This window comes from Mesoplodon bidens (genome assembly GCF_964165515.1).
Source record: "Mesoplodon bidens genome assembly, chromosome: 20".
In the NCBI taxonomy this organism is placed as follows: domain Eukaryota; kingdom Metazoa; phylum Chordata; class Mammalia; order Artiodactyla; family Ziphiidae; genus Mesoplodon; species Mesoplodon bidens.
Genome location: NC_138181.1, coordinates 24392391 through 24643335, shown reverse-complemented (window position 1 = coordinate 24643335; position 250945 = coordinate 24392391). Strand labels below are relative to the sequence as shown.

Below are 250945 nucleotides of genomic sequence, written 5' to 3'. Positions count from 1 at the left end.
AATAGATAGGTCATTTGAGTTTAGGCATGAGAGGGAAATTGGACTGGTTTACCTGAAGTCAAAACATGAGGAAGACCCCAGTATAAACACATTCCTCTAAAATTTTACCATTAGAGAGTAGTTTATTCGATTTTACCACTTTTTAAAATGCAAATATGCTTTTAATTTATATCAGGTGATTACATTATGGCAAAGAAACTTGAGCCCCTGCCCCCCCCCCTTTTTTTTTTTGCGGTACGCGGACCTCTCACTGTTGTGGCCTCTCCCGTTGCGGAGCACAGGCTCCGGACACGCAGGCCCAGCGGCCATGGCTCATGGGCCCAGCCGCTCCGCGGCATGTGGGATCTTCCCGGACCGGGGCACGAACCCCTGTCCCCTGCATCAGCAGGCGTACTCCCAACCACTGCGCCACCAGGGAAGCCCCTCCACCTTATTTTTAATAAAACGGAAGTATAAAGGAAATGCAAGAATGCTAAATACCTGACATCATTGCAGAAAAGGTTTCCACCAAAAGACAAATGGTATTTTTAACAAAAGGCGGGTGGGGAGGTGTCCCTGAAAGTGCCAACTTCACAAATTTGCCCAAGATCTACAGTTTCAGAAAGGATGCAAATCATAAAATGAAGATCCTTCCTTACAGCCTATAGTCTATTGTTTGGTCAACACGAAATTAGTTGGGGAGAAAGACAAGTCAACATACAGGCAGTTAATCTGCTCCAAGCAATAAACAAGATGGTTTAATGTTTAGCTATTGCCCAAGAAGGTTGCAGTCTAACTGAGGTTTAAATTTTATCTTTGCCTTTTTTTCTCTGGCAAATTACTTTACATCTCTATGCTGAGTGTTCTCATCTCTAAAATATGAATAATAATATAGTTACCCTAGAGTAGTGCTGTGAGGATTAAATGAGGTATGCTGTGCTTGGCACATACTAAGTGCTCCATAAAGATTTACTACGATGACAGTGGTGGTGCTATTGAAGATGAGGAAGATAAAAAAGGAATGTGATAATGGTGAATTGGAGTGCTGTGTGACCTTCACCAAGAGTTGAAGGTGTGAGAAGAGAGATGGTCAGAGAAGGTTTTCCAGACAAGGTAGCAGATAAAATGAATTATGACTCTGGATAAGCTGTATTTTCTCTGGACAAGCTGTACGAGCCCCGCAATCCAGGTTCTTCATATTACTGGAATTTAAAATACTAAAAAATTAGGGACTTCCCTGGCGGTCCAGTGGTTAAGACTCCGTGCTTCCACTGCAGGGGGCGTAGGTTCAATCCCTGGTCAGGGAACGAAGATCCTGCATGCCATGCAGTGTGGTCAAAAAATAAAATAAAAACTAAAAAATTAGAGAATGAAACCTGGTTTACAGACCATCTGGTCCAGTGGTGTCTAAAATGGGCTCGGGGGAGGCTTTAATTTTGATAACGTGCCTCAGGGTCACTGTAGGGAACAGGAAGTTTTCCTTTTTTTTTCATTCGACACAGCTGTTTTTATCTATTTTATGTATTTGGGTTCCACATAACACTGCTATATGTTATGGGGGTTTTTTTGTTTGGAAAAAAAGAATGCTTATCATCTCTAAAAGAAGGTTTAGACCTCTTCATTTTTTCAGATGAAGAAATTTTCTGCATTTGTGCAGAGGACGGGTATTTCTGGGGAAGGACTTCGTTACTCCCTCGACTCAAATGAATTAACAAGCATTGTAATCCCAAGACTGTACCCTGTGTTCCAATGAATATCAGCACTTCACTTAGAACAGTGCCTTCAAAAGCCTATGTACCCAGTAAAAATCATACTCTATGGTGGGCAAGTTCATGACAAGCTGCAACCTTTGCAAGAGGATAAAAGAGCGAATTAGGCGTTCTCTCATAACAAGCCGACTTGACACAGGGTATTGTCTCCACTCCCGGGGCATTGGCACCGTTTGCAGTTTCTAGGCCTTTCTAATTATAGATGTGCTATGTAACATTGCCTCCACCTGCACCTCTAACATAACAATATTCAGCACTTAACATTATCAAAGACCTTTCCAGCTTGAACTAATTAATTCATACAATTCCAACCATCTGGGACAGATAGTACTATTACCCAGGTTTTACAGACACAGAAAACTTCAAAAGAGGTTTCTCCAAGGTCATATAGCAATTGGAATGAGGCCAGGAGTATATTTTGGAAGTCCTAGGTTTTTTAGTTCATTGGAAGACGACCTTACGCAGTTAGGATTTAGGAGTAATTTGATTTTTTTTTCTTCAGGGTGCTAAACAGATACCCATTTGTTGGATACTAGCTCACTCTCTGGTTTCTGCTGTGGCTTCTCTCTCAGAAGGAATGATTAAACCCGTAGGAATTATTGTGCACGTCATAATTCTTTGGAATAACAGGTAGTTTGGGAGCTCTTAAAGGTGGCTAACACATGCCAGCTGTTTCGTCTCTTTCACTCTTGTCCTTTAATTATACCTACTCTATCTCTTTTCAGTTGAGTGATATTGGAACACAGAGCTCTTGAAATGTAAAATGAAACCTCAGAAAAATCAGCTAGTTATAAAGGCTTCTCTGTTCTTTTCTGGTGACCAACTAACTAGTTGAGATTCTTAGAAATCCCATACTCTTCAAAGAAGGTCTTCTAGAGATACCAGCTTTTTCATCACCAGTTTTGTTTTTTCGAAAGATTAAAAATAACTTACGTTTCCCTAGTTATGAGAAAGTTAAATCTGAAACAACACTAAGTAGCTCATGGGTGGAAAATCATCATTCCCTTGCAACTTTTGTCCTATTCTAATAGTTGTGGTTTGAAAGAGTCTTATATCCTCATGTATTCACTCATGTTGAAGAGGCAGGAAATCACACACTTAAAAAAAAAGATTATGCAAAATAATGTCCAATTAAAATGAAATCCTAAATGGAGTTCCATGTTGCCTCAGAGACCAGTAGCACCAGAAAAAGAATGGTTCTGAAAACTCTCAGAATATGTAAGTAATTTGGTGAATATGATTAAGAAATTTTTCTAAATAGGGATCTTGGAAGCCTAGGTTCAAAGAACATGTGCATCTTGTTTGTGTATGAGTCAGCATGTAGTAGGATGTGTAACTCAGGAACTGGGAGTTTGGAAGAACCATGTGTTGTACTTTCAAGCCTATTTTTAATATCAAGCTGTCAGCCTGGGCCACTCACTTTTTAACAAGGTGCATAAACCTGATTCACCCCAAAGTTTAAAGATCCTTGGTGTCACTCCTCAACACTCTTCTCATTCAGAGAAGCTGAGCTGTTTGACATCTTAGTTTTAGTTCAAGGACAGTCTTCCACGTTGAACCCCAATGTGATAAAAGTTTATGTGAAAAGTTCAGATCTATAGTCTCATACAGTTTTCTGAAACAGTGCAAGAAAGCAGCACCTCAGTGATGATTACAGCATGCAGAGGGCTATCAGGTGTGCTCCCCAAATCCTTCAGGGACCCCTGGAGGATCGGATGCCCCCAGCCAGGATGCTTAGACAGCTGGTGAGCGCTCCACACTCATTCCTTCAGTCAGCAAGCCTGGACCAGACTACCGGCCAAGGCGCATGAGTGACAGCTGTCTCTTTCCTCATTTCATAATTTAATGAAAGACTGATCCCTGGAGCCCAATGGTCACTGTAGTTTTTGCATAAGAAAATATTCATAAAGGACACAGTTAGGGTGTCACACTTCTCTTTATACCATCCTTCACCATCATCCAAAACTTCCTGAAAGAGTCTATTTAGAGACTAAAACTTTTCCATTCTGGACATAAGCCCAGAACCAAAAAAAAAATTTTTTTTTTTAATGTGGGGTAGTCTATTTGACCAGTTTCAGTTACCCTTTTTTTTTTTTTCCCTATATCCATAAATAAACCCCACCAAAACAGAGCCTTCCATTCTAAGATGTGACACGTCCTCAGGACAGAATGCTTTCTGGGCCAGAGAATGCTTTAAAGTATAAAAACTTAAATATTTTGCAATAAATACTTTACCTGAAAAATATTTTGTTCAAATTTCCTAAAGTAACAGAAAGAAAACATAGGAGGGAATTTTGTGAAGTGGTTAATTGAAGCAGTGGTGGGGTATGGAGACGCTCTTGTTAGCTTTTCCTAGCTCTGGTGCTTATGAACTTGGCGGGAATGGTGTACCAGACCTGAGGCCCTTCACCGGGTGGCTGTGCTCTGGGTTCTGTCGGTAAGACACCGTGAGCACTGAATGCAGAATTGCCCGCAGCGTAAGCCTCGCCTCCCTGCCTACACAGAGTGGGATCTAACAGAGTGACTCCCTGCCTAAGTGCTCACAGGCAGTGTTGCAGGTCTGCTCCTGCGGCTTCCCAGGCGGGCTTCCCAGGGTGCAGCTTGCTTACCCTGCAAAGTGACGGTGGCAAAGGATGCCACCAGAGACAGTTTTCTTTGCAGATCAAATCCTAGGTGAATCCAGGCTTTCTCCTCTCCTGTCTTTAGTCCTTCCTCCCTAAGGAAGCAGCCCAGCGAACTCCCTAGACGTCGGTTGGCTGAGGCCTTCACATCTCACCGCTGCTGCGCCGCGTTCTCTGCCTTAGGCTGCTCGGGGTCTTCAGAGAGGCTCTGTGCATGGGCCTGGGGACGGACTCAGTCCCTGGGAACTGACTGTCCCTCACGTATGTTATCACTTACATCTTCTCAGGTGTTGCTTCACCAATGCCTCCTAAGATGCTAATAAAGAAGGGCTAGAATATCTTCCCTTCTTCTCAGGTAATGGAAAGGCCCTTCAGTAATCAAACAACAGCTTTATTTATTTGGGGTGTAACTTTTATGATGGGAATTTCTGGACAGAAAGGAAGGGAGCTGTGACTGGATGCACCCTGAATCACCTCAAAGACATGGACACCTACTTTTTTAGCGTTCCCCATTGCCTCAGTGCACGCAGGGCCTCACTGTCGGGAGAACTTGTTTCATCATTTTCTATTAATTATCACTTGGAAGCATTACTATCAATGCTAATCTGGAAATTGTATATCAAGTTTGCAAAATCCAATAGAATTTACAGTCTTGGGGTAGCTGTTCCTCTGTGTTCAGTATAGCAGCTGTTACCAAAGAATGTGTATTGACCAAAGACCAAATAAGGAAGGATATGAAGGACATATTAAAACCCAAACAGGGCTTCCCTGATGGCGCAGTGGTTGAGAGTCCGCCTGCCGATGCAGGGGACATGGGTTCGTGCCCCAGTCCGGGAAGATCCCACATGCCGCGGAGCGGCTAGGCCCGTGAGCCATGGCCGCTGAGCCTGCGCGTCCGGAACCTGTGCTCCGCGACGGGAGAGGCCATGGCAGTGAGAGGCCCACGTACCGCAAAAAAAAAAAAAAAACAACCCAAACAGCAGAAATAAAACCCTAATCTTCCAGGCTCCTATGTTTAGTTTAAGGTCAGAGTCATTGCGATCTCCTGAAAGGCATGCTGTTCTCTAAATAAGTTCTCTTGGTCCAGGCCGTTGGATGTCATGTAACTGCCAAGGCAGCAGAATTCACTGGAATTTTCCAGCATCAGGTTTCCTTGGAACAGGTTTGCTCATGGCTTCAGTCTTCTAAAGCTGATTACTTTGTCATGGTGGGTGCTGACTGCATGGTAACCCGTTCATATCTTACATGATGTTTCCAATGATTGTACAGTTGGAGGCATAGATAGGGCATACACTTGGCTAAGCTATTAGGTTTAATAATCCCTTTTCCTGGTGTTCATTAGATTTAGGTTATATAACTCTTCATCTAGATGGTTTGGTCTGCAGGCCTCTAGGAATGGAGATGGGTTTATTAATCTCTGTGGACCTCTTCTATCAAAATTTTCATGTGACTTTATGGTACAATGATCTTTGTTAACTACAGTTACCTTTAAAAAGCACTCCAAAGGGATTATGCAACATTTATTCAATAAACATGTTTTAAGTAACAGATAAGTTATTAGTCACTACAACAAAATGTTGAAAAATTCACCTATGTGGAGTTCATAGTCAAATGCAAGAACACAATAAAATAATTAGGAGAAATTAATATCAAAACACAATAAAATAATTAGAATACCTTTGCACTGTGTCTTATAATAGAAGCCTATAGAAAATGCTATGGAATCTCCAAAGAATGAGTTGCTAATTAGATCTGTATTGGGACAGTCAGTTGGACAGAATTAATACAATATTATTCACAAGAGTGATGTAGCTACCAAAATTAAGCTAATATGATCTTGGGATCCATTAGTAGAAGTATAACATCTAGAATGTAGAATAGTGAATATAGGTAATAACTACTTTGGACTTACCCAGGTATATACGGAATATTGGGTTCAATTTGGGACCAATGTTAAAAGGATATTAAGAAACTATAAGTTCAGCAGAAAAGACTGTCTACAATGAACAAAATTAGTAATATTTAGCTCAACAGGGAATACCCAGAGAGAACCCCAGGAGAAACATGTGAACAGTCAGCAAATATCTGAAATATTTTTATGGAAATATGTATTATATTTATTCCCTAAGAACTCAAGAGTAAAATAAATAAATGCAAGTATGCTAATTTTGACTAAAGTTAGGAAGGATCTCCCAAGATTCAAAGCTACCTAAAAGATAATATAAGCTGCCTCTTGAGTTGATAAGATTATCATCACAGGATTTAATTGAAGCTGGAATTTTTGTGGAGAATATTGCGAATGCACACAAGCATCAGCTGGGTAGTAAACTGAGTGATCTTTTTGGTCTCTCCCAAATCTTAAGTTTTATGATTTGGAGTTGTGGTTGTAATGTTAGACATTATTTCCAAAACATAACAATTAAAGTAGATGAGTGTTCTTTTAATCTGTGCCTTTCCATTGTCTTATGACCAGTGCATGACAGTAGTGGGTAATAAATGAATCACTTAGCAAGTGACAGTCTTTACATTTATACCAAGCTCTTGGTAGTTAATAATAAAGGTCATTCTCTACCCCCCGGGGAATCTTATGATTCAAAACCACTGGGGGAAATCTACACCAAGAAAGAAACAAACAAATGAAGTCACCGTGTTAATGTAGAGTGAAGGCTAGAGTTAAGACTAGGAGAGAAGAAGCATCAGGAAGACGCAAATCATCAGGCAAAAGGTCCATGAAAATCCCTCAGCAAGAACGGGAGTAAAGCTGACACTTAACGTGGTGTTTAAGCAAGTGCCAGTTGCTGTTCTTGGTGCTTCATCTCTGCTTATCAATCCTCTCAACAGCCTTCTGAGCTAGGCTTTATAAAAATTATTCCCTTTTGATGAATGAAGAGACATAGACACAAAGAGGTTGAGTAATAATGCCTAAGATCACACAGCTAGCAGGCATTGAGCTGGGATTTGAACCCAAGCGCCCCAGCTCTAGAATTCACACTCTTAACACCTAACACCTATGTGTCTAAGCTCAGGAGAAAGAAATGAGTCATAGAGGAAAGAAGTCCGTGTGTAAAGAAAACTAAAGAAAAATGAACTAACAAGTTCAATTCTCTAAATTCTACTTTTTAAAAAAGGTTAAGTAACCATTATACATGAATTTTTAATTTAAAATTAGGAAAAATGGCGACTTCCCTGGTGGCGCAGTGGTTGGGAATCCACCTGCCAATGCAGGGAACACGGGTTTGAGCCGTGGTCCGGGATGATGCCACATGCCGCAGAGCAAATAAACCCATGCGCCACAACTATTGAGCCTGAGCTCTAGAGCCCGTGAGCCACAACTACTGAAGGCCACATGCCTAGAGCCCATGCTCTGCAGGAAAAGAAGCCACCTCAATGAGAAGCCGGCACACTGCAATGAAGAGTAGCCCCTGCTCACCACAACTAGAGAAAGCCCACACGCAGCAACAAAGATGCAACACAGCCATAAATAAACAAACAAACAAATAAATAAAATTAGGAAAAATGGAAATATTTTCTTAATACATTTCTAATTCTCCTCGTTAGAAATCATTTTAACAAACTGACTTTTGAATGTCTTTTAGCCACACGGCATTTGTGCCTGTGGATCTGACCTAACCCCCCAATGATAAAAGCTGGAAAGGATCCCCTTTGCAACCATCTACAGGGACAAAGGGAAGAAAGCATGTCTTTTCAATCGTTGTTTCTGTATCAAAGCCCAAACTCGGGCAGGATGAAGGAGCAATTAGGCTCAGAGCAATTAGAAAATACTGTCTTTCACCTGGTTGATGGAGGCGAGCAGTGGAAGAATATTTACAATTTCAAAATGATGTTCCACCATGGAAGCATTCATCTGCACCCGATGCTATAGGCCAAGATTACCTAATGCTCAGTCCTTTCTCTGGATCCTAGAAATTTCTCTCCCCCTAACTTGATAGAGTTGAGTGGGGGAAGAGGTTACAAATATTCTTTATTATGCCTTAATCCACGCTGCTATGCAGAAACTTCTGGCTTCTGCCTACCTGGCAGGATGTATCCTTGAACCTGAGGGTAGGAGCTGACTGAGTCTTATCTTAACCAGTTGCCTTTGATATGTTACAGGTTAACTTCACAGAATGAAGCACATGATACACCAATGTATTGTCAGTACTCATAGAGACATCACAAAATTTTGACTTTGGTAGATGGGACCTTTCAAGCAATTTTTAAGAGTTTGTTAACTGAAATCCTGTGGGCTGTATCCTAATCAAACCCCACCCAGAGCCACTGCAGCAATGGGCAAATGAAAGTCCAGAGTAAAGATCCAGTTGTTGCCTGCTAATTCAAGTCCAAACGCCCAATCTGTGTTACATTATGAAGGAAGGTGGAGAACTAGCCCACAGGGAATCTCAAAAACATCTAAAGGCATCTGTGGGCCTGAAGCATGTGTCATTTATTTATACAACTTGTATTTTAGAATGTGGAAAACCATAGAATCTGACAGAAAACCCCTAATAAGAGTCAAAGCCAAGAATTTGTGGTCAGTAAGGGGCGCCGTGTGGGAGAAAAGGGAGAGAATGTTTCCACTCCCTCCTCCTCCCGATTCTGACTCACAAATTCAAAGCAATCAGAGGCAACCATTACTCAACAGAAGGCATATTCATTGCATGTTAGTTATTCAATATTCTCTCCCAAATGTTCCACTGAGGCACTGCATACAATGCCATGGGTAAAGTGTAATATTACCATCAATTCCATATTTAGCAAAGGTATTCCAATGCATGCTAAAGTTTGGGGAAAATATGCTGCAGAAGGGTTACTGTCTTACCTGTCTGACTATATGATGTAAGTTGATTTATTTATTAATATGTTGAACATCAAATCTCCAGAAACCATGTCAAAGATAACCATTTTATTTGCAGTCATTCAATTTGTTTGTCTGTCTGCCTGCTTATTGGGCTACATAATGAACATGAATCAAATTTTTAAAACATAGAGACTTCCCTGGTGGGGCTGTGGCTGGGAATCCACCTGCCAATGCAGGGGACACAGGTTCGATCCCTGATCTGGGAGGATCCCACATGCCGCGGAGCAACTAAGCCTGTGTGCTACAACTACTGAGCCTGCGTTCTAGGGCCCGCGTGCCGCAGCTGCTGAATCCATGTGCTGCAACTGCTAAAGCCCACGTGCCTTGAGCCCGGGCTCAGCAACAAGAGAAGCCACCACAATGAGAAGCCTGCGCACCGCAACAAAGAGCAGCACCCCCGCTCGCTGCAACTAGAGAAGGCCTGCGCACAGCAACAAAGATCCAACACAGCCAAAAGGAAATTAAAAAAAAAAATTAGATAACAAAAAAAAATTTTTTAACGCAAAACGGCATACAAAGAAATTCCTCCCCTTTACTCCCGTGTCCTGGAGGCAAAGCAAGGTTAACAGTTTGTTTCATATCCTTCCAGGGTTATTTTATACATATACCAGCAAATAGGTGTATTCTTTTTTCACTTTTTTTCTATACAAAATGTGGCACACCCTACTCACTGTTCCAATGTACTCAATGGATATGGCTCCAACATTAAGTTTTGTGGCCTCTTCCAAGTTTTGCAAAAGAAGGTATGCTTTATAGAAACTTCTTAAAGTAGGGATTTGTTTTGCCTTTAAATGCTTCCATTTAAAAAATTCTAATGCTGTGTACTAACAAAGTTTTTTCTTTTTACTTGATTTTCAAATACCCCATTTAATTGACCAAATAGACTTATCATCATCACCAGGTACTGTTTCACTTACATCATGCCCCCAAAGCTCAGCCTTCTACAAATGTCAAGGTTTCATCACCTGTAGCTGACTGGGTTTTCAGATTAAGATTTGAACCATGTGTTATTCATTCAATAATGCTGAAATGTATTCCAAATTGTCCTGGAGGCCACTTGCTTTTAGCCTCCCATCAGGAGTTATATTGAAAGTCCTTTTTGAATTTACTTCTATTCTGTTCTGCCACACTTGGCGTGATGTCAGCGCACTTTCGGCTGAAAGACACAGCCATATTCTCCTTCTTTATTCTTTTAGCAATATTGCAATCCTGACACTTGATCTCTGCAAACAATTATCTGGTTTCTTCGATTCTCCTTTTAATATTCTTTAAAGGAGTTGAAACATTTAAAATAGCCCTTTGGTCTGTGCCAAAACATTCCCAGCTGTCTCAAAACATGAACCAAATTATACTAAGGGACTTATCTTTTTAAAATAAAGTTTTACAGGAGTGATTCTAAATTCCCTAACTTAGAATTCATGGCCTGCAATATTCTGCCTTTTTTCAGAAATATCTCCCTTAACTGAGCTTTCAGCTCAATAGATTATATTGTTTTTAGTTTCCTGTATCTTTGTGGTGTATTTCTCCTTCCATGACCTCATGAAGGCCATTACCCATGCTAGCCTTTTGACTTGTTTGCAACCCATATATCAAGGTTTCACCATGCCACTGAGATGCCCTGAACTCTTTTTTTTTAAATAAATTTATTTATTTATTTATCTTTTTTTTTTTTTTGGCTGCACTGTGTCTTCGTTGCTGCATGCGGGCTTTATCTAGGTGCGGCGAGCAGGGGGCTACTCTTTGTTGCGGTGCACAGGCTTCTCACTGCAGTGTCTTCTCTTGTTGCGGAGCATGGGCTCTAGGCGTGTGGGCTTCAGTAGCTGTGGCGTGCAGCCTCGGTAGTTGTGGCTCACAGGCTCTAGAGTGCAGGCTCAGTAGTTGTGACGCACGGACTTCGTTGCTCCGTGGCATGGGAGATCTTCCCGTACCAGGGCTCAAACCTGTGTCCCCTGCATTGGCAGGCAGATTCTTAACCACTGTGCCACTAGGGAAGTCCCCTGCCCTGATATCTTAATGATGCTATTTCTTATTTGTAAGTGGGCATATTTTATCTTCTTGAACTTTACAACCACCCTCTGAGATAAAAGGTGTGAGCATCATTACCGCGTGTTACAAATGAGGAAATTGAGGCTGAGGGCTTAATCCTTCTTCTGAACTATTCTGTACTAACAAGCTTCTCCACTCACTTGGCCCTCACTCTTTACTACCTCCTAATGTTATCTTTTTACATGTGTATGACTTGTTATGACAGCCTAACCTCCTTAAAAGCAGATGGTTTATCTCTTTCTTGTATTGTCTCCCTGTGACTTGAACAGGAAAGGAACTCAGTAAATATTAGTTGTTTGATGAGTTACAATTAGAGAATCATAAAACTTTGAGCAAAAAGGGGGCCTTATAGATCACTTAATGAGTGCTTGTGTCTCTTGGAACTTCCCTGGTGGCACAGTGGTTAAGATTCTGCACTCGCAATGCCAAGGGCCCAGGTTTTTTTTGTTTGTTTGTTTGTTTTCGGTACGTGGGCCTCTCACTGTTGTGGCGTCTCCTATGGCGGAGCACAGACTCCGGACGCGCAAATTCAGCTGCCACAGCTCATGGGCCAGCCGCTCCGCGGCATGTGGGATCTTCCCGGACTGGGGCATGAACCCGTGTCCCCTGCATCGGCAGGTGGACTCTCAACCACTGTGCCACCAGGGAAGCCCAGGGCCCAGGTTTGACCCTTGGTCAAGGAACTAGAGCCCAAATGCATGCCTCAACTGAGGAGCCTGCCTGCCACAACTAAGGAGCCCCTTAACCACAACTAAGGAGTCCACCTGCTGCCTGCCACCACTAAAAGAGCCCACATGCTGCAACTAAGGAGCCCGGCTTCCACAACTAAGACCTGACGCAACTAAATAAAAATAAATAGATAGGGGGCTTCCCTGGTGACGCAGTGGTTGAGAGTCCACCTGCCGATGCAGGGGACACAGGTTCGTGCCCTGGTCTGGGAAGATCCCACATGCCGTGGAGCGGCTGGGCCGTGAGCCATGGCCGCTGAGCCTGCGCATCCGGAGCCTGTGCTCCCCAACAGGAGAGGCCACAGCAGTGAGAGGCCTGCATACTGCAAAAATAAATAAATAAATAATAAATAAATAAATAAATATATATTTTTAAAATGGGTACTTGTGTTTCTCAAAAGGTTTGAGGTTTGTATAGCCCAGCAGGTAATAGGTACAGTGCCATTCATCTTCATTAGAAGAGTTGAGATAAAAATTACTTTAGTTTTAGATAAGTGCTGATATATAATGGTGTAGATTGTAAAATTTAAACATGTTTTAAGTGAAACATGAAACAAGTTTTTAAGATGAAACATGAGGGACTTCCCTGGTGATCCAGTGGTTAAGACTCCATGTTTCCAATACAGGGCGCATGGGTTCGATCCCTGATCCCACAGGCTGTGCGGCCAAAAAAAAAAAAAGGATGAAACATGAAACTATCAAACCAAACTTGGGTTTGCTTGCCTGCTGCACAACAAAGGCAATCTACCAACACCAGATTGTGGCAAAGGAAAGTACAGCACTTATTTGCAGGCCACCAAGCAAGGAGAATGGGCTGCTCATGCTCAGAAGACCCAAACTCCTTCATGGCATATAGATATAAATATATAAATATATATAAATATATATTTTTTAATATATATTTATATATATATATATATGATATATGTTTTTCGGCCACACCACGCAGCATGCAGGGCCCTAGTTCCCCAACCAGGGATCAGACCTGTGCCCCCTGCAGTGGAAGTGTGGAATCTCAACCACTGGACTGCCAGGGAAGTCCTGGCAATGGCTTTTATGGGAGGGTTTTTAAAAGGCAACATTTGGAGTGACGGGTTGCAGCTCATGGACTTTCTTCTGATTGGTTTCTGGTGAGGCAACAAGGTGGTGTTTCAGGAATCTTAATCATCAACCTTTTGGTTCTAACCAGTCTGGGGTCTACGTGCTTGTTGTCAGCATGTAGTCACCATTCGCCACCTGGAGGGGGTGTGGTCTTAGTTTCTGCAGAATAAGTCAAAGATAAGTGTCATATTGTTATGTATTATCCCTTGAGGAGGGACTAGAACTCTGTTTTACCTGCTGACTATTGTTTAAGCTAACATTACTTTTCTTGCTTAACTACTTTTCCTTCGTTTCTGCATTTCCTCACTTCCCTAATTAATAACTGTTTGAGTCTGTTCTTTGGAACTCAGGGAAGGCCTAGGAAACTAAAGCCTCTTTCTACAAACAAGAAGTGGGGGACATGGAAGGGCTTTTGTACCTGGGAGGGCCCCTCAGGGTCCTGCTTTGTTTCAAAACTTCAAAGAATCTTCAGAGATATATCAGAATTATAATTGGATGCTTCAGGCTACCCCAAACTTCTAGGGGTAATTTTTATTTTTCCTCTTCTGCAGTTGGTGCTATCTATTGAAAAAGTTGAGAAGCATAAATTGCAATGCTAGTTAAGGCCTGGAGAGGCTAAGCAAATTGCCTGAAATCACACATTAATTCAATCAATATTGATTCAGCATTTGCTACTAATTGTGCAAACACCAGGGCTAAAACAATGAGCAAAACACATAAGGCCACTGGCCTTATAAAGTTTGTATGCAAGTGGGGGTGAGGAGAGGAGAGAGTTGTTAAGTTAATATTCAATATGTGTAACCCGTATAAACCAGCCACCATCTTGGTGAGTCTAGAAGAACATATTAGAATAAGATATGCTATCTTCTAAAATGGGTTCATGTTTATTATTTTTCATGATAAACTACTCTTTATAATCTTAAGTGCAGAGAGAACTGAATTAATGGAAAAAATAAGATTAATATTATAAAAGTGATCATTATAAATTTAGCTTTGACAATTTTCTTAAAGATTCTAATTTATAAGAAATAAATTATTTCACAGTAAGAGTAAAAGCATAGGCCTAAATTATTATAATTCCAAATTATTCCTAAATTATATAAATATTCCCAAATTAAATTCCTAAATTATTAAAATTCCAAGTATTTCATTTAGTCTTGTGGTGGACAGAGATGGAATAGTTAATCAATGTTTTAGGTTTAATAATGGCCCCCCAAGATGTCCATGTTGTAATCCTCAGAACATATGAATTTACCTTATATAGGAAGAAACTTTGCAGATGTGATTGAGGTAAGGATTTGAGGATGAGGAAATTACCTTGAATTATCCCAATAGGCCCTAAATGCAACTGCAAGAGTCCTTACAAGAAGGAGGCAGAGGAACATTGAACTTCAGTAGAGGAGAAGTCCATGCCACTGAGATTAGAGTGATGGGGCAAGGACACGAGGAATGCAGGCATGGAAAGGAATCTCTCCTGGAGCCTCCAGATGGAACCAGCCCCGCTGACACATTGACTTTAGCTCCTTAAGACTTATTTTGCACTTCTGCCCTTCAGACTGTTAGAGAATAAATTTGTGTTGTTTTAAGCCCTTCAGTTTGTGATAATTTGTTACAGCAGCACCAGAAAACTAATACAATCAGTAGAATGATGAAATCAAAGAAGAAAGTTTGCATTTCAAATAATTCAAAGCTGTATGTTCTTCTGCTAACATAAAGAGATTGATATGGTGAATAAAAATGCTGAATAAAGATTATAGGTATTAAAGTGAGTATATACATTTATAAAACCCTAGTAATCTATGTTACAAATTTCCCTTTTGAGGCCTGCAGTACAGTAATTAGTCTTCCTCTCTTTCAAGTTACAAGTCCCTGCCTTTTAAATCTTAGTTATAGCTTTTGTGAAGTCTTGCCTATGTTCCAGCTCTAAGACCAAGATACCTGGGCCCAAGGGTTACATAAATTTAGATGACCACTTTTTGCATAATGTTTTATTTCGATCTAATTCCAAACTTATAGAATAGTGGCAAGAATAATACAAGAAACTTCTGTAATCCTTTACCCACATTCACCAGTTACACTTTGCACCATTTACACACATGCTCTCTCTCTCTACACACACACACACACACACACACACACACACACACTAGATTTCTGAAAAATTTGAAAGAGTTGGAGATATTTTTTTCTCTTTACCCCAAATACTCATGTATATTTCCTAAGAATACGGAGATTTTCTTGCATAACCACAGTATTAATTTCAAAAAACAATTAAACTTTTATAAAATTATCTAACCCCCAAATCCATGTTCAAATGTTGACAATTGTCCCCCAAATATCTTATTATCGCTATTTTTTTCTCCCAGCCAAGGATCCAATCCAGTAACACTCATTGCATTTAGGTGTCATATCTTTTTAGACTTCTTTCCTGTGAAGTTCCTCAGCCTTTCTTTGTCTTCCCAGTCTTTGACACTTCTGAAGAGTGCAGATTAATTATTGTGTAGAATATCCCTCAGACTGAAGAAAGAGAAAAAGGAAATGCTTTCTACTGTGCCAAGTAATAAATATTGAGGGAATGGTGGAATTAGAAAATCATCATGCTGTGAATGAAAGTGGGGTGAGAAAAGGATACTTACAGAGTCTCCAAGTTTCTCCCCACAACTTTCTTATTCATTTAAGAGGCAAAAAAATAATAATAACTTGACTGTGGAGAACCTCCTATACATAACCCTAAGCAGGTGTTCAAAATGATCATCACCAACACTGACATAAACTGACATCAAAGTACTCCTGATTTGATGCCCTGAGATGCACTTTTTGATGTACTTTGTGCCATGTGTCTCACAAGCATGCAGAACTGAACTAGAAAGAAACCTCAGACAAACCCAGTCTTTTTTTTCTTTCATATATATCAGTGTGGACTCATACTTGGCGTCTACCTTCTTTCTTTTACTCAGCATAATGTCTGAGATTCATCCCTGGTATGGGAAGTATCAGTAGTTCTTTCCTTCTGGATAATTTCCCACTGTTTGAATATAGCACAATTTGCTTTTCCATTCATCTGTTAATGAGCATTGGGGTTATTTTCAGTTTTTGATGCCTGTGAATATTCTCATGCCTTTTTGGAGATGTATATTTTCTTCCCTCTTTGGTAAATATTTAGGAGTAGAATTTCTGAGTCATAAGGTAGATGTATGTTTAACTTTATAAGAAATTGCCACAATGTATGGGAGTTTCATTTCTTCCACATCTTGGCCAATATTTGGTATTTTCAGTATTTTTCATTTTAGCCATTCTAGTTGGGTATGGAGTAGTATCTCATCATAGTTTTTTTTTTTTTTTTGCTGCACGGCTTGCAGGATCTTAATTCCCTGACCAGGGATTGAACTGGGCCCACAGCAGTGAGAGCACTGAGTCCTAATCACTGGACTGCCAGGGAATTCCCTCATTGTAGTTTTAATTTGCATTTCCCTGTTGACTAATAATACTGAGTTGTTTATTGTATGCTTATTGGACGTTCATAAAGCTTCTTTTGCCATGTGTCTCAAAGTTTTTTATCACCTTTTCTTCTTGGATTGGTATCTTTTATTATTGGGTTATAGCAGTTATTTTTTCATTCTGGGTACAAGTCCATTTTCCAGTCTGTGATTTCCTATTCACTTTCTTAAGTGATTTTTTTTTTTTTTTTTTTTTCTTTTTGCGGTATGCGGGCCTCTCACTGTTGTGGTCTCTCCCGTTGCGGAGCACAGGCTCCGGATGCGCAGGCCCAGCGGGCATGGCTCACGGGCCCAGCCGCTCCGCGGCATATGGGATCCTCCCAGACCGGGGCACGAACCCGTATCCCCTGCATCGGCAGGCGGACTCTCAACCACTGCGCCACCAGGGAGGCCCTCTTAAGTGATTTTTGATGAGAAGTTTTTTAATTTTGAGGAAGTTTATCAATTTTTTTTCTTCTATGGTTGTTTCTCTCTCTCCGTTCTATCTAAGAAATCTTTGCCTTTTTCCCAGGTTTTGACAATATACTGATATTTTTCCTTTAGACTCTCTAGAGTTTTAGCCTTTACATTTAGGTCTATGATTTATCTTGAATTAATGAGGTAGAGGTCACATTTCTTTTGTTTCCACGTGAATATCCAGTTTTCCAGCATAATTTATTAAAGACTTTTGTTTCCTCATTGAATTGCTTTGGTACCTTTGTTACCTTTGTTTGAAATCTAGAAGTGTGATAACTCCAGCTTTGCTGTTTTATCTTAGGATTGCTTTTGTTTTTCCAGGTCTTTTGTGGTTCCACAGAAATTTTAGGATTGTTTCTTCTATTTCTGTGAGTTGGCATCTTTGCCCAAAATGAAATAAACATATAGGTGTTGGCCTATTTCTGCTCTTTAGTCTGTTCCATTGATCTACGTGTCTATTCTGTTGCCAGTATTATACATCTTGATTACTATAATTTTATATTTTAGGTCAGAAACTACATTTTATACTTTGTTTTATACTTTGTACAGTGGATATTTTAGAGTATCAGCACATGCTAAAGCACAAAGAGAACATAACATCCATTTAGTAAATATCTTTGGATTAGCTATAATAAAAAGCAAATGACACACCTTAAAGTTACAAACATTATATCAATTATATCTCAATAAAGCTGGGGAAAAAAAAGAAAATAACTATTATATGTATCCATGTATTTTTTCCATTATAATTGGCCCCTCTTAAATATTTACCACATCAAATATATAATGAACATAAAATAAAACTATTTTATTTAAATCCACTTTATAGAAGATAAGACATCGTACACTCAAACCAAAGAGGGGTCTCATAAGAACCTGGATAAATATGTGATAAGTATCCTGTAAAAAGGCACTGAGGCTGCTTGGAAGGATTCTATAAATCACAAGCTCAGGTTTAAACCAGTTTTAAGTAAATCTTGATAAAGGGCCTTCTCAATTAAATAAAACTATTTAGTTCTTCCCCAAAGAAGTAAAAAATATACCTGAAGCCTTTAACTTCAGGGCTCTCTGAAGGCTCCATTCTTCACTGTTTGCATAACTTCCTTTTAAAACAATTGAAATCATGTCTGGAAGCATGCAAATTGGTCCTGTTTCCTATTTTAATATTTTCGTAAGTAGATAGAGTTCATTTACAGTTCAGTATCATTAATAATGAGAGTATAGACAAGATGAAAAAATAAAGATCTAAGTTCTCAGATTCCATTTTTGAAGTAAGAAGAAAGAAATATATTTGCCAATCACAGAGTAAGCCTAAATATCTTTCAAAACTATTGAACCTACTGAAAGCTTTTCCTAAGGACAACCCAGGCAGGAATCAATACAAAGCAGTAAAGTGACTGCTTTGTTAGCCTTCCAAAAAGTGCTGTAGAAAATGAATATTTAATGATAGACAAACCAATATGCTGAATGGAAGGAATAATGGCTTGCATAGAAGGATATTGTTACACTGGAGGATCAAGTGAATTACAATTAGTCTAATGATGAAACTTTTAAGTCTTTGCTTTATGGCTGTTGTCCTGAAATACTAGTCATGAGTCTGTTATAAATCCTACTTTCATGGTCCACAGAGCTTTACCACATGCATACAGATAATTCATCCTTCTAATTATCTACAATGGGTCCATGAACTTAAGATTGAATTTACTTATTTCTTTTCCTTGGCTTAGCATTTTTACCTGATAAGACAGAAAGCATATCAACAGTCTACTATGTTTTTAAAAAGCCATTCCAAAGATCTCTTAGTTTCCAGTTCACCTTGGTCTCTCAAAGATAAGGAATAATTCCATCCAGCAGCAACAAAGATGTCTGACAGGTCAGGCTTACCTGGGAAGAGTCAACCTACAAGAAGGTTTGAAATCAAACTAATTGGGAAAATGTCCCCCTTTTAAAGCAATGGATTTGTTAGTCCATTTCCAGAGAGATGAAATGGGCAGTCCTTTTATTCCATGAGGATTTTTTTGCTGGAGGTACTAAACTTTTCCTGAGAGGGAGCCACTTGATTTTCTCAAAGCCTTAGAATTGTTGGGGTCCATTGGGTGTGTCTGTGCAAGTTATTGAGTCAGAGAATGAAGAGGGAGATGACTCTGTGTGTGTGTGTGTGTGTGTGTGTGTGTGTGTGTGGTGGGGAGGTGGTTATAGAAAAGTCTCTCTTTTGAATCCCAGAATATGTTTACTATATAATTTTTATTTTTACCTCCCTAAATAAACTCTTTTTGGATATGGTTCTATTTTCTCCTTTCCAGTTCTATATTCAAAAATTCATTGTTTCGACTTACTGGGATAGTCTTGAGATCTTCAGTTCTTAATGAATGGGGTTATTGACAAGAGATGGAAGGCCCAAAATTTGGGGGCAAGTTAAAGCAATCAGCTAATAGAAGTCATCTAAACTCTTCTTAAGACACTGTCATTTTGGAACAACTAAGCAAACTGTATAACCTAGAGTAAATTATTTGACTACTCTGTGTCTCAAATTCTTCATCCATAAAATGTAACTTAAAAACAGTACCAAGCACATAGGGTTGTTGCAAAGATCAAATAAAATTATTACATGGGAAAATACTTAGAACAATGCCTAGCACATAGCAAGTATTCTACAAATGTTACACATCATTATTATAATTGCATTTTCTTTAAAAAAAAAAAGAAGTCTAATGAACCGTCTTGTGCCAGTTATATCAGTCAAAATCCTTTTCTGATCTAGATCAATTATATTCATACATTTCTATATAATTTTGTAATATAATCATGGGTTCAAGTTGTTTTATTTTACTTTATTTCATGTAAATGTATTTACTATTACATCCTCCACTTGTCATTTTAATTTGCATATGACAATATATCGCGGTTTACTTACTTATTTAAATATTTTGGGGCATTTGAACTGATGCTAATTTTCCCTATTGTAGGTAATGCTATTGTAGGTCATGCCGCTCTGACAATTTCAATGTAAGTTAGTTTTCCTCTCTCGAAGAGAAAGAATGCATAATGGGTCAAATAGCATGTTACAGATTATCCTCCAGAAAGATCTAACCATTTTACCATGCATTTCTACCATTAATGTATAAAGTATACCTTCTGCCTCTCCCCAGAGACTAGTCAAGATAGGGTTTTACAATTTTTAAATTTCTTCCAGTTTAATATGTCTGTGAGGGAGACATGAAGTTGGCTGGATTTGCCTTTTCTTTTTCACTTTTAATACAACTGTGATTTTTTTAAAAAAACATGATGATTTAGTCTACGTTTTCTTGACTGTATACTTTTTGACCATTTATCAAGTGGAAAGTAGTTATTGACTTACATAATCATTTATTTCCTCATATATTTTTGGGAGAAATCTATAATCAGATTATGTTTATAACATATCTATTCTATATTAGAAATTATCTCTTATAATACTTTAATTTTATATTTTGTTACATGAAATTAAAAGTTTTAAAAGCATATTTAATTAACCTATTTTGTTCCTGGTAACAACCTTCATTTTTCCAGTGATTAGAAGTACATGTTCTCTCCACATCTGGGCTAAATAAGCTACTCTTCAGTTTTTAAAAAATTCTTTTACTCTTTGATACAGCTGGAATTTATTGTAGTGTTTGGGTCTCATGCGTTTATCTAAGTTGATTCTTTCCAACTTGTTAGCCAACTATTTGAAAGACAATGTATTAAGAGGTTATCCCTTGCCCAATATTTGTTTTGTCTCTGTTATAGGTCAGGTTCATATTTCAAACTACATTAACTTAATACCATATGATTTTGATCACTGTGGCAGTGAGTTCAGTTTTCCAAATCTGCTGGGCTGAATCCCCCCTTATTACCTGTGAAAATGTTGATACTGTCATTCATTTATTTTTCACTACTAGTTCTCTCAGGAATTTCACTTTTACTGCAATAAATCTATATATTAAAAAAAAAATTATTGATGTCTTTATTTAGTCTCTCTGAAAAAACACATGGCCCAATTCTTTAGTTACGTTTTTAATTTTTTTCCCATTAGGATTTAAGCATAAAAAAACATGTTTCAATTAAATTACTTCCAGGTATCTAATGCATTTGTTGATATGATGAATTCTGTTTTCTAGTTGTGTATAATAGCTAATTTTTATTTGACTCCATTGAAATTTTAAGCATGCAGCCATGCAATATGCAAATGTATATTTGTTTACACTATCTATTTAGTGATGTGGTAGCAGAATTACCTCATTATGTTTCTGTTTTTTAAGTGAATTGACTAAGGTGTGACCTGACTCTAGTGTTTCCTCACTAAGATATCTTTAACAACAGATTATAAAATTATTCCTGATTCTTTCATTCAAAACTTACCTTTAGTTTTAAATTGTGTATTATTTTTGAGCTATAGATCTGGGGTTGGAGCACAAAAGTAAGTCTAATGGAGAATTATAAAGAGTTATAAAGTACAGTTTTTTGGTGCTTGGAGGTCAGATTGACCTGGGTTTCCATCCTAATCCTGTTATTTATTAGCTGTGTGACACTGGGCGTATTTCTAACCAAACTGGGTTTCAATTTTTCATTTATAAAATGGGTAAAATAATACCTACTTAATAGGGTTGCTGTGAGTAATTAAATAACATATGTAAACTATAAAATGCCTTTAACAGTGTATGGCACACAATCAAGGTTTGGTATTATTATTTTTATAATCATAATTAACCTTAATGACTCAGAATTTTAACCAAGAAATTCTTGAATCCATGCTACCTATAAAGCTACCATTTTACTGCTGTTTAACCAGTAACTTCTCAAGTGTATGTTTCTATATTTTCTTTTTAAATTTTTTATTGAAGTATAGTTGGTTTACAGTGCTGTGCCAACACTCCTATATTTTCTGAATTGCCTGTTTTGATAGTAGCATCTCTGTTATTAAATCCACTCCTTTTACATCTTAGTAAACATATTTTTCCTACGCTTTTTAATTTCAGTTATGTCATCATCTGCATTTAAAAGATTTTCATAAACTTACTTCAAGATTCGAGCCAAACAACACAGTTTTGACTAAAACAAGAGGATCCTCCAAGGTTCTCTCATGCTGAAGTAGCTATCTCTACTGTCACATTTTAATCAATTCCTATTCCTTCACAGAGATTACATTTCTCATAATTACAACTGAAATGAACATGGGGCTTATGAAGACCTGGGTTTAAATTCTAATTCAGAAGATCGTGGTGATGATTAGATTAAAGCAAATGGAAACAACAGATGTGGAAACTATTAGCAAAATGCCTGGCACATAGTAGACTTCAAGTAAAAGCTAGTTGCCTTCTACTCTTTCCCTTTGATTTCTCTATGGATCGCTTTTAGCATCCACAGGGTCTTCTGCCAACCTGTCTGAATATTTCATTCTCTGTGCTGTCAAGAAGTGTCCACCATACAGGGTTTGTGGTGACCAAGAGCTTCTATTTGATAGTCATTGTATCTGCAAGATGGAGGGTCATCAACCTCCCCATAAAAACAGCAGACCACGGATAGCAAAATCAAAACCCATGGATAGTACCTATAACAGGTTTGTTATAGGTGATAAGGTATTTGCATGAACCCCAAGATATGAGTATTTGAGGAAAGGTACAGCCACAGGAACTGGGTGGTATCTGCAGCTGTACAGTAAAAGCAGAGGGAAACAGTGAGGCATTCATAGAACTGAGAGTCTCAAAACAGCCAAAAAATGCTTACTAGAAAGCTTGCTGGTTCATTTTGAGAATCATAGCTAAAACTGGAAGAAATTTTGCCCACGCTGATGGCAGGGTTGTACAAAGTGTCTGGAGGGGCTCAGTGAATGTTCAAAAATAATCAGACAAATTTCCACTCCAGGACAAGCACAGCACAGAAGAGAAACTTCTGGGAAAATAGTGCTGAGTATAACAGGGACAATAGAGACAAAGAAAAGAGAGAGTCCAATAAGTGAGGAAGGAGAACAGCTAAAAGATCTCAGAAGGTAAGATGCTGTATTTTTAAACATTACACAAAACAACAAAAAAGAGAGTAATAGAACTATGAAATTGGAAAAGCTATCTCAAATCCTCGCTTCCTTCTAAAAGTTCAGGAAAACATAAAATGAGAAAAAAAATTATCAAGGTTAAATTCCATATAAAATCACTGTAAGAAAAAAGAAAATATGAAACTGAATAACATCCCTACAGACAATAACAAAAATGCCTACCTACCAAAAAGATAAAACCATTACCTACTTTTTCAGTATGAGCTTAAAACATTAAAGAAATCATACAAGATACTTCAAAAACAAACAAACACATAAACTCACAGAAGAAAAAGATCAGATTTGTGGTTACCAGAGGCGGGGATTAGTGAGAGTGGGAATTAGATGAAGGGGGTCAAAAGTTATAAAATTCTGCTTACAAGAAAAATACATTTATCTTATTTAATAAATACATGTATGTGCAACATGATAAATATAATTAACACTGCTGTATGTTATATAAGACAGTTGTTAAGAGAGTAACACCTAAGAGTTCTCATCACAAGGAAAAATAGATGTTTTTTCAATTTCTTTAATTTTGTATCTATATAAGATTATGGATGTTCACTAAACTTATTGTGGTAATCATTTCATGATGTATGTAACTTAAGTCTTTATGCTGTCCACCTTAAACTTATACAGTGCTGTATGTCAATTATAGCCCAGTTAAAGTGGAAGAATATAAAAAATTTTAAATAGTTTTTAAATTAAAGAATAATAAAAAGACATTGTACAAGATATGGGACAATAACAAAAATGAGAACTAGAAAACCTCAGAAATGAGGTGATAAAACTCAGGAAAAAGTTAGAAATGGAAACAAAATCAATTCAGAAATGAAGACTAAGCTAAAAGTAACTGAAGAATTAGTAAACACAAACGGGACTTCCCTGGTGGTCCAGTGGTTAAGAATCCGCCTTCCAATGTAGGGGATGTGAGTTCGATCCTTGGTTGGGGAACTAAGATCCCACATTCTACAGGGAAACTAAGCCCGCGTGCCACAACTACTGAGCCTACACGCTCTAGAGCTCACGTGCTGCAACTAGAGAGAAGCCCGTGCACCACAACTAGAGAAACCCGCATGCTGCAATGAAGAGCCCGTGTGCCACAATGAAAGATCCTGTGTGCCACAACTAAGAACTAATGCAGCCAAATAAATAAATTAATAAAAAAAGAATTAGTAAGCACAAGAGATGTGAATTAAGAAAAATAGAAGATGAAAGAGAAAAACATTACAAGAAAAAAAAGAATTGAAGGAAAGATACTGAAAGAATTTGAAAGACACAAATTTAGAAATAGGCAAAGAAGCTATAACAAATGTTTAATGGGGGTCCCTAAAGAAGAAAACCAAAGCAAGGGACAGAATAACTACAAGAAAACATGATCAAGGACACTTTCTTAAATTTAAAAATATATATATTTGAAACTACATATTGAAAAGTTAGACTATATACCTGTGAAAATTGACCCAGAACTGGCAAAATCAATACATATTATAGTAAAATTACTAGATTTTAAAGAACAGTATTCTTATGGACTTCCCTGGAAGTCCAGTGGTTAAGACTCCACGCTTCCAATGCAAGGGGCACGGGTTCGATCCCTGGTTGGTGAACTAGGATCCCACATGCTGCGTGGCATGGCAAAGAAGAAAAGAAAAAAAGGAACAATATTCTTTTGGGCATCCAGGCAAAAAGTCCACTTATAAAGGAAAAAAATCAGATTTGTCATCAAACTTTTTGACAGCAGTAATTTAGACAGAACCAAATGGTATAACATACTTAAGATATTCAAAATAATCATATGTGAATCAAGGGCTCTTAAGCATAACAGCTGCATACAAAATGTTATCACTATGGTGCAAAACTCAGGGAATGTTGTTCCCAGGAGGACTTCCTAAGGAATCTATTTGAGAACCAGCTTCAGACAACCATAATGACAAGAGACATTGGCACATGGACTGGGGTAAGCATTAAATACACACATACACATATGCATATATTTGTATGTATATGTGTATTTGTACTTACGCTAGCACAAATGAGACTAAATAAGGATGTGTGAGGCTACAATCTGCAATGGCAATACACTTGACAGTGTAGATAAAATATAGCTATTAAACATGAAAAGATAGTGGGGATAACAAATACAAAAAAATTTTTAGAAGGAACCAAGATGGTGGAGTAGAAGGACGTGCTCTCACTCCCTCTTGTGAGAATGCCAGAGTCACGGCTAGCTGCTGGACAATCGTCGACAGGAGGGCACTGGAGTTCACCAGAAAGCATACCCCACATCCAAAGACAAAGGAGAAGCCACAATGAGATGGTAGGAGGGGTGCAATCATAGTAAAATCAAACCCCATAACTGCCGGGTGGGTGACTCACAGACTGGAGAACACTTATACCACAGAAGTCCACCCACTGGAGTGAAGGTTCTGAGCCCCATATCAGGCTTCCCAACCTGGGGGTCCGGCAACGGGAGGAGGAATTCCTAGAGAATCAGACTTTGAAGGCTAGTGGGATTTGCTTGCAGGACTTCGACAGGACTGGGGCAAACAGAGACTCCACTCTTGGAGGGCACACACAAAGTAGTGTGTGCATGGGGACCCAGGGGAAGGAGCAGTGACCCCAGGGGAGACTGAACCAGACCTACTTGCTAGTGTTGGAGGGTCTCCTGCGGAGGCAGGGTGTGGCTGTGGCTCACCGTGGGGACAAGGACACTGGCGGCAGAGGCTCTGGGGGGTGCTCCTTGGCGTGAGCCCTCCCAGAGTCTGTCGTTGGTCCCACCCAAGAGCCCAGGTAGGCTGCAGTGTTGGGTTGCCTCAGGCCAAAGAACCAACAGGGAGGGAACCCAGCCCCACCCATCAGCAGTCAAGTGGATTAAAGTTTTACTGAGCTCTGCCCACCAGAGCAACAGTCAGCTCTACCCACCACCAGTCCCTCCCATCAGGAAACTTACACAAGCCTCTTAGATAGTCTTATCCACCAGAGGGCGGACAGCAGAAGCAAGAAGAAATACAATCCTGCAGCCTGTGGAACAAAAACCACATTTACAGAAAGATACACAAGATGAAAAGGCAGAGGACTATGTACCAGATGAAGGAACAACATAAAACCCCAGAAAAACAACTAAATGAAGTGGAGATAGGCAACTTTTCAGAAAAAGAATTCAGAATAATGATAGTGAAGATGATCCAGGACCCTGGAAAAAGAATGGAGGCAAAGATCGAGAAGATGCAAGAAATGTTTAACAAAGATCTAGAAGAATTAAAGAACAAACAAACAGAGATGAACAAGACAATAACTGAAATGAAAACTACACTAGAAGGAATCAATAGCAGAATAACTGAGGCAGAAGAATGGATAAGTGACCTGGAAGACAGAATGGTGGAATTCACTGCTGCGGAACAGAATAAAGAAAAAAAGAATGAAAAGAAATGAAGACAGCCTAAGAGACTTCTGGGACAACATTAAACACAACAGCATTCGCATTATAGGGGTCCCAGAAGGAGAAGAGACAGAGAAAGGGCCAGAGAAAATATTTGAAGAGATTATAGTCGAAAACTTCCCTAACATGGGAAAGGAAATAGCCACCCAAGTCCAAGAAGCGCAGTGAGTCCCATACAGGATAAACCCAAGGAGAAACACACCGAGACACATAGTAATCAAATTGGCCAAAATTAAAGACAAAGAAAAATTATTGAAAGCAGCTAGGGAAAAACACCAAATAACATAGAAGGGAACTCCCATAAGGGTAACAGCTGATTTCTCAGCAGAAACTCTACAAGCCAGAAGGGATTGGGATGATATACTTAAAGTGATAAAAGGGAAGAACGTACAACCAAGATTACTCTACCCGGCAAGGATCTCATTCAGATTCGATGGGGAAATCAAAAGCTTTACAGACAAGCAAAAGCTAAGAGAATTCAGCACCACCAAACCAGCTGTACAACAAATGCTAAAGGAACTTCTCTAAGTGGGAAATACAAGAGAAGAAAAGGACCTACAAAAACAAACAGAAAACAATTAAGAAAATGGTCATAGGAACATACATATCGATAATTGCCTTAAACGTGAATGGATTAAATGCTCCAACCAAAAGACACAGGCTTGCTGAATGGGTACAAAAACAAGACCCATCTATATGCTGTCTACAAGAGACCCACTTCAGACGTGGGGACACATACAGACTGAAAGTGAGGGGATGGAAAAAGATATTCCACGCAAATGGAAATCAAAAGAAAGCTGGAGTATCAATACTCATATCAGATAAAATAGACTTTAAAATAAAGAATGTTACAAGAGACAAGGAAGGACACTACATAATGATCAAGGGATCAATCCAAGAAGAAGATATAACAATTATAAATATATATGCACCCAACATAGGAGCACCTCAATACATAAGGCAACTGCTAACAGCTATAAAAGAGGAAATTGACAGTAACACAATAATAGTGGGGGACTTTAACTCCTCACTTACACCAATGAGCAGATCATCCAAAATGAAAATAAATAAGGAAACAGAAGCTTTAAATGACACAACAGACCAGATAGATTTAATTGATATTTATAGGACATTACATCGAGAAACAGCAGATTACACTTTCTTCTCAAGTGCGCACAGAACATTCTCCAGGATAGATCACATCTTGGGCCACAAATCAAGCCTCAGTAAATTTAAGAAAATTGAAATCATATCAAGCATTTTTTCTGACCACAATGCTATGAGATTAGAAATGAATTACAGGGAAAAAATGTAAAAAACACAAACACATGGAGGCTAAACAATACGTTACTAAATAACCAAGAGATCACTGAAGAAATCAAAGAGGAAATTTCAAAATACCTAGAGACAAATGACAATGAAAACACGACGATCCAAAACCTATGGGATGCAGCAAAAACAGTTCTAAGAGGGAAGTTTATAGCTATATAAGCCTACCTCAAGAAACAAGAAAAATCTCAAACAATCTAACCTTACACCTAAAGGAACTAGAGAAAGAAGAACAAACAAAACCCAAAGTTAGCAGAAGGAAAGAAATCATAAAGATCAGAGCAGAAATAAATTAAATAGAAACAAAGAAAACAATAGCAAAGATCAATAAAACTAAAAGCTGGTTCTTTGAGAAGATAAACAAAATTGATAAACCATTAGCCAGACTCATCAAGAAAAAGAGGGAGAGGACTCAAATCAATAAAATTAGAAATGAAAAAGGAGAAGTTACAACAGACACTGCAGAAATACAGAGCATCCTGAGACTACTACAAGCAACTCTATGCCAGTAAAATGGACAACCTGGAAGAAATGGACAAATTCTTAGAAAGGTATAACGTTCCAAGACTGAACCAGGAAGAAATAGAAAATATGAACAGACCAATCACAAGTAATGAAATTGAAACTGTGATTAAAAATCTTCCAACAAACAAAAGTCCAGGACCAGATGGCTTCACAGGTGAATTCTATCAAACATTTAGAGAAGAGCTAACACCCATCCTTCTCAAACTCTTCCAAAAAATTGCAGAGGAAGGAACACTCCCAAACTCATTGTATGAGGCCACCATCACCCTGATACCAAAACCAGTCAAAGATACTATAAAAAAAGAAAATTACAGACCAATATCACTGATGAGTATAGATGCAAAAATCCTCAACAAAATACTAGCAAACAGAATCCAACAACACATTAAAAGGACCATACACCATGATCAAGTGGGATTTACCCCAGGGATGCAAGGATTCTTCAATACATGCAAATCAATCAATGTGATACACCATATTAACAAATTGAAGAATAAAAACCATATGATCATCTCAATAGATGCAGAAAAAGCTCTTGACAAAATTCAACACCAATTTATGATAAAAACTCTCCAGAAAGTGGGCAGAGAGGGAACCTACCTCAACATATAGAGGCCGTACACGACAAACCCACAGCAAACATCATTCTCAATGGTGAAAAACTGAAAGCATTTCCTCTAAGATCAGGAATGAGACAAGGATATCCACTCTCACCACTATTATTCAACATAGTTTTGGAAGTCCTAGCCATGGCAATCAGAGAAGAAAAAGAAATAAAAGGAATACAAATTGGAAAAGAATTAGTAAAACTGTCACTGTTTGCAGATGACATGATACTATACATAGAGAATCCTAACAATGCCACCAGAAAACTACTAGAGCTAATCAATGAATTTGGTAGAGTTGCAGGATACAAAATCAATGCACAGAAATCTCTTGCATTCCTATACACTAATGATGAAAAATGTGAAAGAGAGATTAAGGAAATACTCCCATTTGCCATTGCAACAAAGAGAATAAAATACCTAGGAATAAACCTACCTAGGGAGACAAAAGACCTGTATGCAGAAAACTATAAGACACTGATGAAAGAAATTAAAGATAATACCAACAGATGGAGAGATATACCATGTTCTTGGATTGGAAGAATCAATATTGTGAAAATGACCAAGCTACCCAAAGCAATCTACAGATTCAATGCAATCCGTATCAAATTACCAATGGCTTTTTTTTTTTTTTTTTTTTTTTTCTTTTTGCGGTATGCGGGCCTCTCACTGTTGTGGCCTCTCCCGTTGCGGAGCACAGGCTCCGGATGCGCAGGCCCAGCGGCCATGGCTCACGGGCCCAGCCGCTCCACGGCATATGGGATCCTCCCAGACCGGGGCACGAACCCGTATCCCCTGCATCGGCACGCGGACTCTCAACCACTGCGCCACCAGGGAGGCCCCCAATGGCATTTTTTTTTTTTTTTTTTTTTTTTTTTTTTTTTTTTTTTTTTTTTTTTGCGGTAGGCGGGCCTCTCACTGTTGTGGCCTCTCCCCTTGCAGAGCACAGGCTCCGGATGCGCAGGCGCAGCAGCCATGGCTCACGGGCCTAGCCGCTCTGCGGCATGTGGGATCTTCCCAGACCGGGGCACGAACCCGTGTCCCCTGCATCGGCAGGCGGACTCTCAACCACTGCGCCACCAGGGAAGCCCCCAATGGCATTTTTTATGGAACTAGAACAAAAAAATCTTAAAATTTGAATGGAGACACAAAAGACCCCGAATAGCCAAAGCAGTTTTGAGGGAAAAAAATGGAGCTGGAGGAATTAGACTCCCTGACTTCAGACTATACTACAAAGCTACAGTAATCAAGACAATATAGTACTGGCACAAAAACAGAAATATAGATCAATGGAACAAGATAGAAAGCCCAGAGATAAACCCATGCACATATGGTCAACTAATCTATGACAAAGGAGGCAAGGATGTACAATGGAGAAATGACAGTCTCTTCAATAAGTGGTGCTGGGAAAACTGGACAGCTACATGTAAAAGAATGAAATTAGAACACTCCCTAACACCAAACACGAAAATAAACTCAAAATGGATTAGAGAGCTAAATGTAAGACCAGACACTATAAAACTCTTAGAGGAAAACATAGGAAGAACACTCTTTGACATAAATCACAACAAGATCTTTTTTGATCCACCTCCTAGAGTAATGGAAATAAAAACAAAAATAAAGAAATGGACCTAATGAAACTTAAAAGCTTTTGCACAGCAAAGGAAACCATAAACAAGACGAAAAGACAACCCTCAGAATGGGAGAAAATATTTGCAAACGAATCAACTGACAAAGGATTAATCTCCAAAATATATAAACAGCTCATGCAGCTCAATATTAAAGAAAAAAACAACCCAATCCAAATATGGACAGAAGACCTAAATAGACATTTTTCCAAAGAAGACATACAGATGGCCAAGAAGCACATGAAAAGCTGCTCAACATCACTAATTATTAGAGAAATGCAAGTCAAAACTACAGCGAGGCACTACCTCACACCAGTTGGAATGGGCATCATCAGAAAATCTACAAACAACAAACGCTGGAGTGGGTGTGGAGAAAGGGGAACCTTCTTGCACTGTTGGTGGGAATGTAAATTGATACAGCCACTATGGAGAACAGTATGGAGGTTCCTTAAAAAACTAAAAATAGAATTACCATATGGTCCAGCAATCCCACTACTGGGCATATACCCAGAGAAAACCATAATTCAAAAAGACACATGCACCCCAATGTTCATTGCAGCACTATTTACAGTAGCCAGGACATGGAACCAAACTAAGTGTCCATCGACAGATGAATGGATAAAGAAGATGTGGCACATATATACAATGGAATATTACTCAGCCATAAAAATGAACGAAACTGCGTTATTTGCTGAGATGTGAGTGGATCTAGAGACTGTCATACAGAGTGAAGTAAGTCAGAATGAGAAAAACAAATTTCGTATATTAACACATGTATGTGGAACCTAGAAAAATGGTACACATGAACCGGTTTGCAGGGCAGAAGTTGAGACACAGATGTAGAGAACAAACGTATGGACACCAAGGAGGGAAAGCCACGTGGGGGTGGGGATGGTGGTGTGATGAATTGGGTGATTGGGATTGACATGTAGACACTGATGTGTATAAAATTGATGACTAATAATAACCTACTGTATAAAAAAGTAAATAAAATAAAATTCAAAATTTGAGAAGAAAATTTTAGCTGTTTGCAGTAATCTTATTGGAGTTGGTGTTAATGATATTTTGTTCTGGGGCCATTGTGTGCTGTGTGTATACTGTGTGATTAAGTAAATAAATAATTATGTAACATTCTAGTTCTTTCATCTCCTTTGTCCTTGTAAATCAGGATTCTCAGTGTGGAAAATTTATATTTGGTCTAGGTATAGATAGAGACAATAGATAACAGCTATATGTATAGAATATTGCCTAGCTCTGTCCTAGAAATAGTGATTAACCCAGCATCAATGAACTTCCTCAGCACCCAAATTATGATCTAGGAATACCCCTTACCACTAAGAGAGACAGCTTCTTAGAGAAATGACTAATTCCAAGTGTGGGCTCGGAAATATACAAGATAATCCTGGAAATTATTGTCTTATCACATAGCAAGGAAGTTCTCAAAGGTTTCTAATATCATGTGACAAGGTCTCAGCTAACTTTAAGATGCTCGCAAAGGCCAAAGATGAGAAAATTTTATAATAACTGTAATGGACTGAAACATAAGAGTTTATAATGAAAACAAAACCAGAGACCTATATGGTTACCTTTATAGGATTCCAGGGAAATAACTCGTTGTTTTATTAAAGGTGGTAAATATAGGGAAAGAACTGAGTATTTTCCCCCATTTTTCCTATATGACCTATTTCACTGGGTAATGAAATATTAGTGGAGAATTATGTTTCTTTTTGTAGAAATATTCCAGCCAATATGTGAGGCTGGAACGACTGAATTAGAATATCATTCGTTTTTGCAACCTCTAATGAATTAATGGATGAAGGCTTTGAGCATCCATGGCTGCTAACATCACAAAAAGTGAGTCAACCAGTCATTTTATGCCTCCTGGTGAAAGAACACAGTACCATCAATGAGGTATTCTTCCCTCAACCATGATCAAACCTGAACCTGATGAAGCCTGTAGGCCCAACAACCTGGAGATAGAACAAAGGAACAGGGGTGCATCAGCAAAATCCAGACAGTGGGGAATTGTACAAGTCAAATGATCCCATTTCTTCAGCAAATATATTGCAAAGAGAATGGGGGAGCGGGAGGGAGAGAGAGAGAGAACATGCAGATTAAAATAAGTATTTAAAAGAACAGGCAAAACTAAACTTTATTGTTTCGGAATAGAAAAATAGATGATAAAATTACAAAGAAATGCAAGGAAGTGATTATTGTAAAAATCAAAATGTGTTTACCATTAGGGCTGAAGGAGGGGTCATGATTAGGTTGGATGCTTGGCAATATTCTATTTCTTTCCATTTTTTTTTTTTGGCAACAATCTAAAACCCAATATTTTTTTCCTTCCAGTTTTATTGAGATATAATTACATACAGCACTGTGTAAGTTGAAGATGTATTTACACATAATGACTTGACTTACATATATTATGAAATGATTATCACAATAAGTTAGTGAACATCCACCTTCTCATTTAGATACAAAATAAAAGAAAAAAATGATTTTTCCTTGTGTTGAGAACTCAGGATTCACTCTCTTAATATTCATATATAATGTACAGCAGTGTTAATTATATTTATCATGTTGGACATTACATCCCTAGTATTTATTTATCTTATAACTGGAAATTTGTACCTTTTAATTACCTTCATCCAATTCCCCCTCCCCGTCCCCCTCCATTTATTTCTTGACCGAGGTCGTGGTTTAAATTATGTGTATTTTATAAAATGTATTGTTATGAATTTGTTTCATGCGGTTTCCTGTGTCTGTTATATTTTACAATTAGACTGTGGTGTAATAAGAATTGTATTAGGTCTTTGATCTGGATCCTGGCACAAAGCTCCTTAAAATTCTTGGAATTTCTCAGATAGGAATACCTTCTGTCATTCATAAGGTTGGTGAATGCATCCAGGTTCTGGGAGGGTGGTGCATCCCGCTTCCACGGGGGCAGAAATTCCTGTGCTCTGGATCCTTCTGGACCGCACTCTATGTACCTCTTCATCTGGCTATTCTTCCTGTTCTTTACAATATCCTTTATAATAAACTGATAAATGTAAGTCAGTGTTTTTCTAAGTTCTGGGAACCTCTCTAGCAAATTAATCAAACCCAAGGAGGGAGTCATGGGAATCTCCAGTTTATAGGCAGTTGGTCAGAAGCACAGATAACAACCTGGACTTGAGTCTGGCATCTGAAGTGGGGAAGTCTTGTGAGACTGAACCCTTAAACTGTGGGATCTGATGCTATCGAAGAATTGAGTTAAATTTGTAAGACACCCAGTCAGTGTTCGCTGAGAATTAAATTGCTTTTGTTGGAAAAAATACATTGGAGAAGGTTAAATAAATTCACCCGTATCTTCCTGGATACAAGCTTTGAACTAGTTAAATTCATATTTAAAGGGTTTCTTCCAGGTACATTCAATTTAATGGAAACCTGTTGGAGTTTACCTAGAATGCCAAACTGTTAAAAGAGGCAACCCTGGGTATTTACACTAAAAGTGGCACTTAGTTTTGCCTTTTAACTTGTCAGCAATGGAAAATTCCTCCACACTAAAGACCATTAAACGGAATGGGATTTTTTCTTGGCACCAGAGGGTATTTGGTGGGGTATGGAAAGAAAACATGAGAAGTTTTATCTAGCTGTCTGTCTATTTTTTTTTTTGAAAGAAAACATTTTGATTTCTTTATTGTATATGTAAGGACATCTTTTCAGACTGGGATTTATCTTGTCTATTTTTAAATCTTATCCTTTTCTATTTTTGTGTGTAGTTTATTGTGTATATATCAGTACTCTAATGCTATATATAATTTATAAATAAATAAATGTTAGGCATGCATACTCAGTATAAAATAAACATCATTTAAACAAGGAATGGTGTTGGGGAAGGTAAGTCTTTCCTTAGCCTCAAGTTCACAGGCCAGTGGGAAGGGAAATGAGTGATATCAGCAATTCCAAACATGAGCTCACACAAAAATCATAAGTACACGAATAATAATATCCTATATTTTGTCCTCCCAACTAATTTTATAGAAGAGACACAGATCTCAACAGGTCAAATCAATTAAAACATATCTAGGTGTCAAAACTAAGTTCAGTTTTGTCCCCGGTTTTGGAGGGATAGTGGTATTTTTATTTTTTGTCCATGCTGCATGGTGTGTGGGAGCTCAGTTCCCTGACCAGGGATTGAACCAGTGTTCCCTGCAGTGGAAGCACAGTCTTAATCACTGAACAGCCATGGAAGTCCCAATGGAATTTTTGTTGTTTGTAGTAGATTTATTCTCCTATTTAAGATTTGCAGACAATAAAAATTTTTCCCCTGGGTTAAACAACAAATAACAAACACACATATATATATGTGTGTATACATATATATATATATGATAATTGGATTGTAAATTAGGGGAAATCAACTGTAATTTTGTAGGTACTCAAAAAGAGATCAGAAGTATACTTATCCAAAATAGATAAATCTTTGGTGGTGTTATATTACCACCCTGGATTATCAACCTGACTTCTCAATGTTCTAGAAACCCAAAGTTAAGATTGTCTTACTTTCTGGTAACTAACCAGGTGCTGACTTGACAATGTTGGCACAGGGCAATGTGACTTAGGCCCACATAATGCTAGTGCTACTCAATGTATGCATAAAATAATTATGATAATATTTCCAGTGGCTGTTTCCTGAATTGCCAGCCTATGTTTAGAAAGGTGATTATATTTTGAGGAATGCTTATGTAACAGCATGAGGGCTAATGTCTGTTGTTCATTTAGTATAGGGCTCTTCCTACATCATTATGATTTTCAAACATTTGTTAGAACTTAGAGCACTAGGCCCACTTGACTGCATATCATTTGCAAGGAGGGAGATCTCAGTGTCCGGTATGGATCAGGAACTCTGAATCAAGACCAAAAGGTGCAAAAGAATTGAACCAAAAATCAATCAGTAGATGAGGCCTGGACACAGGGTATCGGTCACAATGAAGCAAAATTGAACCCGTTGAGCTCCACGGTTTGTACCCTTTGCACTCTTTTTAGATGATCACTGATCAATTAGAAAGGCCCAAGGGAAACAGAGGTGAGTTGGAAGGCTGCCCCCAGCTCTCTAAGGGTTTGCATTTGGCCAAGAGCATAAGGCCAGAGGCATAAATTAAAAGTAAATTCAAAAAGTCCAAGTAGACTGTGATAGACTCAAAGATATGAGACTTCAGAGCTACACACTTGTTATTATATTTGTCATGAAGCAGTAAATACTTTGAAATTGAAAATACGTCCACTTTTTAAGGGAAGACTCTCAGATCAGAGCAAAGGCTAACCAAGTCCAAGTGTGACAGTTATGACTGTCAAGAGCGGGTTATGAAGAACAGTAGTTTCTTTAGTCATGACATTTTAAGCAGTCAAAGGGAACATTTTCAAAGTGGTTTCATAACAAACTGATGGTGCTATATATTTTTTAATTTCTTCCTAACATGACGTGGTCAGAAGCAGAATTACAGAAGAACTTGTTTGTGTGTGAACTAAAATAATTTGAGCATCATGCTATAAGAATGATTCCTTCTCCAGAGTCTATAAATGGAATAAAAGGACCGTTGAAGATGCCTTCCATGTTATGGCAGGATGGAAAATTTCTCGGATGTTCTCAAGTCATTTTGATGAGAGAAAGCTATATTTCCTTATTATTGCTACTGCTCTGGACTTAACAAGAAACTCTTTCCTTTCTTGAGATACTTAACTTATTAATCTGCAGACTTCTACCCAAGAACAACCCTACTCTGAGAGTCACCCTTCTGGAACATTGAGAGAAGAGTCCACTTGAATCTCCAAGTCCATTAAGAAGAAAAATGGATAATTAGGAACCCAAGAATTATTTGTAAATAAATCAAGACCATTCACTGCTCTGATGCTGTTTTCTTGTTGTGCAATCACTGCTACAGCTGGTCAGCGTACATATTTGACCATGCATGTGTCATCATCTTGGGATACAAGTAACAAAAGTCATGTGGCAATTTGTAATGTACATATTTCTCTTAACAAAAATAGGAAAAAAGTCATCTACAGTATCACAGAATTCCAGCATTCTAGGTCTCTATCACTTCTATTAATTCTTTATCAAGTAGCCAACTAGAAAATTTCTGGAATGTTGTATAAAGCAACTATGTCTATCTCTGAGGTGAGGGATGTGTGGAGATGTTAGAATTTGACCGTAAGCATATTTGATTTTCTGAAGCATATATGAAGGAACTGCTATCCATGCACATCTATTTACAGTCAATCCTTGATCGCACTAGGCTGTTATAAGGTTTGATTGACATTGGCCTGGTCCCTGATTGGGTAAATACCTTTAAGTTGAGTTTTATTATACTTTGGGTTTTATTCAAAATCACTATAAAAAATAACCATATAAAGTTCCTTACAGTATTATCAACAATATATTGTTGTTTTCCATTCAGTAGTCTTGATTGGAAACATGAGTGAGAAAATTTTTTCTTTGAATTCAGTGCTAGGAAAAGCTTTGCTTCCACTGAGGAACAGTCAGTCCCTTTTGAAAAATGGTGATTATATAACTGGCTGGGATACTTGGCTACCAAGAAGCTCACTGGTTTAATTTGTTACTCAGTGGCACATTTACTCTTTCTTGTGTGCTTTTCCTTGGATTCTATTTTATACTTATAAATATTTATTTAAACATTTTACTGTGCCTGTCTTTGTGAGTTGTTCAAATCCCTTGTTCAGTGAAGTGGTGGTATAAGTAAATAATTTATATTTACTTATAAATATGTATAAAAATTTGGTATTAATTTATTAATACCAAATTTTTAAAAAGAGATCAAGTTTGGGAATAAAATAAATGACTCCATGGAATTCCCATGGAATTACTTCCTCCCTACTCAAATCAATGGTACTAGAGTTTCCCTCTTGGGAATTAAGGCTGGAATCCTTTTTCCATTTCTGATTGAATGTAACTTTGGGAAGATTAGCTGGAAGCTCTACCCCAGGGAGACATCAACGTTAATAAAATTCTAAGGTATTTCCTAACTCATCATTTTCACCATAATCACAGCATGTTAGAATTTTATGTACTAAAGTTTTCCTTTTTAGATAAACTAGAGAATAGTTTGAAAGCATCTATTGAGCATTTTGCTTTTTTCCCCCATTAATGCATGAGAAATTTGATCAATTATTTTATCTATAAGTGAAATTAGTAGGGAGGGAATATGAGCCATTCCTGATGGCAAAACTTGAGGTGGTGAAAAATTTTAAGTTTTAGAATGGGTACTATTATTTACATGGTTCAAAATTCAAAAAATACAAAATTATATCTAGTTCAGTTTATCTTCAAACCCTGCCTTCCAGTTGTCTAGCTCCCTCCCCAAGAAGCAACCAATCTTATCAGTTTCTGGTCTATCTTTCCAGAGACATATTATGCTTCTACAAACAAACAACTGTATACAGTTTCCCCTTTTTAATAGAAAATAAAATACTATTACATAATTGTTTTGCATTTAAAAATTTGTGCACATAATGTATCTTGGAGATCATTTCATGAAAGTTCAAAGAGCTTTCTCATTCTTTTTTTTTAAGCCTTCATAGGATGTCATTTTCTGGCTATATCATAATTTACCAGTCTTTTATTAATGAACGTACTTTAAAAAATCTTTTGATATTAAAAATGCTGAAATGGACAAGATTATATACACCTGCCATTTCTCATGTGTGTTGTAAGATAAATTCTTATAGGTAGACTTCCTGGCTCAAAGGATATGTGCCTTTGATTTTGTGAGGTATTGTGAGTTGCCCTTGATGGAGATCATTCTAATTTACATTCATAATCTGCATTGTGACTGCTTGTTTCTCCACACTTCTGCCAACACACAGTGGTTATTAAACTTTCTAATCTTTGTCAATCTGAGCAGTGAAAAAATGGTTTCTCAGTATAGTTTTAATTTGCAGTTTTCTAATGGAGAAAAAAAATGCTAACTTTTTTTTTTTTTTTTTTTTTTTTTAGGACAAAGGACCACAAAGTTATGTGGGGTTATTATCTCCCTTAGTATTGTTCCTGGAGTCTGTAGCAGGTCAACATTAGAGTTCAGAGATCAAGAACATGGCAACATGCCCAGAACCAAGAAGGAAAATAAAGTCAGCAGGCCCCATTTCAAGCATATTTGCCTTGACAGAGTCCCAGATGATGTCCCTAGAAGGTAACTTCTGTTTTTATGTGGATGCAATTAGAAGCTAAGTTTCAGATTCCCCAATGGCCCCAAAAGCTGATTCTAAATACTTAGGAGAAGGTTTTGTTTTGTTTTGTTTTTTCCCTTCAATCTATACCATGGAAAAATGAAGTAAAACAGGTTCTATATTTATAGATATAACTAAGCCACACAATAGAACTGTGGGGGGTTGGACCAAGTCACCTGGCTCACATGAGGGTTATAAAGATTAAATGGTATGTTTAACACTGGAGTATTCTGCTTAGGGAGGAGGCGTGTTGCTAATTAGCATATTTGCCTGGTGACTTGCAGAAACAATGTTAGTGCTTTGTTTTATTTTGCTTTGTTTTTTGGTGCTTTTGCATAAGAGAGAACCATTCAACGGTGTTTAATGCTGTACCTCTTTAAAAATAATCACAAAGGACTGTCATCATGTAATAGAATAAAAAGATTAGGAGTTAGGTTAGCTGGGTTTGTGATTGCCCCTCACTAGCTGTGTGACCTTGAGCAAATCGCTTCACCTTTCTGAGCCTCCATTTCCTCACTTGACAAATGGAGGTAATAATCTGACCTATATACCACTGGATCTTGCTGAAGAACTAATGGAACACTGTGCACATGAAAAGGCTTTATAACAGTAAATGGCAATACATCTGTTAGTTGATCTGATATTGATAGTATAGAAAACTTTGTCAATTACAGTATCCTCAGCTTAATTCTCAGAAAAAAACTTACTTCTCTTAAAAATCTTTTGGCAAATCCAAACCAGGTAATTAAACGTTTAAAAAAAAATTTCGACTCAAGTTGCCCGACATTTAATGGTTCAATAATGTTACATCCCTCGTTGGTGGACTAGCCCCTTTGGAAAAGCTTTGTATTAAAAATATGCCGATAGATGAAAATGTTTTATGGGCCTAATAGACAGCTATGGTTGAAATTTGTTCCGTTTAGCAAAAAGGACGTAATTTGTGTTTAGAGAAAAGTGTGTCGGGCCTCGTTTCTGCCCCTGGTGTTCTAGTCTCCTTTGCACTTTTTATTCGAAGATCTAACAGCTGGAGCTCATGTATTTAACCTTTAATAGGTGTTTGCTGGTAAACCTCTTAGAAGCACGAAGATAATACAGAGCGGGAGTCGGACACTCAGAAGACACAATCACTGCTGGTTCCTTGCAAACCTCCGCCCAGAAAATTCTGCCACCTTCCCACTCCCTATCCCCACCCCGTCCCTCCCTCGCGGCCCTGCCCCACGGCTAGCGGGAAGCCAGGGACCTGGCACGGAAAACACAGGTGGCAAGAGGGGGAGTAGGAGGCAAGATCCACTCGGCAGCAGGCCACGTTTGGGGCCCCAGCTCCGGGCACGGCTGAGCCCCGGTCGCCCGCGGGGACCTGCGTGGTTTCGGACCTGTGAGGTCTCGGGCCTGTGTGGTCTCCGACCTGCGCTTCTACCAGGTGCGCAGGCAGCAGCCCGGGGCGCCGCGTCGCGCGTGGCAACAGGTGCATCGCGGCCAGGAACAGACGCCGCCGGCGTGGGGCGGGCCGGCACTTAGCCCGGGAGCGCGCGCGGCTCCGGGATTGGGACCCGAGAGCGCGAGAGAAGGGAGGGAGCTGGCGGCGGGCCAGGCCCGCCTACCTGCGGAGCGGAGCCCAGCGGAGCGGAGCGGAGCGCGGCGGGAGCCTTCAGGGCCGGTGTCTCGAGGTACAGCCCCACGCGTCTTTCAAGTTTCTTGGGGCGCAGCGCCCTTGGCTGCCGCCTGGCCTTTGTCTCCAGCTGCGAGGCGCAGGCTGGGGCCGCCTGGAAGGGGCGGCGGCGGGCGAGGAGGGCAAAGGGGGCCGAGTTTTGCTATTTACAAGTTTCCCGAGCTCCCAGCCCTTGGCTCCACCCCCGGCGGCCGGAGAGGCGGGGAGGCTGGGGCGCCCCGGACTCCGGGTTCCCGCCTGGTAGTTGCAGCGGCGGGCGGGGGCGGGAGTTGGCGACAAGCCGTGGGTCCCCAGGTGCAGGCGCTGCCCGCTGGGCACTGGTGGCACCCGGGCCTCCCGGGTGGGCCTGGCGCGACTCCGCCGAGGGTCCAAAGGGCGTCCGGGCTCGGAGTGCTGGTCTCCCGGCTCCCCGGGGGCTCGGGGTTGGCTCGAGGCGCTGCGGGTAAGTGCGGAGTTGCGTCGATTGCCGCTTCCCAGCCGGTGCGCAGTGGGTGTCTCGGGCGAGGGTGGAGAGCGAACCCCCTGAACGCGACCGTCACAGGGTACCGGACTGGCTCCGAGGGAGGGGGCGGGTATTCTGGGACCTTGGGTGCCAAAGTTGGGGGAAAGATGGGAGGCTGCGGAGGGCTGGTCTCACGGGGTGGGGGGTGGGGGGCGGGCAGCGCAGCTCGTGCGGAAGGGACGGATGCGGATCACGTAGCTGTCACCTTGAAAGTGACCGAAGGCGTTTACTTTAGAGTTAGTTACGCAGACTGACAAGCCCGCAGCCGGAAGCCGCCCACCAGACACTTGGCCCGCCTGGGCCCGTCCGGACCCCCCTGGGCCTGGTACTCAGCCTTCCTGCTGGGCGGTTCGCTTGGGCCCATTCTCAGCATAAGCAATCAGAGCTGAAAAGATGGCATTAATGAGGTTGCTGTAATTCCCAAGGTCCTCTCGCCTGTGTCTTATTACTTACTGCGGTTCACATGTGCTTTTCTAGCTCTTTAGAAAAATGCACTCTTAACTAAGGTCACCTGATTGACTACAGTAATTAGTGGACTTAGGTGTTTACCTACCTTAAATAAATTCCTTTGTCCTTTTTTTTTCAGACATAAACTCTTTGCTACTAAGTTATTTATTGATTCTGACTTGGACTAATTTATTTTGGAGTAAGAATGGAGAGATTAATTCTTCATTTAGCCTGCAAAAGTTTCACATGCCCCATTAACTACTATTTGTTTCAAGTAGTCAGTGTACTAAGAAATCCAGTGTATTTTGTTTTCTTTGTTTGAATAAAGTCTTAGGCGAAACGGGGGAGATGAAAGCATTTGTGTTTTGCCAGGTGATAGGAATTCAACCATCTTCACATTAAACCTTGAGCCCTCGGGCTGGAGGGTGGGCGTGGAGGGAAAGAGGCAGACCATCTAGGAGGCAGGGAAATTTAAAAAAATGAGAGTAGCTCCTTCCTGGGAACCTATGACCTCCTTAGGGAGTTTAGATGCACTCAGATAACAGTGTGTGGTTAACCCTGAAAGGAATTGCATAGTTGGAATTGCAATTCTGTAGGCAAACCTATTTTTCAGGGATAATTAGGGCAGGAAATGATGGGCAATTTAAATTGAACCAATGATGTCCTGTTTGTATAGTGCTTTACAATGTATAAAGTGCTTTTATTGATTTTTTTTTTCTCCCCTCAAGTACAAAATTCCCTAAGGAAAGTTAGGCTCTAGAGCACAGGCTCAGTAGTTGTGGCGCACAGGCTTAGTTGCCCCGCGGCATGTGGGATCTTCCTGGACCAGGGCTCGAACTGGTGTGCCCTACATTGGCATGTGGATTCTTAACCACTGTGCCACCAGGGAAGTCCCACAGTATTTTCTTTATACTTGCTAACCTATAGCAGATTTACTTATTACAATATATAGTTTATATAAAACTATAACTGTAGTTAATACTGTTGCATGATGTTTTCTTTTCTGCTTAACATATCATGAGAAACTTCCCATGTCATTACAGTTCTACGTAATATTAGTGGCTACATAATACTACACTGTATAGATGTAACAATTTATTTAACCATTTCCTTATAGCGGAACTTTTCATTTATTTCCAATTACTATTATTAAATATATACTGATGCAACAAATATCCTTTATAAAACTTTATATATCTCCTATATTTCCTTAGGATGGAGTCCTGTGGAATACAGTTGATGGCTCAAAGATCTATCGATACAGAGTGACCACTGCTTTCTAAAAAAAAATGTTTGACAAAAGTTTGTTCCCACCAGTTCCCACTCTATGAGAGTACTTGTGTTACTGTATTTTTGTTAATATGGAGACTCATCCTGCAAAGGAAAAATAATCATTGCCAGCCTTATAGGTGAACAGTGCTATTTCAATATTTAAATTTCATTTCTTTGATTCCAAATGATGTTGAATATAAAAAATCTCTAGTTATTTTCCATTTTTATTCCCTTTTAATTGAATGTAGTGCCCAGTTTTTCTCCTGGAGATACTAGTATTTTTCTAGTAATTCATAAGAGCCTTTGATAGTAAACTTTCGCTTTTCGTCGTGCAGATATTCCCCCCCCCCCCCAATTTTGTCTTTGTCTTACAAAGACAAACACTTAGCACATGTTTATAGTAGTTTTGACTTATAGAAGTTCTGTGCTTTAATGTAGCCAAATCTGTTGACTTTCTCAAAAACAAAAATTTTAACTCTTCTGAATCATAGCCCAAGAATGATGTATGACAGTGGCACAAGATAACTTTTACGAGAATTCTCCAGCATTCTGAATCAGATTTTTTTCAAATCCATTAGGAGAATCTCCATGTCTTGGAGTAGAGACTGTTGCAAAACAGATTGCTCTGTTGATGAGAGATAGTTGTGCATGATATGTAACATTAGGAACAGCATTCTTTGAAATCTGAGAAGAAAATTTTAAATCCCAGGGAATGAGCTTTTAGATCTGTTCTGTGATTATGTAAACTGGGCTCACAATCCATTTATCTTCAGTAGTTCATTTATAGTATTATCTTGTCACAATTCTTCTTTTTTAATTTATTATTGTAGTTTCATAGTGAATTGTTTTTTTAAAAATGTTAACACTTTTTAAAAAATTTATTTTATTTTTTATTTTTTGGCTGCGTTGGGTCTTCGTTGCTGTGTGCAGGCTTTCTCTAGTTGCGGCTAGCCGGGGCTGCTCTTTGTTGAGGTATGTGGGCTTCTCATTGCGGGAGCTTCTCTTGGGGCAGCATGGGCTCTAGGCGCACCAGCTTCAGTAGTTGCAGCACGCGAGCTCAGTAGTTGTGGCTCACAGGCTCTAGAGCGCAGGCTCAGTAGTTGTGGCACACGGGCTTAGTTGCTCCGTGGCATGTGGGATCTTCCTGGACCAGGGCTCAAACCCGTGTCCCCTGCATTGGCAGGCGGATTCTTCCCCCCCACCCCCACCCCCACACACTGTATTTTATTTTTACAAGAGATAAGTAAACTGACACCAAGCATTGTAAATGGATGACCACAACAAAAGCAGCAATGATTGCAATTACCAAACACGAAACACACTCTTACTATGTCATAATTCAGTCCAGTAATCCTCCACTGTAACAGCTCCTTTACTTTGCAGTGAAAATTGATTTGTATATTTTTTGCCTCTGAGTCCTTGTGGGATTTTTTTTTTATTCAAACAGAAAGTCACAAAACTTATAATCATCCTCATCAGTTCACTCAGTCCCATGTAATTAATTTTTTTCATCTTGATCTTTTGTTAGCACTTTTATGAATTCATCAGTTTGCCGTTAGAGTTCTGAAAATGTTTATTCAGTTCAGCAGTATAGTTAGTTACCAGAAACCTGTACTTGTCAGAGTCTTTTCCATGAATTCCTTGAAGATGAAACCCTTTTATAGGAGCATTTTTGCAAAAGCATCAGAGTACACCCAGAACTGTCTGTAAATGACAAAAGACTTAAAAATGACCAGGGTTAAAGTTTTGATGAAAGTTCATAATAATGCAATTGACAAGGAAATTTAGTTATTTCTGAGATATACATTTTAAAGTAATAACTAGAATTATGACTTATAACATTATACCAGAACATATAAGATTTTTAGAAATTTCATGTAATGTCTGAAGCATTTATATTAACATATTTCCATACAAATAACCCAAAGAAAGTTTAGTATTAGTTGTTTGTTTTTTTTATACTGCAGGTTCTTATTAGTCATCAATTTTATACACATTAGTGTATACATGTCAATCCCAATCGCCCAATTCAGCACACCACCATCCCCACCCCACCACGGCTTTCCCCCCGTTGGTGTCCATACGTTTGTTCTCTACATCTGTGTCTCAACTTCTGCCCTGAAAACCGGTTCATCTGTACCATTTTTCTAGCAGTAACCACTGCTCCAGCAGGGAAGCCCCATACTGAATTGTTGATATGAGTCTTTTTTCTTTTCTTTTTTTTCTTGTGAATTATGACTATTTATTCCACATGTCCCCCCCGCTTTGAACAACCACAACATAGACATTCAAGAAAAAGAAGAAAACAGTCTTCAGCTGATTCAAACCAGTTATACCAAAAGACTCACTATCTGTATTTATACACAGGATAACTATATTCTTAAGTAACCAGAGTTACTCCTACACCTTTCGTTTTCTTTTTCTTACCCATCCTCATCTCTATTTTTTTAAAACATCTTTATTGCAGTATAATTGCTTTACAATGGTGTGTTAGTTTCTGCTGTATAACAAAGTGAATCAGCTATGCCTATACCTATATCCCCATATCCCCTCCCTCTTGCGTCTCCCTCCACTCTCCCTATCCCACCCCTCTAAGTGGTCACAAAGCACTGAGCTGATCTCCCTGTGCTATGCGGCTGCTTCCCACTACCTATTTTACGTTTGGTAGTGTATATATGTCCATGCCACTCTCTTCGTCCCAGCTTACCCTTCCCCCTCCCTGTGTCCTCAGGTCCATTTTCTATATCTGCGTCTTTATTCCCGTCCTGCCCCTAGGTTCTTCAGACCCTTTTTTTCTTAGATTCCGTATATATGTATTAACATACAGTATTTGTTTTTCTCTTTCTGACTTACTTCACTCTGTATGACAGACTCTAGGTCCATCCACCTCACTACAAATAACTCAATTTCATTTCTTTGTATGGATGAGTAATATTCCATTGTATATATGTGCCGCATCTTCTTTATCCATTCATCTGTTGATGGACACTTAGGTTGCTTCCATGTCCTGGCTATTGTAAATAGAGCTGCAGTGAGCATTGTGGTACATGACTCTTTTTGAATGATGGTTTTCTCAGGGTGTATGCCCAGTAGTGGGACTGCTGGGTCGTATGGTGGTTCTTTTTTTTTAATAAACTTGTTTATTTTATTTATTTATTTTTGGCTGCGTTGGGTCTTTGTTGCCGCGCACAGGCTTTCTCTAGTTGCGGTGAGTGGGGGCCACTCTTGTTTTCAGTGCACGGGCTTCTTGTTGCAGTGGCTCCTCTTGTCACAGAGCACAGTCTCCAGGCGCATGGGCCTCAGTAGTTGTGGCCTGCGGGCTCTAGAGCACAGGCTCAGTAGTTGTGGCGCACGGGCTTAGTTGCTCCGCAGCATGTGGAATCCTCCTGGACCAGGGCTCGAACCCGTGTCCCCTGTGTTGGCAGGCAGTTTCTTAACCACTTTGCCACCAGGGAAGCCCTGTATGGTAGTTCTTTTCTTTTTTTTTTTTAATTTTTAAATTTTATTTTATTTTTTTATACAGCAGGTTCTTATTAGTTATCCATTTTATACATATTACTGTATACACATCAATCCCAATCTCTCAATTCATCCCACCCCCCCACTTTCCCCTCTTGGTGTCCATACGTTTATTCTCTACATCTGTGTCTCTATTTCTGCCCTGCAAACCAGTTCATCTTTACCATTTTTCTAGGTTCCACATATATGCGTTAATATACGATATTTGTTTTCCTCTTTCTGACTTACTTCACTCTGTATGATAGTCTCTAGATCCGTCTCTAGATCCATCCATGTCTCTACAAATGACCCAATTTCGTGCCTTTTTATGGTTGAGTAGTATTCCGTTGTATATATGTACCACATCTTCTTTATCCATTCATGTGTCGATGGGCATTTAGGTTGCTTCCATGACCTGGCTATTGTAAATAGTGCTGCAGTGAACATTGGGGTGCATGTGTCTTTTTGAATTATGCTTTTCTCAGGGTATATGCCCAGTAGTGGGATTGCTGGGTCATATGGTAATTCTATTTTTAGTTTTTTAAGGAACCAGTATGAGTCTTTTCTTGATGTCTGATAAGATGTATATGTAATTTAAAATGTTTTCCAAATTAATTTTTAACACTACTCATAAACTATTGATTTGAAGGGGGGAAAAAAAAAGCCTTCCAGATTTCTCAAACTTGGGTTATCTTTCCATACGATGGAAGCTTAAATATACCCTGAGGATGTTTAAAGACCTCACTAAGAGTTCTCGCTCCGTAGGAGCCTGAGTTCCTGCCTTTCACTCCCCATCTTTTCGAGCCTAACAATAAGCCATAGGCCCAAATATGAGCTGTGAGGATGAGGTTGGTATGTGGTGTGTGTTTGGAGGTACTTAGAAATGGGCCCAGACTCTCTTGAGGTAGGTGAACCTAGGAGGAAGTGACCATCACCACTTAGCTGGCAGGTACTTGGGCAGCAGTGGCTTGTGGCCACCACAGGAGATAAAGAGTGACCAAGAATGAGTGATCCTGCCCTGCAGGAAAAGAAGGATCAAATGGTTTGGTATGACATTAGCCAGCCTGAAATGTGGTTCAGAAAAGCCTGCTTTGATCAGGGTTCTCCAGACTTGGCTTGGGACAATCCAATGTAACTAGGAACTGAGTTTGCCAACTTCTAACAATTTACTTCTAAACAAGTTTTATAAAAGATAGCCCTAATGGTAGTTCCGTGTTTTTTTTTTTTTTGGCCACATCATGCAGCATTCGAGATCTTAGTTCCCCGACCAGGGATCAAATCCGTGTCCCCTGCAGTGGAAGTGGGAGACCTAACCACTGGACTGCTAGGGATGTTTCCTTTTTAAAATGACTTCAGTATTCTTTGAAATCAGCAGTTATTACTCTTCTATGTGGGTGGTTATTCATGATATTAATGCATGACTTTTTCTTGTTCACTTGTCTCCAGATGAAAAAGACGTTTCCATTTTGGGGATGACAGATTTGGGGACTAATCTTTACTGTGTAGATAGATACAATAAAACTTCATTTTCATATACCGTAAGTAAACTTGCCATTTGTGATTGCCCTGATGTCTGACTTTTACACAATCAAGGAAAAAATAGTTCGCTCCACAAATTTAGAGTGTAAACAAGGTTGAACCTAGCGATATTTCACTTAGGTAAATAGCTTTCAAGCATTTTAGAAGTACATATTTGCATACAAATCTGATTCCCAAACAACCTTGTTTGTTCATTAAAGCTAGTAGGTTTTCCTTAGCCTTGTGTTTAAGTCCCATACTGAAGAGAAGTAAAAATGTATTTACTTAAAGATAAACTGTATTTAGGTCTTGCCAGTAGGCCCAGATCTAAATTAATAAATGTTTTTGTGTACACATGACTTACATGAGTAAAAGAAAAACCACACATCCTACCTGTAGTCTAACCTAAAATTTTATTTCATTTTGAAGTTGTAAAACTATAGCTAGTTTTAAAGGCAGTTAAAGTTTCTTTTAAGGAAACGTTTACTTCTTTAGTAGGGTTGAATAGATTCTTCTTGAGCAGTGAAGGAAGATGAAGAGTGGGTCATAAGTTTCTCAAGCTAGCTGGAAAAGGCAGAGTGGTCGCGAGGAAATTTCTTCCAGGTATTGTCATTTCGTTTGAAATTGTACAGATTTCATGTTTCAGTAAGAGCTGAGCTGAAGGGCAGGCCTGGCCAGCCCCCTACTGTGTGCACACAGCAAAAGGAAGCGCCGAGACTAGGGAGAAAACAGCTGGGAACGAATCGGTCTTCTAGGTAAGGTGCCATGGAGAGAGGGTTTTAAAGCCATTAAATTACCTTATCGTTCTTTTAATTCGTGCCTTGTCAATTTATATTTAAGTTCAATGCAAAGAAAAGAAAATCAGTGTTTAGTTTGAGGGCGAATCATTCATAATTACCCTGATCTGCAGTTAACCAAAACATTTCAGGACATTTTGTGTCCTAGTTGGCACCGAGGAAGGAACCCCTCAGGGAGAGAGTCACACTTATCAAAAGAGTAGGAAGGAGAGGTGAAAAAATATATTCTTGTGTGAATAAACATATCGCTTAACTAAGGTTTATGGCAATGTTCACATTTGACTGTTGGTTGCTAACTCATCTTCTATGCTTTTTCTGCATTGGAAACTTGGTAATATTTAACTCGGGCATTATTTACGTACAGCACAATTCTGAAGGAAAAGTCAATATTTCTTTATCTTATTTCAGATAAGCAGGTCATATAATGTGTTCAGCAGTGTTCAGTGACACATGAGAAATTCCCTTTTATATTTATCTTGTAGATTGTCTTGATGGTTGGTAACAATTAATGATATCAAGTTGAAACTGCATCTTTTAAAAACATAGTTCCCTTGGCTAGCTTCATGGAACAAAAATAGAAGCCAGTATAGATACAAGCAGTCTAAGGTATGACATCCACACGCGGACTCACCCCCTTTTCCCAACGTCTGTGTCAAGTTGATTGAGTTGTATTTACCAGAAGAGCTACCAGTTAAACCTCCCTGTGCTATAATAAGTCTTTTTTTTTGAACAGTAAACTGCTACACTATAGTCATCTTATTCCTGGGCAGATTATAGAGTTGAACCATGTTTGCACACTTCTACTAACCTAACAGCCTATCATTCAAATGAGGATTTCAGATGTCTTGGTGGTGAGAGAGTAAGAAAGATGGGAGAAATGGGTTACAAAGGGTAAATTTTTTTATTTACCAAGAAAAATGCGCTTGTTTTGTTGGGTCTTCAATCTAGACCCTATATGTAGAACCAGGCCACTTATAGTGTACAGTTAGGATTATGTTTTTATGTTAAGTGATGAATGAAAGGCATGAGTAACAATCCTTGCTGTTGGAATCTTAAGTTTGATTTTCATCCGCCTCAAACCATGATTTGAGCACTTTCTACGGGCCAAAGACTGTACAGGGTAGATACGGGGAAAAAAAAAGGAAAACTGCTCCAGTTCTTAGAGGAGTCAGCCAGAGAAGCCTCCGCCATTGGGAAAAGGGCAGTTTTGGACAGTTAGTGTGTCCAGGTTACTAGACATATTCTCTTGAGTCGTTACCATTGTGTCATACATTGGAAATTCTGCTTACTACATTGACCAAATTTTGGTAGACATAAAGTTTTTTTGACATTTTTGGTTATCTAAAGACTTCTGATCCTTAATCACTCCTATTCTTTTCCTTCTCACCAAAAGATACTTAGCACTACAGTCTGTGGTTTCACTTACTTTCTCTGGATAAGCTTTTTAGTGACTTTTTCCCACATCTTTTTATTACTTCTTATGAGCTTCTTGAGGATAGGGTCTAAACCTTATGATGCTGGGTAAGATTGTACTTTGAATAATTATTTGTACCAGATGTAGCCTGGAATAAATCATCTAGAGCTCTGAGCTCTGATGGCATGGAAGTTTGGAATTCTTCAGTTAGTCACAGCTACTAGAGGTCTTTTAAGCCTGAGATATTAATTTCCTCACTGCTTTTCTCGACTTTCCTCCTTGTCCTCTCCTGGTGCCTCTCCCCTCCATCCACTGTGATACACTCAGCAGGCAGCTCAGCCTGTCACTTCATGTCCCTCTGGAAGACTGTACCGTTAGGAGTTAGGGTCCCATAGCGCTGGAAGGCATGAGGCTCCTATTCCTTTGGAGTTATAATTCTGTTTTATTATGAAGTGCCATTCTCAGAACATCTGGCATACCCATGTGCAAATACTTGTACAGAATTAATTCCACTTGTGATCATTTAATTCCATTCTCCATTTAGGCAGACAGTCACATGTTGACAGTTTCTTGTGAATAGAGACTTGGGCTGTTTCTTGTCTGGGGAAATATGTATTTACATTTTAAAGAGGGATTTAGATGAATTTTCAGTCTGGGATTGTTTCTCTTAATACCTTTAATAAGATTTGTTTCAGAGTAGTTTTGCGTTTCTGTAGAACTTTTTGATGATTCACTAGAATCGCTGGTTATTGAATTTGATGTAGTACTCTCAGGTATTGAATTTTGTGTTTAACGCTTAAAAATTTCTGATGTGGCTTTATGGAAATATTAAATGACAACTATGCAGAGTGATTTACTAATTCATTTGAATGCCAGTATAAGAAGAATGGGTCCAGTCAATGAAAAGGGAATGGAGATAGGAAAAATCCTGCATTTCTCTTTTTATAAAAAAAACTTTAAATGATTTTATATTGCAGATGTGACTATTTTTTCTCTTAGTTGTGACTATTATGTTAGAAAATGTTGGTTACATCTTGTTACGCTGAATATTTAAAATTTATAACCGTATAGGTACATAATCAAATAAAAATTGTTTTCTACTTATATGGTATATGTGGAAGCCTCCAGGGCTGGTTATTGTTTTTTTGTCTCAGCTTGCTCTTGTTTTTATTAAAATTGGAATAATAAAACAAATAGAGGTATTTCAACCTTGAGGTAGATTTTGCTCACCCTGATGTCCATTATGAAACCTTGGGGGCAGACTGTGTTATAGAACTGGAAAAAATGTTACTGGTATCCAGAACATTTGGCACAAGAATGTACTAGAGAGCGCACAGACTTTGAAGTTAGACCAAATAGAGTTCGTGTCTGAGCTCTTCAGTGTTAGCTTCGAGGCTTTGGATAAGTTAATTCAATGCCTTTGCACCCAGCTGCCTCCTCAGGACAGTGGAGATAATACCTGTCTCCTGGAGTTATTCTACCGCAGTGCCCAATATAAGAAAGGTACAAATGCTAATAATTTCCCTTTATTTCTTACTTTAAACCTCTTCTAATTCATGGATAGGAAGTTTCATTAATTTTCTCCACTCAATTTTGGGGGTGTTGCTTGGATCCTCTGGTGCTCTCTGTAGGGAATTAAATTCCAGGAACAGGAGCCTGATAACTTTCCCTCTTCCTTAACAAGAATTGGTTTATACCAGTACCAGTTGAGATTATTCATTATTTATTCTTCAACTCCACCTTTGTTACCTCTTGGTTTTCTTGGAAGTTTGTGTTTAGTGGAGTTGCTGGGTTTTTTTTTTTAATATTTGAGCTGTATTTTTTTAAATTAAAGTAGATACTTTCATCTTTGCTAAAGTCTGTAAATTATGTTGCCAGTTTGCTGTCAGCACATTCTAAAAGCACTCAGAATTGAATCATCACTTTGAACCAGTAAAGCTCTTGTGGATTTTAAAGGACTGCCATCTTCTGTTCTAATTTTTAACCTGTAACTTAGTCCAACAACATTCATGTTTAAGAGTTTTGGTTTTAAAATGTTACCATTAATATATATAATTATTGAGGTAATGCTGAATTTTCATCTTTTGGACAAAGTGAAATAAAACAACACCATATGTTTTTGGAAAGTAACTTTAAGTACGACATTAAGGATGTTTTCATTCAGTTATCACATCAACCCTATGAGGTAAACAGGGCAGGTTGTGAGAGCTCTGTTTTATACATAAGGAAACTGAGGAACAGAACTCTTTGGATAAATGTTTTGTATTATGATGAGTAAGTTATGGAACCAGGACTAGGACCCAGATCTTCCCTCCTGGTCCATTCCCCACTCCAAATATGATACTGTTACTTGACTCCTTCTAATGCCATAAGAAGTAATAAATCACTGTTGCTAGGATTTTCTTCACATTGCTGCTGCAGTGGGATCAAAGGCATGTGGTAGTTTGGAAATGTAAAATTTCAGATGACATAGCTTAGAATTATGGTTTGTTGTTTTTCCATTTTCTAGCCCCAGAACATAAAACAGAACGTTAAATCTTGTAAGCCATTATGATTAGTAGCAGAAATGGAAAATTGACAGTTACAGATCATTACAACAGTATATTACGTTTCTATAAGAATTTATAGTTTTCAGACCGCTTTTTCAAAAAGAACCTGATTAGATTCCTTTGAACGATCATCTGAATCATTTGATTATACAACAATACATTGTAAAGTATACCCATTTTACAGATAGTAATGCAGGGTCATGCATGTTGAATAGCGACTAATATTTGTTTTTCTGAAACATTTTTTTTTCTTGTGGAAGTTTTAAATCCTATTTCCTTATTTTAAGCTACATAGAGGCAGGTAATTCTTGGGCAGATGGAATTAATCCCAGGTAGAAATTTAACTAGGAGGTGAGGCCTGTTGTTAACCAGAACTGGGAAGAGAATGTCCCATAAAACCACAGTTACGCCTTGGGTATCAACCATGGTTTCTAGCCAACAGTTCTTATTACCAAAGTGACTTCTAAGGAATGTCTGCTGTGAGGACTTGGAAAGGAGGCCCCTTCAGGGAGGTTGACTCTTCCTTGGGCTGCCCCTGTGAGTTACATGTGCACATACATTGACCTTCTGTTTAGGCGCTCATATTTGCCAGTGGAAAGCCCAACACAGATAATCATTCTCAAGTAAAGGCTACAGGAAGTCGATGTTTAACGAAGGTTGTGAGATAAAATGTGAGGTGTTGACTTGTGTAACTGCACCCACACATAATGACACGTACACACACAGTGACATTTTTCAATTGGTCTTGGAGTGAATTCAAATGGAAAATTATTTCCTTTTTGCCAAGTGGACTTTGAAGGAATATGGCAAGTGTCTGAAAGAGTCTAAACATGTCCCTGTTCATGATCATTTAACACTTTCAGGAAAAGATTTTACTTTAGCTTTGAACTCTACCCTGCACACCTGGTCTATCCTTATTTCCCTCTAACAGCCTGGGCTATTTTTTGGGTAATTTCTTTAAGTAGCTGTACATAATTCAGAAATGAAAAGGATGCACAGTTTTTGTATCAAATCATTTCTTTAGCCCAGTTGTACAAAGCTTGACAGTGGCCTTTGATAGGCACCATGTGTAAATGGTGGTTAGGTTTTAGTTATTTTACTTTCACAGAGACAGTCCCTTTTGTGTTGGCTCAGTACTATCCTGAAACTTTGACGTATTGTTTTAACTCATTCTTTTTACTGATTTTCATGAAAAGGCTTACTTTTTGATGGGATTCTGAAAATTATCTACACCGTGATGTAAGATCCACAGAAGTAAGAACTTAATTTTGTTCACCTCCCTTATCAGGAATACTTAGAAGAGTGCTTTATATTTAATTGACCCAAAAAATGTTGAAGAAATGCTGACTTAGACTGAGAGAGAATATTTTAGATTCTTGGGGGTCTGTTGGTTTGGTTATAAGCACCTGGTACATGGTCCTGCTGATCTGCTTTTCAAGGTGACTGTTTAGGTCTGAAGCTATAGTGCCCTATAGGGTCATGGCCAGAGACTTACTCCTCTAGGAGGGTCAAGGTGAATATGTTACAGTAAAATGTAAAAATCTCCATAAGTAGAGCAGGTTTGATGTCCATAAGATCAAAGATGGTAGTGGGTGTAGTCAGCCTTCAAGGTTTCAGTTGGGTAGGAAGGGTTAGTTGGAATGTAGATTATAGAACAAGAACCAGGAAAAACATCTCTCCCCGCACCCTCACGGAAAGGCATTTTATTTTAAATATAGCAGTGAGTACATGTCAATCCCAAACTCCCAATCTATCCCTCCCTCCACCATTCCCCCCTGGTAACCATAAGTTCATTCTCTAAGTCTGAATCTGTTTCTGTTTTGTAAAGTCATTTGTATCTTTTTTTTTTTTTAGATTCTGCATATGAGTGATATCATATGATATTTGTCTTTCTCTGTCCGACTTACTTCACTTAGTATGATGATCTCCAGGTCCATCCATGTTGCTGCAAATGATATTATTTCATTCTTTTTAATGGCTGAGTAGTATTCCATTGTATACCATATCTTCTTTATCCATTCATCTGTCAACAGACTAGGTTGCTTCCATGTCTTGGCTATTGTAAACAGTGCTGCAGTGAACATTGGGGTGCATGTATCCTTTCAAACCATGTTTTTCTCTTTCTCTGGACATATGCCAAGAGTGGGATTGCTGGATCATATGGTAGCTCTATTTTTAGATTTTTAAGGAGCCTCCATACTGTTCCCCATAGTGGCTGGATCAGTTTACATTCCCACCAACAGTGTAGGAGGGTTCCCTTTTCTCCACACCCTCTCTGGCATTCGTAGATTTTTTGATGACAGCCATTCTGACTGGTGTGAGGTAATATCTCATTATAGTTTTGATTTGCATTTCTCTAATAATTAGTGATGTTGAATATCTTCTCACGTGCCTCTTGGCCATCTGTATGTCTTCTTTGGAGAAATGTCTTTTTAGGTCTTCTGCCCATTTTTTGATTGGGTTGTTTGCTTTTTTGATATTGAGCTGCATGAGATGTTTATAAATTTTGGAGACTAATCCCTTGTCAATCTCATTATTTGCAAATATTTTCTTCCAATCTGTGGCTTGTCTTTTCATTTTGTTTATGGTTTCCTTTGCTGTGCAAAAGCTTTTGAGTTTAATTAGGCCCCATTTGCTTATTTTTGTTTTTATTTCCATTTCTCTAGGAAGTGGATCAAAAAAGGTCTTGCTGCAATTTATGTCAGAGAGTGTTCTGCCTATGTTTTCCTCTAAGAGTTTTATAGTATCCGGTCTTACATTTAGGTCTTTAATCCATTTTGAGTTTATTTTTGTGTATGGTGTTAAAGAATGTTCTAATTCCATTTTTTTTTTTTTACATGTAGCTGCATAAGTAGAGCAGGTTTGATGTCCATGAGATCAGACAAAGATGGTAGTGGACGTAGTCAGCATTCAGGTTTTCAGTTGAGTAGGAAGGATTAGTTGGAAAGTGGATTGTAGAATAAGAACCAGGAAAAACATCTTTATGTTCCAACCTGAATTAATGGATGTGTTCTGGAATACATAGTGCTGTTTATTAGCCATGTGATCTGTGAAAAAAAATTTTTTTAATTGAAGTAAAATTAAGTAACCTGAAATATGCTTAGCTTAAGCGCACAATGATGAGTTTTGACAAATATGCACCTGTGTAACCAACACAGTAATCGAGGTATAGAACATGTCCATCACTCCCAGAAAGTGCTTTCAACCATGCGAACAAGTTGCTAAGCTTTGGTCATCCATAAAGTGAGGATTATAATAACGCTTGCTTTCCAAGGTTGTTGCCATTATAACAGTAGCAGCTAACAATTGTGTGTGAGTTAGAAAGTTTCTAAAAACTTCATGTAACTCTTAATCCTATGGGATGGAATGTTACTGTTATATTAGTTTTTACAGATGAGGAAAATGAGGCCAAGATTATTTTTGGCTTGATCAAGGTGGGTAACCCAGTTACCAAGTAAATGTGGGAACTGTCCATGAGTAATGCCTGCCCTCCGTGTCTAGGCAGCTGTGGGTCTGTAGCTGTATAGAGCTACCAAATGTTAGTTGATTTTATTTCTGTGAAAAGGCGAGTTCGGAAAGAGATCAAGAGTACACATTTGAACCGAGTTTAATATCCATTGCTATTTATTAACTCTGTTTCTTGGGCAAGGTACTGAATGTCTGGCAACATCAGGTTTAACATCCAGAGGGGTGGAGGGATGGGAAGTAGGTGACTGTCACGGGACCTGTGTGTCCCACTGGGCTGTCAGCTGAGAGGGTGGCTGTGAGAACACTTGGAGGACTTCCAAGTGCTACACGCTCCTGTCCTTGTCCTTATCCGCAGAAGAGGTAGCTGCCTGCTCCCCCACGCTGGCCTCACACACTGGCTGACTGTGGGCGGACAAGTAGGACTTGACAGTGTGTCAGGGAGAGGCAGTTCCCACTTGTCAGTTTCTCGGTGCCATGAATACTGTGTTTACACAGCATTTTCTGTCTCACGTCTTTCTGACATTCAAAAACCTCAGACAGTTTTTCAGCTATTAGGTCAGCCTCACTCCACAATACTTGTCATTTTATTTGGAAAGAGTCTTTAAAGAGAATTCTATTTTGATTTTCTTTCTGAAAAGTATACCCTTGGTACAAAATGGTACGCGTTGGTTTGACGTGGGTGAATCCCTAAGTAATCCGAAGAACTGCAGGATGTGTTCTGACCTGAACACATTCTCTGGTGCGTGCTTCCATATTGCTGAAGATGAGCCATTCCCATCATGTGTTTAAATGCCAGTGATTAAACATAGCCCTTAACTTCAGGATTTAAATTTGGTCAGTTCAGACATCCTCTTCAAGGCTGTTCTCTAAAGGATTGTTTTCCTCCCTCCCCAGTACACCCACTCCTGGGATGGTTCTTAGTCCTGGAGGAGCGTTAGAGCATCATAACATCACAGCAACGGGTGAGGGTTGTCTGGTCCAGGTGCTTCCTTTCAAGCTCTTGGCCTCTGCAGAGACAGCTCATCATGGTTGGTCTTTAGATGCCTCCGTCCATGTGTATCCCATGGGGCTTTTTTGTGTGCTGGCTTCTTGGTCTCTGTTTTGACTTCCAGTGGAGGGGTGGAGCATATGCTGACCCTTCCGTGAGGTGTCCAAGGCCTTTCTGATCCACTGGCCGTCTCAGCACTTCTTTTGTGTGGGTCTTTCTGGTCCTCCTCTTCGATCTTCCTGGAGAGTGGGGAATAGCTCCCTGTAGCCCAGCCGGCATCCTTCCTACTCTGCCCACCCTCCTCTTCCTCACTGCCCTTTTCGCCTGACTCAGAGGTTCCTTGTGAGATTTTACGAACCAGGTGTGCTTGGTGACAAAATGTCTACCATGATATACTGAAGTGGAAAAGAAATGCAATGTACTAAGATTTTCATCAAGCTAATTTATATCATCTAAACCGAAAGAATGTTCTTTACTCTGCAATTATGTACTCCCTTCATTTCTTTGTTAAAATGTCCTTTTATAATGTGTTGGTAATAGTAAAAAGTTATTTTGTCTGAAGTATCTTTAGTGACAAAATTAAAAGCTGGCTTCCCCAGGTTGTCTCTCTAGATTTTTGGAGGGGAAATTTTACTTGTCCATAAAATCCGAAAGGCTGAGAAGCACTCATTGGCCTGTTGCTCATCTTCAGCCCAAGCTTCATCTTCTCCAGGGAGCTATGCTTAATCATGCCCTCCAGATCCACAGCAGTGGGGTCCATCCTCTGGGTTCCCTTAGGCTGTGTCACTTCTACTTTTTTTTTTTTAATATTTATTTAATTAATTTATTTTTTTGGTTGCGCCGGGTTTTAGTTGTGGCTTGAGGGCTCCTTAGTTGCGGCACATGGGCTCCTTAGTTGTGGTATGCAACTCTTAGTTGCGGCATGCATGTGGGATCTAGTTCTCTGACCAGGGATCGAACCTGAGCCCCCTGCATTGGGAGCGCGAGTCTTAGCAGTCGCGCCACTAGGGAAGTCCCTGTCACTTCTACTTTTGCAGTTTTCGTAATTATTTTACTTTCTTGCCTTAACTGGACTACAGGCTCTTTGAAAACAGGGACTGTCTTCACCATTGTGTCCCTAGCAGAGCTGCTGGCACATGGTAGGTGAGTAATGAATTCTGTTGAATGAATGACAGCTCTTTTAGTAAAAGGGCACTTTATAGTAGGGATGGGGAAACAGGCTGGGTGGTGTGTGAAGTAACTGACCCTCACTTAGCTCCTTGGGACTGTTCTAGTGCTCTTGTATGGGATTTTTTGTTTTTGTTTTTTGTAGCTAATTGGAAGCTTTGAATATAATAAAAATCACATAAGGATTATTTCATGCCTTGAAAGTGTCTAGAATTAGGAGAATAATTCTAAAGAAATTGGTAAGGTTTAGATGGCTAACTAAAACATCTTACATTTGTATGTTGGTGGGGAACAGAGTTATTCTCAGCTGTAAATATGGATTAAGTTAAACCACACTGCCCTCTTGCTTATAACAGCTAAGCTAGGAAGTTAGTATCCCAAAAGAATGGTGTTATTTTATATATTCTGATTAAAATATTTTGTACAGGGGTTACAGCCATGCGGAGAAAGGCATGAGTGGATACTGGAATTCTTCACTTAAAAAAATAAAACTGGGCTATTGAATTTCACAAATTATTTTGTGAAGCAGTCCTTTCCTGTTTCTAAGAACAAATCTTCATTGCATCCATCTCTGCTTGTAAACTCCAAGCCGGCCTGTCTTTGCCATCAGGGCCACAGGTCTGTGTAAAGGGAATAGGTGGTCCTGGCCTCAGTCAGTTTGGAATTTGTTGACCACAGCTGGGCTGCAGGTTGGCGTTGAGGCTGGAGTCTTATTATTGAATTATTTCTGCTGAGAATTTATTGCTGAGGGTAATTATTTAGAGGTTTCTGTCTCAATTGACTTTCATGTACCAATGGTTTTAAAGGCTGTCACAGTCAGGCTGTCATTCGATTGGGAGCCAGATTTGGACCATTTTCATGGAGCCAAAAACTTGGCATTAAACACGTTCACTTTAGAAATACAAAGCTAAACAGAGCCCAGCTTGTGAATTTCCAAGTTCTTCTATAGCACAACAATCTGCATATTAGAAGTCTTTTTCTTTTTTAATTTCACTGTCCATTCCTCCAAGTCTCTGGAGGACAGAGTCTAAGATCCCATAGGCTCATTCTTCCTGCACTCCTATTTGAGAAACGCAAAAAGTAGCCAGTTTTGGAGCAATGACCTTTTGTCCTGCTTATGAGGGTAAAGGAGGAGGCGTGGCTGGGTTTCTCACTTCCTGGGGTCCATGTTGTATTCCTTTGTTCTCCTGGCACATTTCCATATTTAGCTGTCCTGGAACTCGGGGTACATGGAGGGGAGGATACCTGACAGAGGGATACTCACCTTCAGGGCTGGAGACCCCAATAAGATGCTTTTTTTTTTTTTTGCGGTACGCGGGCCTCTCACTGTTGTGGCCTCTCCCGTTGCGGAGCACAGGCTCCGGACGCGCAGGCTCAGCGGCCATGGCTCACGGGCCGAGCTGCTCCGCGGCATGTGGGATCTTCCCGGACCGGGGCACGAACCCGTGTCCCCTGCATCGGTAGGCAGACTCTCAACCACTGCGCCACCAGGGAAGCCCTAAGATGCTAAATGCCACAGCCAGGACCAGTGAGTGAAACTTCTTTATTCCTTGGATCTGCAGCTCTGGGTCACGCCTACCTGTCTTTTTCTCAAATACTAGAGCCTGTGTGTTGTTCTTAACGTTTTCATGAGGTCTCCATTTAATGTTGTCAGTAGAAGTCTGGGGAGCAAGTATTTGACACTGTAAACTTGTGGGTTCAGAAAACATGTACAATTCTTTATAACATCCAAGTTGGGGATGAATGAAAGAGATAAATTTTGATATGGCATGACGTCGTTGAAGGAGAGGTACAAGGTGAAATACATAAATGTATTTTCCCTATTTTTTTTGTATGTTCTCCCATGAAATTTCAGTTGTTAAAACATTCCAACCTAATTTGAGGTTCTTATGCTTCATTTTAGCAGTGAGATGGAAAAACCAAACATTTAACTTGACATCACGTTACCATAGCTGTCTTTTATAGAGGTGTAGCAATAGATGGTGCAGACTTTTAACACCAGATATATTTAGTGTTTCTGGTAGGCCTGTTCCAATTACAGAAGTTATAGTATATGGTTATTTTTATAAATAGCACAAGGGATATTTAACTTACTATGCCGTCTTGGTATGCTATTCTTTTTTTGAAAAGTGACTAAAATTTTCTTTGAATATTTTTATCAATACCTACCTCTTCCCAAGGCTGTTATACAAATCTGAAATCTCAAGGTTGCTTCTGGACATGATACTTCAGGGAAAAAAACCTCATCACTGAGTTGTTTAAAATTTCCTGGCACATGGGTTAACATTCTCACAAGAGTAGGAAATCTTTCAGCCTTTTTTTTTTTTTTTTTTTTTTTTAACCCTGATGAAATCATGGGCAGTACAGGTTGCATGTTTGGAATGGGAGCATAGCCTTGGTCAGGCCAACTGAGGGCAGTGTGTGTGTGTGGGGGGGGGGGTTGCGCTATAAAGGTCATGACCCTGCTATCCTTGGAGGACATTCGCCTTTGCAGCCCTTAAGAGATTCTTGCTGTGTTAGCAGAGTAGTGTAGCTAATCCTACTGAGACTTGCCTGGCTTCTGAAGAGTTTCTCTCTAAGGACATGATGATCTAGGGCCAAGTTCCGAATCAGAGAGGGGCTGCTGGCCTAAAAATAGTCACAGTTTAGGAGGAGGGCCTGATGGCACAGAGCCACTGCTGCCTTCCTGCTGCCAGAAGATGACCCGGAAAGGAGGCAGTCAAGTGGGGAGACTGTGTGTCTGAAGACAAGTGTGAAAAGTGTAGGGGAGAGGAGTGTTCTCTTCCTGGCTTGTGTCCGGGGAGGTAACCGTTTTAGTGATTGACTTTTTTAAAACCCCAGAAAAAATAAAAGTAAATATTGGAGGTTATTCTTTTTATGAGGCTGGGCTTGGTGAGATGTATTTCTAGATGTTTCTAATTTGCAAGAAAATAGTTTGTATTTAACGTTAGTCACAGTATGTTTGAGGAATGGAAACAGTAACGTGCCTTGTTTCCTATACTGCCTGGGAGCACAAAGCGAAGCATTGTTTGAAAACTTGCAGACAACAGGTCATTTAAACAAAGACCTATACATTTTAAATTGAATTTTCTGGAAGGATTATTTAGCACACTTACTCATAACTCTTTTGGATACATATGGTGCACGGTTTTTGTTGAAGTCACATGGGCTTGAAGAAACCAGTCTCAAAGTGAGACACAAAAGAATCTTTTCAGAAAGGTAGCTGTTTTTGTTTGGGTATAACATATTCAAAACTTCATATTTATTTTAGAGACTTTTTTTTTTTGTTATTTAAGGTGAAACCAGATCACTTTAGAACTTAATCAGTGGTCAGAAGGTCAAGAACCCCCCTTTCCCTCCCAGCCTTCAGGTAATTGTGGAGGTCTGAGTGTTGGAAAGTATTTTGTTTGAACACATACCTATTGATTTAGGAATGGATGGTCGTTTATTTTCAAGGATTCTTCCACTGTATCTTAGAGTTGACTATTAAGTATAAGCAATATCATCTGATTTGGGGGCCACAGCGAGGACTCCCTTGCCTTTGAAGATATTTCTTGTCACCTTTAGCACAAAGGCTAATCTGTTGCTAATTGGTGTTCTAGATCAGTGGGTCTGTTTTTTCTCATAAGTGTGATGAGAGACCATAGAGGGCTTTGGGAGGGGATTTGCATGAGCTCACAAATTCAGAAGGATCATTCTGGTCGCTGTGTGGAGAATATATTGTAAGGAGACAAGAGGCTAATGATTTGCTCAGTTAGTTCTTTAGGAGAGAGACAGTAGTGGCTTGGACCTGGGGTCATGGTGAAGGTGCGACATGGCTGTGTTTGGGAAGTATTTTGAAGGTAGCCCCTATTTAGGAGTGGCTATTGGGGTAAGAGGGAAAGAGAGGAATGAAGGCTGACAACTGGGTTTTCGGCATGATCACCTTGGGTCCCTAGTGGTAGAGGTATTTGCTTTCAGGGAGAACAAGGAACACTGGGGCAAGAAGGAAACTGGGGGTGTCTAGAAGCCCAGAGTTCTCTTTTAGATGCAGGAAGTGTGAGATACCTATTAGACAAGCAAATGTAGGTGTTGACTGGACAGTTAGGCATTAAAACCTGGAGCTTTAGGGAAAGATCAGGGCTAGAGATATGCTCGTGGGAGTTGTTATTCCCACAGAATGTACTTGTAATAAAACCACGCGCTAGGAAGAAAAGAGGTTAAGCGGCTGAGCCCCGCCTTACTCCCAACATTGGAAGGTTGGTCAGAGAAAAATCCAGCAGAGGCACTTGCCAAGAAGCAGCCTGTGAGTTTCAGAGGATAAAGATAGAGTCGTGCCTTTGAAGCCATGTGAAGAAGGTGTCTTGGACTTGAACCCTGTAGGGTGGGTGAAGAATTTTGTTTACCAGAGAACACTTTTGTTCACTTTTTGGTAAGTGTGTGTGTTCACTTTTCGGTAAGTGTGTGTGTTCACTTTTTGGTAGGTGTGTGTGTTCGCTTTTTGGTAAGTGTGTGTGTGTAACCGTCATTTAGAATCTTTGATAAGCTTGAGGAAACCATGGTAGAATTCAGCCAAAGGTAAAAACAAGCACAACAGATTTCTTTAAAACACCAGAATGTGAGATTTAGTTACCCTTAGGCAACCTCATTTCAGAGACATGTATACATTCTGTTAATCATTTTTGAAATATTGACAGTGGATGGAGGAACCGTAATGCTCTTTGAGGGCCCCTAAGGTCCAAAAACACTTCTTTATATCTGGCCACTGCCCCTAGTGCTGTTTTAAGACCTTGGTTTGTCTGGGCTCTTACTTCAGAGGCCCCATTCCGCATCACATTAAAATATAACCACACTTGATATATTTAAACAGTTGAGTTGCTGTTGACTGCTGATAAAACACTGCATTTAAAACCTTTCTCTTCCTCGCCTCCTTGCCTGGTACTTATAAAACTTTTCAGGTCTCAGCTGCACATGTGACTTGCTCAGAGACACCCCCCGCCCACCCCACTCCTGTAATAGCAACCAGAAGGCCCTGCCTTTCTTCATTAACTACAATTTCTGTTTGAACAGTTGTGTTATTTATTTTTTTGTCTATTTTGTTCACCCTGTAGTAACACCTAGCAGCATGTTTGGTGTACAGCAGGCACCCGACAAATTGGACGAGTGAATGTCGTCTAGAAAACAGATCTCTTAGAGGTGCCTCCATAGCTTTGGCTTCCAAGCTCAGCGTCTTCTTTATTTTAAAGTTAGACTTACGGAGGTATAATTTATATACAGCATACTTTGCCTTTTTTAGTATGTAGTCTATTGAATTGGGATAAACATAGAGTTGTATAACCACCAACCACAATTTAAAAAAAATAGAAATTTCCATTATCCCCCAAAGTTTCCTTATACCCCTTTCAGTGCTTTCCCCTTACTCTCAGGCAAACACTGACCTCAGTCCTGTCCTCATGGTTTTGCCTTCCAGGTAGTATATAAATGGATTTATATACCTTTTGGGTCTGGCATCTTTCCATTTAGCATATGTGTTTGAGATACCTTTCTATTATTTGTTATTTTTTAAATTAATTGATTATTTTTGGCTGCGTTGGGTCTTCGTTGCTGCGCTCGGGCTTTCTCTAGTTGCGGCGAGAGGGGGCTACTCTTCATTGCAGTGCATGGGCTTCTCATTGCAGGGGCTTCTCTTGTTGCTTCAGTAGTTGTGTTGTGGCTCGCAGGCTCTAGAGCGCATGCTCAGTAGTTGTGGTGCATGGGCTTAGTTGCTCCATGGCATGTGGGATCTTCCCGGACCAGGGTTCGAACCCATGTCCCCTGCATTAGCAGGCGGATTCTTAACCACTGTGCCACCAGGGAAGTCCCCTTTCTATTGTTTGAATCAGTGGTTTACCTTTTTATTGCTGAGTGCTATTTCATTACATTGGATGTACTGCAAATTTTTTATTCATCCACTAGTGATGGACATTTGTGCTTACTTCTAGTTTTGAGAAATTATTAGATTTTTCTTCCTGGTTTTAATTAATAACACAGACAGGATATTAAACCAGCATCAACAGCCCATAGCCCTGTATCCCCTTTCACATCTAATGTATTCATTTTCTCATGTTCTTCTACTATATATTTTTCATGATTGTAATCATAAAACACAAACATTTTTCCTAGTTGTTTTGTATGCATAGTTTTATATGGTTTTATTTCATTGTTACTCTACTGTAATCTTCTAATCAGTCCCTTGTGGGTCACATTTAGATTGTTTTCTAAGACAGTTGTAGAAAATATGCCAAAAAGCCTCAAGTCTCTCCTGTGACAAATTCTTGGCCACAGTTTACTTAAGACTCTTAATTTAGTAGTGATAGAAATCAATCCAAGCAAACTGGGGCAAAAACCAGATAGGCGTTATAAGGGTATGGAAAATTGCTCAGAACCCAAGTGTCAAGGAAGTTGTTAGGAACGAAGTCAGGTCAGTCATTTCGCCTCATTGTTTTCACTTCTGCTTCTCTTGGGACATTGGTAGCTGCCTCTTTCTGGAGACACTTGCTGCCTCCGCTTCTGGGCGCGTGGAAGAAGGGGGTTACCTCTGCAGGGCTTGGATTTTGATAGGATTTTCAGTTCTAGGGAATTCCATGGACACACTCTGCCTGACTGTCTCTTTCAAATCCAAGTGCTTGTTCAGAAGAGAGAATCTGACCTCGTTTGATGTAGGTGTCTACACCAGGGCTAGTTCATCTAATGGAGCCACCTCGGGAGTAAAGGGGCTGTTGGCAGAAAAAGGGGATTGTTGTGACCTGAGCCCACCCTCAAAGTTTTCCATTTCACATAAGATTACATACAAGTCATTTTGATGACTGTTGAAGTTGCTTTCCAAAAGAGCAACAACAATTAGGTCTTAAAAGAGGAGGGGATTAGTCGGGGGTTATTGTATGTATCTATTGTTTTGTATTTGTGTTTAGATATTAAAAATAGTTGTTTACCACTTCTTAGTTTTGATCCATTACCTGTGAGAGATGTGTAATGGATAGCTAACAAAATCTGATTTACAGTCAACCTTTATTGAATGCTTACTTTATGTAAGCATTGTGCCTGAGACATTTGTAAAATATGAGTAATTTATTGGAAGCGCTTATTCTCTGAACCGTGAAATCAAGTTGAGATTTGTTTAACCCTAGAGAAGGGGTTTCTTATGAAGTGGGCCTTGAATGGGAGTGTTCCACGTAACGGTAGTTGTGTCAGCCTCGGTCTAGAAATGATATCAACAGTGGTGCTGGGTATTCCCTGGTGGCCCAGTGGTTAAGAATCCACGCTTTCACTCTCATGGGCCCGGGTTCCATCCCTGGTAGGGGAACTAAGATCCCGCAAGCTTCATGGGGCTGGCAAAACCAAACCAAAACAAAAACACCCACAAAAAACAGTGATGCTGAATGGTTTGGAGGCTCAGTAAGAAGCTAAGCACCTTGATTGGACTCCGAAATGCCTGCCTAGAAGCCTGTTCCTAAGCTGTGTGATCGGTGTTGGGCTGTGTGTCTTGTGCTCACTTTGAGCTTGAGGCCCTGGCTAGAGTCCCCTAGGCTGGCCATGCTGCTTCTCCTGGGGTCCCCACCCAGGCTCTCCAGCGACCAGCCCCGTGTACTGGCCAGGGGTCCAGGTGCTCATCCGACTGCCTGCTAATCTCAAGTAACCTCGTCTAAAGATCTTTGTCAGCAAACGTGCCCTGATTGCTATCATAATTTTACTCTTCTCTGAAATCATGTTATCTCTTTTATGACTCTTATGTTGATAGAGTGAGAATTTAAATGAAGATTTTTGTTTTTGTTTTTACGACACGTGGACCTCTCACTGTTGTGGCCTCTCCTGTTGCGGAGCACAGGCTCCGGACGCACAGGCTCAGCGGCCATGGCTCACGGGCCCAGCCGCTCCGCGGCATGTGGGATCTTCCCGGACCGGGACACGAACCCGTGTCCCCTGCATCGGCAGGCGGACTCTCAACCACTGCGCCACCAGGGAAGCCCTAAATGAAGATTTTAACAACAAAACTTGCACACTTACGGGTGTCTGTTCATATGTATAAATGGATTCTTTCTATGTGACTGTCTAGCTCATAAGAGCTGCTACCTGGTAGCTGTGTGGTGCCACAGTGGTCCGTATGGTGCTGTAGTGTAGACCCTTTCCATTGTGGATTGAACGTTTGAGATCTCAGATGTTCATGAGACAGCCCAACGCTCTAAGATACGTGGTATAGTATTTTTCTCCTGTTCTGTAGATTGGGAAAGTTGAGATAGCAGTGAAATTAAGCCGTTAGTTCTAGTTCTTCTAGTTTGTGGTCTTGTCTTTTTTTTTTTTTAATTATTGTGGTAAAATATACATAACAATTTACCATTTTAACCGTTCTTAAGTATACAATTCGTTGGCACAAAGTACATTCACAATATTGTGTAACCACCACCACTCTCTAGTTTCAGAATTCATTATCCCAAACAGAAACTTGGAAGTCATTAAGGACTAATTTCCCATTCAATTTTTTCACCAGCCCCTGGTAACCTCTCTCTACCTTCTGTCTCTATGAATTTGCCTACTCTACGTGCCTCATGTAAGAGGAATCATACATATTTGTCCTTTTCTGTCTGTTTTTTTCATATAGCATGTTTTCAAGGTCCGTCTGTTTGTAGCACTATTAAAATTTCATTTCTTTTTACAGCCTGATAATATTCCATTGTATGTATCTACCACATTTAGTTTATCCATTTATCTATTGATGGATCCTTGGGTTGCTTCCACCTTTTGGTTACTATGAATAATACTGATGTGAACAAGGGTGTACAAATCTCTGTTCAAGTCTCTGCTTTTGGTCCTTTTGAGTATATGCCTAGGGGTGGAACGCAAGATAATTCTGTGTTTAACTTTTTGAAGAACCATCAAACTGTTTTCCACAACCGTTGCAGCATTTTACATACCCCCAAGCAGTGCAAGGAGGTTCTAATTTCTTCACATCCTTGCCAACATTTTGATAATGGCCATGCCAGTGGGTACGATGTGATATCTCATGGTTTTGATTTGTGTTTCCCCAAAGACTAATAATGTTAAGCATCTTTTCATTGGTCATTTGCATATCTTCTTTGGAGATATGCCTCTTCCAAGTCCTTTGCTCACGTGGCATTACACTTTGAATTAAATTTTCTGCTCCTTAATTAATTAATTTATTTATTTTTGGCTGCGTTGGGTCCTCGTTGCTGTGTGTGGGCTTTCTGTAGTTGCGGTGAGCGGGGGCTACTCTTCGTTGTGGTACATGGGCTTCTCATTGAGGTGGCTTCTCTTGTTGCTGAGCACGGGCTCTAGACATGTGGGCTTCAGTAGGTGCAGCACGTGGGCTCAGTAGTTGCTACTCGCAGGCTCTAGAGCGCAGGCTCAGTAGTTGTGGTGCACGGGCTTAGTTGCTCCACGGCATGTGGGATATTCCCAGACCAGGGCTCAAACCCATGTCCCCTGTATTGGCAGGTGGATTCTTAACCACTGTGCCACCAGGGAAGTCCCACCTGCTGGGTTTTGATACTACATCAAAGTGCAGCATCTTATCCTAAGTCTCCTTTGTGCACAGAGGCCACCCTGGACTTTCTGAATGGCTTCCAGCAACTCCAGAGCATCTCTGTCTCTACTGACCGTGTGCTGGCTTGGCTCTTGCAGTCTCTTCCCCGCTGCCACAGTTGAGTTTAGTGGTCTGAGGCATCAGAAAATGTTTTAAAAGTTTGACTCAGAGACATTAATTTCCAGTGATGTTTGATTCATTATTTTTTCCCTTGGGATCTGATTTCTAGTCTTTCTGTATAATTTGCAAGAAGGAATAAATTTTCTTCTACGCTTCTACATTCCTCTGGCTGTTCTAAGAATTAAATTGACATGAGACAGATTAACAGGAGAAAATCACACAGAAGTTTAATAACATGTATGAATGGGAGGGACCCAGGAAAACTGAGTAACTCACCAAAATAGCTGAAATCCTCACCTTAAACACCATCTTCAGCTAAAGACAAAAAGGATGTTGGGAGTAATGGTTTGGGACCTCAAAGGGGAGGAAGGCAATTGACATGAAGATGGAAAAGTGAATGTTTGGTAAATAAATGTTTGCTGGGCCCTGCAGAGACAGTGGGACACAGAGAGGAATTTTACAAGCAGACTTTCCCAGGTTCCTCCCTGTGGTTCATACTAGGTTATCTATGGTGATGCTCCCTTCCTGGAACAGGTCCTCCATCTACATTCTTTAGACAGTCTGTGGGGGGGAAGGTCAAAGTCTCTTCCTGAGTCTTAAAAGGGCTTTGATTGTTTTCAGCTTGAAACAATCTGCATGCCGAAGAGATATTTTGGGGTGGCAAATTTTGTTCCCCTATAACTGTATGCCTTTATTCCTCTTAGAGCCTTACTGGTGTCTCAGAAAATAAAAAGAACTAGTTCTCAGCCTAAGTAAAATTTTCAACTCAAGTAGGGGAAAGGAGGGAAAATTATGTTGCATGTTTGTTGCACATGCTTGGAAACTGACAGGATGATTTAGTTTCTAGTAGGTAGTTTTCTCTTTCTTAGGAACATATCTTGGGAGGTTTAATCTCTTTTTGATTGATTCTCTTATGTGGATTAAATAATCTTTTATATAATCTTCACAAGTTCCTAAGCCACTACTTTTTCATAGACTTGTGTCCATTTCATTTCTCCATACCTCTTATCCCTCTGTTTCTTTGTGCTGCATCACAGGTAGTTGTGTAGTTTCAGAAATTGGAAGAACTACTCTGGTTATTCAGTAAATAATGATCTGAAATGTTTTTACTTAGGGCCTAGATCTTTATCATTGAGTGACACTGGATTACAAAACAGGTTGAATGTACGGTGTTTAGTTTTTGGCCTGTTTCTCTTTGTAAAAAAATTTAATCTGTTTTGAGAACAGTACTAAATGTACTGGTTTTCTTATCTTAATTGGCATCAGTGGTTGTAGCCGAAAGTACTTCCTTGGTATGACATCAGTACAGATGAAGCTGGCCTCTTGTACTAGGGAGCAGGACCAGATAATTTTGTTTTAGCAGATGTGCATGACAGTCGTAATTAAGACTCTCTATTCATCTCCTCTTTGTAGTCAGTGGGAGACAGAATGATAGGGATTCAGGTTTGGATAATGAAGTGAAATATTTACTCTTTTACCTGTAGCTTTAGGACACAGACTATTTATTTAATACGTTACACTGGTGTAGACCATCTTTAATATTTTTTAAAAATTGTTTTATTCTTTAGGCTGGTGTCTAGTTTCTGCAGGCTTTTTTTTTCTTTGAAGTGTGTTTGATGTTCTTAATGCAGGATTAGTTTGTGGTACTCATGCTATTTCCCCTAAGGTGGTTAAATGCATAGTGTTAAAGAGGATTAAAATTTAGGATAGGGTTTTATCCTAAATACACCATTAAATTTTCCTCCTGCCTCGCCACCCATACTTTTATGAGGCAGTATGGTGGTGAGCCAAAGGGTCTAGAGATAAGAGTATCTAATCATTTTTTTAAATATTTACTTATTTATTTGGTTGCACCAGGTCTTAGTTGCAGCGGGAGGGCTCCTTAGTTGCGGCTCACCAGCTCCTTAGTTGTGGCATGCGAACTCTTAGTTGCAGCAGGCATGTGGGATCTAGTTCCCTGACCAGGGATCGAACCCAGCCCCCTGCATTGGGAGGGCAGAGTCTTCACCATTGCGCCACCAGGGAAGTCCCAAGAGTATCTAATCTTGATTTTGTCTCTAAATAGTTGTATGAACTTGGAAGTCGTCAGGGCTGCCTCCTTGCATGATTCTTGTGGCTCCATTACCATCATCTTTTTTTTTTTTTTTTTTAAACTAGAACCCTTTATTTTGCAGATAGAGCTAAGACTTAAAATCAGGTGTATTTAGGATATCTCTACTTGGTTTCCTCAGGCACCCGATCTTACTTTGTCTAGAACTTAATTACTCATCTGTTTCCCTCAAAACTTGCTGCTCCTGCTTCTCCTGTCTACCATCCCTTCTTTACTGGAACCACCTGATGCTCAAGCCAGGAATTCAGGTGTTTCTCTTTTTTTCTTTTTTTCTGCGGTATGCGGGCCTCTCACTGTTGTGGCCTCTCCCGTTGCGGAGCACAGGCTCCGGACGCGCAGGCTCAGCGGCCATGGCTCACGGGCCTATCCGCTCCGCGGCATGTGGGATCTTCCTGGACCGGGGCACGAACCCGTGTCCCCTGCATCGGCAGGCGGACTCTCAACCACTGCGCCACCAGGGAAGCCCCGTTACCATCATCTTTAATGTAACTGGTACCCCTAGGGTTTCTTTTTCACAGAATATGGTGTGAATGGTGACTCCTAAAGTCACGCAATAGAGACACCGCTAGAAGCCATAACTTATTCTCTCTAGACCACAGTTTTTTCTTACATATAGAATAAGTAGATTGGATTCAGTGAACTCGGATACTTGAGCCAATCATTAGTGTTAGTCAGCCCCTCTTCCGTGAATGGGCCCTGTTTACAGGAGAATAGTAAAATTATCTTTGTTAATAAGAGTAGTGTTTTATTTCAAGAGAAGTTCATCCGTTGTAGTGTTTGACTTCATGTGTCGACTGCCTGCTACAGACTTCTTGGAAAGTGTTTCAGTTGTCTGAATTGGACGGTCTGTTGTTGGAATTTGAAAGACATTTATTTAGGGACTACATTGACTGTTTTGTAAAGTGCAGATGTTCCTTGACTTACAGTGGTTCGACTTGATGGTGCAATAAAGTGTTATGCTTTCAGTAGAAACGGTATTTTTTTTTTTTTTTGCGGTACGTGGGCCTCTCACTGTTGTGAACTCTCCCGTTGCGGAGCACAGGCCCCAGACGCGCAGGCTCAGCGGCCATGGCTCACGGGCCCAGCCGCTCTGCAGCATGTGGGGTTTTCCCGGACCGGGGCACGAACCCGTGTCCCCTGCATCGGCAGGAGGACTCTCAACCACTGCACCACCAGGGAAGCCTGAAACTGTATTTTGAAGTTTGAACTTTTCCTCAGGATGCGCTGCTCTCTCATGATGCAGGGCAGTGGCAGCCCCACCTCCCATCAGCCACGTGATCATGAGGGTAAACAACCGGTACACTCACAGCCTTTCTGTGCCCAGACAACCATTCTGTTTTTCACTTTCAGTACAGTATTCGATCATTTACATGAGATATCACTTTATTATAAGCTAGGTTTTGTGTTAGATGATTTTGCTCAACTGTAGGCTAACGGAGGTGTTCTGAGCAGTTTAAGGTAGGCAAGGTAAACTATGATGTTTGGTAGGTTGGGTGTATTAAGTGCATTTTCAACTTATGCTCTTTTCAACTTATGATGGGTCTATTAGGACGTAACTCCATCATAAGTCAAGGAAGATCTATAACAGCTTTAATGACACTGGTTATTCATGTTGCAAAGAGCAGATATACTCTCCCAGGATTCTGAATAAGTGACCTCCAAATCTTTTAATTTAAGTTTCTATGAAAAGAATCTTGATCAAAGAAGTAGTCTGGGGCTTCCTGGTGACGTAGAGGTTAAGAATCCACCTGCCAATGCAGGGGACGGGTTTAATCCCTGGTCTGGGAAGATCCCACATGCCATGGAACAGCTAAGCCTGTGTGCCACAACTACTGAGTCTGTGCTCTAGAGCCCTCAGGCCACACTACTGAGCCCACGTGCCACAACTACTGAAGCCCATGAGCCTAGAGCCCATGGTCCGCAACAAGAGAAGCCACCACAATGGAGAAGCCCGCTCGCCGCAACTAGAGAAAGACCACACACAGCAACGAAGACCCAACGCAGCTAAAAATAAATAAATAAATAAATTTTAAAATATACAGTCTGTAAAGAATGTGTTTTATTCCATTGGAGCATAAATATGTCTTTAATATTGAATATTTTGGTATTTAAATAAGATTCCATAAGTAATTATAAATATTTAAATAATAAAAGAAATGTATAACACAAATGTATAATGTGGAGATCTCTTTTACACCCCCTGCCCCACCTAAGGGGATGGTAATGAACTATTTAATGGTATGGTACTTATCTTTCTAGAACTTTCTCTTACACAAATGTTACTAAGTTGAGAATTTCTGAATATTCACTTTAAGTTTAAAGGATATGAAATGCCTAACAATTTATTAGTATAGGAAATGAGAAGTAAAATTGTAGATAGGTTACTAAAGATTATACCTTAAATCTTAGTTTTCCTATTGTGGTGTAGATGCTTACCTACCATCTTTCCTTCAAAATTTTTTATCCAAGTCACTGGAATATTCTGGTTTCTTTAATCCAGAAGCAGTCAGCCAGCAACGGTGAATGCTGATTTAATCTGACAAGTGAAAGTAACTCCTGTTTTCAGAGATGGTCTGGATAGACCAGGAAGTTGCTTACTTTACAGAACATTTCAGTTTTGTTTTGTTTTTAGTCTTACTGTAAGTGATGTACAGTATAACTAAGAAACACACAAGTTTTCCATCTGTAAGACTTAGAAAGATACTTGATGTTTTGTTGGCAGAGAGTCCAAGGGAAATTCTTTACTTTGGAAAAAAATAAAGTCATTACACTTAGCCGTATTATTGCTGCAAGGCCGAGCTGGTCTTTGAATAACCATGGTCTCTTGAGAGGATTCATTGTACGGTCTGGTGTTTGGATTTCTTTTAGTCTGGTTGTAGTCTCTGCATTGCTGTATGAAGAAGACAGTCCCTAAGGCACAACCAAGTATGTTTTTGTTTGTTTGTTTGTTTTTGACAAATAACTTGAATAAGACATCACTTGCTTATATTGATAGCTGTTGATTTTGATTTCTGAGAAATGTAGGTAAGTTACCTTGACATAGTTGATTTGGGGTATTAAGTTAAGCAAAAATGCTAGAGTTAATTATGTTTTAGAAGTACTTTTAAAAAAAGCTGCTTTTTAAGTCGTATACACGTTTTCATCTCCTTATATTTGTGATATTTATTGTATTAAAGTACTCCTACTTCAGGATAAATTCTAGAATGTGTGAAAACGAAAAGATTATTATGAACAAATGTGAATATACTCTGACCACTTTTTAGAGAGGAAAAGAGACCAATGTGGTACCATGTTTTGCTTTTAAGTTAAGTAAAAATTTCACATGTTGCCTAGTCAGTTTTTTATATAATGTATATAATTTTATATATTGTGAATTTTCTATATTATCACACATGGTCATTTTATGGTTTTTCTACACCTACAATAGCATAGAGTATGGTAGGAAATGATTCCATATATAAACATTATCATCTGAAGTGCCTAGCTCCTTGGTTATTTAGTCAACTTTGCATCGTGATTCTGGTTATAGCTCTGAGCCCATGTGTGTGTGAGTCTGTGTGTGTAAACAAAGAAGGGTGGGAGGGAGGAAGAAAGGGGTGGAAGAAAGCTAGAACTACTGGAATATTTATGATTTAAAATGCTCTGAACATGTTTAACCTGGCAATTTGACTTTCACACTTTCTTAGTGACAAGATAGGAGAATTGTGGGAACACAACTTCGTTATTTATGCTGTTTTATGATATGTTTAAAGAATATATATATATATATATATATAGGATGTCCTGAAACATAGTTATTTGTAAAAGGAAAACATTTTACTTAGTGGAATTACTAAGCTTTCAGGAATGAGGTTTTAAGAGTTTGTGAGCGTGTGGGGCCTTCCACATGCTGGTTTTGAGGCTTTAGGAAATTCTTAAGCCAGAAGGTCTTGGAATAAAAGTATATTTTTGGAATGAAGTCCAGGGATCCGAATTCTTGCAGTTCAGGAGGTTGTTAACGGGCTTTGTGTCGCATCTTCTAGCAACTTCTTCCTCAGTGGTGGTGTCCTTATTCTAATCAGCCAGGGCTTCACTCTCTCTGCCCCCCTGAAAGGCTTTTAATTGCAAGTGTGATTTTTTTCTAAAGAAGGCTAACTATGCCATGGTCCCTCCATATCCATGGGGGATTGGTTTCAGGACCCTGCAGATATCAAAATCCATGGATGCTCAAGTCCCTTATGTAAAATGGTGTAGTATTTGCGTATAACCTATGCACATGCTCCCATATACTTCACATCACCTCTAGATTATGTATAATACCTAATACAATGTAAATGCTATGTAAATAGTTGTAAATAGAATATTAATGCTATGTAAAAAGTTGCTGGTGTGCAGCACATTCAAGTTTTGCTTTTTTGGAACTTTCTGGAATTTTTTCCAATATTTTTTATCTGCTGTTGATTGACTCCATGGATTTAGAACCCACAGATATGGAGGGCTGACTGTACTGTTATAATAATAAGTATAGAATAAGTCAGTTTTCAAATGTCAATTCTCATTTAGATGTGACCATAGGTTTAAAATTATTTAACCACGAGGCTCAAACAGAATATCAGTTAATTGTTTAGTCTTTATTTATTAGTGTAAAAATGGTTTTTTTCCTTATGATGCTTCTTTTATTTTTCTGGTGTGTTTTACATCAGTTTTGTGTACTTTGGGATGCCATCTGTCCACCACTGCTGTTACCTGCTGATAGTCTTGTAACGGGTTATTTGAGGGGTCTTCTTTTAGGACACTTGGGAATACTAGATTATTCCTGTAAACATATTCTAATCAGTGAAATACAGGGTCTTAAATACAAACCTCATGTGGTTTTGGGCATGGGTGGGGAATAGAGGTGATATATTTTTGTTGAGATCGTTTTAATTGTTTTGTCATGGCATGAACAAAGCTTCTCTGATAGCATTTATTGTTGAGTAGTATTTTCACTTAAAAACTCTAAAGTTGGGGTGTTTTTAAAGAAAGAAGTGAATTACTTTTCCTTGGGTGATTAAACAGTATGGCTCTATGCTTAATATTATTCATTTTAACTTAGATCTTTTATTCATTCTTTGAATCTCTCCTTTATTTGTTGCTTGGAATGGTTAAAAAGCCTTTTAGCACTTATTGCACCCAGAATAAGCATCCTAAACTCATATATTAGTTTATTTAAAGAGAAAAGAGAAAGAATATTATAAAACTCTTATACTTTATACTAGAAGCTTAGATCTTTTTTCATAGCTACACTGTATGTGATTATTTGTGCAGCTTTATACTATTTGCTGTAGCTTCCACCTTAAAATATTAATATAAATGAAGTAGCCTTTTAAAATAACGTTTATTTCTAGAGTCACGTGTTGGGCACTTATTGTGCGCCAAGCTCTCTGTTGTTCGGTGCAGAAAACAGAGAGATGAACTTTTAAAGCTCCATCTGAGTTTTTGTCTCCTTTCCATCTTGACACCTCTGTGTTAGTTCAGATCCATCCTGATAATTTCCTGCTGTCTGTCTTTCCTCACTGGGACATCTTCCACACTCCAGCCAAACCAGTATGTTAGTATCCTCTTAACAGCTTTGGCAGACTTGCACTGTTCCCAGAATAGAATCCAAACCCTGAGCATACCCGGAGGCTGCCCTTTACCCCGTCTGCGGTGACTTTCAGCTTCTTACTCTTTCTAGTCATTCCAATCCCTTCACACTTTAGAGCCAGTGGGAGTCCTTCTGGCTGCATTGCCTGTCTTTCCATTTCTAGTTGATATTTTCTCCTGACTTTGCTAGGCAAACGCATCTCTCAACTGTGGTCTGTTCATTACTTCTGTTGTATATTGATCTTTTCTCTAGGAAGGCATTTACCTCATTGTTATGTCTCATATCCTATACAGACTCCCCTAATCCAGTCTATAGCAGCCCTGGAACCTAACTGTGCCCAGCACATGGTAGACAGGAAATGCATATTTCAAGTAGTGTCCCTAATTTTATTCATTTTGTGATTTTAGTAGTCTACAACTTTTGATTGAATACAGATTTTGGTCCAAGATCCAAAAGCACGACTGCCATGAATCACAATTAAGAAGTGGACCATTCAAGGGGTTTGATTCATTGAAAAGCAAAACCAGACCGAAAGTTCGCTTGATAGACCATCTTTATGAAAAGAAACTAAACTTTTCAGTTATATCAGAATACTTCAAAGTGATCCACAAACTTTCCTTAAGGTCTACAAGCCCACCTCCATAGTTGTCAGAACTATCACACCTGTGTCGTAACGGTGAAGGGACCATCTCTCTCCAGGATCTTCTCCCCTGAGTCTAGCAACGTACTTTCCGAAAGGGCCCGAGTTCAAGGCCTCCTGGCTTCTAGAAAACATGGAGGTCTAAGTACAAACCTATTCAGTGCTCTGTGGAGTAGGGCATTGGGTCTGTGGTTAAGTGTGGCAGAGATGGCTCTTTGTCCCTGACTCTCTACTTCTCCCCTCTTCTATGTCTGTAGGATTTTTAGTCAGGTGTGGGTGGCCCGTATTGGTGTCCATGTCCCAGCCTGCCTTGTACGCAGGTGTGGCTGTGTGATCAGGCATCAGTGTGGTGCGTTATGTTATATGGAGGTAGCTTCCATCTTTGTTGCCTCTTGACCCTCTGCCCTGTTCAAGGAAACACAGATAATGCCATTTTGGGTTGAGGTCGTGCACAGCAAAGGAACGAGAAAGGTGGAGCCCAGGTCCCTGACAGCTGGGTCCCTTAACCCTGAACAACCCAGACATTTGCACGAGACAGAAATAAACTTGTCTTTTGCCACTTATCTGAGGTTTTCTGTCTCCTGTGGCTAGAGTTTGAATCCCAGATACTATCATATACTTTATGGCTCTGGACAGGGAGTGTTTAGACAGGGGAGGTAGGAACTGCCAAGAACCATGGTACTTTCTCTGGAGGGGCAGGGATTTGGTTGATTACAGTCTGCTACGATTGTCGGATTAGTGTTAAGATTCCATAGATCTCTTTTGAGGTCTCTTCTAACCCTGAGAGTCAGTGACTTTGAAGTGTTGAGCTTTGCTTTAATAAATTACAGTATTTCATCATTTGTAAGACACACGTTTTCACATTTTAATGTTTCTGATACAAGCATGTATTTTACAAGACAGCCTCTTAGCTTTGACATGTAATTAGAGCAGAATTTACATTTGACCTGGATGGTCCATAGGTATCCTTCACAGTGGCTGGTGTTAGCAGGAAAATGTTGAAGCATGAATACTGGCTTAAAGTGAGCAGGGTCGCTACCAGGATAGAGCAGCAGCTGAATAAGTCACTAGTTTTAGGTTCAGGAAAAGGCCCCTTGCAGGTCAAGTTTGTGTTTCTTTGTGAAGCCTGTCTGTAGTCTTACTGGCTTCTCCCAAGGCTCAGCCTCAGAAGAGCTAAGCTGTTGAGGGTTTTAAAAGGAACTAAGACAACAGCCTCATTTGATAAGAGGCTTCTTAATGGAAGGAGAAAACAAGATAAATAGAAAAGGTTCAAAGTAATCCTTTTACATAATTCCTTAATTTTTATCATATGTTCAGAGTTTAAGAAGATAAGTGATGCTAAAAGGATTATATGAAAGAACAGCCCACTCTGTTCTCAGAGGCAATCACGTTGCTTCCCTCTTTACTATTTCTTTTATTTACTTCCATCTTTTAAATCAAAGTATGACTATGAATAATATCTCTGTGATCCGAGTGGTGTGTTATGATGATGTTTCTTCCTTGTACAACTATTTTTTTCTGTTTACTTTTTTTTTTTAATATCTGGCAGAAACAGCTCACATCCTTCAAAAGCACTCTCAGATTGCTCTCAGTTCAGTTTTTCAATTGGTTAAAACTTCCCAATGTTGATGAGCTCCGTGTGTTTTCCTGGAGACATCCCTGTTGGACTTCTGACTTCGTGCTGCCATCCAGGTGTAGGACACAGCCGTCACCCAGGCATTTCTGGGGATTCCTTTCTCTTTTCTCCTACTGGATTCTCTGTTTCCTAGATAATAATCCTCCTTGGTTTCTTTCCTCACATTGGCAGTGTTCATAGATTCCCAAGAAAGCATGTAGGAGAGGTAAGTGTGGCGCTTTCCGTGCCTAAGGACCCCTTTACCCCCACTCATGTTTGATTCACGGTTTGGCAGGATTGGAATTCCAGTTTGAAAATTTCTCTCAGAAGTTTGAAGATATCGCTTCACTTGTCTTCTAGCTCCCAGAGAGCTAGAAGTCTGTCATTCTGATACTTGGTCTTTTGTAAGTCCTTTTTTTAGCGTAGGAGTGAAAAGGTGAGCACGACACCGGACTGCTTAGCGCTGCTACCTTCTAACTACATGAGCACAGCAAGTTTTTTAACTCTCTGTGCCTCAGTTTCTTCGTGTGTGAAGTGAGGATAATAGTGCTTTATGCCTCTGAATGCTAGTTTGTGGATTGTACGAGAAGCCATGTAAATCGCTGAGAACAGGTCTTTGTGTGTAACAGTTGTATATCGGCTGCTATTCGTCGCTATAATCTAGCTTTCCTAAACCATCAGTGACATACAGTGGTTAAGTCTTGTTCATTTACTGTGTAGAACAAACAGTGCACCTCTTCAGTCTCGAGGCTTTAGTCTGTCAGCTGTAGGAAGAACCTGTATTATTTCTTTGAGTATATTTTATTACAAAATTTTTTCTTTTCCCTTTCTGATAATGCTATGAGTTGAATACTGAATCGCCTGGATGAATCCTTAATTTAAAAAAAAATCCTTTTTCACTTTTGTGTGTGTGTCTTTTGCTTAAATTTCGAGCTAGTTTCTTGAACTTTTTCTTCTAAAAATTTTAATTATGGCTTTCACATTAATTTCTGAGCATTCTTATATCCTGCTTATATTTTTTAAAGTATCACATTTTTTGCATGAGTATGATATATATTTCAAGCTATTAATTACTGATTTTCTAACTTTTCTTGCCTGCATTGCCTCAATTTCCTCTAATAATTTTTTTTTCTTATTTGTTTTTCTTTTATATTAGAGAATGTCCTCAAATATTGGGTTGATGCTTGGCTTCCTTTTTAAGGTTGAGCATCTAAAAATCTAAGGAAACTCTGTGTTGCGGGTAGGGCTTACCCCCCAGTGGGTGGCATGATAATGTGAGACCTCTTGTCTCTGGTCTTTGTAGGTCTTGTCTCTGGACTTTGTTTCTGCAAAGAAAGATCCTATCATCGTTTGCATGGGGCCTCTAAGCCTGGTGATTATAAGCTTCCATGGACCTGAGCACAGGAAGTGGGCTGGTAGTCCCACCACTCAATTGGAAGAATTTCACTGTTTTGCACCCGCATGCCTCACCCACAGCCGATTCTGGGCCTGCTAGCTCTAAATTTGGAGTGTGTCACCAGTTTCTTCTAAGATTATATGGCTGTTTCCAGAGTCGAGATAGTTGTCTAAATGTATAAGGTACAGGTAGGTACCTGGGGGAAGGAGGTGTTTAGTGGATCCTTATAAAGAATTATGAGCCCCCCCCATTCTGTTGTTTGTCTAATTCCTGGGTCACTCTGGGCTTCTGCAGCCTGTCCTGTCCTGCATCCTGCGGTATGTTCTCTGAAACCTTGTTTGACCTCTCTGTGCTCTAGTAAGTCGTTTCTGCCTTCAGATATTGAGGTTTGTGATTAAAGTGTCACATAATAGTGAATTTTTATTGTTGTTCTCATTTTCTTCTATGACTATGTTAGTTCCTGTTACACAACATAGCGATTCAGTTTTCCTGTACATTTCAAAATGATCACCACGGTAAGTCTAGTTACTATGCAAACACAATAAATCCTAAGGACCCGGGTCACCTATTGATGTTCTTAGATTCCGGAAAATCAGGGCCTCTATGACTGGCTTAGACCTGTCAGAATTTGCCCCTGAGCTGAGATGGCATCTTTTCCTAAGTTATATGGGGCAAGGTGGACATCAGTACAAACTGAGGGTTCTGCAGGCAGGGGAGAAGGGCAGGGTGAATCGTGGGTAAGCACCTACTGTAACTAGTAGTTATAGACACAGGAGCCCAGGAAAGGCTGGAGCAGCAGGGAGAGACCCAGGGAAGGGATGCGACTAGTATGTGGCCTTTGGGATGGGTGGGATTGATACATTTTCCCATTTCTTCAGAGTCTAATCAAGGACGGTGGTGGTACTCTGTGGACATTTAATTACCAGATTTCTGATCTTGTCTTTAAAAATGCATTGATACTGATAGGACTTGTTTTGGCTAATAGAATGTGCTTTCAGATTTATTATCTTTGACAGCTGTGTCAAACTTGAACTTGTCAAAAATTCACTAAATGGGCACCCAGTGTCAACTAGTCTTAAAATGTCTCTAAAGTCACAATTAATTAGATTTTTAATTTTTTCACAAAGGTAAACTAATGCTAGCATGAAGATCTCTTAATTTATACTCTAGGATAACTTTATCATGGATAATTTATATGAAAATTATAAGATTTGTGAAAAGCAGGAGGCACTTTTTTGTGATATTTTCTTATGTTAGTCATTAGGTAATTTAGGAGCCCTGTGGTGCCTGATTTTGTGAATGTTTTTATCAAGATAAATATTAGCTGATTGTACCCAGAGAGTTCAGACTATACTGTCCTTGTAATAGGTAACCTTGCTGAGTCAAGAAATAAAAATGAAATCAAAAGAAATAGATTTTTTAAATGACGATATATGGCAAATGACAGCTAGTGCTGAGCATTTGAGAATAGACTCGTTCAGGGTCAGCACAATGCAGCTTGAAGGCCAAACCTGACCTCTCCCTGTTTTTGTGAGGTTTTTGGGAGGGATGTGGCCACGCTTATTCACTTATATATTGTCTGTGGCTTCTTTTGTTCTACAGCAACTGAGTTGAATAAATGCACCAGAGAGTGTATGGACTGTAATGCCCAACACACTATTTGGCCCTTGACAAAAGTAGTTTGCCAACCCTTGTACTAGATTAACCTCTGAAGACTTCTTGGAAGAAGCAAACGCAGTAGGATTTAAGGAAGAAAACAGAACAGGGACGTGCATTATTGTAAACTATTTTTTTTATTAGTTTCTGCTTTATAACAAAGTGAATCAGTCATACATATACATCTGTTCCCACATCCCTTCCCTCATGCATCTCCCTCCCTCCCACGTAAACTATTTTTTGATGGGTATAATTTTCTTCCATCAAATGCAAGTACACAGAAATTACCTTTTTTTTTTTTTTTTTTTTTTTTTTTGCGGTACGTGGGCCTGTCACTGCTGTGGCCTCTCCCGTTGCAGAGCACAGGCTCCGGACGCACAGGCTCAGCGGCCATGGCTCACGGGCCAGGCGCTCCGTGGCATGTGGGATCCTCTCAGACCGGGGCACGAACCCATGTCCCCTGTATCGGCAGGCGGACTCTCTACCACTGCGCCACCAGGGAAACCCAGAAATTACCTTTTTTCCTGGCTGTCGTTAGATGCTATTAGCTTGGATGTCTGAACATTATCAATGGGTGAGAAGACAGGGCAAATGGAATCAGCTACCCTATTTGTGTCCCCAACAAATTGTGGATCATACGGTTTTTTCATATTTGGCAAGTGCTGATTATAACATTTTTTTGTTTTGGCAAAAGATGACTAAAATGATAATAGTTCTTCATGATTACTCCCTTTTTTCCAAGCAGTAACAATATTATTTAAGAATGTAATTTGCTACCCACACCCCCCTCCCCCAAATAAAACCTTAAAAACAGTCAGGTTCAAATATAATTCTAATTTAATTCTTGCCCACTTGAAGTCCAGAATGGGTATTTGATTGGGTGGGCAGTAATCCTCCCAGCAGTGATTTAGGGATGCAGGCTTCTTCCATCCTGTGGTCCCACCATCTTTAACACATTTCAGCATGTGGCTCCCTTTGTTCATCTACACAAGCCATGTATGGAAGAGGACATGAAGGATCCCACAGGATCCAGGCTTAGAAGTGGTCCATATAGTGTCTGCTCACATTCTGTTGACTAGAATACATGGCATTTCCCTGCAAGAGAGGTAGGGCAATACCGTCTGACTGTGTGCCAGAAAGAAAAAGGAAATGGGTTTCATGAGCAGCCCATCTCTGCCAGTTGCTGGTTATTAAAACCACTTTATGTTTTGAGAACCATCAGATATTGGTGACAGACAGAGGCCCTCCCTCCCTCCCTTCTCATCTTTTCTTCCTTTGTCTTCCCCGAGAGCTGTGAATCACTCATCTTGGCTGAAATGGAATAATTTGGGTAGAGGAACTCATGGCTGATGTTAATGAAGGTCCTACCTTAATGCTTTGCACAAGTGTTTCCATTTGTCCCACTCCTGGGCAAATGGTAAGGTGGTACTTCCCAGCTGTCCTGAGGTTGAGGGTTGTCCTGTGGTCTGCTTTGGTGAAATGTGAGCGGAAGGGAAGGCAGGAGCTTTAAGAGTGAGTGGCCACTTTGCGGTGGTCCTTTCCCAGTGTCTGGTGGTTGTGGAAGTTTTTCCTGAGATGAAGCCTCGATACCTGGCTGACAGTGGATATGAGCAGAGCTCCCTTCCAACACCCTGGACGTTTGTGTTAAACCATTGACTGACACTCTGGGTTGTTTATTTTTTAGCAAAACTGACCCCGTCCTGGGGGGTATAGAGCAGGTCCTTATGCTCCATGGTCTTTACCCCTGTAGTGTTTAAGTTTTCAAGCTACCATCATATTTATAATAAAAAGGTAAATCTCTTTCCACTTTTTTTTTGTTTGTTTGGCCATCCTGCACTGCTTACGGGATCTCAGTCCCCGACCAGGGATTGAACCCGTGCCCCCTGCAGTGGAATCGCAGAGTCCTAACCACTGGACCGCCAGGGAATTTCCTCTTTCCATTGTTTCTAATAGCGCTAAGCATTTGAACTGTTAGCTGCTACCTGTGTAGGCTTCACCTCAAGGTAAAGATACTTTTGGATTAAAACCAAGATCTTTACCTCAAATAATTTTATCTTCTTCACTACTACTCATCCTTGAAATGAAGGACTGTTTAAACTTTTGCTGCCTTTACAAGTAGGGAGAGAAATATCTGGAGGGCATCTAATCTTTCTTGTCACTGGCTGTGCACCTGGGGTGCAGGCATGGGGGAGGACAGCAAGGATAGAGACCCTGACACCATCTGGGCAACAGAGAGCACGAAATCACTTTCTTTGGATGGGTGAAGAGTCCTTAGTGTCTCCACTGCCCGTTAAAGAGAAGAGAGAAGGTATAGTTCTTCTCTATACCTGTATCCTGTGGCTATGGCAAAGGATATGTGTTGCTCATATTTAGGGCGCCATGTGCAATGCTGGCTGCATTTCCCATAATTCTGGGGCAAACAGCAGAACTATTGGGCGACACTCATGCTCCATTATGGGTTACAATGTCATCGATAGGCTGCCTGGGTACCGAATCATTGTTTATGTGTGTGTTTTCTTAATAATGGAAACTGTGTTCTGAATTGCAAACAACCAATCTGTAAGAGGACTTGAACGCTGCACTGATTTTCTAGAAGGGAGTTGTACTAGTCTGTAGCAAAGCGACACAAACTGGTTGGCTTAATAAAACAGACATTTATTCTCATGGTTCTGAATGCTAGAAATCCGAATTCAAGGTGTCCGCAGGGCCGTGCTTGCTCTGAAGCTTTGGTGGGAGGATGCTTCCTTGCCTCTTCCTAGCTCTGGGTAGCCCTGCTTGTTCATTCAGCATGACTGCAGTCTCTGCCTCTTTTTTCACATGGCCACTCACATGGCTGTCTTCTCCCTGTGTCTCCCTGTGTCTTTACATGGCGTTTCTCTTTCTCTGCATGTTCCTTCTCTTATAAGGACACTAGTCATGTTGAATTAAGGCCCACCTTAATGACTTTAACCTTTACTTGATTACATTTGTGAAGACCCTATTTCCGAATAAAGCCCATTCATAAGTACTGGGCGTGAGGACTTCAACATATCTTTTTGAGACACACGGTTCATCCTGTAACAGGAGTTTAAAAATGTACCCACTCCAGCATACTAAGTCAGTCATGCTTCCCAGAGAAGTAGAAAATATTCTCCTAAATCATATGATTTTTAAAAAGTGGACTAACTCAACAACAGCAATATCAAAAATACCAATTAAAAAATGGACAAAGGACTTGAATAGACATTTCTCTAAGGAAGATATACAAATGACCAATATGCATGGGAAAAGGTGCTCAAAATTACGAGTCATGAGGCAAATGCAGTGCACTTCAAAGCCACTATGTCACTTCACACCCAATAGGATGGCTATTATATATTTTAAAAAAAAGAATACAAGTAACAAGCATTGAAGATGTAAATCGGAAGTCTGTGCATTGCTGATGAGCATGTGAAATGGTACAGATGTTGAGGAAAATGATTTTCTAGTTCCTCAAAAAAATGAAACATAGGGTTACCGTATGATGCAGCAATTCCACTTCGTATATACCCAATAGAACTGCAAGCAGGGTCTCAAAGAAGAGATATCTGTACACATGTTCATAGCAACATTGTCCACAGTAGCCAAAGGGTGGAAGCCACCCAAGTGTCCATCAGTGGATGCCTGGATAAATAAAATGTGGCCTATAAGTACAATGGAATATTATTCAGCCTTAAAAAGGAAGGGAATTTTGACACATGCTGTAACAGGGATGAATCCTGAAGACATTGTGCTAAGTGAAATAAGGCAGACACAAACAGACAAATACTGTATGATTCCTCTTATATGAGGTCCCTAGAGTAGCCAAATTCATAGAGACAGAGAGTAGAACCGTGGTTGCCAGGGGTGGGAGAGGAGAATGGGGAGTTAGTGTTTAATGGATGCAGAGTTTCGGTTGGGAAAGATGAAAAAATTCTGCAGAGGGATGGTGGTGATGTTTGCACAGTTCTGTGAGTCTACTTAATGTCATATAACTGTACAATTAAGAATGATAAATCTTACGCATATTTTACCACAGTTGTAAAAAGTGGACTTCTAGAAGTCAGATTTAAGCTAGGAATTAAAGAAAAATAAAACGATGTAATATTCACTGAAGTGTCCAATAAGTAACCCCCCTGTTCTTGATCTGGCTTTTGGACCAATGGAGAAGTATGACAGTAAGATAACTGGCCTCTGAGCTATCAAATCATCCCTGTTAAAGGCTCCTGGGAGGCCGCTTTCCAGGGTGAGAGACAAAGAGGGCTGCTAACAGCCCGCCCCAGAATTCGGTTCTCCTAGTCATGGCCGGGCTGCTCCTGAAGTGTGGGGTCCTATGCTCCCCGCAGGCCGATGCACTCTCAGAAGACAGTGGGCGGAGGTCAGCCAAGCCTGCCCTGTCTGCTCTTGCCCATTTCCCTAGACAGATATGGTCCTCGGGGCAGGATGAAAGTAAAGGGTCAGATTGAAGCCAAGAAGTATAGAGTAATGGAGCTCCCGCATGAAAGGAGACATCAGGGACGGCAAGCAGCTTCAGCCCCGGCATCCCTGCTTCTGGTTCTCTTAACACATTGAACTTAGAAGTTAGCCCGTGGTTAACCAGTGCCTCGCTCATACCTTCAAGGGGCTGCCCCCCAGTGAAAGCACTGTCCCTTTGGGTACTTTTCTAGCACCTCTGGACAGGTGACAGTTTGAAGGCTCTGACGGGTGCATTAATTATATCAACTCTGGCCACTCTGTGCCCAGGGCTTAATTTTACTTTCCTCACTGTGATCTCAGATGATATACAGCCATGTTGTCCCACAAAGTACAATGAGATCCAATGACAAAGTTAAGTTGCCAATAACATAGTGATGCCTAAATATGAACATAAACCTCTACCACTGTCATGTTCCCAGGGGAAAATTGTAGGACTGCCTAACCTTGCAAGTTAAGATCCAAATATGTTAAAGAAGTTAAAGTCCAAAATCAAATTCTCTTGGCCCTTTCATACATTCATAAATTCAACCGCTGTTTATTAAGAAAACCACTCTGTGTACTCTTCCAAGTGTTGGGGATATTTTGGGAAATGAACCAGACCCGAGGGGGGAAAAAGTCCTGCCCTTCTGGAACTGACTTTTCTGCAGACTTCGAGTGAAAAGGCCAGAATTAAATTTCAATAAGCATCCTTACTGGTGTCTTAGTCTGGTCCTGTCAGGCTAGAGTGATCTTGAAACCTTGGCGGAGTTCATGTTCTCTCGGCGGCCACAGTCTGGGCCGCTTCACAGGAAGAGGTGTCATGATGCAAAATTGTGCTGATTCAGCAGCCAGTGTGTGAAGAGCACACCGGTGGGCCCAGAACTATCTTGTTCCCTTTTTTCCCCACTCTTCCCAAACTACCACGTTTTGAAAACAGCCCAATCCCCTAACCCTGAAATAGTAATGCAGGGCATGTTATACCTGAGCAGTAGTTTCTAAAACAGTTTTTGGTGTTTCCGAAGGTCATCGTGCTGCAGCAGGAGGCCCCGTCTAGGACACACCTTTCCCTCTCTTACAAGCAAGCAGTCATTTTCACGATTGTGCCGTAGAGCTATTTGTACTGCCCCTTTCTCTGGATTTACTGAAATCTAAGAAGGCTGAGTCTTAGGGAAGACTTACCCCTGGTATTTAATTATCCAATCCAGTGCTAATTGGAAACACTTTGTTTTGGGGGTGGTGGTGTGACTTGAGACTGTGGACAAGCCACGTGGATTCCAGCTCACCGCATCCACTTTCCACCCCTCCCCAGTCTTTGAATACAGAGTGGAATTCGGGCTAATTTGTCTCGCATTACCTACCAGATCTGCCGTTAACAGTTGAAAGCTGGAAACATTCTAAGAACACAGGAACACACAGGAACCTTCTGCTTTGCCATTCTAAAGCCCTACCTGACTTCCGTAGACCACCAGTGTCCGGAGGGGCCGGTCGCGACTCTCTGCCCTGCGGTTGTCGTTGAGCCTCACCCGAGCTGCTGGTCGGCCCGCCGCTGCCTCGCTGTGCCCTCGGAAGCCTCTGCTTTCTGCGCACGCCTGCCAGGGGTGGTTTAAGGTACGGCTGTGCGCCTTGCACAGGGAGGCGGCCTGCTAACAGCCTTCCCTGGTGCCGAGACTCAAGCGGCTTTGTTTCAGATGTGCGTCCCAGGCCTTGTTTTCCTCAGGTTGCAGACCTGGGCAGTCCCCTTCATGGAGACAGCCACTCACCCAAGGACAGTGCTGCTGTGAGCTGGAGTTTCTCACTCAGCTCAAAAGAATGTATGGTCTTAGGCTTAAAGCCTCTCGCCCAGTCTGTGTTATTTTAAAACCGACATCCCAGCTGAAAAAGTGAGCTGGGTTACGGGATACAGGCTGAGAGTGCGATAGAACCTCTGGCCGATGCCTTGAACCTCAGCACGTCCACCTTGGCCACGGGAGAAGCCCCAGTTACCCCACATGTGTTTTGTTCCTGCACACTTTACCCCTTGTTTGTTTCTCATGGTTTGTTGCCTAGGGTAACATAGTTAGAGCTTTGAGGGGGCCCAGAAAAGACTACCTTGTTTCAGGGACTGCTCTTCCCAGTGGCAGAGCTGGCAGTTACAGTAGGCACGTTCTCCTGCACTGGTTGGCGCAGAGCCGCAGTCCAAAGCCCCACGGGCGTCCTTGGGTTGCCACGGCAACGGTAGGTCTTCCTGGGGGATTCTGTGGTTCCCCCCCCAACCCCCATTCAGCAACTGAAGGTAAATGTCTGGCTCTCAGGGGCCTGGCCTCCTGGACTTTGTTCCAGAGTGTGGCCAACACGTGGTCAGGATTGGCTGTTGATTCTTGGGTATTATTCTTGCCTTCCTCCCCTCTCTGGTTAGGAACCATTTGAGAAATAAGAAACAGAGTCAGGTGGATAGATGATGATAGATGAATTATAATGACAGACTATAATTATAGAATTTCATCTGTAATTATAGATCAGTTACAGATGAAAATGAGCTTGAGGAACAGAACTGCGTTTGAGAGACACTTCCCCACGGGTCACTATGGTGCAGATAACAGGGCAGGCCTCTCCCACCCTCCCTGTCCCCTTTCCACTGTAGGGACAGGGCCTGTTCCTGGTAGGGGTGGGGAACAAAAGAGAGCTTGTGTTCTCTGTGGGCAGCGGGTCTGGGACTAGGGTGAAGAGAGTGAGGCCAGCAAAACCTTAGTGCGTTCAATGTTGTTTATCTCGGTCACTATTTTTAAAGATCAGAATTCATGTAAAAAAAAAATCCATGATGAATAAAATCTCAAAAATTTAAAAGAGAGACAGGGTCAGTATTGCTGACTTTTCCCTTGCCTCAGGCTCCAGGAGGACTGTTACTGAGACTGTCTTACATTTAGTGCCCAAGGCAAATGGTACCCTCACCTTATCCTAGTCTTTGCCCAGCTAGTTCTTCCTGAATTGACAGAATCCATTTAAGTCACTTTCTTGCTTGTGGATGGAGTGAGGAAAAGGACCGAAGAGGGCAGGAATGTTACACTCACTGAACTCCCTCCACACGGAAGGAATGAACTCAAGTAGGATTTAGAAGCCACATTTTCCATGACTATAAAAAATGTTCAGTTATTTTCCATAGAGGGAGTATTAGCTATCTGAGAGGAAGGTGCAAAAGCATACATTAAGGGTTCCAAAGTAAGGGACGTCTGTTTCCAGTTAGAGAACATATTATAAAGTTGGATGTGAGGGTAACTAGCTCTGCGAGTACAGTTATTGTGTGGATGTGGTTGGCTAGGTGGGCAGTGTTTTCTCAGAGCTCTCTGCTACATCCTTGCTACTCCAGGGATGGTCCATGGACCAAAAGCTTCAGCATCACCAGGGAGCTGGATAGAAATGCAGAACCTCAGGCCCCACCCATGACCTACTGACTCAATCCGCATTTTTTCAGAAGCAGCCAGTTGATTTGTACTTGCTTTGTAAATTATTTACAGTTCAACTTTGTTGTGGAACGTCCGTAGCCTTCATTTATAAATTCATTAAACCAACTCTAGATTTCCCCCTACTTAAATGGCTTCACTGGAAATCATTATGCTCTTAGGAAACCAATGGCTAGGTGTGCTTGTACCAGTACTTTTACTAAGCTCAGTGCTTGAGGAAGCTGAGTTTGTCAAAAGGTAGGTTGCAGGAGCTAATTTAGGACTTGAACCCTGGATTGTGAAAAAAAGTAATATGATGAGGCTTAGGTATAAAATTATTAGCCACCTTGAATGGTTTTAACAGTAGGTAGAGCTTTATGGATATACTAGTAACATATGCAGGTGACTTTTTGTTCAACTGCTTTGTTTTTGACTTCAGAATAAAATTTGTAGTTTAGGTATTGTGCAAGTGTCTTTTTGTTTTACAGTACATTGAAGATTAGGTAATATTTTGGGTTTTAAAGCCTCGAGAGCTGAACTATGGCAGTGATTAGTGAGTTCTGAAAAACTTAAGACGACTGACATGATTCTGTGATTTAAAGCTGTAAGTTATAATTGTATTAAACAACTGGTATGCCATATATTGACATAAATAAGGAGTAAAATTAAAGTTGTTTATGGCTTCAGAGAAATGTGACTTGAAACAAATTCTTTTATTTCATAATTAGCATATGGGATAGCAAGTTTAGCTGTGTTAAGTTCAAATTTTTGTGTTAGACATTGCATGTAATAGGAAGATGTAGAAAATACCTACTGATGTGGAAGCCCCTACTGTTTTTTTTTTTTTCCCCACAATGAGTCAGTTTATTTTACTTCAAGTCAAAGACTGAAATTGACCATAAATAAGATAACAAAGTGTCCTGAGACACTGGGTATGAAGCACACTTGTAAATCAGTCTACAGCTACCTCATCTGTGCAAGACTACTAAAAGAGCGGAAAAACAATTAGCAAGATTTTCGCTTACCTTAATGACAATTCAAATATCCTTATTTAATTCACCTTGCCACTGAATTATCTACATTTACCACCTGTTGTGCTGAATGCCTATATATGTGCCAGGCATATGTACACACTTTTTACGGATCAGCACTCTTGTGTAAATTATCTCAAAATGACACTGTGAAATAGGTATTATTAGCTTCAAGGTCACACAGGCACTGAATGGCCAACCTGTGGAGAAACCCAGATCAAAGGGGTCTATCAACAGCATCCTTCCCTTTATGGCAGGATGCCACCGCAGAAATACTATACAGTCTTAAGTATCAAAATTGTAATTGGTTGGAATTATTCCCGCTTTCAAAATCTTCAGATAGTCTCAAGTTGAGGAAGTGTCTACCAACAATGTCAAAAAGGAATACCGTGTGTCAAAGAGGCCTGTCCAAAGACAAAATTCCAGGAGTCTCTTGGGTAAAGATCGATCATTGTTATTCCCACAACACAAAAAGCATCTTCAGGTTTCTTCTTTTTTAAGCACTTCAGGATCTGCCCTGCATGAATCTGTAGGTTCTGCGTGTTATCATTGATTCTAAAGGAGCACCTCGTTGCAGAGACAGGAACTGGTTCTAGGAGTTTTACCGTCAAGCCATAGAAAAATGCTTCCCAGTAGCCCTTGAGCCATTTCACATATTCTTCACTGATACTTCTGGTGTTTCCTAGCAATCCTGCAGGCTGATAATCTATCTCAGCCACTGAAGTTCATCGTCTCCGGGTCGTGTCACCCTGAGGAAGACACCAGGTGACTAAAAGCCAGACTCACAGTGACAGGCCTCTTCCATTCACATGGCGTGCCTGCGCAGAGATTTCATCCTTCCCTTTGAACGGGTCAGACAGCTGTTCCACCGCGAGGCTTCAGGGAGAGGACGGCTCCCTCTCAAGTTTCTGCCTCACAAGGACCGGCATGTCTGGGCCTGGGCGGGAGCGAGTGGTGCCTTCACCCGTCATCCCGCTGGGCATTGACGCCGCCCGCCGGGTGCCCTGCGCCGTGCCCTGCGCCCGACGCTGTGCCGCGCCCCTTTATTATTTTTTTATTTTTTATTAGTTTCTGCTTTATAACAAAGTGAATCAGTCATACATATACATCTGTTCCCACATCCGTTCCTTCTTGCGTCTCCCTCCTTCCCATCCTCCCTATCCCACCCCTCCAGGCGGTCACCAAGCACCGAGCTCATCTCCCTGTGCTATGCGGCTCCTTACCACTATCTATCTACCTTACGTTTGGTAGTGTATATATGTCCATGCCACTCTCTCGCTTTGTCACAGCCTACCCCTCCCTCTCCCCATATCCTCAAGTCCATTCTCATGTAGGTCTGTGTCCTTATTCCTGTTTTACCCTAGGTTCTTCATGACATTTTTTTAAAATTCCATATATATGTGTTAGCATACGGTATTTGTCTTTCTCTTTCTGACTTACTTCACTCTGTATGACAGACTCTAGGTCTATCCACCTCATTACAAATAGCTCAGTTTCGTTTCTTTTTATGGTTGAGTAATATTCCATTGTATATATGTGCCACGTCTTCTTTATCCATTCATCTGACGATGGACACTTTAGGTTGTTTCCATCTCCGGGCTATTGTGAATAGAGCTGCAATGAACATTTTGATACATGTCTCTTTTTGAATTATGGTTTTCTCAGGGTATATGCCTAGTAGTGGGATTGCTGGGTCATATGGTAGTTCTATTTTTAGTTTTTTAAGGAATCTCCATACTGTTCTCCATAGTGGCTGTACCAATTCACATTCCCACCAGCAGTGCAAGAGTGTTCCCTTTTCTCCACACCCTCTCCAGCATTTATTGTTTCTAGATTTTTTGATGATGGCCATTCTGACTGGTGTGAGATGATATCTCATTGTAGTTTTGATTTGCATTTCTCTAATGATTAATGATGTTGAGCATTCTTTCATGTGTTTGTTGGCAGTCTGTATATCTTCTTCAGAGAAATGCCTATTTAAGTCTTCTGCCCATTTTTGGATTGGGTTGTTTGTTTTTTTTGCTATTGAGCTGCATGAGCTGCTTATAAATTTTGGAGATTAATCCTTTGTCAGTTGCTTCATGTGCAAATATTTTCTTCCATTCTGAGGGTTGTCTTTTGGTCTTGTTTATGGTTTCCTTTGCTGTGCAAAAGCTTTGAAGTTTCATTAGGTCCCATTTGTTTATCTTTGTTTTTATTTCCATTTCTCTAGGAGGTGCGTCCAAAAGGATCTTGCTGTGATTTATGTCATAGAGTGTTCTGCCTATGTTTTCCTCTAAGAGTTTGATAGTTCCTGGCCTTACATTTAGGTCTTTAATCCATTTTGAGCTTATTTTTGTGTATGGTGCTAGGGAATGATCTAATCTCAAACTTTTACATGTCCCTGTCCAGTTTTCCCAGCACCACTTATTGAAGAGGCTGTCCTTTCTCCACTGAACATTCCTGTCTCCTTTATCAAAGATAAGTTGACCATATGTGCGTGGGTTTATCTCTGGGCTTTCTATCCTGTTCCATTGATCTATCTTTCTGTTTTTGTGCCAGTACCACAGTGTCTTGATTACTGTAGCTTTGTAGTATAGTCTGAAGTCAGGGAGCCTGATTCCTCCAGCTCTGTTTTTCGTTCTCAAGATTGCTTTCGCTATTCAGGGTCTGTTGTTTTTCCAAACAAATTGTGCAATATTTTGTTCTAGTTGTGTGAAAAATGCCAGTGGTAGTTTGATAGGGATTGTATTGAATCTGTAGATTGCTTTGGGTAGTAGAGTCATTTTCACAATATTGATTCTCCCAATCCAGGAACATGGTATATCTCTCCATCTATTTGTATCATCTTTAATTTCTTTCATCAGTGTCTTATAATTTTCTGCATACAGGTCTTTTGTCTCCTTAGGTACGTTTATTCCTAGATATTTTATTCTTTTTGTTGCAATGGTAAATGGGAGTGTTTTCTTGATTTCACTTTCAGATTTTTCATCATTAGTGTACAGGAATGCAAGAGATTTCTGTGCATTAATTTTGTATCCTGCTACTTTACCGAATTCATTGATTAGCTCTAGTAGTTTTCTGGTAGCATCTTTAGGATTCTCTATGTATAGTATCATGTCATCTGCAAACAATGACAGCTTTACTTCTTCTTTTCCAATTTGGATTCCTTTTATTTCCTTTTCTTCTCTGATTGCTGTGGCTAAAACTTCCAAAACTAAGTTGAATAAGAGTGGTGAGAGTGGGCAGCCTTGTCTTGTTCCTGATCTTAGTGGAAATGGTTTCAGTTTTTCACCATTGAGGACAATGTTGGCTGTGGGTTTGTCATATATGGCCTTTATTATGTTGAGGAAAGTTCCCTCTATGCCTACTTTCTGCAGGGTTTTTATCATAAATGGGTGTTGAATTTTGTCGAAAGCTTTCTCTGCATCTATTGAGATGATCATATGGTTTTTCTCCTTCAACTTGTTAATATGGTGTATCACATTGATTGATTTGTGTATATTGAAGAATCCTTGCATTCCTGGAATAAACCCCACTTGATCATGGTGTATGATCCTTTTAATGTGCTGTTGGATTCTGTTTGCTAGTATTTTGTTGAGGATTTTTGCATCTATGTTCATCAGTGATATTGGCCTGTAGTTTTCTTTCTTTGTGACATCCTTGTCTGGTTTTGGTATCAAGGTGATGGTGGCCTCGTAGAATGAGTTTGGGAGTGTTCCTCCCTCTGCTATATTTTGGAAGAGTTTGAGAAGGATAGGTGTTAGTTCTTCTCTAAATGTTTGATAGAATTCGCCTGTGAAGCCATCTGGTCTTTGGCTTTTGTTTGTTGGAAGATTTTTAATCACAGTTTCAATTTCAGTGCTTGTGATTGGTCTATTCATATTTTCTGTTTCTTCCTGATTCAATCTTGGCAGGTTGTGCATTTCTAAGAATTTGTCCATTTCTTCCAGGTTGTCCATTTTATTGGCATAGAGTTGCTTGTAGTAATCTCTCATGATCTTTTGTATTTCTGCAGTGTCAGTTGTTACTTCTCCTTTTTCATTTCTAATTCTATTGATTTGAGTCTTCTCCCTTTTTTTCTTGATGAGTCTGGCTAATGGTTTATCAGTTTTGTTTATCTTCTCAAAGAACCAGCTTTTAGTTTTATTGATCTTTGCTATCGTTTCCTTCATTTCTTTTTCATTTATTTCTGATCTGTTCTTTATGATTTCTTTCCTTCTGCTAACTTTGGGGGGTTTTTGTTCTTCTTTCTCTAATTGCTTTAGGTGCAGGGTCAGGTTGTTTACTCGAGATGTTTCCTGTTTCTTAAGGTGGGATTGTATTGCTATAAGCTTCCCCCTTAGAACTGCTTTTGCTGCGTCCCATAGGTTTTGGGTCGTCGTGTCTCCACTGTCATTTGTTTCTAGGTATTTTTTGATTTCCTCTTTGATTTCTTCAGTGATCACTTCGTTATTGAGTAGTGTATTGTTTAGCCTCCATGTGTTTGTATTTTTTACAGATCTTTTCCTGTAATTGACGTCTAGTCTCATAGCATTGTGGTCGGAAAAGATACTTGATACACTTTCAGTTTTCTTAAATTTACCAAGGCTTGATTTGTGACCCAAGATATGATGTATCCTGGAGAATGTTCCATGAGCACTTGAGAAAAATGTGTATTCTGTTGTTTTTGGATGGAATGTCCTATAAGTATCAATTAAGTCTATCTTGTTTAATGTATCATTTAAAGCTTGTGTTTCCTTATTTATTTTCATTTTGGATGATCTGTCCATTGGTGAAAGTGGGGTGTTAAAGTCCCCTACTATGAGAGTGTTACTCTCGATTTCCCCTTTTATGGCTGTTAGTATTTGCCTTATGTATTGAGATGCTCCTATGTTGGGTGCATAAATATTTACAATTGTTATATCTTCTTCTTGGATCGATCCCTTGATCATTATGTAGTGTCCTTCTTTGTCTCTTCTAATAGTCTTTATTTTAAAGTCTATTTTGTCTGATATAAGAATTGCTACTCCAGCTTTCTTTTGATTTCCATTTGCATGGAATATCTTTTTCCATCCCCTTACTTTCAATCTGTATGTGTCTCTAGGTCTGAAGTGGGTCTCTTGTAGACAGCATATATATGGGTCTTGTTTTTGTATCCATTCAGCCAATCTGTGTCTTTTGGTGGGAGCATTTAGTCCATTTACATTTAAGGTAATTATTGATATGTATGTTCCTATTCCCATTTCCTTAACTGTTTTGGGTTCATTATTGTAGGTCTTTTCCTTCTGTTGTGTTTCTTGCCTAGAGAAGTTCCTTTAGCATTTGTTGTAAAGCTGGTTTGGTGGTGCTGAACTGTCTCAGCTTTTGCTTGTCTGTAAATGTTTTAATTTCTCCATCAAATCTGAGTGAGATCCTTGCTGGGTAGAGTAATCTTGGTTGCAGGTTTTTCTCCTTCATCACTTTAAATATGTCCTGTCACTCCCTTCTAGCTTGTAGAGTTTCTGATGAGAGATCAGCTGTTAACCTGATGGGGATTCCCTTGTGTGTTATTTGTTGTTTTTCTCTTGCTGCTTTTAATATGATTTCTTTGTGTTTAATTTTTGACAGTTTGATTAATATGTGTCTTGGCGTATTTCTCCTTGGATTTATTCTGTATGGGACTCTCTTTGCCTCCTGGACTTGATTAACTATTTCCTTTCCCATACTAGGGAAGTTTTCAACTATAATCTCTTCAAATATTTTCTCAGTCCCTTTCTTTTTCTCTTCTTCTTCTGGAACCCCTATAATTCGAATGTTGGTGTGTTTAATGTTGTCCCAGAGGTCTCTGAGACTGTCCTCTGTTCTTTTCATTCTTTTTTCTTTATTCTGCTCTGCAGCAGTTATTTCCAGTATTTTATCTTCTACCTCACTTATCCGTTCTTCTGCCTCAGTTATTCTGCTATTGATCCCATCTAGAGTATTTTTCATTTCATTTATTGTGTTTATAATCGATGCTTGATTCATCTTTAGTTCTTCTAGGTCCTTGTTAACTGTTTCTTGCATTTTGTCTATTCTATTTCCAAGATTTTGGATCTTGGAAATAGAATCTTGGATCATCTTTACTATCATTATTCTGAATTCTTTTTCAGGTAGACTGCCTATTACCTCTTCATTTGTTAGGTCTGGTAGGTTTTTATCTTGCTCCTTCACCTGCTGTGTGTTTTTCTGTCTTCTCATTTTGCTTATGTTACTGTGTTTGGGGTCTCCTTTTTGCAGGCTGCAGATTTGTAGTTCCCGTTGTTTTTGGTGTCTGTCCCCAGTGGCTAAGGGTGTTTCAGTAGGTTGTGTAGGCTTCCTGGTGGGGGGGCCTAGTGCCTGTGTTCTGGTGGTTGAGGCTCGATCTTGTCTTTCTGGTGGACAGGTCCACGTCTGGTGGTGTGTTTTTGGGTGCCTGTGGCCTTTTTATGATTTTAGGCAGCCTCTCTGCTAATGGGTGGCGTTGTGTTCCTGTCTTGCTAGTTGTTTGGCATAGGGTGTCCAGAACTGTAGCTTGCTGGTCGTTGAGTGAAGCTGGGCGCTTGTGTTGAGATGGAGATCTCTGGAAGATTTTCACCGTTTGATATTATGTGGAGCTGGGAGGTCTCTTGTGGACCAGTGTCCTGAAGTTGGCTCTCCCACCTCAGAGGCCCAGCACTGACTCCTGGCTCCTCAATTTGGGATGATTCGTTGTCTATTCATGTATTCCACAGATGCAGGGTACATCAAATTGATTGTGGAGCTTTAATCTGCTGCTTCTGAGGCTGCACAGAGAGATTTCCCTTTCTCTTCTTTGTTCTCACAGCTCCTGGATCTCAGCTTTGTTTTTGGCCCCGCCTCTGCATGTGGGTCGCCGGAGGGCGTCTGTTCTTCGCTCAGACAGGACGGGGTTAAAGGAGCCGCTGATTCAGGGGCTCTGGCTCACTCAGGCCGGGGGGGAGGGAGGGGCACGGAGTGTGGGCCGAGCTTGCGGCGGCAGCGGCCGGCGTGATGTTGCACCAGCCCGAGGCGCTCCATGCGCTTTCCCGGGGAAGCCGTCCCTGGATCCCGGGACCCCGGCAGTGGCGGGCTGCACAGGCTCCCCGGAAGGGGGCATGGACAGTGACTTGCGCTCGCACACAGGCCTCGTGGCGGCGGCAGCAGCAGCCCCAGCATCCCACGCCCGTCTCAGGGGTCCGCGCCTTTAGCCGCGGCTCGCGCCCGTCTCTGGAGCTCCTTTAAGCAGCGCTCTTAATCCCCTCTCCTTGTGCACCAGGAAACAAAGAGGGAAGAAAAAGTCTCTTGCCTCTTCGGCAGCTCTAGTCTTTTTCCGGGACTCCCTCCGGGCTAGCCGTGGTGCACTAACCCCTTCAGGCTCTCTTCCCGCCACCAGTTGTAGGTTCTTTAAATGTAAAAAGAAAGCAATTGAAATTAATCAAGTGATGACTTGTTAATTTTCTAATATTTACTTGAGTGAAACATTTTATTTCTTCCAGGGAACAACAAATCATTTCAAGTTCAAGACATCTTAGACTAAGAAACTTTCAGCTGTGCTGAAAAACTTAGGAGATGGACACATTTTCCTTCCCTCTCATTTAGAAGGTTTTAAAGAAGAAATAAAATGTCAGAGGTTTAAAGTTAATATTTCAGGATGAATGATGATAATTCAGATGACAAGACAGAAGATGAACTGCAGTCCTTATTTATCGGTGATAACAATGGAAACACATATGTATACAACCAAAAATCACCATGTACCCAAAACTCTTCAACCAGTAATGTGAGTTGGAATTCTGCCAACCCAGATGACATGGTGGTTGATTATGAAACCAACTCTGCTGTGGTCTTTGGAGAAACTATTTCTTTAAACCCTCAGTGTGTTGAAGTACTTGAACACCAAAAGTCTTCAAGTGATTTTTTTAGTAAGGAGATGTTAGATATGCACAAGGATTCCACATGTCTGTCTCTTGCACATGTTGTAAATACAGAGGAACCCAAAGATTTGCATAACAGTTGTCATTCCCTAGAATCATTTCAGGACCAGAGCGTTGAGACATCTCTGCCTTTTGTGTGGAATCCTAACGATGATGATTTGAACTGTACAGAAAACCCTACTGCCTTGGCGCTAAACCAGACATTTGACATGAAAGTGGATACTATTAACTGTACCTTCATAACACATGACACCATCGGAAAGAGTCAGTCTTTGCCTACCACTGCAAGCCTGCAGCCAACCAGCATGAGAAGTAGAAATACATCTTCATCCTGTTGCATTCCTCCATCTTCCCATTCTGATAAGATATATGTGAGAGAAATGAGTTATGATAGAGACAGCTTCGAAAACCCTCAAGCTACAGTGTCACAGGCCCAAGACACAACTTACACAGCATTTTCTGACATGGTGATGCAAACTGATTTGGTTCTTCCAGATACTGAAAATCACTGTCACTGTTCTTTGGGAAAGGTCACCAGTGAGTACCCAGATGGGGCACAGCAAAGACTAGGTGGAGAAAAGGAGATACAAGCTCTAACACCAGTTTCTGATGGCATGGATGTTCCCAGTGGGTCTGTATTACAAGAGTTCTTTTGTTCATCTAAAGATGAACCAAATAGTGAGAGACATTCACAGAGCTCATATGGGCAAAAGGAAATGGGCCAGAATGTAAGAGAAACAGTGTCCAATTGTCTTATAGATGATGAATGCCCTTTACTGGTGCCAGCTTTTGATAAAAGCAAAACCCAAGTGCTGGACGCAGAACATCAAGTCACTGTGGCTAAAGACACACCAGTTGCCTCTAATGAAAAGGATTTGGGAACCCGAAATCATACCATAGAATTGATACCGAATAGCCCGCCAGGACAAAAGGTGGCTTCATCATTTGAACTGACTTGGGATGCAGATGATATGGTCATTAGTACAAATAACATAGTTTGCATGTCCACGCCAGTCCTAGAACCCACCAACGCAACCTTTTCTATCTCACCTATTGAAGGGACGGAGAAATGGAGTAAAGTGCAGAAGAGTAATCAAGAGCTTAGACGTTTACCAAATTTGAAGGGGGCACCGATGAACATGTCTAAACCTAATCTAGGAAAATCAACCACCAAAACGAATAGCCCCCTAGGCAGCAAAGTTAGAAAAACTGAAATTATAAGTTACCCAAGACCAAACTTCAAGAATGTCAAAGCAAAAGTTGTATCCAGACCAGTGCTACAGTCCAAGGACCCTGCTCTATCAAAGGCTGCAGCCCGACCTCAGTTAACTGGGGCCTCATCACCCTCATCAGTATCTTCCTCAAGACCGTCGACAGCTTTGAGAAAAACACCAACATCTGACTTAAATGCAGACACAAAAGCAGAAATCCTAAATAACAAGACACATAAGCAGCAATTTAATAAACTCATTACGAGCCAGGCTGTGCATGTTACAACTCATTCTAAAAATGCTTCACACAAAGTTCTAAGAACAACATCTGCCATGAAATCGAATCAGGAAGATGTTGACAAAGCAAGTTCTTCCAATTCAGCATGTGAAACTGCGTCCGTGGCTGTAGTTTTTCAGGAGATCAAAGGTGAACTCCCTATTAAAATGGAAAGCACAGAATGTTTGCAAATGTCCTATACTTCCAACATCGATAGGATTAGCCCTGAAAAAAAAGGTGAAAAAGAAAATGGGACACCGACGGCAAAACAAGAGCTAAAAAAGGAAATTATGAATGAGACCTTTGACTATGGTTCTCTGTTTTTGGTAAGTGAAATTTTTGCCTGCTTCAGGAAATGGTGGTGGAAACGGAGAGATGTATTAGCAATTGCTTATCCACTAATAGTCAATAATATTGCTGAACTAGGTGTGCAGATTTGCTTTCAGGTATTGCTATGTTATTCAGTAATTCTTTGTCTTGTCTGTTAGTACATTTTAGAATGTTAATTGGTTACCTGCATATTGAAAAAAAAAAAACCTCAAGTCCAGTATTTTGTATTGAGTATCAACATTCCTTTTAATAGTAAGCTGAAAGAACAGGTTACTTTAATATTTTAGTGTAATTAGTTATTTGAAGTTAAGTATCTGATTATATTTTATATCTATGAAAAAATAAACGTTTTGTTTATGAACTTACAAATGTATTGGGCCACATTTGAGAAATGGCTAGGCAGTGCTGGTAAACAGTATCAACGTAAAAATAATTCCTGGTCTCCTGTTGAGGAAGCTGCCCCAGGGGGTGGAGCCCTGTCCTGTGAACAGGAGGATTCTGAATTCTGCCTCTGATTAGCTAAGGTGACTCTGGGCAAGTAACCTTTTGAGACGCAGAGGTGAAAGGATTGGGCTAGATGTCTGAGGTCTCTTGCAGTCCTAATGTATTGATTCCTGGTACTAAAATAAAACCCATTTTATTCATGTATAGTGAAAAGGTAGTATGTTTCATACAGTACCTGGCAGATGTTTGGGGGTTCCATTTAAACAAGAATTCACATGCAGTTCAAAGATTTTTTTTTTTCAGCATGGATATAGTTTTGACTCTAGCATGAAGAAACTAGCTTTCTGAGTGCTGGAAGCATTTGGGAGGCTGCTCTGTGCTTTGTGTGTTCATTCTCAGTGCTGTTTCGGCAGTGGGGACTTGCATGCATCTCTAGCCCCACATAGGCTTTTCCTGAGCGTCTGTCCTCTGGGCCAGGAGTGGAGGTCGGTGCCAGGGTAGGAAGGCAGACGGGAGTCATCTGTGTGGAGGTCTCATGTCTGAGAGGAGCGACACGTGTAGTTCGGTGAAGTGTTAAAGGGCTGTTTTAAGTGTTTTGAGGGTGCATAGGGAATTGTTAGGTCCTTTTAGGAAGTTATTCTTGAGCTAGTTCAGTTTAGAGTTGCTTTGGCGTTTATAGTAAATCTTCCTTTTAGGAAGAATGGCCCACCGCAGTGATGTCTAAGCTACTGAGACTGTCCATTATTTCAAAACTCAGATTTTTATTTTTAAGTCCTTTTGAAGTCAGACTTAGGAAACTCATTTTATACAGTTTTTAATTAGATACGTTGTTAAATTAAATGACAACCTCTGGTAATTCTAAGCAACATTCTTAGTTTGGTGTTTATAGATACACATACATGAAAATAATACATTTATTCCTCCTTGATTTATGGGAGACTTTTTATTGTGCACTGATCTCCAACTGCCAGAAAACCTAGCATAAAGTTTCTTTAAATAACATTTGCCTTGCATATAAATTGGTTGTGTAATTTTGAAATTAAAAGTTTTTCTGATATATGCATTGGGAGTAAGGCTTAGCTTTCTATTTCCCATGTGCGGAATGAAAGCCTGTCTTTCAGGCTTATGGTGTGATGCTGAAGTAAGGTGATAGAATCATCCCATTGAAGTGGATCCCAGTACTGGAGAAGAAGCACTTTTCACCTTAGGAATCTTGCAGTTAGGATTTCCATATTTTCAGTACTGACACTTTTACTTGTTGATGAGTATTAAAAACTCATTTTTCCCCATGATAATGTTTCATGTGCAATTCCCTCTAATATCGCTGTTCACCTCTTAACACATTTCCGTGTATCATGGGGAAGGGGCCCAGCAAACCGTCCCTGGCCACAGGCATTGTATTTATTGTAGAGAGTTGAATGAGTGAGCCTTTGCGTCGTGTTGTAGGCAAACCCCTATGTTTCTTTGTCATTTCAGCAGCACCCAAAGGCTCTGAATCTGCCCCGGTTCTGTGATGAGACATTGCTGGAGAAATGTGCATTTTCAATGTGCTCTGTTGGTCTTGAGACAAATTAGGCCTTGAGTTCACTGAATCCTTAGGTTGCCTGCAACCTTCCAGCTGTTTGGTCGGGGTTACCTGAAACTTCAGAAAGCTTCTGTTGGAAAAGGAATTTGACTTTAATTTGATGCAGGTTGAGTATAGCTCCCCATTATAGAGGTTATATATTGGTGATAGTATGTTAGATAAAAGGGATGGTGAATTATCTAAATGGAAAGAAATTGATATTTTTTTTGATGACTGCTCTGGGCCAAACCCTTTGCTCAGGTGCTTTATGTATATTATGTCATTTAATTTTCTCAGAAATGTTCAGGTGCTTTATACACTGTCATTTACTCTTGCCAGTAACAACAGGAAATTTGCTAGCTACAGTTTAAAGCTTCATAAGTGGTTACTTAACACACACACATAGCTGGTAAGTTGTAAAATTGAGATTCAAACTCAGGTCCCCTGACTTGAATCCTGGCCCTTTCTGTTCCACACACTGCAGGCTTTCAAAATTCTATGGAATGTCGGTTCTTAAAGGCAGAACAAATCTAATTTGTTAAAGATTCACTTTGTAAGTTGGTTAAAAGTTTGGTTTACTTTTTTAAAGGTTTTTCTGGGGAATTACCTTAGCCAGTTTTATGGTAGAGGGAGAAGATCTTTGTGTCCATTGCCTGCTTTTTTTGGCCAATTTTATGTTGCTTTCCAGTGTTCCCTTAGGATATTGCCCTATTTAATTTAGTTTTTAATCCACCTAGTGTATGTCATCAACATGGGGCTTTACATATCTCTAAGGGAAATTATCCACTTATGACTTTTTAATATATTTATTTATTTATTTATTTATTTATGGCTACATTGGGTCTTCGTTGCTGCACGTGGGCTTTTCTCTAGTTGCAGAGAGCCGGGGCTACTCTTCGTTGCGGTGCACGGGCTTCTCCTTGCGGTGGCTTCTCTTGTTGTAGAGCACGGGCTCTAGGCACACGGTCCTCAGTAGTTGTGGCATGTGGGCTCAGTAGTTGTGGCTTGTGGGCTCTAGAGCACAGGCTCAGTAGTTGTGGTGCACGGGCTTAGTCTCTCCGCGGCACGTGGGATCTTTCCCGAACCAGGGCTCAAACCCGTGTCCCCTGCATTGGCAGGCGGATTCTTAACCACTGCGCCACCAGGGAAGTCCTGCACTTATGACTTATTAAGCAAAGAAAGAATGGTCCTGGTGGGGAATAGTCAACGTATAGGTTAAGAGCATCGATTTTGGAGTTTGATGTGGTTTCACATTGTAGCTCCATCCATTCATTGGCAAAATGCCCTCAGGCAAGTTACTTAGTCTCTGTGAGGCTCAATTTTTCTTTAATGGGAGAATACAAATGATAGCTTATGGTGTTGAACTTTGTTCTTTGAGCAAATCTCAGGCTCTCATTTCCTACATGTAGAATGAGAGTCTTTATTGGGTGCCTACTTTGTGCTCTATATGACGGTGATGGCTGGGATTTAGAGAAGGAAAGACACAGCCCCTGGCCAAACCTAGTGCCTAGTACAGTGGGTAGTATTAGAAGGTAAACAAAAAGGGACTGTTAGGTCCTCAGTTGGGAGTGTGTAGAGACTCCCTGTCCTGCTCACGGCAGAGTAGGGTGGTGGCGATGGGGAGAGTTGTCAAGGAAAGGAAGGCTTCTAGGGGAGAGAGCATGTTAGTCACTAGCTGAAGCTTAAAGATCAAGGATGAATGGAAGGGTGTTTTGGGTGGAAGGAATAACATGTACGAAGATGAAGAAACATTCTCATTTAGGGGACGCAGGGTAGTGAGTATCATGGGAGCTGGGGGTGCAGAACCATGAACAGTAAGGACCAAGCTGAAGAGGGTGGCAGGGCGGCCGCATCCAAAAGGCCTTATTTGGAAGAGTTAACTTTATCTGGGAGGCGGAGGGAAGCCTCCTAGCCCAGTTTGGACTTGAGAGAGATCTCCTTAGCAGGGGACCGGGAGGTGAATTGGATATGGTTCCAGGCGTCCCAGAAATGACACAGCCTGTACTAAGGCTGAGGGAGAAGGGTGAGAATGACATCCAGAGGGGCTTAGGAGGTAAGAAAGGAAGCCCCTAGAAATAGCTTTCATTGTGTAAGTGGGGTGCCTGGGCACATGGTGGTGAATATGGGAAGAGCTAAGTTTTGAGATGAACGGGTAAAATTAATCTGATTTTTAGAAACTGCTTCCTGTTCTTCTGCTGTGAAATGCAGTATGATGAAAGTATCAACCTTGTAGGGTTATTAGGATTAAATGAATTGATACGTACATTTCAAACTTATTTTTCATTCTGTAAGGTCTGTAGGTTGATCAGTAAAAATAATATATAATAATAATAAAATATTTATAATTATATTATTATAATATAATAATAATATAAAAACAATAATATTATTGTCAGCGTTGTTAGGTCGAGGTGCCTGACGGGTGCTAAGTGAAGCAGAGGAAGAAAGAAACTGAATACATGGGGAACTCGGGAGAGAGTGTTGGCTTGGGCGTGAGGACTTGGGATACAGCGGTGTTTAGGTGGCAGTGGGAAGAGCGGACAGGATCACGTGGGGAGAGTATATGGTGAGAAAGCTTATGGTGAGGACCCTTGTGATGACCAGCCTTTGAAGGTATGGAAGAGCAGGACCCAGAAATGGAATAACCAGACAGATAGAAGGGAAACCAGCAGAGAGCTCTGTGGGAGAAACCAGAGAAAGACGATGGAGTCATCGGCGTCGCAGACCATGTAGAGGGCCTCTAGGAAAAGGACTGAAAGCTGTAGCTTGAATTTAACTTGTGGCATCAGTCACCTTGGGAACAGTTTCCCTGATGGGGACAAAAGGCAGATCATGACGAATCAAAGAGTAAACTATGAAGAGTTTAAATGTCTTTATAGTAAAAATGAAAACTAAATGTCCATCTGGCATATCTGCTTAGACAGAAATTGTGTTTTTCTGCATACCTAACCCCACCAGGAGGTGGTATGGGGAAGGTATGATCTGGACTGAAACCTTCATGATTTTTTCCACAGGGTCATGCCTCAAAAACTGCAACCATCTCATGTAGGAGTCTAGCCAAGCCCAACTGCTCCGTTTTGAGGAAAACACCTGGTCCGAAAGCCAAAATGGGACCTTCTGTTTCCTGTTTGAGGCGGAGTGACAGTAGAAATCTCAACTCTGATCAAGCCATGTCTCCCCAGAGGATAAGGCGTGTGTCCAGTTCTGGTAAGCATAAAATCATTCAGTTGTGTTTTATAGCAGCTTATGAATTATTTGAATGTAAAATTAGTCCTATCAGGCAGCAGAGAGACAGGTTTTGGTTATAGAGCTCTAATGCATTGTGTCACTAAAGCATGTAGCCTTTTGTGGACCAGCATCTTGCACAGGGAAGACTAAAAAAGAAGTCTAAGACACAGCCCTGCTCCTTGAGTAACGTAAAGGCTAGTTGGGGAGAGAGAGATGTGCATAAAGCAACGTAAAAGCTATTCAGAAGCATGCATACACACACACACACACACACACGCACGCACACACACACACACACAATTGGGCACTGGTTATATACGAGTCATTTCACTTTTTTCTTTCTTTTTTTTTTTTTTTAGTTCTGAGATATACATTTTAAAGTAATAACTAAAATTATGACTTATAACATTATACCAGAACATATAAGATTTTTAGAAATTTCATGTAATGTCTGTCATTTCACTTTTAAATGTTTTACAATTGGTTAACTGCTTAATAATACTGGTGTGATATACTAGTTTCATAATGTGCCCTCATCATGTATGAAGAGACTAGTTTTTTTCTTGAATTTTACGGAAAGATGTATTATAAAATCTTCAGGGATGTGAGGGTGACTAAGAAGTTAAACTTTTCTAATACGAACTTTGATTTATGTTGGTTTGTATATTAGAAGTAGTAAAGTCATGTTCCATTTATAAAATTTGAGAGCTTCCAAAGTAGCTGTTAAGTGTCTTCCTAAATTGGCAAAGGTTTGCATTTCTCTGTGTTAAAATAAGAACAGGAAATGGGAAAGGCAGCCCTTTTCATAGGGACTAAGACAGAAAGCCTGCTGGCCGCTCCAGTTGACCAAGAACACTCTGCAGGGAATACCCCTCATGTGAGCAGGTACAACACTGAGCAAATGAAAGGCATGTCAGATAGATTCAGAAGTAAGTTCCCTTATAAAAATAGTGACTGCTGTTGAATGGTCTGGGAAAAAAAAAAGTGCCTCAAGACTTATGTGTTCACACATAAGTGAGAACATTTTGCAGAAACTAACAAAACCAACTAAATCCTCAGGGGATCTCTTTACCTGTCTACACCTTAGTATTTTTAGGTTTTATTGTCCAATCCTGTTATGAAGCTGTCGTGTGAGAAGCTTATAACATGCAGACGTGTTTTAAGGGTGATTTACTTAGGTTCAGGCCTAAATAAATCAGGCCTTGTGCACCAAGGTCTTGAGGGTCCTGGGGAGCAAACCCAGGAAGAGGTATGGCTGGTGGAAGAGGGGTTTGTACGCATTTCCATTTCCATCCCCAGAGGAACTGAGTGGGAAGGAGGAATTTGTCAGCTTGGAGTGTTCATCCTTTGGGAGGAAAACAGAAGAGGCACTAAAGACATCGGGAGAAGCAACAATCCTTATTTTGGATGTTGCCACAGTTTGGGGAGTTGGGGCATAAGTGAGATCAAAGCTTTGATTCTTGCTGTCGCTGCCATACAAGGCTTATGGATTTTCCAGATGACAGGGAGCCCCTTCCTACTCGGGTGTCAGCAGCACCCATGGCTTGGCGGCCCAGAGGGCCCTGGCCGCTGGCATCCTGGCCTGTTGTTAGAAGCGCTGCGTTCTAGCACTGCCATGGCCCCAGGGAGCTGCATGAGCTAGTCGTTTCTGCTCCCTGGGCTTCTGTGAAGTAGGAGGGTTGGAGAATGTCAGGCTCCATCAGCTTTTGCAGTCCTTATCTTTCTAGGGGCAATTTGGAGCTCACCTAATTTTCTGAGTAGTGGCTGCTACTAGTGTGATTCTCTGGACCACATGGTGCTCGAATCCCAGAAAACCTGAAGCGCACACTTTTAAGAAATTAGGCCAGTACCCAGGATGTATTATAAATGATGGGATTCTTTTATGTAGATGATGCCACCAAGGAGTGACACAGTTTTGAAGTCCCTTTACTGTATGCTACATAATGCCATGCCTTAAAGAGGGAAAACTGGGTCTGCTTCATCTTAATGAAAAGACAGGAAATTTATTGAGCTTTTATTAACCTGTGTAAATAAGCTTAATAACTAAGCTATGCATTCAGAGTTTTCAACCCAAGTTAAAAACTAAATTATCGCTTACCTGGTGATTTTCCATGTATAAATGGGGAAAAAATCAGTGTAACCAGAAATTTTGTAGATTTGCATTTGAGTTTTTTTATTTTAATGGTTGGAAGCCTAACTTGATTATGCTGTGTTATGTTTTTAAAATATTAATAGCAACTAACTTGTTTGGACGCTCACAATAGATTGAGAGGTGTTTTGTCGTGGAGAACAGGAAACTTAATCGTCACAGAGTTAAAAGTAGAACAGAAAATCAAGAAGCAAAAACAATGTGCTTTTGGATCATTGAGCGCATATTGCCATTTACTGTACAATGAAGTGTTTGTGTCTTAGAAAATTGAAACCAAATGGATATCCTCTGTGCTCACACAGAGTTCGTCTCCTGAAAGGTAACCAGCAGAAATGTTCCAGCCAACTTGGGGTTTTCAATAAATCCTTTCAGAGAACTAAGTAGAAAACCAGACCTGGAGTTGACATTGCCATTTTCTTGAAGCTTTGAAATGAATATGAGAAAGAATTGTAATTAAACCCAAGGGCACTTTTCCATTTCACTTGTCAAAGTCTGGCAGTTCTAGTGTACAACATGACGACTGTAGTTACCTCTGCTGTGTAATATATAGAAAAGTTGTTAAGAAAGTAGGTCCTAAGAGCAAATCTCATTATGAGGGGAAAAAAAGTTTTCTAACTGCATCTAAATGAGGTGATGGATGTTAACTAAACTTACTGCGGTAATCCACTTCACAATACACGTTAAGTCAATTCATTATGCTGTACACCTTAAACTCACACAGTGATGTATGTCAATCATCTCATTAAAACTGGAAATAAAAAAGTAACTTAAAAAAATCTGGAAGTTTGGGGCTTCCCTGGTGGCGCAGTGGTTGAGAGTCCGTCTGCCGATGCAGGGGACACGGGTTTGTGCCCCGGTCCGGGAGGATCCCACATGCTGCGGAGCGGCTGGGCCCGTGAGCCATGGCCGCTGAGCCTGCTCGTCCGGAGCCTGTGCTCCACAATGGGAGAGGCCACAACAGTGAGAGGCCCTCCGTACCACAAAAAAAAAAAAAAAATCTGGAAGTTTATCTGAAACCAGATTGTAAGTGATTATAACAAACCAGATCTAAACTAACTTTGTTTCTTTGGAATATGTATGTGTTTCAACCACTTAATTAAATAAGATGAGATAAGCAAGGAAAACTATTTGTAATAATAATTATAATGCCAGTGATAGAAGCTCACACTTATTAAATGCTTACCAGGCTTTGTTTTTACCATTTCACCTATAAATTCATTTAATCCTCATAAGAGTTCTGTGAGGCTTATCTGCATTTTGTAGAAGAGGAAGCCATCACAGTGAGGTTAAATAATTTGTCAAGGTTATGCAGCTGGGAAGTGGCAGAGGTAGTACATTCAGACCAGGTAACAGGCCTCTGGAGTCCATGCTCGTAACCTTCACGTTATTAGTCTAAAGAAACACTTTCAGTCTGACCGTGAGTTTTGGAAAAATTCAAATTCTTATGCTCAGCTGGATACTTCAGAAACTGTGGCATTTCTGTTGTCGAGCTCTTTTTTTTTTAATACATCTTTATTGGAGTATAATTGCTTAACAATGGTGTGTTAGTTTCTGCTTTATAACAGAGTGAATCAGTTATACATATACATATGTTACCATATCCCCTCCCTGTTGCGTCTCCGGAGCTCTTGACTTAACATTAGATATCAGTTTACCACGATGTAAATGATTTTACATGGTCATTGCAGATTAATGCTGCTGAATAAATAACTGCTTAGGAAATACTTTGAGATCCAGTCAGGCACCTTCAGAGAGCGCCTGCCACCCTCTTTCAGAGGTAATACCAGTTCTTACCAGGTTTTAGATTATAAATATGTGTGTTCCTTCATACACACATGGAATTGACCTACCAGTGACCAGCCTGAGCAAGGTAGGATTACGGAAATAGAACAAAATATACACCCCACCCCACCCCACCCCCCGCCCTGGGGCTCCTTTAAACTGCCTGGGGAGGGTGAATGCATGTTCCTGCAGCAACCAAAGAGCAGCACAAAGGGATCTGTAAGGGGTGTGGAAAAGGCCCTTAAGCGCTTTAGGATTGGGAGGAAAAGAATGTTCAGGGGCCCATCTGATCATAGCAGAGCCTGAAGAAAGGCCTCCTGAAAGAGATGTTTCTCTAGAAAAAAACTGAAGACCATTTCAAAAGGGTAAACCGTCGTGTTAATTCATTTTATTGTGGGTTAGTAAAATAAGCATCCCAAACCTGTAATGACTTGCTTACCCTTATAGGTTTCTCTTCTTTCCTGCTCAGCTGTTTTTGTAAACTGATTTCTTGTTCCTTTAGTGTTAGATTGATTTTAAAATCATTTCAATTTACTTTTGTATCATTTTGGCCTTTCTAGGCAAGAGTTTGAGAGATAGCAAGCGAAATTATGAGAAATGTATTCACGCTTGCAGAAGTTAATTATTAAAACCCAGAAATGATCATCTAATAACTATTTCTAAAAGCCAACTTTAGTGTGTTGCTTATAGATGTTTCTGTATTTGTATGTAGTTAAACCACGTTTTAAAGAATGTATCTCAATGTTTCTTGCCATAAGAAAAGTAATACTAGTAAGGTGTTTTGAATGCTAATGAAAGCTGTTCTAAGCTTTCTGAATGTATAATTCTCACAACTCATGAAGTATACGTACTGTGATTATTCCCATTCTACAGATGAGGATTTTGAGGTTTTGAAAGTTTAAGCAACTTGCCCAAAGTTACAAAGTTAATAATTGGTGGAGACAGGGAACAGACCCGACAGCCTGGTCCCAGGCTCTATGCTTCTGACCTCTGTCCGTTGCGTACACGCGGTAGTTCTGACACACTCACTTCGTCACTTAACAAGGATCTGTTGAGTGCCTGCTTGTGCTGGGAAGTGTTCTAAGTGCTGGGCATGAAGAGGTGCACAAAAGAGACAAATTCTCGCCCTTGTGGAGCTTAAATTCTGGTCGGAAAATCAAACACGTGGACAAAATGTTTAGTGTGTAAGATAAGTGCTAAGGAGAAAAACAAAGCAGGGAAGGGAGTTAGATCTTTAAATAGGGTGACATTTGAGCAAACACACGGAGGAGGTGAAGGAGGGCGGTATTTGACTATCAGGTGGAGGGAAGAGCAAGTGCGAAGGTCAAGGTGAGGAAGTGGGGGGTGGAGCCTGAGGACCAGTGAGCTGCCCTGTGTGTGTGTGTGTGTGTGGCGGGGGTGGGGTGGGGGGCGGCCAGGGACTGGGCATGAGGCCAACCAGGGAGGGTCTTAGAGGCACCTGGGAGACAAGCATCTTCTCTCTTCTTCCTCATTTACATCGTCACTGTGAATTCTTGATCATTTTGCAGGCATTCCACACAATTCTGCTCACTTGGCAAGTAATTCTGAGAAGACTGTTCCAGATATGGAATGACTCATAAACGGAGCAGTCTGTCTTATTTGTCCATTCAAGAAGCGCTTTGAGTGCCTGCTGTGTGCTGGGCAGCTTACTAGATCCTGAGAACATAAACGTGATTTATAGGTCCTTTTAACGCACACGCTAGTTGGAGGGTGAGGTGAAAGGTGGGTGGTTTCAGAAAACCATTTGAGGGCAACCTCTTCATTCTTCAAACCCCAGCTGAACTGTCCTGTTCTCTGTGATACTTTGCACTTATTACACTGTGCTATAATTATTTCCTTCCATATCTGGAAGATATCCATAAGGACAGAGCCCAGGTCTTAGTTATTTTTATATTTTCCAGCTCTCAGCATAGTGTACCTCTTACACAACAGGTGTAAAATGTTGTCTGGCTTGATTTGAATGGAAACTTGTATGAAGTACTATGTGTCCACAGTAAAGGGAACACCACTAACTCAGCCCAAGGGAAGGCTGGAGAAGGGTGGTGACATTGAACTGGCCTTGGAATGTGCCCATAGGGGTTTGCCAGGCATGGAAGGTTGCTGGCTTTCCCTGGGGTGCAAATGTAGCCTTATGAAAGACCTGGAGTGTTTGGGGAACATGGTGGAAGGCAGGGTCAACATGCCTTGAGTAGGCTGTGTGTTGGGGTAAGTGATGGGTGAACCCCAAGGAAGGTCACGGCAGATTAGTTCTAATAGTTTAGGCACAAACTTGTAAGAGTTACACCAGCATTTGGTAATAGAAAGCAGAGTGAGGGACTTCCCTGGTGGCACAGTGGTTAAGACCCTGCGCTCCCAGTTCAGGGGGCCCAGGTTCGATCCCTGGTCTGGGACCTAGATCCCACATGCATGCCGCCACTAAGAGTTAGCATGCCACGACTAAAGAGCTGGTGAGCCGCAACTATGGAGCCCGCCTGCTGCAACTAAGACCCGACGCACCCAAATAAATAAATAAATATTTTTAAAAAAGAAAAAAAGAAATCAGAGTGAAAATATTAAAAATGGTTTGGAGGACAGGGCTCCGGTCAGCTTCACTGATGGTGAACAGTCCCAAGTGTCTCCTCAGCTTTCTTGTCTGGGTGGCCATGGGGTGAAACAGGGACTAGAGTAGCAAGAAGAAATTGTCAGAAAGAGAATGATGGGTTAGTTTGGGGCATGTTGAACTTGAAGAGACTAAAGACTTGAGAAAGCACCTCAAAGGCGTGTGTGCATGTTTGAGGCTTAAGACTGTAAAAACATGTGGAGGGTGAGGAAGCCTGTGGGAAAAGAGCTGGTAAAGAGATCAAGGACGGGGATGAGGGACAGCCAGGCGATGGGAGCATCCAAGTGTGTCCAGAGCACAGGCAAGGTAGTCTTTGAAATAGAGACGGGGGTGCAGAGGATGTGGATACAAACCCATCTGGAGATTAAATAGTGGGAGGTAAGAGTGCAGGTTCAGACTAGCACCTGTGGACAGTGGACAGCTTCCTCTTTCAGATTTTCTGGCTCATTTTTATGGGGTTAGGTGATTTCTTTCAGGGGAGTTTGTGCAGATTTTATTGATTTATTTTTGTAGCCTTAGAAAGGGAAATAAACTGAAGACAGGATTCAGTTTTGAGTCTCAATGACCTTGTTGTTCAAAGTAGCTCTGCTCATGAACCTTGGCTTCTAATGAGACAGGAGGCTCCCCAGGTGCCCACCTCGGTTCATATTAGGAGTTTTCAGGGTGAGTGCCAGGTGAGCTCACTCACGACCAGGTCAGTACATTTGCCGATGAACATGTGAAGAACCTTGCTCATCTTCGTGGTACCTGGGAAAGGATGCAACCTGTCTAAGCCTTTGACTTACTACACCCTTAGTTGCGGGACACATGTTCCCAGGCCCGTGACTCAGGAAGTTATTTTTGTTTAATCTCTACCTGAAGCAGCAGACACCTTGTGAACATACTTGCAGAAACAGGTACTGACAGTATCACCATGAACACTGTGCTTCTGTGTAATTCGAGTCATCATGAGAACCTTGTTTTGTGGGATGTTCTTCTTTGCCAAATTACTGCCCTCTTAAGAGAGACTTGCTGTGTTTCTCTTATGACTCACCTGTACTGCTGTGACTTTATCTTTTGAGTTTACTCTCAAATCTAAGCAAATGGTGATGGTTATGCAGAGTACAGTTTCTTGTACCCTGCTGATATAATATTGCCTTAGCTAACTCACGAATGTGACTAAAGACACATTTTGCAATATATAAATGTGAATATATACTACTGAAATTCTGCATTTTGGGAGGTAATTTGTTCCCTTAGCAGACTGAAAGTGTAAACTGTGCAAGCCATACTCCAGAGCCTGAGGAATCGTGGGATAAGTAAGACATGATTCGTGGCCTCAAGGTACCAGCCAAGATGGGGCAAAGGCAAGTTCCTCCCTCATTACATCTGTCCTTATAGTACTATAAAAAAAAGAGCTGTAGGATTTCAGAAGAGGGTACGATTACAAATATCAAATTTTGTTGAAATTCTTCCTTGGGATAATAATATAGGTAATTCTGTAATATAATAGAGGTATACCTTTATATTACAGAAGGACCAGTCTTGGTTGAGTACTGGTGCTCTCTGCTGTTCAATTTTTGACACTGAAACCCCAGAATTAAAAATAAGAAGAATACATATGGATTGAGGTGTTTTTCAGGACTTGGCTGGTACACTAGGAAGTAGAAATGAAGGCACAGTTGGGGTTCAGAGTATGGAATATAAAGATTGAGGACAGTCAGTACAGAATGTATGGACATACGGAGGAGGGCAGGTGGGCACTTAGGACGTGATGCATGGGTGTGCAGGCAGTCAGCAAAGAGAAGAGGCTCTGACAGAGCCCGGTCTGTCCGTGTCAAGAAAGGGATGTGGGAGGCATTGTCCCAAGCAAGGTGAACCTTACTCAGCCCCTCTCTTACCTTGAATTTAACCAGTTAATTTGAATGTCACATCAGGTTTCCAATGTCCCCTTCCCAGCAGGCTATTTAAAAAGTATAACACTGGGCTTCCCTGGTGGCGCAGTGGTTGAGAGTCCTCCTGCCAATGCAGGGGACACAGGTTCGTGCCCCGGTCCAGGAAGATCCCACATGCCGCGGAGCGGCTGGGCCCGTGAGCCATGGCCACTGAGCCTGCGCGTCCGGAGCCTGTGCTCCACAACGGGAGAGGCCACAGCAGTGAGAGGCCCGCATACCGCGAAAAGAAAAACAAAAAAAAAAAGTATAGCACTTTAGAAGTGGGAAGGGGTGGGCGGGGGGAGAGAACATCCTTAATCTCATCAATGCCCAGTAGTCTCTAACTTCACAATTTATAGCTATTCAGTGCCTTTTCTTTTTACATATTCTCATGCACATATGCTTACGTATTTCTTTCTTTCTTTTTTTTTTTTTTTGCGGTATGCAGGCCTCTCACTGTTGTGGCCTCTCCAGACGTGCAGGCTCAGCGGCCATGGCTCACGGGCCCAGCCGCTCCGCGGCATGTGGGATCTTCCTGGACCGGGGCACGAACCCGTGTCCCCTGCATTGGCAGGCGGACTCTCAACAACTGTGCCACCAGGGAAGCCCTATGCTTATGTATTTCTAATGGGGACAGAGTTCCTACTGTTTTAAAAACCCCATGCCTAACAGTCAATAGGCACTTCCTTAGTTGATTGAATTTTCTTTTTCATTTTAAAAGGTGTGGTGCCTATTTTCCTAGATTCTTAAATTTTTAAACATTCTTTAAAAATATGGTTTAAAAGGACTGTAGTCATCATCTCAATGTGCTGTGATTTATTTCTTCAGACTTGTTTGAACATTAGGTTGTTTCCAGTGTTTTTCAGTATGTTAACTCTACACTGAAGAACTTTGTATATCAGTACTTACTCTAGTCAGGTAAGTTACTGAGATACATTCCTTTAGGTGGAATCAGAGGGTGTGAGCATTTTTAAGACTTGATACACGTTGCCAAGTTGCTCTTCAAAAATAGCGTGCAAGTCTGTGCTCCCACTCCAAGTATATAAGCATGTTTCCCAACACCCTAGCCAACGTGTATTTTTTTAATTTCTTTTTTTTATTGAAGTATAGTTGCTGTACAATATTATATAAGTTACAGGTATATAATATAATGATTCACCATTTTTAAAGGTTATACTCCATTTATAGTTTTTATAAAATATTGGCTATATTCCCCGCGTTGACATTTCTAACACCCTTGCCAAATATTCACTGTTTAGGAAAGTGCAAAATGGTATCTTATTTTAATTGGAATATGCTTGGCACTCAAATATTTGTTGGATAAATGTAGATATAAGGGTCACCGTGCTGAGGTACAGAAGTGAACGCAAGATCAAAACGTGCCCTCTGTGAAGTTACATTCTGCTGGGAGAGACAGGCTATTCATAAGTAAATAAAGTACAAAGGATGTTTGACAGCGTACAGTACTAAAGAGAGAAAAAATACTAACGCAGAATGGGGGATGTGACATGTTGGGGTGTATGGGCATGGGAAAGAGAGAGAGAGGTAGCTTTTTTTTTTTTAATTCCTGCTATCATATTTTTTAATTCCTAAGAGTTCTTATTTCTTTTTTTATATATATATATATTTTTTTTTTTGCAGTACGCGGGCCTCTCACTGTTGTGGCCCCTCCCGTTGTGGAGCACAGGCTCTGACGCGCAGGCTCAGCGGCCATGGCTCACGGGCCCAGCTGCTCCGCGGCATGTGGGATCCTCCCGGACCAGGGCACAAACCCATGTCCCCTGCATCGGCAGGCGGGCTCCCAACCACTGTGCCACCAGGGAAGCCCCGAGAGGTAGCTTTTGAGTAAAGGCCTTCGGGGAGCCAGCTGTGTGAACGTCTGGAAGAAAATCACACCAGTCAGAGGGAGGAGCAAGTGGAAAGACCCTGAGGTGGAGCTTGACTGACAGCTCTTAGGAGTAGCAAGGAATGAAGTAAGGAAAAGTGAAATAGGAGATGAGGTGTGACAGGTAGTGGAGAGCCAGATTACGTATAGCCTTGAAAATCATAAGGACTTCGGCTCTTAACCACAGTGACTTTAATTTTAACAGAAGCACTGTTACAGCTGTGTAGAGAATATGCTGAGTGGGAGTGAGAGGCTCAGCAGAAACATCCATGAGGAAGCATGGCTCTCATCATGGCAGGAGGCTGTGGCTCCATAGGGTTGTGGAAGGGTTGGGTGGGGCGATGAGAGGGGGCCAGGTTTAGATATACGTGTTGAAAATGAAGACAACAGGATTTGCTGTTGGCATGAGGATTGAGAGTAAAAGAGAGGAATCAGAGATAACCCTCAACATTTTGGTGTGAGCCGTGGCAGGATGCTGCTGCCGTGAACTGAGATGGGGAAGGATGATGGAGACACGGATGTTGGGAGGTGGGTATCGGGATCTCAGTTGTACGGACATCACGTTGAGAAAAATAATAGGTAGTACATGGAGGTGTAGAGTAGAAAGTCGGATTTACAAGTCTAGAGCGCCCAGGAGAAGTCTGCTCGAGGGAGATCAGGTGGGGATTCAGCAATAGTTAGCTGGTATGTAAAGCCACTAGACTGGATGAGATTGCCCAGAGAGGAAGTAGAGAAAGAGAACAGGTCAAGGGCACCTTTGGGGAATTGCATGGAGTTTCTGAAGTACCTCTGGGGTCCTCTTCAGCTTTGAAGGGCTAGAGAGTGGAGGAGGAATCACAAAGGAGACCAAGAAGGAACAGCCAGGAAGGTAGGAGGGAAGTCAGTGGAGAGTGGTGTCCTGGAGGCCAAGTAAAGAAAGCCTTTTAAGGAGAGAGGAGGAGTCAACTGCACCAAATGCTGTGGACAGGAGCATGTGTACAACACAGATTGTTTTAAACCAGAAGGCTGTGCGTTTACTTAACAGGAAGCTAGAGGTGGGCAGTTCCTGGGTTGGTGGTTCAATAATGTCATCTTTCTGTCCTTCCACTCGTCCCGCCTCAGCACTCGTCCTGCTTTTGTCTGTGACTTTTCAGTTAAAGTATGGTCACCAAGAGTTCCAAGTGCTAAGTCCCCCTGCTGCTGTGCGCAGAGGCTGGGAGCAAAGGACCTTTCTCCTGACATGCTTGCCTACCTTTATCAGGGAGGGCAAGTCTTACCCAGCACCTTACCCTCTGGCACCCTTATCTTTAAGTCTTATTGGCACAAACCGGATCACACCCCTAATCTGAAGAAAGGTTAGGACCACAAGTATTTGGCTTTTTAAACCCTTCTATAGGATGTGAGCAAAGGAAATGGGGATTAGGAGTGACAGTTGGGGAGCCAGGAAAGATGTGAGCCACGATAAGGTTAAATTGAAAAGAAATTGTATTGACCGTTTTAATTTATTCTTGTTTAGAGCTTTTGCTTACTTATACTGTTGGGGTATATGATTCTTCATTATTGATTTGATATCTGTTGTCCTTTGTCCTGTGTTTTACTGTATGACTTTTTATTTTGTATACAGTGATTTAAAATTTTTTCCATTTTTATAGTCATATACATCTTTTAAGTTTTCCTATATTTTTATGCTTCACAAAACCTCTACTAAAAGAGAAGATTGATCTGTATTTAATTATGCTTAATTTGTATGCTTTTAGTTTCCTTTTTAATCCAATTTTAATATCTTCTTGGTGTATGATGAGAACTAGTAGCTAATTTTTTTTTTTTTTTTTTTTGCGGTACGCGGGCCTCTCACTGATGTGGCCTCTCCTATTGCGGAGCACAGGCTCCGGACGCGCAGGCTTAGCGGCCATGGCTCATGGGCCCAGCCGCTCTGCGGCATGTGGGATCTTCCCGGACCGGGGCACGAACCCAGGTCCCCTGCATCGGCAGGCGGACTCTCAACCACTGCACCACCAGGGAAGCCCCCAAGTAGCTAATATTTATATGTCACTTACTATGTGCCAGGTGCTGTTCTAAGCATTTAAAAATACACTCATTTAACTCTCACATGCACCTATGATGTAAGTACCACTATAATCACCCCCATTCTTACATATGAGGACAAAAAAAAATGGGCATGAAGAACCTAGGGGCAAGACAGGAATAAAGACACAGACCTACTAGAGAATGGACTTGAGGACGCGGGGAGGGGGAAGGGTAAGCTGGGATGAAGTGAGAGAGTGGCATGAACATATATACACTACCAAATGTACAATAGATAGCTAGTGGGAAGCAGCCACATAGCACAGGGAGATCAGCTCAGTGCTTTGTGACCACCTAGGGATAGGGAGGGTGGGAGGGAGGGAGATGCAAGAGGGAGGGGATATGGGGATATATGTATATGTCTAACTGGGAGCCATACTTGTTGGAATTAATCATTTGGTTTTCAGAAGGAGCTCATAATAGAGGACTCCCTTCCAATCCCTCCGTATACACAATATCACCTTCTTTGGATGAAGACCGGCCTTTGGTGTGGTTGGTGGTGGTTTATTTCACTTGCTCCACGATCTCTTCCATTCCACATTATTGCACAGTATCCACTTTTCATCACTTGTCACAATTTGTTTTATTTATTTTTAAAATAAATAAATTAATTTATTTTTAAATTTTATTTATTTATTTTTGGCTGTGTTGGGTCTTCGTTGCTGTGCGCCGGCTTTCTCTAGTTGCAGCGAGCGGGGGCTACTCTTCGTTGCGGTGCGTGGGCTTCTCATCGCGGTGGCTTCTCTTGTTGCGGAGCCTGGGCTCTAGGCGCACGGGTTTCAGTAGTTGTGGCTCACGGGCTCAGTAGTTGTGGCTCATGGGCTCTAGAGCGCAGGCTCAGTAGTTGTGGCGCACGGGCTTAGTTGCTCCGCAGCATGTGGGATCTTCCCAGACCAGGGCTCGAACCTGTGCCCCTTTAGCAGGCAGATTCTCAACCACTGCGCCACCAGGGAAGCCCCGGGGCTCCTCTTCATTGTGGTGCGCGGGCTTCTCATTGCTGTGTGTTCTCTTGTTGCAGAGCACGGGCTCTAGGTTCGCGGGCTTGTAGTAGTTGTGGCACGTGGGCTTAGTGGTTGAGGCTCACAGACTCTGGAGCTCAGGCTCAGTAGTTGTGGCGCACGGGCTTAGTTGCTCTGCGGCACATGGGATCTTCCCAGACCAGGGACTGAACCCATGTCCCCTGCCTTGGCAGGCGGATTTTTAACCACTGCGCCACCGGGGAAGTCCTGTTCCCCTGATTTTAAACCCTTCCCTTTGGTCAGCTGTTCATACTGCTGCCACAGGATCACATTCTGATACAGGTGCTCAGGAAGCTGCAGTGCCCCTCCCTCTCCATCCTCCCACCACACCCCTCCCCCAACAGTTAGGGTCTAAAGTTCTTACACTCCTTTCCTAGGAAGGCTCTGGGAGCTTTCTCCTGGAGAATGCGTCATTTAATGTAAGTGTCAGAACAAAGGAGGTGCCGTTCAGGAGTTCATTCTTTGGCTTTAATTTCCAGTCCAAGGAAACATACCATGATGGTATCATGAAGAATTTTCCAGCAGTCAAGTGACTTTTCATCATGGCCATATAAAAGTATCAATTTAAGGCATTGACTTCTTTTTTCTCTTTCTTAGTAAAATTAAAATAATTAAAGAATACCTAATGCTTACAGATGCAGAGGAATAAGAATATTAGAACCTACTTACTTTAATTATTGATCCAATTTATCTGCTTTTAGTTTTTTAATCTGTTTTGTCTTGAGTATCTTTTATCGGATTAAATGTTTGACCACATTGACTAATAATATTTTTTTAGTTTTTATTATAAAAATAGGCTTATCGTTAAAAAAAAATTCACATGGAGTGATATGTAAGTATATAAAGTAAGAAGGGAAAATTCCCCCTTTCTGTCCCTTTCCTCCTCTTTTCCCCCATGTCCCACTGTGCTCTATCCTATAAGGGGCCCATACAAAATTTGCTATATCCTTCTGGAATTTTTCAGTATATAGATAAGTATAAACTTAAAGAGATAGGGTAATATTAACATTGTCCTTTTTTTTCACTGAATCTTCCTTATGGATTTTCAGTTTTATAAGGTGTTCCTTAATGATTTTTTGTTGTTGAATAACAGTGCATTTAATCGGATTTTCCAAGGTGGTTTTCCGAGTAAATTGTTGCGTGAAGCTATGCTTCAAATCCAGTAGAATCTCTGTGTTACTATATAAGGCAAAGTGAAGATGTTATTCTTGCCCGATTTTTCCCTGGACAAAAGATGGTTATAATTATAGAATCAGAACCAATGTGTTGTCTATACGTAGGGTGATGCTAACAGCATGAGCTTAAAATAAACCACTATGGTCCATACTGTCTCTGCAGGTAGATCTTAAACGGTTATGATTCACATCTGGGATAAGTTACATGGTGTGAAGCAAACTGATAAATGTCATCTCTTCAGAACTTGTAAGAGCAGTCCTGTATTGATTTCACTGTTGAAGAATTTTGTGTTTAGGTTTCTCAGAGATGCTCAGCCCAGGGTTGCAATGTCTTACTTTTAATACTGCCTATGATGTGTATGTTTTACTGCTTCTTTATATAAAGTCCAGTCACAGGTACTTCAGGTCAACTCTGCTACGAAGTTAAACATTAGGACCGTTGGTGAAGCAGCTAAGTACCTTTGTTGTGGTCCCACAGTTTTAGCATTCACTACAGGAGCACCTTCCTAGCAAGAGGGGTTCAGGCTGGCCCCCAAGCCTGGCATGTCTGTCCACGGCACAACAGAGGGAACAGTGAGCAGGTGGCAAGTTGCCTGCATTCTAGGCCCTCCTGTCACTGGTTATAGGTGTGCGACCTAAATAAGCCGTTTAACCACTTAAGTAGGTTGCTCATCTGTAAACGGGGGATGGTAATAGTAATACCCTGTTAGGATTCTTCTCCGTTTCACAGGACTAATCCTTTGGTGAAGTAGGCATCATTCTGTGCCCTCAGTGACCGCTCGTCAAGAGGGACGGTAGAACAGGGAAGACTTTGGCTGGGACACAAATTGCCATTAGATGGAAGGGGTGGGGCTGGATGGGGGTGACAGTGAGACTTGTGAAAATGGGAGGGGCCAGTTCAGGGGAATGGTAATTGGGCTTGGGGTAAGCTTGCTTCCGGTGCCAGGCTGTGTGTTGGAATCAGAGAGGGTACAGGTGTGTCGTAATTCTAGGCACACTGAGAAATGTCTGTAAACCTACGATGCTTTCAGAAACAAAGCCGTGAGATATCCCTTTCTGAAAACAAGTTAAGTTTCCAAACGTACTGAGCCTTGGCTGCCTTGTGGCTGACACAGAAATTTTCATCCGTCCCTTGCCCAGCCTTGCTCATCGTTTCCAATGATGATGACTCATCAGAATGTTTTTGCCAAAGGAGCAGCAATTTGGTAAATTTAAATTCTGAAACTCTGTTTATCCCTCCAAGAGCAGGTACCACCAGTGGCCAAATATAAATTAAAAAATCAAATGGTTACTTGAATATTGGTTATTTATTGGTTATTTGCTAATTATTATAAGGAATGTAAAGAAAAATGGCTCCCTTTAATTGATAGAGAAGAGTCTATTAACAAAGGACAAATAAGCTTGTAAAAATTGGTTAAGTGTTGAATGCTTCAGTGTAGATGATGAGACAAAACATTATCAGAATTTGTCCTTCACTCTTGGCCTTTAAAATTTTTTAAATAGCTCTATTATTGTTATTATAATTCTGTGTATATTTTTTGGTTTCATTGAGGTATAATTGACAATTGTAAGATATTTGATTTATTTACACATACATTGTGAAAGGATTTACACCATCTAGTTAATAAACACATTATCACCTCACATATTTATCACGTGTATGTAAGAACATTTAAGTTCTACTCTTATAGCAAATTTCAATACAGTGATAATGCTGTGTATCACCTCTAGTTACCATGTCTTACATTATCCTCAGACCTTATGCATCTGAAAGCTGACAGTCTATACCCTTTTCCAACCTCTCCTTATTTCCCCCATCCTACTTTTGGCCTCAAAAGAAAAATTAATTCATTCAGCAAACATTAAATCTTACACCAGGCTAGACACTTTGCGAGGTCCTCAGGAACGGAATTGAATCAGGTTCTTTTCCTGTTCTCAGGGGCTGTAGAGACTAGTCTGAGAGGCGTATTGTGACAGAAGGAAGTATGGGTCTGAGCATAAAAGAAGGTGTGGTCCATGGCACTCAGCAGGGAATGTCCTGGAAGGAAAGGCTTTACAAAGAGGTTGGGATTCTCAACGGTAATTCTCAGACTTAATGTGTATTTAAATTACCAGGGGATCTTGTTAAAAGGGAGACTGTGATTCAGTAAACCTGGGGTGACCAGCAAGGATTTAAAAGACAATCATCAACTCACTTTGTATTCACTGGGCAGAGTTTGAGGACAGGAGGGAAAGAAGGCCATTGCATTCACAGGGTTGGGCAGAGCAGAAGAATAGAGTGAAACATCCTGGAAAAATAAAAAGAAGGGGTGTGTGTGTGTGTCTGTGTGTGTGTGTGTGTGTGTGTGTGTACACGCACAGAGAGGTAGGGGCATGGCGAAGCATAAGGGGGAAGAATTGGGTAGGAATCAACCAACCCTAGGAGTGCCTTTTATGTCTTTAAAATTAAATATTAATTAAGAGGCTTAAAAATAATGTCATCCTGCAGATAATGGGGAATCACAGATTATAGACTGGGTCATGACCTTAGTTTTCACATTCAGGAGATCAACACGATGGAGCTGGAAAGGATGGAAGGAAAGAACTTTGGGGTCTAATACAGTTATTCAGTCCACGTGTAAGAGAGTGAATAAGGATTTGTAGCATTTGAATTGAGGGGAGGAACACCTCTTTGAAAAGAAATGATGTGGGCTTCCCTGGTGACGCAGTGGTTAGGAATCTGCCTGCCAATGCAGGGGATGGGGGTGACAGCCCTGGTCCGGGAAGATCCCACATGCCACGGAGCAACTAAGCCCGTGCACCACAACGACTGAGCCTGTGTTCTAGAGCCCGTGAGCCACAACTACTGAGCCCACGTGCCACAACTACTGAGCCCGGGAGCCTAGAGCCCATGCTCTGCAACAAGAGATGCCACCGCAATGAGAAGCCCGCGCACCGCAACGAAGCGTAGCCCTCCCTCACCGCAACTAGAGAAAGCCTGCATTGCACACAGCAACCAAGACCCAACGCAGCCAAAAATAAATCAATTAAATAAATATTTTTTTTTAAAAAAAGAAAAGAAAAAGGATGTGCCTTGTGAATTGGAATAACACATCCTGGTGTCAGGGAGAAAAAGAGAAAACGGGTGATTGGAGCAGGGCTCACACTGAAGTACAAGATTCAGTACAGGGTGAGGCTGCAGAGAGGAGAACTTGAGATGCCAGGCCTAAGGCACTTCAGCTCTTTTTCTCTATTAAGATGAGATTTTTACAAGTGAAATAACTGGGACAGAGCAGTGAGCATTACTTTTTGGAAAACCTAATTTACTCCCTTAGGGTGCCATTAGTAATATGTGACACTGTCATTTGCAGGTAAGGTCCTTTTCAACTCTTGGTATTCTTCAGTTACACGATGCAGGTAGCATTGAGAAACTTAACGTTAGATTAAATGAGACTCTGATGGGGGAAGAAAGATGACTCCAATGTTTTGGGGCTGGGAAAAAGGAAAATTTAATTATGGTTAGCATAAGTAGGTAGGAGGTTGTCTAATTGTCCGAGTTGGAAATGTTCAACAAGAAATTGAAAATGTGAGTGGCATTGGGATGCAGGTGAGAATTTGGGATTCATCCATATAAGGCAATGGTTAGAGTAAAGTAGATAAAATAGACTCTCCTGGAGAGATGGATATGAAGAAAGTTGGAGCAAAGGCATGGACTTGTGAAATGCCCACGTTCAGGCGTGAGCATCAGAATGGTGCGGTTTCAAAGATGCCAGGGAAGGGGACGCGTCCATACATATTTTGCTGATAAGTGGAAACACTTTTGCTGCAAGCAAGAGTTAGGAGTTTGAGTGAGGACCATTTAAGTTTGGCAAATAAAGAGTAAAGGTGAAAAGGTAAGATGAAAAAGATGCTAATAATATAGCACCACCTGCTGTTAGGCATCAGGCATTTTAAAATTGTTTTTCTCAAATTGACTTTTTCTTCCTTCCTGTTTTGGTTGTTTTTTAATTTTCACCTATGTTTTATATGGTAGCTTAGTGTGTGAATGCACTAATGTGTTTCCTTTTTAATCAATGATATGGGGGGAAGTCATGTCAGTTTGTTTATTCCTTGATTTCAACTTTGCTAAAAGCTTCTGTCTCAAATGGCTCTTCTGGTCTCTGTGTCACAGAAGACATGAGTTAATTACTTCAGGATTACAGGAACCCCTCCTGCAGGATTCTGAATATTCATTTTACGTTTTGACTCACTTGTTCATATAGGAGTTCAGGTTTACAAGCTTAAAGCTTTTGGAATGAATAGCAGTGGAAACTTTTTTTTTTTTTTTTTTTTAACCCCCAAGGAAAACCTGCATCCTTGAAAACTGCACAGCCATCTTGGGTGAATTTGTGTAGACCACTTCCTAAATCCAAAGCACCTCTGAAAAGTTCTGCGCTGCGGAGGACAGGAAGCACCTCCTCTGTTGCCAGCACCCACACTGATCTGAGCACTTACAACAATAACTGTAAGTCAGTCTTATGTCAGACTTTGGGGCTTGTTGAAACTGTAGTTGTAAGAGAAATCTTATGCGCTACAAATTATCAGAATTTTTGGTTCTGTGATTTAGGGGAAAATATGCATCTTGCTTCTCCCTTGGAATTGCTCTAAAAGATTAGCAGGAAAAACAAATTCTTTCAACGACATTCTTTTTTGATGAATGTGCTATGAAACACAGAAATATTTATCTGTTGAAGGCACCTGGTATTTTTTTGCATGAAGGATTCTAAAGTGTATAATTTGAAGATGGTGGGGGTTTTTGGCTTGTTTAAGGAAAGAAAGCAATCTAGGGGCTATTGGAATCCAACTGGAAATCAGAAAAAAAGATAACTTCAGTTTCATTTATTTTGTAAGCGGCTATATTTTGTAGATGTGTTTTTTCTAATCAAACTTTGGATGCTAGATTCAGTGTATTAAGAGTAGTATATTATAACTTCAAGCCTAGTTTTAAGTAATTTAAACGGAGTATATTTTGGGGGTTTTCAGTTCGTGTGAATTCAGTTTGCTGTGTATAAAATGAGTGAATTGAGTTATCCCTTTTGTTCAAAAGATGTATTTGGCCTTAGTGTTTATTTGCTCATTTCCTTTTTAATTTCTTTCACAAAATTTATGGGTTAACTAATTTGAACAATTTTGGAGTGCCTGCTGTGTACAGGCACCACTGTAGATGCTGTGAAGGATATGAGATATCAAAGAAATGGTCCCTCAAGGGTAGTTGAGAAAGAAGATATTTACGTGGATAACTAGAATATCAGATAAAACAAGATATAAGGGAGTGGTGGGAGGAGGGGAGTTCTCTCTGCTTGAAGGGGAGGATCGGTTTCTTCTTTCCGGTGAGGGGACAGGGACAAAGTGGAGTCATGGTTATGAAACTTCTGGATGTGGAGCACTGTGTAGGGTTACCATACATTCTTTCTTTGGTTTGCTCTCAAATAACTTCTGTTACCCTCATTCTATATGCAAGGTCATTGAGGCCCAGAGAGGTTGTCGCTGGTCCAAGGGCACTCAGCCAGTATGTGACAGAATTGAGAATGTGTTTGTGGAGGGTAAGGCACTGAATTAATGACCAAATTAATGGGCATGTTTCCAAGGGGGCACTTAGCAGGAGCTGGTCTCCTATGAGAGTCAGTAGTTGTATACTGGACCCTTAGGAGCACTGAAATTTGTTACTTGAAATTAAACGGGACTGTTATCTGCTTATGATTTGAATTTTGAAGTTGTGGCATAAGATCAGAAGGGTTTGCATGTATCCATTGATTCCTGATGATTCGAAAAGGTAATTCACATGTGTATTCTTTTAAGGTCATTTCACTTGCAGTGTTCCCTGTTTGTAATGGGAAGTTTTGAAAACATTCTGCCAAGAGGGAAGCACCAAGGTGCTCTCGGGGGCTGGAGGGTTGTGTAGCGCTGGCGCTCGTGGCCCTGGCAGGGGGCACGTCCCGTGGAGCCACTGCCCAGCGTCCCTGCCGACAGCCATGTTGCGGTGGCCCCATTCAGGACCGTGTCTGACACTCCTAAGGAGGGTGTCAAATGCTTTTGTCCATTCCTTTTTGTCTTTTAACAAAGGGGCTTCCCGTGGACCCACAGAGCCTGTCTAGGGGCTGTGTGTCTCTGTTGCAGATGAAGCATTCAAATCCATGTCTCTTTCTTAGTTGGATTTGCTGGCTGGTTTAATCTGTTCCGAGTAGTGCCTTGGAGCTTACAGATTTTTTTCCTTCTCCATTGTAATTCACTAAGAGCAAGCATGAGGGATAGGAGAGTGAACATGGCTGCAGTTTTTCCTGCCTAAGCTTGCTTTGATCCTTTTAAATGACTATACCAGGAGGATTTCGCAGTTGTACAGAAACGGATACTTCTTCGAAAATATTTATCAATTCTACACTCACCCCACCGACTGGCTCAGAGAGGCACTATGATGCTACCTTATTGACACTGCTGGTTCTGGGATCCTACAGCCTTTGTATAGTTCCTTTGTTAGCCACGTTTACTGGGAAAAGAAGTAGGTCGACGATTTCTGGTTTGATTCTTTCTTTGTAAGCATGTTTAAATTTTATTCAATAAATTGATTTAGCATCTCTTGATTGCTATCTTTATAACTTGTAATTTGTTAATTGTATTTCTTGGGCATGTTTATATTTAAGTTGTGAATGATTCTGTCTACCAGTTTATTGTGTATTTTATGTGTTTTGAGACTCGGACTAAATATAATTCAGCAGCGTTGTCGAAGTTCGTTGCACATGAAATTATTTTATAGGACTAGTTAATGGTCTCGTTTTTGATTAAATAACTGGTTGTTTTTGTGTGTGTACCTAATCGTTGTACGAGGATAGAAGCATGCTTTCCCAGAATTAAAATGAAAACGTCACATTTTATTTTACTCATATTATAACTAAAAATATTTAAAATGTGCACTTTTTAAAGATTACCTTAAAACATGAAAAAAAATCATCTTGAGCTGCAGTTTTCCTATTTCTGATAATGACGGGTCATGTTAGGGAATACCTTAATCTTTTGATGAGTGTTTTAAATTCATATGGGGTTAAGCCGTTGAACGATTTTAAAGCATGTTTTCTTGCTTTGTCCATTTCTTTCTTGGTGATGCGCTGCTGTCGGTACAATCACTTTTGAGGCTGCAGCGTGCTGTCGTAAAATTAGCATCTGGCTCTCCGTGCTTAGGGATGCTATGGAAATAACATGGCCAAGTTTTAAAGTGACTGAATCAAGATATATAAGACAATAAATCTTTCTTATTTGGGGGTTTCAGCAGGTTCTTTTCAGCATAGAAAATTTTAAAGTTACATATTGATTTTTTTAATATTAACATGAAACATTGCACAGTCGTTTCTATATCAAATATGCTCATTTTTAGAGGTTAATTGTTGTAAGCTCTTCCAGACTCAGATAGCTAAGTTCCAGTTTTTAAGATCATTGGATAAAAATGTTTTATATGTGTGTGTGTGTGTGTGTGTGTGTGTGTATGTCTTGAAAAGAGTTGAAGGTTTGAGGACCTTTGTGTGAGTGTAGATGCAGGTCTCAGGAGAGCTGGTAATTTTGCCGTATTAGCGAATATGAAGTCCAAGCGCTTCCTACTTCTACCAGTTTGGCCACAAAAACCTAAGCACATTTATTTTTGAGAGACAGCTGGTGAGGGGAGACAAAAGGATGCACACCAGAGCTCCTTGCACCGTCTGAGAGAGAGAACAGGCGGAGGTTAACTGAAGAAACGGAGCTTTCTCTTCCCTCACCTTCACGGCCAGCCCTGGCATCAGCAGTGTGCCCTGGCATCAGCCGCGTGATACAATAGAAAAGGGTGTTCAACTCGGACTCAGTGCTAGTCAGTCTTACTGAGTCACTGAAGTTGGACAATCTTACACTCTCTTAGCCTCAGTGTTCTCACCTGATGAACAGGCAGGGAAGCTTAGATCATCTTCAAAATCCTTGCAGCAGCAGAGGTTTCTGACCACCTTCATTTTCTTCACAACAATAAGTTGGTGGCTAACGGTTTGGAAGGAGGGTGTTTTGAGTCAAAGGGATCCAGGTGATAGAAGGATTAGTCTTATTCACCTTCAGTCCTATCCTCATTGCAGGATGGCAAGTAGGTATTGTGTCGCCTGTCAACACTGGTCCGTTGGTGAGAATCACCTGGAGAACAGTGTTGAAAGGTTTTCTGGCTGCTTCCAGGTTCAGAGCAAAAATGGGTGCTTGACTAGTGAGGCCTGCGGGGGATGAGGAAGGGGTGAAAGACAGGCGGTACATACTCTGACCCCATGTTGCAAAACATGCTCAATACTTACGCACGTCTGAATGGACTACTTAATGAGAAAATACTATTATCCAGACTGGTATTAATTTCGTTTTCATTCTTTTAATGTTTTTCTAGGATATATTTGAGACACTCTTATTATTACAAGGTTGGGTAATTTTGCTTTTGGAATTTGAAAGCTTAGACTTAAGTAGTGATTTGATTTTAAGCCAGGTGGCAGATGATCTGGCACAGTGGGGAGTGTTAAGCTGATTCACGGAAAGTTCAGGAAATGAGCAGAATGTTGGCTCTGTGTGTGTATATACATATTTGTTAAACAAAACAAAAACCAGTGCTAACTAAGTGCTAGAGTGTAGTGTGAAATGTTAGTTTGCAAATAAAAGTCTGGAACAATGAGAAACCTTTCTCTAACAGGAAAATCTTTTCTCCTGCTTGGGCTGCTCTGAGCATCTCTCTTCATTTTCTCTGTAGACTCAGTCATCTATCATTTCACTTGAACCACATTTTGACCACGGGGAAATGAAAAAGAAGGATTCCAGAGCACCTATTATTCTGGCTTAATCGAGGCAGCTAGGACCAAGGGTGTGGTCAGCATGGGGGCAGTTTTAAAACTGTATGTTAGGGGCTTCCCTGGTGGCGCAGTGGTTGGGAGTCCGCCTGCCGATGCAGGGGACGCGGGTTCGTGCCCCGGTCCAGGAAGATCCCACATGCCGCGGAGCGGCTGGGCCCGTGAGCCATGGCCGCTGAGCCTGCGCGTCCGGAGCCTGTGCTCCACAACGGGAGAGGCCACAACAGTGAGAGGCCCTCGTACCTCAGAAAAAAACAAAAAAAACAAGAAACAAAAAACTGTATGTTAGAATTGGCTGAGACATGGGCAACCACTTGTGGGATTTCACATTTTGATTGTACACACCAGCCATCATGGAGTGGTTGTACCTCCTGAACCACTGGGTTTAGGAGAATTTCGAGTGTGTGTTTGGCCTCAGCGGGACCGAGCACCATAATCAGTGAGTGGGGACCCCATGACACCGTATGCATTGTCTGTTTCCACACTTGGTGTTCAAACCCTCTCATACATAGAGAGGTGAAGTGATTCAGCACAGCTAGGCAGTGGCCCAGTCAGGACCAGAACTCACATATTATAGGTTCCATTCCATTCCATTCCTTAAAACTAATGTGCTTCTCTTATTATATTGGAGCTTGTGCCACAGTTTATCATTTGCATATAATAACTCTAGAAGAGAGAACATTTAGATATCGTCAGGATACCCAACCGGCTGCCCCATTAGGAACTGAAATAGAGGGCAGGAGAAATACTTTAAGGGCATCATGCCTCGTAGTAAAGTACATCCTTCAAGTTAGGGTCAGCCTAGAGGAGAGCCTTTAGAAAACCGAAGGATGTGGAAGTGTTGGTCATAAAACTGTGTGCTGCCTCAGCACACTGTGTCTCCACAATTAGTAAAGTGGGGAAGAAATGAAGGAGGGAATGTGTATAGTAGATGATCAGAGAGAGAGTGTGTGTGTGTGTTTATATGAGTGTGTGCATATGTGTGTATATATATGTATACATATGTCACATATAAATGTAAACGTGTGTGTGTGTTTGTACCCTGGGTCAAACTCATTTTATCCTTGAAATACGGATTTTGACCCTCACGTGTAACAAATTGATGCTAGAAGGGTGGCAGCGAGACAATTTGCGTCCAGAACAGCACCTCTGTTCTGAGTGTGACAGAGCCAACAAGACAGGAATACTGTGCCTCGTGAGAAATGTGGCTTTTGCCTTAGCGAGAAATCCTTTCACGGAGTCCTTTGGAAACTGAAGGTCTTTGTGTTTAAAGCTTAGAAATGAAAAGCGTGGATTTAGGATCATACAGATTCATAATAGGTCTGTAAATTAAAGTCAATTCAGTTTTTCAAAATCTATGTAGGTGACTTATTTGCTGCTGAGTATAATTTTTAAAATATGTCAAGAAAAGTAAGACTCAAATCCAGATTGTTATTTGGCTACGTTGTGTCTTAGTTGCTGCGCACGGACTTTTCTCTAGTTGCGGTGAGCAGGGGCTACTCTTTGTTGTGGTGTGCGGGCTTCTCATTGCGGTGGCTTCTCTTGTTGTGGAGCCCAGGCTCTAGGCACACGGGCTCAGTAGTTGTGACTTGCGGGCCCTGGAGCGCAGGCTCAGTAGTTGTGGCGCACGGGCTTAGTTGCTCCGCGGCAGGTGGGATCTTCCCAGACCAGGGCTTGAACCTGTGTCCCCTGCCTTGGCAGGCAGATTCTTAACCTCTGCGCCACCAGCGAAGTTCCCAGATTGTTATAATACATGGTTGAGACTAATAACGTCATTTACTTCCTTTCTTGGATTTTGATTTAGCAGAAGTTGAAATGTTGATCGAAACCCACTACCATTTTACATGAAAATCTAAAAAACCTGCTCTATGACATTTTGGTTCCCTTTCTTTAAGACTCTGAAATCATTTCCCATCCATCCTTTGAAAAGTCATGTTGAATTTTATAGTAGTAGTATCTTAAGTATTTATCATTTACATTAGCTCCCTGTCAACTTGGGAGAAACCAAGTTTCCAGGTTCTGGGGAAAGAGGGAATTGGAAAGAAGGATAGGAAATTGACAGAAACTTGTCAGGAGGAGGGAAGGCTCTGTGTTGATTTGGCCTAACATTGGAAGTGTTATCTGTGCACAGGAAGAACAAAGAGGTGGCTCCCTGTAGGGGGACTTGACGTAGGTCAGGGGAGAATGACAGCATGTCTTTACAAGGTTTAAATGTGACATCTGTAAGCACTGTTGTAGGAGTTGGGACAGTTTAGCCTAGAGAAAAATTTCTAGCTGTCTTCAGATTTATAAATATTTGTAAATGATGTTGACAACTCCCCCCTTTCTAGAAATGTGAGGTGAAGAAAGGGATCGAGGTTGGTAATAAAGAAATTTGTGATTATAAGTGTTGATTATTAGAATGGAATTGGATGGTTAGAATTGGGTGTTGAAGATTATTTAGAAAAAAATTATTAAAAAATCCAATCTGGGTTGGTGGAGGGGAAATTAAGCCTGGAAACCAGGTAGTGAATGAATGAACCTCCAGATTTCCCTCTGGCCCAGTAAGTATATGGTGACATAAACATACTAGTGGTTTGTGTGGTTAGCAAGGGGAGATAGATAAAAAGGTTACCTTTTATGGGAATAGAGAACCATAAAACTTCCAAAGTATTTTTGTTAGGATTTTTTCCTCCTGAGTTATGGAGAGAGAAGGGCAAAGTGCTGTGTTTACACTCTTGAGTGTTGTGTATAACATGGTAATCTCTTAGGAAGAGCCAAGCAGTGCTGTTAAAATTCCTTGTAGGAGCTAAGCTTCTGGACACTGTACTTTTTTAAAGATTCCTCAATTATGGAGAACTAAAAGGAGAAGTTGAGAATGATAAGGAAATACCGATTTTTTAAATCTTTAATTAGATCACTGCCGCTGCTCTTCTCACCCTCCTTTTTTGTTACCACTTAATAAAATTTGAAACAGCTTTGTATGTTGTTATCTTTACATGCGGGTACTATTTTTGTCTTTTCAAGCCTTTCGTTTAAGGTTTTTGACCCTTAGGAGATTGTAAAATGTAGATACCCTCAGCCGAAAACAGTACAATAAGTGATGGTGATGCTGGTTAAATTCCTAATATGGAATCCTCTCAACCGTACCAGTCCTATTTCATAGGACCTTGTTATGGACCCGATACACCTTTAGCAAAAATATAATGTGAAAATGCATTCTCATTTTGAATTCAGAGCGCAGGACACAGGCCCTGCTCTTTCTTTTCCCTCTGCCTTTCCCCTGTCCCATACAAATCTTAAGGATACAGTAGAAGAATTGGGTTATTTTTTTTTAATCCAATGAGAAGCCATAAATGTGAAGAGGAAACTCACAGTTTACAAAGAACCTATATAAACATATATAGGTTTATATAGTCTACATACTTGTCTTATGCAACTGAAAGATACTGAGTTTTTTGATGCCTAGGGCTTCAGTCATTATTGGACAAAAGAAGAAACAAAAGCAAGACATCTACTGGAGGCTTTGTCTAAATGTTTCTCCGTGGTTTCAAATTGTCATTCTGGTAGAAAATCAACAAGTTACAAATTATCACTATTTTTTTAAAGCTGTGTTCTTTATTTCAAAGTGTCACTGTCTTTTGATATGCTAGGATTGTCTTTAGAGTCCCAGTGAAGAAAGAGAAGCAAAATCAGAGACTAGCAAAATAGCAGATGCCCTTTCCAGGACCCGTTGACATATTATACCTAAAGTATAGTATTTGCTCACCTTCACTCTGACCTTTTCCCAGGAAATAATATAGGTCTGCTTCTGTGGGAGCCCCCTTTGCCTAGTTAACTGTCGTGGACTCAGATATACCACAACCTAAGCACAATTAGCTAGTGCCTCAAACTTTCTCCAGAAGTCCTTTCTTCAATTCTTTTAGTGCCTGGAAACCTTTCCCCCCCGCACCCCAGAGCTGATTCCTGTGTGAGTGAGAGAGGAAGGGTTTACGTGTAATATAAAAGATGCTTTTTATTATTTAGGTGGAATTCCCTTTTATATTTTAGCTTTAAGGCTTAGGTGCCTTTGTTCTAGGGCAGATGTTGGAGTTGAAGCTTCTTGCAGTGGCAGAGAAGGATCAGAACCAGATCTCATCTTTGCAGCTACCAAGGAGCTTGTACATTATAGTCGTCCCTTGGTATCCACAGGGGATTGGTTCCAGGACCCCCAAGGATACCAAAATATCTCCCAACTTTTATCTGGGATGAAAGCTGCCCTGGAAAAGAGGCATAAACTTGGGCTGTGCCAAGATGTAAGGTCACCCTGGTTACCGTTCACCCTGCATCCCTGAGGACAGGAACTACCTATGATCCGTCTTTGTATTCCCAACATACAGTAACGACTGGCACGTGGTAGGTGCTTAGTGAGCACTTGTTGATTTAAAGAGGAAAGATAGGTCATGGAAGACTCATACTGTGTTTATCTGTAAAATAAAATGTACTTTTCTCTTTTATTCCAGCTGGTAATAAGGTTGCCATCAAATATGAGGAAAAACCTCCAAAACCAGCATTTCAAAATGGTTCCTCAGGATCCTTACATTTGAAGCATTCGGTACCCCAAGCTCACGCGCACTTACTAAAAACTCCTCCAAAAGGTATGGACCTCACTGTGGAGAGAAGAGGAAGGCAAGGCTTTTTAAGTCCTTGGCTTATAGGAGGTTAAATTTTGGCATTTAGGTTCATGGTATATTGAATATTTATTTACAAAAAGTCTGGTGAATAAAGACATAATACATTTTTACACTGATGGAGCTATTCTTGTTCTGAGAGTCTGTAGGTTCTATAGCTAAAACTTGATACATGTAAATCAGCAGATAGAGCAAAGGTATAAGGTGAAAACAAATGAAACTTCTAGAGTTAAATTATGCGAAGGTGGTGATCTAGAATAATGAGATAGAAATGCATGGTTTACTTCACACTTTTGGTCCAACCACGTCCCCCCGCACCCCACCCCCGTGTTCTTTATGTTTTCTTCTCTGTATCGCTCACTTCGTGACTGCTACAGCTATGAAGGTTAACTTTCAAGTTTACAACATATGTGGTATATACTTCATATGGAATGTTTTCATGCAGCTTTATCACAGTGGAGCTGAAGCACATTAGCAGTTGTTGCTTAGTGAATTGAAAGATTGCTTAACTGAAAGAATAATTGTGAATGAGAAGCTTGAGCTGTAATATGTGTTGCATATTTATATTAGAGGGTTTAAAAAGCACAGAAACGTACAGCATCCTCCTTCATCCCGTCAACCATGAATACTGTTGCCTTTCCTCCTCTTCCTTCCCTCTGCATATATAATAGCTTTGTTTTTGTTTCAAGAAAACTCAGGGCATACTATGTACATTCTCTTGTGTCTTGCTTTTTATTAATTTAATAGTATATCATGAGAGTGTCTTCATTTTAAATGGCTATGAAATAGTCTCCTGTTTTCCAACTCCCTGGTTCCTGGACAATTTCTGTCTTTTCACTATGGCACGTGATGCTGAGATGAACATCTCTGAATGTGAATACTGTTCATTGCTTCAGGTTCTAGTTACTTCCATGGGGTATTCCTAAAAGAGGAACCACTGGGTTAAACTGTGTGAATCTTTGTGAAATTGTTATCATATTACTAAATAACTTTCCAGAAATGTGTTAGTCTCTCAAAGCAGTGTGTGTCTGTTGCTCTGTGTCCTTCTCAACATGTGTGTGTGTGCTACATATGTATGTAAAGGATCACGTGGTAACTTGAGGTTAATTACCTAGTGAATGTTTATCAACACTTTCTTTTCTACTGAATTCAAGAGAGAATAGGCATAGATACTGGCAAAAAGATTCTTCTGGGTACCAGCAGGTTCTCATCTTCCAGGGTTTTAAACAAATTCCTGATGCATCAAATTACCCCTCGGTGGGATGACATCAGTATATGAATCTATGGTTTTTATTGATGATGATAAAGCCCTGTAATCCACACATACACCTGTAACTGGAAAGACACGTCGAACTTTAATTCTAAGATAACTTTCAGAGAGTTAGAACGGCATGATTTCTCTGATACGTTTGCACAACAGAGAACCTCAGTATTCTAAAATGTCTTGCCATTGAATTTGTAAGCTTTTGTATCACAGAGGTTTTACCTGACTGGGAATCCGTGCTGTCCATTTATAACAGCCACGTATTTTAAGAGATAGTCATCTCTGTTGTAACTAAATAATCTGCAGGTGACCTGCCCTAGAAATGACTGTCTCATCAGGAAGATGTGTTCATAGTCTTCTAGTGACTTACCTTTGTAGCTCTGTACCTGTTACCACTCCTGGTTGAATTTATTTTTCAGCTGTATTGATGTATAATTGACAGTTAAAATTATATTTGATTGAATACACATATGTATTGTGAAAGAATTCCCGGGGTTGTATTTTATATTGTATCAGTTTGGAGGAAAAGCTTAAGTATGTTTCCCTTCATAGCTGAATAGCAAGAGAACTGGATTTAGTACTTGGCAATTTTAGAAATCACACCCTAGTAGCTGTGTTTTGTAGTCTGGGCCTTTTTGCTCTATCAGCAGTGGAATAGCATAAAGTGTGTAATACATGTATACATTTAGTACTGTTAAAATTTGAATTTCAGCAGTTCTTGAACTGAAAAAATACTGTAGTTTGTCCTAGCATGTTTAATTTTGACAATGAATAATATCACCCTTAAACTAGTATTTTGTTGTTATTTGGAATATTTGGTCCTTAGATATTCTAAGTATAAACTCAATAAAGTTGATGAGATCTCAGTGGAATTTCCCATCTGGAACCTAAAATTGCGGTGTTAATGGATTGTTTTTGGAAAAAAAAACTTAGTTTTTAAATGGTTCATTTTTGTATGATATTTTCTATAGAACATAAATATTTCTATTTTAGGTCCTTCAAGAAAAGGTCTATATACAGCTTTCAATGTGGGTAAGTGACACCTTAAATATGGATGGAGAAAAAGAATCTTTTTGTAAAGTTATATTATCATTACAAGTATTCAAGTGTATTTGCAGTGATTTTTTCACTAGTATGCTTATAAATATAATTTCAGGTTTGTGGCATAAACATAACTGCTTATGACCTTGATCAGCATGGGGTTAAAACTTGGTGAGCACAATTGCCAAGCCATCTGATGCAGAAGGACATTTTATTAATCACAGATAATTTGTTTTTTAAATAATGATTTTTTTTCAAATGTGGAGCATATTTAATATTTAAAATGTGGAGATGTAGAGAATGTACTTTTTTTTCGTTGTTACAAGAAATAGTCTATTTTGGGCTTCCCTGGTGGTGCAGTGGTTGAGAGTCTGCCTGCCAATGCAGGGGACACGGGTTCGTGCCCCGGTCCGGGAAGATCCCACATGCCGCGGAGCAGCTGGGCCCGTGAGCCGTGGCCGCTGAGCCTGCGTGTCCGGAGCCCGTGCTCCACAACGGGAGAGGCTACAACAGTGAGAGGCCCGCGTACCGCAAAAAAAAAAAAAAAAAAAAAAAAGTTATGTTTACACTATAGTGTAGTCTATTAACTGTGCAATAGTAGCATTATGTCTAAAAAAGGTACATACCTTAATTTAAAAATACAAAACAAAATTAATTACAGTAGTAACATCAAAGATCAGCAATCACCATAACAAATATAATAATAATGAGAACGTTTGAAATATTGCAAGAATTACCAAAATGTGCCAGAGACGCATGAAGTGACCAAATGCTGTTGGAAAAATGGTGCCAATAGTCTTGCTCAACGCAAGGTTGCCGCAACCTTCAGTTTGTAAAAATACAATATCTGTGAAGTGCAGTAAAATGAGGTTATGCTTGTATCGAATCAAAAGAAGACAAATACTGTGGAATCTGAAAGGTAGAATGAATGAATATAACAAAACAGAAACAGACTCACAGATAACAAACTAGTGGTTACCAGTGGGGAGAGGACAGGGAAGAGGGACAATATCGTAGAAGGGGAGTCAGTAAGAGGTACAAACTCTTAGGTATAAAATAAGATACAAGGATGTAATTAACGTACCACACAGGGAGTATAGCCAGTATTTTATAATAATTTAAAATGGAGTTTATAAAATATGAAATCATGTTTTGTACACTTGAAACTAACATAACATTGCAAATCAACTACACTTCATTAAAAGGTGGGAAAAGGAGAAATCAGACACAAGACAAGAAATATGAGGGACTAAGAAACGTGAGAAAAGTTTACGAACGTCAGTGAAAATAATGCGCTGTCAGTTCTTGTCTACTTTTAAGAGTAAAATACCCACTGTTGGTGAATGCGTGAGGACCAGGTGCCTCATACGTGCTCCTGAAGGGGAGTAAATTACTACAGCCCTTCTGGACAGAGGCACGTTGGTGACATAGAGCAGAAGGCTTCTACCCTGGAATTCCACTTATCAGAATTGATTCTAGGAAAACAGTTGATTGACTTATTTATTGCTTCTCAGAAATGTTTAGAAGGGGGAGAATCGGAAACAGTATGAATGGCTTAAACAACAGGTGTTGTTTATGTTCACTGACACCTTAAGGATATTTTTGAAGCCATTAAAATAACAACATAGAGGATTATTTACTGCCATGGAAAGATAAATGTGAAATTTTTAAGTTTAAGAAAACTGGTTACAGAGCACGGTGATGTACAGGTAATCTAACTTTTTTAAAAATAATTTGTTCATTTGTTTTTATTTTTGGCTGTGTTGGGTCCTCGTGGCTGTGTCTGGGCTTTCTCTAGTTGCGGCGTGCGGGGGCTACTCTTTGTTGTGCTACACAGGCTTCTCATTGCGGTGGCTTCTCTTGTAGCAGAGCACGGGCTCTAGGCATGTGGGTTTCAGTAGTTGTGGCACATGGGCTCAGTAGTTGTGGCTTGCGGGCTCTAGAGTACAGGCTCAATAGCTGTGGCGCACGGGCTTAGTTGCTCTGCGACATGTGGGATCTTCCAGGCCAGGGATCGAACCTGTGTCCCCTGCATTGGCAGGTGGATTCTTAACCACTGTGCCACCAAGGAAACCCCTGATTTAACTTTTATTTTTCAAAAAATTATACATTGAACATGTTTTTTTTCTTAGTTTTTAAAAACAAACATTGTACGTGGATAAAACATTACTGCTCTTGGGCTTCCCTGGTGGCGCAGTGGTTGAGAGTCCGCCTGCCGATGCAGGGGACACGGGTTCGTGCCCCGGTCCGGGAAGATCCCACGTGCCGCGGAGCGGCTGGGCCCGTGAGCCATGGCTGCTGAGCCTGCGCGTCTGGAGGCTGTGCTCCGCAGCGGGAGAGGCCACAACAGTGAGAGGCCCGCGTACCACAAAAAAACAAAACAAAAACAAAAAAAAAAAACATTACTGCTCTTATTTTGGGAGACCAAAGAAATAAAAGGCAGTGCCACTGATCTTGAAAAACTTATAATCTTAAGGGTGGGTGGAGGTTGAAATTTTTTCTAATTGTTTTATGCAAATTTTTGGACAGTTATTCACAATATATCTTAGACATTCTTTTCCCTGCTAAGGAAGAGGACATTATGGAAAAATTGGACTCTTTTTTTTTTTTTTTTGCGGTACGCCGGCCTCTCGCTGTCGTGGCCTCTCCCGTTGCGGAGCACAGGCTCTGGACGCGCAGGCTCAGCGGCCATGGCTTACGGGCCCAGCCGCTCCACAGAATGTGGGATCTTCCCGGACCGGGGCACGAACCCGTGTCCCCTGCATCGGCAGGCGGACTCTCAACCACTGCGCCACCAGGGAAGCCCAGAAAAATTGGACTCTTGAGTTGAAATTTCTACCATTGGAATAGAGATTTGAACTTAAAAATTATGATGCATAAAAATGAAGAAAATGTGGCAATTAGTGTTGTGTTAGGCAGAGGAAGGAGGTAAACGTTAAGACTGATACTCCATGTTGGAGTTCTGGGGAAGATTGGTTGGATAGAGATGCTTGAATCCCTGGTTTAAGTATTAATCTCCAGATTCTTGATGATCATTAACAACAACAAATAAATCTGTCCTAGTTGGATGTATTTCCTAGCATCTAAGCAACCCTGCACAGCATATGCTAGAATCATAACATCACTGTTTTCTAAAGTCCAGTCACTAATGAAATGCACATATTCCTACACAGACTGCAATGGGATCTGTGATTCTTGTTTGAACCTACCGTGATATTATAGCACATTGACCTGCTAAACACTTATATCATCCATAAGATACCTTTAGTTTTTTAAGCCTTACCAAAGACCTTATACAATTATTAATTCATTGTTTTTGTTTGTGTCATTAATAGAAACTCAGTCCATATCATGTGCTTTTAAGAAAGGTATTCTGTCACTTAAACTTTTTAAAAACTTTATTTTTATGACTCTGTGATCTCTGTTTAAAAAAAATTGGGAAAATACAGAAACATAAAGCAAGGGAATTAAATATCATGCCTACCCCAACTCCCACAGTATTGCTGATATTTTGGTATACTTGCTCCAGTATTTGTTATTCTTTTTGTTTAAAGTTGACATCCTAATACACATACAAATTTAAATCATGGTTTTGTTTTCCCACTTGACATCCTAACACAGGCTTTGCTGTACTTCATAAAAATTCATCTTATTCCTAATTTTTAATAACTGTAATTACATTTTTCTATCTTAGGTACCAAAAGTTCCTTAAATTTTTCCTTACTGTCCTTGGTGATCCTTATGTTCTCTTAATTCAAATTAAGACTTTGTATAATAACAAAGATGACACTTTCTTAAATTTGGGTACTTCTATATTTAGTATAACTAAAGAAACTACAGTGTGCGCACAAGTGTTAACGGCTGATCAAATAAGTAATCAAGGAAACGTTTTGAGCCAGTTTTAAAATCTGTGCCTCCCCAAGCCCCTGAAGTATATATATTATAAAAGTAATTGGAACTATACAATAATTGCTTATTCGATTATTTAAAAGAGTGCATACATATAAAGTGTTTAGGAGTGTGCTTGGTATGTAGTATATTGTATGAGTTGGCTGTCAAGGCCCCTTTTGCTTTGGTGCACTTGTGCTCAACTGCCACCAGGGGGCAGACTGTGTTTGGGAAAGAATGGAAACCCAGCTTGAGCTGTTCTTAGTCTTTCATCTCAAACATCTTTTTCCGTGTGTGTGTGTGTGTGTGTGTGTGTACACTTTGCTGTACAAACAAGAACTACTCCTCTGACTTTTGACTTTTCCTTCTGACTGGCACTGCTTCTCTTTATTCTTGTAGTTCCTTGCTGTGCTGTTTTTTGGGGGTTTTTTCTTTGTTTTTTGTCTTTGAAGGAAGAGTTCCCCAGAGGATGGGAGACACTGCAGGCCACAGCCACACAGGGCCACGCAGGGTCACTCACAGGGAGAAGCAGGGAGCCTTGCTGTGCTGTTTACAAAGATCGTTAGCAACATTACTGTTAACTCTGTGTGGTGTAGCTTAGGGTAGTTCAAGTAAACTTTCTAATGAGTATGAAGAATTGGTGGCATGTTGCTAATTTCTTCTTTTGGGTAGTCTAGGCTAAAGGATTTCCCCTTTAACCAGGATACGTTAGAGTTTACTGTTACTTAAGTAACAAAACTAAACAAACAAAAAAACTTAACAAAACAGAAAACATCCTATAGGGGGTGTTGTCCTATCTTTAAAAATATCAGTGTTCAGTCTTCTGTTTATAATTTTAATGCTGATTTTGGGTTTTTTTTGGCGGTGCGCGGGCCTCTCACTGTTGTGGCCTCTCCCGTTGCGGAGCACAGGCTCCGGACGCGCAGGCTCAGCGGCCGTGGCTTACGGGCCCAGCCGCTCCGTGGCATGTGGGATCTTCCCGGACCGGGGCACGAACCCGTGTCCCCTGCATCAGCAGGCAGACTCTCAACCACTGCGCCACCAGGGAAGCCCAGAAATCTGAATTTTTTAAGACTAGTATTTAAAACAGTTTCTATCTGATAAGGATTTCTCAGGAACAAATACTATGACATATTTTGTTCCCTTTGTTTTTTTTTTAAACCAATGATGACGGCTTTATGAAGTCATGTGGCAGGGTCAACAAACACACTTTTACATAAACAAGAAATAAACCCCTTCCTTTAAAGTCTTTCACAGAATCGTACCTGATCCACCATGCCAGAATTAATCTCTTCCACCTATATATTTACTTAGCACGTAATTAGAACCCTTCTTGTATTTTCATTTTATCCTGTTTTGGATTTTTTTTTTAATTAATTAATTTTTGGCTGCACTGGGTCTTCGTTGCTGTGCACGGGCTTTCTCTAGTTGCAGTGAGCAGGGACTACTCTTCATTGCAGTGCATGGGCTTCCTATTGCGGTGGCTTCTCTTCTTGCGGAGCACGGGCTCTAGGCCCTTGGACTTCAGTAGTTGTGGAGCACGGGCCTAGTTGCTCCGTGACATGTGGGATCTTCCTGGACCAGGGCTCGAATCCATGTCCGTTGCACTGGCAGGCGGGTTCTTAACCACTGTGCCACCAGGGAAGTTCTGGATTGCTTTTTATGTGTGTGTATTTGTTACTCTCATAACACCATGACATAGTGATGGTTTTTCCTCTCTCAGTTCCACCAATAAGCAACAAGCATGCTATATGCTGGTCCCACTGGATTCTTTGAACGGTTTAAAAATAATTTTCTCTCAGGGTCTTCACACTTGCTATTCCCACTACCTGGAATACTAGTCTCACTGATATATTATGTTATATAATATTATATAAGATAATATGACTTATTTTGCTCAGGTCTCTATTGAAAGGTCACCTCTCCCAGATGTCTTCCCTCATCCTATTTCACTTTCTTTCTTTTTTCTTTTTTTTTTTTTTGCAGTGCGCAGGCCTCTCACTGTTGTGGCCTCTCCCGTTGTGGAGCCCAGGCTCCGGACGCGCAGTCTCAGCGGCCATGGCTCACGGGGCCAGCCGCTCCGTGGCATGTGGGATCTTCCCGGACTGGGGCATGAACCCGTGTCCCCTGCATTGGCAGGCGGACTCCCAACCACTGCGCCACCAGGGAAGCCCTTTAATGCTGATTTTTTTCTTAGTTTTTTTAAAACTTTTTATGGGGGTATAGTTGTTTTACAGTGTTGTGTTTATCTTAGTTTTTACAAGCTTTTTTCTTTTCTTGGTGCGGGCGGGGAGGAGAGGTGCTTTATGGCAAATTAATTTGCGGAATCCAGAAAAAAGGTTGCGGTTTAATAATAACAAATTGTGATAGAGTGAAAAGGCACACCTAAATGTAGCTTTTCTAGATTTCAATTCCTTGATTATTTGTGCTTGCATGGCCGTGGGTGCAGTGTTTACAAGACGCCTTGTCTGTGCAGGAACAGGCTGTAATTTTCCCGCAGCTAACCCCTGGCAGGTTGTTGGGTTGGTCTCTCGACAACCTCTGAAGTGGCAGGCTGTGGGGCGAGTGAAAAGGGAGAAGGAATTACTCAAAATTTCCTTTCCTGCCTGTCTCCTTCCCTCTTCACACCCTAAATGCTCTACAGAATTTCTTGAAGAGTAACTGCTTCCTGCACATTCTCATAGCATTTAATAGTCATTTATGGTTAACAGTTAACTACATTCATTTCTGTTACTGAGTCTTGGAAATCTTGGAAACACACATCGATCATTTTTCACACATTGTTTTCTTGTGCTTTTTAAAATTAAAAGAGTTGGACTCTTCCTGGTTTAATAATATTAGCTTTACTTAAGTGAGCATTTTGCAGATGCAGTTTTCTTATGTCCATGCCTTTATCTTGTCAACCTCTTTTGGTTTTTTTGCCACCATATTTTAATGTGCTTTAACAAAGGACTCTACTCAAACATTTACCAGATCTCAGTTCTTACTGATAAACAATAATCACACCTTCCTGATGTTCCTAGTCTCAAAACATTACTATCTTGAGAGGTCACCTGATTTTCTATAAATGCAATTAGTCAAGCAATAAGTGTAGTCCTTAGAATACTCACTAATTTTTATTCCTCTGGAACTATTATTTTACATCTGGTAGAGAAATTGCATTAACCCTTTATTGCTGGCTATTAGTGAAATCCTCAGAATATGAGTGTTAGAGTTGAATTTTAACCTTTTATCAATCCATCATTAGTATATTATAGTAAAAACATTTTTTGAAGTATAATTGACCTACAACACTATGTTGGTTCCAGGTGTTGTAGTAGGAATTTTATTTAAAATTGTAATTGAGAACATTTATTGCTTGAAGCCATTAAAAATTTTTTTGTCCAGGGTATCAGGTTTATATATAGGTTTACATGTAAAATATCTGAAAAAAATGCCTAGTGCTACTGGGCATATTCACACTAGTAGTGTGAATATAATTACAACTTAAAAAATCAGAACACAGATTACTTTAATGAAGTCTTAATTTTTTATAATTACTAAATAAATATTAGGCACTCCTCGAAGTAGTTATTTCCCCTTAAGGATCCTCCAACTCATTACAGAACCTCTGACATTATTGGTTGTTATATAAAGCTCCTAAGACCACCCACTTCCTCCTCCCCTTCACCATCTCTGATGAAAACCATAACAACCCCATAAGCATGTTTGGTGTGATGTCATTCAGAGGCTGCTGACTGCTGGGTCTGCGAGGAGGAGATTTTATTCAGAGGCAGAGCGTTGTTTGGGCAACATCTGGGAGTAGAAACGGAAGCCAGAAGCACTTGGATAGCTCTGGGGTTTTTCTTTTGTGCACGTACGGTGGAGTGACGTCTGGCATGTAGGCATGTTTTCTCTCGCTGTATTTCTTGGCCTCGAAGAAGCGTGCTGAGTTTAAAAAGACAGTATGTGAGACTCCACGGAGCTGGGTCTTCTGTGAAATCTTTCCACCTGCTCTGAAGACATGTTGTTGTCTCCCAAGTTCTCCTTGTCCACCATTCACGTTCGACTCACTGCCAAAGGATTGCTTCGAAATCTTCGCCTCCCTTCAGGGTTTAGGAAAAGCACTGTCATTTTCCACACAGGTTGGTCTTGCGCAGATCTCTCTTTACCGTTACACGGGGGGCATCTTGATTAACTTGCAGGCGTTTATCAGAAATTTTCTAAGGGGATAGGTAACTAGCGAAAGAAAGCTCTAATGAGAGAACGAGGCGTAATTTGTAAAAATAAGCGGTTTTCTCTTATGTTTCAACACATGTGTAGGGTACTTTTACTGTCTGCAAGCTGATGTGTGCTCGGTTTGTTTGCTGAAAGCAGAACTGTTGCCTGGGTGCTCCTAGCTCTTTGCTCTGACACCAGCCGAATCTGGAAAAATCAACACCTGTTCAATTACATTTTACTTCACATGATTTTGGAAATAGGACACAGGTAAATTAAGACAAACAGTTCTCTTTCCTTTAAAGAAGGGGATGAAATGAGAAGGTTTCTGTAGGTTTTCGTTACGTAGTTCCTCACTGAGATTGGACTAGGCTGGTTTGGTATGCTAAAAGATTTCCACGTTCTAAACATTTCTGAAATAAAACATCGTAATGGCCGTGGAGAGGTAGGAAATGAACCACAAATTAAGTTTTCCAAGCTTCATGGTGGAAACGTTTGCAGTCACAAAAGACTGCCTCTGATCTTTAATGCTTGTATCTGCTTTTTATTTTCTGTGCCTGCGATGGAACTAAATGTAAGGTATATTTTAGGCACATGTAAACCTGTGTGTCCACTTTTAGAGGATTCATTTGCCTACTGTGGCTACCTCTTGTTTAGATATAATTGCCACTGTGGTAAATTAAGTTGATTTTATGCTATAAAAACTGGAGTGCTATTATATTGAATTCGGGCTGGTTCGTGGTATCTGTGCTAGAATCATGAGTATGTAAATAGATGATTTATTGTTTCCTGTGAATGCCAGCCCTTCTGGGTCCTGTTTTCCATCTCTGTCCCCAGTGATTTTTTTCAGCTGACTGCTTTTAGTTTGCCCAGGGGTATCTCCCTGCTCTGTGGGATGACTCTTCCTCATGTTTCATAACTCCCCTTGACCTGTCACTGGAGTCTGCCAGCCTCTCCCTCTCGATCTGAGCTGACAGCTGAAGGTAAATGGGGTAAGTCAGGAGGGAACAAGTGTCTCTGTCCCTCCCAGCCTAAATGCCACTGTCGCTTTTTCACCCTTAAAGAATAAAAAGGTGAAAAATAAAAATAAAAGGGTGCCCTATATTTGCAATAATTTGTGTAGTCTAAAATAGCTCCAAATGGCTTTTAACTTTTTTTGACTTTAAAAATTATATTTCTATGTTTTAATCAGAACCCGTAACACATTCAGTTAGATTTTATATTCATATATTTGTTTTCCATTAACAAGACTTTAAAAAAATCTTGCGAGACACGTAAGTTTTGTTTAAGTGGAATAATGGAGAAGCCTCTGGTGGTTCTTGACCCACAGCACTTTAAAATATTCATACAAAGTTATCCAGCATTTTGTCATGGCTTTTAATTTTAACTTAAGAAAAAAAATCAATCCATACTCCAAATTAAAAAGAGAATCAAACAGTACAGAAGGTTGTATAATTCGAAGTGAGCCTCTGTCTTACCCAGGCCCTGCACCCTTCCACTCTCATGGGTGCTTGTTTATCCTTCCGGTAATTTTCTAGTCATATATAAGCCTATGCAGGTTTTTTAATATGCCTTTTTGTTTTACAGAAATGGAAGCTTACCATATATACTCTTCTATAGCTTACTTTTAGACATTAATATATCTTCGATTTTCAGGTTAACACACTTATCTACCACATTCTTTTTAGTAGTCTTGTAACATCGCGTTGTTGGATGGGCCATGGTTTATTTAACCAGTCTTCCATCAGTGAACATTTTAGGTTGTTTGTACCATTTTTTGTGGAGCAGATAGCTTTCCAAGGCAACTGAAGCAAAAGGCACAAGGCTTTTATTACCAGAGTTTGACTAACTAATAGTGATATTTTGGGTACTCTTTATTTTTTAAATTTACATTAAAATATTTTGAAACATTCATTTTGATTGCAGTTGTAATTTTTAGAGCTAGAGTGTACTTAGTGGTGCTCTAGTTCACTTGATTTTACACCAGGAAGTCGGAGGCCCAGAGAAGTGAATTAACTTGCCCGAGGGCACACAGTCAGTGGCAGGGATGGGACTAAAACCTGGGACCTCTGTTAAGAATTTTCGGGGTTTTTTTGGTTTTTCCAGCTGTGAATTTTGCTGTAATTCTGTTACATCTAGTGAATAGCAGTGATGGAAAAAAGTTTTGTGTGTGGGGGAAGCATTTTAAAATTATGTGAAGAATATAATTCTACTTAGCCCAGTAAGAATCTTTTGTGAGCTTATCCATATTACATAACTTGAGGGTTTGAGAAATCTTCCAATAAAATAGATATTGAAGGGCTTCCCTGGTGGCGCAGTGGTTGAGAGTCCGCCTGCTGATGCAGGGGACACGGGTTCGTGCCCCGGTCTGGGAGGATCCAACATGCCGTGGAACGGTTGGGCCCGTGAGCAATGGCCGCTGGGCCTGCGCATCCGGAGCCTGTGCTCCGCAATGGGAGAGGCCACAACAGTGAGAGGTCCGCGTACCACAAAAAAAAAAAAAAAATAGATATTGAAGTCATCGCATTTCTTCTTATCCACATGGGCTGTGAGCTGTAGCTTGTGTTTGTATTCTTAATAAAAGAAGTGGTGTTGGTGGCTGCAGTGGAGTTGGCCTGGATACCAAGAGCCCGGGGCTGTAGCCTTGGTTCTTCTAGTAGTAACCAAGTCATTGACCTTAATCACATTACCAAACAGGGCTACAAAATGAAGGAATCAGATGAGATGATTTCCGAGGTCTCTTCAATCTCAAGTTCTGTGAATTTTCTGGCTACAGGTGAAAAAACCCTGCATGTGTTACTGAAAATTCTTATCTAAACTAATTCTCTCCTTATTTCCCAAACTCAGTGAATACTCCTGATTTCTTTCTCTTCACGACACCACTGTTTGCCCCCTATTCTGTTCTCATACCTCAGTACCCTTTGAATCATTGTTCTTCTTCATTGATCCACAATTAATTGGTTGCAAGAATCTAAGACTCTATCCTTTGAAATCACTGTTGTTTTTACCCTCTGCCTACTGTAGTTCAGGCTTTATTTTTAGATTGAAGAATTTGAAAATGCTCTTCTTAGAGGTAGAAAATGGTCAAATATTGACAGTTGCATATCACCCAATCTAATACTTCAGGACTTTTTGGAGGATTTTATATTTTTGGTCTTTGCCACCAACCAGTCTTTCCCTTGCTTCCAAACTGTCTTTCACATTGCAGGATTAAGTCATTCATTTCATAAACAAATATGTATTAGACATGTACTGTGTGGCAGGTGCAGTGCTAGATGCTGAAAATGTAGCCAGGACTGAGTCACACGTGGCCTCCTGCCTTCACACAGCCCACAATTTTTAAATTTTGGCCATACCACATGGCTGGTGGGGTCTTAGTTCCCCAACCAGGGATTGAACCTGGGCCGCAACAGTGATAGTGCCTAATCCTAACCCAAGACCACCAGGGAGCTCCCCTATGCAGCCCACAGTTTACCAGGGAGACAGGCAGAGAACACGAGGCCGTCGTGGTAGGGCATGGACTAGGTGTACAGGTAGCGCCCAGCAGGTGAGGCTGACTTTAATCCAGGTCCTCCAGAAGCGCCATTTAAGCTGGGACCCCGGGATAGGAGGAACTAGCCAAGAAACAAAAAGTGTTCCAGGCAGAGAAGACAGCATGTGAAAGCCTGGAGGTGAGGGAGAGTTTGGCTCCTTTAAGGAAATGAAAGAATTTTAGTATGTCCGAGCATAGAATGTGGAGAGAGAGGTACCAGCAATAGGATGGTGGTTATATGGAGCCAGACAGAACAGGCCCTTTGACTGGCCCTTGCACAGGACACTGTGTGCTGTAGTATATTGACAAAGTGTGATGTCCCGTCCAGGATGTGATTTCCTCTGTAAATAAGGGCAAGGAAAGAGAGTGAATTTGTCAGGGTTTTGGGTAACGTAGCAGGATGTCAGGCATGAATGAAGATCTCAGCATCAGAAGAGTGTTACATCTTCTCAGAAGTCCAGAAGTGATCTCACTGACTTACCAAAGCTTTCAGTTGGGTCTAGTTCAGAATTCTGCCTCATATTTTGAAACCTATTAGTTTCAATGTTATGAGTCAGTGGAGGGAAAAGAATCTTCCACATAGAACTATTCCTTGCCTCCAGGTTTATTGGAATTCAGGTTTTCTATGAAGCTGGAGATGAGATACTTGTATTAATTATTATGAAAAGTGCCATTTTGAGCCTGAGTTAATATTCTCATTGATTCAAGTGAAGGCAATTCACTGCACTAAGAGAGAATTCTTTTTGCTGAGCTAGTAAGATTAAAAGCAATTACTCTAGCAAAGGAGAGGGGTGTATGTACATATATTTTGAGGAAAGGCAGGAGAAGTATTATTAATAGAACAAAATATTTTCATTTACTTGAAGCTGCGCTAAAGAGAATCATTTTGCCTAGATATTTGGTACGAGTGAGGCAGAATGCAAATAAGTTTGTTTAATTAGAATGAAAGTCATCAAGTTACATGCTTATGTTTGGTATTCATTTTTCAGACTGTCAAGTAGAACTGCTTTTAGCTGCAGTTTAAGATAGTTTAACCAAGGAGGAGCTTGTCTCTTAGAAAGCAGCAGCTCTGATGTTCAGAGGCTTTCCTCATGATTGTTGCCTCATGATCTCACAGTGCCTGCTGCAGGCAGGAAAAACAAGACCCAGGGAAGGGGTGGTGCTTACATCTCATTGGCTAAATCTCAGTCACATGGCTGTTTCTACCTTCAAGGGAAGCTGGGAAATTGAGTGTTTGATTTCTCCAATGGCTGTAGTACATGCAGGTATAAGAGGGATTAGAGCCCTAGTATAGAGACTGCCACAGAGAAGGCAAAACGGTTATTTCTCAAAAGCTAATACAGACAGCTTATAAATAAGGGAAGTATATCAGTTAACAAGTTGAATCTTGCAACTGACCTCATTGTTTCTTCTCTTTTATGATATGAATGTTTCTTGGTAATGATTACCTATTTTGTAAATGTGTCAATTAAACACTTTCAAGTCATTTTTGTTGTTTGGACCTAGAGGTTAATATTTGATTTTGATCTCTTGAATTAATTTTTAGTTACAAAATAATGCTTATACTGAGAAAGAATGTTCTCAACCTTATGTGGTTTTTATATATTTAAAATGTGTTAACAAAAGATAAATATTAGCAGTGCATTTATGGTGGGGATCCTAGTCATGCGTGAAGGTGATGCTAAATAAGCCTTAATTTCTCTTGTGCTTCTCACATTGCAAAATATAGAAGCCAGTGAAAGCATTTTAGAAAGCTTTCATAAAAAACTATATATATTAGAATCTTTTGGTAAAAAGTTTTAAAATATTCACTCATTTGTAGAATGCAAAAGACATCAAAAGGACCAAACTCAAGAACAACAGATGAGAGATGTGGCCTTCCACCAGCCCTTTGTTATCTCACTGTGAATCCACATTCTTCTTTTTAGCTTCCTTGAAAGCAGTCTTGAAAGTTTCTCTGGGCTCTTGCCACATTGATAAACGTTTACTAAGAACTGGTGTTGTGGATGGCATTATGCTAAAAATGTTGATACTGAGCTCATGTAGCTATGGCAGTCTTAACAGCTTCAGCTTTGCTATGACATTAAAATGTGCCCTTTCCTAGTTGTAGCAGTCTATTTAAGAGAACAGTTATGTGTTAAATGAATTTTCACTCACAATGGATAATATTTTTGATAAGTCTTTAAAAGTTAGATGTTGAAAGAGAAAGTGTATCTTAATCTCACAAGTTTCAGATAGCTAGTCTTACTGTGCTCAATTGTGTTTTAATGTAGTGTCTGTTTTCACACAAACATGGAAAATAAACCATACATTATAGCCTGGAGTTGCATTTAGGATGGGAAGTATAGCAGTGTTTTTCATGAGGAGAAAATGGAGGAATAAGGCGAGTAAAACATATATAGTAAATGCTTATTTAATTAGAACCACTGAAATATTCGGGTTAACTGAGCTTTGGATAGTAGAGAATCACCCTATACATGAAATAATATAGATTACGATACTTTTTATTAGCTCTAAAGCATGTTCTAGAGCTAAAAATATTATTTTATTAATAGTATATGCATATTACTGTTATCTTAGGTAAAAAGACAACAGGTGTGGTTTTAAATGTATATAAAATTGAACATCACTTTTCTGTTTTTGGCTTAGGTGATACAATAATACTTCGGATTATTTTAGTACATGAGGGTCCTTTATAAGAGGCATCAATTATATAGCTCTGGGGGAAATTAAGACTAATAGAGCCTTCTTTGGGGTGAGACACTAGGCTTTTACCTATTGTTCCCTGGTGGCCTGAGTTTTAGGCATCTCTCATTCAAATTGCTTTTCCTTAACTGGTTAATGTTTTGAGAATGGCATTCTCTTTTTATTTATTGTTTGTGTTATGGAAATTCCTAATGTTGAATGTTTTAATTGGCTATTCTAATTTTTTTTTTTTTTTTTTTGCAGTACGCGGGCCTCTCACTGTTGTGGCCTCTCCTGTTGTGGAGCACAGGCTCCAGACACGCAGGCTCAGCGGCCATGGCTCACGGGCCCAGCCGCTCTGTGGCATGTGGGATCTTCCCAGACCGGGGCACGAACCCGTGTCCCTCTCAACCACTGCGCCACCAGGGAAGCCCAGCTTTTCTAATTTTTGTTTCTACTGTCTATTAAGGATAGTCTATTGTCTTAAATTTGCAATAAGGACATTTTTGACCCGCTTTGGTGCATTTTGGGGACTCCCCCCTCCCCCAGGTCTTTTGTCTTCACGTGCCTTATTTCAGCCATGCTGCTTTGCTGGAGGCCCTGCTTGACAAAGAGCATGTAATTGCACACGGCTGTGATGGTTAGGGGCACCACCTGTGGCTGTGGAGCACTGACCCACAGGGCCTGGCCTCGCTGGCACAATGGTGACATCCCCTGAGCTGGCTAGCTCATGGTGGAAAAGTCCAGAAGAAATAGCTTTTAAAATTCTAAAATGGTACATGTGCTTGAAGTAGATACTGCAAGAAGGGCCTTGTAGACTTTTTGTTTTTGTTTTGGAGTTGGTTCCTAGTGGTGACAGAATGTTATTCTTGGCACTGTGTTCTTCCATGTGGTAAATTAAAAGGGACGTCTTGGTGTATGTCATCATCACTGAAATCAAAACCACTTCTTGGCTTTGTGATGCCAGGCATCTTTTTAGGTACCTATTAAATTGGTTAATTCAAAATGATCGTTAAGACAAAAACAAAAATATGAAAGTCCACATGAAGGCCAGCATTTAATATTTTAGGTAACTTGCTTAATAACAAAGGGGAAAAAGCCAGTTCCAGGGCTGCTGTCTTGTGAAACAGCACCTCAGTCACATCAGTGAACTGGGTGGGAATATATATATATATATATATATATATTTTTTTTTTTTTTTAATTTTTGGCTGCATTGGGTCTTTGTTGCTGCGCGTGGACTTTCTCTAGTTGTGGCGATAGGAGGCTACTCTTCATTGCAGTACGCGGGCTTCTCATTGCGGTGGCTTCTCTTGTTGCGGAGCATGAGCTCTAGGCGCGCGGGCTTCAGTAGTTGTGGCTCGTGGGCTCAGTAGTTGTGGCTCGTGGGCTAGAGAGTGCAGGCTCGGTAGTTGTGGCACACAGGCTTATTTGCTCCGAAGCATGTGGGATCTTCCCGGACCAGGGCTCGAACCTGTGTCTCCTGCATTGGCAGACGGATTCTTAACCACTGTGCCACCAGGGAAACCCCGGTGGGTATATATTTTATCCCTTTCCTTATGCTCTGAGAAAAGACCTACCCAATTTGTTCATATACAGTGTGAACAAGTATAACAAAAGCTACTTTTTCCTATTTTAAGTTGAAATAAAAATTCAGATTTTTTCTCTACTAAAATAATGAAAGTTCTGCTTATTAGATGATTAAAGTAAAAATATTCTCATTTGACATCTGCAGAATTTTTAATGATACAGGCATGAAATTGCATTACTTGCAAATTTTTATAGTATGCTCTTTTAGTCCTGAAACAAATCCATAAACTATCTTTTTTACTCTAATCTTTTTCTTTTAATTAATTAATTAATCTTTGGCTGCATTGGGTCTTCATTGCTGCACGTGGGCTTTCTCTAGTTGTGGTGAGCAGGGGCTACTCTTCGTTGCAGTACGCGGGCTTCTCATTGTGGTGGCTTCTCTTGTTGCGGAGCATGGGCTCTAGGCGTGAGGGCTTCAGTAGTTGGGGTGCACGGACTCAGTAGTTGTGGCTCTTGGTCTCTAGAGCGCAGGCTCAGTAGTTGTGGCGCACGGGCTTAGTTGTGGACCGCAGCATGTGGCATCTTCCTGGACCAGGGCTCAAACCCATGTCCCCTGCATTGGCAGGCGGATTCTTAACCATTGTGCCACTAGGGAAGTCCCACAAATCCATAAACTTTTAGCACATTAAGGTGGACTTTTAGATTATTTAGAAAGCCAACAAATTGGCGGATGTGATACCTTCTTAAAAGTATTTCTGGGGCTTCCCTGGTGGCGCAGTGGTTGGGAGTCCGCCTGCCGATGCAGGGGACACGGGTTCGTGCCCCTATCCCGGAAGATCCCACATGCCGTGCAGCGGCTGGGCCCGCGAGCCATGGCCGCGGAGCCTGTGTGTCCGGAGCCTGTGCTCCGCAACGGGAGAGGCCACAGCAGTGAGAGGCCCGCGTACAGCAAAAAAAAAAAAAAAAAAAAAAAAAAAAAAAAGTATTTCTGAATGTAATGAATTTCTATTAACTTTTCTTTACAGTTAGTAGTCCATTTTAAGAACATGAGAGATCTGCTTTATTCCCTGCCAGCCACATGGAAAATGTCTATGGTCAATTTTGGATTGTTTTGCAGGAAAAATTGTCTAAGCAATAGTTATCCTGAAATAGGTGTATTTAATATGAATATGCTTTCTCTTCTGTAATCTGCTTTTGAAATTAAGAAAGTAAAACCACTTTATATATAATACAAATCATTGCAGCACTTCCAAAAATACAATACTGTAAAATTTTAATAGGTGTCCTACAGCACCCCTCCCCAGCCAAAAGAATTAGCTTGGGTAATGTTAACAGTCTAAACACTGTGCTTTGCTGAGCTTGAAATGTTCCGTAGTCAGCAAATGCCATACCTACCCAGAAAAAGAAAAATATTATATGTGGCTCCTAATTATGACTATTAACTTTTCTAGAGCAAACACATAATGAAAGGAACCCTGGAAAGGTTTATATAAATTTAAGCTAATAATTGATAACACGAACATGTTCGTTTGTTTGTTTAAAATGATGGTTGGATGCCGTGAAGTAGTTCTCAGTGCCTTAACTGTGTGCCTGTTGTCAGGCCTGAGGGCCTCTTCCATCCTTGTCAGGGGGAGTGCTTTCTCCTTTCATACAACACTGAATAATAATTCAGAAAAAGATCTTGGTAAGATTGTCTAGATTTCCGTGGGTGCGTAGTTCAATTGATCAAGCTGGGAAAGTGTGTTAATAGGCTTGTGCTAGGGGCTGCATTCAGGACAATGGGAAATAAAGAGCTGATTTGCTCCCCAGGAAAATGCCCCTGCAGACGATTCAGTCTGGAAAGCGTGATGGAGCAGGTGAGGCTGGAATAGAGCCTCTTTGGAGAATAAGGCGCAGAGTGTCAGAGAATGTTAGTGCACTTCCGCACCGGGTCCCACGGCCCACGCCCCCTCCCTCTGCCCTCTCTGAATTCCCACGTGCGCATCTCCTCCTCTGTGTGCTGTCTCTAAGCTGGAAACTGTGACTTATCCTGGATTCCTCTTGATCCAACTGGTCCAGAAGTCTTCCTGTTCTGCCTCATAAACACATTCATCATTTCCTGCCTGCTCTCACTGCCCTGACCACCAGTTCCCCTCCCTGGGCCTCCCTCCTGACCACTCTCCTCACCAGCTCAGATCTTCTTTCACTGTGTCTCCAGACCCCTGCTTGGCACCATTCTGTGTCTCCTACGAGAGAGAGAAAACCTTATACAGCACACATGTCTTGCCTCTGTTTATGCTTCCAGCCACGTCATCTTACTTTAATTTCAGGAGAGCTTTGCTGTCAGCACTGAATACCAGGACCTCCAGGGCCTCCCATACCTCTATGCCTTGGTGTTTTCTGGCCTCTTCTGTTTATCTGTCTGCCAAACACGCAAATGTCCATCCAAACTCTGCCTCTAGAACCCTTTCTTTTTTATTTATTTATTTATTTATTTATTTATATTTTTAAATTTTATTTATTTATTTTGCGGTACGCGGGCCCCTTACTGTTGTAGCCTCTCCCGTCGTGGAGCGCAGGCTCAGTGGCCATGGCTCACGGGCCCAGCCACTCCGCGGCACGTGGGATCCTTCTGGACCGGGGCACGAACCCATGTCCCCTGCATTGGCAGGTGGACTCTCAACCACTGTGCCACCAGGGAAGCCCCACCACCTTCTTCTATGTGCTTCCACCACCCCCAAGACATGAGCCTGGTCCACCTGCCCCACAGCAAAGCCACATGGTAGATTTTGATAAATATTTGGCGAGTGAATGAATAATAAGTCAATAGGCACATAACACACTAGGCAAACATTGGTTACTGAATGCTACGTATAGTTTTGTGTTTCATTCAAGTTAAGGCAAGCTCTCCTAGTAAGTCTTGTCTCTTACTTGACTTTAATATTCGGAAAGCCATCGGATTTCCGAATATTAAAGTGGCTGGTTTTGCCTTAGGATGGATGTGTCCTCAGCAGCTAATAGGTTAGTCCCTGTCTGAATTGTTAAGTCTCTCCCACAAAAATTGTGTTTAGCTTTGAGGTGGGGATCTGTATGCCTGAGTGACTTGAGCCTGATATATGGGCTTATTCTTCTTTCCCCAACTATTTTCTTTAAGAGGATGATAAATAACTTCATTAGGCGAGTTTTAAATTTTATTAAATTGAGGTTTCTGAGTAGAAAGAACAAAGACAGTAAACAGTGTTATCCAGCTATTTTTCAAGTGAACAAATGTCTTGGATTCAGGATGTTTATTTTCCTGATGGAGGTTTCAGTTTCATTGGGATGAACCTCAGGAAGGTCAGACCAGACATGGCAGTGGTAATTATCCAGTCAACGGGCATCCGAATCTATGCAGAAGTTAACATTTAATTTTAAGGTTTCTGAGTAAGTTGATTCTTTGAAATTAGACAGGCTGTTAATAGGTATAATAAGCAAAATATTTTATAGTATTAAATACAGCTGCATTATCAAAACAGTAACATGTTAATAAATGGAACACAAGGGCAAAGTTTGGTTCATATTAAGCTAATTTCCTATAAATAATGAATTTTGTAGAATTTAAGGGAAACTTGCTTTTTTGGCATTATGAGGTCCTCTATGTATGAGCATTAGGGCTTTGAACATCACTGGAGATTTTTGCATCATCTCTGTTCTTCCGTTGGGCCAGGAGTGAGGAGGAAGGGAAAGATGCTCAAACTGGGTCATCAGCTACCATGTGGTCGTCAGCTACCATGTGGTACAATTTTGTCCTCAGGGAGCACAGTATGTGGAGCGGAAATTGAGGTCACAGTGTGCTTTTCCAGCTCTAGGTAGAGTGCAGTCTGTTTGCTTATTTGCTCTTAGGTTGAAATTTGAAGACATCTAAATCTATTTTAAGAATTCACATTCAACAGAAGCTGTGTTATTTAGACTTCTGTCCAGATTCCCCATGGAAGAAACATGGATTGACATATGTTTGCTTGATGGTTAAGTGTTAAAGATTGAATCTCAGAATTCATTGTAACCATCTTTAAAAAATGTTACGTTTTAATTTTGAATAGGTAATGTATTTACCCTGTGGTTAAAAAATATTTTAAAATGCATTAGAACACCTATATCTATCTGGTTCTTATTTCCTTCTCTGAAAAGGTAAACATTGTTAGTACTTTCATATGTATTATACAATAGTTTTGTTATGAATTTATAAGCAAAAAAAATGCATTTATATTCCCATCATCTTGACACAATGGGGCACATCATCTACATTGTTCTTCACTATGTTTTTTATTTACCACAGAGAACTTCCTAGTTCTGTTACAGCTGTGACATTTCACTATATAAATGTACCATACATTTATTTAACCAGACCTCTACTTATGGACATTTGGGGTTTTTTTAATCTTTTCTTTGCAAACAAGTTTGCAATGAAACCCCTTCTATAGGTGTTATTTTACTCTTGTGTAGGATTCATGATAGAATAAATTCTTGCTTACCAGCTGTGAGTCCAGCAGTTTGTGTGAGGGTGTGTTAGAGAAGGCTTATCACCAAATTTTATGTTCTTAAACATCAATTTGGGTATATGACACTGTGCAGACAGACATCATCAGAATTGTTTTAAATGTTTGAATGAGATTCTCCGTGGGTAGCATTGAAAACTGCATCGCGATGTACATGATGATTTCTGCTGATTTCTATTACTTCCTGAGGCAGAGTGGTGTTTGAGTTCTAGGTGTGGTGTTTGGGGTTTCCATGGCTGGACACTTAGGAACTGATATTGATGTGTGAGATTCCCCACTCTTGAAATTCTAATTCTCCAGCTATTAAGAAAGCCTGAGAGAAAAAGAAGTTGGTACCATCTTGAGTCTTCTTGACAGCTTGAGTTTTCCTGAAGCAATAGCTTTGTCTCCCCTACTTCTCTAGTTAGATCGAGTTCACATCCTAACACTTAACCGCAAATGATGGTGAAACAGTAACCAGTCAAAGCACAAATGAGAAAGCAGCTAAGAACCAGGAGACATACATGATTGGCATGCAATCAAACTTGGACAGTTGATGTTTTCCAGGGTGTACCTTAGCAAAAAACTGCTTAAGTTCATTCTCCAGTGATCTTAGCAGCGTTCCTAATATAGTATTAGGTCCTAGAGAATTTTCTAAACTTTCAAAAAATAGATATGCCTTGACACAGTTAACAGTTACAAAATGTGGAGAATAGGACTTTTATAAGCACAAATGCCATTTTGTTACCAAAAGCTAAAGCAACCAAAATGTAATAAAGGAAATGTATAGGTACTAACTCACTTGTGGATCTAAGCCATCTGAATTCTCAGCAGCTAACTGGGGAGTAGCTTACACTGTTGCACTGACAGATTTGAAAAAACTAAGTGTTGGTTGGGCCTGGGGGACAAGGCATGAAATGGGAGGGGGTCAAAAGGTACAAACTTCTAGTTATAAAATAAATAAGTCATGGGGATGTAATGTACAGCATGGTGACTAAAGCTGATAATTCTGTATTGCATATTTCAAAGTAGCTAAGAGAGTATATCTTGTTCTCATCACAAGAATAAAATTTTGTAACTGTGTATGGTGACAGATGTTAACTAGACTTATTGTGCTCATTTCACAGTATATACAAATAGTGAATCATGTTGCACACCTGAAACTAATATAATGTTATATGTCAGTTATACCACAATAAAAACATGTCAAATTACATTTCAGATGGTAAAAAAAAAAAGTTTGTCTCAGGAATTTGAAGCCACAATTGCATAAGAAGAGCCTTTACTAAATTTATTGAAGTAAAATAAAAACCGTCATAATGGTTTCAGAGGACTAATTCAACACTTATTTTTTACAATTTTTTATACACTTTTTCAAAAAGTATTGACAGATTCTTAACATTATGTAAATATATTATTTTAAAATCGACTTTATGTCCATGGAGAAACACTAGAGTTAATATCTTTAAACCAAGAAAAGATAGAGAGACTTATCTTTAAAATAACGCTAGAGGTGGAATTAACCATTCAATAAGAAAAACGGGTAAAGGAAGGCATATTATATACATATAATCAAGGAGTTTAGCCAAACAATATTACTAAGCAAATAATTTCCGTAGACTTGTAAATTCAAAAGGTCTGGATAGGGCTTCCCTGGTGGCGCAGTGGTTGAGAGTCCGCCTGCCGATGCAGGGGACACAGGTTCGTGCCCCGGTCCGGGAAGATCCCACATGCCGCGGAGCGGCTGGGCCCGTGAGCCATGGCCGCTGAGCCTGCGCGTCCGGAGCCTGTGCTCCACAACGGGAGAGGCCACAACAGTGAGAGGCCTGCGTACCGCAAAAAAAAAAAGAAAAAGTCTGGATAATCCAGTGAAAAATTTTTAGTTTATAAAGGAACCAAACATAAATACTTAGCTGCTGCCCGACTTTGGCATAAGAGATAATTTGAAGGAAAAAAATTTTGGTGTTACAAAAAGAATACCTGTATTCTGAATGTGAGTGTAAAATACAATGCTTAATGAGTTAACTTACATTTAATTTAATATATTTCCTTAGAAATAACTTATTAGAACATGACTAGTTAATACTAAAATTCATCTGAGACACTAAGTAGGCAAGAAACTTAATGTTTTCTCCAGAAATGTTAATATAAAATATTCATTTCGGGCTTCCCTGGTGGCACAGTGGTTGAGAGTCTGCCTGCCAATGCAGGGGACACGGGTTCGTGCCCCGGTCCGGGAGGATCCCCCATGCCGCGGAGCGGCTGGGCCCGTGAGCCATGGCCGCTGGGCCTGTGCGTCTGGAGCCTGTGCTCCGCAGCGGGAGAGCCCACAGCGGTGGGAGGCCCACATACCGCAAAAAAACAAAAAACAAAACAAAACAAAAGATTCATTTCTCAGATTTTGTAAATAATTATAACCTAACAGTTTAAAAACTGATATTGTGGTAAATAATAAAATTGATTAACATAGAAATTCTAGGAAGAGAATGGAAAGGTTTTTAAGGATTCAAGAAATGGTAACTTCAGAGCAATGAATAATAAATGAATACATATTTCAGTCAGTATTGGTAGGACATATAGCAGCAATATCGGTCAGGAAAGTGAACCTTATCTATATATGTTGCAGGAAATTCTAGATGGTCAAAGAGTTAAGAGATGTTTTTTGCTCTTCTGTTTGTATAAAATCATATAAAACACTATATAAAAGGTAGGTATTTATCCGTAAATATTGGTAGGTATTTACCCGTAAAAATTTATCTGTAAATATCCAATAATATTCATTATTGAAATGAATGGTTAGCAGATAATGTGCTTGGATGAATTAAAGTAACATTTTGTTAAGATTATTGCATAAATGTTTATTTTTAATTATGTAATATATTACATCCCCACCCCATCTCCACTTCCCAGAATGGGTGGGAACAGAAGCCTAGGTTCTGACTTGGGGTCTGTCCTGTAGAAGCTGTCTGTGCCCAGGCTAAGCCCGTCACATCCTGGAACTTCACCTTCCTTATGGAGGGTTACTGGGAGGACCACAGAGAGGGGAAGTGAGAAAACACTATAAACAGTAAAACAGTAGAATTATTATATGTTGTAGGACAAATATAATCCCTGGGAACATTTTATTTGTTTATTTGTTATTTATTTGTTTATTTTATTTTTTGGCCGCGCTGTGCGGCATGTGGGATCTTAATTCCCTGATCAGAGATCGAACCCGCGCCCTCTGCAGTGGAAGCGCAGAGTCTTGACCACTGGACCACCAGGGGAAGTCCTTGGGAACATTTTAAATTTTAGAAAATGACATAGAGGAATACTAATCTCAGATATTTGGATAAATTGTAAAATATTTAGATTATTTTTCATCCGTACGTGACTCTATAAAGTTCTCCTTTCAGGACTTTAATGTTACGACTGTGAAATTGGTTATGTCTCTGTCTGCTTTGGAAGTGGCAATTATTGCTAAGCAGTGAATGATGATTCCTAACAAAGACTAATGCCTGCTTTCCCTTCTCTTTAAGTATTTTTAAAACACAATAAATATTTTAGTCATTTTAGAACTGAGAATTATCAAGTATTAATACAAATATTGAGTTGTTTAACCATGGGAAGCTACCATAGAAAATGAGAGCCCTTTTCCTGTTTTGTTTGTTTGTTTTTTTTAACTTAAAGAATATACTGAGTGTATTTTGCCATTGCTTCTTGGAACATGAATCCTGAGGTTTCGTTTTCCTTCAAGAAATCGCTGTTTTCTTCCATCTAAAAAATTAGAGAAAATAATTACTGTTTATAAAATTGTCTTAGGTTTGTTTGTCACCATAGAATGTGGATGCCACAGGGAATGACTTTGAGAATAAGGAAACATTTATCTTTTTAGTTTCTTGTCTTTTTTTCCCCTAGATTTAGATTTGTTTTGGTTATTCAGCCTATTTATTTTAAGAAGCTAAGCAGCTTGTTTCCTGTTTTTCCAATTCTGTTTGACATTTAAAGTGACTGAGACATTTGGAATGGTTCCAAAATGGAACCGTTTTTTCATGTGAAATAGGGTAATTCCCAGGGCACCATGACAGAAAGTGAGAAATCACTTAGCATGGCATCTTAAATGGATTTGGAGCACTAGCGTGTGCTTTAAAATAAAATTTTTTTAAGCCATATTACCACCTGAAGGGGGAAAAGAAACAACAAAGCTTGTATTTGATAGAAAACGGAAGAGTGTAGTCAAGAGTATAATACTCTTACTGAATCACTTTGCTGTGCCCCTGAAACTGACACAACATTGTAAATTAACTCTCATATAAAATTAAAAAAATTTTTAAAGAGTATAATACTCTTAGCAATGAATTTAAAGATCAGGTGTTAAATATGAGTAGATTTTCAATGTATATGTGGTGATTTATCAGGAATTAGGAAGTGATTCATTTAGAGTATAAATCTTTGTAAGGACCAGGCCATCAGCAGGGAGAGGACAGGAAGTTAGTAAGAAACGTATAAGAAGAGGGAAAGGCATTTAAAGTCCAATCATTCGTGTGTTGTTTTTCAGCCTGTGTGATCAGAATGGACAGTCAGGGTTTTTGTCACAGACAGATTTCTGTACCAATTTACCTGGAAAATTAGAAACTATGAAATCAACGTTATTTTGCACGCAATTTTCATGCTTCTGGATTGGTAAATCTGTTTGTTTCAGGCCCCTAATTCTCTGCCCCATATATAACTTATGTCAGAATTAAAGCCATCGTCTGTGTTTCTGAGTTCCAGGAATCTTGATACTTGATTAATCCCTGTTCTCATCCATATGCTTTCCTTATGTAAACATAACTTAAGTGCATTTCTGTGGCTTCTCTAGTTGTTTGTGAAGCCAGATGGTGGTAGTTATAAAAAATTAAAGTCACATGTTTTCCTACCTATATTCATTCCTTTTGCAGTTGAAAAGTGCAGACAGAAGAGTCCCAGAAGTTTATGTATCCAGACACAGACATCTCCAGATGTGCTCTCCTCAGAAAAAACACTTGAGTTGGCTCAGTATAAAACAAAATGTGAAAACCAAAGTGGATTTATCCTGCAGCTCAAGGAGCTTCTTTCCCATGGTAATACCAAGTTCGAAGCATTAACAGTTGTGATTCAGCACCTACTGTCTGAGGTAAGGATGTGTACCCTCTAAACAGCCTTCTCACTAAGGTAGGGGCAGGCGGGGGGATGGGCAATGCTCATGCTCCTGTCTTGTGAATATCTTTAAGTTAATGATTGGTAAGATCATATATAATTCACCCAATTATGCTTTTGTCAACTCACTGGATACCTGAGTCACTCTCTAGAAATCTGGGATTGAAACGTTTCTTAGTACTTCTCTTTCTCCTCTGGGGTCTGTTAGACCAAAAACAGTGAAAACGTAATTGCCTCTTAAACTTCTGTATACCTCTAGACTATATTAGCATTGCCAATTAAAAAAAATTAATCAGTCGATCTAAGAAAGAAATGCAAAATTTTATTTGAGCCAAATTGAGGATTTTAACGTGGGAACAGCATCTCAGAAAGCTCTGAGAATTGCTCCACCCCTTAGAAGTCAAGGCACAGTTACGTATACGTTTTTTGAGACAGAGGGCGACACATTATTGACAGTTTACACAATCCAGATCTGCAGGTACAAAGTGGTTGGTCATGTGACCCCTTACAAGGTGTAGAGGGAATGTTATCTTTAAGGAGTTGGCTTGGTGCTGGGGGAGTGTTGCTCTTTATGGTTGAGCAGGTATTTCTCCTGATGGGGGAGGTCTGGTCCATGTATAACGCAGATACACAATGCACAGTAGAAGGGAGAGAGGAGGCCAAAGGGCAGGGAAAATTTTTTTATGTTTAAAGTTTTCTTGCCATAAAATATGAATTTTATTTCACAGCATTAACTTTTTTTTCACTTAATTTTTTATCTAACTATATGTAGTTTTCCATATCACACTGAACTTAATGCTTTGAAAAATGAGGTTGATTATATTTATGGGTCAAAGAACACTTTTTTTTTTTTGCGGTACGCGGGCCTCTCACTCTTGTGGCCTCTCCCGCTGCAGAGCACAGGCTCCGGACGCGCAGGCTCAGCGGCCATGGCTCACGGGCCCAGCCGCTCCGCAGCATGTGGGATCTTCCCGGACCGGGGCACGAACCCGTGTCCCCTGCGTCGGCAGGCGGACTCCCAACCACTGCGCCACCAGGGAAGCCCAAAGAACACTTCTGAGATAACTCCCAGTAGTGGTCTAGGGAGTCTTCAGAATTTCCATCTGTTCCTATAGTAGTTTGTGGTACAACAAACATGAAACAGATTTTCTTTGCTTACTTACTCTTCCCTGATACTCTACAAGGATGTTCATTCAGGAATTAGTTAAAATTCATTGAGAAAACCAAGTTTCCATGAACGTATGCTACTGGCATAGCAACAAAAAGTATAATTATTTAAGGGGAAATACTGGGTTGAGAATGTAGCTTGAGCTCTCTAGATATTTTTAAATCACTGTTTTAACGATGAGGATACCTGACATCTCAAGAAGAATACTGTTCAATCTGCTTGTTCTGTAGTTCAGTTCAATCCAACAAACCTATACTCAGTTCTTACAGAGGCTGCTCTGATGTGGTTGCCGTCTGGGGCAAAGGGAGATGCAGGTGAATGAGACTTGGTCTGTGCCTTTGACGAGCTGCTAAGCTAGCAGACAGTTTAAATCAGTATTTGGTGAACATTTTACAGCTTTGTTCGAATGAACTTTTTTGAGGGGGAGATGCAGACATTTACCTAGTTTTTTGTTTTGTTTTGTTTTGTTTTTGTTTTTGCGGTATGCGGGCCTCTCACTGTTGTGGCCTCTCCCGTCGCGGAGCACAGGCTCCGGACACGCAGGCTTAGCGGCCATGGCTCACGGGCCCAGCCGCTCCACGGCATGTGGGATCTTCCCGGACCGGGGCACGAACCTGTGTCCCCTGCATCGGCAGGCGGACTCTCAACCACTGTGCCACCAGGGAAGTCCCTACCTAGTTTTTAAATTACAGTAGCATACAGTATTTTTGCTTTTCTTTATTATATAAGAAAGGAATTTTGAGAGTTGGTTTATGTAACCAAGTAAGCTAAATTGGAAACTACATAACGACAAATGTAGGGAACAATTAGTTTGTCTATTTAGTGATAAACCAATTATTTATTTTACTATCTCTAGCCTAACAACCCCATGTTCAACTCTTTTCTCTCCTTTATCTCCCACATGAAAGCAGTCAAGTTTGGTGAGTTCTCATCCCACAGTGTTTCTCCCCTTCCTCATCTCCTCTTTTCTATCTCTACTGATGCCAGCCTTGTTCAAGCCCTGGATAACTGTCTCCTGGATTATGTTAATAACTTCTTAACCAGTCTTGAGGCTTGCACTTTTCTCCTCTGTGATCCATCCCAATCACTGCATCCCAAAGCATTTCACTCTACTGATTACCTTCAGTGGTTCTCCATTGTCCACAGCCGATTTGCCCAGTATGGTAGCCACTAGCCTTAGGAAGCTATTCAGCATTTGAAGTGTAGCTAGGCTGAACTGAGATATGTGGTAAGTGTAGAATACACACAGATTTTGAAGACGGTATGAAAAAAGGATGTGAAATATCTCATTAATAACTTTTCTATTGACTGTATGTTGAAATGATAATTTGGACATACTGGGTTAAATAAAATATATTGTTGAGGTTTCCCTGGTGGCGCAGTGGTTGAGAGTCTGCCTGCCGATGCAGGGGACATGGGTTCGTGCCCCGGTCCGGGAAGATCCCACATGCCATGGAGCGGCTGGGCCCGTGAGCCATGACCGCTGAGCCTGCACATCCAGAGCCTGTGTTCCGCAACAGGAGAGGCCACGACAGTGAGAGGCCCGCGTACCGCAAAAAAATAAATAAATATATATATAGTCAAATTAATTTAATCTTTAAAAAATGTGGCTACTTGGAAATTAAAATTACATACATGGCTCACATTATATTTCTCTTGGATGACTCTGGTGTGTAACTTGGAATATAAGACTCTCTGTAATCTGGCACCAACTGCCCCTTTAACCTTCCCCTCACTGCCGGTATGCTCCAGCTGTATAATCAGGAAGGTAAAGGAGAAGCAAGAGGGGTTTAACATTTGTTGAATATTTACCAAGTACCAGACATTCTTACTTAATAAAATCCTCTCCAAAACGCAAGTTGGAGTTTACAAAATAAGAAAATTGAGGCATAGAGCTGTTAAGTACTTGACTGTCTATCATCAGATGGCTGATAAGAGGAGGACCAGGACTTGAACCCAGGTCTAGGACACTATGAACTCAGAATCCCCTGTAAACTTCCTGTACTTTTTCATCTTTTGCTCAAATACCATTATTGGGCTACCACCCTTCTCCCTAGTACCTACGTGTTCAGATCTTTCTTATATTAGCATCGCATTACTACCTGGATTTAATTGACTTGGATTCATTATACAAACCGCCCAAGTTAAAAATGCAAATTAAATAGATGAGACCGTCCTGCCTTCCATGCCTGTCAGTGAGCAGAGGCCCAGGAGTGGATGTGAGGTGGACAACAGGAGTCTTGCTTCAGCTGTATTCTCAGTCCCTTGGTACCCCATGTGGCATGACCCTTCCACGCTGCATGTGGTCCTAGTGTTTAAAGATACTTTCCTTCCATACGACTTGGCCCCTAAACACAAACCAAACATTTTATCAGGTGATCAATTGGAGAAAGATTTGGTCCAACACTAGAGAAAATATTTCACTGGGTCGGGCACACTGAGAGATGCTTCAGTCCACTGCAGGGCAGACTCTTAATGAGTTTCATGGTTTCTTGTATCGCATGTGAATTTCATCTTACACCCAGTTTGGATCCTAATGCCCATGTAACTGTGACTCTGTTGAATTTCTTAAAATTCAGCTCAAAAACACCCTCTTTTATGAAGACTTTCCTGGTCCTTCTAGCTCTATGTTTTATCTTCTCTCTGTATTCTAGGAGCACTTATATTTCTCTGTCACTCTCTACCTAGTAGGTAACCATTTCGAAGTTGTTTTTACTTTTTAAGACAGCTCACTGAGAGCTGGATCTGTTTCTGGTGCTTTCTTAGGAAGCCACCCCAGGTGCTATGGCAGTGCCTTGTACATAATAGATACGCAGTGTGTATCTCAATGAACAAATGGATCAATAAAGAGGACGGAATCCCAGATGTAAGATGAACATATGAAGTCTTTATGTAAATGTTCTTTGCTCTTTTCTAGCTCTTTATAATCAATCAGCAAATATTTACTGATGGCCTAATGTGTACAGGGAACTGTTAAAAAACAGTTGGAAAGGAAAGATATGACCAAGGAAAAGTTAAGCAATTTTTTCAAAATTTTTACTTAACCCTTTGGTTCTCTCATACCCGTTATAGAAGTGATTGATATATAGATATGTAGATATAGATTGTAGATCTATACTGATCTATATATACATATATATCTCGTTATTGCTCATTTTTCCTAAACCGTTTCAGAGCATTAAATTATAGGTAAAAATCGTTGATTATAAGGAATCCTGGAACTGTCACTTATCCTTTTGTTGCAAGTCTATTTAATAACTACAACTTGGGCTTCCCTGGTGGCGCAGTGGTTGAGAGTCCGCCTGCCGATGCAGGGGACACGGGTTCGTGCCCTGGTCCAGGAAGATCCCACATGCCGCGGAGCGGCTGGGCCCGTGAGCCATGGCCGCTGAGCCTGAGCGTCCGGAGCCTGTGCTCTGCGACGGGAGAGGCCACAACAGTGAGAGGCCCGCATACCGCAAAAAAAACAAACAAAAAATAAAAAACCCTACAACTTTACCACTTTAGTGGTAGACATCATTCATTACAGAGCAGAAGTTCTAATGCATGTCTCATGAATCTGGAAACCAATACCACACTTCCTATTTCTCAGAGGACACACTGTTGTTAGTTTTAGTTCTGATTCTTGGTTTATCCTTGCATGGTTGTACAGTGTTCTGTGCAGGCAAACCAAGTGCCAGACAGTGTTGATGGTAGTGATCCCAATTTCTTCATGAGAGTTTCTGGGTACCTCAACCCAACCTCTGACCAGTTATTCAGTGTGCCTCCAATTCTGTTTTTGCTAGTGGAACCTAACCTAAAGTAGCACCTGAACAAAGATGAATTTTGAATGACACTAGCAGTCTATGAATAAAAATGTCTCAGGCCAAAAAAAAAGTGGACACGATTCATCGTGTGGTAGTGGGGATGGAGAAGGTCAGAGAGAGCATACATCTGAGCCATGCGACGTGGCTCTTCCCTGCAAAATCCCCTGTGCTTTTGACACTCTCCCAAGCTAGCAAATTGAGGCTCAGTGATGGGATGACAGCCGGAGACTAAGTGCCTGTGTCCCAGGGACTCGTAATTAAATTATGGTGAGTCCATATTTTTCTTGGAGCACTTTATATATTTAATGTATGAGTATAAAAGCATTTTTCCCAACCAGATTCCTACCTCCCTCTTTTTTTTTCTTTTCTTCGCATTGTGTGGAACTCTGCATGTTACAATACAAAGAAAATTAAATAAACTTGTTATCTGGACCATAAAGAGTTTATCATCTAAGACAGAAACACTGATATAGGAGCAGCTAAACAAAAAGAAACAGGCAGTCAGTATCTAAGTGACAAATGCATTTTGTCATCTACAAAGAAAGGGTAAAGATCTTAAAGGGCAAGCTACCAGGAGAGTCAGGTAGAAAGTAACACTGAGTATGTGCCTATTAGGATATGGGCACTGTGGTCGGCATTTCACATAGGATTTTTAAATCCTATGTGAAATTTAAAGCCCTTGGTTTTTTAAAGCCCTATTTAAAGCCCTTGGTTTTTCCATTGTCCTGTACTGCTTCCCCTCAGATGAGGTCATCTGCCTTGAGTTATTGGGCCTGGATGTCTTAGTTCTACCTAGGTTTCAAGCTTCTTGAAGCAGGAACCATGTCTTAAATTTTTTCCATATTTCCCCCAGCATCTGGAATGGTACTTGGTAAGTTGGTACTGAGTAATAAATTGCCAACCAATTCAGAAGGATAAATGTCCTGTCTAGGTGTGTGGGGGAAGGGAGTAGTATCTATGATTGACAGTTAGTATTCCCTGAAGGCTTATAGAATGGGTCAGGTACAGAAGACCAGGCCTTCCAGCTTGTGGAGGTGGGACATGCATGACAAGCATGACTTGGACAGAAGAGAAGTAGGGAGTCTAAACAGGGGCTGGGTGATTGAGGTGCATGGGAGTTTATGTTTTATGCACTCAATGGAAGACTCTTGCTGAGCAAGGGCATTTGTTTGTACCCAGAATATGGGATAAAAACCTACCAATCCTCTGCAAAATAGTGTGGAGGGAGGCTTTCCATGGTTCAGGAATGGGGTTGGCGAGGATGAGGACTAGGGTGGAGGCATCACTAACAGAAAAAGTGCAGTGGATTCAAGACACATTAGCAGGGAAGAACTGACCGACTGTGGCACAACCCATTAGACAAGGAAGAGTCCAAAACGATCCCATGGTTTTCCTGTGGCTGCCACTGGGATGGACGGAGGTTGGAAGACATCGATGGCTTCTGGGCACTGAGGAAGGCTGAGTGCAGTGGAGCTGGGGGCAGTGTCCCCATGCGTACAGTCGGCCCTTGGTACCTGTGGGGACTGATTCCAGGACGCCCCCCCACCCCAACAGCAGGTACCAGAATCCGTGGATGCTCAAGGCCCTCATATAAAGTGACGGAGTACAGTTGGTCCTCCACGCCCACATCCCAGGTTCCACATCAGGGATTCAACCAACCTTGGATTTCAACTGTACTGAAATTGCTTGTCCACAAAGTCCCTTTAATAAGCAAAAAGACTGCCTTGTAGATACTTGTGATAGGATGTAAAAGTTCACAGAATCACTCCTGGAAACTTTACACCAACTTAACTTTTCAATTTTCCATATTTAAGGATTTCCGTAAATTTGAAAAGTGATTTAACTTCTTGCCAGCTTTTCCTTCTATTAAGGATTTAGCTCTAAGAAAAGAGTGAATTTTAAGCAAGGTCACCGAATGTGTTACAGGACTGCTTGCGTGTATCTAGCAAAAGTCTTCCGGGTCTCCTGTCACTCGAGTGACTAAACTTGCTGATACTTTAGAAAACTCATTGCTTGTTCACTTTAAAAAAAATGGACTGACTGATTTGTGATTTCAGAACAACCTAATACTACGTTTTAAAACTCAAGCATTTAGAATATCATTAGGGCCAAAATGTACTCATTGAGAAAGTGTTCCTTAAGTTCCAGTCACTGTTCAATGTCCAGGACAGTGCTAGTGTATTGTTAACTTCCCTAGCTCTTTCGTGAGAGACTATTACAAAGTAAAAGGTAAAAACCGTAACATATATCTGATCTCCAACTCTCAATTCAGCAGGTCACACTTCTTAAAATGCCAGGGAACCATGTTGTAAGCATTCAAATGAATTTTTCTGGAAAACATCATTCATTTTATAATGTCATGTTAACTTCTACATCACGTCACAACACACACTTTCACCGTTCCTCACCTCGTCCATAACTCACTTAGCACACAGGTTTTGGAGAATAAATGTCCTTTTTCTAGTAGCAAGTATGCTCATCTAATGACCCCTAATTAGAGAGGGGAATTAAAAGGTTCACAAGTCTAAAAATAACTCCATTATCTACGCGGAGGCGGCCGGTTTTTCTTTCCCCTGTACCAGCTGATATTTGAAAGTAAGTGGCGATCGATCAGTCTAAGCGCTGGCTCTCGTTTTTCATAAATGAAGGGCTGTGGCTTTAAGCAGTCGCAGGCAGCCTGTGCCAAAGGCAGAAGCTGCAGCCTCAGCTCCTGTGAGGAGAGAGGCGTCCCAGGCACACGCTAACCTGCAGGATGCGAAGTGAGACCAACGGAAGACCAATGGCGCTCCTCCTGGTGGAGCTTTGAGTGTAGACCGACCGGACTGGTGGGTGGCGTGGCCACCTGCGCGGGGACGGGAGGGGGGGCTTGGAGACAGAAGCTGGAAAATGGGCTGCTCGGGCAGCAAAGTGTGCCTCTATTCTCCGTGTGCAGCAACGAGGGTAATTAGTATTTGTTTATAGTGCTTTTCTGGAAGAACGCCAGGGGCGAAGGCAGAGGTGGTCTGGCGGGAGGGGGAAACGCTTTGAGTGACAAGCCACTCTCGCCTGCAAAGGCCGGTCTTATGATCTCCGTCCGCAGCACTGCGACCCAGCTGCAGTGGGAAGCTCTGTCCGGGGCGATCCCTCCCGGGGAGGGCATTTCCAGAGAGCTTTGCATTCTGTCTTTTCCTTCCTTACACGCTGGTGGGAGGGAAACTGCCTCGTAAGAAACTGTATCTAATTGCTGTGTTTGTACAAGCATGTGTGTCTGTGCGCTTGCGGATGAGTTGCTGGTAACTTAGAAATGGTTCTCCTTGGCGAGATTGATAATTGCTTTTCTGATTCTGAAACAGCTGCCTGGTTTTCTTTGATTCATTTCTCTAACATCTCCTCAGAATGATCGCTGCTCCAACATATTATCATCCTTAGAAAATAACGTGTAACTGAGTAAAATTAATTTCATTTTGTTTTTAAAGGATTATTTTTTTCGCCGTGGCTATGTAAGAGACTTGTGTGTCTTCCTTTTAGAAGTAAAGGATTGGCCTCCTAAGGAAACTTTTCTATTTGCAGATATAGGATAAAGTTCATATAAGTGCATGTGTTTAGAACATTAGACATTTATCGTAGACTGATTAGGCCTTTATTGCCCTTGGAGGAGGAGAATGCATTATGTCTTAAGTACACCTTAGCTGAAGGGTTCTGGGATCAGCATGGCTCAAAGTAAATATTTTTAAACGGGCCATTCAGTGCCTCAAATGAATATTGCACAAGGACCTGAGAAAATACAGATTTTTGAAATGTGAATTTCCTTAACAAGGAAGGGACATCTGTGTTTTTTAACAACACAAACTGTTAGCCTAAATGATGCATATCTTGGCTTCTCAATTCTGAGTCTCATTTTCCTGGTGATAACAAATGTGTGCTTTACTGAAAGGGACCCTCTTGAAAACATGAGTAACTTGATGTGTGTTTTCCACAGCAGGAGGAAGCCCTGAAACAACACAAAACCCTATCTCAAGAACTTGTTAACCTCCGGGGAGAGCTAGGTAAGAGCTTTTTTTTCTTTCTTTTTTTTCCTTCTTCCAAGTTTTTCGGGTGGAGGGGAAAATTGTCACCGTTGGTTTTCCTCTCTGCGTGGTGTCTGGACCTGCATGCTGGCAGTGTTAGCCACTCGCTCCAGTATCTGTGCAAACACTGACTATCGACGTTGCTGTTGAATCTTGGCAGTTTGACCTCAAGTTCACAGAATTCTGGGCACTGATCTGACTAAGCCCAGCAGAGTTTCTGATGACCAAAACATTTCTTTTCCTGAAGAGGGGGACGGAATGCTTTTTGTAATTGTGTGGATTCCTGTTAGATAATTCCGTCAGGTTTTTTTGTTTCCAGAACCATCTTTTATATGAAAGAGTGGTGAGGAAATTCCCTCTCCAGTAGCAGTAAATATATTGCACTTCCTTGGGTGCTCTGTGTGTAGTGGGTATAGCATTAGAAGGCACACTCTGTGCTGAGCTTCCAGCTGGACTGGCAGTGAGAAGGACTCAGCTCCACAGGAAGCCAGGTGTCTCCCCTGCCTGTGGCACTCACCCCCCAGGGCTGCTGTTTCCAGGCCGAACTCTCTTCTAGTTCTTGTCTTTCCTGGAAGAGCCCTGGGTTGGTGCAGCAGAGACAGTGCTGCCTTTCCTACCTCAGCCTGCGTGTTGGAGTGAGCTGACTGCCTCGGGAGCCCCATGCGCTGTAGGCACCACGGCCCTAGACAGTCAGCTTCCTGCTGTAGCTTCAGCCAGGTCTGGAGCAGTTCATTGAAAGGCTGCCTTCCTTGCCCTTTGCGGTTTTCTGTGTGTGCTGAAAGCCTGTGTAGGTACGTGTATAAATAATGCAAAGGCAACAGCCAGAGTTGAAAATTATGTTCGTCTAGTTCCAGGAGAAACTGCTCGTTTTTCTTTGGACAACACCAGAGTTGAAATACTGTCAGTATAATTCGCTGGACTTGAACCCTCTTAAGTCCCCGTCCCCTACCATGCCCGGGCAAAGATCAAGTAGCCGTGAACGTGGGGTGAAGACTTCCGTCTATATTCCTCTTCTCTGTTCACCCCCCGATGCAGGGCAATGCCAGACTCCTGACTCACCCTGATACCTCGCCCTGGGCATCATTTTCTCCTGATCTCAGGAAGGACTTTTTTGGGAAGAGTAATTGTAGGACAGATGGAACTTCAGGACCCCAAAGACTTGAGAGTTCTAGGAAAACAGTTCAAGGAAACCACAGATAAGAAACAGCCTGGCTCCCGGGGATGTTTAAGGCTCTCTGCCAGGTTACTGAACGTGACTGGTGTCCTTTTGATTACCCGGATGACCAACTTAACTTGCTTTTGTCTGCGCCTTAAGTAATGTAATGGATATAGGGTTAGCAGATCAGGAGAGAGGTCTTTTTTTGTGTGTTTCAGGGTTCGCTCTAACCCGGTAGAGGTGGAGAGGAGCCTCCCTGGGGGTTCACGTTTCAGCCTCCCCCCAAGACGAGGCAGACGTGCCAAGGGAACACTGTTCTCATTCAGTCCGTTTGAATGGGGGAATCCTCTTTCCACCTTTCAGTGGATAGCGCGATTCAGTGACCTCAATGGGACCCAGGGACTCATTACCTCCCGTTAGTTACTTAGCCCGACAGGAAATAGCTGTAGCCATTTGCACGCACTCTCACCTTCCCATCTGTGATAAGGAGCCGGTGCCCCGGTGTGGCTTTACTGCTGCTCTGGGAGTGTCAGGATGCAGCGTTTGGCCCGTCCATATCATCCGGTCACCCAAGGCCACACTCTCAGGAAGTGTGGCATTACTGCTGGTGAATCAGATCGAATTGTTCACGTAACAGCGTAGAGCATTTGGGGGAAGATTTTTGGTTCCATGAGGGGAAGGGAGAGAAGCCTTCTTCTGATGGAACAGTCCAGGAAGAACGTTCTCAAAGCTGCCGGTTTCGTTGATTGTGCATGAGCTGCAATAGGAATACGTTCACACCGCAGAGTTTACAGCCCAGTTTTAGACTCTGAGGCAGTGGTTCAAAGCGGTTAGACTGTGTGGTCATACTCTCCAGGTTCAGATCTGTGGCGCTGGGTGACCTCGGGCAGGGGGCACAGAGCACACGCCTCCTGTCCCAACTTCATTCTTTGTAAAATGGCGGTAGTGTCTGCCTCAAGGGTGGCCACGAGGATTACACGAGGTAACTTGTTGCAAAGCGTCTACCACCAAGTATTAACTGCTATTAAATAGTACTTGTTAAGATGCATGCAGGTGACAGCTGTGTAGTAACTGCATTTGCTATTTTGCGAGGGCAGAGACTCTGCTGCAGAAGGGAATAGTAATTCGACTAAATATTATTAGAAATGCCTTAGGACAGGTTATGTTTGCTCTTCACGTACAAATGGAAAGGTGAGATGAGATGGATCCCTTCCTGATATGTTAGAAGCACTTGGGGTGCGGAGTCCACTGTCTGGGTGTTTGTCCATCCACTCCTGGTTAGAAGTTACCTGACTTCTTTGCGCACAGTTTGCTCACTGGTGATAGGAAGTTAATATGCGTTTTGCTGGATTGTTTTGGAGTTTGAATAAGATGATAGTGCATGTGAAGTGACTGGTCCATCACAGGCAACTCAAGAAAAGGGAGCCGCCACCATCAGTGCCATCAAAGTACCCACCTTTCCCCTCTGACATAATGGGGCATCATTGGTGTCGCTTTCCCACTGAGTAGTTTTTCTTTACCTCCTCTATGAAAATCGAGGCAAGGTTCCCAACTGCTAAGAACTGCAAAGAATAAAGGACAACTCGTAAGCTCGGGGGCACTGAAGCCCAAGTCACGTCTGCACTTTTACCTTGGGCCTCTCACCGCTGCGGCCTCTCCTGTTGCGGAGCACAGGCTCCGGATGCGCAGGCTCAGCGGCCATGGCTCACGGGCCCAGCCGCTCCGCGGCACGTGGGATCTTCCCGGACCGGGACACAAACCCGTGTCCCCTGCACCAGCAGGCAGACTCTCAACCACTGCGCCACCAGGGAAGCCCAAGTCTGCACTTTTGATCTTCAGACCTCACTGCCTCCGATATCTCCTCCCCTGACTGACTTGCCCACTGTGGTCTCACTTGTTTCCTGACAGGTGCCCTCTGCTCCCAGGTTAACCCAGCTTATTACCTCCAGCACAGCCTGTGTGTATCTGCATCTGAGCCATGCCTGCTTTGTGGAACAACATTCCATTTGCTTCTGCAAAAAACTCTTTGAAAACCCCCTCTCAGTCTCCTCAGAACCAAAGCATGAGGCTCCCTTTGCTCCAGAGAGCCCTTGATATTTTGCATTTGTGTATATACTATATCTTGTGTTCTCCTATTGTCTTCAGACAGTAAACTCTTTTTTGGTGGGGGGAGGGGGTCTTTGTTGCTGCGCATGGGCCTTCGCAAATTGCGACGAGCGGGGGCTACTCTTCGCTGTGGTGTGCGGGCTTCTCATTGCGGTGGCTTCTCTAGTTGCGGAGCACGGGCTCTAGGCACACAGGCTTCAGTAGCTGTGACACGTGGGCTCAGTAGTTGTGGCTCACAGGCTCTAGAGTGCAGGCTCAGTAGTTGTGGCACACGGGCTTAGTTGCTCCGTGGCATGTGGGATCTTCCCGGACCAGGGCTCGAACCCGTGTCCCCTACATTGGCAGGCAGATTCTTAACCACTGCACCACCAGAGAAGTCCCCAGACAGTAAACTCCTTAATTGCAGAGATCCATTCCTGCTTCCTATGAGAAAAATATATATATGCTTTCCATTTTCATGGGTAATTGATAAATATTTATGGGCATTTTAGGTTTTAAAGTTTCTTTTCTCTCTTTTTTTGGCTGCACCACATGGCTTGTGGGATCTTAGTTCCCCCACCAGGAATTGAACCTGGGCCCCTGGCAGTGAAAACATGGGGTCCTAACCACTGGACTGCCAGGGAATTCCCTAAAGTTTCTTTTTATTTAAGAACAATGTGTGAAAATTAACGAAAATTGTGGAGTGAGGGGTAAATAGCCCATAGCTCCATATTTTGGCATATTCCTTTGTTTATATGAATGTATACCACTTTGCATTCTTTTATTATTATTATTATTATTATTATTATTATTATTAAGGTATAATTTACATGCAGCGGGATGCTAATTGTTCCATCAGTTTGACAAACACACACACTCATGTAACCTACACCTTTGGGTTACGTTTCCAGTAGACCCACTTCCCCTAGAAGCAAACACTGACCTTATTTTTATCATTCGAGGTTAGTTTTGTCCATTCTGCAATAGAGTTTCATGTAAATGGAAACACACGATAAATGCTCTTTGTGTCTGGCTTCTTTCACACATAATGTTTTTGAGATCCTTCCATGTTATTGTAGATACTCTGATTTTTAAACTTATGTCAGGCACTTTCCCATTTTGCCTCATGGTCTTCATACGCTTGTGTTTAATGATCATGGTAATGCCTTTTGAGTGGATGTAGCATAATTTCACTTACCCCTTAAATAATGTCATCGTAAGGCTTCCATCGTCGGCTGTTCTTCTTACCCATTCCCATGGTTTCAACTACAACCCATAGGGTGACGACTCACAGATTTATTTTTCTAGCCCCTCCTTCCCAAGCTGTAAACACTTTTTTCCCAGTGAAGAGCTGCCTGTAGATGAGCCAGTCCAGTGTAATCAGACCTTCCTGACTCCCCAGCCCCTTGCTTTCGGAATACTCTGCAGTGTCTCCTCATTCAGACCTATTCCTCAAAGTCTGTTCATCACCTTCTGCACTGGATTATTATTCACTTACCACCCAGGCTGCCAATTAAGGTCATAACCCTCTTCCTCCATCCTCCACATGATACCAGTCTGTGTTCTAAGTGTCGCCCAGATCCATCTCTCTTCAGCATTCTGGCTGCTTCTGTACTAATGTAAGTCCTGTAATTTCTCACCTGCAGTATATCCCAGTGGTCACCTTGCCTCCAGGCCTGCTCCTCTCTTCTCCAAGTGCTACCAGGACTATACTTGTAATAAGTCTCATGTGTGTCCTCTACTGGACATCTTTAACAAACATAAGTGACTCCATTTTGGCTTTGGGAAGAAGTCCAAGCATACTAAAGTCACCGTGTGTGATGTGTCTGTAACCTTCCGGTGTAGCTTCATGGTGTCTGACCCTCATTCCCCTCTCTGCACACCTTCCTTTTCCCTCCCAAGGTCGCAGGCAAAGGCTCATTCATGCCTTGTTTGTGCCTCCTCTCTGTTTGAAAGGCTCTCTCCTCTTCCCACTATCTTTCTATTTTTGCCTCTCAAACTCCTTCTTCTTCTCATTACTTATTTTTAAAGTCTTAGCTAGAATACCTTGTCTTCAATTCAGTTTCACCCAAATCCTTCAGACAAGTGAACTGCACCTTCTACTATACCCTTCAAGTACCTTGCTCTTATAGGTATTTGTTTATAGACCTCTTTTCACAGTGCAGAGCTGTGAGCACTTCAAGGGCAAGGCCAGTATGTCCTTCATCTTTATAGCTCTACCAGCTAGTACCTTGGGCCTGGCAGTTAGTACTTCTGATGCTTAGTACTTCAGAGAATGAATGATTTTACTGCTGAGAATGGTAGCTAGGGAAGTTGGTTTTATCCTTATAATATGCTTATACTTGATGGTTTCTGTACACAGATATTTTCCTATAAACTGTTAAAAATAAGTAATAAAGTAAGATGAGCTATAATTCTCTTGAAGACATTTTACATTATGCCTGACAATCCCAGTTAATTAGGTCATTTTGAAAATGTCAGCCCTCAAAATAAATTACAGTTCAATTTAATGTTCTACATAATCCACAGCAAACATTTTACCTCTGAGATATGGAATAAATGTGTCATGCTGATTCTTTCTATGGTCATGTTGGTGTAATGGAGAGCCATAATTATGATCTTTTAGGGTTCCTACTGTATTTTTTTATTGATCTTAATCATTGGAATCACTCACATTTTTTCATCTAAATTAATGAAGAAAAAGGTAGTTTGTATTTCACAATTATTTTCTAGCCATCAGAATTAATAGCTAACTCACATCTTTTTATACATTTGTCCTGATTGTTCCTATGTCATGATACAAATGAGATTTTAACCCTTTATTCACTAAAAATTCCTGGAATTCCCATAGTAATGGTTCAGAAGACTAGTCGATTTTGCCCTCTGTATGTAAAGATGATGGGTATGGCAGCGACATTTATTGAGTGCCTACTCTTTGCTGACATCAGTGTTCATCTCTAAGTCTACTGGTTTGCATTGTATAGGTTTGCATTGTATAGGAAGGGAGGGAGGGAGGGAGGGAAGAATGAATTGAGGCTTAAAAGTTATGTAACTTTCTTAAGGTCAATAGGCTAGAAAAGCAAAGCACCTGGATAAAAACCTAGGATGGCTAGACCACCAAACTCCTGTTAATTACAAAAAAAGAAACCATGGTGAAACTGTTGGAAAGATGGGGAAATCATGTGATATAAACACTAGTTTGCATTGATAACTACTCTGGGGATCTTCTTATTCAAGTCAAGAGTTCAAGAAGTATTATTAGGTTAAAATATCTTGTTATTATGTACTAGGAAAAAGTGACTTGGCTCTGCCTAAAGCAGTGTACACGTTGTCTAATCAACACTTGACTGTGTCTGTGAACTAACCTCCCTTCACGCCTTTATGGAATGTGTTCATTCTTTCACTAGGTTTGTGTACAGTTATGGTTTAACAAGGTTGTATATTTAGAGTAATTTTAAAACTCTTTACAGTTAAGCCACTTTTGAGTTGCAGAATTCCAGAAGTGATTTTTGAAGTGGGCTTTAATGAAAAATCTATTAATATGTAATGAAAACCAACCGTATGCCAAAACAATTCTTTATCTCACTGAGTTGTTTGAAGATGGAGTTGATTCCGTCTTAAACTTGGCTTGTTCTTTTTCTATCCTTGTCTGTCTGTCCTAAATTTAGACTTTGGCTGGCTGTCTCTATAAGTGAAAGGTTAGGTTCTTTCACCTGTATAGATGCACAATATCACCAAGTGTGTCTATTCTGAAAGCCTATTGAGTCTTCTTCCTTGTCCTGGTCTTTTCCCTCACTTGTCCTTGTCCAGTTTTGATATGTTCGGTTTTTCTTGATTTAATGTAATTTGTCTAGAATGGTGGTTCTCAAACTTCACTATGTAATAAAATAGGCCAGATTAAAACTGCAGATTCCCGGTTCTGACTCTGGTGGCTTGGGATGGAGGCGTCCACTTATAATGATCATCCAGGTGACTCTGATGCAGGTGCTCCCTGGGCCACACTTTGACAGCACACTAGCTGTCCAGAATGTTGTTCGTTTAATGTAAAAAATATGTGTATGTAAGACTTAAGTGAGCAGAGTAAGAGAATAAAACCAAATAGCTCTGGGCTTCCCTGGTGGTGCAGTGGTAGAGAGTCCGCCTGCCGATGCAGGGGACGCGGGTTCGTGCCCTGGTCCGGGAAGATCCCACATGCCGCGGAGCGGCTGGGCCCATGAGCCATGGCCGCTGAGCCTGCGCGTCCGGAGCCTGTGCTCTGCAACGGGAGAGGCCACAACAGTGAGAGGCCTGCATACAGCAAAAAAAAAAAAAAAAAAACCAAATAGCTCTAACTGAACTGAGTCCATTCTTGTACATAGGCTTCCGAATCATATGCGTACCAGTAACTTTGGGTTTTTTTGTTGTTTGTTTTGTTTTTTTTTAAATTCCAGGTGGCTTTTTAAAATTAATTAATTAATTTGGTTGCATCAGGTCTTAGCCGCAGCTCTAGGGCTCCTTAGTTGTGGCTCACCGGCTCCTTAGTTGCAGCTCGCCGGCTCCTTAGTTGTGGCATGCAAACTCTTGGCAGCATGCGTGTGGGATCTAGTTCCTGGATGGATCAAACCGGGGCCCCCTACATTGGGAGCGTGGAGTCTTAACCACTGCACCACCAGGGAAGTCCCTGCCTACCGGTAACTTTGACCTGCCCTTTTGAACCTTGCCCCCTAAACATGAATCATCAGGGAGGGGACACAGAATAGTATCAGACTCACCTGTTCATTAATATTAAATTTATTCTTTTGATTGAAATGTGATTTCCTTAAAGTCTTAACTTACTTTCCTCAGGCCTGAAGCTTAGAACATTTATGCCGGGTTATTCAGCCAGGCTTTTGACTCAGATCCACTTTCCAGCCTAAGTGTTTTGATTGGTCCATGGAACGTTTGCTGTTGTGACTATGAGAGCATCTGTTGTGCAGCATGTTGTTGGCCAGTGACTAAGCTGAAAAACAGCAAAGCCTTTGCAGACTTTTATTGGCAGGGAGAACCCAGGGCTCCGTGGAGGCCCAGCTGGCACCTATGTACTAAGATCTGTGACTGGGCCAGACCGTCATCCCACATGTGAATAAGATTTCATCAGGACTAATCAGTGTAGGGAGAAAAAAGATCATTTTCTTACCTGACTCACTTTGCAGTCTCTCTAGCTTGCACAAGATAATTAAGCCCTATTATTCTGAGGTGCCCATTGTATGACTGCATGAACTTCTCTCTTAATGCACCTCAAGTTGAGAAAACAGCCTCTTGGATCAGGTTGTTCCGTGTTCTGTACTATAGAACCTGCACTGAGAAGGGCTGAGCGGATTGAGTTCTAGACCCGGTTCTGCCACGTCCGTCCCCTCTATAGTCTAGTAAAGTGAGATTTAAGATAATACCTATGTTATTAACTCAAGACATGACTGTATTCTGTTACATGGAATAATAAATACGAGAGCACTTTGTAAAGTCTGAACTGAGTTTTAAAGGGAAGGTGGTATTATTTATCGGAGAATGGATTTGACGTTGCAGTTGGTTTGTGAAAGTAAATTCCTAGTAAGTTGTGATTAGTGGAAGCCTTTTGAAATCAGTTCTTGTCAATTCATATAATGCCCAAGAGCAATCTGAAAGCTATTTATAGCTAATTTCGAAATTCAGAAAGAGACCGTTGTCTCTCTCACATGTCTGCCAAATTTTGTGGTCTTGTGAAAAAGCAGGACCTTTGGGGAGCAAAACCTGGGGCTTTTATGAGGAGATGACCATCCCACAGACAGTCTGTGAAGATTCACTGCACAAAATAGAGCGCTCTTTCACTTTATCCTCACCCAACTGTAAGGCTAGCAGAGTAGGTGGTATTTAGTCCTACCTGGCGTATCAGGAAACGGATCTGCAGAAGTTGGAAATGCTTGTTGTTGATAGTCTAGGTCCCTGCCCTTCTGTTGTTCTCTGGGCACCAGCCTCTCCACAAAGTAGCATTTTACTTTTTAAAAAGGGCTTCTTGGTTACTTTGTTCAGGTATATTATCTCCAATTTGAAGCAGATTAGACCCCAGTTTAAGAGAGTTACCAACATGGTCACCTGCCCTGGAAGTGTGTCACGAGCAGATTTCCCTTCAGAGAATAATACTATGAAATAATCGTGCTACTATGATAGAAGGTTATGTCGCCATTTATGGTTCTGGGGTTGGGGTACAGGAGAAGTAACGTAAGATAGATATTTGTTTCCCCTTCCTTTTATACACAGGTGGTAGAGTATTATACATGCTGTTCTGCACCTTGTTTTCTGCTTAGCATTTCTTAAAGATCAATACACAGAGAACTTCCTCAATATTTTTTCAAATAGCTGTAAAATTATTTTTTGGAAACTATTCCATTATATAGATATACCGTAATTAATTTAACCAGTTTCTTCATGGTGGACATTCAGTTGTTTGTAATGTTTTGTTCTTACAAAAAATGCTCTAGTGAATAGCTTCATATGTCCCTCATTTTATATGTGTGGGAGTATGTCCCACACATATATTCTTAATAGTGGAATTTCTGGGTCAGAGGAGTATGCAGAGAAAATATCAGACAAACCCAAATTGAGGGACATTCTGTAAAATGCCTGACTTCAAAATTGTCAAGATGATGAAAAGCAAGGAAAGACACATTCACAGATCAGAGCAGATAAGGGAAATGTGATGAGTAAATGCAAGTGGCTATCTTGGGCTGGAGCCTAGAACAGAAAGAAAGGACAAAGCTTGGAGTTTAGTTAATATTAGTGTGCCAGTAAAATTATTTCTTAGTTTCGACAAATGTCCTGTCATAATATATGATATCAGCATTAGGGGAAACTGGGAGAGAGGTATCCGGGAACTATTCTATCCTTACGAGTTTTATGAAAATCTAAAAATATTCTAAAAAAGTTTATTCTTAAAAAGGTGGGGGGCATTAGTAGAAAAACTGGGGAAATTGGAATAAAGTCTGTAGTAGAGTTCATAGTATTGCTTCAACGTTAAAACCTTCGTATTGACAAATGTCCTGGCTTTACATAAGATGGTAACATTTGGGGAACCTAGGTGAAGGGTATACGGGAGCTCTTGGTACCGTCTCTTTGTACCTTTTCTATCAATCTAATAAAATTATTCCACAATTATAAGTTGTTTTTTTAAAAAGCATGTCTGCCCTGAGAAGTGTGTGCTGTTAAAGAAAGGGATGGAGGGGTGCCCAGAAATAAAAGCAGGTGAGGTGCCCGGAGAGAGAGGCTGAGAGAGACCCAGAGGAGGCAGGAGAGGCTGGACCGGACACCTACCTCATTGCCCTCCTGGATGGTGCGGAGAAGGGAACCCTGCTCAAGGAAGGGCTGGCACTCACAGCAGGCCTGCTGGAAGTGTCTAGGGAGAGTGTGGGTGTACAGCTGGGGAATGAAGTCATCTTGCTTTCCTGTTTGTCTCTTCTTTCTGTCATGAACTCTTGTATGGCATCGTGAAACTTTGCATGATCTTCTGAGTAACCTTACCTCCCTAGTTTTCTTTTTCTTTTTTCTCTTCCATATTTTATGTCCAATTTAGATAAAATTATGTCCAATTTAGATAAAATTTAGATAAAATTCTTTTTTCTCTTCCATATTTTATGTCCAATTTAGATAAAATTACCTAAAAGTTGGAGAAATTCTATTGCATATAATGCCAAGAACAGTAGTATTAGAAAGTGAAGCTTTGGGGTGGATGTGTACCCTATCCTCATGTGTGTATGTGTGTGTGTGTGTGTGTGTGTGTGTTTACCTTCTTTGAATACTAGACGAGCAGTGCATCTTTGTAACTGTCACATTGTGTCATGGACACCCCTCCCCACCAAGCATGTCTTTGTGGACTCTTCAGACACATTTGAATCATTTTGGCAAAGCTAGCAATAATAACAGTCACATTTGTTGCATACTTAACTCTGGTCAGGCACCGGCCAAGCGCTTCACATATATTTTATTTAATCCTGCAGGGAAGGCACTAGTATTAGCGCCACTTTAAAAATAAGGAAGTTCAGGCTTAGAAAGCTTAAGTCATTTGCTCAAATCACATAGCAGGTAAGTGGTGTGGCTGAGATTTGAACCTAAGTGTTTAGCTCTGTTCTGTTAAGACATTTATGTTCCCGAGAATTAAAGTATTTCTAGTTGTCTCATGACGAAACCTGCTACTCAGATATAAAAATTAAGAAAGCCGTGTATCATTTCAAAAGAATACTAACAATTTAGGGCCATGGTTGTGTAATGTTTTTCATTGTAAACAGTACATTTATCAGTCACCAAAGGGAAATCGGTCTCCATGAGATGGAAATAATAAAAATCTGACCTCTTCCTCTTAGGAAAGGCCACCAGGACCAATGAGGTAATGGCTGTACTTCAGTCCTGGGGAAAAGTGCTAAAGGACCCAGGACGAAGCCAGTTCTCTTCTCAAGGTTATATTTGATTCTGGCATTGGGCCTTCTGTAGATGTCATCCAAATAATCGAAAAGGAGAAATTTCAAGCATTTCACCACTTGTGAAATATTTTTTCCTTGCTTAGTTATCCATGTTTTAAACTGTCAGGGGAGCGTCTCTCTGTTTTTCCTGTTCTGTCCTTGGCCTCGAATTCTTCTAAGGCCTGGTTCATCTCAGGTTGAAATGTCAACTTCCAGCTTGTAACGTGGCCTTATGTTTTAGGGCTGATCTTTTTTTTTTTTTTTTTGCGGTACACGGGCCTCTCACTGCTGTGGCCTCTCCCGTTGCGGAGCACAGCCTCCGGACGCGCAGGCATAGCGGCCATGGCTCACGGGCCCAGCCACTCCGCGGCATGTGGGATCTTCCCAGACCGGGGCATGAACCCGTGTCCCCTGCGTCGGCAGGCGGACTCTCAACCACTGCACCACCAGGGAAGCCCAGGGCTGATCTTGTAAATGAGTTGGTTTCTTTCTTTTGCTTCTTAATTCTGAAAACTCTGTCTCTCATTTTAATTAATAGATTGCTGGAGAGGGCTTCTGCATTTTCCCAATATGGGCACAAAAATGATAATCCATCAATTTTTCTGCAGGTAGCGGTCTCTTTGGTGTCCTTTGTCACAGACATGCTTTTAAAAATTGCCTAATAGAATGATTAAAACAGCAAGGACAAAAGGACTACTTTGTAGTCTGTGGATTTTGCATCCTTGCGCTAACTTCATGAAAACAGGATCGCCTAACACTGTGCGAAAACTCTGCTTGGCCCGAATTCTGAAAGATTCATGTTTGATTTTGGCTGTCTTGGGTGTTTGATTAATTGACTGAGAGTGAATGGAATTCTGGAGAATAAGCAAGGAAGAGACAAAACTGAGAACAGAAGTAAGAGCCCAGGTGGCATAGAAATTGCTCCTAAATTGAAATAAGTACAAGGAAAAGGCCAAGACTGAAACCCCAGGCTGGCGTCCCCGACTCTCCCCACGAGTGTGTCCAGCCATCAGGGGTGCTGAGAACCCTTGATACAGCGTTGACATGTGTGTCCTTTAGAAAAGTATTTCATGAGTCTTTATGCCAGATAAGTGCTTCCCCAGGAGCCCAGGCCCGTTAGCTCAAAGTAGAGCCATTTGTGTGAGGGATCACTTCAGCCCAGCTGTTCCTGCACAGCTGCAGGCTGATGTCACCACCTGGGGCCGGGCCTGCCTTGGGACTGTTGTCCTAACAGCAGTAACCACCGCTGCCCCGTCCGACCCATTTTTTTTCCCTGTACCCTTCCTTCCCTCCTGTCCTCCCATTACCTCTCTGCACAGTGGCCAAGAAAATCAAACACTATTTAAGCTTCTTTAAAAAAAAAAAAAAAAAAGAGGAAACACCCTGTCCGGCCGCCAGTGTGAGAGGACTTCCATCTATCCTTTTTGATTTTAAAGTTATACAGTTACACATTCAGACTGACAGTCTTTGATTACAAGCAGATGTGTTGAAATCCGGCAGGTGTAGCATACTGCTAACTTCTCCACGGAAGCTCTTCTAGTTTTTGGTTCACTTAGACATTTTATCTCAGATATGAGCATTCAGATGAGACAGAATTTTTTGTTTTGTTTTTTACTTTGCTGTTATCTGAAATCCTGAGGGAATTAAGTCAGAAGGCTGTGTGAAATCAAGATTTCTCTGACTAGAAAAGCTATTCTGATGCCTTTATTGACTGCTCGCAAATAGTTTTCTACTGCCTTCTTTCATATAGAGCTGTAACATGGAATTCACACAAGGAGGCTTGTGGCCCTATCATTTTATTTGTATTATTTTGGAAAGGCAGTGGAAGCGAATATGTTTCCTTCTTTGGCTAACGTTTGCCTTCGTGAATCACTTTTTCCTCCTTTGATAAATAAGTAGTGATCTGAGGAGGGTATTCTGTAGCAATCAGCATGGCCATTATCTTTTAATAAATTCTTTTAAAGAAAAAAATAACTTCCCAAACAGAGTCCCAAAGGCCTGAGTTGTCGGTGATGTTGATGATCTCTATAATCTGGTCTGCATCTGCCTTGTTGAGTCTTCTCTCCAACTTGTCTGCCTTGGGAATGTTCTAGTTCCCAAGGTGCACTGTGCAGGCTCCCCGTTGCTCATCGTGGAATACAGTTTTTACCCTCGATATCAGGGTAGTAGTTCTTGCTTTGTTTTTGCCTTTACTGTTAGTTCAGTAAACATTTGTGGGTTTATTTGAATGTTAAGGGTTCTCTTTAGCAGACACTATGCTTGTCATTATTTCAATATGACTTATTTTACTTCTGAAGGCATACTGATATGGGACAAGTATGGGCTGGTATTTCTACTGCCATGTGGCATATTCCCAAGAAAACAAGTTACATCATTGCCCGAAATTCACCCCAGGAGCCAGCCAACTTCCCACTCCTTAGGTCAGAATAATCATTGATCTAAACTCTCCTCTTGTCCTCCCTAAAACAATCGTTTTCCTTCCACTACTCCAGAAGTACATATTCCTTACCAAAAGAGACATAAGGATTCCTTTATCATAAGCAGACTTACCAGTACCCATTTTGCATGAATCCATGGGCGCTCTGGGGTGCTGAGAACATGCATCCTCCTTACAGAGTAGCACGCCTTTCCCCCATATCTAACATCAGTACAGGAAGCCTGCAAAAGTCCAAAGTCGGGCTTCCCAAGAAATGATAGAGCTCTTTCAGGATTTTTAAAAAATTTTTATTGGCATATAGTTGATTTACAATGTTGTGTTAGTTTCCAGTGTACAGCAAAGTGAATCAGTTATATATATACATATATCCACTCTTTTTTAGATTCTTTTCCCATGTAGGCCATTCCAGAGTATTGAGTAGAGTCCCCTGTGCTATACAGCAGGTTCTTATCAGTTACCTATTTTATATATAGTAGTGTATATATGTCAGTCCCAATCTCCCAGTTTATCCCTCCCCCACCATCCCCTGATAACCATAGATTTGTTTTCTACATCTGTGACTACTTCTGTTTTGTAAGTTCATTTGTACCCTTTTTTTTTCACATTCCACATATAAGCGATATCATATGATATTTATCTTTCTGTGTCCTACTTCACTCAGTATGACAATCTCTAGGTCCATGCATGTTGCTGCAGATGGCATTATGTCATTCTTTTTTATGGCTGAGTAATATTCCATTGTATATATGTACCACATCTTCTTTATCCATTCCTCTGTTGATGGACACTTAGGTTGCTTCCATGTCTTGACTATTGTAAATAGTGCTGCAATGAACATTGGGGTGCATGTATTTTTTGAATGGTGGTTTTCTCCAGGTATATGCCCAGGAGTGGGATTACTGGGTCATATGGCAGTTCTATATTTAGTTTTTATTTATTTATTTATTTATTTATTTATTTTATTTTTGGCTGCCTTGGGTCTTCGTTGCTGCACACGGGCTTTCTCTAGTTGCGGTGAGCGGGGGCTACTCTTTGTTGCGCTACAAGTGCTTCTCATTGCAGTGGCTTCTTTTGTTGCAGAGCCTGGGCTCTAGGCACATGGGCTTCAGTAGTTGCAGTACACAGGCTCAGTAGTTGTGGCTCACGGGCTCTAGAGCGCAAGCTCAGTAGTTGTGGCTCACGGGCTTAGTTGCTCCAAGGCATGTGGGATCTTCCCGGACCAGGGCTCAAACCCGTGTCCCCTGCATTGGCAGGCGGATTCTTAACCACTGTGACACTAGGGAAGTCCTATATCTAGTTTTTTAAGGCACCTCCATACTGTTATCCAGTAGTGGCTGTACCAATTTACATTCCACCAACAGTGTAGGAGGGATCCCTTTTCTCCACACCCTCTCCAGCATTTATTGTTTGTAGGCTTTTTAATGATGGCCATTCTGACCAGTGTGAGGTGATACCTCATTGTAGTTTTGATTCTCATTTCTCTAATAATTAGTGGTGTTGAGCATCTTCATGTGCCTACTGGCCATCTGTATGTCTTCTTTGGAGAAATGTCTATTTAGATCTAGCAAGTGGGGGCCATTCTTCGTTGCAGTGCATGGGCTTCTCATTGCAGTGGCTTTTCTTGTTGTAGAGCACAGGCTGTAGGCGTGCGAGCTTCAGTAGTTGTGGCACACGGGCTTAGTTGTTCCACGGCATGTGGGATCTTCCCGGAGCAGGGCTCAAACCCGTGTCCCCTGCATTGGCAGGCAGATTCTTAACCACTGTGCCACCAGGGAAGTCCCCTTCTGCCCATTTTTTGATTGGGTTATTTGGGTACTTTTGATATTGAGCTGCATGAGCTGTTTGTGTATTTTAGAGATTAATCCCTTGTTGGTTGCTTCATTTGCATATATATTCTCCCATTTCTTTCAGGATTTATTATAGTCTGTGTGGGTATGTGTTTATGTGCAAGTTCTGCAAGGTGTTGTTAGTACTTCTGTTTTTGGTAGTGGTAGTGAAGAGTTAGGATGCTCTGATTTTATGTTTATCAAATTACTTTGCCTTTTAAAAATGTTAACCTTTCAATATATTTGCATTGTATTGTAGCTTCTCAATGTATTTTTCCTAAAGTTTTTATGTTCTGGTGATTTGTGTTCAATATATTCTAGTATTTTGTTTTTATTACTGTATTTTTGAAGTAACGAGTTTAAATTGGCTCCAACTGCATACAAGCTTAAAGTCTATTTATTGCTTCTCTCTGGTCTTACCTGCTCCTACATCTCGGCTGCCTCCTCTAGTGCCTGGCCTGCCTTAGAGATGCCTCAGCCAATCAGAGTCTCCTCTCGTTACAGCCCCTGCACTGATTGGTCACCATGTGAAAGGGTGCACTTCACTTGGGAACCTGGCTGTGCTCAAGGACTTCTCTTACTGCATGATAGACAGTTGACGTTTTGCTGCCAGAGACCACTTCCTCTCATTCCCTTTTATCGTTCACTTCTATACTATTATGTTTGAAAATCTGGTCCTGAGAGAATCGAGTACTCTGAGAGCCCTGTGTTTATGCTTCCAGAGTCATCACATCTGTGTGTGAATGTTATGAATTGAGGACATTTAGCAGGTTAAGTGTAATTTTCCCTTTTCTTTTTCCATCTCTTTTCAGTCACTGCTTCAACCACCTGTGAGAAGTTAGAAAAAGCCAGGAATGAGTTACAAATAGCTTATGAAGGATTTGTCCAGAAGCTAAACCAGCAGCACCAGACTGATCTAACAGAGCTGGAGAATCGGCTTAAAGAATTTTACACCGGGGAGTGTGAAAAGCTTCAGAATATCTACATCGAAGAAGCAGAGAAGTACAAAACTCAGTTACAGGAGCAGGTCTGTGCCATCAGAACCTGAGCATGTGCTTGGCCATGGCTATTAATTTGAATTCTAACTGTTGTCTGATGATGGCCTTCCTTTGATGCCCTTCTCTTTGTTGGACATCCCTGGATGAACTTCTTTAGATTTTAAATAAATGAAAAGTTTTTTAAATTAAATTTTTTATGATCAAAGCAATGTACATACGTTGAGCGAAAGATCAGAAGAGAAAAAGAAAAGATAAAATTTAAAACAACCCTTTAGAAAAAAAGTTTTAATTGAAGTATAGCTGTACAAGATTATATGTTACAGGTGTACGATATAGTGATTCACAATTTTTAAAGATTATAACTCTATTTATAGTTATTATAAAATATTGGCTGTGCTCCCCATGTTGTACAATATCCTTGTAGCTTGTTTTATACCTAATAGTTTGTACCTCTCACTCCTCCACCCCTATCTTGCCCCTCCCCCTTCCCTCTCCACACTGGTAACCACTAGCTTGTTCTCTATATCTGTGAGTCTCCTTCTTTTCTGTTCACTAGTTTGTTGTATTTTTTAAATTCCACGTACAAGTGATATCATACAGTATTTGTCTTTCTCTGTCTTATTTCACTTAGCATAATGGCTCTCCAAGTCTATCCATTTTGCTGCAAATGGAAAATGTCATTCTTTTTTATGGCTGAGTAGTGGTCCATATATATATATATATATATATATATATATATATATAGTGTATCACATTTTCTTTATGCATTCATCTGTTGATGGACATTTAGTTTGCTCCCATATGTTGATAATTATAAATAATGCTATGAACATTGAGGTGCATGTATCTTTTCAAATTAGCGTTTTTGTTTCTTTTTGGATATATTTTAAAAAATAAAACATCCCTTTATCCTACTACCTAGAAATAATCCCTTTGCAAACATTCTGGTGCTGCTAAAACATTGGCTTGCATTTCTTCTTCTTTTTTTAAAATGGCTCTTGTTTAATAACTTGTATTTTTCACTTAATGGTATGTCTTAAACCTCTCTTTAATTTCCTTGTTCCCATTTAAAATCAGTTTTTCATTTAGCTGATATTTACACAGTGCCAACTATATGCCAGGCATGTGCCAGGGACCGAGAATATAGAGGCCAACATGACAGGTGTAGAGCTTATACGGTCCTGTCACCATAGGACGTATCCTCGTTCCGTATGGTGGACTCAGCCCTTTCCATCCATGGACCCTGGAGAGCTGCGTGTTGTGTTCCTGAGGCAGGGTGGACTGGAGCACAGGGACTGGCAAACCCCAGTTGCGTTGTTCTTTACATGTGTCTGATAGGCCTTAGACTTGAATGTGTCAGATTTCCTAATGCTGCTGCTTATTATTCACCTTAGGACTTTTTATTGGTAAACTGTTGTTTTGTTTTGGTTTTTTTTCTTATAGTTTGACAACTTAAGTGCTGCCCATGAAACCTCAAAGTTGGAAATTGAAGCAAGCCACTCAGAGAAAGTAGACTTGCTAAAGAAGGCCTATGAAACCTCCCTTTCAGGCAAGAATGCTTTTTTCTATTGAAATAGAATAAGAGCTAGTGGAACAGCGTGATATGTTTTAAAACGGAAATGATTCATAACTTTCCCCTCTAGAGAATACCCTGTGGTATTCCGTTTGGAGTGTTTTTTGGTTTCTTTTTGCATTGTTCATTGTGAGGAGATCCCCTTTCCCCTAAGGATGCAAATAATAGTTTGTTTTAAATGCCAGGCTTTTAGGAAATATAGTTTTGGGGTTTTTTTAATTTATTTTTTGGCTTTGTTGGGTCTTCATTGCTGCTGGGCTTTCTCTAGTTGCGGCGAGCAGGGGCTACTCTTTGTTGCAGTGTGCAGGCTTTTCACTGCGGTGGCCTCTCTTGTTGCAGAGCACGGGCTCTAGGTGCATGGGCTCAGTAGTTGTGGCACGTGGGCCCAGTAGTTGTGGGAAGTCCCCAGGGAAGTCCCCCTTTTAGGAAATAGAATGAATTTTTAAGGAACTTTAGGGCCCCTTTGGTAATAGTTGTGCTTGACCACTTCAGATCCTGGGAAGTTGAAAGTGTCAGTTTATATCCTGACCATGGTGAAGGATCCATGCCAGGCACTTCTGCATACCAGCACTGCTGTGAAATGTAGATGGCATTTTTTGAATAAAAGGATGTGTTTTAGGGGCTTCCCTGGTGGCACAGTGGTTGAGAATCCGCCTGTCAATGCAGGGGACATGGGTTCGTGCCCCGGTCCGGGAAGAATTCCACATGCCGTGGAGCGGCTGGGCCCGTGAGCCATGGCCACTGAGCCTGCGCGTCCGGAGCCTGTGCTCCGCAACGGGAGAGGCCACAACAGTAAAGATGTGTTTTATTATTTCATCATGATTGGAAGGGTTGAAATAAAAGGAAAAGAATAGAAGCCATTTTTTTACAGAAGATAAGTGCCCATGTAGCTGAAGTTGTTACACCGAACCCATTGCATCTACAGAGAAACATATGGACACGTGGTGAGAACTGACCCTGTGAACTTTGTCAAGGGCCTTCTCATCAGAAAAACAGACTTGTTGTGTGAGGCCAGAGATGAGAACATGTAAAGGTGGCTGGCCCAGGGTGGATGTTGGGTAAACATTGTTTGTCTTCCTTCCTGCTGGAGATGGGTTTGAGACTTCTGTTTGGTTCGTGAAGGGCAATTGGAACAGAGCACGGGGCCTCCTGACCAGGAGTCTGAAGGCCGGTGTTTGACCGGCCCCGGCCCCATTCCCCGCAGGCGTGCTCTTTGTTCCCTGAGGTCTTTTGGCCTCTCTGGGCCTCTATGTTCTCATTCATAAAATGGGAATTATCTGCCCTACTCACCTCATGGGCTAATTTGAGAACAAGTAGTTTAATTTGTACAAAAGCGCCATAGAAATATAAAGTAACATAGGCGCAGTGCCTCATAATCTGCTGTTGTATCCGTGTGCTACAATGACTGTAGTATACAGTGACCTCGTAGGATGTTATTGACTCAAAAAAAATCACTTCCAGAGATCAAGAAAAGCCATGAAATGGAAAAGAAATCACTTGAGGATTTGCTTTACAAGAAACAGGAATCGCTAGAGGTAGGTAAATCTCAATCACCACCACCCCTCCTGCCCACCTCCCCATCATCATTCTTGAGGCTTGTGTGGTTTGGGTACCTTTCTGTGCACATTTGCAATGTTTCTGGTGCCTGCTTGTTTACTTATGTTCCACATTTCACTGTTTGTGTTTTAGAAACAAATCAGTGGTTTGAAGAGTGAAAATGACACTTTAAATGAAAAGTTGAAATCAGAAGAACAAAAAAGAGTGTCAAGAGAGAAAGCAAATTTAGTAAGTTGTGTATGCTCCCCCATCACTAATGAATTTTTCTTCTGCTTAGCTGTCAGAGTCAGTTAAGTGTTCAGCAGCTAGAGAAATAGTATGGGTTTGGAATCTTTTTCATATCTTGCAGTATGATTTTTAAACTGTACAAAGTGGCTGCTTTGGTTACTGGTGTCTTTCTTTTTAATTCTAAAAACTGACACAGGGGCTTCCCTGGTGGCGCAGTGGTTGAGAGTCTGCCTGCTGATGCAGGGGACACGGGTTCGTGCCCCGGTCCGGGAGGATCCCACATGTCACGGAGCGGCTGGGCCTGTGAGCCATGGCCACTGAGCCTGTGCGTCTGGAACCTGTGCTCCGCAACGGGAGAGGCCGTAACAGTGAGAGGCCCGTGTACCACACACACACACACAAAAAACTGACATAACAGCTGAAATCCAATATACTGCAAGTGATCTAAGCTAATACCTATAGGAAGACAGGAAAACTATCAATTAGGGTCAAGGTTTTATGTAAAGACTTCATTTTTTAATTAACTTGCTATATTGAGATATAATTTACATACCACGATATTCACCCTTCTAAAATATACAATTCAGCGGTTCACAAGTTATACCTTGGTCACCAGGATCTAATCACAGAACGCTTTTATCACCCACCCCCCAAAAGACACCCTGCACCCTTTAGCAGTCATTCCCCATTTCCCCCCCAAACTCCCTAACCCTACGGGATCACCAGTCTTCTTTCTGTTTCTATCCATGTACCTGTTCTAGAGATTTCATTGACATGAAATTGTGCTATATGCAGCTTTTTGCGTCAGCTTCTTTCCCTCAGCTTATGTTCTCAAGGTTCGTGCATATTGTAGCAGGTACAGACATTTCATTCCTTTTGATGGCTGAACAATATTTCATTGTATGGATAATCCTCACTTTTTAAAAAGTTGTTTATTTATGGATGGCTGTGTTGGGTCTTCGTTGCTGTGTGCGGGGCTTTCTCTAGTTGTGGCGAGCGGGGGCTACTCTTCCTTGCTGTGCGCGGCCTTCTCATTGCGGTAGTGTCTCTTGTTGCGGAGCACGGGCTCTAGGCGCACAGGCTTCAATAGTTGTGGCATGCAGGCTCAGTAATTGTGGCTCATGGGCTTCGTTGCTCCGTGGCATGTGGGATCTTCCTGGACCAGGGATTGAACCCGTGTCCTCTGCATTGGAAGGCGGATTCTTAACCAGTGCACCATCAGGGAAGTCCAGTCCTCACTTTTGAAAACTACAAATTTCTCTGGTAAACTCAACTTTCTCTTGCAACTTGTATCCTTACTCCTCTGCATCCCCCCAACTTTTTTGGCGGGGGGGGCTGCTGCTTCTGTCTTTTCATTCCACGTATTTTTTGCCTGGGGCTGCAGAAGCAGAGCTTTTGTGCCATTTAAGACCTGTCGCAACTCTCAAAGTACCTGGGTTCCTCAGTGAGCTCTTCTGCTGATATGTCATTGAGAGACCCTCTAGACATTTGAATGCAATTGGATGAGGTCCTATTCAATGAAATTTCAAAGCTATTTATTCTAGAAGATTCTTAGAAAAATTCGATTGCAAAAGAAATCTGTAGACTTCACACGCAGGGTGTAAATCTTATGAGTGGTTCAGGGAACGCTTTTAAAGAGCTTCCTGATCCTGCAGCAGCTCCTGAAAAAGTTCACAAGGGAAACAGGTTGAGGAAAGCAGGACTCTCTCATGCCTTACCCCACCTAAGCCTGCCCAGGTTGTGGGAAAAGAGCGTGTATGAGAGTGAGGGAGAAAGGGCCAAGTGGGCAGAGAAGTAGAAAGAGGTGCAGCGGGAGCAAGGCTGCATGCACTCTAACTTTAAAAATCAGCAAGATGGGATTTGCTCTCTTTATGGTTTAAAAAAATCATGTGGAAAAATGTAACAGTATATGAAATGTAGGAAGTTTCTGGAAGAGCCCTGGAGTTGAGGATCGGGGGTTGGTCCCCACCCCAGCACTTTCGGGCCCTGAGCAGGTAGGTCGCTTGAGCTGTGCAATTCTGTCTCCTTCTGCGAAGTGAGGGGTTTAAGTGATCCCCAAGGGCACCTTCCCTGATTCTCCCTAAGGGTTGCTCCAGAGCGTTAACCACTGTCCAGGAGGCTAGTTTTGATGATCGACACCACTGACTCTTGTCTGAGAAATTCCCTCGCTGAACACCAGATCAATAGATTGTGTGCCTTTAACTTGTGTCGTGCATTTTGGAAGGTTCACTTGAATTTCAATAATTAAAACAAGGAGTTGGGGAACCCACCCTGGTCTCGTGCTCTCAGCGGATGAGCTCCCCTTACATAGTGTTTATCTTGCATAGAATTTTCGTAGTGCACGTGCTCTGTGCCATGTAGGTGTTCGGGTGTCACAAAATGATGGGGTGTTAATCCTGCTCTAGAAGTATGGCCAGGCCAACCTAGTCCCGTCATAGCGAACGTCCAAAAGACTCAGAACGTGATTGCCATTCCTCTTGTTTTCCAGAGAGCCCAATAAACACACTGCCCGTTCATTCCTCATGAGTTACTGACTTTGGATACAGAGAATTATTGTTCCCTTTCTCCCCCCAAAACACCTGGCCAGGACTTGGAATTGTGTACTCTCTAGCCAGAGTTTTGTTTTGTATTGTAAGCTGTGGTTTTTATCTTACTTCCAATAAAATATTTGGTGCTACCAATATTTTTTCCATATTAAGTTACTGACATGTGAGTGAAATGTTTGTTTTCAAACGTGAAATGTTTTATAAGACCAAAGACTTTGAAGTTAAAGATGTCTTAACCCTTCTTTTCACCTTTCTTTGAAACTGCCGTAAGAAGGTTGATGTCTCTTGCTACTTGTTTAGTTTCTAAATCTAATCAAATGTCTTTATATTAAGAGTTTGAACCATGAGATTGTGTTAAATGATCAGTCACAGCCATATCCCGCTGTGTGTTTTCCAGAAAAACCCTCAGATTATGTATCTGGAGCAAGAGTTAGAAAGCCTGAAAGCTGTTTTAGAGATCAAGAATGAGAAGCTGCACCAACAGGACATCAAGTTAATGAAAATGGAGAAACTGGTACATTTCATTCAGAACCTTAAACGGGGTAAAATATCTGAGGCACAGGAACTGGCCTCTGAACTAGACCTGTGGAATTGTCTTCATTGCTATTTAAAGATAGGAAACATAGGAGAGGTAGAAGAGGTTAAATTTTCTTTTCCATGTCAGCTTAAGGCTTATTCATTGCTACCTTCTAGAACATTTTTTTCAAGGAACATGTAAAAGGTAGCATTCAGTGTTTAGAAAAATGACAACACGCAAGTGTCTCCCGTTTCAGTGGTCTGGGAATATCCACCTGCATAAGAAGAATTTTTAAATAATGTAAAAGCTGTCCTTTAATATACCACCACCTCTGGGTGGGTTTCTTTTGCTCAAACCTGTTGAGTACATAAATTAATTCCATCAGAGCAATTGAACCTTGCTATCTAAATTCTTCATCTTGCTTCGTGTGAATTAGACTGTGATAAAAGAATTGCCCTTTTATAAAATTAATCTGGTTGTACAAGTAGCCAGCACTATGCAAAATATGAATAAAGTTTAGTTCACAGCCTCTAGGACAGAACTGACGTTAGCAGATGTTAGCCTGTGATGAGTCCATCCAGGACTGCGTGTGTGAGCAGCAAGCCCCGTGCTGCATGAGCCTTGGTCCAGCCCTGGAACACGACTGCTAAGACCCAGGAGTCTAGCCAAGCCTGCAGGGTTTGCCGCGGCAGCACAGGTGTTCTCAGCCAGTGCTGTACTTTGTACACCACTGTGGACCGTGCCGGACCCCTCGCACTGCTTTGTCCCTTCTCCCCCTAATTATGGGCAACTCAGTGTTGAGTAAATACCTCAGTTCAAACCCAAACCAGCCCTGGACAGTAGGGAGCATGGAAGTCACTCATCATTAGTCTGTTTGTTTGGTTTTTGGTGTTTGGTTTTCTTCTAGAGACAATTGCCTATCAAGGGAGGTAAGAGCTAAGCCCCCATGTGGATAGATGGGCACTTGGAATGACGAGGAAGTTTTGTTTTTGTAAAGGAAGGAAAGAACTCATGGTCTGTCAATGGGCCCAACCTCGTATATACACCAGTTCCTGCCAAAGGTCATTGTGTTATATCAGGTCTCATGACTGCCACTGTGGCCATCAACAATGACTCAGATAATCCTGTTAATAATTGCTTGCCCCATATGCCATGCATACATCAAAACTCTTCAAACCATCATGTGCAGTAAGAACAGACTCCACTGTAAAGTTACTCATATGTCTTGATCTTTGTTGATCCACAAGTATTTCTGTCCCTTGCCATGCCCAAGAGATTAGTCAGTATGGCATGGTGTATATGCAGAAGAAGGGGTTAATACGATGACAGGTAAACTCACTGTTACCTTATTTGTAAGCTCCGGACCTTTATTGAAAATAAGACACTTAGAAAGCAAGGAGGCTTTCTCAGTGTAAAAACTAGCTCTGCTGATAATTAGCTCTAAGAGCGAAATTCCAGGGCTAGTTTCCTCTCCAGTAAAATGAGGAATTGGATGAGATTAATATTTTAAGGCTAATTCCTACCCACAGTCTTTAATTCCAGATTTTCCCACCTCATGTTTTTATCTTGAATTCCTTTATACTGCCTGGAAATTCCAATGCCCCCTTTTTCTTACACGCTAGTCACATTTTTTTTTTTGGATATTTCACTTGGTTGGCTTGTCCTAAGCTTTTTCTGGAAAATAAGATGTTAAGAACAGTAGGACTGCAAACTAAGAGCCAGAGTGAGAGTAGCTTAGTCACGGGCAGCAGTGACAGGGACTTAGAATGAATTCTTACAGAGCTGTGATGTCGCCTCGGAGCAAGTAATAAAAATCTTACCTTTAGAAAGTAAGCAGGGATGTAACTGGCAATTCATCGTGTTAACTGATTCAATGTCTTCTGGGCTTTTATCCTTCAGTCTCTCAACTGATCAGTTTGTTTTTCTTGAAAGTTTAGTCTGGGCAATCCATAGGCAAACAAACGTATCTTTAGTTCAACTAAGGAGGAACGCTTTCTGTAGTGTCACTTGTTTATTTTAAGGCTCTATAGAGCTTTGTGGATCGCTTTATGTGACCACACGGAGGTAAATGCTGAAGAGTAACCGGGAGACCATGATTAGAGTCATATTAAACATTGCCACGAACTGAATTTTCATCAAATGTGGGATTTTTTTTTTTCTTTCAGAATTTACCATAAGAAGCTGTAGTGCCTCTGATAAAGAAAACAGCCACTAGGCAGCCAGTGTTTATCACCTTGAAACTGAAAGAAGCACAGCCCCCAAGGGTTGCCAAAAGGCAGGGCACCAATTCTTGGGAATTCTAAAACAATGTGAACTTGAACACATCACTAACCCCCTGGGTTGGTCCATTTTCAAGTGACCTGGCATACCTTTAAAAAGTAATATCCACGTGCTCCATTTTGCTGCAATAGATTCTTTTTGCAGTGCGTCAGTGTAGAGACAGTCAACATACTGTTAAACTTTCCCGAATTAAATCTCTCCAGTGTGTGCTGGTGTCAGGAAGGTACCTTAGGGAAATAAGGGGCTTTATGTAATTTTTAATGTATAAATGTTGGTACTCTTGTTGACACCAAGGTGGACAACAACACAGCACTGGTGGACAAACTGAAGCGATTCCAGCAGGAGAATGAAGAATTAAAAGCTCGGATGGACAAGCACATGGCAATTTCAAGGTAAAAATAAAACTGTCCTATTTTCCCGAAGCTCCTCCCTTCCTCTAACATCGAGTGTTACTTTCTCACCACACTCCACTCACGCCCCTCCTGGAAATGCAACAGAAGCGGGTAGTTAATGAGGTTCTGATTTCTATCTGGAAAAATGCAATTGTAGCATTTAGTGCCTTTACCACAGGGGCCTGGACCAAAGGCGGAGTCCTCAGCGGGCAAGCCTTCCCTTCCCTTTCAGAGAAAGAACACCACAAGACCAAACAGGAAACAGCCCCACACGTACGAGGGTCTTAAGACATGCAGCATGGCTGTGGGAGCGTCACTCACCCTACTATGAAATTGCCCCAAAGTGCAGCTTTTTCTTTGGCTCTAGGTCACACTTCCCGGGTTTCTCTGCCAGCCCAGTACCCACACACAGTAGCTCCTTTTATTCCAAAGAGATCATTTGGGGCTCTCAAATTTAAAATAGTAAGATTTTTTTTCAACCTTTAAAAAAAGAAAAAAGCAATTCAGAGTCACAGGATTTCTGGGGTTTTTTTTGTCTTTCAGGCAACTTTCCACGGAGCAGGCCGTCTTGCAGGAGTCTCTGGAGAAGGAGTCCAAAGTCAACAAGCGCCTCTCCATGGAGAATGAGGAGCTGCTGTGGAAGCTGCACAACGGGGACCTGTGCAGCCCCAAGAGGTCCCCCACGTCACCTGCCATCCCCTTCCAGTCGCCACGGAACTCCGGTTCCTTCCCCAGCCCCAGCATCTCACCCAGATGACCTTCCTGGGAGCCGGAGACAGACTGCGTTTCTGCAGCACTGACCCACCCACAATCGTGGGGGGGTGGGGGGGTGGGGTGGGAGGGGTGGAGGGTGGGGGGGTGGGGTGGGGGCTGGAGCCACCTTTGCACAGCCTGCCCTAGAACTGGAAAGTCATGGCCCGAACCGGCCCCTTCCAGACAAGACCAGAACTCTGGAGGAAGGCTTCCGACTCGGTCCAGGAGACTCCTCCCTAAACGATGCTGTCAAATGGATCTACATGGACGCTGTTGCACAAAGCACTTACGGAACGAGAAGATCTTGTTCGCTGCCTTTTTCACCTACGCATAAAGGGGAAAACTCTCAGGGGCCTGTTAAGATAAAGATTTATATAACCTTTGTAACGTTCTTCACCACAGACACCTTCTTGTGATTTACGTTTTGGTCTGACTGGGGATGTGTGGATGGTGTGGATGAAGTGGATGTAACCGAGTGTCACGTGTCTCATGCTGCCTCCTTTGCTGAGTCTGTCTGGAGATGTGCTAATCAAATAATAGTCAATGTATGCATCTCTGCAAAAGCCATAGAAGAGCGAGCAGTAGTTGCTAGAACTAGAATTCTTTACCACCAACCCCGCTCAGCCCTTTGCCATGGTCGGGGGAGAGGGAGAGACAGAAAGAGCTCTGACTTGCCCACGTCTGTTCATGCTTTGCATCCTTTTGGAGTAACTTGTTGGCAGCCTTTCAGTGTTCAGCCATGTCAGTTGAAACTAGCTAGATTTTTTAAACTTACCCATGTGGACGTAAAATACTACAATCCATTTTCTCAGGCTATGAAAAAATGTAGACCCCTAACGTTGCTTTAAAAAATGTGTATAAAGAAAGGGCAGTACCAGTGGATTGCTTTCTGCCTTATTTTTATCTTGATCTGAGCTATGCTCAGTGATTTCAACTGGCTGCTTCTCTCCCACTATCCCCATTCCCCCCCCCTCTCCTTTCTCCCCCATCCAGAGCCACAAAAGCAAACCTTCTACCTCCTTCCTACTTTTTCTCTGGGACAAGGAATATGCTTTTCCAGAGCCAGCTCATCTTCACGGTGCTGAACCACTTTCCAAATAGACCAAGGCCTGGATCCGATCGATAGTATACATTTTGGGAAATCCTGGAGAGATTAAAGAATGAAAAAGAGTCATTGGCTATAGCAGAACTAAGAAAGATAGGACTCCATGCTTATGGATGAACAGGAGCACCTTGATAATAGAACAAAACAGTCTCTGGAGATAATGCTAAACTTCCACGTACCTTTGAGGAGTCCTGTCCTCGGGGCAGGTGGAAGGAAGAACTGGCGCTTTTCTGTCTCCCTGCGTGTATCAAGCTGCTGCTGTCAGTACTTACTAATCAGCATTACTGATTTTCGATGGCTGTACAAATAAGCGCTATAGTAAGAACAGATTCAGGCTACTAGAGGTGGACCTTTGAGTTGACATTTACATATACGCTACAAAGCAGATTGATATTCATGATGCATGTTTTGTTTTTGTTTTACTAGTGCTTGTGTCTGAAGTTTTTAACCTCCAACCATTGATTATGTGTGTAACCTTCCATGTTTGTTTCTGGTAAATGGGAACGTAGGTTCACTGCCACCTCCTGGAATCTCTCTGCTCACCTTTCCAAGTTGTTCTCAGTGTCCTTAGCCAAAGTTGGGTTTGCCATCCATTCCCTGCACATGGTAAATCTCATGCTGTTCCCTGCTGTGCTCCATGCCATTTAGGTGTCTGGGGAAATGATCCTTACACAGTTAATATAAAATGTCTTCAGAGAATGGGAGACAACAGGAGAGAAGATAGGAAACAAAACACAGAACTGTAAAATTATCTTCAAACCAAACCTTATCACTAAGGATGCAAAATGTTGACACATCATAAAAATACGGATGTGTAAACAACTAGTTGTGCTCAGTTTGTAGTGATGGAAAGTATTTTACTTTGATCAAATAAATAATGCTGGAATATTCAATAGAAGAATTGCATCCTCTGACATACTTCACCCTCCAAAGTGTTACCCAGTTTATAGCAGCATAGGAATTGACATCGTGTCTCCTTAACCTATTTCCCAGGAATTTCCAGTGCAACCACAAAATTGGTCATGGGCTGAAATTTGGCTCACAGAGCTAGACTTAGAGCTTTTCTTTTCTAAATTCAAAGCTATGTGTATTTGAGAAATAAACTTTTACTGGTTTTAATAATAAATTCTGCCGTATAAGGTAAGAAAATTGGAACAGCTACAGTCTAAATATTTTTGAAGATGGTAAAAAAAAAAAAAACCTAAACGAAGTTGAATCTTCCTTGATCTGTGCATCTATTTTATATCAAAAGTTAAACTTTTAAAAACACATGCTGTGGTTCTTATAGAATGTCTAATCTAGAACTAGTACTTTTGAGTGCAGAGGTTAAAAAGTTTACATATTTTTTGATACCTTCATATCATACAATAGTTCATGTATAGTTGAACTATATATTACTCCGTTTTTAGATTCTCATATTTTGTGGTTATATCAAAGAGAATATTTGGTATTGACTCAGACATTGCTGCCCCAAAAATCCTTCTGGATGTACTTCAAGCCAACTTAAAAAACGAGCACTTAGCCCATTTTTTGTTTTTTACAAAAACTTGCTCGTTTAATAGAAATGATTATATAAAGTTGTTTACATATATGCCTTCTTAGTATAAACACTAGAAACCCATATACGTAGGTCAGCAGTCAGAATACATGCTTTCTGTTAGAATTAACACTTCTATAATTAGACCGGTGACTTCCTTTTAGTTTGGAAGTCTGGGTCTGACTCACAAGGCAGGGCCTGGGGTTTGGCGCTTGACATCAGCCTCTGGCAAAGCACTGGTCAAAGGAACCCTGGAGCTGGTTGTGTACACAAGTGGGCTTTCCATCAATTCATTTATACTTCATCTTCCAAGTCAGGAAAGCTCCACAGTGGTAGCTACTGAGGTCTGTCCTCGGAGATTCTGAGCGGTGCAAATGTAATAACCTGCGTCAACCATCTCAAAATCTTCAACGATCAGGATGCTCTGGGAGAGCCTCGTGGTGTGGCCCCGTCCTCTGTGGATCAGCCGCCAACTGTCTTGAATCGTCACGGGCCTTTCATCCTGTTGAACGACACCCACCCGGGCTGAAGCGCAAACCACAAGCTGCTGTAAACAGCTCACATTCATCCTCCGCTGTTGGGTATCCCTTTCAAAGTGCAAAACACATGCTCCTAAAAGACTATTTGGTATGCGCAGTTCAACACTGTCTAGTCAGTTTAGGCTGCATTTTTTCCAAGCAGTCTTGGATTTCATTATGCTGTTTGGCTTTCTCTTTCTGCCCTTTTCATCAATGTTTCTACTTAATATAAATTTTATTCTTTTGGAACTCCAAGAATGTGGGACTGGTATGAGGCATAAGAATACAGATAAAATTTTCCACTGCTCTCCTGTTGACACTCCCCACGTTCACCCCTTCGCGCAGTGGTTCTTATTCACAGAACTTAAAGTCAAAAAGAAGCCCGAAGCACTCACCGTATAAATGAATACGAGCCCCTCATTGTTCAGACTGGGAGAGGGAGACGTCAGATTAGTCAAATGTGCCACAGGACTACAGTGGGAGAGAAGTTGTACCGAGGATGGATAACGTGATACCCTAGGTGACTTAACTTCGTATTTCTAGAAAGTGAGATGGTCACTTTTGAGATGCTTCTTCCAACTTTGGTGATAAGTAGTGTTTTCTGGATTAGTTTAACATAATTGTAATTTTATAGTATTACTAAATTAATACCCTTTCTGCTAATAATTAGCAAAGTAAAAAAAAGCTCCACCTCTAATGAAAATTATTAATGTCTTCTAAATGGAACAACACTTTTTAAAAACAAGTACCTAGTACTAGAAAAGTACCATTCTCCAGGGGGAGTTATTTTCCACCAATCACAGCCCTTAAACCAGAAGTGTATTGGCTACCGAGTGAGTACATTTTAGGAGGCCAAATCTCTTCTGGCAACAAAGGGATTATTCCATGTTGGTAGCAAAGCTGTTTATTTTTGTGAGCAGAACAGGCCCAGAGGCTACATGTGCTGGAGTTGTTTTTATGGGAAGTCTATTTTAAAATGATCTCGGCCTCACAGCGCCTTTTTGAAGGCCTGGATTTATATGCCAACTTGGTGGTTGTCTACTTAGAGCTCGTTGCCCTGGGGCCCAGCTTTTATAGGAGAGAATACTGAAGGATTCCAGAAGGAGGTTAGATTGGCCTCCAGTCGACCCAGAATTAAGATTGAAGGTTGAGGTTGCAGGTGAAGGAAGGAGGCCTCCTTTCCTGTTCATGCCCCGTCCCCTTCCTTAAGGGTCATGAGAAGAAAAATAACATGAAGAGAGTACATTGACTGAATTGCCTAATGGAACCCAGTCACTTTTTTCCTGTCCATTCATAAAAGCCATTTGTAAATATACTGAAACATCTTAGGAGGAAACAAGCGAGCCTTAGCCCTACCGTAGCTGCACACGTCTCTCATACGTCTTTAAGTTATAGTCCATATCAGTGAGTTGGGGGTGGGTAGGGAACAAAACAAGTAAGGCAGCTGGCTGAGGCCGGGGTATGCTTACCTTCTGCCCTGGGTAGATCCACCTGAATTCCACCTCCACATCCGGCTCCCCGAGGACCGTGCAGAGGACGCTGATGTCATCCCCACCCTTCACTTTGTTTGCAGATGCCGAGATGGTTGTTGACGGAGGACCACTGGGAACTGGAAGTGAGCAGGGGACGGGGGATGTGAGGTGAAATCCATGGGCCATGGCAGAGACAGACCAACAGACGTGTTCTCTTCTTTGGGCAGGCATGGAACATTCCTGTCTTTCTTCAGCTCCCCACCTGGCATCGGGCCTACCCTCTCCACCACCTCTGGTTTCCTCTGACACCTCCTCTCTCTCTACCGTGGTGGTCCAGAACGGGGTGGTCATCCAGAAGTCCCCAGGTCCAGGCATTACACTTGTGACGAGGAGAAGAGCCCAGAAGGCCTGCCAGCAGCTCACGTGAAGGGAATAAAAAGGTAGAGGGAGAAGAAGGGGACTGGGGGCGGAGCAAGCAGAAGGAAGAGAAGGCAGCCTGGAGGGAGAGCCACTGACGGCTGAAGGTGGACAGGTGTGCGGCCGCAGGAAGTAGAGGAGAGAGTCTGAATCTACCAAAGGGAGAGACATTTGTAGGAAGGGCGCCTGATGTTTCTACTTCACAGCATTTCAGAGACAAAATTCTTCATTAGGCTCAGTCCACTCGAGTAAGTTTGACAGCAGCCTTGAGCAAGGCAACGTGCTGGGAGTGGAGGCTATGGCCCCGAACCAGACAGACGTGGTCTCTGAGCCCCGGGGCCTCTATTCTAGTGGGAGAGGCAGACACTCAGCAGGTCACTGTGTGGTTGGTTTAGAACCTGAGTTGTGGGAAGAAGTTGAAGAAGCCCAGAGTGCTGGGGAGGTTCAGGATGGTCTGAGAAGCAGGAAAGCCTTCCTTAAGGGACGTTTGAACTAAAATCTGAAGGAAAAAGGGGAGGCACCAGCAGACAGGCCCGGAGGGGAGGTGGGGGAAGCCTGGGAGAGGGCAGAGGCCGGCCATGCAAGAAGACCTTTCAGGCCACGTGGAAGATTCTGACTTTGGTTCTAGGAAAAGCAGAAACCCACTGAATGGTTTTAACTGGAGCTAAAATCAGCTACAGTGTGGAAGATGGAGAAAGCATGGGCACAGAAGAGAGCAGTTGGAAAGGTATTCATATGGGCCCAAGGAAGAGATGATGATAGTTGAACTCTTTGCAGTAGGATGGAGAGAAACAGCAGAATTTGGGAGATTTGATGGAATAAGTCAAAAGAACTGGGAGGGGCCGGAAGTGTTTGGGGCTCCTGCACCCTGGAACTGCAGTGCCATCACTGGGAGGAGGAAAGCTGGAGAACCAGACCTGGGAGGAAGGCCCAGAGTCCAGGGAAGGGCCTGTGAAGCATCTCAGCACAGATGTTAGGGAGAGAACTGGATACATGAAGCTGGCACTCCCAGATCTGGGCCACATACAATCCCCTGGGAGTGATTAGTGAATAGATACGCAGCAGAGCATGGCTATGGTTGAGATCATCCAGGAAGAGGATGAGGACAGACAAAGAAGGTGCCTTGGGGAACTCCAACATTTAAAACCTGGGAGAGCCAGCTCATTCTATGAGGCCACCATCACCCTGGTACCAAAACCAGACAAAGATACCATAAAAAAAGAAAATTACAGGCCAATATCACTGATGAACATAGATGCAAAAATTCTCAACACGATACTAGCAAACAGAACCCAACAACACATTAAGAGGATCATACACCATGATCAAGTGGGATTTATCCCAGGGATGTGAGGATTCTTCAATATATGCAAAGCAATCAATGTGATATGATACACCACATTAACAAACTGAAGAGTAAAAACCATATGATCATCTCAACAGATGCAGAAAAAGCTTTTGGTAAAATTCAACACCCATTTATGATAAACTCTCCAAAAAGTGGGCATAGAGGGAACTTACCTCAACATAATAAAGGCCATATATGACAAACCCACACCTAACATCATTCTCAACAGTGAAAAGCTGAAAGCATTTCCTCTAAGATCAGGTACAAGACAAGGATGTCCACTCTTGCCACATTTATTCAGCATAGTTTTGGAAGTGCTAGCCATGGCAATCAGAGAAGAAAAAGAAATAAAAGGAATCCAAATTGGAAAAGAAGAAGTAAAACTATCACTGTTCTCAGATGACATGATACTATATGCAGAAAATCCTAAAGACACTGCCAGAAAACTACTAGAGCTCATCAGTGAATCTGGTAAAGTTCCAGGGTACAAAATTTAATACACAGAAAGCTCTTGCTTTCCTATATACTAACAATGAAAGATCAGAAAGAGAAATTAAGGAAACAATCCCATTTACCATCACATCAAAAAGAATAAAATACCTAGGAATAAACCTACCTAAGGAGGCCAAAGACCTGTACTCAAAAAAACTGTAAGATTGGGGCTTCCCTGGTGGTGCAGTGGTTGAGAGTCTGCCTGTCAATGTAGGGCACGTGGGTTCGTGCCCCAGTCCGGGAGGATCCCACATGTCATGGAGCGGCTGGGCCCATGAGCCATGGCCGCTGAGCCTGCGCATCCGGAGCCTGTGCTCCACAACGGGAGAGGCCACAACAGTGAGAGGCCCACGTACCGCAAAAAAAAAAAAAAAAAAAAAAAAAACTGTAAGATGCTGATGAAAGAAATCAAAGATGACACAAACAGATGGAGAGATATACCATGTCATTGTCAAAATGACTATACTACCCAAAGCAATCTACAGATTCAGTGCCATCCCTATCAAATTACCAATGGCATTTTTCACAGAATTACAACAAAAAAAATTTTACAGTTTGCATGGAAACACAAAAGACCCCAAAAAACCAAAGCAATCTTGAGAAAGAAAAATGGAGCTGGAGGAATCAGGCTCCCTGACTTCAGACTATACAAAGCTACAGTAATCAAAACAATATGGTACTGGCACAAAAAACAGAAATATAGATCAATGGAACAGGATAGAAGGTCCAGAGATAAACCCAAGCACCTATGGTAACCTAATCTATGACAAAGGAGGCAAGAATACACAATGGAGAAAAGACAGTCTCTTCAATAAGTGGTGCTGGGAAAACTGGACAGTTACGTGTAAGAGAGTAAAATTAGACCACTCCCTAACACCGTACACAAAAATAAACTCAAAATGGATTAAAGACTTAAATGTAAGGCCAGATACTATATAACTCTTAGAAGAGAGCACAGGCAGAACACTCTCTCACATAAATCACAGCAAGATCTTTTCTGATTCACCTCCTAGAGTAATAAAAATAAAAACAGGGCCTCCCTGGTGGCGCAGTGGTTGAGAGTCCGCCTGCCGATGCAGGGGATACGGGTTCGTGCCCCGGTCCGGGAGGATCCCATATGCCGCGGAGCGGCTGGGCCCGTGAGCCATGGCCGCTGAGCCTGCGCATCCGGAGCCTGTGCTCCGCAACGGGAGAGGCCACAACAGTGAGAGGCCCACATACCGCAGGAAAAAAAAATAAATAAATAAAATAAAATAAAAACAAAAATAAATGGGACCTAATGAAACTTAAAAGCTTTTGCACAGCAAAGGAAACCATAAACCAAATGAAAAACAACCCACAGAATGGGAGAAAATATTTGTAAATGAATCGACCAATAAGGGATTAATCTCCAAAATATACAAACAGCTCATGCAGCTCAATATCAAAAAACAAAGAAGCCAATCAAAAAATGGTCAGAAGATCTAAGTAGACATTTCTCCAAAGAAGACATTCTGATGGCCAAAAAGCACATAAAAAGATGCTCAACATCACTAATTATCAGAGAAATGCAAATCAAAACTACCATGAGGTATCAACCTCACACCAGTCAGAATGGCCATCATCAAAAAATCTACAAACAATAAATGCTGGAGAGGGTGTGGAGAAATGGAAACCCTCCTACACAGTTGGTGGGAATGTAAGTTGGTACAACCACTATGGAGAACAGTATGGAGGTTCCTTAAAAAACTATAGACCTACTACTGTATGACCCAGCAATTGCACTTCTGGGCACATATCCAGAGAAAACCATAATTCAAAAAGATACACACCCCGATGTTCACTGCAGCACTATTTACAATAGCCAAGACATGGAAGCAACATAAGTGTCCATCGACAGAAGAATGGATAAAGAGATGTGATACATATATATATATATATAATGGAATATTACTCAGCCATTAAAAAGAATGAAGTAATGCCATTTACAGCAACATGGATCGAACTAGAGATTGTCATACTGAGTGAAGTAAGTCAGACACAGAAAGACAAATATCATATGATATTGCTTATATGTGGAATCTAAAAACTCGGTACAAATGAACTTATTTACAAAACAGAAACAGAATCATAGATGTGAAAAACAAACCCAAGGTTACCAGGGGAGAAAGCAGGGGGAGGGATAAATTGGGAGATTGGGATTGAGATATACACACTACTATATATAAAACAGATAACTAATAAGGATCTACTGTATAGCACAGGGAACTCTACTCAAGACTGTAATGGCCTATATGGGAAAAGAATCTTAAAAAGAGTGGATATATGTATATGTATAACTAATTCATCTTGCTGTACACCTAAAGCTAACACAACACTGTAAATCAACTATACTCCAATAAAAATTTTTTTTAAAAATTAAAGAGCTGGCAAAGCAGAATGAGAAGGCTGTGGGGGAAGCAGGAAAAAAAAAATGGGACCAGGGGAGAGAGGGTTTCATGTAGGCAAAGTAGAATCTAGAAGGACGGGGACAGAAACTTGTCTGCTGGACTTAATGGCCTGGGAGGGCCTTTAGCCAAGACTGCTTTGGTGGAGCTTAGGGGAGAAAGCTGAGGAGCATGGGGGAGGGGGCCGGGAGGGCTCTTTCAGGGAGTTTGGCTGTGATGGCGGAGAGAGATGGCTGCAGCGGAGGGTGGCTAATGGAGGGCTGAGAGGGTTATTTGGTAGCAGAATGTTGGAGACTGTGGCCTTGTGAATAAGTCTCACGGCTGAGAACAAGGGGCATGAAGGAGCCTAAGTTCTCATCTCAGAGAGCAGCTAGCTCTGGGGCCACTCATCCCATCACAGGGTCCCCAAGCAGGACCCCTCCAGCCCCCCACACAGACCCCTCACCAGGCTCATGTCAGAGTTCCTCGGAGGGAGGACAGTCATCAGTGAGGGACCAGAGTGCAGGAAGAGGGACCCCCTCCTCTCCTCCCCCACAGGGCTGGGGAGGGTGCTTTCTCTCCTGCAAGTCGGGGGAGGGAGGCCCGAGAGAACCGCTTGTCAAGGGAGGGGAGGTGACGTGTGCTGCTGCAGTAGGAGAGCTGCTCGCTGGCTGACCGTGTGCCCGAAGCTCAAGGCTGGACAGTACGGCAGGATGGCATGGGGATCTGGGATCCCCATGATCAATCACACGGAGGCAGGACCAGAGTGAATGCTGCAAGGACTTGAAGGGAGTCAGGAGGGAGTTGCGTTGGGGTCACGGGCAAGGAGGTAGAACGTTCTAGAAATGGCGGTGCTGCAGAGGGGCCTTTAAGAACAGCATTCTGTGCCTGATTTCCCTCCATAATTGGGAACAGCAGAACCTGATGCTGACCAGCTGGAAGTGACTCCCGTCTCGGCCCTGGCGGGGAGCGGGCTTACCTTCTGCATAGAGCAGCTGGTACTTGACAGAGATCTGAGACTTGCCCCCGGCCTCCGCCTTGCAGTAGACCACCCCCTGGTGGTCAGAGTGCGGTTGCAGATACACAAAGCCTCTCTTCATATCGTAAACGATGTCTGTTCCGTTGGCCTGGATCTCCTTGGCCGGGAACTCCCTGTGGAGCGTGACTTTGGCCGACAGGACAGTCACTCGACAAGGAACCACAGCCTGTCTGTCCGGGTTCAAGTAGACGACATCAAAGTAACTGGGAGAAGGTACAAAGAGTTCTCCTTTCTCTGCAAAGGGAAAGACACAGGCTCATTTATTCTGGAGAAACAAGGTAAGAGCACTTAAAGGGATTCTTATATTCAGGGCACAAAGATGAGGGTGGATTGTCAATATATTCGGATAATGGAGTCCTTATGAATTGAAAAGGCTATTTTTAAAAATGCTTTTCCTTTTCTGGAAGAAGGATGTTACTTCCTATCTTCTTAAAGGAAACAAAATAGGGGTTAGTTCAAGCCCAAATCAGGCCCATTGGATTGTCCCACTGAGGAAGCAGGGAGGGAGGCCGATTTCCTTGTTGAGCAGCTTTAACACCTGTGAACAATCTGCTGTGTGTCTAGAGAAGTCGGCCCCACAGCCCTTGCTTAGTATCTGCCCGTTGGGAGGAATTTCCTGGCTCAGCAGAGCCTCTCTGAGACGGGCCCAGTGAGGGTGCTGGTGTCCTCACAGCCCAGAGGACTCGTTCCTGGCAAGGTCAAATGGAAAGGGAATCAAGCAGGGACAGATGAGGAACCCGCTGGTCTCAGGTTCTGGGCTCTGCTTGGCTGCCACTGGGCTGGGGACCTTCAGCCATTTGCTTACACTTCTCCTGTTCCCTTTGAAATCACGCTGCATGTTCTTTAAGCTCTAGATGATGGCATTTTTATCTTACAGAAATGAGGACTGGTTTATCCATCCGTTCCTCAGGACAGTCAAGGGACTCTGGATTGGGTTTGGGGGGTTTTGTTTTTTGTATTGGGCGCGGCACATTAAATACTTTGTTTTCTGGATCATTCTGTGAGAGATTATGCTAATATCTAAGAGAAATCTTTGAACTGAATCACACCTCAACATTTATTCAATTGTCTCCCGCGTTTTCCTACAATATTCCCGAAACAATTATTCTTGGCTTTCTTCACTAGCCTTTGTGCCCCAGTTGTATGATTTTTTTTGTTTTTTAGGTTGGGGACAGAATTCCTGGACACAATAGCAAATGTCTTCACGGGCCAAGAGTTCTCTGGCTCTGAGAGCCAGCTTCTGTAACGTGGAATCACGGCTCACGGAGTCTCCATCTTTTGCAAGACTTTCCAGCAGTCTGGGTGACTTGTGCCACTTCATGATAAACTGACCTTCAGGCTTAGGCGAGGGCACCTTGATCAACGTCGTACCTAACACCCCTGTGTTCACACAGAATAAGTCTGTGTGGCCTTGAATGTGTCACTTCATCTCTCTGTGCTTCAACATCCCCATCTGTAAAGAGGAGAATCTGGAGCAGAGAGTATTAAAGATCTCTTTTTAGCAAACGTATTTAAGGAATGTATGGTTGTCAGATTCAGAAACAACTTTTGTTTTAAGGTTTTATGGAGGAATCTGAACCAACAAGCAAAGCCAGTAGAAGACGTGAACAATCTGAACTTCAGAACACAAAAATGAGGTCTTACTTCCTGTACTATAATCCATGCTTTGAAAGAAGTGACCACACCAGTTGCTTTAACAAACAGAAAAAAATACGTATTTGCCAAGTGAATGGAGTAAGCAAGGCTGCAGGAAGAATATATGAATGAGTCAACAAATTATCTATAAATTAAACCTGTCAAATTTTCATTTATTCATCACTTGACATTTAGTGAGCATGTACTACATAAAATATTTTATTAATTCATTTGAGTATTGTAACTTGAAAAATACTGAATTTCCTTTAAAATAAAAAAAATATTTGCCATCAGTAGATTCCATCTACCAAAAAAAAGTATGTTCAAGTTTATATTTAAAATTATAGATCACATATGCCCCCCACTCAGAAAACTTAGTTAATAGGCTATAAGCTAAAATCCAAATTATAACAAACTCCACATTTGGTAAAGTGCTTGTTAATGTGGTTTTACTACATTTGTAAACTGGAACCTATGCCTTTTACGATGAAGAAGCCCTACTGCTGGTAATGTCCTCCTCCTTGATCTGGGTAGTGGTTACATATGTACAGTTCCCTTGAGGATCATCCACTGAGCTGTAGAGTCATGATTTGTGTATTTCCCTTTCTATACATTATACTTCGATATAAAGTTACAGAGGGGGGAAAAAACCCTCTGAGAGCCTCCTGGATGCAGATTAAATATAACATGGGGCAGTTGCTTAATCAAAAATTGCACAAATTAACCACAGTCAAAAGAAGCTTCACAGTGTTTGCAATCAAACCGTAGGAAACATAAAAACATAATGAATGCCAGACGTTTCTCTGTGTGGGTGGTAGGGAAGCATATGTTCTGAAAGACTCCAGAGCCAATAGCCTCCATAACAGCCCATCTTGGTTTTCCAAACCCACCCAATGGCTGAAAAGACACATCGCTAAACCTTATCCCCAAAATCCAACGGGACCCCTGGTGCTGAGGAATAAGAAAACGACACAACGCTTTAGGTCACGTCCCTGATCCAGGTTTCTTGAAGGTTGAAATAAGTATTGATTTCTTTTCAGCCTTCCTTTGATGCACCAAAGGGCTTCCGTAAGTTAAGAGGATCTACCTCCAGGTCTCAGAGAACCTATGACCCTAGTGAGATGGTCTGCTCGAGGGAGGTCTTCAGTTCAAAACCTCAGCTCCGAAAACCACTATCTGGGGAAGACATGACAGTGCTAGTCACGGCAAAGAATTCTCATTCTGCAATTTGAAATACGGTATCAGTTCTCGTCCAGAACAACAGGCTCTGCTGGTCTTCATTAGTTGCCTTTTCCACTGCTGCTTCCTGGTGTCGTATCCCGCTAAGGGCACAGGGGCACTTCTGGGTGGCACATTCCAGAGTGAGGCTCAGAAGCGATGGCCCGTGAACAACTGTCAGCAACTCTGACAACACCATTTATGCCTGCTCATGTGTGCCTGTCAATCTGTCCATCACCTTGTCTTAAAAGTGGGTTAAGGCAGTAAGAACACTGGATCCTGGATCAGAGAAACGGAGTTTGACTCTTTACTCCGCCACGTGAAGTCACGGAACGTGGAACAGATCACCTTGCCCCGTTGCGTCTCAGCATCAGCATTATTATTTCTAAAACAGATAACTGAGTAGTTTCTACTTACTTCCTCATGGTATTGTGGACATGAAAGGAGAGGCCTGTGTTTCCAGGGTTGCAGAGCACGCTGCTCGTGTATCTGCTTGCCAGAGGGGAGCTCTCTGGGTAGGAGCGGAGAATGTATGAGACTTTGCTAGAGCATTCGTTAATGGCCAGAGCCTAAGGTCATCTGAGTTGTAGACCTAAGTCACTGTGGCAGCCCCTGCCCAGACACTAAGAGAGCCTCCTGGCTTCACCTGAAATGCCTTGGACAACAGCAGCGCTAGGGCATAGCATTTGAAAGATTCCAGAAAGCTGTTCCTGACCTCTGAGCCTTGTTGGAGAATGTCTTCCTCCAAACTTTAGAATTTAGAGATCTCAGCAGAGGAAGGAGGCTGGCAAGCTACTCTCCAGGGCCCGTTTCTCCAAGTGCAAGTTCCACCTGGCAAACCCAGATCTGACCCTACAGGGGAGAAGATCTGCCTATTTTCAGGCACCTCACTTGGATTCAGGCATCAGGATTGGAGCCACACAGGCTACAGCCGTTGGGAACACTGCCCCCAAACCTCAGCTCATAGTACTCACAAAGACAAACGCGCAGAGGCCTTTAGCCAGGCATCCTATGACTATGGAGCTTCCAGAAAGGAGCTCATCAGAGATTCTGAGAGCACAGTGACCCAAAGTCTACAGCAACGCTGTGCAATAGAGCTTTCTGCGATGATGGGTGGTCCTCTATCCCCACCATCCATTAGGACAGCTACAGCCACATGTGCCAGTGGAGCACTTGAAGCATGGCAAGGGCCACCGAGGAACTGAGTTTTCAGCTTTAATTTTAACTAATCCCCATTTACATTTAAAGTCACACAATTCTAGTGGCTACAATATTGGACAATGCGGTACAGACTCTGGAACCAGACAGTTCTGGGTGCAAATCCTGGTTCAGCCACTTACTTGCAGTCTGACCTGAAGGACTTACTTAATCTCTCTAAGCCTCAACTTTCCCATTGGGGAAAAAAAATGATATTAGTACTGACCCTGAAGGGTTCTTGTGAGACTTCCATGAAATAATTGATGTAAAGCATTGAGCCCAGAGCCTGGCAAACAGTGAGCGCTCTGACTGTACTTATTTGATAATCAGCAGACAGTGGGAACCCTTAATATGGACTAAGTCCAGAGGTCTGAAGAGTTCCACTAACGCAGCCAACCTTTTACCTGTAAAAATGATGTAGGTGGAGCCTGTTTTGGCCTCGTCCCTCCTGCAGATGTAGCCGTTGCAGCGCTGCCCCCAGCAGCTGAATTCACCCGTGTCGGCCGCGGTGGAGTTGACCAGGGTCAGCTGGCCGTAGCGCTCATGCTGCTTCACACTGTTAACAAGAGCAAAGCCGGGTGGCGGTGGGACTGGGGCCTCGCGCCCATCTCTCCCTGCTCCATCACCCTCGCAGATAAAGCCCCAGCGGCTCCAGGCAGAGTGCCCTTTCTCAGATGGCACTGACTAATAAAAGAGTGTATTTGGGGAAAAGTGTGTTGTGGGGGGTAGATGGGGGAGGCAGAGAGAAAGGCCTTTCCTAGAAGGAAGTCACGTTTTCTAAGGAGAAGACATTCTCTTCAACCTCAGGACTGGGGTTTCCTTAAGCAAAATCACTGGTGCATTGCAACGCAGCCACACAAGTTCAGCCACAAAGCCTTGGGCAGGCGTCTTGCTTTCAGCGTTTGTTTCTCATGAGTTTATTTAAATAGCGGTCAACAGAAATGAAAGCACACAGCACTATCCAGGATGCAAAACTTCTTTGATCAATAAGAATAAGGCTCTGAATACAAGCTTGGAATCTTTGAGGTGCTACGTTACTAAAAATAAAAACTTCCCTTCAGGAAAAAATGCACTGGTTGCTGAGATGCGGAGCCCCTATCATGCGCCCACCTCTGGTCAAGTATTTAGAGCTTTGGGGCATTTCTCCTGTGGCCTCACACTATTATTTCTTCTTTTAATTTCTCATTTTTTAATCTCTTGTATTTTTATCTTGTTGCATGTGAATATATTTGCAAACCCCTTCAGGTCCTTTTTGAAATGAGGAGAGATAAATATTTATTATTATTAAACACTAATATTAGCTGATTGTCATAGTAATTAATTGTATTATATTATGTTAGGAACCCAGATGTGTCATCCTCGGGATGGATGCCCTCCCCCACCGTGGCCTTGGCATGTGAGGATGCCAAAATAAATGGTTTCAACCTGAGGATGCACCTCAAACCCCCTCTGGGATCCACATACTTTTCTGATGTAGGCGAGATTCTCCTGGGATAGGTCGCAGTAACATCAGTGCGGTCACCACTTTAAATTTAGCACACAGCAGAATGTCTCGCTGGTTGGTCTTCAACACAGCCTGTTCTGGTCTCTGCTGAATAGCTGCTTTGCCCACCCGTTCTGCCGGGAGATGCTCTGTACTCCCACTCCCTCAACTGTCTCCTTTCAACGGAACGGAAATCTCTCCTCCTTCAGGAAGCTTCTAATTAGAACCAAGTCAGACATCCCCCTGCTTTCTCCCAGTGATGTAACTGGTTCTGCCCTCTCACCCCTCCGATACCTCTGGCTTCCTGTTATCACAATGGATGGTGAAAACTTTGCGGGCACGAATAGTGCCCTATTTGTTTTATATTCCCTAAGCAACAAATCTGTGCACAGTATAAGGTTTCTCTAGAAACAAGGGGACTGAAATGAAGCTGAACATCAGTGTTGGAACTGGGAAGAACCTTAAAAAGCAGGAATCCAGTTCCCAATTTTGCACATGAGGAAACTGAGCGTCAGAGAGCAGAAGGGACTCCCCTGAGACCCACAGCTAGAGAACAGCTGAACAAAACTGTCTTCCTTAACTCAGTTAAGTATGTACCCAATACACATTCATTAGATGATAAAATGCATACAAAGTACTTCATGTCATGCCTGGTTCACTGTATTTTCCTAATTATATCTTAATTACATATAACTGCAGGTTAGTAGTAGTTATTGTGAATACTACTACAACAATGAAAAATATGCACACCCAGCATTGGGGATGGCTAGCACCGCAAATAAAAACCAGTAGCCCAGGACTTCCCTGGTGGCGCAGTGGTTAAGAATCAGCCTGCCAGTGCAGGTGACATGGGTTCGAGCCCTGGTTCGGGCAGATTGCACATGCCGTGGAGCAACAAAGCCCGTGCGCCACAACTACTGAGCCTGCGTTCTAGAGCCCACAAGCCACAACTACTGAGCCCACGAGCCACAACTACTGAAGCCCACGCGCCTAGAGCCCGTGCTCCACAACAAGAGAAGCCACTGCAATGAGAAGCCCGCGCATTTCAACGAAGAGTAGCCCCTGCTCGCTGCAACTAGAGAAAGCCCGCGTGCAGCAACGAAGACCCAAAGCAGCCAAAAATAAATAAATGTATTAAAAACAAACAAACAGGGCTTCCCTGGTGGCGCAGTGGTTGAGAGTCCGCCTGCCGATGCAGGGGACACGGGTTCATGCCCCGGTCCCGGAGGATCCCACATGCCGCGGAGCGGCTGTGCTTGTGAGCCATGGCCGCTGAGCCTGCGCGTCTGGAGCCTGTGCTCCACAACGGGAGAGGCCACAACAGTGAGAGGCCCGTGTACCGCAAAAACAAACAAACAAACAAACAAACCAGTAGCCCTCAAGGATATTACAAATCCAGCTGGGGAGCTAAAACTAATATCCATGCAAAGATCAGAGTGTAACTAAAGCGCTGCTCAGAGCAAGAGCAGTAGGAATTCTGAGAAGGGATTAATCACTGCGGGTGGAAGAGGTTTCAGGCAGCCTAGAGGCGGCGTCAGGACAAGCTGGACTCTGAGAGGTGGAGGTGGAGGGACAGCAGGCGCGGAGGGACAGCGAGCTTGCTGGCTCCGAGAACACAGCCCCAGGGGGCTGGGAGGGACCTGCTCTGCTCATTTCACTGCCGTGTCCCCAGTGCATGGTGGGTAGAAGGCACTCAGTGCTGATTGGGAGATTTAATCCATTAATTACAGAAGGAGATGGAGGGAGGGGGTTGGAGTCACAGGGCATGTGGTTGAGAACAGCGAGAGGGGTACACGTTTCACTCACCAGGCAGGAGGGACCGCCCTCGGTTTGGGAGGTGGGAAGCGCTGGGCCCACTTAGCCAGGGTACGAGTGGGGAGAACAGGCATGGGAGAGGCAGGGGGAGGAGGAGGAAGAGGGAGAGGCCGTTACTGGGGTGAAGAGCAAGCACTGGGGCCAGGCTGGGTGTTGGGTGGGGGAATGGAAGTGAATACAAGGCTTGCTTTCTTGGGGAAGAGTTACGACCGACTGGGTATAAGAGGTGGAAGAAAGACACATGAAGAATGAGCACTTGACCTGTATTTCCACGCTATGGAAAGAATGAGATTTTAACTGACTGAGATGGAACAGCTGAGAAGAGAAAGGAGACGGGGGCGACCGAATAATAGATTCACTACTGGAGATTTGGAATTTGTGATAAAACATGGGTCAGGTAAGTGTGGGTGTCGTGTGGTGTCATTGGAGATACAGGCCAGGCACAGAGGAGGTAAAACAGCTCTAGATTTTTATTTGGGGGAATCGTCTACAGTGGGTATGAGCAGGAGCTAAAGGAATGAATGAATGAACTCAACAAGGAAAAGTGTGGAGAAGAAAGAGAAGGCTGGGGACAAAATCTAGAACCAAATCAGGGGCCGAGTAGGAAAAGTAGAATCAGCAATGAAAGAAGAATCAGGAAAGGGGATCATCAAGGAGAAGGATTCAAGGGCTTCCCTGGTGGCTCAGTGGTTGAGAGTCCGCCTGCCAATGCAGGGGACATGGGTTCGTGCCCCGGTCCGGGAAGATCCCACATGCCACAGAGCGGCTGGGCCCGTGAGCCATGGCCGCTGAGCCTGCACGTCCGGAGCCTGTGCTCCACAACGGGAGAGGCCACAACAGTGAGAGGCCGGCACACCACAAAAAAAAAAAAAAAAAAAAAAAAAGATTCAAGAAATTGATGGTTAATGCCTTTCAGAGAGATTCATGACACACACACTTCATCTGGCAGAATGAAAGCCTTTGGCAACCAAAATAGTGATTTCAGTTGTGAGGATGGAGCTTGATTTCAGCAGATAAAAGATGAAAAGGTGGACAGAAAATGGAGGTGAAAGTCTTCCCAGGTGGAACATAACATCCGGCCACATTCCCTGTAGAGCTCAGACCCCAGGGTACAAAATCAGTAAGTGATCAATAAATGTATTGAGCACCTTCTGTGGGCCCAGCATGTACTAGCCCGGGAGGGATAGAAATTGTAAGATGCCATTCCTACCAGGAAAGAAACTGCACACGTAAAAATGTGGCACTTGGGGCTAACCCTACCACCACGCTGTATCTTTAGCAGCATTGGGGGTGGAAGGAAGGAAATGCACTGGAAACCATTTCTGGATTTTTCCACCCCCTCGTCTCTGCAAACAATGTAAAACAGGAAACAAATTATTTAGCAGGATTACAGTTTAAATGCCTGGATTTAAAATGTCCATTTCTACGAATGGGCTCACATAGTCCAAGCAGCAGGCTACCCAAGGGGTTGGGATGTGACCTCAGGCCTCTGGGGGTAGAGTCTCCACCAGGAGGTGAAGACGAGGATTTCCTGAGCCCTGCAGAGCCCGGTCCCAAGATGCTTCAACCGTAGACCCTCCCTCCTCCTGTAACTACTTCACAAATCCCTGGGGATGGAAGAAGTGCAAGATGTGAAGTTTGAGTGGAGCTTTGAAAAAAAAAAAAGGTGCTGCAACAAAAACAGACTCACAGACATACAGGACAGACTTGTGGTTGCCAAGGGGGGTGGTGGGTAGGGGAGGGAAGGATTGGGAGTTTGGGATGAGCAGATGCAAACTATTACACATAGAATGGATAAACAACAAGGTCCTACTGTACAGCACAGGGAACTAGATTCAATATCCTGGAATAAACCATAATGGAAAAGAATATGATAAAGAATATGTATATATATATGTACGACTGAGTCACCTTGCTATACAGAAGAAATTAACACAACATTGTAAATCAACTATACTTCAATAAATTAAAAAACTAGAGAATCACTCTGAAAAAAAAAATAGAGGTGCTGCAACAAATTGCCCCCCCAAAAAAGTAAAGTTAAGCAGAATTTACATTAATTGGAGGCAGCTCTGAACACCCCAGCACATCAGCTCACCCCAGACCTTTTTATTCCAAACCAGCACTTCCAGACCTGACCCACAGTGAACTCTGATGGACAAGTCCAGGTTTCAAAGAGTATTTGTCCAAAATTTAGAGTTGTGTGTATGTGTGTCTTCCAATGGGCTACCCTGGCCTTTACATACACAGCGTCCATCCCCATCGGTGGAGGCTGGAAACGTCGTGTATGTAGCCCAGGCTACTCTTTTCTGGAGGGGACCGTGTCATGGGATGGCACAGAGGAGGGGACTGATGGCTCCCAAAGTCAGGGGGAAGTGACCAGGTGACAATGGTGGGGTCATCCACACTCCTGTCCTTCCCCCAGACTCTATAAGACAAGCATGGGAGGTGAGCCCTGGGTTCCAAGATAATCAGTTCATTGGTTCCATAAATAGTCAATTAGTGCAAATGAAATGGGAGTATCGGAGGAGAGAGGCAGGGACACAGTGATGTCTGAAGAGTCCCCTGCTCTCAAGTTCCTTCATGCAAAGTGCCCTGGGCATTCCAAGGAGGGTGAGCAGGACAAGCTTCAAGACAGAGAGTTTCAACATGAACCAAACAGAGGGTGTGTTTCCAGGGAAGGAGATCCCTGAAAGGAGACCAAGGCAGGTTCAATTCATAACAAAGAGAGTTGGGCTGGAAGGCAGGTGGCCAGAGGACTGGGGTGACAGGCATAGCAGTCACATGAGGTATAAGATCATGGACTTTGGAGCCACACTGATAGGATTCAAATCCCAGCTCCACCATGACCTTCAGACTCCTTATCTAGAGCTCACGCCTTCCAGTCAGGCTACACCTACAGACTCCTAGTAACAACAACAATAACACCTAACACTTATGGAGGGCATTAGGCTAAGCTCTTCAAGTTCCCTCAAGACTTAGATCAGAGCCTGGCACAGAGTAAGAGCTCAATATATTTTAGACATTGTTACTGTGACGGGCCTCATGACCACATTGGGATGGAGGTACTAGTTTCCCCCTCTTATGATGAAGACACTGAAACCTACAAAGTACTTTATCCAAAGTCTCCCAACTCTAAGTGATAGAGCTTCTAACCTAGTGTCATATAGACTCGGGTTACGAATGTTTGTAAATGAAAAGGACAGGGATTTCCATCCTACCGAAATGAAATGAATGGAAGGAATTTTGACTGAGAAACAGGTGCCTCTATCTAGCTTGTAAATCTTGTTAAATATTGTCACACACACACACACCCCAAAAAAACTCCTCATACCTGGAAGATCTGATTAAATTAGCTCAGTATTATTCATGATACCCCATTTTCTATCTAAATGGACAATTAGCCATTCAGCAAGTGGTTGAAGGAAACAAGGGCAGCCAAACAACCAGTTATTACCGTTATAACTGACAGCACCCAAGGTACACATCACTCTTTCTCAATCCCATGGGACGGTGATGATGAAACTATGACTCATAATTAAAACCTAAGTAGTGCTTAACACGTGGTAAGTACTGTTTTAAGCCCTTTGCACATTTGGACTGATTTCATCCTCAGAACAGCCCTGAGAATTAGGTGCTATTCTTTTCTTTTATTTTATTTTTTACAACTTTATTGGAGTATAATTGCCTCACAATGATATGTTAGTTTCTGCTTTATAACAAAGTGAATCAGTTATACATATACATCTGTTCCCATATCCCTTCCCTCTTGCATCTCGCTCCCTCCCACCCTCCCTATCCCACCCCTCCAGGGGGTCACAAAGCACCGATCTGATATCCCTGTGCTATGCGGTACTATTATTATACCCATTGTCAGTAGGTGAGCAAACTGAGGTTAGGTAACTTTCCCAAGTCAGTGTTGGAGTCCCAGGAGGAGTAGTTGAAGGTCAATTTAAATAACTTTCCTAGGGCCACCCAACTATATGATCCTAGATATTCTGCCTTGGGAGACTCTGTGATGACTTCATTGCATAAAACAGAAAGGTAAGGAGGAAGGTGAAAAGATGTAATCAAACCTAGAGACTGTCATACAGAGTGAAGTAGGTCAGAAAGAGAAAAACAAATACCATATGCTAACACATATATATGGAATCTAAAAAAAGAAAGGGAAAAAATGGTCAGAAGAACCTAGGGGCAAGATGGGAATAAAGATGCAGACCTACTAGAGAATGGACTTGAGGATACGGGGAGGAGGAAGGGTAAGCTGGGACGAAGTGAGAGAGTGGCATGGACATATATACACTACCAAACGTAAAATAGCTAGCTAGTGGGAAGCAGCCGCATAGCACAGGGAGATCAGCTCGGTGCTTTGTGACCACCTAGAGGGGTGGGATAGGGAGGGTGGGAGGAAAACACAACAGGAAGGAGATATGGGGATATATGTATAGCTGATTCACTTTGTTATAAAGCAGAACCTAACACACCATTGTAAAGAAATTATACTCCAATAAAGATGTTAAAAAAATAAAGATGGCTTCAAAAACAAAAAAGATGTAATCAAATATCCTCCTTATTCAAATAACATTCATTTCAGAATCATAAATTATTTATTAGCTTCTACTACATACAAGGAACAGTGCCAAGCATCAAGGGAGATAAAGATTAGTGAGTATTTGCTTGTCATGTTTCAAGTGTGTGTACAGGGCCTGTGTTTACTCTAAGGCTCCTTTTAAGAATGTGTCAGAAAATAATTGCTCCACCATATGCTGGGAATGGAGCCACATCAACAGAGTACAAATCCTGGGTAAAATATATCAAAGCTCCACAGTTTATGACCAAAAAAAAAGATGAAAAGAAATATGTATGCGGAACTAGTAGAGAGCCAAATATGTAAACTGAGGAACTTCAAAGTGAATATAGTTCCAACATCAGAAATTAAGCTGAAATACATCTATCTATCTGCATATTTGAATACTATCCAAGGACCTACTCAAAACCCTGGCAATATAACTACAGTATTTCTATCCCAATAACAGCTTATGTGAATATATATGAAATGTGACTTGGGTCTTTTCTATTACAATGACTTATGCCAGATTCCTCTGTGCTATTTAAGAAGAAGTTATAGTAGGCATTTTTCAACTGGTCCACAGCTCACATTCATGATGTCCCTCCAGCCCTGCCAGCCTCTCTCTCATTCTCCAGGTCCTTTCCTGCACACCCACCCCACTCCGACCGCTGTACTGGAATGTTCCCTTTCTCTTCTCACCCCACCTCTTCCAGCCTGCTGGCAGCATCTCTCCTTTTTGCCTCTCTTGCCAACCCATCTGGCTTCTTTACAAAGGAAAAGTTCCTCTTCCTCCTTCAGAGATTTCCAGATCTTAAGAAAACAAGGCATGGATATCCCTTTGACACCACAAGCCCACACCAGGCCTGATACACCAGAGGTTAACCAAACAGAAAACCCTGTCCAGCCGCCTAGAATAATGTGCATAGCCACATGTTATAAAGGCAACACAATATAAGACTCACCTCCAGATTTTTAAAGTACCAATGAGCCATCCCTGATTATACATTTGCAGAGCATCCATTCTGCAGTTTTTTAGGCAGTTTAACTAGTTTTGCTTTTCTTACAGTTTTCCTTCTCTTATGACAAAGTAATACATGCTCATTTAATTTAGAATGTTAGACACCCCATGGATCAGTTAAAAAAAAAAAAAAAGGAAGAGGTCACTGAAAATCTCAAGACACTGTCAACACTGTAAGTGGGGAATCTTCCAGTTTTATCTAGATCTTAATGTCAACATCGACTCTACGTCTCTCTTCCATTCCTTACGTTCTATGAGCCTATAAATCGATCCTTCTAGAAGAATGCTTCAGATGCTCTACAAAACCATCAGATTACTTTCCTAAGAACCACTTTATTATCTCCTCCAGCTTTACAACACAAGCAGCTCCCAGTGTGCACAGAATCGAATGTCACCATCTTTGCCTGGAATCCAAGGCTCCTGTGCTCTCCCAACACCTCCATCGTGGACCCTCCTCTCCATCCAGCCCAACTCCTCACCCACCCAGACACATCCGTTCGTTTCCATCCCAGCCCTCCAGCCATCTCTTTACCTCTGAAAGGCTCTCTTCTTTTTCCATCTGACCTAAACCTCATTATTCTTTCAAGTTCTATTCTTGGGAAGAACTTTATGGTTGGTGGTATTTGTAAAATGGTGGTTAAGAGCATGCACTGAGTCAGATTTCCTTGGTTCCATCCTGCCTCCACTACATACTGGCTCTGTGACCATGAACAAGTTACTTAACTTTACTGTGCTCAGTTTCCTCACCTGAGGCAGGGAGATTAATCGTCCTTACCTTCTAGGGTTGTTCTGAGAATTAAGTTAGTTAATAAATGTACAAGATCCTGGAAAGATGCTGGCACAGAATAAGTGCTCACAAATTTTAGGTGCTGTTGAGGTTGCCCTAGTACACACTGATCTAAGCTGCTTCTCACACTCTGCACTTGATCCCTTTATCACTAGATGTGTGTGTATACACACACACACACACATACTGCTTAGTATGTAACCTTTTCAACTTCCTATTATATTTCTCTAGTGAAATGATCCTTCTTAAGCAGGAATCAGGAACATGTCTCACAGTTGCCTGTGTCACTCACAGCCTTCTACATGGCATCATGGGATGCAGACAGCAGTCACAGGTGACCATGTGCAGAATAGAATAGAATTCACATGGGTTGAATTCTTGTCCAAGGGTCTTAACTCCTTGGCCCCCATATCATCTAACTCACGTTAGATTAAGCACAAGTTCCAGGGTCATTTTGGAACCAGAAGGGACCTTAGAGATCATCTGGTTGAATTCCTCATTTCACAGAGATCCGGTGACTCACCCAAGGTCACAGAGCCAGTAGTCAGAGCTGGGAATGGAATCCTTGGGAAGTCCTGGAAAAGAATCTGCCATGCTTCCCACTGTGCATTGGAAAGGAAGCATGTGTCTATTATTTCAAACACCTAACGAAATCCTGACCAAACGAGTGACGCAGAGGAAGTGTGCGGTGATGGCAAAAGATAACTTAGCAGATGTGCGTGCTCCATGTAGAGAAACTCATAGAAATAACAAGTAAAGCATTGTTGTCATGTAATTTCGGTGAGGTCAAATTTTAAAGCTGGCCCCCATAGGATTCTGTGTATAGGGGTTATTTATGTTAACAACTTCCATGATTACATTTCTGGTCATTCTAATTTCACTGTGTAGAATAAGCCCATCAGCACTTTTTTTGGCAGGAGGTCACATGAAAAAAAGATCTTCCAGGTCTGCTGAGCTGAATGCTCATGGCCACGCCTTCAGGGAAGAATAGGCCCAGGAAGAGGAGTGACAGGAGACAATGGAGCAAGCCTCCACCACCCTTGTTAGGAAAACAAGCTGTGGGTTACTAATGGGCTGGCATTTGGCCACAATGAGCGTATTGTGGCCAAGTTATAATAGTGAATGCAGAGGCTGTGCGCCGACCCCATTCGTACCTGGCACGGTGGATTCACAGCCCAGAGAGTGATGCACCAAATCTCCCACGTTATCAATGTATTCAAGGCGCCCACTCATCCTGAGGCCACTCGGATGGCATATCTTCTGAGCAAACATCAGAAACGTAAGAAATAGACAGCTTCCTTGGTGTAGAGACTAAAGGGGCCTTGGGAATTAAGTTCAAGTCTAATTTACTTTCACTAAAAGCTGTGCAAACTTGAGAAAGCCCCTAGCCTCTAGAGGGCGTCTAACCTAGTCCCTTGGTCCCTGCACACTCACACCTGACCACAGGCTGTAACTGTGTCTGGGATGTATGTCATTTATTCCACGAGTTCATAAGCTGCTTGTGGTCAGGGCCACTTCTGGTTTTCTTCTCACATATACCTTCCTGACTTAGTGGACTGTCTTTATGTATAAATTAGTCTCACTATAACTCCGCCTATTAATCTCAAGCTGTGACAAACCCTGCAGTCACCCCTTCTGCTTTTATACGGATACTTCCTGTCCTCAACCTCTTCCTCCACGACGCCCACCAGCCGACGCCACATCATGAGCCATTCTGTGAGCCCCCTCTGTAAACTAAGTGCATGAGATCACGTTCTCTCTTGTATCAACTTTGGTTGGTACCCAGGGTCCAACACCCCTGCCCTGTCCTAGTGACTAAGTCAGGTTCGTAAAGAAGAGCAGGGTTGTTACAGGGAAGGGTGAGCTTGCGCTGTGTGATCTCCCCTCCGCGGCAGGTGGGCCACCGGATTGAAGCTGAGCGCTAAGCAGTGGGCGGGGTTAGGAGCCGGGCAGTACGTAGCACGTGCTCTGAAAGGCAGAGTTCAGGGCAAAATTAGGATCCAGTACAAAAGGCAGTCTAAACAGAGGATCTGATCACTAGAGCACCAAACAAGAGGAAGACAGCATGATCCTGAGGCCCCAGGGCAGAGGAAACAGGTCGGGACCGTGGGATGTACCGGGCAGATTCCCAAAGGCAGCAACTTCACGCCTGCCTCTGTGGGTGGATGTCTCTGCTAAGGCAGCCAAGCCCAGAGACTAGAGGCCAAGCTCTGACATCTTAGTTTTGCTGTTTTTTTTCTTTTCCTTATAAAGTACCATTCTCTACAGCTGTCTACCAGGGGACGTAAAACTTCCCATATCTTAGCCTTTATTCCTCTTTGCTTGCTTCCTCCTCTGACATACCTCACAAAATGGTTTTATTTACATTTTGCCTATTGAGATACTTGGCAGAAAATTATCATGCTACGACAACTTCCATTTCCACGTTTGCGCATTAAATCCTAAACCTCACTCACATCTCTACACATTTTTTAAGGCAGGGTTTCACTCGTAAAATACATGCAATCACTTCATGGTATACTGTAAACAACGTTGCATTTTGCAACAGTCTCCAAAATTACCATCACATATAATTTGTGGTATTCCTGGAGTGCTTTCGGTCTGATGCATTAACTTGACTTTATGATCATCGTACTGTATTTTAATGCAGTGCAGCACACCTGGGATAATCAAACCTGGACTTAACCAGAATGCTCAAGAAATCGAATGTTTTGGTGTCTTTTAAAATAAGATCAGAAAACATTTCCCCCCCCCAAACTGAATAATGCACTTCAACCCATTTCCCCACCTTGATGACTCGTAGACTGAGGACAGCTGGAGTATGACAGGACCATGCGTCTGGATATGAGTACGCACGCCATGGCATCATGGATGTCTAGAGTTTGTATGAGATTGAAATACACGTCTGAAACAATTTTTAAAACCAGACTTCCTGAAAACCTGGCTGTTTTCTTGTGACTCACCTCCTTTGGGTACAATCTTGTGAATAAAAATAACTCGCCTATATTGAGATGGCTTCGTGCGTGTGCCAGTGCTTTACTTGCATGACCTTATTCTATCCTGACAGCTACGAGGCTGGTTCTATTATTGGTCCCCTTCCCACCACTCATGTCTGAATGGAACAGGTCATGTTTTTCTGCAACCTGAACACTGTCGGAACATCTAGTACACCTGGACACGTCTTGCATCCTGCCACGCCCACCAATCCATCTCTGGGGAGACGTTGCCGTGCCTGGCGCTGGTGCCACTGAGTCTGGGAAGAGAGGGCTCTACCTTCAGGGCAGGATAAGTCATTTATTTTGAACCCGACTCTTTTCTGGGGGTAGACATCCATCTGAAGGTAAATATCAGGGTTTGGCTGAAGCGGTAGACTTTCAATCTCCCACAGCAAACTGGACCCAAAGGGCACCTCCAGGTAAGTAGGAAAGCAAAGGGAGGATGCCAAGATTTTCATGGAACCTCATCGTCTTTGTTTGTCCTGCTCAGAAAATGAAGTGAAAGGAGCTTTGAAGGAAAGTGAGTTTGAATTAAAAAGACACCTGCACAACAATATGAATGTACACACTGCCACTGAACTGTACACTTAAAAATGGTTAAAATGGTAGAGTCTGTGTTTACCAAACATAAACATCAAATTATGTTTGGCAAATGTAGAATAATAAAATTAAATAAATTGAAGGCAAAAAACAAACTAAAATAAAATAAATTGAAGGAAAAAAATAAAGACCTCTTCCTTAGTACAGCACCAGAGTACGAAGGACAATATTTACCAAAGTCTGTGCAGATTCTTTCCTGACAGTGGGATTTTTCTGTTTACAAACACTTCCTAACATCGTTCTCTTTTTCTTTTGAAATGCCCCCAGACCACCCCTCCCGGAGGCAGGATTAGACTGGCCCGGAGCCCACTGTCTGCTTCCTCGGCCCACCCTTCCTTTGTGTTGTCTGTGGGTGGATAAACCATTGCCAACTGCGGCCAAATGAACACCCAGATGCCCTCCCTTCTCTCTAGAAGCTATTTATTGTTTTCAGAGGAACCAGCCATCAAAGAGACCTCCTGTACTTCATCCACTCCTCCGAACTTCCAGTTCTTGATTGAAAACTGCTAACATCCGACCAGACACCACAGAAACATCCTGAAAGACGATGCCTGGACCTGATTTTCCAGAGAGTAGCCCGGGCTTCCTTTATGAGCACATCAGCCAGCTTGTCTTCACTGCTGTGACATGGTTAACTGTCTAGCTTAAATCTCCAGTGCCCTCCTGTTCTTACCCAGCACTGATTTATACTTCAGCCATCATCCAGGCCCCTAAGTTGCTTCTTCTTTTCTTCCTTGGCTCAATATTGTGCCAAGAACTCCCCTGCTCTAAACTGTGTGTGTGTTTTGCTGAGACTGAAGAAGCAAAATGTTTCCAGAGAAGATGGAAATGGATGGTGTTGATCGCTCAACCAGAGGTTTGATCATATAGTCCAGAACATTCTTCTATGAATGTTTTTTTATGCTATCAACAAAATGAAAGCAAAAATGAAAAAATACATATATATGGTGAAAAAATGTTAGGTCCACGGATATGTCTGTAGACCCCAGTTTGTGGGAAACAGATACAGGGTGTTTGGAGGGAGATTGGGTCCACCTGAGGCTGGGAAGCGATGCTGTCTTTTCCTAAAGACTGTGAGGACAGAGTAGTAGCCCTCACACTGTGCAGTATAGCCCTCTGTACTTTCTAAGTGTGTCATTTATAAAGGCTTTACGTCAACGGCTCACAAGTGCCCTTAGATTTCACTCTAAATTCCTCGGTATGGCTGACAAGGTCCTCCCTGGCCAGACTCCTTCCAGCATCCTCTCTCCTTGCTCACCTCCTTTCTTCTACCCTGTTTCCCCAGTGCACACCCTCAGTGCTCCAGGGGCTGTACTCTTTCTCAGCTAGAGGAAGCTCCTTGTGCTGGTCCCTCCTTCTGGAACTTTCTGATATTCCTTTCCTAGCCCTTTCGTTACCTCGTTAACTCTCAGCTCTCACCTATCAGCCTGAGTTTTTTCCTCCTGGATCCTGTACTTCTGCTAGCAAGGCGCCCACACAGCTGCATATTAAAATTGCTTATTTAATAGTCTGTCTTCTCATAGAAGTAAAAGCTCTGTGGGTATAGCGGTTGTATCTATCTTGCTCACTTATCATATCTCCAGCTTCTACCTAGCACAGGACCTTGAACATCATAGATGCAAAAAAAAAAAAAAATTGTTGGAGGAGAGGAACAGAATTAATGAAGTGAGGACAGAGGTGGGAGGATGGATGAAAAGCAGGAGAGCAGGAAGGGGTGAGGCAAGAGAGTCAGAAAACAGAGCAAAATGGTAACAACTACTGTCCCCAAAAAACTTTGCTGTTTCTGACCTCAAAAGAGAGTGGAGATCTATGTGATGGGGATGGACTGACTCAGGAATTAAAATCTGAATCAGTTTCAGCACCTGGAAATACAGAATCTTCAGCACGTTTCTCCAACTCAGATGGACTTAGAGCTGTCAATGCATTTATCCCGGTGTGGGTATATAATTACAAATGCCCACCCCTCTTTATAGTTGTTTGTTGGAAAATTGAATTCTTTATTGTTTAAGATATAACTTGAAACTGTGACTGCGGAGTTGCCTAAAAGGATAAAAGAACTTGTGTGAAAGCACGAAGTGGGCAATTATGTTAACCAAGCTGTCCACATTTGAGATGTTTCTTTTACTGGTGAAAGGAAGACAATTGTAGCACAGCTCAAAGCTGCCATCTAGTGGACCTTCCAGTGACCTGGGTTTGCCAATCCTAAGGAATCATTGCAGAAGAGGAGACCCAGAGGAACACACATCCATCCTCTGGGGTGATCAAAGTCCACCTTTTAGGATGAGGCGTGGTTTATGGTTCTCTGACAGAGTTCTCCTTTCTAAATAGCCCAGTGTAATGTTTTAACATTCTGATATCCAAAAAGGTATCCTAAATCAATGTGAAATTTCAATCACTTTCCATTTGAAGCTATCCCAGCAAGAAATCCATGCACCACTCTGAAAAAGTGTATCCTTTTCATTTCTGTTTTGAAGCTTAACTTTGTACATCAGACGTGTTAGTCTAGTATCCAAAGAGCTAAAAAAGGAAGAGAGGGAGGGAGGAAGAAAAAGAAAAGTAGACGACAAATCTATCTTCTCTGAAGCTACTACTTCATTAAACCAAGAGGGTCCTTCGGTCTACGTGCCTACCACCACCAGACGTGCCTTGGCGCACTTGAGCAGGGCAGCAGTTCAACGTCGGGAACCGAGAGGCCAGGGTTTAGACTCACACTGCCACCCACCACTTTGTTGCTCTGGACCAGCCATCTATCATCTTTGTCCGTTTCCTCATTTGTTACTAAGAGAGGCTTAAGCATGATAACCGCTAAGGTCCCTTTCGGCTCTAAAGTTCGGAGCTTGTTCCCAGAGTCGCAGGTCTCGCGATCACAGGGGCCTGACTTGACACCCCCTCTACGCTCAGGGTCCGCACACCATTCTCTCACTGAAATACTCGAGGAGGAGTTACAGGGTGCCAGGCCCTGAACTGGCTGCTAGGGAAGCACCAGCAAAAAAACAGACACGGCCTTTGCCGAGTTTACAGCCTCGCAAGGGACACAAACGTAAATCAAATGGTCAGGGAAATGGTAACTCCACCACTGGTGATAAGGGCTCCAGTGAGGATGTGTAACTGGGGCCTAGTGGCAGGGGCTGAGAGCAAGGAAGGCTCCCTGAGGAAGTGACAGGCCTGGATCTGAAGGCTGGTGAGCAGCTAATCCAGTGTGTGCATTAGAGGCAGAAGGACCCAAATGGGCCAAGGACCCAGGGAGGAAGGAGTTTGCGCAACTGGGGATCAGAAAAAGTCCATGGAGCCTGGAGTGTGGACAACGAGAGTGTGAAGTGAAAGGGGAAGGAAGCAGAGGGAAAAGCAGGGGTCAGCTTATGCACCGGCTTGCGGGCCGTGTTAGGAGTTTCATCTTTATTCTAAGAGCAACAGAATCGCTCTCCTGAAGGGCTTGGAGTAGGAAAGCAACGTGGCCAGATGTGCTTCTGTGAAAGATCTGACTGCTATGTGTAAGACTGAGGTCAAGTTCAAGACTGGGTACACAAAGGCAAGTTGGGTGATTCTTGCTGTAAGTGAGAGACTTGGGGGTGATGCTGCTGTGGTGGGAAAAAGTGGGGAGATTCCGGAAATAATGAAACAGTAGCATCATTAGGGCGCGGAAATTGGTCGGATGTGGAAGTAAAAGGGAAGAGTCCAAGGTGACTCATAGGCCTCTGGTCAAGGGCAACCGGATGGAATTCATGCTGTTCACGGAACTGAAGGACACAGGAAGATGACCAGGTCTGGAGAAAGATCAGGAGCTCAGTTATAGGTGGTTATGTTTCAAGAAAGGCGCAGGAAACATCCAGGCAGGTGAGCAGGCAGTTGGGGACCCAGAGCTCGGAAGAAAACATGTAATCTAATCTATGATAAATGCGGGGACCCGGCAGCATGTGGTGAGAAGAGGCACAGCACCAACCTCGAGTGTCTGGAAGAATAGAGCATGCAGAGCCGGTGAAGGAAACCCCAAGGAGGGGCCCGTGACGTGAAAGAAAATGGGCAGAATATGGCATTGAGGAGGCCAAGAGGAGGGCGTTCTCTTCTGCTGGATGGACCTGGTGGGCCAGCCACAGGGGGGTTGAAAGGAGAACTCTGGATTGAGCGACCTTGACCTTGGTGATAAAATGCACGTGGAGTCCTCCGCAGGAGTCAGGTGCAGTGGTTGAAGAGTGAACAGCAGAAGAAAGTAGAGACAGTTGTGTAGAGAGAGGCCCCTCCAGGAGGTCTGGCTGCGAAGGTAAGAAGAGAGAGCAGGGCGGCCAGAGGGTACGTGAGGGCCAAGGCGGGCCTTCTCCATCTGGAGACTTAGGGAAAGGAACTCTTCGAGAAGCGGGGTTGAAGACTCAGAACAAGGAGGCAATGACGGAGGTCTTCAGGCTCCTGGAAGGCTTATAAGGATGAGATCCAGGGCACAGATGCAGCTTTGGCCTTCGTCAAGAGGAGAGAGCCTTCCCCCACTGTAACTGTAAGTGCAGGGAAGGAGGAAATGTGGTGAGGACATTAAGGCAATTCTAGGGCTCCAATTTCTCAGTGAATTGCGTGAGAACTGCACTAGCTGGAAGTGAGAGATGGAGAAGATCAGAGGTTTAGGAAGAGAGAAAACATGAGCTCACTAGAGAAACGGATTCAGCTTCACCAGGTATGTACGAGGTGACCACAAACTCACGGCGCCCGTCGGGCCAGCTGTGCGGTTTCCTGCAGTTGTGCTCAGGGTCCACGTGCCAACAAGGGGAGGGAGGTGAACAGGTTTGTCTGGGGTTGGAAGTTTCCAAGTGGGAGTGAAGGAAAAACAGAGGGCAAAATAACTTACTTAGGACGCACTCAGAGTTTAGTAGACATGACAGGTTCTGGATTCTAAGATAAAGAGAGAAGCAAAGACAGAGGGGGCAGGGTGGATAAAGACGGAGAAGGTAGAGGGGGAAAGCTGACTAATGACTCCTGAGGTCAACGTGCAACAAATGCCCTGAGGTAACCGGGCTGGATCCCAGTGGCTTGGCGTCCTCAATATAAAATATATTCATGCTTTGTCGTTACCTACCCAGGACAGTGCACACATACAGGACACACACATCGGCACTACAGTGCACACATACAGGACACACACATCGGCACTAAGTGTAACAATCTTAATGTTCCAGCATGACTGGAAACTGACCTCTGTCATGCTCACTAAGCCCCTGGGGAAACCAAACAATATTACCTGATTTCTGGTGTACGTCCAGCACTGTTCTAGGTGCTAGGAGTCTGATGAACCCATCAGATGTGGAATTTACCTCAACGGGCTTATGCTTTCATGGGAGAAGAGGAACACAGGCCCAGATTTCAAAGAATTGCTCAATTAAATGAAAGTGGGAAAGGGAGGTACAAACTTTCTTGGATCCTCTATATCAGAAGCCATGTTGGCTGTGCACAATTCCCTGATTTATGTGAGTCCTGGTCAGAATGAACTGTCGCCAAAGGTCACTTGGATTATTGTACTTGAGAAATATGCATTGCCTAGTAACAATTAAGTTCAATCTATTGAACATTTACCATCGGCCAGACAGCATTTACCAAAGATGATACCATTTCCATAGTCCAGACAAGGAAACTGGGTTTGAGGGTAATTATTCATCAAAGACCTACTTTGCAGGTTAGGATTCCAACCTAGCTGTGCCTCAGCCTAACCTCTCTGTTCCATAACATGCTCCCTCTTCTGGTCAGAAGATTACATGTGGACAAACGTGGTAGCATATGAACTTAGTTCCAGAAAGCTACCCAGATTGGTTAACATGACCAGGCTTTCACAACCCCATCAGCACACTGGAAAGAACTCATTCCATGGGAAAAGAAAACACAGGATGAATACCTCTCTATCCAAAGGCACCACGTTCCGGGAAAGATGTCAAGAACCAATTAGTCGAATCTCTGGTGTCAAAGAAATTGTGATTTTTGTGGTTGTTGTTTGATATAGAGTTATGACTAGATGTTTTTTCACATTTTTCCATAAAGTCCTTGGGCCCACATCTGTCTTTACTTTCTTATAAAGCCCTAACTGTGCTTTGAAATGAATTCTATTTAATGCTAAGTCAAAACTGTTTTTTTTACCTCCAGGATATTTCTCTTCGATTCAGATTCATATTTACTTCGAGTCCTTCAGATATTTTCAAACAGGTTTTGGCTCATATAACTTTGAAAATACTCCTAGAAAATATGAAATATTCAAGGGCTAAATCATCTAGGTTTAGGCTAGTCTGTGTAAGTCAAAGACTAACTTCAGAATAATTTAAATCAGCTCAATTCTCATTTTGAAAAAAAAGTGTGTAAATTTAACCTTGGTAAATTAAGTCATGTAAGAGGATAACAGATTTGTTCCAAGCAATAGCTACACACATGTATACACGTACACACGTCACATATGGAGATGAAAATGGGAAAAACTATCATATTCTCTCACCTTCCGCCCCTTATCCAACCCAATAACCCTTCAGAAAAAAACTACACAGTGTCGCATCCCATGAAGCCAGCAGGGTATCTTCAGAAGAAAACGTGAAAGAGGACTTAATACAAGAGTTCAGATAGACAAAGAGGTATTTCTTACACGCATATATTATTTATCCTCCAAGGTACGTGTGAGCAAGAAGGGGAAGACTGTTATTCAGTTATCCAGTAGATAAAGCTAAAGGTGAAGCATTCAGCTAAGTCCTGGTGAAAAATACAGATTAAAAAAAAAAAAAAAAGGAGGTACAAGTATGCAGAGTGCTCAAAAAAGGATGCACCAGGGGCCATGAGGATGCAAATCTAGGGAGGCCTGACACGAGCTTCCCAGAGAAAGTGACCCTGAGGCTGAAGTCAGCCAGGTGAAGACGGGCCCAGAATGGTCTAGACCATGAAAGCAGCAAGTTTAAAGCCTCCAAGAGCTTGGTGCATTTGACCATGTCACAGGAACCCAGGCCAATGAAAGCAGACACACTAATATAGACACCAGGGGTGATCAGGGAGAGTCTCAAAGAGTCGCGTGAGGATGTTGAACTTCCTTACCAATGGAGACCCACTGAGTGTTAAGCAGGGGATTGACACAATCAGACCTGCATTTTTTCAAGCGTCGCTCTAGCTTCATTGAGGACGATGAAGGAGGGCAAGCCTGGGTGTGGTTACTGCAGTACTGGTGGTGATGAGGGGTAACGTGCCTGGGACCGGCATAACAACACCAGTGATGGAAAGAGGACAGGTTTATGGCTCTTAAGAAAGTTGAAGTATTTCAAGTATCTTCTCTGACCACAACGGCATGAAACTAGAAATCAACAACAGGAAAATAAATGAGAAAAAAACGATTACCTGGAGGCTAAACAACATGCTACTAAAAAACCAATGGGTCAACAAGGAAATCAAAAAGGAAATTAAAAAATACCTTGAGACATGGGACTTCCCTGATGGTCCAGTGATAAAGAATCTGCCTTACAGTGTAGGGGACGCAGGTTCGATCCCTGGTCAGGGAACTAAGATCCCACGTGCCACAACTACTGAGCTCATGTGCCTCAACTAGAGAGCCCACATGCTGCAAACTACAGAGCCCATGCACTCTGGAACCTGCATGCCACAACTACAGAGCCCACATGCCCTGGAGCCTGCTGGCCACAACTAGAGAAGAGAAAAACCTGCATGCCACAACTAGAGAGAAGCCCATGTGCTGCAACGAAAGAGCCCTCAAACCTCAATGAAAGATCTCACGTGCCACAACTAAGACCCAGCACAGCCAAAAATAAATTAAATAAGTAATAAAATAAATCTTAAAAAAAATCTATGGATGCAGCAAAAGCAGTTCTTAGAGGGAAGTTCACAGTGATACAGGCCTTCAAAAAACAAGAAAAATCTCAAATAAACAACCTAACCTACCACTTAAAAGAGTTAGAAAAAGAACAAACAAAACCTAAAGTCAGCAGAAGGAAAGAAATAATAAAGAGCAGGGAGGAAATAAAATAGAGATTAAAAAAACAATAGAAAAAAATCAAAAACAAGAGCTGGTTTTTTGAAAGGATAGTAAACAAAATTGACAAACCTCTGGCCAGGCTCACCAAGAAGAAAAGAGAGAGAACCCAAATAAACAAAATCAGAAATGAAAAAGGAGAAATCTCAACTGATACTGCAGAAATACAAAAAACCTTAAGAGAATACTACGAACAATTATATGCCAACAAATTTGACAACCTAGAAGAAATAGACAACTTCCTAGAAATATACAGCCCACCAAAATTTAATCAAGAAGAAATAGATAATTTGAACAAAGCAATCACTGTAAGTGAAATGGAATGTGTAATAATAATAAAAAAAAACTCCCTACATACAAAAGTCCAGGACTATGGGCTTCCCTGGTGGCGCAGTGGTTGAGAGTCCGCCTGCCGATGCAGGGGATGCGGGTTCGTGCCCCGGTCTGGGAGGATCCCACATGCCGCGGAGCGGCTGGGCCCGTGAGCCATGGCCGCTGAGCCTGCGCGTCCGGAGCCTGTGCTCCGCAACGGTAGAGGCCACAGCAGTGAGAGGCCCGCATACCGCCAAAAAAAAAAAAAAAAAAAGTCCAGGACTAGATGGCTTCACAGGTGAATTCTACAAAAAATACAAAAAAAAAATACAAATAACTTATCCCAATTCTTCTCAAACTCTTCCAAAAGACTGAAGAGGATGAAACACTCCCAAAGACATTTTATCAAGCCACCATCACCCTGATACCAAAACCAAATAAAGATACCACCAAAAAAGAAAATTACAGGTCCATATCTTTGATGAATATAGATGCAAAAATTCTCAACAAAATATTAGCAAATCAAATCCAACAACACATAGAAAAGATCCTACATCACAACCAAGTGGGGTTCATCCCAAGTTCACAAGGATGGTTCAACATACACAATCGATGTAATACACCATATTAACAAAAGAAAAGTCAAAAACCACATGATCGTCTCAATAGATGAAGAAAAACCATTTGACAAAATTCAACATCTATTCTTTTTTTTTTTTTTTTTTTTTTTGTGGTATGCAGGCCTCTCACTGTTGTGGCCTCTCCTATTGTGGAGCACAGGCTCCGGACGTGCAGGCTCAGCAGCCATGGCTCATGGGCCGAGCCACTCCGCGGCATGTGGGATCTTCCCGGACCGGGGCACGAACCCGTGTCCCCTACATCGGCAGGTGGACTCTCAACCACTGCGCCACCAGGGAAGCCCCAACATCTATTCTTAATAAAAAAAAAAATCTCTCACCAAAGTGGGTATAGAGGGAAGATACCTCAACATAATAAAAGCCATTTATGACAAACCCACAGCCAATATAATACTCAACAGTGAAAAGCTGCAAGCCTTCCTGCTAAAATCTGGAACAAGACAAGGATGTCCACTCTCACCACTTCTATTCAACACAGCAATCAGACAAGAAAAAGAAATAAAAGCTATCCAAATTGCAAGGGAAGAGGTAAAACTGTCACCATATGCAGATGACATGATACTATACACAGAAAACCCTAAGGACTCCACACAAAAACTGCTAGACCTAATAAATGAATTCAGCAAAGTATCAGGATACAAGATTAACATTCGGAAACTGGTTGCATTTCTTTTTTTTTTTTTTTTTTAATTTATTTTTGCTGTGCTGGGTCTTCGTTTCTGTGCGAGGGCTTCCCCTAGTTGTGGCAAGCGGGGACCACTCTTCATCGTGGTGCGCGGGCCTCTCACTATCGCGGCCTCTCTTGTTGTGGAGCACAGGCTCCAGACGCGCAGGCTCAGTAGTTGTGGCTCACGGGCCTAGTTGCTCCGCGGCATGTGGGATCTTCCCAGACCAGGGCTTGAACCCATGTCCCCTGCAATGGCAGGCAGACTCTCAACCACTGCACCACCAGGGAAGCCCCTGGTTGCATTTCTTTACACTAACTATGAAATATCACAAAGGGAATGTAAAAAAAAACAATACCTTTTAAAATCACACACACAAAAAGATAAAATAACTAGGAATAAACCTGACCAAGGAGGAGAAAGACTTATACACTGAGAACTATAAGACATTAATAAAGGAAATTAAAGAGGATTCAAAGAAATGGAAAGATATCCCATTCTCTTGGATTGGAAGAATTGATATTGTTAAAATAGCAATACTACCCAAAGCAATCTACAGATTTAATGTGATCCCCATCAAATTATCCATGCATTTTTCACAGAACTAGAATAATCCAAACATTTATATGGAACCATAAGAGACCCAGAATTGACAAAACAATCCTAAGGGAAAAAACAAAGCAGGAGGCATAAGTCTCCCAGACTTCAGACAATACTACAAAGCTACAGTAATCAAAACAGTGTAGTATTGGTACAAAAACAGACATAGAGATCAATGGAAAAGAACAGACAGCCCAGAAAAAAACCCACACACATATGGTTAGTTAATCTTCAGCAAAGGAGGCAAGAGTATAAAATGGGAAAAAGATAGTCTCTTCAGCAAGTGGTGCTGGGAAAGTTGGACAGCTGCATGTATATCAATTAAGTTAGAACACACCTTCACACCATTCAGAAAAATAAACTCAAAATGGCATAAACACTTAAACATAAGATGACACCATAAAACTCCTAGAAGAGAGCATAGGCAAAACATTCTCTGATATAAATTGTACAAATGTTCTCTTAGGTCAGACTCCCAAGGTAACAGAAATAAAAAGAAAAATAAACAAATGGGACCTAATCAAACTTATAAGCTTTTGCACAGCAAAGGAAATCATAAAAAAAAAAAAAAGAAAAGCCAACCTATGGAATGGGAGAAAATCTTTGCAAATTATGTGACTGACAAGGGCTTAATCTCCAGAATATACAAGCAGGTCACACAACTCAACAGCAAAAAAACCAAACAACCCAATTGAGAAATGGGCAGAAGACAGTAGACATTTCTCCAAAGAAGACATACAGATGGCCAGTAGGCACATGAAAAGATGCTCAACATCACCAATTGTCAGGGAAATGCAAATCAAAACTACAATGGGCATGAACTTATATATACTACCAAATGTAAAATAGATAGCTAGTGGGAAGCAGACACGTAGCACAGGGAGATCAGCTCAGTGCTTTGTGACCACCTAGAGGGGTGGGATAGGGAGGGTGGGAGGGAGACGCAACAGGGAGGAGATATGGGGATATGTGTATATGTACAGCTGATTCACTTTGTTATAAAGCAGAAACTAACAACACCATTGTAAAGCAATTATACTCCAATAAAGATGTTTAAAAAAAAAACTACAATGGGGTATCACCTCACACCGGTCAGAATGGCATTAATTAAAAAGTCTACAAATAACAAACGTTGGAGGATGCGTGGAGAAAAGGGAACCCTCCTACACTGTTGGTGGGAGTGTTAGTGCAGCCACTATGGAGGTTCCTCAGAAAACTAAAAATAGAATTACCATATGATCCAGCAATCCCACTCCAGGGCATATACCTGGACAAAACTACAATTCAAAAAGATACATGCACCCCTATGTTTGTAGCAGCACTATTCACAATAGTCAAAACATGGAAACAACCTAAATGCTCATCGACAGATGACTGGATAAAGAAGATGTGGTACATACATACAATGGAATACTACTCAGCCATAAAAAAATGAAATAATGCCATTTGCAGCAACATGGATGCAACTAGAGATCATCATACTAAGTGAAAAGTCAGAAAGAGAAAGACAAATACCATATGATATTACTTATATGTGGAATCTAAACTATGGCACAAATGAACCTACCTACAAAACAAACAGACTCACAGACATAGAGATCAGACTTAGGGTTGCCAACAGGGAGGGGGGAGAGAGAGGGATGGACTGGTAGTTTGGGGTTGGTAGGCGCAAACTATTACGTTTAGAATGGATAAACAACAAGGTCCTACTGTAGAGCACAGGAAACTATATCCAATCTCTTGGGATAAACCATAATGGAAAAGAATATTTAAAAAGAATGTCTCTATGTGTATAACTGAGTCAATTTGCTGTACAGCAGAGACTGGCACAACATTGAACATCAACTCTACTTCAATAAAAATGGAAGGAAGGAAGGGAAATTGAAGTGACTGAACTTGGTGACTGATTGGAGTGAAGGAGAGAGGAAGAAGGCAAGGATGCTCCCCGGTTTTCAGGCTGAGCAGCTGAGTGGATGGTGGTGTCCTTGAGGGAGATGAAGATCCAAGGAGGTGGAGTGTGTGTGGAAATATGAACCTCTTTTGAACATGCAGCATTTGGGATGGATGCCTGAGATCCACATTCTTTCTTCTCCCCATTCCAATCATCCCAAACAGACGATCTCCTCTGTTTCTCTATCCTGAATCATATGAAGAATATCCTGACCTTTCATATGAAGAAAGGTCTAGAAAGAAACTTAGGAAGCACATAGACCAATCCCCTTCATTCTTTGCCAGAGGAAACTGAGGGAGGGAGGGAGTTTAGGGGGCTTCCCCAAAGATACGCAGGAAAACACCCCCTAACGCCATAGGCCCTTTCTGGCACCCTCTAAAACATGCTCTGCATTCTTGCCTTTCACAGTTTTCATAATCATCATCTTAACCACTTTTCCTGAAGGTACTCATTCAAACATGAGAAATCTTTAGCCTCCTTACCAACGGATGCCTCTGAATATAAAAGCCATATACTTGGAAAAGTAAAAATAAATCAGAAGAAGTTGAAAAGGTCAAAAGCAATTCACCTCTGGTCAAGTTGCTCATAGGAATCTCCCATTAGTCAGTTTTCATTACAATTACTTAAAAAATGACAAAGCATTGAGTCCATTATTTTTTACAGTATGAATTCTTAAATCTCTACCTCTATACATCACAGTTTTAATTATCTGTCATACAGCTCCCTTTAACAGTTCACTGTTTAAACAATGTTGGTAGGATTTGCAATAATTTTTTTTAACTGGGTGAAGCAATAAAACCAATGGCTTTTGCTCAATGAGCTTCCATTTTTATAATCTGCTAAAGTAAAATGGTAGATGTCAGACACAATGTGATATTAAGCAAGGGTATGAAACCAAATCCTTGACCCAACACAAGTAAAAGAAAAGGCTTACCTGAGGCGGGTGTCCTTAAAGGTGTCAAGGTAGGCAGGATAGCTCCATCTGATTTTATTCCCTTTACATCGAAGCTCTAGAGTTTGCCCTGCCATCAGACTCAGGGTTGCAGCGGGTTTCTGAAAGCGACCTTTATTTATCATTTGCATCATTATAGACTTTGTTTTTGGTGTTGAATCAGCGGAGTCTCTGTCCTTTATTTTAGGAATTTTGGGTTTCACCTTTTTGTTGGTAGGCTTGATTCTGTTCTCTCCGGGCTCCTTTGGATGCTTGTTCTTGGGAGGATGTTGACCAGTAACTGGTACAAACATGAGGAGAGAACAACAGACTTTGGTGGTTAACATACCCAGAGTCTTCAACCCCTGAAACAGATCATTTTTCATATCCCTCTCCTCCTATGTCAAAGTTACTTTCAGGAATAATCATTATTTTCTTGGTTCATTCTTTAGCTTTAAACCAATTAGTAACTGAAAGGGAATCAATTTCAGCTTCCAAGATTTTGTTCAAACTCAGCAAAATATTGCACGTATGAACTGACATTCACACTTCCCAAACAAAACAACTTTTTCTTGTGGTTCACACTCAGTCTCACCAGCTCTAAGGTGGTACCCAGAATGGTGGACCTGAAGCCTCTCAAGGTCTGTTTCTGGTCCTTGCCATCTCAGTGCTGTCGTTGTTTATTTTGAACCAATTGTTTAAACCCAAGAATATGTAGTCTCCAGGGAGTGGAGACAGACTACACTGCAAGCACACTCAGAAGATTTCAAACCATCACAAACTTTCTCCCAAATGAGTACGTACTGTGGTGCCTGTGTGTGTCAGGGTGGACAACATCCATGGCTTAGTAAGAAATAAGTACTAACCCTGTGTTCATTTAAAGCATACATACACATTATTAAAACTCAGTGGTAACTTTAGCAAAGGTTTAGAATTTAGCCAACAAAATACATTGGGGGGAGGAGTATTTTATCACCAACATGGTTGAGAATTGCTGGCAAATGGTGGTAAGAACTGATGACCTTTAAGTCCATTTTCTTACTGCTGTTTTTCCCTTCTCTACAGACAATGCTGCCCTGCCCTTGGAATACCTCTGGCTTCCAGAAATCTCAGCTGTCCACCCAGCCCGCATGGCCATATGCTGTGTCCACCCAGCCAAGAGGAGGAGACTTGGCAATTCATTTGCTCCACTGTCTGCATCAGCTCCAAAGTGACCTTGCTATAAGCCCACAGAATTATAAAACGTCCAAACTTACAAGGTCCTGAGAGATCATTTAAGGTCCTCATGTTATACATTTTAGGAAATAATGAAGGAGGCCTTAAAAGTTAAACTGCACAAAGCTGGCTAGTGACTGGATGTGGAAGTAAAACTCAGGTCTCCTCACCCCCATGTCACTACCTGAGGGTCAACAGCCTGGAGATATTTGGAATAGATAACTACACACATCTTGACCAGTTGAGGGAATTACAGGGCATTTGTATAAAATGGGGAAATGTGATAAATCAGGAGAAAAAATTTTTCCCTCTTTGATGTTCGTATTTATTTCTCTAATGTTACCTTGGTGTATAAAGGGCTCGGGTGGTCAAGAGTACAGAGACACTGAAATTGGGATCAAGAGACAGAAAAAGGCAAGTGTTGCAAGCTCTCACACCAGCAGACCAGGCTGGTGACAAATTGAGGTGAGCCAGGTGGGCCTGGAGAGGCCACGCCCTCCCAAAGGGACAGCTGCCTGGAGGGAGAGAGTGTCCAGGGTTACAGGATCTGATTTCTCACAGGATGGCAGAAATGCAGGTTTCCTGATTTATAAATGTTAGAAACTTGATTTTTTAGAAACTTCAGGTCTGACTCTCTGAGGTGAGGAGGCAGGCGGTGGTTTTCCTACGAGGGCTGGGGATGACCAGGAGGGGACAGGAGAGGGGCTGCCAGGACCGCTCTGTCTTGATCTGGGCTGTTCACATGGTGTGTGTGCAGTTGGTGAGCGTTTCATGGAGCCACCGTCTGATGATTTGTACCCAAAACTCAGCTGACGTGGACTCAACTGTGTAATGATGAACTTGGCTTCTTTGGAGTGTTGCCCTTTGAAACAGGAGCCATTTGGCCTCCACTCTTGGTTCAGCCCTGCCCAGACTCTGGAACCAACCCCACTGTGAGCTCAGTATCAACAGCAAGTCCTTGGCACGCGGCCTTCCTTTGGGTGTGGCTGCGTCGCGCCTGAGCCCCGCGAGCCTTTCCATGACTCCAGGTCCATCTGTGACCTCTCCTTTCCCTGGGTCTGAGTCTCTTCTTATCTCCCATCCTCCCTCTACTCTGGTTCCTCTGGGTCATGGGCCCTGCTGAGCTTTCTCAGTCCTTCCAGGGAGCAGGACTGTGCCCTTGAGCCCTAGTCTCCAAGGCGAGTCCCAATACCTGCCGTTTGTCAAGATTTCCCCAGACCCTGCACATTTGGTTTATTTATGCCCGGGGTCCTAATGACAGATAGGGGTGGGCGGGGTGCCCATGCACACATTTCCGCAACCTCCCAGAAGGAAAAGCACTGCAATCGTTGGGAACATATTAGACCCACAGAAATATTCTAATCCAGCAACACCAATTGTGAAGCATAAGCCTCACTGTTACAATAGGTAAAAGTCACTGTCTTTTTCTTAAGGCAGAAATTAAAAGCCTACCATGATGCTGTCTGAGTCATCTGTGCCCTGCAAGCATTTCAGTCAAACTATGCCTGTGAGAGTCATGGACCTCTGGATTGATGTCTAAATTTGGTGTTTTTTCTTCATCATGAACAGGAATTCAAGCTATTGGAAATGACAACAACTGTCTGTAAATCCTAGGGAATTTAGGCAGCCCATGCAGTTTCCCTGATCCTAAGCTCTCAGATCCCGTGTGCTGATGCTACCCAGCAATATTCGATTAACTAGTTATGGATATTATGCCTTCAAACAGGTGTTCTCATCCCTGAAAAATCATTTGACCTTTTGACCAAATAGGCCCATCAGTCGGTCCAGCTGCTTGACCGTGGAACTGGTCCATGGTTTGACAGTGACGACACACAGTCCAAAGAGCCGGACCAGTGGTCCCACGGACAAGTCCTAGGACTGAGCGACTCCCAAATCCCATGTCTATCTTTTGCAAAGAATGACTCTTCAGGCTAACTAAGTAAATTAGTTATTTTCCAAAGGCCTAAAAAAGTATAAGAATTTACAATGTAGATATACAAAAGTGAAAGTCCATTACCATTGCATTTTTGAGATTATGGCACAGTATATTTTAGAGAAATAAATGACAAAATTCACACACCATTAAATGTCATTACAGACTTTAGGTCCTGAAGTCATTGTTGACTTACTGTGTGCCCTTGGGAAGTTACCCTCCCTCTTACTTTCCTCATCTGTAGATTGAGAATTATATGGTAATAATGACTATCTCATGGATTGCTGTGGGGATTAAACGAGTTAATATGTTTAAAACGCTGAGACCAGTGTGTGACCCACAGTAAGTAAGCGTGAGCGAGGTGCTGCTTGTTTTGTGGTTGTCTCATAATGTCTCAGGGTGATCTCCATGATAAACTTGTGATGGAGGTAAAGCAGCTCATTATTTTTCCTAATTTACAGGTGAAAAATGGAGACCACAGATGCCAAGTAGCTCACCCAAGGTTACTAAGGCGGCAGTGAAAAACCAGATCTAGAGTCTCTTCTGGTTCGTCTTGTTGCGTTCAATTCACGCAAGATCAGCATTTTCACTTTATCTGCATGAATCTCAGGCACAGCACCATTATCTAAGTGGTTTCTTTGTTTGGTAGGTCACAGGCTTTGACAAGGAGTTCCAAGTCAAACAGAACTTGATGCCCGGGATGAGGGCACAACCTTCCTGGAAGGGCTGGAGATGCTTTTCCAAGGCATACATTACAATCCCCAAGTGAAGAGATGCGGGTCAAAAAACATCTCCAAAATGAATGGGTAAATGCTGCACAACCAGAAGTACCTAGGGCAAAGGGCTGTAATTCTTCAGCATCAGCTGAGGATTGATTGCAATCAAAGCTTATTCAATAAAGCTGACCTGACTATTAACCTCTCTAATTCTATCAGACTGTGTGGGAGGAGAAAATAAATTCATTAGAAGAATCACTGACAGCTGCTTAGATGCGGATTCCCTGGAAACACAGGCATTCACATCAAAGCCCTGAAGCTGTTCGCTTTTTTCTCTCCATGGGCAGCTAAGGGGAAAGATCTGACCCGAGATCAGCATCTAAATATCCGCACTATAAATGTGCTGGGTAGCTCAGGGCTTCCCCTAAGCAGTTGTACAGACTGGGACACCCCACTCTCGTTTTTCCATTCCTCATGAAACACCCCACAGGAACACATATACTTTTCCAAGAACAAATATGAGAAGTTGAGAAAGCAGACAGTAGGGAGGTAAAAACGTAGCAGGATGAGAGCCTCTTTTCCCTACCCCCGCTGGAACCCCACTCCAAAATACCCTCAATATCATTGCTTAAAGTATCCTTTTCTTATGAGAGCAACTTCTAAGATTAGATACTTCTATTTCAGGATAAAGACCTTAGATTGATACTTTTTTTTTTTAAGCATCCATCAGAACACAGCTCATCACACTTTTTTTTGAGATGTAATTGACAGCTCAACTAACATATTAGTTTCAGGTGAACAACATAACGATCCCATATAACTCAACTAACATATTAGTTTCAGGTGAACAACATAACGATCCCATATTTATATATACTGCAAAATGACCACTCTCTCTTGAAACACTTTATTCGCTTGGCTTCCAGGACATGGCACTGTCTTGGCTCTCGGTCCGTTTGGCAGCCTTCCTCATCTTCCTTTCCTGCCTGAGTCCAAAGGGCTGAATCCTTGCAACTCCTCAGTCTCTAAGTGGCCTCACCAGTCCCCTTGGCACTAACAGTATTTATCTGCTGAGAGCTGCCTTGTTCCTGTCCTCACTTTGCCTCTAAATCCAGATCTGAATATTCTGTCGCTTACTCAGCACTGCCACTTGGAAGGCTAGTGGGCATCTCAAACTGGACGTGTCCACACTGAACTCTAGATGCCCTTTCAAATCAGCTCCTTCCCCGGTGTCCCTTTATCGGCAAATGGCAACTCTATTCACCCAGTTGCTCAGAACATAAACCTCTGAGTCGCACAGGATTCTCTTCTTTCTTTCCAAAGCCACGTCCAATCCAGCAGCAAACCCTCTTGGCTTCGCCCTCAAAATAGACCCCGAACCCAGGCTCTACCCCCTACACCCACTGCAACCACAATCCTCCCCTAGACTATGGAAAGAGCCCCCTATGCAGGCTCCTGGCTTCTACCTAAGCACGCCTACCTTTGAAAATATAAGTTAGACCATGGGCACTTCTCTGCTGCAGACCCTCCAGTGACTTTCATCTAATTTAGAATAAAGCCTAAGTCTTCCCACACCCGACAGGGCATTGCCAACTCCCGTCTCAGTTCTCACGCTCCTTCAGCCACAGTGACCACCAGGACACCTTGAGGCTCATGCCCTTGGCTTCGTGGCTCTTCTTTCAGACAAGCAGCACCTGCTTCCTCCCTCTCAGCTGGCCTCTGACCCTCCTATCAAAACCCCACGCACACTGCCCTCGGCAGCCCTCTCCATGCTCTTATCCTATCTTATAGGTTCAGCTGTGTCTCCAAAAAGATACATTGAAGTCCTAACCCCTGCAACTGGTGAATGTAACCTATCTGGAAATAGGATCTTTGTAGACATAATCAAGTTCAGATGAGGTCATTAGGTATGGATACCAAGGGGGAAAGGGGGGTGGGATGAATTGGGAGATTGGGATTGACATATATACACTATTGATACTATGTATAAAATAGATAACTAACGAGAACCTACTGTATAGCACAGGGAACTCTACTCAATGTTCTGTGGTGATGTAAACGGGAAGAAAATCCAAAAAAGGGGGGATATATGTCCATGTATAGCTGATTCACTCTGCTGTGCAGTAGAAACACTATACTCCAATAAAAATTTTTAAAAAAAGATGAGGTCATTAGGATGGGCTCTAATCCAATAAGCTGGTGTCCTTATACAGAGACCCACACACAGAGGAAAATGCCAGATGAAGACACACACAGAGGGAGAAGATGGCCAAGTGACAACAGAGGCAGAGATTGGGGAGATACAGCTGTAAGCCAAGGAACACTGAGAATCGCCGGCCGCCAGCCAAAGCTAGAAAGAGGCAAGGAAGGATTCAGCCCAGGGTCTCAGCAGCAGCATGGCCCTGCTGACACCTTGATTTGACTTCTATCCGCCAGAACTGTGTGAGAACTAAGAACTCGTAGTATCTTAGTTTGTGCTTGGTTACAGCAGGTCTAGGAAACTAATACATCCTGATTACTGATTTTTCACGCCGCTTATCAGTTCCTGAAATGTTATCTTTACTTGTTTGTTACCTGTCCTCTCCATTAGACTACGAGCACCGCAAGGGCAGGGCTTTACAACCTTGTACGGGGGCAGCCATCAATCCTCAGAACTTCTCTCACTGCTCTGGCTGGCACACTGCCCGGTCTCTCTGTTGCCCCTAAACTTTTCTCTTTTTCAGCTCTAAGAATCAGAGATGATTTTGTATGTCAAACACACAGACCAAGATCCTAAATGCTTCAAAACATTCATTATTTGCACTTGTGAACAATGAGAGTTTTTACAATTTTTTCATTATAAGGTTTTCTGAACTAATTTTTATCCTTTTTCCAAGGAATAAATTGAGTCACAATAATGATACCGAGTCCTGGTTAGGACTCATTTTCAGTGTCACTCCCCTTACCTTCTTAGAGATCAGGCTGTTTTGCCCTCCCATCATAATGAATCTCTTTAGTTTCCCCAGAAAGGGAACCTTCACAGGACCGAAAATAAGCCCACGTTAGACTGAAGATCAAATTAGTATTGATCAAGGGTCCGGCGTGAGATTGACAAAACAGCAGTAACAAATCAATATTTATACTTCGTCATTTGCTCCCAACACTGGGTAAAAATATGTAGATAACAAAAGCTGGTAAGGACCTGTGATGTTGTACTCTTTTATGTAAAAATAGCAGCACCATATCAACAAACACAGTGGCATGTATTCCATAAAAATGCTGAAAATCAGGTGCCGTGAGCCACGTCTGGCTCTAAGTGGCATCTTGGGCCTTTTATTAACTGTTTTCATGCCTCACTTTCATGCCACAAGAGTGGCACGCCCTTCCAACTCCCACTCTTCATGAGAAGAAATAACATTACTTCTAAAAATTTAAAGCATTTTAGAATGAAGCCAGGCAAACTTTGCTGGGTTAGAGCAGATGTACACCCAGCATATGCTTACAGGGAATTCTTTTACTATTAGAAAGCCTCTCCTAGAAGTGAGCAGAAAGAGTGAAAGGCAGTGGGAGAAGTTGAGTCATGGGCCTGTGTCTGGTGTTTGTGCTTCGGGATGACCAGGAATGTACCGTATTCTGACTTGTTAATCAGGGGCTGGCACTGGAAGGGCACCCCACCTAAGTCACTCTCGGTTCCTGGTCCCAGCCAGCCACGTGATAACTCAAACCCGAGAAAACATTCTTAATAGGTTTAGAAAAACTTATATACTTTACTGAAGCAGATTTACTTTTCTAATTATGTGTTCAATATTTTATTCACAAATAGTTTATACTATATATTTTACTTTTTACTTTTAAATATAAAGCCATAGTGCTATTATCACATCTAAAATTTATCAATTATTTCTTATAAAATATTCAGTCTGTGTTCAACTTTCTGATTGTCTCACAAATCTATACTGTTTGTATAAATTACATTTGACAAACAGATGCTAATTGATTCAGGCAGCTGTTTGTAATCATGGTCTGGGCACACATTAGCTGGGAGAGATTCAGGAGGCAGAGGCTGAGGCTGCCTCCTGAGCCCCTGCGGCAGGCATCTTGGGTGAACTGTGTAACCAAGAGAATGGGCCACTTGAAATTATTTTGTCTGACCGTCTCTTGCTCTATTCAAAAAGTGATACCAAATACTACATTTCTATCACTTCAGCGATCACATGCGAGGACCTGCCAGGAGAAATTTAATATTGTATTTTACACCGTGAACTCACGCCAACTGCTCTCTAGGCAAAGAGGACCTGTTCCTCCCCGCCCCTCCCCAGGATAAGCACTGCCTACACTTTATCCAGCAAGGCTCTAGGCTTAAGGAGCCTCACATTCAACTTCAAGTCCCACAACCATTTTGGACTTTGCAAACCAGAATGTGGTCTTTTTCTGGCCAATGCCTCTAGTTTCATGGGAAAGAAAGGAACTGGTCAGGACTGAGTAGTGGATAAAAGATGTGAGCCAGGGTGAGCTGGCCCCAGCGGGAGGTTGCATAACAGCAAAAGCTGCTTTTCAACCAAAACCAGCAAAAATAGTGACTGCAGAGCAGAATTCCAAGGGAGATTTCAGGATACCAGGATGTAACAGATACAAAATATACTGCACGAATAACACCAACTGAAAAATAATGGAGCCAACCAATTAAATGCCAACAGAAATATAGATAATAGACGTAGAAACACACACACACACACACACTAAAGTCTGGCCCTGTGGTTGTGAGTCTACACAACAGGGTGGGCCCAGGACAGGCACACATTCAAAAAAGTTCAGCGGCACAAGGGCCCCCATATGGTTCACATAAAACCATGTCCTTCATCTTCTCCCCTCCAATAAGATAAGAAGTGTAACAGCTGTGGGTTTTTGAGTCGTGTGGAGGTCTGATACCCAGAAATATCTGGTCTAAGACTTAGGCACATCTCGCAGGATTCAAGGTGGTTTATGAAAGGAATCTAGGACTGCAGGTGGGGGAGGAGGACTCTTCGAATTTTGCAAAAGGCTCAGTTTAGGTGGCACTCGCCCTCACGAGCGACCCGGGGCGAACGCCGCGCGGAGGTGGAAACGATCCGCCGCTCCCAGACAGACACGTTGACACTGGGGGTTGGACCAGGGGCTGCCTGGGGTTGTTCCGTTTGCCAGCTGCCGAGAGCTTTCCAGGAGCGCAGGAGCGCTTCTGGTGGGGATCCTAAGGGTCAGAGAAGCTGCCACCGTCCCAGGGGCTCCGAGGGGAGGTGGAGAGAGGGAGATAAGGAGACCCTCCTGAGGCGGGGGGGGGGGGGCAGTGCACGGAGTAGGGAGAGGCTCCAGGGCTGGGCCTCGGAAGGTCTAAAGTTAGAAGAAGACCTGGAGGACGACGAGGGCTGGTGGGGTGGGGAGGGGGGCAGTCCGGGTAGCCCCCCACGCAGAGTAACTCACCGTCCTCCAGCGCTTCGTGCACCAGCAGAAGACCCAGTAGCAGCCAGACCTTCATCTTCAGGGCGAGGGGTGGGGCAGAGGTGCGGGGGACGGCAGGTCCGAGGCGCGCGGAAAGCGCAGGGCGAGGGCAGGGGCGCCAGGGGAGGCGGCGGGCGAGGGGCGGGCGCCTGGGACGCCGCAGCTGGAGGATTCGGTTTCATGAGGAGGAACAGATTTGGGGGGAAAGTTTAGGGATTTTCTTTCTTTCTTTTTTTTAAATTCTCTGTGTAATGTAACCTCTCCTGCCCCCTGGCGGAGCCGTGAAGCGCTGCGCTTTTTCCCGGCGCCGAGGACGAGGGCTGAGGGTGAAATGTCAATTACAGCAGCCACTCATCGAGTTCCCCCAACGCTCGGCGTTTCACGAAATTTACCAACTTCAAGCAGGCCCCGCGCAATCCTGCGGGTACTGAGGGGGTCACATTTAACCGTAGCTGTCCAAAATGTCACCAGCGCTCTCCCCACCAGCTCAAGTGCAGCCATAATGCTCTGTGAAAAGAGCCCCCTAAGTATTTCTCTGCATTCCCAGCAGGTCTCTCACTGGCTCTCACTAACAAGACCACTGCCCTCGGTTATCCCGGCTCTGCACCCAGCCCTGTACCTGCTGGACACGGCGTCTATCTTGCAGCTGAGACGTGAGAGCCCTGGGGCTTCAGTGGAGACACTGCTCTGCCTTCAGAGGGGCCCACGGCAGGCCAGCTCCTTCCCCGGTGCCTGGCGGAGGTTTTGGAGAAATGTCTCCTTCCTCTTTTATTCCGAAGTCCCATTGCCCTACATACGACTCAATTTAAGCGTTCAGGAGGGACTGTGCCAGAAAACAGATCCAAGCAAGAGCCTCAGGGGCCCCTCCGGACGCCGAGAAATTGACACCTTGGCGTTCCCTTTTGTGCTGGGGCCTGGGGTTCCGTCTCCACCTCCTGTCCCTCACTCCACACGCCCCCACGTGCTGCGGGCTCTCCCTGCCGGCTCTGCGTCAAGGCCGCCGCACTTTGCCATCCTCCCTCCCTCCCCGCCCCGGCTCACGATGTTACCGTCTGTCATCAGCAAGGGGCCACAGCCTCCTGGTGGGTCTCCCTGCCCCTCCTTCTTGCACCTCAATCCATTCTTTCTCCAGCTGTTAGACTGATCTTCAAATGCGACTCCCAAAAAACTCTAACCCGACTAAAAACCCTTCAAAGGCTCTCCAGCAAGGCTCCTGCTACAGAGTTCTCGGGCCCCGGGGCTGGGGGGGGTGGAGGCACCTACAGCTCCGCCGCCTGCTCCCCGGTCCTGCCCGTCACGCCAACAGCACGCTCCCAGCGCCCTCGGCCCAGCGCCCGCGGGGCTCCACGGCTCCCGCTGCCCCCTCTGCCGCCGAGTCCCCTTCCTCCTTCCACCACCTGCCTGCCCTCTCGCCACCCCCAACCCCTGGCCGAGCTCATCCTACAAGGCTCAGCTCAGACCTCACCTGCTCTGGGCTGAGCTAAGTGCTTCCCTAGTACAAATACTTCATGGTAGCAGCTGCAACAAAATGCAGGACTTAGCGGTGAATCTGGTTGTGCTTCTTTCTCCTGCCTCTCCTGAGTTCAAGGGCAACAAATGCGTCTTATTAAATTTTGCATTCTACCACCAGTTTCTGGAAAGTAATACTCATTAATTAGGAACTTACAGTGTTCCACACAGAGCATAAAACCCTCAACATGCATTTCTTGTTCCTTGTATCAACAACAAGGGAGGCTGTGTGGTTAGTTTCGGCCCCATTTTATGGATGAGGCGGCCCAAAGGCAAACTGGTACGAAGTCTTAATCCAGGTTTTGTCTGACACCCCAGTCTCTGGGTCGAACCCTCACTCTACCGGTTAAAATGAGCTGCTGAAATCACTAGAGGTGAAAGCTTTCCAACAGGGCCCTCCTGACCATAAAGTCACTCCTCAGAAACTCCCAAGACTGGAGGCAAGTACTTTGTGACTTACCTGATAGGCTTGATAACAGAGAGCTAAGATGGCAAAACAACCAGATGGACGGAATTGCAACCCATTCCACGGAGAGGGGGAACACACAGTCTGTTCCACCCTTTGAAGGAGTCGGGAGGAGTAGGTGGCTGCCGTAGAAGTAGCTGTGCAAAGAAAACAGCTAAAATTGTAATGAATCCTTAAAAGCTGAATGCAGGCTGGCGTGAACATTTCGAATCCCTGGGAGCCTCGGACACAAGGAGAGCCCAGAATCCTTCAGCAGCTCTTTCCCACAAGCCTCTGCTGGTTGTTTACTAGAGAGAGAGAGAGAGAGAGAGAGAGAGACCAAAATGCACCACATATGAAGAGAGTTGACATTAATGAGGGTTGCACTTAGCTACTCCACCTGTGTTTTCTTTTATTTCAAAAAGAACTTTTTTTTCAAAAGTAATTAATCCATTAAAAAATAGTTTAAACCACCACAGAACATATAGGACAGGAAATGATAAAAATAATAAACATACCCTTTCATGTCCCCCACGCTTCTAGCTATAAAGTATTTCATGGTAATGATGCACCATAGTTTAAATTATGCTCCTGTTTATAGATACTTTGGTTGTTTTAAAAAACTCCTTTACAAAAAAATGCTGCAATAACTGTCCTTATCCAAATAGCTTTATGCCCATGAGTATTTCTATAACACATACACATAGATAAAAATGAAATTATTCAGCCAAAGGCCATGATATTTAGCAATTTTGATTAATGCTGCCAATTCAACAAAGCTGTTCCTATTTATAGCCAATTCTACTTTCTTTGGGAGCCCATGAGCCTACGCATTTCTTCCCGCCCACCAGTCCTGGACATGACTAATCTATTCAATTTTTACAACCTGGGAGGGGGGATCTCATTATGCTATTTCAATTCCTATTCCTTTTTTTTTTTTTTTTTTTTTTGCGGTACGTGGTCCTCTCACCGTTGTGGCCTCTCCCGTTGCAGAGCACAGGCTCCGGACGTGCAGGCTCAGCAGCCATGACTCACGGGCCCAGCCGCTCCGCAGCATGCGGGATCCTCCCAGACCCGGGCACGAACCCGTGTCCCCTGCATCGGCAGGCAGACTCTCAACCACTGCGCCACCAGGGAAGCCCCCTATTCCTTTTATTACTGTTGAGGTTGGGCATCTTATGTTTTTATCAGCCATTTGTATTTGAAAATTGACTTATTTTTCTTATTGCCTTACTATAGTAGAATCTTAATATGTTCTGGATAATAAGCTCTTGGGTGTTATACATACTGCAGACATTTTCTTCTAATCCTTTGCTTGTGTTTTAGTTTTGCTAATGGTGCCTTTCTTTAAGAAATACAACAAATGTTTAGCAATTACACTTTTCAGTAATCTTTTTCATGGCATCTGGGTTTTATATCCCCTTAGATGGACCTTCTCTGCCACAAATCAGCAAATTACGTGTTTTATATTTTCATCTAAAACTTTTATAGTTTTGTTGGTCTGTTTAGTCTTTAAATCCATCTATCATTTTTTGGTTTGGGTATCACAAATTACAAATCTAATTTTATGCTTATGTTTCCAATTAGATGATCAGTGTCACATTATCATTTGTTAAATGACTGGTTCTTTTCCCATCTTTCTGAATTGACTTTTAGTGTGTATTAAATTACACATGTACATGGGTCTGTTTCAGTTCTATTTTATTCTATTGATCTTTTTATCTATACCTATAGAAACACCACACTGCATTAACTGATACCGATTTATTGTATGTTTTGTTATTTGTTTGGGCAAGGGGTGCCCCCATCATTGATCTTATGTTAATTATGCTTGTACATTTTCTCTTCCAGATGAAGTCTGAAATCACTTTGTTAACCTCCATAAAAACTTTGTGTTTTGATTATGATTGCATCTAATTTATATTTGGGGGAAGAATGGTCATATTTACAATATTAAGTCTTCCTATCCCAGAATGTGTCATAAAGTTATATATATTTCCATTTGTTCAAGTCTATTTTTATGTCCCCATTATATTCTATAATTGGTGAATGCTGGTATTAGGACAACAATTTTGAAATTCTGTAATCCCAAGCCTGCATTCTTAAGTGTATTTTGTGTCAAATACACTTTAGCTAAATTTGGGCTACCTATGTGTGTGTGTGTATGTGTATAGACGTGTGTGTGTAGTTACATAGTTAAGCACTTATATAGTTATAAACACATATATTTTTTCCATGTAAGTTTTACTTGTTAATTGTTAAACTTTGTTCTTATTTTTACTTGCTTATGTATTTGTTTTGCTATTATGAATGAAATTTTCCCCCATTACATTTTCAAATTGGTTAACTGGTATATAGAAAATAATTTTGGAATTGTATTTTCCCAAACTTCTGTCACATATACTTTAGCTAAATTTGCATGTTTAAACTTATCCTAGGTCTGTGTTATGGTCTGAGTTGTGTCCCCCCACTTCCCCCCAGATTTAAATGTTGAAGTCCCTCACGGACATAGAGAACAGACTTGTGGTTGCCAAGGGGGAGGGGGG

General features: G+C 41.8%; 2 protein-coding genes and 1 long non-coding RNA gene across 3 annotated transcripts; 1 reads left to right on the top strand and 2 right to left on the bottom strand.

The window, feature by feature from the left end:
* The first annotated feature begins 40450 nt into the window (after nt 1–40450).
* Nucleotides 40451–196774, top strand: MTUS1 (microtubule associated scaffold protein 1). Its single transcript, XM_081220690.1, is given in 16 exon segments — nt 40451–40529; nt 97200–99451; nt 104478–104670; nt 123620–123781; nt 132626–132760; nt 135051–135089; nt 160342–160556; nt 169512–169578; nt 186360–186574; nt 187989–188094; nt 189580–189653; nt 189808–189903; nt 192847–192963; nt 195541–195638; nt 196182–196290; nt 196292–196774. Coding segments are annotated over 15 exon segments (3870 nt in total). The 5' UTR covers nt 40451–40529; nt 97200–97354; the 3' UTR covers nt 196439–196774.
* On the bottom strand, nt 192970–196174 carry LOC308608060. Its single transcript, XR_014014084.1, has 3 exons — nt 195960–196174; nt 195336–195473; nt 192970–195037 (listed from the first exon to the last, which is right to left on the bottom strand). It is a non-coding gene; the product is annotated as an uncharacterized lncRNA (long non-coding RNA).
* A 2170-nt stretch (nt 196775–198944) lies between the features above and the next one.
* PDGFRL (platelet derived growth factor receptor like) lies at nt 198945–246978 on the bottom strand. Its single transcript, XM_081220691.1, has 6 exons — nt 246428–246978; nt 237131–237428; nt 211179–211330; nt 206665–206958; nt 201021–201160; nt 198945–199535 (listed from the first exon to the last, which is right to left on the bottom strand). The coding sequence occupies exons 1-6, from the start codon at nt 246480–246482 to the stop codon at nt 199347–199349; spliced, it is 1128 nt and encodes a 375-aa protein (XP_081076817.1). The 5' UTR covers nt 246483–246978; the 3' UTR covers nt 198945–199346.
* Between the last annotated feature and the right edge of the window lie 3967 nt (nt 246979–250945).

What these genes read in the sequence shown, in the direction of transcription:
- PDGFRL (XM_081220691.1), bottom strand. Translation starts at nt 246,482, where the DNA reads ATGAAGGTCTGGCTGCTACTGGGTCTTCTGCTGGTGCACGAAGCGCTG. An exon ending in GCACGAAGCGCTGGAGGACG is followed by an intron (nt 237,429 to 246,427) that starts GTGAGTTACTCT and finishes TGTTTGTACCAG; the next exon opens with TTACTGGTCAACATCCTCCC. An exon ending in TTTAAGGACACCCGCCTCAG is followed by an intron (nt 211,331 to 237,130) that starts GTAAGCCTTTTC and finishes TCTTGTTAACAG; the next exon opens with TGTGAAGCAGCATGAGCGCT.